Source organism: Lissotriton vulgaris, chromosome 11 (assembly GCF_964263255.1).
Source record: "Lissotriton vulgaris chromosome 11, aLisVul1.2, whole genome shotgun sequence".
Taxonomy (NCBI): Eukaryota; Metazoa; Chordata; class Amphibia; order Caudata; family Salamandridae; genus Lissotriton; species Lissotriton vulgaris.
Window position 1 is genome coordinate 940,578,705 of NC_141699.1, and position 288,358 is coordinate 940,867,062.

A 288,358-nucleotide genomic window follows, 5' to 3' on the forward strand; every position below is an offset into this window, starting at 1 on the left:
ATACCTCCTTCTTCCTTAAGGAAAAGGTTGTTGTTACATGCACACTCTGGGCACTTGGGGATTGTGAAAACCAAGGAGATGTTACGTACTCAATTCTGGTGGCCTGGGATGGATTTAGAAATAGAACGTATGGTTAGAGACTGCGTTGAATGTTGTGCTAGTGACAAGATTCTAAAAGTCAGACAAATGCCTATGGTATGTAGAGATTTACCCAATCATCCTTGGGATGAATTAGCCATTGACATCTTGGGTCCCCTCACAGGAGTGTCTGATACACCTTTCTTAATTGTTTTAATTGATTTATATTCACGATGGATAGAGGTAACTGCAGTAAGTGACATTACGTCAAGTTCTATTATCAAATTTTTATCTGATATATTTTTGAGGGAGAGTTTTCCCAATAGCATTTTATCGGACAATGGTCCGCAGTTTTGTTCTACTATGTTTGTTGATTATCTTAACAAATGTGGTATAATACATAAACGTTCAGCATTATACCATCCTGAAACAAACGGTGCCGTCGAGAGGGTCAACCGTACCTTAAAGGAGTGCATTCAGCTTGCTAGAGTAAGTGGTTTGAATTGGAAAGAGGCACTAAGGGAAAGAATTGATGCTTATCGCTGTTCCCCTCATTCAACCACTGGAAAATCTCCTTTTGAACTGTTCAGGGGTAGAGTTCCCAACACAATGTGGTGTCCAGGATGGATGAATCTGAAGAAAGGGTTTGTTGATAATCGTGTTGGTGCTTGGAGAGAGAGAGAAATAGAAAAACAAACTTGTAGGAAAGCATATTTTGACAAAATTAAATGTGTTAAATTCCATGATGTAAAGGTAGGGGATCTTGTGAAGATAAAAGCACCCGTAGGGAGAAGGTCTTGGTCAAAATATACTAATGTTAGACCTGTCATTAAAGTTTTTGGCAATGCAATCAAAACACAGGATGGGAGGATTTGGAACAAAAGTCGAGTTGTGGTGGTTAGGTCAGAGAACACCGCTCATGATAACTGTGATTCTGACTCTAACCTTCTTGGTACTAGTAATCCTCCTCCATCCTGTTCCAACTTTTCATCTGATAATCGTGGGAGGAGTCAGAGATTACGCAGTGCTCCAATGTATATGAAAGATTACGTGTAAGCAATGTTGATCTCCCTTTTATTTCTTTGTACTTTTTTATCTTCAACTCTTATTCTTTTTCCTTTGTGCTCGTTGTTGTAAAGAAGGGAGATGTGTGATGTTGTAACTCATTTATGCACATCGTTTCCCTTTAAGAATGCTTCTCTTCTCCTTGTTGCCATTCTTAGAATAGGAATGTTTCATGACTCTTAGAATAGGAATGTTAGGAAAATGTGTGTCAGTTACTACCAGAAGCTGTTTATGGATGAGGCGAATAAACTGTACTCTTGGACAATCTACTATCTCCTGTTAACTTATTTGGAGAACACCACAAATGCAAGGAGGCATGTTTGGGCTAAGAAATAGTGCTGAAAACAGAATTACTTTTCTCGCGTAATTCTTAGGTAATTCTGCGTGATTCCGCTACATTGAAATTGTTGTGTGTGTCTTGTAAAGCGCACTTCTACCCACACCGCAGGCCTCGTAGCGCTATAGACCGCTGGGGAACCCGTCCTGGCTTTCCCTGTGAGATAGTCCCTCCTGGGAGTCTCCAAGGTGAAACCAGGCATCCCCGGCGTTTGTGGGGGGCCGTTGTGGAGATGAGGCAAGCTAATGCCCAGAGTTGCCGAGTGTGATCTCTGGTTGGAGTAGGCACCGATGCGAGAGACGCGGCAATCGAACCCTGGTCCCGGGCCGGCCGTTCTCTGCTCTCGGGTCTGTCGCCTCTAACCAGTGAGCCACACCACTCCACTGAATTACGCAAGCTATGCGATGTGATTCTTTGGTGCCTCCGGGCTTGCATTAAGTACATGTGTGCCAGTCTGCGGTCTGCCGCTTTATCATTAGGGTGGCTCCAACAACACCTCACCCTAAGCCCCTAGATAGGCTTGTCTCCCTCGTCCCCATTACGTCACTTCCTGAACTCAGATGTATTTCCCTTTCCACTTCAAGAATTGAAGATAAATCCTTCCTTTTTGACTTTTTTTTTATTTACTTTACCTAATCACGCAGTATTATGTTGTTGCCAGGCCTGCATCCATCATTTTAAACTTTTATTGTTGTCAGTGTTGCACAAGCTGTCAACGTCCCGAGATTGCAACCGTACACACAACAATCGAATACACAGAAACATTGATCCAGCATTCTGGAGACAGCCATGTGTGTGGCAATGTTTTCAAAGATTATACTGGGTAAATAAACCGAGAGAGCCACTCGGCTCCGATAATGCCAAGCAAACAGCAGAGAACTAACATCATTGGTTGCCAGAGCTGTCTGCAGCCATCAAGAAACAAATGCTGACCAGGGAACAGCCAATGATGGATATTTACATTTATCGAAGCTTTGAATGCTGCTGGCCTTTGTAGTTCCACCTTTACAGCTTGTCACCACTTGCCTCAGTCAATAGAAAAAGAGTTTGCAGTTTTGCTGGAAGTCAGTGCGGATGTGGTTCGCTTCTTTAGACTGACCAGAGTTGCTTGCAACAGAACAGTGTAGCAGTGGCGTCTGTGGGGCGGGTCCTGAAAGGGCATTTCTTGGCAGTCAACTGAAAAGTTGGCATTCACGTTTGCTGCCATAGCTGCCGAGCCCTTTTCCTCCTGTGCCCGAAGTGTAAGAAAACAACTTGAAACAAAGACAACTTATTTCTGTCAGTGGCACCACGGGCGCCATCAGACGTACCTCTAGAATCTAGCAACGTCTCGAAGAATGAGGATTTTTATAGCTTTTGAAGGAGTTTGCGAGTCTTTTGACATTCAGCCACAGCAGACGGTGGGCGCCGTGAAGCGAGCGATTAAGGTATGTGAATGCCATCCAGCCGTGAATCGCCTTGGTAATGTTTTTTAAAATGCACATAATATTGGGCAAATTAGTGGTTGTGATTTAATCAGGCTTGCGTAATATTATATATAAAACAATTTAAGAGCATACAATATTATGTACAGTACCTGTAAAACATGCAAAGCGTGGTAGTACTCAGTGTCATCTTAAGAGTTTTTGGGGCCCCGGGGAAGATATATTTTGGGGCCCCTGTTTGGTAGAACATTCAATTTTTTCACTAATTTTCTGCTAATTCACATCTTATGAACCCACATAATATTGAATTGTACATAAAAAGTTGAGATAGAGAAATAGACAAAAGTGTGATAGAGAGAAAATCACCTCCGCCTGAGGGAAAAAGGGCTTTTGAAGGTGGGGACCCAAAAATCCCCTTCCCCAGTCACGCCTTTTGAAGGTGGGGGCCCTGGGCAATTGTACACTTTGCCCACGTCTCTGGTAGAAGTAAAACAGTGACTATTAATAGAAAGGATTCTAGATTCAAAATGTAGTCACTTAAACCTGTGGACAAATTGGTACACTCACATGATTGGCAGTTTAATCCGTATTATAAAGCATTTATACATTATGAGGGAGCTTCCCAGATTCTGTATAAATTAATAAATGCATTGGAATGTTCTGTTATTGTATGCGAGTGACGCGGGGTCTTGTTCAAGCTGGCGGCTTGTGGGAATGGGATGACAGCCTTTGAGGAGTGGGGTAATCAGGGAGTCTTGTCAAGGTTCTGGTCCAAGCTTGATTGAAAAATGAGAATTTCAAGTAGGGCAGTGGTCTTCAAACTTTTTAATACCGCCCGAAGAAAAAAACAAATCATCAGGCCCCCTCAGAATTTTCCACAATTATACTATTAAGTTGGCAATGTTTAAATATGTCTAGATTTATTTAAACATTACAGTGGAGTTCTCATACCATTTAAAAAATGTAATCAAGTACCTGATTGCCAAACATACTATTCTGGTCAGGCAGGCCTTACTAACATGTAAAAGTATCCACAGTGTGATGATTAGAAATGGGGTGGGGGTTTAGAAGAATATTTGGAGTCCCCTCCCTTTTGACACATACTCCCAGCCAGGATATAAATGACAAAAGACGTTAGTGATGGCCCATTACAGAACGGTTTACTGCTTGATGCCCTCTAGGGGCGCCTGCCCTCCAGTTTGAAGACTCCTGATGCAGAAAGAATGAGCTGGCATTATCAGGGTCCTCTGGGGTGCCAGTAATCATGCACCATCCAACGGTTCTTGTAACTATAATCTAGCCCAGCGAATATATACTTTGACAATAAATATTCCCACAATTCAATAATGTGCCATCAATCATATCCCACTGGAAAGAGATTTTATCATTACTCACACATCACAACAATGTCCATGACTCCTGGCAGGAGCTTCATGCCCCAATCTATCCTGCTCCAGTTCACACCAGTCATAAACTAACTTTGCTCCAGTCACCGACTTCCAAGCTTTTGCTGCAAAATGTCTGACTTGGAGCTGGACTAGCGGGGCTTTAACTCCTGGTGGATAGTCCGGAGTTAGGTTGGTAAGTGGCTACAAACAAGAGCCGGAGAAACCTGCAGTGTGCCATCAGTGCCCACCTCAGGCCCGCTCATACGGAATAGGAAGGTGGCATGCTGAAATCTCAGAGTGGCATGTGGACTGGAACAAATCAACCTCTGAACTGTGGAGCAGGGTACCCTCGGTGATGGCATGGAACCATGGCTGTAAGTGATATCCAAAGCTCGTTAGCAGGGAGCAGGGCTTTAAGTGGGATGAAAAAACTGGGGGGTATCTCAAAGGGGTGTGGCCAGTATAATTAAGGGCGTGGCTTAAAACACATAAACTAAAAATCTATGCTTAGCATAGTGTGCCACCTGACTTGTATTTTGCTGTTTCTGTCATTGCATCCAGATATATGATACAACAAGTAACATCATACCCACAACAAGTCAGGACTATTGGCTTTGTAAATGATTTTTAGTTGCATAAGATTATTAAGCAGCAACTATGGCTTGTATATAATATTGAACAAGCTTCCACTTAAAGCCCTGGTGGCACCCCAACAAAGTTGCTGCTCCTGCGTTTCAAAAAGAGAAGGGAAATCCAGAGAGAAAATGACTCTCTTTAAAAGCTTTCCCTTCCCCAACAACGCTCACTGGCATAAAACCACGCTGTAACTTCTCCAATACTGAGAAGTGAGCAGTGTGAGCAGCGCACATCGTTGTGCCTGCTGTGACTGCAGGCCGGAAAAAAATGGACCGCCTGTACCGGGGGCACAAAACAGAGCCCAATAGAGACCCCTTTCGGGGCCTTCTTTAAAAAACTGCCGGTGTTTAGCACCTTTGAGACCCAGCCCACTTAAAGCCCTGGCAGAGAGACAGCAAGTCCTTTCACCCTTGCATCTCCAAGACACTGCTGCTTTTTGCTGCCACTTAATTTCCTACAAATATTCTAGATTGCTGACTCAGGTATTTAGATATATATAGCTTTGCATATTTTAGAATTTCTCAGCGTGACTTTCTAGCATTGTCGTGAGAGTCTGCTTAAAGGTAAGATTGTCTCATATTTGAGGCCGAGTTAAAAAACGAATTCTCCTCTCTGTTATGCATAACACAACATGGTCTGCTCTGCTGTATACGTCACAATTCTACATCTGCATAAAGTGGACACTTTTTTCAACTGTGTCTTCTGATTGATAACACTAGCATTAGCTCAAAATTCAAATGTTTTTCTGAGTACCAATCTTCATTAAAAATGTCTTGTATAATGAAATAATTTCTAAATATTTTGTATTATTAATTAATTAATTAATTTCGCAAAATTATAGGATTAGATTACACACAGACACACCTCCCCGGGACCCTCCCTCCTCTAAAAATGTGAGGCTTGCTCACTCTCAGTATACTTTATTCATTGCTCTTACGCGTCACCACTTTCAAATTCCACCAGCCGCCATTGCACAGACAACCAAGGAAAACAAAAGCAAAATTTATTTTTAGAAATAGCCTAGACTTGTTGGAATCTCCCTTAACTATATCTCTATAACCCCTAAAATGAAAGCAAGGTATTGAGGATAAACATGTATTTTATATTCCATATAATGGTCTTCTTTAAAATTGAAGGTTCCCTTTAATTCTGTTGGATTCATTGGATAGTCCAGGGTATTAAAATGCTGCTTGTGGCATCCCTCCCAGGTGGGACTTATACAAGCCAAAAAGCACTGTAAATTGATTTAAATTTGAGTGACTAATAGTTGACACTAAGCCTTGACCATGTGAAATGTAAGACAGGATGACCTTGGGCATCCTATTACGGCTACACAATTGGGTAGGTAGGTGCTGTACACAAATACGTCTGGTCTCGCCTAATCATCGTCACAAGTTACTACACTTTAAATTCTTATGGCTGTCCTATAAGCCACCCAGTGCACTTCATAAGATAGATCCATCCCGGCCACACTCCTGTCTGTGGTGCCATTTCCCAGATGCAGACTTTGCACATATCACATGGACATGCACAAAAATTAAGGGATACTGGACGGCAATATATGGGGAACTATCCCGAATGATAGAAATGGAGTTTACACCTACACCATTTATGGCATTGCTTGGGTATACTCATGACCGCCCGAAGTCTAAACGGCGATTCGTCACCATCGCATTGCTTATTGCCGAAAGAGAAGTGGCCATAAATTGGGGCTGTGCACGCTGTCCCACAGTATACTCCTAGCTGCGCAGTATGATATATTGCAGTACAAAGAAGAAAAGGTCAGAGTTGCGATTTAACTAATGCACGAAATCAGTTCTGTAATGCATCATACAGACATACACCACAAATTTGTTCGCACCAATTGAAAATAAGTCATTAAGGAAGAAAATATACAGTGTTCAAACTGTAAATTGCATTTATTTATGCAATGTTGGTATTTACGTACGTTGTTCAACAAATTGTATCTCATATATTCAAAAAACAATACTTCAATGTAATTGTGAAATCATTACATTCGGAGTGCTCTCTGTGAGGAGGGGAAGGGAAGTGCAAAAGTTGTGAGGGACAGGGTAAAGGTGGTGTGACTTTTTAAGAACATCACGTTAAAATCAAAGAACGCCTTTACAATCGAAATGGTGAAGAAGTTCCAAAATTACATCACACACAGGTTAAATCAATTTATTCCTTTGCATCTGTGACGGGGTCGGGGATTCTGGCTCTTCAGACTTACCTGTTTCACCTCTCTTTGAACAGCATTCTGGGACATGGCGGCGCAGCGAAGAGCCATATGACTCGGAACCAGAGGACGATGTTGAATCCTGCTACTTTAACTGGGCGGAGTTGGACAATGAACACGACGTTGGTTACGCCCACTCAAGTCCGGTAAAAGCCGCCCAGGACGACTCACAGGTGTGCGTTACACCCGGAGGTGAGGAAGGACTGCACGCCGGACTGCACGTCGGACGAGGACGAGAAGAAGATGGTAACCGAGGACTGCCCTTCGGACGAGGACGAGAAGAAGACGGTAACCGAGGACTGCCCTTCGGACGAGGACGAGAAGAAGACGGTAACCGAGGACTGCCCTTCGGACGAGGACGAGAAGCAGACGAAAGGAGTCCAGGAGGAAAGACCCCGGAGCAACAAAAGTCTACAGAGCCAGACGAGAACAGCCAAGGAGGGGACCTGAGGAATACGGAATACGGAAGACGGAAAGAAGAAGACGACAAGCCAGGAGGCCAACAGGAAGGCGCTTCGCCCAGCCACACTTCATCGAGGGAAGTGTGGCTACCAGAGGTACGATCACGGCTTTCAGGCTGGGCGGGTTTTAAGTGGGTTAAACCACGAAAGTAAAACTGTCACTCACCCTATGCACTACCCTCCCCTCACTACCCAACACTAGTCGGAGAAGTGTGCACGTGTGAGTCCTCACTCCCTACCCTGTGCGATGGTCTAAAACCAGTAAGCCTAAAACGCTGTTCTTTTTCCTTCCTGCCCGGCGGAGTCATCCCGACATCGTGGAGGTGAACGCCTGGACCACCAGTCCCAGAAGCCCTCGGGACACTAGACGAACGGCTGTGGAGAAACGCTACCAGAGACTCACCAACGAGGCCGAATCTACGTTACCGTATTACAGGAAAGCAATACGTCGCAAACGTATATTGAAAGCAATAAAACCAGCGTTACCCAAAGTACCTGTGTCTGTAAGTCTGTTAGACGGTGCTATAGCTGCCGCCACGAACCCTACTAGCGAACAGGTTAACCCCGAGGTGCCACAAGTGGTGGAGAATGCGGGCACGCCGATAGCCATCTGTGAACCAAAGATGGAGGAACTTCTACAACGCCTAGTGAAGGGCCAAGAACAGTTGGGTTGGGCTGTAGAACAACAACTAGCTACCGCACAAGCCGACAGAGACGCACTCAGAGATAGTGTGGTAAAAACCCTCGGGGAGTTTCAACCAATACGGATCGATACCACCGGCACTCCAGTAAGGGAAGTAAGACAAACAAACCCTACGCCTTCGGGAATTTCTCTACAAAAAAATGTAGCCGGAGAAGACCCGGACGCCTTCCTAATCAATTTTGAAAGAGTTGCACTGGCTTGTGGTTGGCCGTTGGAGAAATGGCCGTTCTTTTTGGCGCCATTGTTAACTGGAGAAGCACAGGCGGCATACCAAGTAGCCAATGGAAACGGACAAACACCGTATGCACAAATCAAAACCATCATCCTAGACCACCTGGGGCTGGACGCGGAAGCGTATCGAGTCCGCTTTCGGAAGGAGAGAGGAAACCCAGGCGAAAATCCAAAGACCCTGTTTTTCCGTTTAAAGGCCGCTGCTGACAAATGGTTAACTCCAGCTCAAAGCTTGAAAGACGCCATAATGGATAAAATATATTTAGAACAGTATCTCGAGGCCCTGCCGTTTGGAACTCAACGCTGGTTACGGCAACATTCAAATCTGACCACCGCGCAAGCCATGGAGATGGCTTCCACATATGCGCGAGCACAGCCGAAACTACATCCCACGGAAACAGAAAAAAATATAAAAGCTCCGGTGCGAGTCGACAGGAAAGCCAGACCCCCTCCCGGGGTTCCTATTCCACGACCGCCGAATCCAGAGGTCTCTCCAGTAAGAGGCCCTCAATGCTTTGAATGTGGCACATGTGGTCACATTTCCAGATTTTGTCCCAAGAAAAGAATGCAAGAGGAACCTATGGAGGTCGGCTACCTGCCCCGACCCGTCATGTTTTCAACAGAACTCGGAGGCGCATATCACGTGAGTGTTCAAGTCAATGGCAAAACCGTTAAAGCTCTGTTAGACTCGGGGTGTAAGCAGTCTGTAATACAAGGCAGGTTTGTGTGTGAATCGCAGTTAGTACCCGACTCTCTGGTTAACATTAAGTGTGTGCACGGGGATGTGAAAAGTTACCGAGTCGCTTGTGTACCTTTAGAATTAGAGGGAGGACGACAGGTAATTGTGAAAGTCGGAATAATGAACAATCTGCCAGAAGAACTCTTACTGGGAACTGATAATCCTCACTTTTTAGATCTATTCTCGAAAAGACTAAGCAATGAGAATGATTTCAAACCAGTACTGATAGCTCCTGACCCATGGGAGGGGGATCGAAATTTCCAATTTGCCCAAGCCAACGATAGCACTTTGCACAACGCCTGGGAACAAGCCCATGCCGATCAAGATAACCCGAACCCCAGGTACCCCCGATTCGTAATCCAGGACGAGCTGTTGTACAGACAGGCAAAAGAGAATGAACCGAAACAGTTACTAGTCCCAGTGTGTTTTAGAGAACAGATCATGTTTTATGCTCACACACATCTCCTAGCGGGACATACAGGCAGCAAAAAAACGACCCATAATATCTTGAAGAACTTTTACTGGCCCGGAGTCTATCAAGACATAAAGAAACACTGTCAAATCTGCGACGTTTGTCAACGAAAAAACTTACAGAAACCTGCGGCTGTCCCGTTACAACCGTTACCAATAATCGGGACACCCTTCGAGAGAGTGGCAATGGACCTTATTGGACCTCTACCACGAACAAGTAGGGGTAATCAGTATGCTCTTGTCATTGTAGATTATGCCACCAGATACCCAGAGGCGTTCCCATTGAAGAATCCAAACTCTAAGAACATTGCAGAAAAATTCCTTGAATTGTTTTCACGTGTTGGTTTTCCGAAGGAAATTTTAACAGATCAGGGGACCCCATTTATGTCTCGAGTCATGAAAGAAGTCTGTCAGTTGTTAGACCTACACCAGATCAAGGCGTCCATATACCACCCCCAGACAGACGGGCTGGTGGAACGCTATAATGGGACCCTAAAAAGCATATTAAAGAAAATGCTCACAGCCAATCAAAAAGACCGGGACCGTCTCCTTCCCCTGGCCTTGTATGTTATCCGAGGCCAAACCCAAAGCAGTCTTGGATGTTCCTGCTTTGAAATGTTGTATGGACGACAGCCAAGGAGTCTTTTAGACATGACGAAGGAATATTGGGAGGCCGAACCCACTGGAGAAACAAAAACATTACTCGAATATAGTCAGACTCTCAAAAACCAGATTGGCAAGATCCGGGAACTCGCCTTTGCAGAGCTAGAGAAAAGTCAATCCAAACAAAAGAGTCATTACGACAAGGGGAAGAAATGGAGAAAACTCGAACTAAACGACTGGGCCCTTGTTCTATTACCCTCCACCACAAAACGGTTTCAAACGGAATGGCAAGGACCCTATCAAGTCGTCGAAACTATCGGCAAGACTACATATCAACTAAGACTGTCGAACAGAAGAACCCAGGTTTTTCATATCAATGTCTTGAAGAAATGGCTCGGAGCTCCTCCACTCATAGCCTTTACTGAGAACAAAACCCAAAAAGAAAACACAGTATCCCAGTTGGTAATAAACAAAGAATTACACCGGGAACAACGAGAACACTTACAAGGAGTTCTCCAGAACTGTACAGACATATTTTCAGACTTACCAGGTTCCACGACTATGGCCGAACACAGGATTGAAACACCTAAAGGGACCATAGTAAAACAACGGCCCTACAGGATACTGGCCGCCAAAAGAGATGCGATCAGCAAGGAAGTGAAGGAGATGCTTCGCTTAGGAGTCATACGTCCATCACGGAGTGAATGGTCCTTGCCGATCGTAATGGTTCCCAAACCCGATGGGAGTAGCAGATTCTGCATGGATTTCCGCGCACTCAACGCTGTGTCCACATTTGATGCCTACCCCATACCCAGGATAGATGAACTGATCGAGAAGTTAGGGGAAGCCAGGTACATCACCACCCTAGATCTAACAAAAGGGTACTGGCAAGTGCCGTTACGCGAGGAAGACTGCAAGAAAACCGCATTTTCAACTCCAGACGGTTTGTTCGAATTTACGGTATTACCATTTGGATTGCATGGGGCCCCGGCGACCTTCCAGCGATTAATGAATGAAGTTCTGCGAGACCATCAGGCATACAGTTCTGCTTACCTGGACGATATCATCATTTTTAGTCCGGACTGGGAGACTCACCTTCGACATCTAGAGATCATCCTACGACAACTCTCAAAAGCAGGATTACACATCAACTCCAAAAAGTCCCAGATTGGATTTCAGAAAGTGAAATATCTTGGATATGTACTGGGCCGTGGACTCATTGAACCTCAAGATGAAAAAGTAAAAGCCATAGCGGACACCCCATTTCCCTCCAATGTTTGTGAGATGAGGGCCTTTCTCGGTTTAGTGGGATATTACAGGAGATTCATCCCTTCCTTTTCCGACATTGCAGCTCCGCTTACCAACACTCTAACGAAGCACAGTTCAAAAACGGACTTTTTGTATCCCACACCGGAGATGAGGACCGCTTTTGCAAGCCTCAAAAAGGCGATAACTTCACGTCCGGTATTGACGTCACCGGACTTTACCAAACCATTCATTCTCCACACGGACGCCTCGGACTTCGGGGTTGGAGCAGTGTTGTCACAACTAACGGAAGAGGGCCTTGAACATCCCATCTTGTACATTAGCAGAAAACTTTTTGCCAGGGAGCTGAAGTACCCGACGATCGAGAAAGAATGTTTGGCGATCAAATGGGCTGTAGATAAACTGAGATACTACCTGGAGGGACGCACCTTCCGATTGTACACTGATCATGCCCCACTCCAATGGATGAGTCGCAATGCCTCCAATAATCCATGAGTCATGAGGTGGTTCTTGTCATTACAGCCCTTTTCTTTCCAAGTGTTACATCGTAAGGGGAAGGACAATGCCAATGCTGATTTTCTTTCCAGATATCCTCTCCCCGAACGGGAGAATCCTAGGGGGGAGGTATGTGACGGGTCGGGGATTCTGGCTCTTCAGACTTACCTGTTTCACCTCTCTTTGAACAGCATTCTGGGACATGGCGGCGCAACGAAGAGCCATACGACTCGGAACCAGAGGACGATGTTGAATCCTGCTACTTTAACTGGGCGGAGTTGGACAATGAACACGACGTTGGTTACGCCCACTCAAGTCCGGTAAAAGCCGCCCAGGACGACTCACAGGTGTGCGTTACACCCGGAGGTGAGGAAGGACTGCACGCCGGACTGCACGTCGGACGAAGACGAGAAGAAGACGGTAACCGAGGACTGCCCTTCGGACGAGGACGAGAAGAAGATGGTAACCGAGGACTGCCCTTCGGACGAGGACGAGAAGAAGACGGTAACCGAGGACTGTCCTTCGGACGAGGACGAGAAGCAGACGAAAGGAGTCCAGGAGGAAAGACCCCGGAGCAACAAAAGTCTACAGAGCCAGACGAGAACAGCCAAGGAGGGGACCTGAGGAATACGGAATACGGAAGACGGAAAGAAGAAGACGACAAGCCAGGAGGCCAACAGGAAGGCGCTTCGCCCAGCCACACTTCATCGAGAGAAGTGTGGCTACCAGAGGTACGATCACGGCTTTCAGGCTGGGCGGGTTTTAAGTGGGTTAAACCACGAAAGTAAAACTGTCACTCACCCTATGCACTACCCTCCCCTCACTACCCAACACTAGTCGGAGAAGTGTGCACGTGTGAGTCCTCACTCCCTACCCTGTGCGATGGTCTAAAACCAGTAAGCCTAAAACGCTGTTCTTTTTCCTTCCTGCCCGGCGGAGTCATCCCGACATCGTGGAGGTGAACGCCTAGACCACCAGTCCCAGAAGCCCTCGGGACACTAGACGAACGGCTGTGGAGAAACGCTACCAGAGACTCACCAACGAGGCCGAATCTACGTTACCGTATTACAGGAAAGCAATACGTCGCAAACGTATATTGAAAGCAATAAAACCAGCGTTACCCAAAGTACCTGTGTCTGTAAGTCTGTTAGACGGTGCTATAGCTGCCGCCACGAACCCTACTAGCGAACAGGTTAACCCCGAGGTGCCACAGCATCCTATGGTGTTCAGTTGGCGTAGTCTACGTTTCGACCCCCATGTACGCTAAAGGGTTATTCATGCCTCATGTTGGGGTCTTCGTCAGGTCAGTGAAATGGAGAGCATCAATAGACGGTCGTCATCTGTGCCGTCAAATAGTGGGCCTGGGCGTGCTCCTGTAAATTTTGGACGGTATTCCTCATTGAAGAATGGACATCCTTGTGTCAAATGTGGTTTCAAGGATCGCTCCTTGCGTTCAAAAGCATTGTGCGCGCCGTTCTCCTCGTAGTCAGGCTACAGCCGTCAATGCTCCTAGCTGGCTTGATGCATCTGTGGATCAAATATGATATATTGCAACACTAACAGTGACACCTACGCACAGTTACAACCACCTTCTGCGAGGCCCCTAGATACATGGCGACCATTTCAATCTTACCTGTGTGAAACACGGGATAATGACAATACCTCCACTCTGACCCGACACACTGTTATATGGGATGAGGCGCAGAGGGCAAGCACGTGACAGTTGTGATTCAACACATTTGTAATAATAATAAATAATAATAATAAATATGTATGTTTACCTCTCTCTGTAACAGGGATGTTTTTGCAACCAATGATTTAATCTGTAACAACTGTCTGCTATTTGTCTTGTATTTACCCTTGTATGGGTCATACCTTGCACTGCACTGCAACCATTCTTGCAATATATGTTAAAATCAATAAAAAGAATCAATTAAAAGTGTAAGACAGGATTGTGATCTTATTTTGCTCTAGTGAGATGCTGCTGACTTCTTGATTAGTCACTACACTATTTCCTGTGAGGAAATGTAGTTTAATTTAAATCAACTCTGATTTTTATCATAGAAAAATGAGTGTGATCTAGTTTTTGGGACTGGTGTCAGCCAGGGACATGGTCATATTACTGTGTATTTATATGTTAAGCATGGCTTTCACAGTGAGCCATTGATTGTCAACTGCTATGACGTAGCACCAATGGATAACAGAACTTGTTAACCACTGTTGCTACGTCAAATAGGAATTCCAGGTTGCTCTGGCTGGACTCTCTGGGAGCCTTTCAGAGCAGTGGTGGAAAGCAAGGAGCACAGCTTCTGGATGATAGGGAAGACACAGAGAGTGGTGGCTGTGAGCAGCCTTAAAAATTTTTTTGGGGACAGTGAGTCGAGGCTGTCTAATGTATGGCTCTCCAGTCGATTTTAGGGCAATCGCAATCCAGGTACTTTGCAGGAGCCGCAGAATCTCGTGTTTACAATACTCGGGCTGACTCTGTGTCGAACTTATAAAATTATGAAACACAACGAGCTACAGAACACTACACTGTTCCATACTGTCTAGTTTGGATACTACACTTTTTACGACATTCATGGACCAACGATTAAAAAGTAAAATAACCCCCCTGAAGAAGGGCATGGCCTGAAATGCATTGGGCGCATGATTTGAAATACATGATGAATACAATCATTGTTGAAGAGAATAAATGCAACAAAGAAAATTCAGGAAACAGTTGTTTGAACTTTATTGATATTGTTCTCTTGAGTGCATCCTGGGGACTTTTTCCACTGGAAGAGATAACGCAAGCCTTTGCATAATTTATAGCTCTGCCATCAACCCTTTTCTCCTGCGTAGCAGCTGAAAGCAGAGGCAGATGATTTTTGGGGCCACACGTTACATGACATTATTGATGGGTAAAAAGTGAATTACAGGGATGTTTTTCACCTTGGGTTCTGAGTCCCATAATAGACAACTTAGAGCTTTGCTTTTATTGTTTATATCAAATCCCTAGGAACCCCTCAGTGAAAACGTCCCTGTAATGGACAGTAACCCATCTATATTTGCATGTTTTATATTGTTGTAATACCCTATCATTCTCACGAACATGGCTTCCTAAAAGCAATATTCAACTGCAAGTGCGCCATGACGGTAGATACGAAAACTCATAAACAGCCGCTGTGACTACTACAGCTCTAGTGCGTCACTCACTGGACTGTCTGTCGCCATCAGCGGTTGAACAGCAATCACATTTTCATGACAAAAATGGTACTGTTAATGAAGATCAGAAGCAGTGAACTTCAAACTCAAACATCGCTTTAAAACTTAATAAAATCTTTCTGAACATAAATAGAAAGAAGGGTATACTCCTGTTCCTTTACTCCTCTCCACTAAGGAAATTAAGAGAGATGTGACCACCAACTGAAAAGAGGAAAGTGGACAAGCATTTACTAGTTTTAAGTACACTTGCCTGTTCGCTGTCTCTGATAAGTCAAGTCCTTCAGTGCTAGGAAGCCCTGTTGGTGGTAGCCATGCGCTCTATATACCTCAAGGTAACATAAAATACCATAGTGCTTCAGAGAGCCTCACGCCACACTAGAGGTGGGCGAACCAACAAATTAATAGGGAGAGCTGAGCCAAACCTGAGCAGAGCCAAGCGTCTAGCTGGGCTGTAGGAGCCCATGCATGAGCTGAACCCCAAAAATTATTGGCACGTAAACTTTCCAACAAACTCCATATGCATTTAAGACAAAGACTCATCAAAATTCAAAAAAGTGTTATGGAACAGCGACATGCTCCGAGAAGTGGGCCGACTGCAGGGCTTCTCGAAATGGAAGCTCATTAATATTGTACTTTTGAAGGATGTAAGGCAGAGACAGGCAGTGTTGTCGTTTGCAGAGTTTCAGGCAGAATTTCAGCTGGCACCCACGGAGTACTATAAATATCTGCAGCTGCAACACGCATTAAATCGCCATCTTAAAGAAGGGGATCAGCTCCTGGAATACAGTCCACTAGAAGACAGGTTACTGTTAGATCCCATCGCGGAGAAGGCGTTGCCCTGCACATACAAAACATTTATAAATAACTCACCAGAGCTACTAGGCAAGGTACGGGAGGCGTGGGAATCTGATGTGGGCCTATTAGAAGACGACGACTGGAGGGAGGCAGTGCAAAGTCCCAGAGAGGTAGCAATCCGGGCACAATTTCGTCTAGTACAACTACGAATATTACATAGATCCTATTGCATCCGTATCCTCATGTTCAAATTAGGGCGTATTCCGACCGAGGAGTGCCAGAGGGGATGTACTCAAAAGGGAAAATGTTTCATATCCTATGGGACTGCCCTGTTATACAGACATAATGGATAAAGGTGGTCCGCATCATGCCAGAGGTGTTGGAACAGGAAGGGCCTTTGTACGCTAGATGGCATTTACTGTGCGTGTCTGGTGAATTGACTTGGTCCAAATACCACCAGATTTGGCTACAGGTGGCTGCTATGGTTGCTAAACGGAAAGTTGCCGGGGGGCGAGCAACCGCCTATGGTCTCTCAGTGGAAACGAGACATGGACTGGTGCTGTACGTCGGAAAAGACAATTTATGATAACCAGGGATGCCCCAAGAAATGGGAAAAAGTGGCAACGATGGGTAGACTACAGGGGGTTTGGGGGGGCATTAGACAGTTAGGGAGGGTGGGCTCCATGACTGGGGGATTATGCTTACTAATTCATGATCAAGACGTGTTTAGCGGAATGTGTACGCTAATGAAACTACATGCAACTTGCTGTAAGCATAGGAGCATGTTTGTTAAAGCTGACTATTGTTCAATAAAAAGAATGATTAATAACAAATTTCAAAAAAGTGTTTTCCTCTAACATTAGGAACTGTACATGAGATTATATGACTGCATTGAGAGGCATTTGTTAAAAGTAGCTTTTTTTCAAACGTGATCTTAAAAATATTCATATGCTCCACATACCTAGCCATGGAAACAATGCCATTACTGAATCAAGAGTCAAGTCAAGTGTTATATGCACCCTATATGAGGCCTTGATTCTTACATGGAGCAACATTATAGTCTATTTAAATCAGATGCAAGGGAGGTTATTGCATAGCACACACTCTGAACTCACATGTGGCTCTTAAATGCAATAAGGAAAATAGAAGCCAAGTGAAATAAGATATTTGGGTTAGATTACAAAATTTGGTTAAGCCAGGAAAAATCCTAGTTTTTAAAATTTCACATTGCGCCATTCAGCTACTAGATAGATACCTATTGCAAAGATTAATGTTTCGTTTTTCATTCTTGATGCCATAGGTTAGAGCACGGGTGGCACACAGAAGCCACATTTAAGATCAACTTGTTTTGGTCTTCAGGGCCAAGAGGACCTCAAGTTGAGACAGAGGCAGGCATCAGGTTCAAGCTTTCTGCAAGTTTTCAATGGTTCACCTACCTCTACTTGAAACCAAGAAGTCCCTAAATAACAGTTAAATACTGTAATGATGTGACACAGACTATTCGAAATCATATATAAAAAAGAAAAATTTATGACAACTGTTTTTCTACAACAATATGTTTTTAATTAAATGTTTTTATTTATTTTTATTTGTGGTATTTGTAGAGCGCAGCATACATCCCAGGGGATATCAAGGCGCTAAATGAGAAAGGGCTGCTGAGGTTTAAGCGGGAGGGGTTAGTATTTGGGGAAGAGGTGTGTTTTGAGTTTTTGCCGGAATGAAAGAAGGTTTACAGTGTGTCTCAGATCCATCGGTAGTTCATTCCATCGTTTGGCCGCCAAGTGCGAGAAGGCTCGTCCTCCTGTTCTTGTTTTGTAGATACGCTTGGGTTTTGCTAGGGCTGAGTTAGTGGATCTTAAGTTCCTGTTTGGAATATAAAATTCAATTTTCCCTTGCAGGATTGTAGGGCCTGTTTTGTGGAGGGCTTTGTGCGCATGACAAAGTAGTTTGAATGTGGCACGCTGGCGCATCGGCAGCCAATGGAGTTGTTTTAGACATGCCGATGCAGAGTCTCGTTTGCCTTTGTTGCATACCAGTTTGGCAGCCTGGTTTTGCAGAACCTGTAGGCGGGAAAACAGCTGCTCGTTCATTCCTTCGAATAGAGCATTGCCATAATCTAGGCGGCTGACTAGGAGGGCCTGGGTGATCGTACGACGACAGTCAAGTGGGATCCATGTGAAGATCTTGGCGAGGAGTTTCAGGATTGCAAATCCCTTACCCCAAAGTGTGCGCACGTGGTCTTTCATGGATAGTGCGTCATCCATCATAATGCCCAGATTCCTGGCATATTGTTTCGGGGTGGGGGCTGTTCCCAGTGACGGTGGCCACCATGAATCGTTCCACGATAGTTTGGCTCCTCCGAACAATAGAATTTCGGATTTTCCGGCATTGAGCTTAAGGCAGTGGTTACGCATCCAGTCCGCCATTTCGGAGAGGCAGCTGTGGAGTTTATTTTTAGTTGTTTCTAATTTTTCCGATCTTTCATCCATGGTCACCATCAGCTGCGTGTCGTCGGCATATGAGCAGATGCCGATGCCCCACTTTCTTCCGATGTCGGCCAGAGATGATACGTAGGCATTAAAGAGAGTGGGGCTTAGGGAAGCCCCTTGTGGGACTCCACAGCCAATGGGACGGGGTTCTGAATGGAATTGGCCCATATGCACTGCTTGGGTGCGGTTGCACAGGAAGGATTCAATCCATTGCAACGCTGTGTCTTGTATTCCTTTGCTCCGGAGAATGTTCAGTAGGCATTTGTGCGACACTGTGTCGAACGCTGCCAACAGGTCCAACAGTATCAGAGCCACCGAACCCCCTTGGTCAGTGATGCATCTGACACTGTCCGACACTGCCAGCAGCGTAGCCTCGGTGCTATTGTTGGATCTGAATCCGGTTTGGGTGGGGTCCAGAAGCGAGTTGTCCTCGAGATATTTGGATAACTGTAAGTTAACCATTTTCTCCAATGCTTTGGAGAGGTAAGGGAGTTGTGAAATTGGCCTATAGTTGTCTGGGTTGAGAATATCGGCCCCAGCTTTCTTCAGGAGGGGGGTTACAGATGCGTGTTTCCAGCAATCTGGAAAGGACGCGGAGGCGAGAGACTGATTGAAAAGTTTGGTGATGAGTGGGCATAGAGTCGGTGCAATTTCAGAGAACACAAAGTGCGGGCAGGGGTCTGCAGGGGAGCCGGATTTTATTGCTCTGAGGACTGTTAGTACTTCCTCTTCGGAGAGTGGTTGGAAGTTGGATAGGCGAGGGGAGTTGCCCAAGTCTAGGCGATCGTTGTCGTTGTCGGATGTAGATGGGCGTACGTCAGAGTTATCATAGGGGGAGACGGCATGGGAGGGGGTGAAGGTTGAATACATTTTATTAATTTTTTCGGAGAAGAAGGAGCTAATCCGTTCGCATGCTTCTGTTGAAGGGGTGAGGTGTTGCGAAGTGCAGGATGGGTTGCTGAGCTCTTTCACAATTTTAAATAACTCTTTTGCCGAGTTGTGGTTTTCGTTGATTCGTTGCACGAAAAAAGCCTTTTTTGCCTCTCGGATGGCAAGGATGTATTGTTTCCTTTTGGCAGTGTAGTTGGCTCTGGTTGTAGGGTTTTTCGCTTGTCTCCATTGGTGTTCTGTTTTTTGGCATTCCCTTTTAAGGCTCTTGAGGGAGGGGGTGTACCATTTTTCGTTAATGGTTGTTTTTTTCCTAACTTCTCGCAAGGGTGCTATTTTGTCCAATGTTTGGCGGATGCTAGTTTCTAGCCGGATGACATTGTTACCAATAGGTTCGTTATCTGGTAGGGAGACATCTGTCTCGTGAAAATGGTTTTGGAAGTTGGAGTCTTTGATTAGTTTCCAGGCTCTATTGGAGGTGAGGGGGGAGGATCTGGTTTTCACGGGTTTGCCGGGAAGTACAAGTGAGAATGAGAGCATGAAATGGTCGGACCATGACAGAGGGAGAGTTTCCTTGAGGGTGGTCGACTCGATGTTCGTATAAAGGAGATCCAGGGTGTGCCCTGCTATATGCGTAGGGCCATCGACCAGTTCTTTCAGTTGGAGGATTTCCATGTCGTATTTGAGCTGAGCGACTCCAGGGGCATTGGGGTTTTCGTAGTGGACATTAAAGTCTCCAATGATCATGTAGTTTTTGTGTTTTAGGCACAAAGGGAGTACTTGATTCAGGAGTTTCGCACTAAGGTTAATTTGTTGTCCAGGTGGATTGTAGACGACTGCGCCCACTAGCATGACATAATTCTCAGCGAGAATTCTAAATGGTAGTAGCTCATGTTCAGGCTCCGCATTGATTTATGTACAAAATGATACTGTATTGTATTAAATAAATTATTCTTTTCACGGAACCTGGGCGTCATCCTGGATTCCTCACTCTCGATGAACAGACAAGTCAACGCCGTTTCTTCATCTTGCTTCAACATTCTTCGCATGCTCAGAAAAACATTTCGCTGGATCCCCACCGAAACTAGAAAAACAGTCACCCACGCTCTAGTCACGAGCCGACTGAACTACGGAAACACCCTCTACGCCGGTACCACCGCAAAACTCCAGAAAAAACTCCAACGCATCCAGAACGCTTCAGCCAGGCTCATATTAGACATCCCGCGTAAAGAACACATCTCTGGTCACCTGAAAAGCCTCCACTGGCTCCCCGTCAATAAGAGGATTACTTTCCGGCTCCTAACCCACGCACACAAAGCACTCTACGAAATCGGACCCGAATGCCTCAACACACGACTGTCCTTTTACACCCTCTCCCGCCAGCTACGATCCTCCAACCAGGCCCTTGCCACTGTACCGCGCATCAACAAAACCACCATGGGAGTTAGATCCTTCTCCTACCTGGCAGCTAAAACCTGGAACTCACTTCCCACTCACCTTCGCCTTACTCAGAACCACCTAGCATTCAGAAAGCAACTTAAAACGTAGATATTTGACAAGTAAGTCCCCACCCTTCTTCAAGCGCCTTGAGACCCTCTGCGTATGTAGCGCGCTATACAAATTTATTGACTTGACTTGACTTGACTATATGATTTATTACTGTAATTTTTAGAACTTGTGATGTTTACGCAAATTGTAAATACGTGTTGACATTGTAGCATAATTGGTTCCTTGTGGGTTTAGGATATTTGACTACCAGCAATTTTGAATAGTCTGTGTCACATCATTACAGTTATTTAGGGACTTCTTGGTTTCAAGTATTTTCCCCTGTCCCTGATTGCACTAAAAGGGGACCTCCCTCTTTTACTTCACCTACCTCCACTCCACACGGCCCTTAGTGGGTGACATAGACAACTCAAGCTTAACTCTTGTTGTCTATAACATTACTCCTCAGAACCACTCTGTGGAAAACATATTTGTAATTGATAGCTACTTATCTATAATTCTATATACAATGCTGCAGAGCCACCAGCCACAGTGGAAGGCAGGTCAGGAAGCATAAATATACCACAGTCTAAACAAGAAAAACTGGATTTGGCTTTTCCTTCTACAAATATCTTTTCCTTAAAAGGGCCAGATGTATGACCATTCATTGCGAGTCCATAAATGAAAACGGGTGCATTTAAAAAAAAAAAATGAAACGTTTTCGTTTAAATTTTTAAGGGCAGGTAGTTGTCCCATTCATACATGACTAGGGAGTTGTTTCCTTCCTAATAGCAATGCGCAAAACACTATTTTGCGAGTTGCAATTTTTTTGCATCTCACAAAATAGTGTTTGTACATGGCCATGTATGTTTTTGCGTACGCAAACGGGTCGCTAACATGTTTGCATGCGCAAAAACTGGTCGTACATCTGGCCAAGAATCCCTGCATGTTTTCACGTGTTCTGAAGGGGAAACAGTCCGAATAGCAGAGCCACGTGTGTTCCGACTACGCAAGCCCTATCCTGCTCGCCTTAACCACGCATATGCCTTAACCATGCATATGCGTGGTTAAGCCAGTGAGCAGTCTACCTGCTGCTTGCAGCTTGGCAGAAGCACGAAGATGCCAGGAAGAGAGGATCCGGTGAGGTAAGTGGGGCTGGTGCTGAGGCTGGGTTTGGTGAGGTATTTTGTATGGGTTGGGAGTTGGTTTTAGACCTGTGGGGTGGTCGGGTCATTTTCAGGACTGGGGAAGGGGGGGGGGGGGGAGTTCTCAGGGCTGTGGGTGGGGCATTTTCAGGGCTTGGGGGGTCTCTGGTCGTTTTTAGGGCTGAAGGTTCGGGGGTAGATTTTTGCGTAAGGGCAGTGAAAGGGTGGGGTAGTTTTAGGGACAGCGTGAGAGGTGGGAGGGGGTTGTGGTTTTGTATATTAAGTGTTAGGGACAGCGTGGGGGGTGGGAGAGGGTTGTGCTGTTTGGACCACAGGATGGGGGGCAGGCAGGGAGTTTGTAGCTTGGGGAGGTGGGTCATGACCTTAGCCATGTATACCCCTTTACCTTCCATGCCATTACTGCGAAATTGTATGGTAAAGGTGAAATTGTATGGTAAAGGCATTCTTGGTAAAGGAATGCATGGTTAAGACGTATTCGTAGTTCAGGCTGCGTGGTAGAGGCATGTGTGGTTTAGCCATGCGTGCATCTATCATACAACCATTCTGAGGTATACATTTTTTTTCAAATCTGACAACCTTAAACTGATTCCAATATCCTATTACAAAAAAAACAGAATTTTGGAGTATTTAATTTATCACTACAGATTTATATTTTATTTTTATTGTCTGTAATGAACATGATAAAGCAAGACACTAAGGATTTAAGAGGTTTGAGGGAAGAGCGAGGGTGGGACAATGTATTAGAAGGAGATAATATATTTTTGCCTCATATTAAAATGATATTGCAAGTCACCTCAGAGTTCCATGACCTTATAAAGGAACTCTGCATTCCACTTGTTCTTTTATATGATCACAGAACCTGCTGACTTGTAATATCCTTATGCTGAAAATTATATATTTATATATCTTAATCATGTGATCACCAAGTGAAGGCAAACAAAGACACTACGTAACAGAATGTAAATATATGTATACTTATGAAACTTATTGTAATCCTAGAGATCGTGCCAGTGCAGAAGACAGTCCTTCTGTAAACTGGTATAGTGCTTAGAACTGGGGTCTCCAACCTTTTCTATACGAGCTACTTACGTTTAATGAAAATCGCTCCGAGCTACTAATAATAGTGTTGTGATAATGACCTCATCAGTCGGGTTTGCCAGCAGATAGGTTTTCCTGCCATGCATCTTTGAAAACAATTTTTGATGAATTTATTTTAGGACCGTTTCCATATTCAACTGTCAGACGACAAGAAGGGGAGGCGTTATCTTGAGCTAATCTATGCAGGCGCCCTGCTGAAGGATGAGTGGGTCCTGGCTGACGTAGGAATCACACTTTGCTCAACCATTAAATGTGTTGTCAAGGTACGTAATAAAAGGATTGCACTTGCTAATGTCTCATCCACCACTCGCCCCATTTCTAAATGATGAAAGTGAAAATACACCTCCAATGATATAACAGTTGTAATACATTTTAGAGACTACGGCTCTGATTTAGATGTTGGTGGATGGTGAATCATCGCCATGGTGGAGTTTGAATGAATGAATGAAGCCAGATTTATATAGCGCTACTTAGCCCAACGGGCGTCAAGGCGCCTAACCAAATAGAGTGTAAGGTCAGAGAGCATGCTTACTGGTAGGCCTTAGGGAAACACCACGTCTTTAGGGCTTTCTTGAAGAGGGCCATAGAGGGTTGGGATTTAATCTCAAGAGGAAGGGCGTTCCGCAGTTTAGGGGCCACAGATGAAAAGGCCCTTCCGCCCCTTCTGACCTTGTTTGTCTGAGGGACGGATAGAAGGTTCTTTACTCCTGCCATGGCAAGGGTACTCCTGCCGCAATATTTAGGGATGTTGCCGGCCCATTGGGCATCTCTTACATTTACAGGAACTGCCATCATAGCGCTTTGTGTCAATGCAGTGAAAGTGTGCCTTTCTTCTCCATCACAGATCATGTGACAAAATTCTACATCTTCAGTCTTACATCCAGGGCAGTCCTAACTACATGCGGTCTGAATGAAGCAAATACATCTGCATAATCCTGTCATTCGGAGACACTGATGCAACATGTAGCAGTATTTTTCAATCATAAGCAAATTCCCTTCCCAAATCCATGGACGATGAATCACAATTGCCATTCAACCTGTCCATTTCCCTGCACTTGGCAGAAAGCACCAACCGCGTACTCTGGATGTAACCAAACTAATGTACTGATCCACCCTCACTGCAACCACCAATGACTTAACATAATGAAGTATGTTGGACAATAGTAGAAATGAAGAAAGTGGAATGGCATATGTGAGGATACAGAAATACTCAATATTGCTGCTCTAACTCGTTAGTCTGCCGGGCACTGGTGTGTTTGTTTCTTTATGTGGCACCAGGATTGAGAACAGTCGTGGACCATCCTGGTCAAGTGCTCATGATGGTAAACAACGTTTATAACGAAACGTTATCTCCGCGGGGAATCACAACGCGGTCGTTATCACGACCGCGTTGTGATTCTGCAAACAATTACTCCGCAAGTCGGAACAACAACTTGTGGAGGAGGGGGGGAGGTGTTGGATTTAAAATCCAACACCTTCCCTAGTGTCCGCATAGACTGGAGTTGGAATAGTAAATTATACTATTCCAACTTCCAGCGCCCCCCCCCCTCCCCCCCTCTGCAAGTCGTTGTTACGACTTGCGGAGTAAAGGTATCCGGAATCACAACGCGGTTTTGATAACGACCTCGTTGTGATTCCCCGTGGAGAAAAAGGCTGCGGGATTAGATCATATATTCCTCATATTGTACCCCCATGTTGATGCTGATTAACCCGCGACCCATGTACTCCACTGCAGGTCCAGTTATGTTTGGGTTGGATCTACAAATTCTACAGTGGAGCAGAAAGTTTTTAGTTTGGTTGACCCGCTCGACTGAGATTCCGCAGGCCAGCTAGAGATCTACTAGAGAGTGAAAAGAGTGATACTTTTGAAAAGAAAAGCCAAGGGTGCCATCTCTTGCTCACGCTTGAATCAAAGATACATGACCTGTGCCCATCTCACATATCCTGTGTCCAATTCAGGTGGAAGAGTATCAGCCCCAGCCACAGCCTTTAAAGTACATTTATATTCACCACAAATACAACTGGGTGCCTCCAGTCAAAACAGATCCTGAGACACTAACCATTATATGGGATTCCTCAGGCACTTTCTCAACAGTACAAAGAGAGAGGCACTTGGATTTAGTTAAGTCCTATTTCAAATGTAGATTAGTGGCTAATTGGCCTAGCACCCACTGTGAGGAAAGTGAGAGGCAAAATGGGCACTTGGACCAGAACATCAGTACATGGATGAGGGGCTGTATTCCTGTCGTTGCTCTCCTCTGGAGAAAGGGGCCTGGTGTACGACTGAGGAAGAAGCTTGCACTTGCTCCAACCTCAAGAAAAGTGGCGAGATACTGTCAGAAGGGTCAGAAAGAAGACTGAACGCAGAACTGCAAGGACTTGCCGCTACATATCATCATGAACCTGCTTCCTGGAATTCAAACAAAAACTGAATTGTGCTGCCGGGCACTATGGAGATTGTTTTCTGCTTTTCTTTCAGCACTTGCCCTGTGAGAATACCCTCTTTACGTGTGCGCTAAATCCACCATAGCTGTTATCATTCCAGAGTGAACCACTCCTTTTATTGTGAAACAAAAATGATGTGTGAGGTTTTTGCCCCAAAAGCTTTGAGTCTTCTTTCCATGTAATTGTGTTGGACACCTGGAGCGGCAAAGGTTACGCAACCGGACGCCTGTCCCAACCCCCTCCCAAAGACCAGCACTACAACCTGCATCTCCCTGTTGGGTCCCTGAAGGTGACCTTCAACACCGCTACCCTGCAGCTGTCACCCACATTCCTTACAATTTTTATTCAGCAGTGTTCACAAATGCAGGCATGCTAGTCTGTGAGACTGTGAAAGTGATCTCAACAACTGATCAAAATATCCAGTAGCTATTGACCTTTTAAAACACATCTCTATGGAACACATTTTACTCAGATTTGTGTGTATATGTAAAGTACCTCTAAAGTACCATGTTAATATTTAGTCTTTACTCAATGGGTAGCCAATGTAAGTATTTTAGACCCATTATTACTGTGGCTGCTCAATTTTATCAATGTTTTTTCATTAGTGTGGGAGACCTTTTAAGAAGCCTGGACAAGAATGTGGTCTGTAATTAAGGTGTGAACGTACTTTGCACGCTCCTATTGATGGAAGGGGACTTCAGTTTGCACTGCGTTGATTTTATAGTTGGAGTGATAATGTGGAATTTATGGTCATCTTTGAGATTTGCACTATACAATGTAACAGCAAACAGATAATGTGGACCTAGTTTGTGGGGTGATTGCTTGATAGGAGTATCTTTGTTTTAAGACCCATAAGATAGAGGCAGTCTGGTGTGTGGTGAGTCTTGGACTCCTCAGCATTTGATCAACAACATCATATTCCGGGTTCAAAAATATGGTAAACAGCGCAATAAAGCAAACTTCGCTACTAATTGATAAAGCTGCCGTTGCTAACAAAAACCATGCATGCGCAGTGATTCAATCATATCAGTTTCTGAAACCCCAACCGTACTTGTCCGAACACTTCTCACATCACTAAAAGCACTATTTTACGCTGTTGCGGTTGGGTTCGTTCCCCACAAAGGATTTAACCCCGAAATGGAAGTCAACATGGCCTACTAAAGAATGTCGCCTGTGTGAACAAGGCGTCTGCCCCGTGTTATTGGAACCTCGAAAAATAGTTCTTCGGGAGATTTTTAGGAAGCACCAATTGAGATCGTGCAGAGCTGCAGTGATACAATGCCTTGGTGGACTGTCAATTCAGCTGTCATGTCGAGCCGTCACCTTTTGGAAAATAGCAGCCAAAGAACTGGACAAAAAAGACAATAGTCCACACAGCAAAGGTATATGACTGACTGGTCACTCCCTTTCTGCACAGACATCAAATATCGTTCTTTTCATATCGAACTGCAATGAACTTCTTACAATGTTATCGTTTTAACTGTCGTTGCGACCAAAGCTTACGAAAGGATAATGGTTTTTACTTGTCTACATTTTCATAGATTTTAACTTCAGTTAATTATTATGTAATATGTGTTTTTCTCATGCTCTTATGATTTTTAACGAAATCAAAGAAAAGTAATACTTACTTACTTATTCAGCAGTGTTCACAAATGCAGGCATGCTAGTCTGTGAGACTGTGAAAGTGATCTCAACAACTGATCAAAATATCCAGTAGCTATTGACTTTTTAAAACACATCTCTATAGAACACATTTTACTCAGATTTGTGTGTATATGTAAAGTACCTCTAAAGTACCATGTTAATATTTAGTCTTTACTCAATGGGTAGCCAATGTAAGTATTTTAGACCCATTATTACTGTGGCTACTCAATTTTATCTTTTAATGTTTTTTCATTATTGTGGGAGACCTTTTAAGAAGCCTGGACAAGAATGTGGTCTGTAATTAAGGTGTGAACTAACTTTGCACGCTCCTATTGATGGAAGGGGACTTCAGTTTGCACTGTGTTGATTTTATAGTTGGAGCGATAATGTGGAATTTATGGTCATCTTTGAGATTTGCACTATACAATGTAACAGCAAACAGATAATGTGGACCTAGTTTGTGGGGTGATTGCTTGATAGGAGTATCTTTGTTTTAAGACCCATAAGATAGAGGCAGTCTGGTGTGTGGTGAGTCTTGGACTCCTCAGCATTTGATCAAAAATATAGGTAGTGGGATTCAACAAAGTCTGCTAGGTGGAACGCATCACCTTTTATTAAGCCAGACCTTGCTTCGAGGAACCCTGAAGCATGAGATAGAATCAACAGGGCATTGGCAATACCATAACAGTTGTCTCTAGGTCGATGGAGCCCCTAACTCAGTAAGACACAAGGATCTTGACCATTAACACTATAATAGAGGGGCGTGTTTGGCTGAGAATGTTAGTCCACTGTTCATTGTTTAGGAAGTGACGATGTAGGGGCTTGGGCCAGAGTTCATAGTGCTAGTCACAGCTCTTAGTCCAGATTTTCTTGCAAGAACTCTTCTTATAAAACAATGGACAATGTTGTGCAGGAGGGATTTGTTGAAGCTTGGTGTTTCATCACTTTCTTAAGCTGGTAGATGTTTGTGGCAAGTCAGATTTGTAGGAGGATGCCTTCCCACATGCTGGCAGCACACATGGAGTGGGCCTATTTATGGATCTTCTTTTCTTTGCAGTTCTGTGTCTTTAGTCTTGGGGCCAGATGTAGGTAAATCTTATTTACCGACTCTAAAATACCAAATTTTACCGATTCGGTATTTTAGATTCGGTAAATAAGATGTAGGTAATTATTCTGTAATTTTTACCGAATCGGAATGATTCGGTAATTACTGAATTGGTATTTACCGATTCGGTAATTGCCATTGATTCCTATGGGCTTTGAGGCCCATAGGAACCTATGGCAATTACTGAATCGGTAAATACCGATTCGGTAAAATTACCGAATTGACAAGGGGGACAGGGTGTCACTTTGACACCATGTTGCACCCCTGATTCAGGCTTGTGTGCCATGTGACACACATACATCCCCACAGATGTGCATGTACACAGGAATTCGTTATTTACCATGCAATAGTATTACATGGTAAATAACAAATTCTTAAGGGCCTATGGCACTGTTTGCAGTGCCACCTACATATAGATTTACCGATTCGGTAAAGTTACCGAATCGGTATTTTACAGAATCGGTAAATTTACATATTCAGTAAATTTACCGATTCTGTAAAATGTAGGCCCCCTACATCTCAATCACCAAATACCGGTCGGTAACGGTCGAAATCGGCCGTTACCGACCGGTATTTGGTGACCTACATCTGGCCCTTGGTCTTTTAGTATATAGAGCACTCACTTTTTGGCAAGGGTATATTTGGTTGTCATGGCTTTGCATATGCTGTAATAAGTTTTGAAGAAAATATGTACATTCAGGGCTAGTCAGTGGTTGCAGTAATGTGGCCAAAGCTGCCTTTTCCATTGTCAAGCTTGGGATATAGGAGCACTTCTCTTGGAGAGAGAAAGAGATGGCCCTGCTAAAGCCAGTCAGTAGTGTTTTCCCTCTGCCTATGTAAGAGAGTCTGGATAGTAACTAAGAATGTGTTTTCAAGGAGCTATGGTTTTATTGTAGTGAGCAGTGCAAGCTGGTACCAGGTTTCTTGTTTTATCTTGCTGCAGCAGTATTTAAAGAAAAGTGGCTATCAATATGAATGGCAAGTGATTTGGCACATGCGGTGAAGGTTGGTGAAAAGACCTCTAGATGCATGACTGACAGCCAGGTTTCATTGCTTTATTGTTATGTGGGAATGTATTTGTCCTATAGTAAAAGATGCATTTCATGTCTACATTAAATATGATGACGGACAGCATTGAATCACGTCAATGCCAAGGGTATTAGGACATAATGATGTCAAACTACCAGGACAGAGGCAAACTAGCCTAAACATTTGCTTTCTATGTCCTAGACTTAAAGAAAATGGGAAAGCTTGCCTTGTGGTCAGCAATGTCATAAGTTTCAGAGTGGCCTAGCAAAAGGGAGAAAGCAGGCACTGCCACTGACCAGGATTTAGAAGGCATCATTGATCACTAAGATGGTGGTGGGTTTGAGGACCTTTTTTAAAAACAATTTTTTCATTAATACCATCAATTAAATATATACTGATTAAAAAATGCATGAGTACCCGAGGAAATGCAGCCAGGAATAAATAAGCTATAGAGAGAGAGTTAACATTTCATCTATCAGTTTCACAATAAAATAGCAGCAGTTAATGCCTTCCCAAATCCGAGGGATTGCAGGTTATTCACCCTATTATCGGCTTGCTTCGCAGTTGTTTTTCCAATTGTAGAGCGGGCCCAGATACATTTTCCTACTCTTTTTGCCCTCCTACCTTCCTTTCATAAATCTCCTTCTCAAGATTAAAAATAGATAAAAGCTGTGTTAGTCATTGCTGAAAGGTACGGGGGCTGGGTCCAGCCATGCAAATTCTAGCCACTGCCATGGCCAAGAAAACAAAGTATTGGTGGGCCCTGGACGTTCCTTCATTAGTAACCCCCGTTAGCATTAACTCAGCTGTGAGTACTACTTTAATCTTCAAGGAGTGCTCTATGAACGTTTCTATAGCTTCCTTCAGGGTGTCTAAAATCGGATAGGTAGAAAACAAATGAATAATATCAGCTTCTGTACTACAGCATCGGGGGCAGAGGACCCCTGCAGAGCCTCCCCATTGAGCGATCTTGGCCGGCGTATAATGAAGTGAGAAGATTGTTTTGTAATGTCGCGTCTGCAACCCAGCCGACCGCAGGATGGAGTGGCCAAGTTTAAGAGAGTCTGGAAGCCTGATGCTATTCTTACCTAGTCTTTGTTTCCATTTCTCGCAACGCTTCTCTAGATAATCAGTCATCAGCTGAGTCAGCCATCCATATATTTGACTTATGGTACATCCCTCATGGTCCCAAATAGCCTCCATTATTAGTTCCTTGCTAAATGCTCTTAGCCCCCTTTTCTTTTTTGCTAAATAGCTCCGCACCTGCAAATATTTGAACAAATCTTTCCAATCCACCCTGAAAAACAATTAGATTTTCTCAAATGGCATTATTCCACTTGAATCTAAGGGTTCTGAACCTAACTTTCTTGTAGTAGCTAGGTTTGTTACATTTCAGAAGCCAGTTAAGAGCCTCCTTTCCTATTAACAACTCATATATATCTGGGAAGCCGTTGCTACACCATTGGTCTGTAACCTCCCCGCCCCCCAGTAAACCCTGCATAAACTGAAGTGCAGCTGCCCGATAATACATTCTTAAGTCCGGGACAGCCCATCCCCATCATTCCCTGGGAAGCGTCATGAATCTGAGAGCCCTCCTGGTCTTCCCATATCCCCATATAAATTTATTAACCACGTTTCTATCCCTTGAACCAGTGGTTTTCAAGTTCAAGGGGTATTTTTCTGAATAGATAAAGTATCTATGGAAGAAAGATCATTTTGATAATATTGCATCGGCCCACAATTGTAAGATGCAAATTACTCTGTCGAGATCTCTCTTCTCTTTCTGAATAACCGGCGTAAGATTTAACTTCACAATTTAATCCGACTCTGATGTTATAACCACACCTAAAGAGGTGCGTTTGAGGTCGATTTTAACATGCTATTGGTAAATTGATTTTCTCTATTTAAATAGAAATACCAGAATTTGTAGTGCACAGCTACCTCTGGAGAAGTGTCCCGACGCTGGGGGCCATCAGGAATACGGCTGCCCGAGGCCACCCGGTGGCCACTCAGGAGGGCAGCCCTCTAGTAACAGAGGGCTTCCCCCGCCCCCCTCTCACCTTACTCCTCCCCTGGGCAGGAGGAGTCCCGAAGGGAGCGTGGGGGCTGTGATGTCACGTCCCGTGCAGCAGGCAGGGTGAGGGGTACTTAAGTCCCCCTCGTAATTTTACCTGACTCTTTGCTGCACCGGACGGGTCGTGGTGGCCTCGGCCTCGTGGGGACACACAATCTCGAGGCCCATATCCTAAATTTCTCGGTGAGTTAGGATTCTGCGTGTCTGTCCCCCCCCCCCCCCCCCCCCCCCCCTCTGCTCGCTCCCTCCACTCGGGAGGTAGACGCCGGGCTAGGCGGCCTGCTTAGTTGCGGGCCGCTGAGGGGGCAGGGGTCCGGTGTTACCAGCAGAGAAGCTGTCGGTCGCATCCGCGGAAGAATGACAGAGATCGGGGGTTGCAGGTAGGGCCCCAGCTCGGGTAAGTGTGGCTGCCCTCCCCCCATGATCTGCTCGCTCCCCCAATATGGGGGTTGACGCTGGGCGGGCGGCCTGCTTAGGCACGGGCCGCTGAGGGGCCGGGGAAGCCCCCGAGGAAACTCATGTCTCACCCGTTACGGGTGGGACACTGCCTGTGGCTGTGAGGCCTAAAGAGTAAGGGATTTGGCCTGTTAGACTGAGCCCCGCGGGAAGACCCGCGGAGCACCCCCGACACCTCACTCGACCGGGGGTGGGTTTCTGGATCCTCCGCCCCCCCCCCCTTTTTGCTGCCATTACCTGCCGGGCTCCATGTATCGCGGGGCACGCCGCAGCATTGCAGGCAGCGGCCTGCCTTCCAGCCGGGGACCATGTTGCTCCGGTCCCCGGAGTCGAAAGAAAAAGCGGGGTAGTTGAGTGTTGGAGCCTGTGCTTTGTGGTACGAGGCTCCATGCACGATCCCAGGCAGTCCCACTACCATCCAGCACGGAGCAGTCATCACGCTTCTGCCGACCTTCCCTGCGTGCAGGACATTGCACGCGTGCTATTTAAACGGCTTTCGGAAGGCGAGGTGGGGGAGAGAGGGAATTCGCGCTAGTAATGAGGCGGCATAGGGGGCACACGAGATGAGATAGGGGGCGCACGAGGAGCAGTGAAGGGTGGGGCTAAACCGGATATACGGGCATGGTGTCGTGTGGCCCATCGTCCGGCAGACACAACCTCAAGGATGGTGCCGGGGGTATCGGTCAGGATGGGGCTTGGCTGCACCAGGCGCTGTGCGCATCCGGCCCGGGGATCGAGCTACAAAATGGCGGCTTCCGCGTATCACGCAGCCCCATGGATTACCTGGGTAGCGCTCTGCTTCGACAACCCCCCCCCCCTTTCAGACCAGGGTTTCAGTCCCACGTCCGCCAGTATTCAATAAGGTGTGGACACGTAGGGGCCACATCAGGACGCAGCTACGGATATAATTTTACGGTGGCTGCCCCTAGGGGAACGGGTCCAAGCAGACTGATGCCGGTATATTCCTATCATATAGCTCAGGAGCTGCGGGACAAGATTAAAAGCACCAGCGGCACAGAACAGTTCACACGCCCCCCCCCCCCAAAAGCAAGGCAGGCCAGTCTGTTTTGGCAAGCGGGGGGGCGCTCGGGAAACGGTTAGGGCCCACACGCCACGAGGGCCTGCAGGCAGCCTTTGGGAATGCACCCGAGCCGGCCCTCCTCCCCCCCCCCCCCCCCGGCAGGTGTAACAGATTGCGTATAGCGGGTGGTAATGGGGGTAACGACCGGAAGGCACAGCGAATTGGGCAGAGCGAAGCAAAGGGCCATTTAGACAATGAGGCATAATTGTGGGGGTGTGTTTGTGTGCACTCACCTCTATCATCTTTACAGGTCAAGGACGGTGGCTATCCGCGTGCGTGCAAGGAGCAGCATTGATGTACATGGTCCAGGTAATTTAGGGGGCAACAAGGGACAGGGTGTAGGCACGGCAGGTTGGCCACAACGGGCTCGGGCAGGGCAGGTCTTGGCACTGAGGACTTAAGTAGGGGAAACAGACGTGGGCCCAGCGATTGGGCTACCTGGCAGTTTCGCCGAAGGTATCCCCCCGGCCTCTGGCCACAGTGCAGTACTCATGTGTCTATTTTCCTTTCAGCCCGCCTTTGTGCTCGAATATTTGTCACTGGCCGCAGCCTAGCGCATCAACCGTCTACGCCCAGGATTACAGTTTACTAAGGTAATATACAGGTGGTAAAGGGACAGGCGGAGTGACGGTCGAGGTTTTTTTTTTCCAGCCATGTAACACGGCGATGAGGAAGGAGGGCAGGGCCCAGCAGAGACCGGGAAGGGGTCCCGAAGTGCGGACCTTCACCGCCCTTAAGTTCGCTGGCTCACAGTTCCATTTTTTTTACAGGAGTACAGACCCTGAGGTGACGGCATGACTAGCCAGGGATCCCCCCGCTTTTCTCGCAGATATCCCAGGTGGAGTATTCCCTGCCAGGAACCTCCCAAGATGGACAGTTGGCGGCCGTTATGGACATGATAAGGGTTAAAGGTGTGGCATGGGCCAGCGAGCTACTGAGGGCAAATAGTCCAGGGGACTCTGGAATTGCCATGTCGGCCCCACCAGCGGGGCAGGAACTAGTGGAAGAAGCAGGGCCCACCAGGTCCAAGAGGGTTCGTAAGCCCACGGTCAGAGACTTCCCGGCAGAACCGCTGCCAGCCAAGGTCCGCAGCTTTGAGCCGGCAAGAACAGTACTGGTGCATGCGGCCGCCTCTCCACCCCCTGCTGCCAGGGCAGCGACCCCCCCGGTGGCTGCATTCCCTTCTGCAAACTTTGCTAAACGGGAGGACCTTGGTAAGCTCATAAACTCCCTTGCGGACTTCATGGCAGAAGTTAGAGCGGGCCTAAGGGCCACCAGTCACCCCGTAGGTGCGGCCGCAGTGATTTCGGGGGTTGGGGGAGTGGCGCCAGCACCAACACTTCAGCAGGGGTTTCCGTCACCCAAGTGAGGGGCGGACGGGTTGACACAGGGGGGGGCCTTCAGGGAGGACCAAGCACAAGCAGTGATTCAGCCAGGTCAGAAGTAGTGGGGGAAGACTCAAGGGACTCAGGCTGCCAGCAGAGGGCAGCACCTGTCGCCTCACCCACTCCAGTCCAGCCCCCACTGCCCCCGATTGCCGTAGTTGCTCCCCCGCATCCCACAGCGACCAGCCCCTCTCCCAGTACTGCAACTCATGTGGCACCAGCGGTGCCAGTTCCACAAGTAACCATGGCCCCACTGCTGTCAGGCAGGTGCTCCCTAGCCTGGGAAGTGCCACTGGCAGCTAAGGAAGGAATATGGCGCAGGGAGTTCATTGATCTCTTCTCACTGCTCATGCATGAGGCGGAGGGGCTGGACACCAGAAAAATGGGGGGCGAGGAGGAAGACAAGAAAGTGCGCTTTCAGGCTTGGCCCTTGAAATCCATCAAGACGTGGAGGCAGGCCTTCGCCATCCTGGCTGCAGTAATAATGGAGCGATTCCCAGAGCAGGGGCAGGGCCTGTTTCAATACGCTAGCATCATAACTAATGAGGCAGAAACCAATGGGGGCATGGGCTGGTAAAAGTATGATTGCGAATTCAGGAAGAAGATGGCCATGTGCCCTGATCTGGGGTGGGACCAGATGGAGGTGCGGCTGTGGATGCAGCACATGGGCAAGGGAAATGTAGAATCTGCTGAAAAAACGACCTCCAACTACAGGTTGATGTTTGCACTGGGGGCACATTTGGTGTCCCTGTGCATAGCCCAGTTCAAACTGGAAGCAGGGGCTACCAACCCCTGCTCTGGCGTGAAACTGGACAAAGGAAGTGGGTGTAGCCACTCCTCTTTCCAAACCCTCCCTTAGGTGGGTACCCCAGCGTTTGTCCCACCACATCCATGGGTATAAAGTAGGCACCCCTGACTAGAGGTCTTTAGATTTACCTGGACGAAACTCTGATACTGAATCCTGGAACTTCGATGATCTACAAGGCGATAGATGACTGAAGAATCTACCTTGGAGTAAAGGAGTTACTCCCCTGTGTGGCAGGCACCAAAGACGCATCTGACCGGTTTGCATCTCCGAAGCTCCCGCCGGAATCTGAACAAATTGGAACACAGGAGGTGGGTTCCCCGACTTCCCAGAGGCCGACCAAAGTCCCCAGCAAAGCTGAGAACCTTAGCCCTCGTGGGTATCATGGAACCGGAATCCCTGGACACCGTGCACACTTGCAAGTGCATATGCATCTTGACAATCCTCAAGGCTGTGCATTGGGTAACTTGTAGCCCAGACCCCGAGCAGTATTTCCACTGAAGATTGCTGGCCTACACTCCACGAGTGTTCCATGAGCCGGCCCTTTGTGTTTTCTCTCGAGGTACCTTCGCGATCCCTCGTCCGTCGATCTGTGGGTCCCTGAAAAGGCAACTTTAACATTCCTTGGGCTTCTCTGGTTGCTCCAGACGTGCCCTGACTCTCCATCGCTTGGGGAGTCCCCTGGACCTTGCTGGTCTACACCAAAGCATCTTTTCTCTTCCTGCATGGGTTGCTGTTGCCAAGGCTTGTTGTGTTCAATCCAAGCACCGACTCCGCAGCACTCGAGATCCTTTGTGGGACAGCTCGAATCCAGCTCCTGGTTGTCATCGATGCCTTCTGGTCTTTGTGGCTGCAGAGTCAAGCTTCACCTCTTCGCACCTGAAGCACCCGACATCGTGGGCATTCGTCTACTGTGCCCCTGGTCACTGGCAAGTGACCCAGACTCTGTCACCTCTGCTTTCAGGTTCTTCACATCCTCCATCCAGGCTTGGATCACAACAGACACTTTCCTTCTTCACGGCAGTAGCACTTTGCAGCAGATCGCCATTGAAATCAATGACGATTCCCAACACTATTTGACACCTATGCATCCGGCTTGCCTGAGTGAAGTAACTCGAGTACTCCGGTGCTCCAGTGGGTGTTGGCCCTAGAACCCCTTAAGTCTGAAGTGGTTTGCTCAAAGTACTTTCCTAAGTGTCCTTTAACTTTAAAATTCCAACCGCAACTTTCACCATAGAAGCTAACAGGGCTTGTGGCTGTGTTCCCACACTGCACGCGTCCCCCGTGGGTCTCCTGTGTCACTACCTTTGGTGGTTCCTTGGGGTCCCAGCGATTCTATCTGCTCTAGGCACTGTGTCTATTCAAGTAGGGGGTTCTTATACCACTTTCTTAATATATGGTTTGGTCTCCACCTGGGGCTCATTGTATATTGTGCTGTTTAAATTGTGTACCTTGCTCTGTAAGCTCATAAAGAGATTACTAGAGAGGGTTTAGTAATAAATACATATATTTCATATATACCTAGTGTGGTTCTCCTTTCACTTAGACATTCAAGAGGTTATATTCTGGTAAGCCAAGCGGCTTTACACGCCTTCAAGACTTAGCCTGAAGGCTGCTCTCCATAGCTACCACTAGGATAGCTTTCAATAAAGGTTGTCTTTAAACCTATCATCAATACGGTTTGTTTGGATTGGTGCAAGTTGCCCACTATAACTAGTGGACAGCATATGCCAGGCCAACTTCTCACATCATCCTCATCACATAGGATGTCCTGACTGCTTCCTATAGAGTCTCAACCTGTGCTATGGATTGTTCATTGAGGGTGAAATATTCCAGTATGGCCATCTTCACCTCAATTCAGAATATTGGTCTTGCAGCTCTGTCTCTTTTAACTCCATGTTCATAAAACATTGAATCGGAGAGGGATCCTACAGAACCAGTAGGACTGAGGAATGATCCCATAACATTCTAGGTTTTCAATTGTGATACTGCGCATCTTAGTCATGATGGACTCAGATAGCAGCCACAGGTCAGTACAGAAGGTTATATCATGCACTGAAGAATAGCAAGTATATTCAGTCCCACTCATATGGAGGGCCGTACATGTGTCCATCAGATCATTGTGTAGTATGCTAAAGTACCTCTCTCGATTTTGTGGTATATCTGCTAATCCCCAAAATTCTCTATAAGGGAAAGTGCAACGCCACCTTAAAGTCCCCTCTCCACACTTTAGGTCAGTGCCCATATTTAGTGCATTTTATCATGACTTCATCAAAGAAAGCGGGGTTGTCTATGATAAGGCCATAAATGTTTCTGCACAATGGCTGCTCCGTATTGAGAGTCCCTGGCACTATTACCAGCATACTGTTCGTATCCGTAATACATTCAGTTTATGTAACCCGGTAGACCTCTTGAAAAGTGTAACCACCCCACTCCATGGAAGTATGAAGAATATGATGAAAAAACACAATGTGCACTGGAAGGTTATAGATGTGTCTCCTGGAGCAGAGCTATTTCAATTTTGTGCCTATCAAGACAGGTCAAAAACCCTTTGGCTTTACGGGGGTTGTTCAGACCTCAAATATTATTAGCGGCAGCTCTTCTGCAATTCCGGAGTAGCATCGCCCCGCCTGCTGAGAGCCAGCTGACGGGAACGGGAAAAATAAAATGATAACAAATTGGTTTTATTATCATTTTATTTTTCCTGTTTCCCTCAAGAGCCAGCCAACTCTTGGTGGGGCAGGGCTTGGCTGTCTTCAAAGTCAGCAGGTGAAGAGTAGTGCACACTGCTAGGTGCGCATGCCGGTTTGGTCGGCTGTCTTAGGCCGGCCATACCGTAATCCGCACGTAGCTTTCTCCAAACCAGCTGTGTTGCACAGCCAGGTTGGAGAAACAGCGAAGACTCTCAGGGCCCGATTCACAGAACTAACTTAAGACAAAATCTTAAACTTACTACTTTTGGTATTCACAGAAGTTAGGATTTTGTTTTAAGTTTGTCTTAAGACAAAATCCTAACTTAAGTGTGTCTTAAGTCTGTCTTAAGACAAACTTAAGACAAAATCCTAACTTCTGTGAATACCAAAAGTAGTAAGTTTAGGATTTTGTCTTTAGTTAGTTCTGTGAATCGGGCCCTCAGGCACTGTCTAAGCGGCAAACCGAGTCGCTCAGACCAATCCTGGTGCCGTTCTCATGCTATTGAGAGTAGCGCCAGGATTGGATGGGGGGCCTGTCCTGGTGTCTCAGGGACTGCTGGGACACCATCAGGAGAGAGGAGGAGCACTGAGCCGGCAGCTTCGGAACAGGTAAGCTTTTTGTTGTTGTACTTATTTCCCTAATCCCCCGTCCCCCGCCCCCACTTTGAGTTGTGCAGCAGCAACTAATGCACCTAACCATTAAGTCTAAAAAACTGTCTTTGTAGGTGAAGCAAATGAACAGATGTGACTGAACACTTTCATCTCAGAAGACTTGGTTTATGATATTTGAACTAAAATAAATACTTGCTTTATTGACTTTTCCTCTGTAATGTAAATGTTTTTTTTTATCTGGTGGTTGTGACTCATTTGCAAAAATGTTGATATAGTGATAACCATTGAACAGGACACGGATTATGAGCCTGCAGAGCACAGAAGTGTTCATTTTGAGCACACATGTACCATATGGAGGAGTGACCCATCCATAGAACTGTATTAAGCCGTCACCTAGTGTGGGATGTTAATTCGGGCTCCAAATTCTAGGGAAAAATTAAAATAGAAACATAATTTGAGGGCACTGATCACATAGTTCACCAAGGGTGGAGCTTGGGCCACACCTGCCCATTTACTACTTTATACAGCATACTAGAGTTTCCAGATTGGTTCAGTTACAACAAGGAACTCAATGTCCTACAATTCAGCATGTTTTGCAATACCGCAATATGTTACTACAACAGTATGTGAAGTCCCTCACCGTGTAAGGTGCATTGCCGTAGTGCCATGTGTGCATACAAACTGTGTGCAAGGGGGGTGCAAGACTGGGGTAAAAGTAGGAGGCATGAATTGTTTCCACTCCTGATGAAAAGCAGGCGGGAGATTTATCTGGGAGGCGAATCTCAGCGCTGAGGATTGGTGGCCACCTGGGCATTGATCTGCCCTTGGAAACACATTTGTGATCAATTACACACTTACATACCCAGCAGCCTAGTGCTCAGGTGTTTACCTATGCCAAACAGTGAGGTGGGTGGAGTGAAAACAGGTGTAACGCTAGTACCCAGTGAGCTCCAGGGGAACACCCATTGCAACGCATGCGTTGCATCGCATGCGTATACGTTGCGTGCTGTCGCAACGCACACGACGTTACGACGCGTGCGTTCACTACGCACGACGTTACATCGCGGGCGCCATTACATAACGGGCGATGGTTTGCGTGGTGAATGTGTGCGATGTGAGGAATGCGATGTAATGGTGTGCGTTGTGTTTGTTTGCGTTGAATCGTCATACATCCGCTCCAGGGGAACACTCATCGCAACACATGCGTTGCATCGCATGCGTATACGTCGCGTGCTGTCGCAACGCACACGACGTTACGACGCGTGCATTCACTACGCACGATGTTACATCGCGGGCGCCATTACATAGCGGGCGCTTTTAGAACGCAGGCGCCGGGACACAGACGGCGGGGAGACAACGCTGGAACCACGGCGAGAGACAGGTACAGGGGAGGGTTTTAGGCTTCAGGGCTTGTGGTAAATATATTTTACCGTATAGTTTTTTCCATATAATTAACAAGACATAAGGATAGCTCAATCAAAATGAGAGGCAGAGTCCGTGGTATCTGAGTCATACGGGCTTTAATGGAATGCTTCGAAGCATGGGACATCGGGTTCCATCACCACTCAGGTTCAGGAAGGGACATTCAACGTTTTATTAACAGTACACATTATATATAGTAAAACAGTATGCTTGATTCCAATGTAGTAGGCGTAACAGGTGAAAAAAGAGAGATAAGAACACATGTGCGTAACAGGAGGCGTGTAAGAAGGCGTACACATGGGCGTGTACATGACATGTCAGAGAAAACGTAACATGAAACGTCATAAGTGGGTGGATGCATAGTGAAAGTTTGCAGGATCAGCAGAAACTCTTGACCTAGATGCGCGCGCAACTGAGCATGACGTGTAACTGGGAAGAACTGGGGGCTTTGACTTTTGCACGAGTAGAGGAGACTGATGTCTGGGGTGTCAGAACGACCTGTACCTATAGCATATCTGGTATCTCATGTTTGGAGGATGTAGTATCTGAAGCAAAAAGGTCTCTCGGGCAGAGGCCGTTCAATACTGAATGCTAATGCGTGCATATGAATCTTCATGTAGAGTGCGGGGGCCATGGGCCTACCATGGTAACGGGAGCAGTAAATTACTTGCATGGAGACAGGAAGGCAGGGCCCTTTGCTCTGTAGCCGGGAATATGTTTACCTCGCTCCTCTCTCACGGGCTGAGTGGTCGCTCCCACTGTCCCTTGCAGACATCTGGTATCGTAGCGCTGCATTGCTCTGACAATTGCCATTTATTTTCGCCTGCTGTGTGCTGGTTTACCGCTTTGCTTAATTTGCGCTTTGTGTATTTAATTGTGCTGTTTTAAAGTTTGCTAGCGCGTTTACCTCTAGCGCTCTGCTGTGCTCCCCCCTCCGCCTCCATTTTGATTGTTGTTGTCGTCCTTGTGTGCCCGCCCCGCCTCCCAGCTGAGCCGCCCTCCCACTGACCAGAAATAGCGCTCCTTTCCCTGAAGGCGCAGTGACTCGCTCCTCTCTCACGGGCTGAGTGGTCGCTCCCAGTGTCCCTTGCAGACATCTGGTATCGTAGCACTTCATTGCTCTGACAATTGCCATTTATTTTCGCCTGCTGTGTGCTGGTTTACCGCTTTGCTTAATTTGCGCTTTGTGTATTTAATTGTTCTGTTTTAAAGTTTGCTAGCGCGTTTACCTCTAGCGCTCCGCTGTGCTCCCCCCTCCGCCTCCATTTTGTTTGTTGTTGTCGTCCTCGTGTGCCCGCCCCGCCTCCCAGCTGAGCCGCCCTCCCACTGACCAGAAATAGCGCTCCTTTCCCTGAAGTCGCCGTGACTCGCTCCTCTCTCACGGGCTGAGTGGTCGCTCCCAGTGTCCCTTGCAGACATCTGGTATCGTAGCGTTGCATTGCTCTGACAATAGCCATTTATTTTCGCCTGCTGTGTGCTGGTTTACCGCTTTGCTTAATTTGCGCTTTGTGTATTTAATTGTGCTGTTTTAAAGTTTGCTAGCGCGTTTACCTCTAGCGCTCCGCTGTGCTCCCCCCTCCGCCTCCATTTTGTTTGTTGTTGTCGTCCTCGTGTGCCCGCCCCGCCTCCCAGCTGAGCCGCCCTCGCCCCTCCCCCTCCACTATCCATATATGACAGTTCTTCCCGCGTGCAGCGTTCACGCGCAGCGACCGCGCCCAATCCGCGCCGAAGGTGCGCCAAAGGTAAGCCCGTCTACGCCCGTCTGCGCCTGGACCGCGCCCAGCGCCAGACCCCCTGCCCCTCGCGCTGCCCAGCCCTCCCGCATTACCTACAATGCCACCACCCTCCTAGCCCTTAACCCCGGTCGCGCCCCCAACTGCGTCCAAGCCGCTCCTGGACACACCCATGGACCTTTCTCTTGCTACTCCTGCAAATTCATCAGCACCGTCTACAACTCCGCTACGATCACACCTCAGATTCCCGACCCCAACCACCTACAATGCATCCTGCTCAACACCCGATCGGTCCACAGACACGCCATTGACCTATGGAATCTACTAGACACCATCTCTCCAGACGTCGCCTTCCTAACAGAAACATGGATGAACGCTTCCTCCGCCCCAGACATCACCATTGCCATCCCTGAAGACTATAAGATCACACGCAAGGACCGTACCGGCCACACAGGAGGAGGAATCGCTATCGTCCATAAAAAATCAATCCACATCTCAACCAGCTCAGACGTCAATCTCGCCAACTCTGAACACCTTCACTTCCAGATCCACATCGACCCCAAGACCACACTCAGAGGCACCCTCCTTTACAGACCACCAGGACCCCGCGCAAAATTCAGTGAAGACATCATGGACTTCATCACTCCACACGCGCTCCCCTCCAAAGACTACATCCTTCTGGGAGACCTCAACTTTCACCTTGAAAAGAACAACGACCGCAACACCACCACCCTCTTGGACAACCTCGCCAACCTCGGACTTAAACAACTGGTCACTTCCCCCACCCACATAGCAGGTCACACACTTGACCCTATCTTCACCTCCAGCAAACATGTCTCCTTCAGCCACACCACAGCTCTCCTTTGGACTGACCACAGCTACGTTCACTTTACCTACAACAAGCCGAAACCCATCAACCACCCCCAACCAACTCTGCAAAGAAACTGGAACAAAACCACCATCGACCAGATCTCCTCATCGCTCCTTCTAAACACCCCAGCCCACTCTTCTAACCCAGACCAAGCCGCCACCAACTTCACACTATGGTTATCCAACAGCGCCGACATCCTAGCACCACTGAAAAAACGTCAAAGCAAACCTGGCAGCAAGAAGGCCTCATGGTTCAACGATGATCTTAAGAAGTCCAAGAAACTCTGCAGCTCCCTTGAAAAGGCCTGGAAAAAAGACCCAACCACTAGCACCAAGGACGCCTTCAAAAACGCCACCCGCACACACCACCAACTAATCCGAAAGGCCAAGAAAACAGCATTCAAGGATCGACTAGACAACAACGCCCACAACAGCAAGGAACTTTTCAACATCGTCAAGGAATTTACCAATCCCTCGGCCAACTCCAACGACATCACCCCCTCTCAAGCCCTCTGCGACTCCCTGGCTTTATTCTTCCACAACAAAATTGCAGACATCCACAACAGCTTCGACAACCAACCCGGAGACCAACCCACCCAACCATATGCTGAACACTCACCCCCCCTTGAACACCCTTAACGACTGGAACCCAATCTCCACTGAGGACACCATCCGCCTGATGAACTCCATCCACTCAGGATCTCCCACAGACCCATGTCCTCACCACATCTTCAACAAAGCAGACTCCGTCATAGCACCGCACCTCCGAGACGTCATCAACTGCTCCTTCAACTCCGCCACCTTCCCGGAAAGCTGGAAACACGCTGAACTCAGCGCCCTTCTGAAAAAACCCACAGCGGACTCCACCGAACTCAAAAATTACCGCCCCATCTCGCTTCTTCCTTTCCCGGCCAAAGTCATCGAGAAAGCTGTCAACAACCAGTTCGCCGCTTTCCTCGAAGCCAACAAATCCCTCGACTCCTCACAGTCTGGATTCCGAGCAAAACACAGCACTGAGACCGCCCTCATCGCAGCAACAGACGACATTCGAACTCTACTGGACAATGGAGACACAGTCGCCCTCATCCTCCTCGACCTCTCCGCAGCCTTCGACACGGTCTGTCATAGCACCCTTTTACAACGCCTCAAAAACATCGGAATACAAGGAAAAGCACTTGAATGGATCACCTCGTTCCTCACCGGAAGAACCCAGAGAGTCCGCCTTCCACCATTCAAGTCCGAGGCCACTGAAGTCATCTGTGGTGTACCACAAGGATCCTCACTCAGTCCTACCCTCTTCAACGTATACATGAGCCCCCTGGCGGCCATCGCCCGCCAACACAACCTCAACACCATCTCCTACGCGGATGACACTCAACTGATCCTTTCACTCACCAATGACCCCAGCACCGCCAAAACTAACCTACACGAAGGAATGAAAGAAGTTGCCGAATGGATGAAACACAGCCGTCTGAAACTGAACTCAGATAAAACAGAAGTCCTCATCTTAGGTACATCCCCCTCTGCATGGGACGACTCTTGGTTGTCGGAAGCCCTTGGAAAAGCACCCATCCCGACAGACCACGCACGGAACCTAGGCGTTATCCTGGATTCTTCACTTTCAATGAACAGACAAGTCAGCGCCGTCTCCTCATCCTGCTTCAACATTCTTCGCATGTTCAAAAAAACATTTCGCTGGATCCCCACTGAAACCAGAAAAACAGTCACCCATGCTCTGGTCACGAGCCGACTGGACTACGGAAACACCCTCTACGCAGGTACTACCGCTAAACTCCAGAAAAACTCCAACGAATCCAAAACGCCTCAGCCAGGATCATATTAGACATCCCGCGTAACGAGCACATCTCTGGTCACCTGAAAAACCTCCACTGGCTACCCGTCAATAAGAGGATCACTTTCCGACTTCTGACCCACGCACACAAAGCACTCTACGAAATCGGACCAGAATGCCTCAACTCACGACTGTCCTTCTACACCCCCTCCCGCCAACTACGATCTTCCAGCCAAGCCCTCGCCACTGTACCTCGCATCAACAAGACCACCATGGGAGGTAGATCCTTCTCATACCTGGCAGCTAAAACATGGAACTCACTTCCCACTCACCTTCGCCTTACCCAGAACCACCTAGCTTTCAGAAAGCAACTTAAAACGTGGATATTTGACAAGTAATCCTCCTCCCCTCCCTAAGCGCCTTGAGACCCTCTGGGTATGTAGTGCGCTAAATAAATTCTATGACTTGACTTGACTTGACCTATTTCACTAGACTGGAATGTGTTTTCGCGGAGGCTGAACAGATAACTATAGGAAAAATAACGTTTTGGCAGGCAGGCAGGCCGAGCCGGGCACCGCTCGTCTGTGCAGGATGTAAGGCAGAGGTCAGGGATGCATACCTAAACTGCAGCTTTCAGAGACAAAAATGAACTTGGAGACTCATTAAGGGCCTAGCTCGACTGAGCCAGGAAACATGAAGAAAAATGTGTGCTTTATTCAAGAGTGTACCATGTAAAGACGTTGGCATCATAAGTATAGAAGCCTAATGAACTGGATTTTCATGCATGACTGGATAGCTGACATGTTAAGGATGGACGCAAATCCATATGCGTCTCTCTAGCATGAATGGAACAGAAGTTACACGACATACAAGGAACATGGGTGCATGGATAGGGTGCGAGTTGGGGGACACTTTGGCTACCTGAAAATTTCTATTACCTCATTCCCTCCTTGGCCCCTACTTCACCCTTTAGGATATATCTATATTCATTAAGCCATCTATCTGTTCATATAACATCATCTGCTCATCTCTTTTTATTCTGGAACGGAAACGTGGACTTGGACGGGGAATACAAGCTGTGGCGCACAAGCCGCAAATCGCCGGCCCACATTGCAGACATAAACAACAACTGAATAGAATAAGCAGTATTATTCCCAGGAATGATAGCAATTTCCATCCCCAGGCAGATATCACACTCCAGAGCCAACCGGACCAAGTCCAGGTGCCTGGATTCTGGTGTATCAGGTGAGCTATTTCGTGAAGCCTTGTTATGGCCTTATACACGGATGGCGCGTTATTTGGAATAAAACACAACAACTGGATCCGATGACTCTACAAGCCCCGCCCCTATCGGCCAGTATGACGTCAAGGACAAGGCGATTTTGAAGAACTACGAGTCTCATGGCATATTGTTCTTCGGTTAGATTACCTAAAGCAGAAGTAGTTTCGTTCACTACCGCTTCAAGAGTTCTTGTTAATCTACGTATCAATTTACTGTTTTGAATGGGGCCTATGAAGAAAAAGAATCCTTTATTGAAATCGGTATATTGTTCCAGTGTTGTCTCAGTTTGATCGACAATCGGTGACTTGATCTCCCTACTATGTCTTATATGTACAAGATGTGAATTTCGATGATAATCAGGCGGAGCTAGGAAAACAGGTGGCAATAGGAACGCAATATAACACGTCCCATCCCAATCAGGAGGCAGATGGACATAAGCTGTATGACCACATATAAAATAAGAATGGCGTGAAGCTTTGAAAGTAGACTTTCCTTTATCACTGAATTCGACCACAGTATTACAATCACTGTGTCCTAGATGTACTGAACCATTCTTTCTGACACATAATTCACCTTTCACTGGCAAAACTGTTATAAACGGCAAGTTCGACTTAGTCTCGGACTGGACGTTCAGAATCATGAGATTGAGGGAATAATTACCTAGTGCATATACTTCATTTTCTAGATCGGTCCCTATCCTTTGAGGAAGACTGTCTGTGTCCGGGAAACATGCTTTAGTCATAACTGTATTCAGGTTCCCCCAAATCCAATTGCCTTGGGAAACCTTGGACTTATTATCTAAGGAAGACATTAAAGCAAACCATGCACCACATGAACAATTATGTGTGAACGGGTAAGGAAAAAGGGGCAGAGCTCCCTTGTATTTCTGATAGGCCGGGAGTCGGCCACATATCCAGCAATTCGTGGCATTGCTGGTCTGGTGGGTATGATGTAACATACGAATGAATGTATTGTTGCGCATTGCTAATCGATAAGATAATTCGTGTGGAGGCAGGTCACTGAAAGTGTGCTCTACAGAATCATTAGAGAAAGTATGTACATGTGAATTGAAAGGAGGTAAGGAATCATGTAATAAGAAGCTCACACATATTATCAAAATGCTCAGAATAAACATGAAAATTAATGTTATAACACAACGACTATGCAAGTTCTTACAGTATTGTTCTCTCTTTGATACGCCTATCTCTCTGACTACTTGGGTCTATCTCATACATGTCAGAAACCTGTCTAACCGCTTCACCCGAGGGGGACTTAAAAAATTAAACGCTGTCTGACTTACTAGACCTTAGCTTTGAACAGTACTCCTGTTGAGGAGTTTTTTCTATCAGGGGAAGTTTAGAATCAGTGTCCGAATGGGGGCAGTCTTTGATCAGAGTGTCTGGACACAGTCCATGAAATTTCTTTATATGGCTGGAGTGCAACCACCCCTTCCGTCCTTCCAGCTTGACCGCGGTCCTCGTCGTCATCAACACCAGTTTAGGCTGCTTCCACCTCGGCTCCAGCGGACTTGCTCGATCGAAATTTTTCACAAACACCAGATCACCCGGAACAACTTCATGCGATTTTACTTGGGTGTTGTCCGGGAAGGCAGCCGCCACCTGTGAACGACATGATTGTAGTGCAGACATCAAGGAAGCTAGGTAATCTGTTAACATAGTACTATCAACATCGGTAATCTTTTTAGGCATAGGCGTACCCCACATATTGGGAGGCCGTCCAAAAACTAGTTCATAAGGTGACAGTCCTGTTCTGGAGTGAGCTACCATACGCATATAGAAGAGTGCAACTGGCAGTGCTACGATCCAGTCTACACCTTTTTCTGCACATATTTTAGCTAATCGTGTTTTCAGGGTCTGGTTGTGTCTTTCGACCAAACCAGCTGCTTCGGGATGCCGTACACAGTGAAATTTCCACTGGTAACCTAACAGGAGTGATACCTGTTTCATAAGCTCGGACGAGAATGGCTGTCCGTTATCTGAATATACGACACGGGGCAAGCCGTATCGCGGGAAGAATTCACGAACCAGTTGCTTGGCAGTGGTTGCGGCAGTGTAATCTGGGACTGGATATGCTTCTGTCCATCTGGAAAGGGCACATACAACTACAAGGACATATTTGAATCCTCTACATCGGTCCATCTGGATATAATCCATCTGAAGGACTTCAAAAGGATGATCAGGAGGGTGGAAACCACCTTGTTCCACGGGAACACCTTTGCCTGGATTGAACTGACAACAGATCATGCAGGTACGCACTTTCTGCTTTGCTGCTGCTCGTAAATGCTTGTTGAACCATATATTCTGAATGCTGTCTAACATGGCTTTTTCTCCTAAGTGTGCTGGACTATGTGCTGTGTTAATGATAGCTTGAACCATAGAGTCAGGGAGGAACCATGTGGCTCTTCCCTTCGTCATCCATCCCTGATCTGTTTGGATCCCTCCTTGTTCTGTCCATTTCTTGATTTCGTCTGGTGTGGCATGTGTCTGTATGTCGAGTACGTCTGTGATGGGATCCTTCACTGTCATACAAAATGTCTGTGTTGGTACTATAGTCTTTGTCGGGTTTGTCTGAGTCTGAGCTGTAAGTTTAGCTGTTCGGTCTGCCAGGTCGTTACCCTGGGAAATAGTATCTGTGACTTTCGTATGTGCTTTGCACTTCATGATGGAAATGGATGCAGGTAGGTGTATTGCTTCTAACAGAGCTTGAATGAGAGGACCATGCTGTATCTTGGCTCAATGAGAAGTTAAAAAACCTCTTTCTTGCCATAGGATACCGAAGTCGTGAACAACTCCGAATGCATACTGTGAATCTGTGTATATGTTTACTTTCAGGTTCTTGGCTCGAATGCAGGCTTGGGTCAGAGCGACGAGCTCCGCTGCTTGGGCAGACAGTGTATCAATGCGATGTGTTTCTAAGACTTCAGTTTCAGTGGTCACTGCATAGGCGGCCACTAACTCTCCTGTACTTGTTCTCATACATGAACCATCCACGTAAAGTGTCAGGTCTGGATCGAGCAATGCAATGTCTGTCAAGTCTTGTCTAGGCTTTGTTACAGTATTGATGAATTCTACGCAGTCATGTGGTGTCGGGTCAATTGTGCTCGAGGGTAACAATGTGGCAGGATTTAATGTATTGCAACGTCTGATCTCTATGTGTGGCTGAAACAATGTCAATTCGTATCCAGTCAGTCTTGCTATGGTCAGATGTTGAGTCTGGGTTCGGTTCAGAAGAACTTCCACTGAGTGTGGAACTTGTACTGTCAGGGAATGTCCTAACACTATTGAGTCGCTTTGTCTGATTGCTAGAGCTGTTGCTGCAACTGATTTGAGGCACGCAGACAGAGCCTGGGCCATGGATCCAATGTACTAGAAAAATAAGCACAAGGCTTGTGTTTTCCTGCTTGATCTTGGGTGAGCACAGACAATGCTGTGCCGTTGCGTTCAGTAACAAAAAGTGTAAAAGGTTTGCTATAACATGGTGTCGCTAAAACAGGTGCTTGACATAAGGCTTTCTTTAACTCGTCAAAAGCTTGTGTGTGTTCCTGAGTCCAAGGGAGGACAGTCGAAGTCGCTGCCTCCTGTGTTGTCAACTGTATGAGTGGTTTGGCAAGATATGCATACTGAGGGATCCATTGTCTGCAGTACGAGGTGAGGCCAATAAAAGCCCGTACCTCCTTTTGTGTCTTGGGTTGTGGCAGATGTGCAATTAACTGGATTCTTTCTGGTGTCAGCTGTCTCCCCCATTTGGACAGCAAGTGCCCAAGGTATACCACTTGCTGGGCACAGAATTGTAGCTTCGAAGGGGACACTTTATGCCCCTTTTCGGCCAAGAAACATAGGACAGTCAGTGACGCGTGCTCGCAGTCACGTTCGGTCCGTGCAGTGATTAACAAGTCATCTACATACTGGAGCAGAGCAGTGTCAGCAGGCATGTGAATACTGTCTAGTTGTCTTTTCAGGGCTTGACTGTAAATACTAGGACTTTCCGTGAACCCTTGAGGTGCACGTGCAAATTTAAAACTTCGGCCATTTAATGAGAATCCGAATAAAAATTGGCTTTCCGGATGAATGGGGACACTAAAGAAGGCGTTCTTGAGGTCAATTACAGTAAAGAACGCAGCTTCGGAATCAATGGCAGTCAACAAGGATGATATGTCTGGCACTACTGGATACTGGGGAACAATGCATTTATTCAATTCTCGAAGATCGATCACCAATCTGTAGACTGGTGGTGCATTTGGGTCAGTTCGTTTGAGAATCGGAATGATTGGAGAATTACATACATTAGAGTCAGTTTCTATAACTACTCCTTGGGCAATCAATTTGTCAATAATTTTTAATAAGGCTACTACAGCCTCGGGGGGCAATTTGTATTGTCGGATTCGGGGCAGTACAACACCTTGCTTGAGAGTGACACGATAAGGGGTAATGTGCATACAACCTACATCAGTTGGGCCTTGCGCCCATAAATGTGCTGGTACATTTTGTAATCTAGGGTCAAAATCTCGTAACACATAGTGACCTTTAAAGTCACAAAGGAACAGTCTCACTCCTTCCGGAGAACAACATATCACAGCTCCTAATGCTTTCAACATTTTAATACCAAGCAGATTTTCAGGACATGCTTTCGTAAGTAACAGGTCTGTAGTGCGTGATAATGGACCAACTTCAAGAGTAACTGGCTTTGACACTTCATTAACAATAGGCTTTCCTGAAAAACCCAGGGATACATTCTGTGAGCCTGAGAGGGGTGCCCCTGGAACCTCGTCATGACTGATGGTCGTTCTACTTGCCCCTGTGTCAATCAAGAATTTTCTGTCTTTCCCTAATACCTGACTATGTACATAGGGACCCTCTTTATCTACAGGAACCTCAATAAGAGGCAAGCCAACCTCCCTCTCTAGGCTGTTTCATGTGTACTGCTGGTAATCGGGGTAATCTGACTGTGCATACTGGTACATTTGTTGCGTGACATGTTGAGTGGCAGCAATAGGCTGTGATTGAGTTTGGGGTACAGCTACTGTCTGTTGTGATTGCTGCGTATTCTGTGAAATATGCTGTGGAACATGTTCCTGCCTGAGAGGACGCGGTCTTTCTTTCGTCCTACCGGTAGCAATATTGTGTTTCAGAACGGCACATTCGTTTATATAGTGACCTGGCTGTTTACAGTAATTGCAATTCCCTTTAACAGGAGCTGCAGACTGACCTGGAGGTGCTGTACCCTTTCTTTGACCGTCTGCTGGGACAGTCTGAGCTACAAGTACTTTCATTTTCGTGTCTTTCATACGTCTCTGTTCATGATCATGTTCTTCTCTAATTCGGTTCTGATGGTACTGCAACATTTGTAACATTTGGGAAGGTGTATTTGCTTGCCATGTGCTCTCGACTTTCAGGACTCTATTCTTGACTTGGGGTAAGGAGTTCTCGACTAGTTTGGTTACAAAAAGATGTGGATATGATTCACTACTTGTTTTCAGGCCGCTATTAATAATGAAACATTTCTCAAATCTGGAATAGAAATCACCTTCATTTTTTCCCGCGCTTGCCGCTCATCAAGACGTCTCATCCCGCCACCGGACATAGGGAGCCTTGCCGACCAGTTACAGGCAGGGAGATCTTTTAAACTTTTGCTCTGAATACACCTAAGGACTAATATCCTTCATACACCTGAAACCTGAAAAAGACAAGCATCCTTCTTCTTTTTAGGTTATCAGATCCTTAAGAAAAACATACCAACAATAGACCAACTATCAATTTGAAGTCTATTTGACCAAACCCAAAGTAAAACTAGATAAAGTCTAGGAGAAATACCCAAGAACGAATTTTATCCAATACCATCATAAAAGGGTTCCGGTTGGCGGGATTAACTATCTAATCATCGAAACAATCAGTTTTAATCTATTTACCATCAAAAGATTTCGAATGAGAGAACGAAAATTTATCTTAAAGCAACTCTTTGACAAAACGAACCATTAATATTGTGTGGCTGCTCCAGGAAGAAGGCGCTGGCCGCCGAAACGCGCGTAGAGACCGAATTTTCATGCCACTTATCCCTATATTTTATATAAAAAAACTGTTTATGAATTTTCTATGTGTAATTGTCAAATATATAATGTGATTTTATAATTGTCATTTGATGTTATATGAATGATTTTTTTTAATTGTGTTAATTGTTTAATAAAAGCCTATATTTTAGTCAGCTGTAGTTTACTTTTACATCTTTTCTAATCTATATGTGATTTGTACCGCCAAATGTCCTAGGTTGTTACTTTTCATTTGTGCTTATTTCCCTGGCCTAGGAATTGTAAGATTCGTTAACTCAGGGGGTCCTTGATACATACTCATTGATAGAAATCACTAGTGTCTTCATCCTGTTTCTGTTTGCAGGCTGAGATTGCATCCCAGTCTTCCTTCTTGGTTGCCAATAACCTCGGCAAGACCTGTACTAATAATCCTGGTAATGCTTTAGTTTTGTCCCCAAGACCAGTACCTGGAATTCGTGTATTTTCTTCGTTTTCTAATTCAGTCCAATTAATCTTTTTATCTCCCACCTCCCATTCTTTTTCTTTGAGTTTCTCGTAAATACCGGCCGGTAGCAGTACTTTCAACATTTTCATAATATCGGGATATGTGTAGTCTCCCGTTAGTAACATGTCTTTTAATTCACGGTGAAACCCTGCTGGATCTTTATCATGGCAAGGCACTATTTTCTTCATTTCCAATAATTCCATTTTACTTAAGGGTGTATATACGAATACGCGTTGTAGCTCACCCCCTGGAGTCTGGACGGGATGAACTTCTCGTAAGGGATTTTGTCTGTCTATGTAAAAGGGTTTCCTTATTGGAGGTGAACGGGAACAAAATGTGGAGTCAAAAACGTTCTCTATTTATGACGTTGTTCTAGAATGGTATTAATTAAATCGGTACCTAGACCTCTCCATCTTTTTAGGAGTAATTCATCTAATATATGGTATAGGGGACCTGGATCAGAATGCTGACTCTCATATAACATAATGAGATGCTGGATCATGTACATACCAGCTAAACGCTGTTCAGTTGGAGTAAGACTCAAAAATGTTTGCGCTACTGAATCATCTTTATATACACTGTTATTATCAGCCCACTGTACTGCGGATCGTGCTAATTCCTGTTCACGCATTGTACTAAGTTCGTTGTAACCTATTCTTTCTTTCAGGATTTTATCAGTGGCTTGGAATAAATGTTCAAGAGAACATTGTTCTGGTATGGGAGAAAGGAAACGTTTCTTGTTTTCTAGGCGTATGGGTCTGTCAAAAGGGCTGCTCTACCTACGTATGCTATCATCTCTTGGCGGTCAACTGACTCTTCTAACCCATCCTCTTCTTCCTCGGTTTCACTCTCTTTCTCGGTTCCCCTAGCTTCTTTCTCTCTTTCGTGTATTATTACTATTTCTTTGCGGATCTTTCTGTACATGGTGTCTATGCAATTTTGTTTATCATGTTTACCATCAGATATGTTATTACTCCAATTTACCAACTTGGCCTTCTCTTCTTGGCTGGTACCGGGTCGATCTCTTTCCCTTATCAAACAATTTATCAGAAATCGTAAAATCATACTTTGCGTCTCAACCTTCTGATGTGCCATGGCCTCACGAATACATTCAGGTCTCTCCCCTGTTCTAATAAAATGATATATATTGTCTAAATGGTTAACCATTTCGGGAAAAAGCATCAAATAATCCGTAACACGTCGTAGGCGTAGCGAAGATAATATCATGTCCCCCTTACCAAGTACTGGGTCATATCTACAATCTGTCAAGTATTGTCTAAGGGTTTCGAATGTAGCTGGTCTAGGTGTACGCTGTAATGCTAGATCTCTAAGTGTTATTCGTTTTGTTTGTGGCGGGGTGTGGAGATGTCCTCCTACTGCGCCTCCTGAAGCGGAAGCGAGGGCGTGAATTGACTGAGCAGGGACTGCTGATGTCATAGCGGGTATAGGTGGCATATGTAATGGAGGTGGATTCTGGGCCACATCTGTCGCGAAGGGATTATGAGGGCCGACAGTAGGCGGGACGGGAACAGTGGCAGTAGCAGTAGGGGAAATAACAGGGGCAGGAAGCGTGACTTGAGAACGTGGAGGGGTCGTGGCTTGAACAGTGGGTTGAACAGACGGAGCAGGCTGCTGTGCATTATTAACGGGTGGTACGGGTACATAAGTATATGCTGGAGCAACATCATCTAAATAGCTAGAAAGGAATATATCTGCTGCGGTTTGTTTATGACGGAGTTTAGTCGGGACCAATGGTGGTGGCAAGTTACGTGTTACTTCCGGGGTCGCCTTGGGCAGACCTTCGGCTAGAACTGGATACAGTCCTGTAATAAGGGCGTTTCTTTGTCTGTCTTGTTGTTCTATTCTTACTCGTTCTCCTTCTTCTAATAACTCTTTTTCTCTAGCTCTTTCGGATTCTTCTCTACTTCTCTCTGCTTTCCTGATTTCCTTTTCATTTCGTCTATGCGCTTCTTTACGCCATAATTCTATGGCATTTTTCTGGGATTGTCTGGCTTTCTTTTTCCATAATGCTTCTTCTACTTTCATGATGCATTCAGCATCCCATGTCCCTGAGACAGGCCATCTATGCTTTTCTTCCAGACCCTTGGTGTAGTCCACCCACAAATCTAGGTACAGTATGGCATCTAAGCCATGCTTATTATACATAAAATGTCCAGGAGTGTCCCTAGGCGGGACGGGAACTGCTTCTTCGAGTATCCCTTTCCTAGTTCCTATCTGACGTAATTTCGAGAACAGTGGCATATTGGGACTGATTTAAACGTGAACACAATAAACACAGTAATGAATTGCAAACAATCATTCATACCACGACATGAAACATATTAAAAACATTTTCTGAACAGTTACTAGGTACATGAAAGCACAATACTAGATGATTCTCGAGCTTCTAGAACACTGGATTACTAGAACACTGGATGCACACTGGATGCACTGGATTACTAGATGCACTGCTAGAACAGCACAGACCGGTCCCATAAAGAGACACGTGTTGTCGTATTTACCTACATAAACACGTCCGGACCAGGTCTGTGTACCCAGACCTGTCTTTACCGGGCACAAATTAATGAACCCGTCTAGATGCGTTCCCAATAACGGTACTCACCGGGAAGCAGAAACTGAAGGCCTCGGAAACTGGACTGGACTGGACTGCGTCAGGTGACGATTCTCCTACGCATGCGCTTCGGAACAGGTGGGCCTCTGGATACCTCGGACCTTGCTCTCTCGACTAGGGGCTCTGGTCGGGATCCTCCGCATTCCTCACCGCCTCGTCTGGATGCTGGGCCGCAGTCACCGTCTCCTCCGTAGGCCCGAGGGAGAATAGCAGGAAAACCCACAGAAGTGCACTGGTTCCGTCGCTGCCGCAGAAGGGGTCAAGGCCTGCGGGACATCTCCGGCGAGTGGGGAAGGGGGGGTCCCTATTCGGGCGCCAAATTATGTGGTAAATATATTTTACCGTATAGTTTTTTCCATATAATTAACAAGACATAAGGATAGCTCAATCAAAATGAGAGGCAGAGTCCGTGGTATCTGAGTCATACGGGCTTTAATGGAATGCTTCGAAGCATGGGACATCGGGTTCCATCACCACTCAGGTTCAGGAAGGGACATTCAACGTTTTATTAACAGTACACATTATATATAGTAAAACAGTATGCTTGATTCCAATGTAGTAGGCGTAACAGGTGAAAAAAGAGAGATAAGAACACATGTGCGTAACAGGAGGCGTGTAAGAAGGCGTACACATGGGCGTGTACATGACATGTCAGAGAAAACGTAACATGAAACGTCATAAGTGGGTGGATGCATAGTGAAAGTTTGCAGGATCAGCAGAAACTCTTGACCTAGATGCGCGCGCAACTGAGCATGACGTGTAACTGGGAAGAACTGGGGGCTTTGACTTTTGCACGAGTAGAGGAGACTGATGTCTGGGGTGTCAGAACGACCTGTACCTATAGCATATCTGGTATCTCATGTTTGGAGGATGTAGTATCTGAAGCAAAAAGGTCTCTCGGGCAGAGGCCGTTCAATACTGAATGCTAATGCGTGCATATGAATCTTCATGTAGAGTGCGGGGGCCATGGGCCTACCATGGTAACGGGAGCAGTAAATTACTTGCATGGAGACAGGAAGGCAGGGCCCTTTGCTCTGTAGCCGGGAATATGTTTACCTATTTCACTAGACTGGAATGTGTTTTCGCGGAGGCTGAACAGATAACTATAGGAAAAATAACGTTTTGGCAGGCAGGCAGGCCGAGCCGGGCACCGCTCGTCTGTGCAGGATGTAAGGCAGAGGTCAGGGATGCATACCTAAACTGCAGCTTTCAGAGACAAAAATGAACTTGGAGACTCATTAAGGGCCTAGCTCGACTGAGCCAGGAAACATGAAGAAAAATGTGTGCTTTATTCAAGAGTGTACCATGTAAAGACGTTGGCATCATAAGTATAGAAGCCTAATGAACTGGATTTTCATGCATGACTGGATAGCTGACATGTTAAGGATGGACGCAAATCCATATGCGTCTCTCTAGCATGAATGGAACAGAAGTTACACGACATACAAGGAACATGGGTGCATGGATAGGGTGCGAGTTGGGGGACACTTTGGCTACCTGAAAATTTCTATTACCTCAGGCTTACGCTGTACTCGTAGTGGAGGGGACAGTTTTAGGGGAGTTTAATGGAGGGGAGTATTTTACGCTTTAGGGTTTAGGGTTAAGAGTAGTATATGGGAGTGTTTTAGGCTTTAGGGTTAGGGCTTAGGGTTACAAGTCGAATATGGAAGTGTTTTAGGCTTTAGGGTTAGGGCTTAGGGTTAAGAGTAGTATATGGTGGTGTTTTAGGTTTTAGGGTTAGGGCTTAGGGTTAGGAGCGGTATATGGTTGTGTTTTAGGCTTTAGGGTTAGGGCTTAGAATTAGGAGTCGTATATGGTTGTGTTTTTGGCTTTAGGGTTAGGGCTTAGGGTTAGGAGTTGTATATGGTAGTGTTTTAGGTTTTAGGGTTAGGGCTTAGGATTAGGAGTCGTATATGGTTGTGTTTTAGGCTTTAGGGTTACGGCTTAGGGTTAAGAGTAGTATATGGGAGTGTTTTAGGTTTTAGGGTTAGGGCTTAGGGTTAGGAGCGGTATATGGTTGTGATTTAGGCTTTAGGGTTAGGGCTTAGGATTAGGAGTCGTATATGGTTGTGTTTTAGGCTTTAGGGTTAGGGCTTAGGGTTAATGTTAGTGTATGGTACTGTTTTGCCTTTACTGTTTACACCATAGGGTTGTTAGTGTATGGTACTGTTTTGCCTTTACTGTTTACACCTTAGGGTTGAGGGAAGTGTCAGGGCGTTGTGCTGTGTTTGGCGGGGCCGTGAGGGAGAATTTTGCAGTGTGATAGAATGCGTGGTCGTAGTGTGCGATGAAAAAGTCTTTTGCATGTGTGTGAATGCGGAGTCCGATGTAATGGTTTGCGTGGTGAATGTGTGTGATGTAATGGTGTGTGCGATGTGAGGAATGCGATGTAATGGTGTGCGTTGTGTTTGTTTGCGTTGAATCGTCATACATCCCGAGCTCCACTGTGCGGCTCAAGGAAATATGCCATAGGTAAAGACAACCACACTGTGATGGCTATTTAGCCCTGCTTACTCCTTTCCTATGCAGTGCTGGCACACACAAAAAAAATGTCAAAGCTGCGACAAGCAATTGGTCATCTAGTTCTTGTCCGAGCAATAGCCATTCAAGCCAGAAACTAATCCTGTTTCTGATGTGAATCCTGTTCCTAAAAAAAGGTACAAGTGTGCAGCCAAATTCCAATTTTCCACATTGCAGTGCTGGTTTTTAATGACCAATAACAGTTAGGGGCACAGAAAATATTCTGTCTGTGGAGGGAGACATCCTGCAGGCTACTATTTTGAGACTATCCCCCACATGCATCAACCTATTTAGGAAGTGCAAACGGTGCGAATCGGTAAATTCGGCCGTTTGCGCTTCCTAAATACGTTTTTGGGATGCATGAAACGTTTTTTCAAAAATCGTTTTTTTTGCATTTCCTAAAAATGAGAATGCATTTAGGAGCACATGCATCAAGCTATTTAGGAATCGCAAACGGTGCGATTTGGTAAAATTGGCCGTTTGCGATTCCTAAATACCTTTTTAGTATGCATCAAGCATTTTGGGAAAAATCGCTATTTTTAGCGAATTCCAAAAATGCGATTGCTCTTAAGGAATCGCAAATTTGCAATGCATCATTTTTTTTAAAAAATGCGAATTTTGAAATAGGAAGTGCAAATTAACACGAGGTTCACCCTCGTGTTAATTTGCGAAATTGTTTCAAAAAGCACAAAAATGCATTTTGAAAAGTGTCATGTTACAGACACACATGTCCTTAGGACATGTGTGTGTGAAACATGCACTTTAAAATAAATTTCAGGGGTGCAGGGGGGGTCCTTTGGACCCCCCTCTGCACCCTTGCAATGCATCAACAAATTGCGATTTCCTAAAAAAAGAAATGCAAAACGGCATTGATTCCTATGGGCCTCTAGGCCCATAGGAATCAATGTAATGCCAATCCTTAATTCCGATTCGCAATTAAGGAATCGCAAATTCCGAAATTTAAGAAATCCTAAACAATTTTAGGATTTCTTGATGCATAGGATTTTGCAATTCCTTAATTTTCGCTATTTAGGAAATGCAAAATCCTAGATTGATGCATGTGGCCGTTAATGCGGGATTTGTTTCTTCAAACACTTTGATTTTCACCTGAGCCAAAAAGTGCAAGGGCAGTTAGTGCCCGATTTACAAAACCATATACAAGTACAGGAAGTAGTAGTGGAGCAGTGTTCCATCCATTATGTACTGTTAAATGCTTGTATGAGTCAGCCCCTTTGCCTTTAGGTTAGACTGCAAGCAAAACGCCATAAGATAATTAAAAAAAAAAAACTCTGAAACAATTTATTTTTTTCTTTTCAGGAAGAAGATAAACCAGTCCTGTACGTATTTAATGCCGCCACTGGACTCACTATGCCTATCATGGGTAGTATTTATCTGCTTACTACAACCGTTTCCGACTTGAAGATCCTGGTGACCCGGAAGTGTGGCTTCCCTGTCAGTGTTTACTGCCTGCGGACACCCCAGGGAACGGAGATGTACGACTGCAACACACTCACTGATTACAAACTTGACATAGGTATGCAATGGCAGACACTCTTATATTTACTTCATAGTAGATGCTAAAAATTGACTAAACAATAGCCGGGCTTGTGTATGTTAAAATGTTTCTTATTGTTATAAATCATCCCGAGTATTTTGTCAACCCAAATTGTTTGACCTTATTTACAAGAAAGGAAATAAAGTCATTCATTATGTATTAGCCACCTCGAGATGTTAAGACTGTCTTCTAACACTACGAAAACACTGGACAGTGCCAACAAACTGATCCTGACCAGTGGCGGCTCGTCCATGGGGGCGTTTGGGCGCCACCCTACTACTTTCTCGCCGTGCGAGAAGGCAGAAACAAATGGTAGTTATCACCGTAATAACTACCATTTGTTTCTGCCTTCTCGCATGGTGAGAAAGCAGAAGTTCCTTGTTGAGAGAGTGGGCGGTGTTACTCGAGAGCAGGGGGGAGCGGCTTGCCCACTGTTGTTAATAATGTCTATTTGGGCAGCCTGAGAGGCTGCCCAAACAGACAGTATTAACAACAGTGGGCAAGCCGCTCCCCCCTGCCCTCGAGTAACACCTCCCACTCTCCCTGTTCTCTGTATGCTGCAGCATACAGAGAGAAATGACGCGGTTGGGGCAGCCTGCTTGCTTGAAGTAGTGTGGCTCACTGGTTAGAGGCGGCAGACCCGAGAGCAGAGGACGGCCCGGGACCAGGGTTCGATTCCCGGCGCGGCAGGTTTCTGGACCAGGGTCAGCGGACTCGATAATTCTCTCGCCTCGGTGCCCACTCTGATCAGCGATCACACTCGGCAACTCTGGGCATTAGCTTGCCTCATCTTCACTAACGGCCCCACCAGACCGCCGGGGATGCCTGGTCTCTTCCTGGAGATACCCATTAAGGGACCATCTCTCAGGGAAGCCAGGAAGGGTTTCGCAGCGGTCGAAGCGCCTTGAGACCCTACGGGTAAGTAGTGCGCTATATAAATGCCAATACATTTACATTTACATTCCTGTTGACGAGCAGCACCCTGGGAATTCGAAAGGCAGACGGCAGGACGGAGTCGGGAGTCTCGGAACCAACTTAAAGGCGGGAAGGTAAGTTAAGTTTTACAATTACTTTTCACTTTTGTCCTGTGATTTTAAGAGAAGGCTAGGTCTGTAAACCCAGGGGAACTCATTTATTTGTTATTGCAGCTACTGTTCTGATTGAATTTGGGGTGTTTTACAAGGTGTGACAAATAAATACAAGTGCGCAGCTAGTTTCTTTTGCGTCCAATCATGACCGTATGGTTACGTGGACACATGACGAACTGTTACAGAAAAATAATTCTCATTCTATCGGACTTTTAGACATGTTGATAGTGTCTGTTGGTTTACATTCGTATAGTTTGCAAGTGGTAGTTTTTTCGCTTTGTTTCTGTTGGACTCCATCGCTACAATATCCAAAAGGCAGATGTGACGACGGCTGGATCCAGCAGAAACCATTTTGAAGTTGTTAACTGGCATTCGTGTCAGAGGTATGGCTGCACCGCATACTAACTCTAGTCGGTTGATGCAAGAGAGAACCCTCTAGAGACCCGCATTTCACGTCATACTGGCGTGTCAGCGCCTTGGTGCTAATTCGCATGCCAGCGATATAACGCCATGAAGGGGATGGAGGTGTGTGTGTGTGTGTGTGTGTGGGGGGGGGGGGGTACAGAACGCTACCACACCTACTTCAGGTCACCGTAGTTTGAGTAACAGCAGTCATCAAACAGTTTGTGCTCGTACTGGGGTACGCCCTACTGCTTTCATATGTCACCAGCCGCCACTGATCCTGATCCATCCAGGAATTCAACCTTATTTAACTTTTAATCTGTGTGCTTATCATAAGATGTTTCTGACGTACCTACGATTAGGCAACTTTCATATGATGGTCACGTTCCCCCAGATAAACCATTGGTTACGTTTTTGCGCCCATGTCCTTGTGATGATATTTCCCCACAGTCGACAATCCATGTTATCTTTTTCTGCAAGTTTTATTTATTCATCAGGAAAAGATGGATTATATCCATTTTGAAATCACAAGGCCAGAGACAGTGTCGACCTGCGTTCATTACATTGCAATCTCTAGACGATGAAACCTACACTGTTCATAATGCAAAATATTTAAAAGGGGTGGTCAGATTTAGGAATTCAATGCAAGGACTGCTTTTGTGGTACCTGTTTAGGATTGTAATGACATTTGGGACGTGTAAGGAAACTAGCATGATTTCTCTTTTTTAAATTATTGTTTTAAAAAATATATTGTATCATTTATTTATATGAATAGTTTTTTTATGTTATTTATTTTATAGATTTTCTTAGAACAGTCAACTGTGAGACTCAGCAATGCAATAGTACATTACACATAACACTCTTTGTAACATGTGACCAGTGGCAACAGTTAATGACAGTACAGGAATCCAGTAAACACAATTAAGAGCCTGCCATTCCCACTAGCGGGAATGACCTTCTGTTATTCTAGCATTCTGAGATCATATCATGTAGGAGAATTAAACATACGTGTTCGTAATGTAAGTGATAGTGACAGCAACTCAGTGAGTTTTCTAACTATGTGATTAATCAGGTGTCACGTTGTTACCACCAGGTTAAGTGTGCTGGTAAGTATTGTATAATTCCCAGAAGTTTTTGAGCCTGGTACGTGGGGGGGGGGGGGGGGGGGGGGGTAGATCGCTGAAAAGTTCTGACTGTGTGCTGGAGAATGTCATGTGGTTCTTCCACTGTGAGATCGTGGGGAGTGGACCACGAGACCAGTTGATCGCTACCCTGCATTTAGCCATCAGCATTCCCATATCAACCAGTCGATGGACCCCTTTGGGAATTGGTTTGGAATAGCTCAATAATGCCAGTGTTGGGTCAGGTTCTAGGGTTAGCTTAGTAATTTGACCTATTTCTCTGAATACTGAGACCCAGAAGGCCGCGATGCCAGGACATGACCAGGCCAGATGGAGGAAGTCAGCTAATTGTGCATAGCAACGGTCGCGTGTCCTGTTATTCCGTAATCCGGATCTGTGCAGCCTGTCCGGTGTAATATACCCAGTTTAGGTGTTTAAAGTGTACCAGTCTGTGCCTACCATTAAGTGAGATCCGCTTGGTACTGGTGCAGCAATAGGTCCACATAGTGTCTACTATTTCTACATTAAAATCTTGCTGCCATGCCAAACGAGCCTTAGTGTAATGATTGGCTCTGTATATTCTGGATAAGTTGTAAATAGTGGCTACTATGAGCTTTGGGGTTTTTGCTCATATAATGTGCATTAAAGCTAATAGCTCAGGTGGTTCGAGGTATTCATCTCCCAGTAGTTCTCTGGAATTGTCAAGATGGTAGGTGTTGGTTCATTGGATCTAAAATCATTCCAGGCTTTGGAGACCCTCCCATCGAACAGCTCCCCCACACCTAGGGTATTAAGTGCTTGTGTGACCCTTTTTTCTGCAAGGTGTTAGCCATGTGCACTATTCTAGTAAGGCCAACAGGGAGTACAGGATCACACCAGCCTGGTGCTGCAGTAGGCAGTGCCAGGCATGTGTTGTGGCATTGATAGAATCTAAGATGCATGTCCTCTGGTCTGCTGCATGAAACAGCATTGCAGGCAGTGGGAGCTGGGCTGCCACCTCTTATTCAATGCGAAGATGTGGTATGTCTGATGAGCCTTGTATCCAATAGAATGCATGTGCGCTTTGCACGGCTCTGTAGTATACATCGAAGTCTGGTGCACCCAGTGTGCCCAAAGAATAAGGTAAAACCAGTATTTGCCATTTAACACACTGTTGCTTACCAGCCCATGCCAACCTAACCATCAGTGTAGTGAGACGGTTGAAGAAGGCTCGTGGGAGAACCATGGGAATATTGGTAAATAAAAATAGAAGTCGCAGCACCACCACCATTTTCATGTGGGAGTTTAATCCATCTCTCGACATCAACCTCTAACTTGCTAAAGATCGTCCCATAATTTTCCCTGAACACTGTCTCGGAGTCCGTGTGTATTTTTATACCCAAATATCGAACCGCATCTGTGGTCCATAAGAGAGGATAGTCTAGGTCAAATTGAGGAGTGTGCGGTGTAAGTGGAAAGATGATGGACTTCGGCCAGTTGACATGTAGACCAGACAGGACTCCAAAGCGTACCACCTCATGGAGTACTTCCGAGAGGTTGGATTCAGGGTGTCTGACGTAGAGGAGTGTATCATCAGCATATGTGGATACTATCATTTTATAGCGTGGAAAGCATATACCCCAATTCTGATGATATTCCTATAACGCACAGGCTAGGGGTTCTGCCACTATAGCGTAAAGTAATGGTGACAATGGGCAGCTTGTCGTGTGCCTCTGGAAATGCGTATTGGGTCTGTTACTATGGTGCCTATTTTTATTCTGGCCAAGGGTCTGCTATAAAGGGTGCCTAAAAGTTGGAGGAGGACAGGGCCCACTCCCATCCTAGTCAGTACATGTATTATGAATGGCCATTCTACAGAATCAAATGCCTTCTCTATGTCTAAGAATACCGCCACGGCCGGTATCTCTGTTCTGATATGTTGCAGGGCTCCGAAGACAGTGCATAGGTTATAAGTCAAATTCCTACCAGGAACAACCCCCGCTTGCTCTGGTGCAACTAAGATTGGGACCAGAGGGAGCAGTCGGTTAGCGAGAATTTTTGCAAAGAACTTCATGTCCACATTAAGCAGAGACAGAGGGCGATACCAAGCACATTCCTCAGAGGACTTACTGGGCTTGAGAAGAGCTACTATCACCGCTTCTGACATCGAGGGTGGCATATTCCCCGTAACACACATGTCATCGAAGAGCGTAGCTAGCTGTGGAAGAAGTAAATCCATGAATGCCCTATAGAATGTAACCGTGAGGCCGTCGGACCCAGGAGAACGTCCTGTTCGATGCTAGATAAAGCTATAAGAATTTAATCTCTCTCTATGGGTCCCATAAGGAATTCCCTGTGTGTGTTAGAGAGCCACGGTAGTTGTATGTGCGTCAAATAATCAATTATCTCTTTGTCCGTGGCAGCATTTCAGGAGGCATATAGTTCGGAATAATATTGACGGAATCTGTCTGCAACCTCTGTAACCTCAGACAAGATCTTGCCCTCAGCCGATCTAACCTCCACCGTTTGCATCGCTTCCCTGCGTTTCTTGAGTAACTGCGCTGAGTCTGATCCTGGTCTTTCACTCTCACCATGCGCCCTGGCAGTGGCGTATTTGCCCAGATGTTTGATCTTGTTGTCTGCTGCCACACTATATTCTCCCAGCAACTCTGCACGTTCCTCCCCAACTGAATTGTCCGTATCTGACAACAGGCGTTGTTCTAGAATCTTAATTTTCACCTCTAAGTCCATTAGGTGGTTGCATATGGATCGGAGGACCCCCGAGTGTTTTGATATAGTGATCCCCCTAATGTAGACTTTGAAAGCTTCCCAAATGATTTGATAGTCATCCACCAAGCCCACATTCTTATAAAAAAAGGTCTCAATAGCCTTGGCCAGTTTGTCTTTGAATACAGCATCAAGTAGGGAGTTGGGAGGGAATCGGCAAGTAAATGGGGTTATAAGCCTGCAAGGAGTGTCTAGTTCTAAGAGGATCAGTGAGTTGTCAGAGAGTGTACGTGGTAACACCTAACAAGTGTGGACCTTATTGCAGAGATATCTAGCTGCAAGCCAATAGTCAATACGAGTGTGTATGTTATGATATGCAGAGTAGTGTGTATAGCCTCCCATGTGCGGATGTGTTAGACCCCATACGTCACTTAAGTCAAACCTAATTAACGCACATTCTAGCTCCCTGGCAGCTGCAGTAGTGAGGAGTTCAGGTCCCCGATCTATCCAAACTAGGGTTACGAATCAGGTTGAAATCGAACCCCATAGCTGGAAGCCCTCGCAATGGCAGCCCACTCTGTTGGCTAGCGCAGAAAAAACTAATTTTGGGCCATATATATTTACAATGAGTAAATCCATGCCTTTCCCACTGCACTTAGTGATGACGTATCTGCCTTCAGGATCAGTAGTCAACGAAGTAATGTTGAGTACTGACTTCTGGTTTACCCACGTGAGAACACCTCTTGTGTGCGTGGTGAAGCCTGCAGCATGGATATTACCAAGCAGACCTCTACAGCGTAACATAGGGAATTGAGTGGGAGATGCGTTTCTTGCAGGAGTACCAAATCTATGGCGTGCCTCTTCAGATATGAAAGGACTTTGCGAACTTTCTATAATCGTTCAGTCCGGAACATTCCATGTGAGTGTTCTTAGTGTGTCCACCCTGGAATGCCGCCTGTCATCCGTTATATGTGTCTTGGGATCATTCAGTGTCGCCATATCACAGTGTTGCATAGTACAGTAGAACCGTGTAGCCAGTGAGATTGTCTAAAGTCATGTGCATAACATTGTCTGAGTCCCATCAGCCCTCCACCCCCCTCCCACATCAAGGCCCCCGCAACCAGGGCATGACGAAAACATACCTAGAATTCCCCACTGAACCAAACATGCATACTGCTGTTCCGAACCAAACAAAAACTATCCCTCACACCAAGGTTCAACAATAACAATTCCCCAAGTGTGTGATTCGCTCGTGGGCTGAGGTTGCCAACAGTGTACTGTCGACCTAACGGGTGTAAGTTGTCGGCCTCCTCCGCACATCAACATGCCAATATTACGCATTAGCTAAAAGAATACCTATCCTACAAACAGTATATCTGTACTGCCAATCAAGTAACCATGTCCGCCCCTCGGCCTTTCTCTGAAGTGTCAAACTTTGAAAGATGATAGGTGTGTCCCAGAATGTCTGAGCAAAATAAAAAAAAAACAAGTTAACTCCCAGAACCTCCCAAGGTCTGGAACGTCATGTAAGCGATATTTGCAATCACCGGCCCCCACAAATACATGTGTCTTATCTGTGTCCTGATCAACCAAGAGATCAGTCCTTTTCCTCCAAGGATCCTCCAACCGCCCCAGACAAGGCGTCCCTGTCTGGGCTGTGCCGCTGTTCCCTGGACCAGTCCTTCATTGCTTTTTGCAGGGTCTTGGGGTCTGTGAAGCTATGCGACCTCCCCTGGCGATTAACACGTAGGCGGGCCGGATATAGCATTGCATAGTTGATGATCCTCTCCTTTAACTGTTTCTTGAGTGGGACAAACTGGCGACGCGCCTTCTGGACCTTCTTGGTAAAATCAGGAAATAAAGCAAGCGTAGATCCCTCGTAGTGTAAAGTCTGTTTCTCCCTGGCGACTCTTCCTGGCATCCCTGTTGCGGTAATTTACTAACTTTGCTATTATCGGCCGTGGAGGGGCACCAGGCGCCGGGTGTGGGCCCAAGGAGCAATGCGCTCTCTCAACCACAAACATGGGCGAGAAGGCGTCGCTTCCCAGCAGCATGATCAATAATTTCTCAATAAACTGTTCCATATTGCCAGTAGGTGTCGATTCTGGTAGGCCTGTAATTCGTATGTTACTTCTCCGGGATCTCGCCTATAAGTCTTCGGCTTTATCCTGCAACACCTGGAGCGCCTTATCTATACGTTTGTGGCCTGTGTCCATTTCCATCTGTGCCTCCTCCACTTCTGTGATACGACGTTCGGCCATGTCAATGCGTTCCGCATTCTTGTCGAGTCTTTCAGACATCCTATCCATGCGATATGAAAGGGAGTCGATCTTTGTACCTAAAACTGTTAGTGAGTTTTGTAGGCCCTTTTCCATTGAAGCCAGCATGGCTTGATGTCGCCATCTTACGGCACCCGCTCCCTCTCTTCACCATTGTCTCTGTTGTCTGCAGACAGCGAGCGATCTCTATGCTTGCGCTGTTCAAACGTCAATCGTTGCTGCGTTTTGTCTGTTCTGCCCATATTTGCTAGCCACAGTTGGACTCACCAGTTCTAAGAAGGCCAACGCGATCACAACCAGTATTTTCGTGGATTGTGGCAGTTGTAGGCCTATGTAAGGGGTCAATAATCATACACAGCTTGTTGTGCTTCACTCGGAGACAGCAGCTCAGCTTGAACAACCACTCCTAGGATCACAGGTCAGCCAGCATAGTTACCGGTGCTGCAGTGGGCACTCCAGCAATTTCCACCTGGTGCACCGAGCAGGTTAGCGCGCCCCTATGATGTCTTTACGGGCTCCCAGCACATGTGGACAGTAGGCACTAGGCAGTCAAAACAGGGGGAAGTTCTTCGTGCCTGTGAGCTGCAGGTAGAGAAAGCGTGGCAGCTGGGACGCTCGGCAAAGATGGCAACACAGATGGAGCCAACATCAGGAGCCAGGTATTTCCAGGACGTAAGGCCAGGCCGGGAGCAAGCCAAGCTCCGCTGGGTAGCATGCAATGAATGGCTTAGTCTGATCCCGGAGCATACGCCAGATTGTGGTAGCCTCTCCGCGCTCACCTCACCTCACCTCCATGCGCCCCCGCTGAACTCTCATCTCCCACAGCACACCCACAGGCAAGTACGCCGCCAAGTCACGACACACGCTGGGTCAAGGGGTCTCCAACAACGCTTCACCGTCCGTTGCCGTTGTCTGTTTACTAGGGCAATCTGCACTGCTCCGGTACTCTGATCGGCGCATGTAAGTGCGTGCACCCAGCCAGGTCACACTTCCGGTTGGCTGGAGGTATACCCGAGTCCGGGAATTTGCGGCCCAGGTAGCACGTCACATTGTCCCGGTCGCCATTCTGCGTACAATTCACCTTGGTGCAGACAGGAAGGATCAACAGGTAGCGGATCTGCTCAGCGATGTAGGTCAAAGTGTAGTGGAGTCAGTGCTTCAATTTACAGCTTTTAAGTGCTAAGGTTAGACATAGTCCTAGAGCTAGACTGATAATAATGATAGAATTTTACTTTAATTTGAATGAAGTTTTTAGGCCTGATTTAGATCTTGGGGGATCTTGTCCCGCCTCACTTTTCTGACAGTTTCACTGTGCGCATACTTTGCGGTCTGCTCGCCCTGTTTAGATGTTGGCGAGTCTATGGAAGATAGTCCGTCCAAGTGCCGCCATCTCTGCCAGAATTTTCCTCATGCATCGACGGCGACATAGGCAAAACTGGCAGTCAGAGGTAGTCCAGACAAAATTACCTCTGGGCCAATTATGATGGGCCTTTCTGTCGAGGAAACTGCGGCGGGACACCTCCAAACTTGAGTTGGCGGAATCTAAGGAAATTTGGTTGAAACGTACCTTTTTTTCCGTTTTCAACTTTCATTTCCGCCTTGTACACCATTGTCCAGTTCCTTTCTTTGCTACTAATACTTGACCACAACGCTAATCAACTCCTTTGTAGCCGGAATCTAAGTTAAGCTTCTTTTTCATTTGTTTTACTATGACTTGTGCATTAACATTTGCTTTGGCCTTGTGTAGTTTTACAGTGCTCTTATATGGACTTAATTTTTTTGTATGTGTAATACGGTGGTGTTCATATTGCAAGTTGTCAAGCTACAATGAACACACCTTTATTGACAATTAGAAAAATATTTGTTTGTTTTGGTGGTTGTGGAAGCTGTGCTGGGTTGTACATTCAGTAGTGTGTGTATGTTGTGTGTGTTCTATTCTATGTGTAACAAAATTGGCATAACATATTAACTACCTATATTTTTTAAGCAAACACAACAGATGTGGGCTGTAACACATTAATAAGTAGTACTGACCAGTCTTCACTCTACCATGGACTCACTCGACAGAAATCCACCGCTAGGACAATGCCAGCACAACAGGGAAATCTAAATAGGCTTGGCTCAAGCCCTCTGGCCATGTAGTACTGTTAGGCAGAATTGGAGTCTGCCCTGTCGACAGAGGTGTGCCGCTTACGCAAGGGTAAACAATTTGTTGATGAGGACGGCAGTTCAACCAGCCACATCTAAATACAGCGGGCGGGACTCCATTAGCTTGATGGAGCGATCATTTAACTCACTGAGCCATTCTGCTAGTTTCATAAGCCGTCTTATGTTGTATAAGATATGTTAATGTATTGCTGTTTAATGTTTGTGTAAGAAGTGATGATACCACAAGTTGGTTATTGTTCTTGGTACTTGAGCAGCTGGAAGTACAGGATTTATTTAAGGCCTGCAGCTACCAGCATGGCATTATATGACTTTTCTACAATGCATCCTAAATTCAAAAAAAGAAGATACGTTCCATACAACTGCCTGGTTAATGCTCCTCTCTGTCCCTCCTTCATCTCAATCCTCCCCACCCTATATGGGCATTGCTTTTAAACATGATGTTTGTTTCATCCGATACATCTACACCAGTCGAATCCTTTAAGGATCCAAACTTAGCCTTGCCAAGGAGATAGACTAAAGCACATTAGTCTGCCATGACAGAGGGTGCAGTTAAAACCAATGCGAGGTGATCTGGTATTGATCACTAGATGATCAAAATACCAAGGGCCTCATTTATGAAGGCCTTGCGCCACTGGTACCTCACTTTTTCCCATTTTAAAAGTGACGCACCGGCGGCGCAAGACCTTCATAAATAAGGCCCCAAATATTTACAAATGTGGTTGACCAAATAACATCCAATTGTGAGTTAATCTGCCCTAGAATAACAGCAGAACTGTAAAGCTGTGAAGGCGTCCCCCATAGATTGCTTTAAACACTAAAATGAACTATGTTTCATTTAAATAGTCAGGTATTGTTTCCTCTTTGGATTAGAATTTATTGTGGCACCAGAGTTTGACATTACCAATATACCACAAGACCTTAAAGCCTTTATGAGACAGGAGCATTGCTTAGGGCCTGAATACGACTTTGGCTGTGCTGCACTGACTTTGCACTAGCACTTTACTGCCAATGCCGTGCATGGTCCGTCTGCCAGACTATGAGTTCAACTTGTGTCTGGTGGACTTTTCTTTTGTTGTTCCCTCGGCGGTGCCCTGAAAACAGGCACCGCAATAGGAACGCAAAGGCAGTTTCAGCACAGCATGGACTGTGAAGTGTTGGAACTTGGGATGCATGCGAACAGTGGGGCACAGGTTGTGCCCCCTTGAATGCATCCCCATGGTGTGGGGGGCAGGGGGGCCCTATAGGGCCCCCTTTGTTTCCCCACCAACAGCCTTTTCGTGGTGGGCTCACCACCATGAAAAGGCTGGAGTTGGGGAAACTTGTAATATGCTCTGCGGATCGCTGTGGTCCCGCCTTCCATATTGTATACCCCTGTCCGCTGTGCCATCACTAGGGAATGTCGGTTCACTGGCACAGCCGGCACAGCCAGCACAGCGGTGGTGGTCCTAATGGCCAACTCATAATACGGCGGCCACAGGACCACCACTGCAGCGCCACTGCGAGAATGGTGGTCAAACACTGTCAGACTCGTAATTTCACTCTTAGCTTTTTGTACAGTTTTCAGAAAGGACATCTGCCTGAGACAAAAGCTTTTAAGACAAAAGCTTTAGAAAGAACCTCTGTAAGTCTATAGGTGTTGAAGAGTAGAGTAAATCGTCTACATTGGTTAAGTTTCCAATGCGAAAATTTGCAATAATTTGAGAAAATCAGTCAATTTAATTTAGAGTTCCTGGCAGGTAGGTCATACGTAATTATAAAAGAAGTGAATATCCTAGGCAACAGTCTGCTGGCAGCTATACCGTTTCACCCTAAACCACTTTTTACTGAGTAGTTCCACAATTACATTTACAAATGTCTTTTTAGTCTCCAAAGACAAGATTTGGAACACAACTCTGTCAAGTGCTGCAGTATAGTTGATGTAACAGACACATAGGCTAATATTTGCAATGTTTACAGGATTCATTGCTAGCATTGACATGGTACTTGAATTGTCCACTGTGGAACAATTCTTGGAACACACTCTGAGAGAACTCTATTAAAGAAATGTCATCAACTGATGCTTCCAGTTTTTGTTTGTAGAAGTACCTTTGATAAAACAATGTTTTACAAACTATCCATCTGACTCTAACCATTCCATTAACCAAAGTTTTTTCAGAAAGCTGATTGGTTCATGTTTGTAAATCAGCGGTAAGCCTGACATCTTTCGTGAGGGTGTGATGACAGTTGAACTAAACATGTTACCATGGAGTAGTGTTAAACAATTTCTGTACTCACAGAATCTCATTTTACAATATCATCTGGAATCCCATTGTGGCCCAGGGCACAGGATGTTAAAACAATATTGTTGTCATCTCTGATTCTTAGAAGAAAAGGATGTTCAGTGGTTCAAAACAGTCCTGGTTTATAGCTCCTTCCTTTTACTGCGATATAGTTGTTAGTATTTGTCTTAAAGAGGGTATGTGTTAATCTGTGTTCCTTTTAGAGAATGCTAAACTATACCTTACAAGAGATCAAATTTAGCCGGAGCCATTTGCTTTAATCGAACTAAATGGCAAAAGCACCATACGTTCTTCAGTTGTCTGTGTTTGATTTCTGATATATTTCTCCTGTGCGGAGTTTGTAAAATCCCTAATAACCAATTCTTGGGGTCCTCAGAGGCTCCTTTAAGTAGATTTATTTTTTAATAGTTTCCTAAGTTCCAGTTTAAATGTGTGTGGCGCATAATTAAATAGAAAGCAGTATTAAAGTCTCAACTGGTAATTTAGAAAGATACTACCATTCAGCCTCCGTATCGGGAAGCCACAATGTTAAAAGGCGAGAATACAAACTTCGCCCATGTTCTGGCTTATAAACTATGTCAATACTTTTATTTTTCTGTGAAAAGTTCATTTTTCCTTAATTTTTGTTTTGACCATGAAACACTCGATCTGATGTTAAGAGAGTCCTCCCATTTGGGGACTTTCTTATTAGAATCTTGCATGCATTGCACTGAACCAGATGATCTGCTTGAAAGGTGATTGCATGACACTCCATACTTATTGAATGCAGACAATGATCTCTTTGGGACTATATTTTAAAGATTTTGACCATATGAACAGCGATTTGTAAATATGTGCAATATAAGACTGTACTCATGCCATGGGATGTGCGATTGAATTGAGCAGGGATGTCATTAGGGAACTGATCAAGAAATTTAAATATCACTTTTCTGCTGATATCATTTTTTGCACTTCCACATTTCCTTCAATGCTGGTACATGTTCCTCAGGATACCAAAAACTTCTTCTCTTTTAGCTTGGTTGAGAGACTCATTATCATTACTAAATTTGAATGAAAGTCACCTGTGAGGATTAAGAGGATGGAAAGACATATGTGAACTAGTGTTGCCAATTCCTGCAAAATGGATTTTACTATTGCAAATTTTCAATCTAAAGAGGGTGATCGATAGATACTTAGTATCAAAATTTTGATTATTAAAGCAATATCAGTATTGAAGGAGCACCCAAATACAAGTAGCAAGTCTGTTGAAATTTAAATATAAATCCCACTGCAACTCAGGGTACTTATGTGGTTCTAATGAGCTTGGTATTTTAGGAATGCTGTAATAGATGTTATGAAATACGATAAGATGGGGGAAGTCTTAGTGTAAAGCAGGGTTCTCCAAAGTCTGTCCTGGAGGGCCGGATACATGCCAGATATTTAAGATAACTACATTTATTTAAATGGGGATATGCTAAAACTCTGGCCAGGATCTTGCCGTCCAGGACCGTCTCTGGAGAACCCTGTTGGAAAGGATCAATGTCCTCTCCAAATATCAAGTTAATTGCATCCTTAGAATAAGGACATGGGTTCATAAGTAGTCAAATGGGACCAACATAACTATTTATTGTGATCACTAGGATATCAACAGCAGTGACCACAAGGTCCTCTGAGACAAATGTATTTTGTAACCTAGATTTGGTACCTAACCTAAGGGAGCTTGTGAACTACTCGCAGTTTCAAGCAATTAATGATATTTATTCATTAATTATTAGAGTACGATTTACCACAATACCAAGCTCTTCTAAAGTCAGTATGATACACCATAAGCTAGTTAAGAAACTGGAATACGTTAAGTGGCACTCAATCAATCGCTCAATCATGACACTTATAAAGCACACTACCTACCCGTGAGGGTCTCAAGGCGCTGGGGGGGGGGGGGGGGGGGGGGGGAGGGGTGCTGCTAGTGATCGAAGAGCCAGGTCCTGAGGAGTCTTCCGAAGGAAGGCCAGTAGGTCTTGGTTCTGTCATAGGTTGGTGGGGAGGGTGTTCCAGGTCTTGGCGGTTAGTTGGGAGAAGGATCTGCTGCCAGCGGTCGTTCTTCGGATGCTGGGGACTGTGGCGAGGGCGAGGCTGGCGGGACACTAGTGAAAACTGTGCCCTTGACATCCAGGATAGGAATACATTGGATAGCCTGGATCATGTCAGATATTAGCAAGCTAAACTTTCTAAAAATGTTGAGTTAAAATCTCGGTTGCCAGAATGATGTTGGCAACAAATCAATTAGGAGCGTTTCAAAATTACTCCAGTTGTTGATCTCCCCTCTCATTTGCGACCTTTCTATATTAAACTTTGTATTAATGATATAAAAATAACTATGCTCCTAGTACTAGTGTTTGACAAAGAGGTTTAATATGGGGACATTGGTACTCCACCTGGAACGGATCTATAGCTGACTAACCACTGCCTGTTTGATCCTAGCAGTGATGCCCTCAATGTCTGCAGAAGCAATTTTTGGTTTGTGGGTTCTAATGGAACTAGCTACCTTGGAAATGTTCTTTTGCCTTGTAAAGATGCAACATTTGGGAGTTCCAAGACATTCACAGTGATACGACTGGATAGCAGAGCCATTCACAGCTTTTCAGGCATACTACTGGGAATACCATGTGAGCTCTGCTATGTCACCAATGTGGTGTTATACACAGTAATTGGGACAAGGCAGCCTGATGTGCAAATGCACATTTCATTGCTACATGGATAACATTTTCCATTGGAGTATGGGATGGGAACGGGTAGCAGAGTAGCTTAAGAATGCTAGAAAACTGACAAGTGTATGGGTGTTCACAGACTCTGAAGGCAAACCATACTCGCCACGAGCATGGAGATCACAGCTGAATATTTGTTAGCAATTGGTATACAAATGTGTAATAGTAAAACCATGTGTACTTGACAAGTATCTATCTGCGGATAACTGTCAGCATAAACAGAGCCATGGTTAGCTGTGACAGAGGACTTACAGCTATAATGTATCTGTGAATCATCCTATGTGTGTAGTGCATAAGTGTGGAAACATGTCTGAGGGTGTGTCCCAAAATGGGTCTTTCCATATGAATAATTTAAAGGAGGGGGCCATTGGACAACTGTTTGTTTTCTCCTGTCTGCACAAATGGTGAGTATCCAATTGTGGTCAGATGGCCAAAGGAATTCTATAGAGTGAGATAAAGGCTGAATCAGGACTCATTGAGGGCTTGAAGAAATTCAACCACAAACCCTAATGCTGGAAGAAGTACATTGGCTCCCTCTCCAGGCCTGCATCATCTTTGGCATCAGTTATATCATCTAAAAGGCCATCAGAAACATAACTTTATTTACATGAGGAGCTATTCACTTTAGATCCATGGTGCTTATCCAGGATCCAAGATTTACCAAGACTGGAGTTGAAAATGTGAAAGAAGGAAAAAAAGAAAGCATGAATTCCCTGTCTACAATACGAGGATTTTGAACAGTATCCCCACAGACACCAGAATTGCTCTAACACTCCTGCTATTCATACAGAAGCTGAAGACTCTTGTCATCAAGGAACATTATCCAGCAACTGACGATGGGTTTGTACCCTGTAGTCCCTCACCCAATGTCAGTGCTTGTTTGCTTCTCTGCTAGGTTCATGCTGTACAACTATCTTTCTTTACAATACACGAGGAGAAACCTGTGGGGAGAAAGGTTCTTATAAAACTCTGATGGAGCGCCATCTGACCCTGGATCTTACCACCTTTAAGATAGCTAATAGCATAAGGAGTCTTCCCAACAGATATAGGATTTTCCCTGGGAAATAAAAGGAAAACCACAAGATGCTAGAAATGTCTCTATGAACCTATTTTGAATATTTGCAGGCTTGTCATGTTACACTTATTTATATAGTGCAAGTAAACCGAAGATTTATGGCAAATGATGACTGGGAACACACAAAACATAGTGACTCAATTATTGAACCAGTAGGTTTTCAACATCTTCTTAAGATAAAGGAGCGATTGTTTATATCGTAAAGAAAAAGGTAGGGAATTCCATACATTAGCTGCAGCGAGTGTGAAGGTGCAGCCACCATTGATAACCCGTAACTCATTATTTTACCCATTAAGATATTAAATTCAAAATATAATATCTTGAGTCAACACCTATAGATGTGGCTTTAGGATGACATAAATGGCCTTTGTACTCAGGTTATTTGCATTTCGAAATGAGAAGTATTAGCATTACATTTCTTATTCTCATAAGTCATAATAAAAATTAAAGCATGTCTTTAAATGCTTTCCAATGAGTAATCTTAGAAGTTTCATCCATCGTATTGTATGAAAAGTAATCATTAATAACTATCAACATCTTGGGTTTAATATTTTAATTCAACACACTTTCCATATTTATTCTCTACCTTGATGAAAAAGGGAGATGATCATAATTGTTTTACTGGTTTGATGAGTTTAAAAAAAAAAACATCACAATAACGCAGTATGAATCTCAATAATGTGCCATCAACAGGTACATAATCATCAAACTAGCATCTAGTACACATAAGCCGAAAGCAGTGACTGTGAGATAGTAATCAAAGTACACTAAACATTCAAAATGGGAGTCTTGAGGAATAGGGATTTATAGTACAATACATTAAACCTCATTGAACAAACACCACCTGTAAAAGAAAGAAAGCTTTATCGAACATTGGGCCCATCAGAGCTATAACATTATCTTCGACAGATGGTAAATCAAGAAAACTACAGCAGAATGAGGATGAGACAGCACGGTGAGAAAAGGGTATGGTATAGCACCACATACATGTGGCATATGTATTGTGTGCAGATAAATAAAATATTTGGTAGCAACTCCTGTTTGCACAAACTGTGAGGCCTTTTCTCTGCACACAATCCTCAATCATTCCTGAAAGAGGACACTGGTTACAGTTGCCAGGGAGACAACGCCTGGCAGAAAACTTATTAGCTGGGAAGCCTAACATCAAGGGTATTAAGTTAGTGCGAAATCTTAAAAGAATAAATCTATGTTGTGTGTCGTACTTTACACCCTCCAGATACAAGAATTCACCTCCATTTATAGGAGGGCTCTGGTGATAAAATGTAACTACTGTTTTTGCTTGATGTGTCTCCTTCCTTGCATAGTCAGCCTTGGCCAGAAATAGGGACTTAAGTTTCGTTTTCGAGAGTTTGGTGCAAAAACTTGGGTTTCTATACAAATCCGGGACGCCTAAGGAGTATAATGTGGTCTTGAAATCCCCTAACCAAGCAATTTTGTGTGCATTGTCTAATGACAAGCAAATTCGAAGGATAGCCTGATTGATATCCACAGTGTTTCTTCTCCAAATTGAATGTAAATAAAGTATTTGTAAAGTGCACAGCTACCTGTAGGCATACCGGCGGTGGGGGTCATTGGGAAGATTAAGCAAGCTATTGCGCAGAGTCACATGGTGCTGGGAAGACCCCTGCCGCCGGAGCCGGGGATCGAATCGTGAACCCCAGCGTCCAGTGTCAGTCGCTCTGGCCAAGGCCAACAACAAGAGAGAAGACCCCACAAGTTCCAGGGAACAGGGTGCTATAAACAATAAGTATAAAGAGGATCCCTGGAAGGCACAATTCATTCACTCCTTCATACTAGAAACAATCTTTGGTCATAAACTATTTTATACCGTTCACAGACTTTTTTTATTAAAACAAAGGAAAACATACATAAATAGATGAAACACAATGCATTACATAATCAATGTTGTCATTTAAAAACAAGAAGGAAAAAAAGAACACAGTCCGTACAGTAGGTAAAAGTCAAAATTGCAAATTAATTCATCAATATATATGAGTAAACCAACACAAGGCCTAGCGCATTTAAAGGTGTCAACAGATCCTAACCACATACATAGCAGTTTAATGTAAAGAAAACAATACCAATCATGTGAATTCAAAATCAAACCCCCAAGAGTCAAAAACAACCGTTTCTATTGTTGATTATAAGATTCATGAAGTCCTGCTAATGTTTTTGGAACAAATCTCATTTTTTTCCACTTTTGATCTTATACCAGAGATTTACTGGGCTTCAATTCTATGAGCAAAGAAAAATGCGTTGACGCGTTTCGGTGTCACTGCCTTTGGATATCGGCACACCTTCCTCAGGACAATAATCGAAGTCCCTTGGGGTTAAACTCAAGTATCCTTCCTGCGTGTAAGAAAAGGATTGGTTCAATACATTTTAAGAAATGTCCTTAAAATGTATTGAACCAATCCTTTTCTTACACGCAGGAAGGATATTTGAGTTTAACACCGAAACGCGTCGACGCATTTTTCTTTGCTCATAGAATTCAAGCCCAGTAAATCTCTGGTATAAGATCAAAAGTGGAAAAAAAATGAGATTTGTTCCAAAATCATTAGCAGGGCTTCATGAATCTTATAATCAACAATAGAAACGGTTGTTTTTGACTCTTGGGGGTTTGATTTTGAATTCACATGATTGGTATTGTTTTCTTTACATTAAACTGCTATGTATGTGGTTAGGATCTGTTGACGCCTTTAAATGCGCTAGGCCTTGTGTTGGTTTACTCATATATATTGATGAATTAATTTGCAATTTTGACTTTTACCTACTGTACGGACTGTGTTCTTTTTTTCCTTCTTGTTTTTAAATGACAACATTGATTATGTAATGCATTGTGTTTTATCTATTTATGTATGTTTTCCTTTGTTTTAATAAAAAAAGTCTGTGAACGGTATAAAATAGTTTATGACCAATGATTGTTTCTAGTATGAAGGAGTGAATGAATTGTGCCTTCCAGGGATCCTCTTTATACTTATTGCTCTGGCCAAGGCGCCACACCTCTCACCTTATGCCACAACATAATAGGTGCAAGTCTTACTATGTCCGTTATGTAGGGCAAATCCAATTCTAGCTGACAGACATAATTAAAGAACGAGGCGGAAAGAGAGGCAAACCTTTTTAAAAAAACATCCTCTATCTTTTGGATGGAGTTTATTGTTACCATTCCCCACAGCCCAGCCCCGAATGTTGCTACCAAAATTGTTTTTGCATTGCAGAGTTTCTTTATTGTCCCTATGGGTTTAGATCCCAGTTTTTTACAAAAACTAGTGATTGCAACAAGAGTTCTTTCCATTGTTAATGCCCTGCATTTTACCATGTGTGCCCAAGAATGTTTGTTATCAAATGAAACTCCCAAATAGGAGAAAGTCTCCACTATGTCTAGTTTTCTTGTCCCTAGATGAAAAGACGGTAACCTATTCATGGGTATGGCACCTGACACCATGACAAAGGATTTAGACTTGTTAACCTTTAGGTCCAGTGATGACATGTACCCCACATAGGCTTATATTAGGTGTTGAAGCGCGACTCCCGTCCTGGCTATTAGGACTGTGTCGTGCACATAAGCCAGGATCGGTAGTGAAGCTGGGGGGAAGATAGGGATGTATACTGTAGATCATGTTAATGCGGCTTCCGGCCTGTTGGTGTATAACGAGAACAGGAATGGGGCAAGTACACAACCTTGCCTGACTCCTCTCATAATCTGAAAAGGTCTTGTGCATTCCCCCTTACTGCCATACCGAAAGCTTGCAGTCACCTGTGAGTACATTTCACCGATTATATTAATCAGCTGAGGGTCAATGCCCATCTGCAGCATTAAATACCGTAGCTTCACATGGCTTACACAGTCAAAGGTTGCTGATAAATCCATAAAAGCCATGTAGATACGGCCTCCCTTAGTTACGGTATACTTTGCAATGGTCATACTAAGATTTAGGCATTGATCGATTCCTTCTGGAAACCATACTGGGTTGGCATCAACATATCTTTTTTCCTTCGCCCAATCATACAGCCTGCTCAATAGGACACGGCCTAACAGTTTTCCAGTACAGTCCAGAAGGGAGATCAGACGATAATTTCGAGGATTGGATTCATCACCTTTCTTATGGATTGGGACTATGATGCTTGTTTTCCATGAAGGAGGCGGTCCCTTCTTGACTATTTCGTTAAATATGATGTTTAACAGTGGGGCCCACAGCTCTTAGTGATCCAGGAAGAATTCAATGGGGACCCCATCTGGGCCGGTCGCTTTGGAAGGGCTACACTTGAGCAGCGCTGTTCTCCCCTCCTCTAAATTAAAAATCAGAGACTCACTTGGGAATACCATAGAGTCGAAAGGATCATCTCTCAGCATATTACTACTTCCAAAAATACCTTCAAAGTGCAACACACAAGCATCTTCGTCTACATGGTTATCCAGAGTTTTATCCGATCTGTTTTTAAAATAGGGTTCATTCACAACATTCCAGAAGTCCCTACAGTGATTAGAGGAGGCTGCTTTGACTAAGTCTTCCCAAGCCTTGTGTTTCATCTCCGCTTCCTTATTCTTCCTTGATTTCTTATATTCTAGTTCTAAAAAATTAGGAATTAAGGAGTCAGATTCTACACTCTGATCGAGGCACTTTGTGATCAGATCTAGGCCTAGATGTATCAAGCAGTTTGCGATTCGTTAAGGCCGAAATTCTGCGAATTTCGGCCTTAACGAATCGTAAACTGAAATTTTGCATCTTTTGAGATGTATGTGTGATTAGCAAAATAAGGAATCGCAATAAATTGCGATTCCTTATTTTGCATCAGCATTTAAGGAATCGCAAATGTGCGATTCCTTAAATGCCATGTATGAAGCTTTTTTTTGTAGCGAATTTAGGTTAAGGACTCGCAAATTAACACGAACTTGAGGTCCGTGTTAATTTGCGAAATCCTTTAAAACAACAAAATAACACTATTTTGAAGGTGGCATGTGGCACACATACATGCCCATAGGGCATGTATGTGTGCCATATGCACACACATGTAAGTTTCAGGGGTGCAGCAGGGTGTCCATAAGACACCCCTGCACCCTTGAAATAATTCTCAAATTGCGATTAGCAAATTGCGAATTCGCAATTTGAGAATTACTGCACATTCATTCCTATGGGCCTCCTGGCCCATAGAAATGAATGGGAAAATTATTCCTTAATTGCGATTAGCAATTTGCTAATCGCAATTAAGGAATGTTAAGGAATCGCTAAAAAATAGAGAATTCCTACATACATACCATTTTGCACTTCTCTAATAGCGATTCCTTACCAATCGCTATTAGAGAAGTGCAAAACGATTTCTTGATACATCTACCCCCTAGTTTATTAGTTACAACCTGCTGTATGATTTTTTTCTTATCTTTTCTATCCCATTTCAGCTGGAACCTTTTCTGTCTGGCTAGAATTGGTTTAGGTCACTTTTCTGTCTGCCTTAGGTAGACACCTACACCAATGACCTCGAACATCTGTATCGCATTGTCACTCCAATTAGAGCATTTTGTAATGGTGTGAACAATGTTACCAGGAGAATGGGCAGAGGCGACTATGAAGTCTAATGTTGACCCATAGTTGCAGCAGAAGAAGGTGTTATCTAGACCACCTCGGACTGGATCTCTTTTGTTACATATTTTTAAGTTCCAAGTAGTTAGCAGCCTATTTAAACTGTTTCTGTGTTCATTGTGCATGAAATGCACCAGTGTATCCCGCTACATATCTTCTACCCCACAGACCGTTTCAGATAGGTGAGAGCATATTTGAACATTAAAATCCCTTGCCCAGAGAATGTTAAAAACCTTAACTGGCAATGCCCTTATAAATTTAGTAAGCTCTTTCTCGAGGGAGTCTACAGTGTAATTTTCCTTCTTGTAAGTATAGTAACCACATTGGGCCTCCCTGTTTTGAATTTAAACGTGCATGAGGGCTCCTTCATCTTTCATCAATAATCACAGAAGGCAAAGATAAACTTGTAAAGTGCAATTTTGCGCATGGTGCAATATCTAATGACATCAGCTTCACTGTTTTCCCACTCAACTAGTTAGAACGTGGAGGATGCAGAAAGGGGGGACTAGTGGAATTGAGTTTTCCTTAGGAAAATCGTGTTGTCTTTACTTCCTCAGAGAAGCATGGAGTGGAAAGGAAGCAAAAGATAAAAGTGACTCATCTGTCTTACAGAGTGCTGCTGTCATTATTTTAAGTCTGAAAATGAGACATTGCTCCGTCATTGGTGACTCTTTCAGCCTGTCTTGCCTTTTTAGTTAGTTAAACAAGTTATGTTCTAGGACCTATACTTTTGTTTCTAATGTTGTAGGTTTGAACTCAAGATTTACAGCCAGCGGGCAAGTGACTGTTAACTAAAGAATAGGGCTTATCTGAAGAAGTCAAGTATGAGGGGAAGTGGGGCAACTTTCCAGCTATGATTACATTTTACAAACTATTGTTTGCTGTATTTTTAAACTTTGCACAGCTTGCCATCATTCTTTATTTGCTCTATTAACTGCATCAGCTATTCCACTCTGCCGTTGTTGCATCTGCTCATTGTGGGTTAAGCCATCTTGCTGTACTGGTTCTCCAGCAGCATCTGTTTTTTTGTGTGAGACAGAAGCTTGCACCACTTCTGTGTCAACCCTGCTGTGTGTATGTTTGAGGAGCTGGTTAGATTGCAGCTTGTTATGATGAAAGCATACACCTATGGTTCCAGTACTGCAGTTCTTCTGTGATTATTAGGGATCCTTTCCACTGCTGCTTGAACACTACCTTTCGCTTTGCAAGACTAGTTAAGAGTACTCTGCTTTTTCCTTTGTGAAACATTCTGTATTAGTGAGCGGAGAATGCTATAGCATGTAAGAGAAGCTTGCACTGTTGCTGCTTGTGTGAACATTGTTCTGTGTATAAGAGAAGCTTGAACTGTTACTGCTTTTGCCTACACATTGTGTATGTGAAAGATACTGGATTTATTGCTGCACATGCTGTACCTGTGTGTTGAGTGAAGCTTTCATCACTGCTGTCAGAAAATGAGCAACTAAACTAGCGTTTTATCTTTTGTATTAGAGAAAATTTGCTTTCCATGCATTGTTTTAATTTTTTGGGTGGGTGTGGGAAGACACCACAAGCATTTCTGGGAATAAAATATGTTGTACTGGAATAGTCTAAGGATGTCATTTTAAATTCCTTGTACACCCTACAGCTATTTGGTCAATCAGTTTCCAAAGTGCCATACAATGACCTGCATGTCCATGTGTTTCACAATAAGAAAATGTCACAGAGTTGTGGAAGCCACTTTATATGGTCCAGACACTCACCGCACTCTTTCCACTGCACTGCTTGCTGCATTCATTTGTGTTAGAAATGTGGGCAGTGATTTACGCCTCACCACTTTCAAAATTCACCAGCCATCACTGCATTTTGAACTTAAACAAACACAGAAATGCACCAGTTCTAGTTAGCAGAGCTGACTATAGCTTGTGCCACCGCCATGCACTGCGTACGACCTCACATATTACATCACTCACGACATGTTCTATGAAATCATTTAGGACATCACAGATGACATTTCAAATTACATCACCGATGACAACATCTAACGAGTGTGCTAGTTTATTTTACAATTTACATAGTGGCAGATAACTACCATATTACTTCTCTACCTAATTTTGTACAGCCTGTGTTCAGCTAATGTGTGCAACTCTTTGCAAAACACATGTGATCCTTGTGCGTCATAGGTGTGTAGAGGTACTGAAAATGTTATAAATCTGTGTATTGAAAATAAATTAAGTCTGTGTGCTGGTGACAGTTGACAACTTGTGTTCAACATGTTCTGCACAAGTTTTTTGGCTCTGCAGAAAAAGTTTCTAAGAGGGCAAGGATTCCACGTAGTAGATCATCAATATCGTAAGCAGCCTTGTGTTATTAGACACAATGGTGTCAGCATGACAATTTCTATATAAAATACTAACCTATGTACAAGTGCTTGTTTTGCTTCAGAAGATAGGCTATCTGTAAAGCTTTCACCACAGTATGAAGGCTGCAGATAGCATATTCTTTAGCACCTTCAGAGCTTCGTTATTATAACCGAATAGTATTTTTTTGGCAAGTGTTGCATAGAGTGTACCCTGTTCTTAGTGGATACTTTTTAATACTCTGTGGTGCATTTCTCATGAGAGTTTCACTGTCTGCAAACAGTGTGGTACAAAATAAACTCTCTCCAAAGACTAAACACTTTTACAGTACCCACTTTTTTACTCATATCAAATTAATTTCTCAATGTGGATTTGGTGATTGTGAGGCGTTTGATACAGATAAAAGCTGTCCATAGCAGAGTGTCCATACTTGGGCATTAATTTTGGAACTGACGTATATCTTGAGAAACTTGGCTTTCATTGAACAGTTTTGTGCAGATTAAATACAGTGTGCAATGAGGATTTTCTCTATATCTTGGTTGATTGCTAATGTGATCCAGGCTACCCATGAAGTGTATGGTATAGGGTAAATGTTGCACATAACTCATGCTTGTTACACGTAAGAGAGTTGTATCAGTGATGGTATTAATGATGCTTCACATTATTCTGGGCTATTTTGTACTTACTTTCAGGCCTCTAATGTCTTACTAGCATACAGAGCAATGTGTACAAAAGAAGCTCCAATGAGCTCATCAATGATGTCATCAGTGATGTCATCAATGGTGTCATTTAAGATGTTGTCAGTGATGTCATAAATTATGTAATAGAACATGTCATGAGTGATGTCATATGTGAAATCATAAGCAGTGCACGACGGGCAACAAAGTATAATTAGCTCTGCTAACTATAACTGGTAAATTTCTGTGTTTTTTAGATCAAAACATTAATGTTGTCGCCGACAGATTCACTTAACTATAATGCCACTTCAACCTTTTTTTTTTGGTGAGTTTCTAGGTATTTTTTTTACAACAGATCTTTATATCACACCTAACTAAATGTTACTTTAACCTTTGTTTTTTCTGTGAATTTCTAGGTTTTGTTTTAAGGTAAAGTAATATTTTATTACCATACGTAAAGTCAAACCCTCACCACTCATGGCCTTTGGCCGTATGCAGTGGAGTGTTGGATGGAGGGCCCACATGCAGCAAACCCCAGGCTGCGCATGGTCTTAGGCCATGCACAGCAGGTGGTTGTCCTCATGGCCTGGCTTGCAGTCAGGTTTTGTGCCAACCCACCTGGAGGCAGCCTACCCTCCTGCAGGCAGCCAACACCAAGCTACGCACGGTCGTTCAGCACGCATAGCGTGGGATTGGCTGCAGGAAGCTAACCCAAAGCAGTCAACCCCACACAGCACAAGGCCTTTGCTCATGCGAGGTGTGGGGTTAGCCTCAGGGCCTTTATTCCACCCAGGCCCACCCAGGCCCAGTGACCAAACCCCAAGCAGGCTGCCAACCCCACACCACTCACAGTCTTTGCCATGAAGGTTGGCCTTCACGGCCTGGGGACCCCATCCTCTGTGGCCAGAACATATATATTAAGGGGAGGGAATGCAGTCGCCTCCCTGACCCTTAATTGGCCCGGGACCCCATCCCCTAAGTTCAAATATAATTAAACAGGGGAGGGAGGCTGTGAATACCCCCATCCTAAGAACTTGAATTGGGCCTCAGGGGACGCACTCGCTGGGGCTGAATATGTCCTGGGGAAGTGGGCGAAGGCCACCTACCCTTAACTAAATATTGTGGCGGTCACTGGCCCTCTTTTTGTTTTGTTACTTTTTTGATTCCGCTGGTATCCTACAAGATTGTGGCAAAAACTGCTTATTTTCTTTCAATTTGGCCCAATGGGGTCCCTCTGATACGGGCAACCAGGGAGACCGGGCAGGTGGACCGCTACGTTTTTGATGAGAGACGCTGAATATCCCCTCAAATAATAAAGAGGAAGGATCAGTGCGTAACCCTAGGAGGAGCAAAAGAAAGGAACTCCAACGGGCAAATTAAATACAGAACGAACAAATTCCAAAAGTCTTTTGAAACGCAGTCCCTACTACGGAGCGTAGTGCCCCTATGCAATTAATAAATCCTCTGACGAAATACAGAGTGGAAGTGGAGGTTCTACATTCACTATAACCCCCGGGATATATCTGGTACCTTAAAGACAAATTATTACAAATAAAGAAGATGTTTTTAAACCTGTCCTGAGGAAGGTGTTCTAAAAAATGAAGCACCGAAACGCGTTGACACACGGATTTTTAAATGTATAATTTTGGTTGTTTTCAAATGATGTATTGAGAAACATGTATTGATTTAATGTGTAATTTAGGAAATGTGTTTAATATGTTGTTTTGAAAAATATGTATGATTTTGTTTTTAAAGAATTGCTTATACTCACTATAAGAAAATCTTTTTAATAAAAAAGCTACTTAGAGACATACAATTTTATGTTTTGATTTAAATATATTGTATGGGGTTATGAGGATGAAATTGGTCTAAACAAATTATGTTGTGCTAAATATATGCTAGTACCTAAATTGAAACACACAGAAAGGAATTATTTTTTGATTGTGACATTTCCCGGTCCTTTCTGGGTTTAGTTGGGAAAACTCTCTCTCTTCATAGCCAGTCCCTCTGGGACCTCCCCATGTGACTAGGGGGGCAGGTTATCCCTACCCTGTCCCTTATATTATTTTTTAAAATAAATTGTAGACAGAGGACAAAGTCCCTGAGTCCTAGATTGCTATAGCAACAAAAAAGAAATACACTGTTCCCCAGGAGAGAAAAGGAGCAAAACTAGGTAACCAAGCAAAAGAAAACAGCGTTCAAGGTAAAAGGGGGAAAGGGGGGGGATTCCCCTTTCCGAACTGAAACCCTCACACACCCAGCAAGCTAGGTGTCATGCTTCATCATATGGGTATGCTCCTCGTTAGACTGGTGCTGCAATGTCTAACGGGCACCCATAAAGGGGCTCTTTATCAGAGATATTCTGTTCCTGCCAGTTGGTGCATGTGTGTATTAGGGCTTCAGGGGATGTGTAGACGTGTGTGAAAAAGTGGTGTGAGTTAAAAAAGGTTGGCAAAGCCACAGCAATTTTTATTGGTGTGGTTCACCACCTTATTCATAACAGTGAAGCGAAAAAACACTCTGGTGCAATGATCCAGCAGTGTTAGATCTACCTAAAGGTCAACATGTTTCATGCTGTAAAAGCAATTCATCAGGACCAAAAGTGAATAAGTGCTACACAGAGGGGAAGGGACAAATACTACCTTCCACTAGAAGTAGGGATACAGGCCAAGGGGTCCTGCTCAATCTGGGTGGGACCTAGGAGAGGGCGACATGAATGGCAAAGGATTAACCTTCAAATTGCTCTCAAGATAACTGGTGGTCACAACCGCTTGGTTACAGTGTCATGTACAGTCAGGAAAGGGCGGGGATCTACCCGCTCTGATAAATACAGCAATTAATGCAATTAAAATACAATTAAAATTAAAAATAAAAACGAATGACTATGGGTTAAAACTGTCAATAACAACATTGGTGGTAAAGAAAGGGTAATAGGTAAAAAGATCTCACCCTACTAAGACTCAGGTGGGCTTCACCGGTCTTCTTAAGTGTGCTGGCACCAGGATGGTTGGTACCTTAATGGGAAAGGAAGGTAAGTGCATGGCAGTAAGAGAATACAATTCATCTTAGCCGGACATACACCAAACCAAAGGGGAGGACCATTGTTACCTCCGGATGCTAGGGACCCCTCCAACAGTATTACCGTAGGGGTGTGAGGCTCAGGGAGCCCGTCACCCATCTGCTTGTGGCGGTTGCGAAAAGCATAAGAACACAGGCGCCAACCCCAACAGTCCCGGTTGGGAATGTTGGGTGGTGAAATGGGGTGGAGAATAGCGCGTTGTGATCAAAAATGCTAACGCTCACATCCTTTGCAGCGCTGGGACGGTACTACCAAGACTACACAAACCGAGGTTGGATGGCTAGGTGCGTCCAAAAGGAACCTCAGATCCCACCCTCACTAGCGAGGTAATGTCTAGTATGCAACGTGACACAGGCAAAAATTCACTAGGCACAGGGGCCCATACAGGCCGGATCACATCACAAACCTACCCGCACGTAAGGGTCAGGAAGAAGCCGGTTTGATGTTCGCGTTGCAATGCTTTTAACCAAACACCCCAAGATTGCTGTCAGCAACATTTTTCTCATGTTGCTGGCAGCCAATCAGAGCGCTTGCTCCCGTGGGACTCTGACTCCCTCAGGAACAAAATGTCCCAAGGGAAAAAAGCTTCCTGGGCCAATCAGAGCACTCTATTTTTTTTTTAAACATCCAGATATACACATACTTTTAACCTTAATTTCTCAGAAATGACTGAACTGATTTACACCAACTTACAAGAAACACAATCTGCTGACCAAGACCTATCTTCCTGTGAAATTTGGTGTAATTCTGTTCTGCAGTTTTTGCTGTAGCCTGCCTAAAGACATCTATGGAAAATGCATGGAGATTTTGCGTTTTGGAGCCCCCCTTTTTTGCCGGCCCGCTTGATAGATCACCCAAAATCTTTCCATGCACAAACTCGTCAAAAAGCAGCACCTTTTTGGAAAGTTCAGTGGCAATTCGTCAAACAGGGCCAAAGTTATTAGCAACACAAACAAAAATTTTCCTATGGAACAGCTGATCTATCTATAACTACCCAGTGGTAACCGCCACTGGGTAATAACAGAATGATTATAAAATATCCTCCCATATTTGCATTCTTTCTTGTATTAATTAGAGCTCAGCAGCATTACATTGTATTGAAATTGAATTTATATAGTACTTACTACCCATGGGCAGGCATTAAAATTCTTTATCGCGGGTAGCACACTTCTCTGGAACCCAGGTAATTGGTTATTTCAGTGATTTTTAGTTTTTGTTCCTTAGTATTAGTTGGTGGAACTGGTCTTGTGCTCTCTTGTAACTGTTCCATGCATTACCTCTAGGAAGATTAAGTAAAAAAAAGAGTTAGGTGAGGTTATTAGAGTGAGATCATCCAAATGGAAGGTAGGATATGGAGATTGGCTAGAGGGTGTTGGATATTATTAGATTGCAAAGAATGGATACACAAACTGAGACTGAGGCGGACAGGCATATGATAGAGTAAGGTGCACTCAGAGACAATACAGCTTGCAGAGGATATAGCACAAAGAGATGATCATATGTTATTAAGAGGCAGAAAAAAACAATCAATAAATGTAGATCAAAATCAATTCACATGCAGGGTTTTAAGTACATGGTGGAAGACCAGGCTTTTTGAGACAGCCTGCTGTCTAAGGAAGTCAAAAGTATAGCGAGAAAGGAGATGGTTGTCACCTGTGGACAGGTGCTATATGTTGTCCCACCTTTAGTTTTTCCTATTTTTTAGCAATCAATGGTTTTGAACAGTTCGTCCTTTGATGAGTTCCATTAATACAAAATTATTTTCTTTTTAACATTGTATTTGGCTCTTTCTAATGTGAGTTACTGTAATAATTGGTACCTCCAATATCTGGTTCTATAGATTTGTCAGGTAAGATTTGGAGGAGTGAACCATCTCTGCAATTTGCATCATTTGTATAGGGATTGGGTTGATTTAGTTGTTGCTTGACCTTAGAGTGTCCTTCGGGGGCATTTGTCTGTAGGTAGAGAGGCCATCATTTGTGATGGCACTCGTTTTTGTGAATTAGATCATATAGGTTCTCTGTTTTACATGTTGGGAATAACCAGTACCTAACCATTCTTCTGAATTTAGGTGATTTTCCTTTGCTCTTATAATTGCGGGTAAAGAATTCCATAATTTTCCGGCTAAACAAGATAAAGTAGCGCCAATAGGGATTTTATTCCTGTAAGCATGAAATATTAAACGTGGTGTCAGCCGTAAGCTGATAAAACATAAAAAGTATTAATGTCTTCTAATGGGTACATGATCGGTACCCTTTTACAATATACTGTGCAACAACTAAACTGAATTTGATTAGCTAGTAGATTAGAAGTGCTTTTGAAATGTAAAGCAGCTTCTGACCAGTAAACCAAACGTGCAAACAACAGACATAATTTACATGAAACTAAGTGAGACCACCCCTAGCCAGGAGCACATGAACTTTCTTATGCGATGCTATCCATAACAGCTTCACATCCAGCCAGATTGATTCTGCATTTAGATTTCAAATCCCCTCAGTAATTTAAATAAATTATTCTTTCTCTTTTTTAACAGGTGCAACACTTAGAATGGATGTTTGGGACACGTGGGTGGAATTCCTAAATGGAAGCCGGTTAGGACACAAGCAAACTGTGGAACGATACCTACTGAAAGAGGAACCAGTCATGAGGTATAGTAATTCATGTATTCAGTCTCATTGTCTCATTTTCCAGATAAGAGAGGGTTATTTACTAGTAGCAGCATAATGCTGCTGTGGTACATCTGATCATCTGAATCACCAGCTGTGCCATCAATACGCTTGTACCAAAAGAATATTGTGTCACTTGTTCGACTTCTATAGTGGGACTAGACAAAACATCTCTACCAAAGGGATTGTGTTAGAAATATACTGAAATGATTTATAGGTCAGTCATGAGACCTGTAAACTTTAGACTACAATAATCTTGAATATTGGTATACTGAGACACTAGAGATTATTCACACCCCCAGGTCCTACGGCAACGGCACATTAAGTGAGATAGTGCCCCCCATCCCACCCACAGCAGCAGTAACTAGGCCTTCCTGCTAATTAACCTCTAACCCCACCCCCATTCGAGATCATCGCAGGCTGCGCACAGGGTGCCTCTTCCCCCTCTGTCCCCAATCATCCGGCACCTCTCCTCATTATATCTAGCAAGAATCTCCGAGCCAACTCCCTCCCCAACCAATCTCCACAGGGCTCCAACCCCCACTGACACATACCTCTCCAGACAATGCAATACGCAACAAGACACAGCTTGCCCCTGACTTACCCATCCCAATTACCCATCCCGAAACCCCCCTCCCCATCCCGCTCGACCCCCCTTATCCCTCATTTTAAAAGATACCAACCAACCATAACCCCCACAAGACCATTACGTCATCCCCACCCAACGTCCCCCCTCCAACCTGAAACCCCACGGCCCACACTCCTTCTCCATCATCCACCCCCAAACTCTCGCCTAACGCCACTAAAATCTTCAAACACAATCTACTCAAGCGACACCCTGAAACCCTCTTAGCCGACCTCTACCACAACTCCTCTGAAGGCAAGACTAAAATTTACCTTATCTGCTACACCACCCACCAAGCCAAATGGAAAAATACCCTAGCCACCCACTTGAGAGTTACCAAAGCCACCAACATCCCCCACGGCCAAAGACTAAGTATATCCAAGTCTCCCCCACTCCCAATTAACACCACCATAACCCTATACAGAAATGGCAAAATCATGGTCCAAGCCAATGACCGTGTCAGCGCAGCGGGCGTTCGGGGCACTGCCCTCTCTTGGCTCGCCTCTTTTCTTAAAGATCGGACTCAGGCGGTACACCTTTCTTGTTATTCCACCCCCTCCCGCTTGGTCCCCTGTGGAGTTCCCCAAGGCTCCTCCCTGTCCCCCCTTCTTTTTAATCTTTTATCCGTCCTCTTATTCTTTCCCTTCTTGATATGGGGGTCTCCGTGTATAACTACGCGGATGACCTCCAGCTTGTTTTTGATCTTTCCTCTCCAGTGCACTCCTTACCTAAATTCCACTCCACCCTGGTCTTTATTTCAGATTGGATGATTCGGAACCAACTGAAGCTCAATCTGTACAAGACGGAGTTGGTCCTGACTGGCTCTTCCTCTTCCCCTTGGTCGACTGCCTTTTGGCCTTCCATCTCTGGCCCTCAACCTTCACCAGCGGCCTCGGCAAAGACCTTGGGCATTAAAGTCAGTCGGGACCTCTCTATGCATGCCCAGATCAGCTCGGTTGTATCTTCCTGTTTTCTTTCTCTCTGAATCATCCGAAAGGTGTCCCATTTCTTTTCTTCTGATGCCCTTAAGCTCATTATCCTGGCATTGATACTTTCCCGTCTCGATTACGGGAACAGCCTGTATGTGGGCATTCAAGCGTATGAACTTCACCGTCTACAGGCTGTTCAGAACCAGGCCGCCCGCCTTATCCTTCACCTCACAAAGTCTTCCCACATTACCTCCGTTCTGAAAGTTCTTCATTGGCTCCCCATCTCTCAGAGATCTCTCTTTAAGATGGGTTGTCTGGTCTTCATGGCTCGAAGCCGTATCAGCCCTGCCTTTATTAACTCTCTTATCACTCCCTATACCCCCAACCGTTCCCTCCGTTCCTCTAATCAGTTCCTCTCCAATGTACCTCGGTTTCGTAGATCCTAAACCGAAGGCACCAGCTTCTCTGTTTTAGGTCCTTCTTTCTGGAACAGTCTCCCCATACCTATCAGATCCATCACTGTCTACTCCCAATTCCGCAGGGCCCTAAAAACCCATCTGTTTTCTATTGCTTATCCCTGCTAATCACTTCTGGCTCCTCCCATCTCCCTCAGTTTTCTTTACCTCTAGCGCCAGGAAGCCGCTTGGTCACAGTGCGCTTTATTAAGAACCATTTTCATTTCATTTCATTTCAATGACTTCAACCTACACCAATTCAAACTCACCTTCCCCAAGCTTCGAAACTCCATCCTGACCCCAAAAAGACTGGACCTACCTTATTCCGTAGACTCACCCCCCCCTCACAAGCAAGATTGCCCTTTATCACCCACTTCCACCTCCCCAACCACACCTCCCACCCCAAAAACCAGCCCCCAGCCCCACCCACCAAGCCCCCCGAAAACATCCTCCCCATTCCCCCTCCTCACACAAACTCAAGCACCCGCCCAACCTATCACCGACCATCGGACAAAACCAGTCCTGCTCTCTCGAGCAATACCCTACACATTCCCCCCCACAACCGCCTATCGGAAGACACACGCCTCTCCACTTCACCTAACGCCCCCAACCCCAGACCCCCCCGCCCCAACCCACACCCCCAACCTAAGCCGTCACCTAACCCCTTCCCTCCCCCGCACCGCAACAACACTGAAACCCCCTGTCGCAACCAACAGCCCCAGTAAGTTACGCCTCCTGAACCCACCTCTCCCCAATCCCCAGAGACAATGGAAGTAATAAACAAGCGCCTCACACGCATAGAAAAACAACTCAAGTCCCTCCTACCTCTGTCCCCGACTCACCTCTCAACGATAACTGAAAACCTATCCCTACTTCACATCCAATTCAACACTATCACCCATGCCATCAACAAAATCCTTCTCAACACCACTGCGCCCTACTTCCTCCCCAAACATCCAAGACTCCCCTCCCTCTCAAACACCAGTGAGCCACCTCAACAGCCTAATCTCATGACGCCCAGCTGGCGCTCCTCCCCTCGCATCTCCCAATCCACCAGACCAAAAAAAACGATCCCCTCCCTCTCAAACACCAGTGAGCTACCTCAACAGCCTAATCTCATGACGCCCAGCTGGCGCTCCTCCCCTCGCAACTCCCAATCCAACAGACCAAAAAGAACGACCCCTGATATGTATCCGAGAGAGGCTTTGACACTCGCTAAAACCTATGACCCCAGAAAAACCCTAACCCCCCACTTCTTGCATCCAAGTAATCACTGGTATAGGTAGAGACAACCCCCAACCTAGGCCCACAAAACGTCCCTCCCAACGCACAACCATCCCCCAAGCTCCCACCCCCCCTCTCAAGCCCACTCCGACAGCGACATGGTAAACTCCTTGCTTATAAACTGCAGATCCGCAGCCAAGCACGCTATAGAGCTGGCTGATGCCAAATCCTGGCTCAAAGAAACATCTTACCCGCTCCCTGACCTCCTAGGCCCCCCTGGCTTCTCCATCATTCAAAAAGACAGAATTGACCAACGTGGTGGCGGCATTGCCATTATCCACAAGAACAACATCAACATAACCGAACTCAAAACTCACACCTTCTCAACCTTCGAATACCTTAACACCATCATTACACGCCCAAACAACAAAACAACAAAATGCCATCTCATCTACCACCCCCCAGGAAACTCTCTGGCGTTCAGTGACCAAATCTCGGACCTACTAACTCAGTGCTCCCTAGCAAAATCTGACAACATCTTCCTAAGTGACTTCAACCTCCCTTGGAACAATGATAATGACACTGGTATACAGTCCCTAATGAACTCCTTCTCACAAACGAGCTCACCCATCACTGCAAGGGTCAAACCCACAACAAGGGCTCTACCCTAGATGCTATCATAGCCAGAAGCGAAACTATAACCATAAATAACATTCTCCCAATCGACTGGTCAATCACCACATCATCCTTTTCAGTATCAACCAAACAGTAGCTCCTCCAAACAAGTCTCAAATCACCCACCAATGGTCCAGAAATCTCAAAGACATCCCCCTCCCTGCCCTTCAAGAAACAATAACATCCCTGCTCCCAACCTGCTCAGACAACCTCAACACGGCCGAGCTCACCACTCTGTACAACAAAACAATGACAACGGCCCTTGACCAACTAGCCTCCCTAAAACTCAAAAGACTTAGAGACATCCCCTCCGAGCCTGTTCAATAACGACCTTAACTCAGAACGAAGAAAAGTAAGAGCCGCTGAGAGACTCTGGAAAGGGAACCCATCCACAATCAACCTCTCCCAACTCAGAAAAGAATGCAACAACTACAAAAAACACATAATCAAGGAGAAAGCCTCCTTTTTCAGGAACGCATTAGACAAAGCCAAAAACCGCCCCAAATAACTTTTCAAAATCATCCAGAGACAGACCTCCAAGCCCACCAAGGCTAACCCCCTTGCCTCCAAACTGCAATGTAACAACCTGGCTAAATTCTTCGATGACAAAATCTCCAAAATTGATCTCTCCCTAGACCACCACCCTTAATCCCAACACAGTAAATCCACACCACTTATGAAACCTCTCCCATCCCCAAACCCACAACACGCTCTTTGAAGCCAAGACCACTCCTCCATCGACCCACAAACTCACCCCTCACCCTTGCCCCCCATCCCCCCCCCCCCCACGCAATGGAAAGACTTCATCGTTCTCTCCAAAGAGGACATTTCTAATGTGATTGCTAACTCCAAACCCTCCAACCATTTCGCAGACCATTTACCTGCCTCCCTAGCCAAGAACCTCAACCTCACCCTTACCCCACCGTGGACAAAGATTATCAACAGCTCTCTAAACAACGGACTGATGCCCGACCGCCTCAAACTAGGCCAAGTCACGCCCCCTAAAAAAACTGAGGCCTACCCTAATGACCTCAAACATTTTAGACCCATCACCAACCTCCCTTTCCTAGCCAAAATCCTGGAGAAATGTGTTCTCTCCCAATTGAACCATCACCTGGAATCTAATAACCTACTCGACTCACACCAATCTGGGTTAAACCTCTATACTGAGCATTACAGACGACATTCACAACTCCCTTGACTCCAACAAATGCTGCTTACTTGTCCTCCTCGACCTATCAGCTGCTTTTGACACGGTTGATCACAACCTACTCTTAGACGCCCTTCAAAAACGCGTAGGAGCTGATGGCAATGCCCTAAAATGGTTCTCCTCATTTCTACATAACCACTCACAACTCATAAAAATCAAAAACTCAATGTCCGACACCTCTCTCTCAACTCGAGGTGTTCCTCAAGGCTCAGTCCTCTTCCCCACACTCTTCAAAATTTACATGGAACCACTCACCGCCATTCTAAAACAAGCAAGCATCGACTATCATCTCTATGCTGACGACACCCAGTTGTACCTCGAAATCTCTTCCATCAATGACATCCTCCGCCTAAACTCCAGTCTCTCTAAAGTAAAATATTGGCTAACTCTGAACCACCTCAAATTCAACCAAGAAAAAAACGAAATCCTTGTCTTCTCAAATCACGAGCAACCCGCTCAGATCCAAGAATGGCTAAGCCACTAGGCATGGGCGGATTTTGCGGATCCACGATCCGCGGATTTTGCGGATTTGCAGATTGTAGATCCGCAAAATCGGCGGATTTGCGGATCCGCGGATTTGCCCTGCTGAATGAGTCACTGCATTTGAGCTTCAACTAGTTTCAGCGACCATGTATGTATCTTGACATTACACTTGACAGGGCTATTTGCTTTCTGATGACGCCAAAGGCGCAGAGATACTCCCCAGGGAGTCGATTCCCAGCGCGGTAAAAGTATGCAAATAAATAAATATGTGTTACTATGCAATCGCCCCGAGGGGCGCAGGGGTCCCTTGGGTGAGCTGTCCATCATAGTGGGTCAATGGGGGGAAGACGGTGCACACTGCAAGTGTGTGTGGGGGGGGGCTTCCAAGCCCAAAGTCAGGCGCCCACAAAGCTTCTGAAAAATGCATGAAGCACTGCCAAGCTGCGTTTCTGGCTGAAGAGAAGCAGATAAAGGTGCTATAAGTGTCATCTGCCTTTAAACTGTATTTCATGTTAAGCTTCAGACTCCAGGTGGCATGGCTGGCATGTACTTTTTGGGCAGATGAATGAGTCACTGCATTTGAGCTTCAACTAGTTTCAGCGACCATGTGTGTGTTACTATGCAATCGCCCCGAGGGGTGCAGGGGTCCCTTCAGCTCCTGGCCACAGGAACAGCACGAGGATTGCGCTCGTGAAAGTCAAGGATGCAAAGGCCTCTATCACAGCTGATTTTCAACGGTAGATTTGGGAAGAAGGCATACCTGCCTCGAAGACGCTCACGATTGTTTTTGGGCTGATGAATTAGTCACTGAAGTCACAGGAAGGGCATGTTGTAAATATTTTACGATGGCACCAGCAAGCTGCCAGCACCATCCTAAAATAGTTACTAAATTAGCTTCAACAGGAAGCTCTAATAGATAAAATAAAGCAGGTGCTCGAGCACCTGCTTTATTTTATCTATTAGAGCTTCCTGTTGAAGCTAACTTAGTAACTATTTTAGGATGGCGCTGGCAGCTTGCCGGCGCCATCGTACAAAATAGTTACAACAGGCCAGCCAGGCTTCAACTTTTGCCCCCGGAATCCGCCGCTTGCGGATTTGCGAATTCGCGGGAGTTCGCGGTTCGCGAATTTACCGAAAATTCGCAAAATCCTCGAGCGGAACGGATTTTGCGCTCACCCTTATAAGGCACCTTATCGCTCTAAACTGCAAACTCACTCCAACAAACTCAGTCAAATCACTAGGGATCTCTCTAGACCCAAGCCTCAACATGAGTTCCCACATCAAATCCACTGCAAAAGGTGCCCTCTACAACCTAAAACTCCTCAACAAAATCAAACCCTTCATACTCCCAAGGACCTAAAAACTGCAACCCAATCTCTAATTCTTTCCAGACTTGACTATGGTAATGCCACTCTAACCGGGTCAGCTAGAACACACACAGCCCCCCTGAGAGCCACCCTAAACACCGCAGCAAGAATGGTCTCTGGGACCAGGAAATTTGACCACATCACCCCTACTCTACAGGCCCTAAAATGGCTACCCATCGAAGCACGCTACGCCTACAAAACAGCCTGCCTCACACATAAAGCGTTGCACACAGGCAAACCGGATTACCTCGCTGCCAAACTCACAAAAGCTGGACAAACAAGAAACCTCAGAAGCTCCAACTCACTCCTCTTAATCCCCCCAAAAAGACATAAACAAAAAGCCCTCTCCTGCTCTTTCTCTGGGAATGACCCAAAAATCTGGAACTCTCTCCCTACTCACATCAGGACGAATCCCTCCTTCACGATCTTCAAGAGGCAACTAAAATAATTTTTCTTCAACCGCCACCTCTATGCTTCCGGACAATGACTTTGTTACTCTTGGTACCCAATATCCTCGTGATTCTCACTGTACTTTATTGCTTATGTTTTCACTTTTATGTATGCTGTAAAGCGCTCTGATACCCCTGGGTCTTGCAAGCGCTATAAAAAACTCCAAATAAATAAATAAAATAAATTCATCTCTCTGTTCCCATACTTCAATTAGAATTGGGTAAGTCTGCCTTCCTCCCCTGGACCATCAGGCCACAGTGGCAGTCGCTCCACCCTTTTTAGAGTGGGAAGACTATCACTAGATTTCCGTGCCTGGGAAGAATGGCAGACCGAGGGATGGAAACACACAATGGACCATAGTTATTAGTTTGTACAGGCCATGCCCCCTTGAAGCCAAAGCCTTTTCTACTCATTAATTTACGTGGGGCCCTGCGCCTATACTCAAGTATCCCCAAGTTAGCATGCCAAAACACATCCCTTTAATCACATATAATTTCAAAGCACCAATTTTTATTCTTTTTTTAAAACCTTTTTATTTTGTACTTTTTCCAACATTTCAGCAGCAATAGCAATGCACAGTTACATTTTGCAATGGAGGTAATACATACATAAAGTAAGCACCGGTAGGGTTAAGAGTGTTACGCGTTAGTCATAAGGGATTGTTCATGAGTGTCAAATACCTAGTAAATTATGCATTGTATCCTTTACATCCCTTTTTGACTAAAGCCATTTATCTCCATTGTTTACCAAAGTGTGTTATATGTCACAGTAAAATCAGTGAAATGATAATACAAATAATAACACTTGGCACTTAACGGATGTGAAATTCTCTATAGATGTGATAATTTCTTTCACATAATTCCAATTCTAGAGGACTATTATTTATTGTGTGTTTATTTTAGGTATCAACAAAGAGTGGCCCTTTATATAGCCGCCTTTTTTGGCCACCTGGACCTTGCTGAGTGCATGCTGCAGCAGGGAGCGAGGGCAGATGAATCTGTTGGTGGTCACCCATATCGCGAATGGTGTTCTGAAACCGACCATCCAGCCCTAAACAAATGTCCTGTTCACGCAGCGGCAGAAGCTGGCCAACTGTTAATTCTGAAAGCCTTTGTCACCTACAACGTGGCATGTCTGGAACGAAAAGACTCCCAGGGAAAATCACCACTGAAAATATGCATTGAACAGAGGCACAAAGACTGTGTACGGTATTTGATCATGAAGATTTGGTCAGTGGTTTCTTTTCCAAAGCTTTCAATTCCCATGAAAATGTATGTTAAACTAAAGAAATGGCTAGATAGGGCTCAGAAGGGCATCTTGGCCAGGAAATGTCCACACCAGGCTTCTGGTTTCCGAACACGTGTTGGAGACATGGTTGTTGTGGATGGTTTCACAGAGCCAAAAATGACCTCCAAGGGATTTTTCACAGCAAAGAAAAAGAGAATATCCAGTGGTTGGGCTAGTGTGGATGATGGTATCTTCCAAGGGAAAGAGTGTGTGGCTCAGACAAGGAAGAAGAGCTGGCAGAGCCTTAAGCTGCCAGCAGTGAGGCATTCCAAGAAAAAAACATCATCTCTGCAAAAGAAGGAGGTCAAGATAGGGGCGATGTCTGAGGGTGAACGAAATATGTGGACAGGTCGGGTTCCTCTTCCTGCAATTGCAAGCAGTCTGCACCCACCATTCTACTACACTGAGCCTCGGGCTGCACAACTCATCAACACCTCCCTGGAGTCCTTCTTAGAGCACAGTGGCAGAACCTCACGAGAGAACGCAATCTACTGTTTGGCGCTTGCCAGGTACAATATTGACCATTAGAGAATTATGTGGATTATGAATTTATTTGTTAGATTTGTTTTTAGGCCAGCATTTGTTTAGATATATTTTTGAGAAGGGGTCAAACAGGCCAAAATTGAGTTGCCTCATATGTGACACATATTGGTTTATATCAACAACTAGCAGCCCGCCCCGACGTTGTCCGGGGCAGAAGGGGCTGTGGGCCGCACCGCTGCAGGAGACGTGCAGCAGAGCGGCCATCAGCGGGAGCAGCAGAGCGTACATACCAGCTCCTGCGCCGCCGCTCCTCCCCGCATGTCGGGTGTGTGTCCCTTGCTCCTTCCTGCGCTCCCACCAGCATCGCCGCTCCTCCCCGCGCTGGGCACTCCAATGTTGTGTGTCGGTCCCGCGCCACCGCTCCTCCCCACATGTCGTGTTTTGTTCCCTTGCTCCTTCCTGCGCTCCAGTCCGGAGAGCGAACGTCGCGTTGACGTGACGTCATGCCCACATGCCATTGCGCCTCTCGCAAGCGTTGTGACGCCGCCGAACGCCGCGCGCAATCTCTTTATCCATACGCCCATACGGACTACTTTTCCCCTAACGTCCCTCCTCCCCCTAATGTATATGGTGTGGGTTTTTATAGCCTATGTCCATCTCCTGGACCTCCCCTTTCCAACGCTGTATTGGGTGTTGTGATTGGTGGTGTACTTTTCGAGTTTACCTGGCTCAAAGGACACAGTTCTCTCTTTATAATAGTAGTATAGATTGTGGTTCAATTAGCAACTATACTGGTAAGTATATGAAATATATTTGAAGTGCACCTGTGCATTTTTGCCTTCATATTACCTCTGGATGCTTTAGTTTTGTTTAGTGAATGGGTTGCTACCAATAATTTTTCTGAACCCTTCCTTTAAATAGACTCTATTGAGGTTGTTTTTTTTGTGTATTTGTGTATGTTGCACATTATATTAGTTTTCAGACACAATGCTGGTTGGTATGCAATAACATTGGTCTGCGATATCAAGATGCATAGGTAAACTGTACACAGGGATTATGCAAACCAATATTTGACACACAAGAGCCAACTACATTTTGGCTTATTTGGCCCCTAATACTTCTGAGTTCATGATGAATTAGAATACTGAACTCAGTGTTTGACTGTAGCCTTATTTCTAAAAAATGTAGGAATTATTTAGTGCATTAATCATCCAAACCAACCTTATCTCCAACAATGATAAGCCCATTTGTATTCGAAAGCAGTCAGTGCTCAAGAAGTGATGACATAGTGCAACAAATGTTAACAAAGTGAAACATGTGTATACAGTGATTCTGCTGATTCGACACTGAATATTTACAGGAGAGAGCATGGTCCTGGAATCTAGCTGTATAAAGCGTGTCAACCTCTTTTATTATTTGAAGGTCATCATCAGGGTTAACTGCATTTGCCAGACATTCTGGTCCATTGTACCATTAGCCATGCCCTGAAGGTGGTGCACACTGTAGCAGAGGTGCCCAGGCTTAGCTCCTTGTCTCCCGTTGGGTAAGGTACCCTAAACTGGCACTGGCAACGGCGTTGCAGCGAATGCAATGTACTTCATTTTATTTATTTATTTACTTAACTCCGTTCGGCCGTATGCTGGAGTTTACTACCATCCGCCTAGCCCCTCCCCCGTACCACCACCCCGCAGCACACCCTCGAGGAGCCGCCACTGGTGTGGGAGGAAGCCTAAACACTCAGCAAAGAGAGAGACAAGTGTCAACTTCTGCAATATTTATTTGCTAGTGTAAAACAACTTAGCTAACCCACACCACCAAAAACAGGGACAGAAGAGGTTTGGAGCCATGGTCGTGCAAACCTATTACATATGTAACAGTTTTATAAATGTTCCAGACACATTACAGTGTAATTGATGAGAGCTTAACTTGATAGAATCTGCTTACAATGTTGTCTCCTCAGCAGCTTTCTTTATCTTGTTTAGAAGGCAGCTGACGACACCTAAAAAGTTACAATGTTCTCTCTAAATTGGCCCTTCCCATTTTATTTGCACTGACAGAGCTCTATTAACATCACATTTCCAAGATGTGAGGCCTCAATCCCCCCCCCCCCCAATACCTGCAAAAATACATATTCTGTGCAATACTCAATTTACAAAACAGAGACAAACATTGTGTTAAGGAGTTCAATGGGTCCATGGTACAGTATTAATGGCAGCTGGATCTTTCTTCATAGCATAAAAATATAATCGAATCCCAATTTACATTGGTGGCGCATAAGACTCTTTAATTTGCTAGTGTATTTTACAGATAAATCAAGGCAGACAAAGTGTATCTGATTCATTAAGATTAACTAGTTACACCATTTTATGGAATCATTTTAGGTGGAATGGAACGCATGCCAGTGACTGATCAAATATTGCGGAATGCATTTGTTAATTAATGAACTGGGTTCTACACATGGCATCACTGTTTTAATTGTAAGGATTTTTATTAAACAAACAAGAAAGAATTAATCACTGTTTTAATTGTAAGGATTTTTATTAATCAAACAAGAAAGAATTTTACTTACTTACTACATTTGTTCATTTGGCAACGAACATTGTGAAATTATGAAAAAATCTAGAAATATTTGCCTCTATAAAATGACTCTAAAATTAATGACACATGATGTGAGGGCATTTCAAAAAGTCACATTGTTTGATTCGGCCTCTGGAATTGACTGTTGGGTCAGTAACCTGCCACTGGATATTGGTGGAGAAGTGTGGCTCACTCGTTTGAAGCGGCAGACCCTGAGGCAAAGATCAGGCCCTGACCATGGTTCAATTCCCGACGCGGCAGGGTCTTGGACTTAATGTCTGCGGACTCGATAATTCTCTTGCCTCGGCGCCTACTCTAATCATGGGTCCCACGCTGCAACTCTGGGCAATAGCTTGCTTAATCTCCACAACGGCCCCTACAACGCTGGGATGCCTGGCTTCACCTTGGGGGTGCCCAGGAGGGGCAACTCACAGGGAGAGCAAGGAAGGGTTCCACAGCGTTATACAGCGCCGGGACGCCGCCTTGCTGGGGCAGCTGTGCGCTTTACAAGTATACTACATCTAAGGTGAAATTTTGGGTTCCACAAATACACCTATTCAGTTCCCCCTGGACCTTTCATCTAATCATTCTTGGGGAAAATGAGGGGTGGAATGGAGGATTACCAGGCGAATCAGATAGAGAATTACTATTTCAATAAGTAATGAAGGTCACCACCTGTCACCGAATAAGAGCCAGTGAATAAAACAATTCTGGACATTTTGGACAATGCCCACATTTTATGGACATTCCCTAGTACACAAATCATTAAATGCAACTATGAAAAATGAACAGCTAGCTTAAGCATATGTGTTAAATTTGAGTGCTGGGTTACATCTGAAATTCTATCGTTTGTTTAATACTGGAGCTAAAAATGATTTATTTAAGAATATTACTTGGTCTCACATCCTGGCCAGATTAGAAAGTACGCACTATATTTTGTCTCCCCACAATTAGTAACTGGTAACCTTTAAAATATTATAGCTGGAACACCTATAAAGCAGCAAACAAATGAGTGTTTTGGGGCCTTTTCCCCAAACTGGTTTTAAAAAACAGGGCCACAATGTGCATTTTACAGTTTCTAAAAAAAATAGGTTTTATAAAGGTTCTAAAGGGGAACTATACTATTGGAGTTGCCTGTATCAGATACACCATAGAGCAGTGAGCCACCCCCGTGTCCCAATTTGTCTGAAAGTGTAATTTTACTACAGGCACTGAACCGAAGCACACTCTGCCCCCAAGGTGCGACCAAAGGGTCAGACAAAATCTAAAGCAAGCAAGTGGTAGTGCACCGCAAGGTTGGAGTCCATTCATATACAAGTCCAAGCCAAGTTGTGTATAGTCCAGTACGCCTTTATTTTCATTGGCAATATCAAAATGCCAATCAACATTTTTCGTTCACCTTATGTGAACTTAGTCAGGGCAGTTAGAGTTGTATATCTATCAGGTATAGTATACACCCATTGTGAACCCGGTCCCTTAATTGAATTGAATCATCATATCTCCTGCTAATGTAAGTAACTCAGCCGGGGTCGCCTATTAGGCCTCCATCGTTGGCACCATAATCTGTGTCTTGCACCATCTATATCTCTTGGCGCACCTTCACACGTTCTGTTTACAACGCTTAATGCTTTCAGTCGGCTATGTTCAACCTGAGAGCCTTAGGGTGATCTTTTCCCACACTTTTTACCTTCCTCCTCCATTTTTTCAGTTCACGTTTTTACTGGCTTTAAGGCTCTGTACACATTACCACTGCTAATCAGTGATGAAGTGATTGTGCTCTCTCCTCTAAACATGGTAATATTTGCCTATCCCCAATTGACATACTTAATTTACTTAAAAGTCCCTAGTAAAGTGGTACAATATATACCCAGGGCCTGTAAATCAAATGTTACTAGTGGGCCTGCTGCTCTGGCTGTGCCACCCACTTAAGTAGCCCTTTATGCATGTCTCAGACCTTCTAATACAGAGCCTGTGTGGGCAGTTTACAACTGCCATTTCGACCTTGCAATAAACCATTTGCCAGGTCGAACCTTCCTTTTTAATACATATACGTCACCCTTACGGTAGGCCTTGGACAGCCCAACGGGCAGCGTGCAATGTACTGAAAAAGTGTGACATGTAAATTTAAGTTTCACATCTCCTAGTGGTGCAAAACTCTTACATTCATTGTTTTCACTGCTTCAAGGCTTATCTCCCCCATAGGGTAACATCCGAGTTGCCTTATTACATTTTATAAGTGTAATTTCCTAATGGGAAGGGATAACAAGTTCATGTTTGGTGTCTTTGGAATCACAATATAAATCCTAATTTATGGTGAAGTCAGATTTTAAATTGCAGTTCTGAAAATGCAACTTTGAGAAAGTTAGCCTTTTCTTTCTGTAGTCATTTAGTGCTTGTAGCATGTCTCTGGTCACATGACTAGGTGCAGCTGAGCTTTGTGTATTCCTCCTAGACAGCCACATATAATACGGACGTTAGATGTGCCTGAATGGGCAATCAGTGGCAGGATGGGGGTGAGGAGCTGTGCCCAGACCTACGTACACCTGAATAAGCTGTCTCCTGCCTCCACACAAAAGGCTGCAGACCTCCTCTAGTTAGCCTGGATTCAGGGCATAGAAGGTAGGATATCTGCTGACTTCAAAGGTAAAGCTCTTGAAGCTTCTCTCTCACTTCAAAGGCACAAATGGATATAAATACTGGACATCAGACACTGACTCTTCAGTACACTTTCTGACCTGTGGATACTCTTCCAGGAAGAAGGACTACTGTTCTGCTGAAGGATTGCTGCTCTGCTAGACTGCACTCTGATGGATTCCTGCTTTGCTGTGCTGACTTACTGCCTGCTGCCCTCTTACCTTGGTGAGAAGAACTGGACCTGCATCTCTTCAACCCATAGGGAATCCAAGGGCTAGATGACTGTCCTCCTGATCGGAAGCCCCAGGGACATAAGCTTCCAACAACCTTACATCTGTACCTGGAATCTGCCATCTGTGAGTTTACCCTCCCAAGTGGTGTCACTCCAGTCCTGAACCCTTGGAAGTCGATTTAAGGTGCTTTGTCAACCTCTGTGGATCCAGCCAAACAACACCTCTCCTCTGCTGTCCAGCGCAACTCCGAGTAGGACTAGCATATCTCCACTGGTCTGTGGACTGGACCCAACCCAAAGACTCGCATTGCTATCACAGCCTGCATAGCCATCGGAACCACCTCAGCGCAACACATCCTCAGTGCAGGCACTCTCATCTCTCATCAATGGCAGCCTGGATGACGACAATAGACTCTGCATCACAGCCTAGCATCTCCTTTGAACTGATGCCTCGCCCGACTGCGCCAGCCCTCATCAATGGGATCCTTGACATTGATGAAACACAGGAGCGCGCACCACACCCTCACCGCATCTCAGAACTGATGTATCGCTTGGCTGCATGACACATCTTTGACGCGGATGCAGGCTACTCTCTGCAAACCAGAATTTAAGGTACTCTGTTCAGTGGGCTTAACTGGGTACCAGTAGCTTCATTACGGTCGGCCTGAACTTGTGACTTTGTTCCGGTCTGGCACAACCAGATATCCGCAGTTGGCGTTTTATACCTTTCTGCGCTATTTTTTCTAAAAACTTTAGAATTCAATATCTCCGGTTCTATTAATTGGATTTTTGTCATTTTGGTCTTGATTTAATTATTAAATTAAGCTCTATTTTTAGGTCTCGCCTAGGCAGTCCATGCACTGACTCTTCGATACATGCTGAATCTTGAATATGGGCTTTTATCACCGTCAATCTTTCTAATTGGCTCCTTTGACTGCCCTTCGTAAATGGCTGTTTTTCTTTGGTTAATATGCTCAGTAGTCTCTCCTTTTCTACTTTTGTAACCTCCCATGAGGACTGCCCCTGTTACATGTGCTCTTACTGTTCAAGTTATTTATCACATTGTGAGTTAATTTTTGCTTGTTTAGTCACAGAACTCGCTCGGGCCCACACTCGCTCTCTTTCATCGGGCTACAGCTGCCTCCTCCCTCCTGCTTGTTTATCATTCCATTCCTGAGCACTATTTGATGCTGTTCAGCTTCTGCCTCAAGCCATCCCCCACCACCACCTCGGCTTGTCGAGTATTTTGGAACATTTTTATATTATGAGACACCGTGAAAAGCTTGCCTCACAATTTTTTTTTCAAGGTTATAAGTTACCACAGCATGCTTTTTGCATCTTAATCCTTATACGTGGAAATACCAGAAAACTAGAGTTTATGAAAACGCACATCCGGATAATGGCATCTACTGTTAAATAATTCTTAGCTTCAGTCCATTATTTCTGTAGTCATTTGTGGTTATTATGTAGGTGGCAACTTGTTTTGGACATTTCTGGTAGCTCATGAGGGTTTCAGTCTTTTGTTCAAAAGGCATTATGCTTGTTTTACACTTCCTAGAGGCAAATCCGCATGTGACCTCACCGGGGCAGTCACTATACAGAATAGAGGCAGGAGCAGTGGTGTCCTTGCATAAAGGTGGGTGAGGCTAACAGCGTGGCGAACCATCAAAAATATTTATTTTATGGGAGGCACACTGCAGCCAAAGGGACAGCTCAATCGTGATTACGTGGACACTGTGTCACTTAGCAGCCATATCGCTGATGGTTGTATGACGACCCATCGCAAACACTCGCATCGCATGCCTTCACATCGCAAATAATACACCGCATGTGCCGTTACATAGTGATTAATCACAGCGCATACCATCACGTTGCATTTGTATAGGCATGCATGTAAAAGACCGTAACATCGCATGACATAGCAATTTTTGCCGTATGCGCATTTCCCTTCACCCGACCCTAAACCCTAAACCTTAAACCTTGAACAAGTACCCTACAATATTGGCACGCTAACCCTCCCCTAAACCCTAAGCCCTAAACAGCAATACAAGCCTACACTCCGACCTCAACCCTAAAGCCTAATCTCCAAAGGTGAAAACAGCCCCTATACTGTAGGTAGCCCTAAGCCCTAATGTAACCCCAATCCAGCACCCATTATGTAGGTAGCCCTAGTAGCCCTAACGCCACCCCAAAACAGCACCCATTATGTAAGTATCCCTAGTAGCCCTAACGCCACCCCAAAACAGCACCCATTTTCTAAGTAGCCCCAGTAGCCCTTACGCCCCCCAAAACAGCACCCATTTTCTAACTAGCCCTAGCAGCCCAAACGCCCCCCTAAAACAGCACCCATTTCGAAACTAGCCCTAGTAGCCCTACCGCAACCCGAAAACAGCACCCATTCTACGAGTAACCCTAATCCCCCACCTGAAAACAGCACCTATACTGCAACTACCCCTAAGCCTAACTCAACCCCAAAACAGCACCTCCTTACCTGTGTCGTTGTTGTTCCCGCGTTGTCTCCCTGCAGTCTGTGTTCCCATGGAGGCCGTGCGTTGTGAATGCATGCGTTCTAAACATGCATTCGACGTAATGGCGTGCGTAGACAACGCACGCTTTGTACCGTCGCGTGCGATGTTGTTGCATGCGATGTAAACACATGCGCTGTACTGTATGCGCTGAGCTGGTTGTTTCCCATCGCTAATAGTCCGCAGTGCACAGTAATGCTTTCTCACGCACCTTTTTTGAATTTTTTTTGCAGTTTTATATATTGTGAACTCAAACCAAAGGTATTGTAGTGCTTTATAGAAGCACCAGTGACATTACACAAGGTCACTCATTTTTTCTTTATGATACGGAGAGATTCAGTAATTTGGTCAGAATAACATTATGTTGAACCAACGCCGAGACTTGAAGGTGGTTCTCTAGTTCCGCAGTTGTCAGCTCTGGTTGTAACACAAGATCCTCTCCCTTACCCAACATTTTGAGAACATAGCAGGTCTACTGTCACCATGTCAGTTAATTCTACTTTCCGGAGTCCCCAGGCCTCCCTCTGCCTCTCACCTTTAGAGCACAAGGTGAACTTCAGCAGGCATAGGCGACGCCCTTTATGCCATGGAAGCCTGTTTTTTAAGACTGATAGTGTACCTCTTGCTTGCATTCCTTAGGACATTGCGAAGTCCAGTAAGTGGGATACAGCTCCCGCCCCTAATTTTCCGTATTGCTGGATGCCTCTTCCTAGAATGATGATTCAGAAAAGGGGGCGGTGATGAACAGAGTGTCTGAATTAAGCAGACCACTCTTACCCAGTCCAAAGATCAGGGCTTGATCCATCACCGTTATTTATCTCACTGCACCATTCCAGCTCAGAACCTGGCTATATGCAAATCAGTCTGTCCCTGGCCCAGTGCATCATGGGAACAGGGCAGACTAAACTACCAAGCCAATTCTTCACCAGAAAGGAGACAAGCTTCCTAGAATGATGGCACAGTAAGTGGGTCACCATAGGCAGGGCCAAATTGACGCTAGAAGTAGGCCCCGAATAACCTCCAAAAAGTGTTTTTAGCTAAACATTGCATAATATCATGTGGCTTATTTTTTTTAGAAATGTCAAAGGCTGCAGGACACAGGGCAGTTTCTCTTCACTAAGTTGGATCATATAATTTTTCTTGAGATTATCAACATCTCTTCACCGGGAATAGACAGGTTTCCAAAGTTTACATTGAAAGTACGTGATTCTCAGAGTTTTTGATATCTTACTGTTTAATAATTTTGATTTAAAGTTTGACCATAAGCAACTCAAGCCAATGCGTGTTTCGTAAACTATTATTTAATTTGTTGGTTCATTAGGGCTTTCAGTTATGGTATCAGGTAACTTTCTGGTGCTAGCTGCTCGTGAGCCTGTCCAATCTGCTTATAATGCTGCAAAATGCCAAATTGGGTGTTAATCCTCAAAATTGAACTGCAATATAAATATCCTTTTAATAGCTTTGAAGAACTTGGCATTAACATATAACTGGGAGTCCTTATTTAATTCAGCCTTTACATATTGGGAAATTCCTATTTGCAACGATAAATTATTAATAAGTCAGGAAATACGTTTTGGTTTGAGTTGCTTATTGTCAAACTTGATATAAAAAAACTATTAAACACTAAGGGCCAGATGTATGACCATTCACTTTGGCGAGTCGCAAATTGTGTTGAATTGCGACTCGCAATATGCGATTCGCAAAATTGAATGTACAACAGTGTTTCACACATTGTTTGTGATTCCCAATGGGTTTGCAAATTGCATGCCTCATTAATATTCATGAGAAAAGCGCCATTTGCGACCCCATTGGCAATGGCTAGCACTCCCTAGGATGGTAGCCTGCTGGGATCAGCATACCACCATGCCTGGGACTGCTTTTTAAATAAAGCAGTTTTTATTTTTAAATGCAGCCCATTTTTCTTAAAGAAAAACAGGATGCCTTTTAAAAAAAAATGAAACTTTTCAGTTTCTCTTTTTTAAAGTCCCTGGGACCACTGCCTGCTCTTAAAAAATATTTTCGCATCCATTTACAAAGGGGAAGTGGTCTCTACAACACGCAGGAGGATTCATGGAGCTGGTGACCGGATCGGGAGAACGGCGGCCTCAAGACTGTTGTTGGCTGACCGCTGACCCTGTAATAGGGGATCAGTTTATTTAGGCGCTTCGAATATTGGAAACACAATTTCTTCAAAAAAGAGAATCCCTTCCTTGGGAAAGACTGTTCTAAATTCCCCCACTTGGATAAGAAGTGCCATACATGTGATACCATGAAACCTAAATCTAGTCTTTAGTTGTGGACACAATATAGACACCTTCGGGATGGAATTACAGCCGACAACAAGGATCAGAAACACAGGAATCTAGCCCTGAAGAAGTCGCCGTGTACTCCTTGTTAGCGACGAAACACGTGTTAGCTAGGCTAAGGCTTTGAACAAAGGAGCTTACAATAAGGACAATAAATCCTGGAACCGCACAAAGCAGTGGATGAAGAGTGTTCCTTTTTTTCACAATTGTATTTACTTGTTTTGTATACTACGACCGTGTGCAGGGGACTTTTGTGCTTTCAGTCAGATATCAGGTCTAAAAGACTGTATGCAAATTAAACTGCTTTCAAACCCCGATTTTGGTCACGGTCTCCTTTAGGCATACCATTCTATTGCTTTGGAGTGGGCTCTTCTTCACATTTGTACACATTCTCCCGATAACTTTACATTCCATTTAGGATGTTCAAATATGGCGACTGCATTTTGCTCTGCAGCTCATGATGATGTATCGTGCATCAGTAGCTGTGATATGTCATATGATACTCTTTGTTATATACAGTTACACTTTGGTTTGTGGAACGGACATGTTTTTGTAATATGTTTCCTAAAGGAGGTAAAAATTACACCACATTCATTGCATACACCATGACTTTGTGGATAGTGCTACATACATGCTTTTAATTTATGGATTTCTAGACTTGTTATTTTGGTTTAAAAAAAGTGAATTTCTGTTACAGTATCTATTGTACCAATCCTCAGCTATGAGATTTACTTGGTTACCTTACTACTCTCTTTATATGTTTTTTTTTTTGTTGATTTCAAGAAGATTTTATTAAGAGAGATAATGATACCAATAGTAAAAACCAAATACAATATAAGTGATACATTTTGATACAAGAGAAAAATACAAACATGTGTTCGACTTGGGAAGTAAATAAAAAAGCTGTAGATAAAATTAAAAAGCAATCGATGACAGGTAGAGGATCTGATCATGTATAAGCTTTTAGCAAACAATAAACAAACGTATCACCTTCTGATTCGAGGATGGGGACAAGGGAGGAAACAGAAGAAAAGAAAGAAAGTAGGAGAGAAAAGAAAAAGCAATAGAAAAGATGAAAGGGAAGAGAGGACAGGAAAGAAGAAATAAGAAGAAGAAGGATTCCCACAGGACTGGCCCAATGTAGAACACAAAATAGACAACAATTAGACAGACAAATCAAAAGGGAACTGAGGGACCAACCCTTTCGAGGACAACTCCATATAATCGTCCAAGGCCGTCCAAACCCCTTTAGAAATGGAAGGCGAAAGGTGTGCTTGGTCAACCGAGGTGTGTGCACTGCGTAAAAAGGATACCCACGCCCACCACGTATGATAAGAGACAGCCGAAAAGGATTTCCATTCCATAACAATGATTTTGACCGCTACAGTCAAGAGAAGATCTAGTAACTGTAATTCCAACGGGTCTAAAGGGAGAGGAATGGGAGCCGCCAAGGGGCCTAATAAAACTAAAGGAAAGGAAAGTTGGAGCTCAATGTTAAAAATAAGAGATAAATGTTTCTGAATGAGGTCCCAAAAAGGTTTAAGTAAGGAGCAATGATAAAACATATGGGGAAAATCACCAGCCACCAAACCGCAACTCCAGCAAAGATCATCGTCTTTAAGGTGAAGCGAATGAAGACGCACAGGCGTCCAATGGAGGAGATTGATTGAGAAAAACTTAGATTGCATTAATGAAGGAGCAATTTTATTACGGAGAGCCAATTTACCAATAGATTGCCAAGCTTCGGACGAAATATGGTCCGTGACGTTGTGATCAAAATGGCGTGACCATTTTTGTTGTGCAACCGTCTGTTCAGGAAGCGAAGCAGAGGACAGAAATTTATAGATTTTGGAGGCAACATGACCAGATTTGAGCCAAATGTGGAAAAGCGAGATGGTGGAGGAGGAGGGGTGAAGACGGACTTTAGAAACAGCTACCTTGATTTTAAGAAAGGTATAAAAGTCAAGATTCGTTAAAGAGTGTTTGTGAGCCAAGGTAGAGAAAGGTAATGGATCACCGGAATCACTATACAGATGCTGAACAAGAGAGATTCCTTTTCCTGCCCAGTATGACATGAGGGTGGAAGAAATATTAAGCTTAATTTTGGAGTTTCTCCAAATAGATGACCACCTAGTTTTATGCAGGGGAATAGCCACCTTCCTATCTAATTTCTTGACCGCAGCAATTGTATCAATAATGATAGAACGGGAAAACAGAATATGCAAAGTAGATGTAGTACAGAAAGAGGCAATAGGTAGAGGTGATGCTAATTCCTGTTCTATGAGCAGCCAAGAGGGAACATGAAGAGTTGGAGGAGAAAACCAAAAAGCACCCTGAGAGGCCAAAAAGGCAGTTTGGTATTTCTCCCAATCAGGAAAGTTACAACCTCCCATATCACAAGGTCGACGCAAATATTTATATGCTAATCGAGCTCGTTTGTTATTCCACAGAAATTTAGAAGTCAGACCATCAATTTCTCGAAAAAAGGAATCGGATAATTTAAGCGGAAGCATGGAGGAAACAAAATTAATAATCGGCGTGATCATCATTTTTAGAGTTTGTAAGCGACCCCACCATGAGATATGTTTCGGAGACCATGAATCCAAAAGACGACGCACTTTGAGGAGAGTCTGAGATTCGTTATAAGCAACGGTGGCATGAAGAGTAGAACAGAAATAAATTCCTAGGTACTTCAGCTGTTTAGATTGCCACTTAAAGCCAGCCGAGCCCATATGAGCAGGAAAACAATAAGCATTCAGAGGGAACATCTCTGTATTATCCTTATTTAGGGTATAACCCGAGACCGTTGAAAACAAGGAAATGGTGTCAGAAATAGCAGGGATGGCCAAGGCGATATCATCCGAGAAAATAAGAACATCGTCCGCGTATGCGGCAGTTTTAAGACAGTGAGAACCAAAAGAAAAACCTTTAATATTAGGGTGTAGGTCAATCAAACGAAGAAGAGGATCAATAGATAATAAAAATAAAAGTGGGGATAAGGGACAGCCCTGTCTCGTGCCTTGGCGAAGATCAAAAAACGAAGACGTAGCACCATTGACTCTAATGCTAGCTTTAGGTTGGGAATATAAAGACATTACCATATTATTGAAAGAGTCTCCGAGGTTATGCACGCATAAGACAGCTCGAAGGAATGGCCAAGAGACCTTGTCGAAGGCCTTTTCCGCATCAAGGGCCAAGGCCGCTGCAGGAAGTTGAGACCGCTTGGCAGCACCAATAATATGACAGAATGTGCGTATATTGTCCCTTGCAAGACGAACTTTTACAAAACCAGTTTGGGAAGGATGTACAAGATGGGGAATAAAGGATTCTAATCTTTTAGCCAGGATTTTAGCAAAAATCTTCGCTTCCATGTTAAGGAGAGAAATAGGTCGGAAGTTTTTAGGATCCGAATGATCTTACCCCTCTTTCGGGAGCACAACTATGGTGGCTTCAGCAGCTGTACCAGAGACAGATCCATCCTTAACAAAAGAATCAAAGACCGATTGCAACTTAGGGACAAGCGAAGGGAGAAAAGTTTTATAAAATAATATTGGATAGCCATCAGGGCCAGGAGCTTTACCAGAACGAGTAGCCTTGATCGCAGACACTATTTCTTCGGGGGAAATGGGTTTATTTAGAAAAGAACGATCCTCCTCAGAGACCGACTGAATCGGAACCGATTTCAAAAAATCTTGACATTGGTCAAAAGAGGATTGGTTAGAAGGGGTATATAATTTATTATAAAAGTCGCGAAAAACTTCAAGAATTTCCCCTGTTTGGAATCGTTTAGAGCCGGTGTGGTCCATAATAGAAGAGATTTGCGAGGACTTAAAAGAGAAATCTTGAAATTTTAAGGTAGCAGCCAGAAGTTTCCCAGCCCGATTCTTTAATAGCAACTTCTTGGACTTTTGTGCTTGGACACCAATATGAGCCCTTTTAGTGACAAAGGTATTATATTTGTATTTTAGTAGCTTAATTTGTTGTAAGCAAGTCGGATCTTTAGAATGCCGAAAGGAAGCTTCCAGAGTCTTGATTTCAGTTGACAAATCTATAAGTTCTTTCTTAATAGCTGAATTACGTCTGGACATACATTTAATGACCTGACCCCGGAAAGTGCATTTAAAGGAGTCCCACAGAACAATTGGGGAAGAGACAGAACCTTCGTTTTCACGGAAAAAAGTATCTATAGCCGTAGAAAATTCATCAACCTGAGAAGGGTCATGCAAGACTTCAGTATTTAATCTCCATGAACGAGCGCGTGATTTAGGGGCAAAGGATCATAGCTTAAAAGTGACCGCAGCATGATCAGAGACCAAAATAGGGTGTATAAGCGGAGCAGAAGAAGATGAAACAAGAGAAGAATGAACTAGGAGATAGTCAATACAAGAGAAGGAGGAATGAGGCGAAGAGAAGAAAGAAAAATCACTACCAGTGGGATTATGGAGACGCCAAAGATCGTGAAGATGAGAGATGGAACACATGTTAAGCATTTGTTTGTGGGATTTAGGAGGGTGAAACTGAAACGAAGAATTCCTATCTAAGAGAGGGTCCATCGGTAAATTAAAATCTCCACCAACAATGAGATTACCAGCGTGTGGGGTGTTATTTAATTTTTTGGTAATGGATTTCCAAAAAGCTGGATCATCAACGTTCGGGGCATAGATATTCATAACATATAAATCGTGCTGTCCATCCGACAATTTAGATAACAACCACCGACCATCAGAATCATGATCAGAAGAGAGTATTGATAAACCAGAGTACTCTCTTTATATGTTTTAAGATGGTGGTGGTTCTTCTTTTTACAATCGTTATGATGTAAAAAGGCGAGTTCACTTGAAGACATTTATTATACTTTGTTTTACTTACGAGAAGCCTTGTTTTTTGACATTTAAAGATGGGGGCCACACATAATTCTGGATTCAACTTGCTCTATGTGTACCTCAGGTTTGTTAGTTACTAGTTCTATTAAAATGCCATTACAGAAGGGATAATTTTCACAACCGTGAAACTCTGTATACGGAATGCCATGCATAAGCTATTACACTCACTTGTAGGATGACGTTAGACCATGACCAGTATTCCTTTGGTACTCTGTATTTTTATTTGTTCGCTAGACGTGACTTTATTGGCCGGTTATACTTTGCAGGGCATTAAAAGAGAAGACATGTAAGGGTTTACGCTCCCTCACTGGGTGCATCTTGGAGACATTGAATCTCTTACTCTTATGGGCATGTAGCATGCGTCATATGTATTTTTATTAATTGTGTTTATTTCATGAAAAACGTGTAAGGTCTTTCTTCACTGCTATTACCTACTGCATTAAAGTGCTATTTTGGATCTTTGTATCTGGTCGCGCGAGTGGGTCTGGAACATTCAGGACTGTCTTACCTGTCGTTCACTGAACCAGGCGTGTGCCAGCGGATGTCATGGGTCCTTTTGAAATAAAGAAGACTTTTTATTCTACTAATACGAAGAGTTGTCTAGCCTCTGATCTTTTTTACTGAATACGTTCCTGCGCTACACCTACATTGCACTTGATTCATAGGATAGTTTTTTGATTTTTGAACTTTTGATTATGTGCTAACATGGCGCTTGATAGATTACGAAATTTACAGCCTTAGCTTGCCAGCGTACGGCCAGCAGCTCTAGACCATTAGTCTCAGATAAATTGCAAATGATTTGGCAGAAAATCGTTTGTGACATAAATTGTGTGACTATATTCCTCATTTTATGTTGTTCCTACCACAAAACAGGGTTGGGTTTTTACTCATAATTTAAGTCTTACGTTATGGAGTGGAATTAAATAGTCAGTCACCCAGTCCAAAATTGCAGGGATGTTACTCTGATATACCGTCTTAATATCTTGTGATTCGAGGTGATCCATAAGCACTTGCGGCCTGATTATGATGTTGTTAGGAAAGGCTCCAAATGGGATTCGGTTTTAAAGAATCCGATTCGTAACCCTTGTTTCTGAACGAATCGGACACATTTTCCAACGACCAATTACGATGCCCGGGAACTGTTCTAGCAGTCTGAATCGGTTCCGAAAGGCATTTGGACAGCCTTGTCTTTCAGAGCTGATTTATACAGGTCAATGGAGAGCGTTTCCGGACAAGCGATTGTGATGACCGATTCAGACAGCCATTCCGATTCAGTCTGCCCGAAACAAAACAGCTGTCAGAATCTGTCTTTGGGGTCCTGTTGAGGGCCCCTCTTCACCCGGAGGCATACAAATCGGGCCCGCGGTGGTGCCCAGGGGACCCTTCTTCTCAACATGCACAATGTGGCTGGCACCATGGGATGCCTGCCACAGGGTGCTAGGTTTTCCCCAACCACCCCTTTTTTTAATTGAAGCCTGTGCTCTCGTTCAGAACACAGGCTCCCATTGAAGTCAATGCAGGTCCAACTGAACAATGTTGGGAAGCATCGTAATCGGTTGTCTGGACTCGCAGTACCCGATTCATTTGGAAACGAGCCAAATTAATTCGGAACAGCTTCCTAACGACATCGTAATCGGGCCCTTGGTGTTTTTATACAAATTTCTACATTTGTTCATATAAAGTTTAGTGGGTTAATATAATTCAGTTAAAATATTTTTGCATGTTCTGAATAGCCTTGAGGCTTGGAGGATTTAATCACACTATACTGTTTCTCTATTATCACGTGCAGTCCAGCAAAAGGCTTTGGAGCTCTTTACCACATCTTATAGCGCAGGGTTATCTATTTATTGGAAACCGGTATAGGGATGCATTGTTAAACCATGTAGCATAGGGGGTTTTCCCAGTTGGTAGAATTGTGGTGCACTTTAGGCCTAAGTTTATGGGCATGAATGGCACCAGATGCTTTAAACCTGAAATTATACAAGTAGGAATAGTGTTTATCATGCACAGATATTCCTTAGCATTTCAATATATTTTTTAAAATTTCAACTACAACTACATGGGGTGGGAATTGTGCACCCGGAGGCTATTACTACAGGATATACAGGGTTTGAAGCTTGTGTTGTGGCAATCTTCATGCCAACCGCTATTATTATTTCACCATGATATAGTGAGAACTATTATCAAGGTATATCTTGTTCATATCAGGACTAATGTTTTATCAGTACATAGATCATTGCTCTCTTATGGATCTTGATTCTAGATATTTTGGTTTTATACACCTCACAGGGCAATGAAAGTATTCATTATTGCAGGTACTCCAGTACCATATACTGTGATTTCTTGAAGGAAGATCTTAAATTATTCCAAAGTTAAAATGTTTTCCTCCTCTTAAGAAGAAAAGATTTACCATATCTTTTTTTTTTTTTTTTTTTTTTCTTTTTTTTTTTTAATCCTCATATTGCGAAAATTTTATGTATATGGAAAATTTGGTTTCTACCTCTGGAAATATTTTCCGTACCGTCACCGCCCGTTTCTCACTTGCCATATGATGTTCTTTCTCCTTGTTTTCTCAGAGGAGACCCCTTTGCCATTACATATCCACAAGTCTGTGGGCGAGGGAGGAGGGAGCTAGCCACCTTGGCTACTCTTATGAGTATCATACTCATAATCCAGACTGTGTATTCGCTTAATCATAGGACAGAATGTTATATCTTTTTTTATGGATTTACATGTTTTTCCATAATTTCCCAATAATTAAACCTTTTACTCCTATGACCCCTTCTATCCAGTTTGTTTGTTTTGATAACCGAATTCATCCATTCCCCATGTGAGGGGGCTGTTGGAACAATCCACTTAATGCATATCTCTCTTCTTGCTATTACCATTAATACAAAAAGTAGCTTCCGTTCCATTACTGTCAGCCCAATTTGATCAATTGTGTTGGCAATCCCAAAAAGAATAAGAAATTCACTTACTTTTAGATGTCTTCTGAATATCTGATTTAGAGTCTTACCCACTGCTTCCCAGAATATTCTTATTTTTGGGCATCTCCAGAACATGTGGATGTCATCTGCCCTTTCCTCTCCACACTTCGGGCATTTCTTAATTCCTGCATTTTTAAATTTTGAGAGTCTTTTCGGGGTCCAATAAGCTCTATGCAAGGTGTACAAGTGATTTCTTTTCAGTCTTACAGATTTTATTGTTGACCAGCATTTCTCTACTGACTCTTCCCATAGATTCTCTAGATCTTCCTTTTCCAAATCTTTTCCCCACGTTTGTTCTGCTATTTGGTAGCTTTCTTCTTCTTCTGCTATAAATGTCCAGTACCATTTTGCTACCTCCTTTTTTATGGGTAATGTTTTTGTCATTTCTATTTCCAAATTCTTGCTGTCTCTATCCCGTGATGGTATTGTTCTTGCCCAACTGTTCAACTGATAATATTTAAATTTGGATATTGTCCCGTTAGTAATTTTATTTATTTCATCCCAAGAGATCAGTGTTGAGCCATTTAGTAGTTGACCCCAATAGTTGATATTGTTTTGTCTTAGTGGATTTGCCATTACGTCTTTCAGACAGATCGGGGTTCCTGGAGAATTCCATATTGGTGCTAACGCACTATAGTAGGGAATTTTTAAAGTCAATCTAATCTGTGACCAGAGTTTAAGTGCTTCTTTAAGGACCTTTAGTTTGACTTTTTTGAAGTATTTTTGATGTCCAAATTTGTACAAATAATGATCTTCTGCCTCTGTAATTATTTGCAAGTATTCTGGATAGTATTGATGCATCCCCAGAAGACTCCTTATGTTTTTAAATTGGAATGCTTTACAATATTCCATTAGATCCGGACTTGCAATACCTCCTTTCTCTTTTTTTCTTCTTAGCTTCCTCCATGATATTCTGGTTCCCTTAGATGCCCATATAAAACTTGATAGTTCTCCCTGTAATTTTCTGAGTTCAGTTTTTTAAAATTGCAGTGGAATGTTATTGAACAAAAAAGTAAATTTTGGGAGGATGTTCATTTTTAGAATGTTTGACTTCCCTATAAAACTTAAGGGCAAACTAGACCATACTTTAAGAAGTTTCCTTACATCTCGGGCTACTCTGTTTAGGTTGTTTTGTGCTATTTTGTCTATGTTTTGATTTATCAGAATGCCCAAATATCTTATCTCTTTTTTTATGTTGGGGCAGTGAAAGTTGGTATTCCATGTCATTACTTCTGTTTTAGTATGGTTTACCAAATAACCAGAAACTTGACCAAAATCAGACATAATTTTTTCTATCGCTGGTTTAGACTCCTCGTATTCCTCTGTAAATAGCATGAGATCGTCTGCGTATAATGCTAATTTTTTCTCCCACTCCTGATATTTAAAGGGGATTATATCATTACAGTGTCTGATTTTATTTGCTAGGGGTTCTATATACAGGTTAAAAAGCAAAGGGGAAAGAGGGCACCCCTGTCTCGTACCTCTTGCGATTTTTATGTTATTTGTGAGATTTCCGTTTACCAAAATTTTGGATCTTGGGTTTTTATATATTTCGCCTATCATATGAAGAAAGGGTTCCCCTAGATTGTTATTAGTCATTATACTATTTAGGAAAGCCCAGTTCACTCTATCAAATGCTTTAGCAGCATCGACCGTTAGTATTGTTAGGGGAGTGTTATTGGATACAGCTAGATCTATAGTGCTTATGAGTTCATGTGACAATTCATGTAGTTGTCTTTGCTTTGTGAACCCTTTCTGATCTGCATGTATGAGTTGAGGTATAATCTTTCCTAATCTTGTTGACATGATTTTAGTGAATATTTTATAATCTGCATTGAGCAAAGATATCGGTCGATATGATTCACAATTTTTTGAGTCTTTTCCTGGTTTTAGTAGTATTGTTATTATTGCATCATTCCATGTGTCTGGCAATGTTTCCTTCTGTATTAATATTAAATTTGTTAGTTCTGTTAATTGTGGGGCTAGTGTGTCTATTAACATCTGATATAATTCATTTGGCAATGCGTCTGGTCCCGCTGCTTTCCCTTTTTTCAGAGATTTTATTATCTCTTTAACCTCATTAGGAGTGATTTCCTTATTCAGCTCCCTTTTCTCCTCCTCTGATAATTTCAATATGGGCAAATCTTGTAAGTATTTTTCTATTTGGTCTTTAGATGGATTTGTATCTTCCATGTACAACTCTGAGAAGAAAGTCTCAAACTCTTTTCTAATTTCATCCTCCTTCGTAGTTTGTCCTGTTTGATCTTGTTTACATATGATGTTTATTTTATTTCTTATACAGTCTGTCTTTAATTTCCATGCAAGCCACTTCCCGCATCCTTCTCCGAATTCATGTTTAGCCAACTTGCTTGCTTCCCATTTTGCTTTCATTCTATCATCAAGAATATCATTTAAACATTCCTTTTGTTTCTGTCTCTCTTTCTGCAGACTCTCTTTCCTTGTCAAATCCATTTCTGTGTGTATTTGTGTGTCTAAGCTATTGATACATCTCTCTATATCTAGTAATTCTTGTTTGAATTTCTTATTTCTGTACGCTCCCAAACTAAGTAGTTTACCCCTAATTACTGCCTTATACGTGTCCCAGGCTATTTGTTTGGAAGTTCCTGTTTTATTATTCTCAAAAAAAAATTCAGTTTCTTCTTTAAGGGCTTGTACTATTTCTTGTTCGGAGAACATAGCTCTTTCCACTGTAAATCTTTTCTGTGTATAAGTTGTTTTGATTTTTAGTGTTAATTGTATAGCTGAATGATCTGATAAGTGAGCTGGAATATGTATAAGATTTGATATATTTGTTAGTAGATTCCTGTCTACTAGAAAAAAGTCTATTCTTGACCTGTGTCCTAGCCTTTTATTATAAAATGTAAATGGTTGACTTTTGTCTCCCTTTTCTTTCCATACATCCACTAGGTCTAGATCCCTCTTGTATATGCTTAACCATTCTCTCATCTTCGGTAAATTAGATGAGTTTACATTCTTCCCTGGGGGAGACCTATCACTTTTAAGGTCTGGAATAAGATTAAAGTCTCCTCCTAGAATTACCGGGGTATCGGCTGTTAGAAGTTGTGTATACAAGTTCTTTAAGGGCTCTGGGTCATCAAGATTGGGGCCATAATATCCCCCTATTGTGTATGTAGTATCTCCTAGTTTTATTTTTGCTACTACCCATCTTCCTTTCTTATCAACTTGTGACGATTCAATATTTGCCTTTAGGGATTTTTTTAGAATAATAATTACCCCTTTAATATTGCAGCTTTGATTTGTACATATATATGCGTCTACCCATCCTCTGTTTTTCAGTTCCTGATCCCATTCTTCTTTCAGTAAATGTGTTTCTTGAAGTATGATGATTTCACATTCAGATGATTTTAAATATTCCAAGATTTTGTTTCTTCTACTTTTTGTTCTCATACCATTAACATTCCAGCATAATATTTTTATGGTTCTGCTAGTCTCCCCCATTTTCTTTAATATTCATTTTTTTCCAATAGGCGTTCCGGTACGTTTTGGTAGCACTCGACTTTAATATTACATTCTTCTTTTTCCATTTCTTTTCCAATATCAAGGATTTATTTTTTGGTTTTTTTCCCCTATTTTGCTCCCCACCCTTTTTTTGGTTTTTGTTTTTTATGCTTTTTGGTTTTAATGATTTGTTCTTACCCTCCCCAGGGAAGCCTCCTTCTTCTTTTTTCTCAGGGGCTTTCATTTGCCCCTTTTCCGCTCCTCTTCCTGGACCTGGTAAATACACTCAAAAATCTTTCGTTTTTTTTTTGGTGTTTTATTTTTGTCTATTATCTTTAACCTTTGTTCTCATTTACATCCTATTTGCGGATAAAAGCGTTTTTTCCTTTTAAATTGTGGCATTTTCCATTTGAACCGTGTCTTTCATTAGAGAAATCAGATTTTTCCCTTCTTCTGGATCTTTAATGTTCCTCATTTTATTTCTCACATGATTCTTAAAGACGGGGGGAACTTCATTTGTACCGTGGCCCCTAGAGATTGAAACTCTGGCATAAGTTTTCCTAGCTCCCATTGCCTGTCTTGAGACGCTTTGGACATGTCTGATCTAATTCGAAATGACCATGAGTCTTTTTTGAAAGTTCCCTCTTTCAGGGCTTCGCCCAAAATTCTCTCCTTTAAGGTATACGTTTTGAAATTTATAAGAATTTTCCTCGGGTTTTTTCTTTCTTTGGGCTTTCCATAAGGGTCTCTATGGACTCTTTGTATGTCTTCATTTAATGTTTCTGCTTCGCACCAGGGGAAATGTTCCACAAGTAGTTCCACAATAAATTTCTTAATATCATTACCCTCTTTATTTTCTGGAACATTCAGAACTCTTATGTTATTTTTTCTAGCTTGATTTTCCAACGATTCCATTTTTTCATTTATGAATTTACCCTCTTGTCTCAGTGAATGGATTTCCTTTCTGTTGCTCTCCACTCTATTGCTCAATTTAGCCACTTCACCTTCTATCGCTGTTACTCTCTCCCCCAGTGCATTCAGTTTACAATCCAGTTTCTCACATGCTTCTTGAATTTTATCTTGTTTCGCCTCTGATATGGCGAATTTGTCCCTCATTTCATTCCATATTTTTTCAAGCATATCATTTGTTTGCCTCCTAGAACTTTTAGGGCTCATCAGACCTTCCTTCTCGGTCACTTGTTCCTCTGTTACCTCATTATTCTCAGGCAGCGTGTCTTCTAAATCTCCTTCTTCTTGAGTCGTGACTGAGGTAACCTTAGTTGTCGATACACCACCTTCAGCCATTTCTTGCTGCTCTTGCTGTTCTATTTGAGATGTAGTTGTATTCAGATTTTTTACTTCTCTTCCAGCTTTAGTATCCGAGTTTAAGGAAAGTTTTGTGTTCGGACTTTGTGATTTTAGGAGAGACTCCTTTTGTGAGACGTGATACCCCTCCCTCTTTTCATCTAGTGATAAACTTTTTCCTTTAAATGTATCCACTGCTGGTACCAATGTATTTATTTCCTCAGCCTCTTTTATCTTTTGTACCTGGACTTTAAAAAAAGTTCTCAAGGAAGGAGTAATTTTTATTTTCTGGTTTGAGTCAGCTTTATCTCCGGGTAATTTTAAGACCTTTTTTGTGCGTTCTAGAGATGATTTTTTTGTCTTCCTTCTTTTAACTTCCCTGGGGGTAATATTCTTAGGGTATTGTTCTTGTTTAAGGAAGTTTCTGTTCCTAAGAGAATAAGTTGAGGTCACAACTACTTCGCTTTTCTCTTTCAGAATGTCCGGTTTCTTTGTATCATCTGTGCCATCTGTGCCTTTACCTCGGAAAATCTGTGTTTTAGCTTCTATTTCCTCCTCATTACTCAAAGCCTTTATTTTATCCTCCTCCTCCTGTACCTTCTTATTCATGTGGGTCGTAAAGCTGAACACTGCTCTTTTTTTCTGACTTATAGCTATGTTTCTCTTTAAATTCACTTTTCCCAGTGTCTCATTAATCTCTCCTTTCCTTCCTGTCTGACTTGGTTTGATTACCTGACTAAATATTTCATTTACCCAAAGTTCTTCTTGAACGTCAATACCACTTATTACTGCTCTCTGAGCCCACTGTTTTACCTCGCTGCAGCCGTTACCTATGCCGATGCTGGTGCTGTCTCTGCCGCTGATTCCACGGAACAGGAAACCCAGTCTTCCACACACTCTTCTGTGTGCCGCTTTCGCTTTCCCAGCCTCCGCCCAGACGCTAACGGGGCTCACCGAGTGTTCTGGGACCTTCCCCTGTCCTCCCGCCGAAGAAACAGCATTTCCTGCGTACTCCGCCGCCAACTCCTTCTCATTGAGGTAACCGACCATCTGCCAATTGTTGTTTTTTCCGAGTCCGTAAGGCTGCAAGGCTACGCGGCTATGAGGTTGCAAACCGGCTATGAACCGGCAATTTGGCGTTTGTCCGTTCTCGCTATGGTGGGTTGGTTGGTTGCACTGTTAACATTCTTTTTGCTTCACCGCGCTTCTCCGTGTATAAGAACCACCGCGCTTCTCCGTGTATAAGAATCACTTAATCTTTGCGTACTTATCCTCTTCTTACACTTCTTTCATGGTTTCTTCGTGCTCCATAACACCATTTAATTAGTATACCAGGTCTCTCTGTGAGGAGCGCTCCGACCGAGCGTCTCACTCAGCCGCCATCTTCCCCCTCCGTCCAATCTCCTAACAAACGATTTACCATATCATTACAACACATAGAGGATAGAGTATTTAAAGGTTCGATTCAGTTGAATCATGTAGAATAAATATATTGATGGCTATCCTGGGTCCCCAGAGTTTTCAACCAGTTTTTATACTGTTAATTTAATTTACAAAAAACGCTTTATGTTTAGGTAAATGGACCTTTTCACCCTTTCACTTGATCAATGTTATCTTGATCAACATAAGGACTACCTAGTAGAATAGGCACACGAAGTGCCATTAGGCCAACATTCTCTTGGTAAAAATTATTTAATAAATTCAATGACTATAGAATTAATGCACAGTGAATATGGGAAAAAAACACCTTGTGACAGAGTTTGCCTTACTTTTTTTAAACATTATGACGCACTAATAATTTGATTTGGTGATTTAACGCATGTATGTTTTGTGACGTTTTATGTAAAGCCAATGCAATGTCAATGTTTATTTGGCATAATGATTTTAAATATTTGTATAAATTGTCTGTGTTTGGTAGCCCTGAAGAAGGCCTGTTTGGACGAAACGCATATGCTACTACAAAATAAAATGAAGAAATTATAACGAGAAGATCATGAATAAAGGAATCTCATTTTAAAGAAATAATCCTCTTTGAGTCTGTGCATCATATGTTCACTGTAATGTCTACATGCCATACTTTAAATTAAACCTGTATATGATTACATAAAATGACATAGGGTGTGTGCTGAATCATATTTCATTGTTGTTGATGGAATTTCTTCAGAGTGGAAGATTAAGATGGCTGGTCTTCCAGATTCGTGCACCACTGTATTTGTAGCTTAACCAGTGCCCACTACAGTTATAACGGTGATATTCTTTTGCCTCAGTCTCTCTTTGTAAATCATTATTTTTTTGTATTCATGTGGAGCTGTGCATTTTTCAGAGAATAACACCATTATTATTTATTTCTAGTGAATTCAAAGAGAAGCCGTGGCTGCATCAACTTGGCATGGCAAGGATTCTTGCAAGGAAGACTGTCTGCAACCCTCTTTTCTGAAGAACCTGCATCCAAAAGAAAATTTGCACTGTGTGACAGAATTATAATGATGTTAAATAGATAACATGTACTGGACGTCACTGAAAGTGATAAGTTTCAAGATGCCCATACAAGGCAGTGTCAGCACTCCTAATTCCCCAAATAAATAGGACAAATATACTTCTTTTTGATGAAGAATCAAATGAGACTGTACAAAATATCAATGAGTAGGTCACTTTATGGGATCATATATTTAAGCAATTATTTTACTACAGTCAAGAAGGCTTTGAGTACTATGTTAGTAAACTCGGATGAATATTTGCTGGAATTTCTAAAATATCACCACGGTCAATTTTAGGTAGAGCTGTACTTATAAAAATTATTGTTGTTCCAAAATGATCTATTTATATAACAGGGGAAGATTCTTTGAACCCTGGTTCTTTAAACCCTGGCTGGCAAGCTGTGCGAGAGTACTTGTTAGAGAAGAACACCTTCTGTGAGATAAGAGGTGATGAGATGGGGGCTGGCCATGGCATGCCAAACGTTTTACTCTACCGGTGAATAGCTGTAAGTCCCCAGCTAGATGTGACATTTAATGCACCCCACCACCATTGGGGTTCCATATTGGGACATTTGAGATATCAAAATCCATTTAACCCCCAAACTATGACTCTGACGCTCTACTGGGCCTTGTTAGTGACCTCTCAGACATTAGTTCTCCTCGCAACAGCCCCCCACATCTTAGGTGTGGGCCTCTGTCAGCATAATTATAGATTGTGTGGTGCAGAAGCAGCAGCAGCACTACTCATAATGATGCCATGTGACCTTCTGTGTAAATCAAGTCCTGTTATCTCAGGTAAGAGGGACCCCTTTTATGTTTATTGATTTTTTGTAACAAAAGTTGATATCTGCAAACATCATTTGAATTCTGAATAAGAAAATTATTGAGAATATTTTAATGAGTCCAGCTGGAAAAATGATCACAATCATCTCCAGTGGTCCTGGTATTACAGTTACCTGTCGCTTGCCGAGTGGCCTGATGATCTGGGAACACTGCCTAAAGGATTGAAGGAAGTAAGAAACCTTGGAATGACCATGGGCTCAAAGCTATCAATGAATGCCCAAGAAGTCAAACTACCAAGATCAAGCTTTGCTACTATAAAAACTCAGCGACAAATCTTCCCCCATGTGGGATTTCCACACAAGGTCTAGGCTACCATCTCCCTTGTTCTGTCCAAACTCGATTACGCCAATAGCCTCTACCACGGATCACCTTTAACGACCATGAAAAGACTTCAACCGATTCAGACCTCGGCTGCAAGACTACTCTTACATATAAAACCACAAGACCACATCTCCCCTGCCTTGAAATCCCTGCATTAGTTACCAATTGCCAGAAGATCCACATTCAAGCTGCTTTGTATCACCCACAAAGCGATACATGGAACAGGACCGCTCTTCATCAGGAACAACCTCACCAAACTGATTCAACAAAGAAACCTCCGCTCCAGAGTGGCACCTCGCCTCCAAACCCCAAAGTACAAGAAAAAAAACATGGGTGGCACATCCTTCTCTGTTCAAGCAGCAAAACTATGGAACTCTTTACCCCTAACATAAGATGCAAGGATAACTACCTTAACTTCAGAAAACTACTCAAGAATTGGCTCTTCCCCACATAACCACCATCAATCCAAGCAACTGACTAACATATCCACCTCTCAAATTGCTTTCATATTTCACTATACTACTTCACCACTAATCTTATATGGGTTTTGGAGAAGCGTGCTTCTCACCGAAAAAAAGCTTCAGCATCCCATCAGGGTAGCAAGCGCTATCTAAATGCAAACTTTTTTCCCTCTTCCATCCCCCACTATCCTTCTCAATACAGATAGCTGACTAACATATCCCCCACTCAAATTGCTTTTATATTTCACTATACTAATTCACCCTTTATCCTTTAAGGGTTCCGGAGTAGCATGCTACTCACAGAAAAATCGCTTCAACTCCCCATCAGGGGTAGCAAGCGCTATATAAATGCAAATATTTGTCCTGCTTCTATCCCTCCAGTATCCTTCTCAATCTAAAAAACTGACTAACATATTCACCACTCAAATTACTTTCATAATTCAGTATACTAATTAACCACTAATCCTTGATGGGTTCCGGAGTAGCATGCTACTCGCCGGAAAAGCGATTTGATGCCTCATAAAGGGTAGTAAACACTATATAAAAGTAATTACAATACAATACAATGATCACAAATATCTTTTAGTATAAAAGAGGAATGCAATCTTTAGATTGGAAACAACAAGGACATACAATCCCCAAACTGTTCCTCCCCAGAATTGTCTGGAGAGGATATACAAGTTTTTAACCGAAGTGGTTCTTCAATGAATACCTCTTTGTGTGATGACATGAGGCCACGTGGACTGCAGAGGTTGCTGTCTGGTTCAACCTGGGTGACTGGATGTTTGATCGATAAAGATCCCTTATTTGTGATTGGCAGTGAGCTGCTGCCTGGTGACATAGACTGGACATATAAAATGTATCCCTACCAAAGCTCTCTGAGACTCTCATCCTGATCAGGGACCTTCTTCTGCCTGGACCTGAGGCTGATGCCCTACTAAAGTTCAGCTGGTCAGTCCTGCCACTGCCAACAATGTGTGATGGAAACCACCAGCCATGCCAAAGAGTTCAGAGACACTGACCAAGATTGTTGCAATGGACTATTTGTATCTCACCATAAATTGGAAGATGCTGTGTAAGATGAACCCTGCAATTGCACAATTGGATGAGGAATTTTTCTACCCCACCTCCCCATTTAGCCCTGTACTTCCAACCTAGCTTCTATCCTGCCTGGCACTGATCTCAGGCTCATCAACAACCTGAGTGCCCAGAGTCCTGTAGTAATATGTCTGAGCCATAATTGTTATTTCTTGTAACCTGTCTGGCTCTGCAGAGATGCAGGACCTACCAAGCTTGCTGCAACCAAACATCAAAGAATCACACCTTTCACCAACTGACTAGGGCTAGATACACTGTACTGATCAATTAGTACTCAATTGTGTGAGATACTGTATACATATACAGGTCACTTTTGAATGCACAGACCTATGTATTCTCTGTCTTTTGTGAAAACATAGGGCATGTTAGTAACTACACGTATGGAGCTTAGATGAATGTTGTTGCCAAGCTCTCGGACGCTTCTCAATTTGCTTGTTAATTTTGCGATATAGAGTGCCATGTCAATAAACAATCTCACAATTTATTTCACCCTTATAAGTCCTGAATCATATCAGGGTAAATATTTAAACTTACTTCATTGACTTAATTTGTAAATGTTAATAGTGAGGCACATATTTGTGCTATTTGGGTTACTAAGATTCTCTTGTTATTGCTATCATTCTGGTTTTCCTTGAAGGCTGATAGAGATAGATAGTAAACATGAATCTCTAGCACCAAAATATACATATATATATCTATATATAAAGATATATTTATATATATTATGATGTTTCACTACACTTACAAGCAAGTGCAAAATAAGGAGTCTTTGGGTGTGAACAGCTATGACGGCTTTGTGCTTAGGGATTTCTGTATGAACACTGTCTCATCAGTTGATCTGATTGCTAAAATGTTCTAGTCAATGGCATGATTAAAATTTTTAAGGGCCTTGATGATCGGATTTCTGACCGAATTTTGACTCCAACAATATCGAGGTACATAAATATTGGGTCAAAATATTGATTACAAAAATATAGTTTATTTATTTTGGATGGGTAACATTTAATGTTCCCACTCCAATCTTTAAACCACGAGGGAAAGCGTTTGACTTTGAAGGGATAAAATGTACTATTCCCACACCAGTCTATGTAACAGAAGGGAAAGTACTTCACTTCTAACACATAATATATATGAAATGTAACCCTAGTAATTTAAAACAAATTTAAATCTCTTAATATGAACTTTATCAATTAACCAAAAACAATTATATATATTAAAATGGAAAATAATTAAACAATTAACATGATTAGTGAACACAATAATCAATTTAAAAAATATCATTTATTTATTATTCAATTAAATTACCACACCATACCCCCACACACCTAGCAGCCCACGCTTAAAATATAACTAAAATAAACAAATGCAACACAACAAAAATTATCAACAACCAAAAAATTGTATTTCATAGTTTTAGCATTAATAGTTAAATAATTATGAATTAACTTTGCACCCTATACCCCTACAAACCCAACAGCCCACACCTAATATCTAACTTACAAATACATTTAATGCACAATTTACATATTCATTAATCATTTAAATAATTAATAAAGTAATAATTAGATAATCATTATTTTAAAAAAAATGTCCCACCTAATAGCCCTACAAACCCAACAGTTACAAATATAACTATTACACAATTTACATTTTAATAAACAATTATTAATATCACATTAGTAATTCATTGTTAATTATTACTTAACTAACTTCCACCCATATACCCCTACAAACCCAGCAGCCCTAACCTAATATATAACTTTACAAATACAATTATTGCACATTTGACATAATTAATAGGCAATTAATTAATTATTAATATATTAGTAATTGGTAATTAATACAAAACTTCCCACCCTATACAGCTGCATACACAGCCACCTGTATCTTATATATAACTTCAAAAATAGAATTATTACATATTTTACATAATTAATAATCAGTTAGTTGATTAATACTTTATAAATTGCTAATTAATTATTACCTTATTAACTTCCCACTCTTTACCCCTACAAATCCAGCATCCCACACCTAATATACAACTTCAAAAATACGTTTACACAATTTACAGAATTAATAATCAATTAAATAATTACTAAGACATTAATTATGAATTAATTATAATTAACTTACCACCCTACACCCCTAAATACGTAGAAATCCGCTGCAACAATGTAAATTACAAGTAGCAATTAAACAACAAAAAATATAAATCACTTAAAATTACAAACTATATTTAAAAATATTATTAATAATTATACAAACAATACATTAAATTAATATATGAAAAAACACATAACTATAATTAATTAAGATAATTAAAAACAATATATATATATATATATTTTTTTTTTTTTGGCAACCTTTATTGTGCAGTAATAAATGAACAAATACGGGCCCACAACCAGCAGGCCGGCCACGAATACGTTTGGGGCACCAAAGCATGCAATACTTGACACAGTAACACATTGTTACGATAAACAAGCATTTAAGAATTACACTGTAGGTCATCGCGACACTGTGTCTCAGGAGTAGTGAAGGTTTGTTTTAAATTTTTTGGAGCAACAATCAAAGTCCGACATATTGGTACATTTACTTAAACAATAAACTAAGCAGAGGAAGTCCGTGTAAGCTTGACGTAACGGTAGCGACACCTTTATGTCGTAATCAAAATAATCAAGAGTCCAATCATCACCGGCAGCATGACGGCGCGAAGTATGTGCAGTAGTAGTGCAATACCAAACACCACACCCAGTATCCACCGCCACCTACCTCTCAACAATTGCAGACACGGACCCAAGATAGAAGAAAAAGGGAGAAACTAAAACAGAAAAGAAAAACCAGGCACCATAGAAACCGAAACCAAAAAACTAAAATCCCTTCCCCCAACCCCCCAGCCTACACGCATGCAGAGGCTACGGCCTACCCCCACCCCCCCCGCAGCAGTGTGTCTGTCGCCCAATAAACCCGAAATATAGAGCAAGAAGCAAAGGAGAGAAAAAGGAAAAAGAATAAGAATTTCACATGAGAAATAGAGAGTAAGAAAAGAATAATCTAATCTAAAACTCTCATAAAAAGGAAAAAGTGGGGAGGAGCCCACCAAATACCAAGTCTCCCGGATTCCCAGCCATAAAGCATCTCCCTCCCTATACACAATAACAAGGTTGGATAGAATCAAATAAGAAGTGAAATAGGGAGAGATCACACCGAACACAGCAGCATGCCTTAAAGAGGTGTCCCCTCCCGAGTCACCACCCACCACCAAAGACATACGTCACTCCACCTCGTGTGATGCAGTTCAAACAATAAGTAGCGAGTACAACAGAAAGCGGGGAAGGTACCATGTCCCGCCACCATACACCATAAGGAAGCGCTGCAGTGCGAGTCTCTATCAGCCAAGAGTAAAGATCTATCAAGAGGAGTCCTCCAGTGCTGGCCATTACATAAACGCCAATTGGTATCAGAAAGGGGACAAAGCCCGAGTCTACCGGGTTCCCAGCCATAAAACACACCCACATGCGGTAGAGAAACCCCCACAATAATCCACAGTCACAGGAGAGATTGGGGAGAATAATCCCATAGAGCGACAGAACATAGTAAAGAAGAGCTCCGTCTCGAGACCCCACCCGCCAGACCGGCGTCTTTCAGTAACGAAGAATTGTCCTAGCCCTGGCCAGTTCACAGAAATGTCCCAGTACATGGCTCTCTCAAAAGATCCGCCCCCACTAGAACGCAAAGACAAAATGGCCGCATTCGGTGAAGAAGAAATGTCCAAAGACAAGATGGGCGTCGCCAGTCCCAAACAAAGCCGACAACCAACAGGAGCTGCATTGTCAAAGCGGCAGTACGTTGAAATACACAGTTTAGCGGTGTCGCTGCGGGATAAGCGCAGTCAGCCAGGCTAATCCGTTGTTGCAGCAGCGGCTCCATGAATGCCGTGGGCGAGGCTGTAGGTTGCTCCGGGGAGGGAGACATTGTAACAGCACTGGTGTGGTCGAGTCTCAGTCCACACATAGTATCACCGCCAGGAAGCTGTTGCATCACACACTGTTGCAGCAACAAAGTTTCACAGCCAGGGATCAGCGGAGGCTGATCAACGCAGCGAGAAGAGTGGACTGGCAAAGAATAACCCGATCTGGCTGCAAGTCCGTCCAGTTTCTCCCCCAACAGTCTTGAACTCTCACACCACTCGTTCCTCAGTTGAGCAAGAGCAATAAGAACAGAGGCGCAGGTTAAAGTCGATTGGTCTTCCATCACCTCCGCGTTGCGAGGCGCGGCAGACAGGTCAGCATTCCACTCGGGTACGTGCTGGGCACACCGGGCAGGAGTCGAGGCGCCATCCGCCATCACCACTGAGGAGCCGGCCGCCATAGTCCTGTCGTCAGGGGGTGGTAGGGGTTGCCTGGCGAGGGTAGCGCTATGTTGCAGGGGTCAATTACCCCGGGACAGTAAGGAACCGTGATCGTAAACGGCCCACAACGAGAGACCCCCTTCCGTTCGGCCAAGGCAGAGACGAGCTAGTAGAGGAGCTCCGGCAGCCGGTACACCTCCGATGCCGGAGGAAACAAAGCGCGGCTCACCTTCAACGTCCCATCGACGGAGAGCAGTAAATTGGAATCACAGCCGGCCAGTATTCACCCTCCACGCAGGTGTCCGATGCAAACGGCCACACAGCCCGTTGCCGGTCGTCCGCTCCGTTCAGCACAGGCGACCCCCGCAGCTTCAGTTATCACAGGCGGCGCATGATAGCGCAGATCACGGTTCCAGGGCCAGGGCAGACGCCGGCGGGTCAATTCGACGAATTCTCAGGTTAGCAGACAGGTAATGACACCGGAGGAACACCAACAGCATCGGCACACTTTCCCCAACATCCCGCTGGTACGAGACGGCAGGATATTAGACAGGATAACTGTGCGGGAAACAAAGGCTCGGGGAGCCGGGAGCCGGGAGACTACACGTCCGTCTCCGCCGCCATCTTGGCTCCTCCCCCAAAAAAAACAATATTTTTTAAAACGATATTATAGAAGACAATATTCACAACATCAATATTATTGAAAATTATATTACTTACCTGAAAAATCGAACTCTTGACAAAGATATTTCTACATCATGATATTTTTGTATCACAAAAGGTTTCCCTGATAGTTCTGCAACTCAATGTTTCTAATCTGATATTTCGTCCAAACACCGTTTATCCACCTCTCAACCCTATGGAGTAGGCAGATGGTTACAGTCTTACTTCCACTGGTAAATGTATCCAGACCCTGAGCAGGGTCCTGAGTAATCCTTGAATGTATACTTGTCCTTGTGGGCTCTTATTCCAACCCTCCACAGGGTCAGAATGCTGGCGGAGTCAAGATAAGAAACATCCTCCTGGACTGTGATCTGTTGAATTGATATTGCTTGCATATTTCGGTAGCAACTCCGAAGGTCTGTTGATAACCCAACCTTAAACACAGAGACAAATAGTATTCCCTATGCAAAAATTACTAAATGTGAACTCTAAGAACCTTTACATTAATGTCTTTGTGATATTTTCCATAGGTTGAAATCAATGTATTGTGTTTCTCAGAACTTTACCAGTGATCACAATCAATTTATTATCACCAATAGTATACTAATTCTTGTGAGATTTCCACTTACAGACTGAATATTCAGATTTCCCTCGCCTCAGATAACATTAGTGTTTTGATTCCTTTGCGAGTTGACTGTGGACTATATATTGTAGTACTGTTTTTTTACTATCACTGTGGCAATCGCACACAGTACAGTGGGATTTATAATTCTTGGCTGGTGCTCTTGAGACAACATAAGTATTTGTTTTCTATAGATAAGTATTATGAAATTAATTTGTTTCTGAAATCTTGAATATGAACAGCACAATGATCATGATTATTGTAATGATCTCTCACAGTGTATATAATTTTATTATGGATATTCAATGTTAATTATTGTATACATTGTTGATATTTCGAGTGTTTATTGCGTTTTGTGGCTTGTACTGCCTTGATCTATTTTTACTAACTTTATAAAAAATATATATATATATTTATAATGTTTTTATTAAAGAGTTGTTTCTTTAGTGAAGTAAGAGCACTTGCTTGGCATTTTTTTTAAGTGCAGCAATTGTGTTATTTTTTATGTAGAACCAACCTTCACACCACCACCCTTGACTGAGTCCTTGACTGCTTATTCAAGCTACCCAGCAGAGACATAGGGGCTTTAGAGGCTAACTTTCTGTCTCAAACTAGGGGGCCCATTAGGATGGCGGGCAGATTTTGTCTGCCCGCCATCCCGACGTAAAACGAGATCGCCCGCCATAAGGGCGGCGCTCCCGTGGGGGCCATTAGGATGCGCCCGCCACACTGGCGGGCGCATCCCGCATTTTTTTATTTTTTATTTTTTATTTTTTTTTATTTCAAAAGTTTTTTATTGGTTGTTACAGCATAGACATATATAAAGCAAGTCCATTAGTGTAATATGAGTCATAAATTTACGAATCAAAATTACTGTACCCTACAGTACATCATAGTAAATGTCAGTACAAAAGTACAACAGTAGAGCACGTATCACATACTCACAACAATTCAGTAACAGACATTGTATTTCAACAGCATTTTATTCATTCATTAAGGACAATTATTTACGGTGGCTAGGAGTGCAATGAAGGCAGTCGGGCAGCATATGTTGGTGGGTCGTGGACGGTGTGTGGGCCCATCTAAGGTGGCTTACGTGTCGTGAAGTAGTTATCAAGAGTCGACCATAGTTTTCTCGTGGCAGGACGCCACGGTGTCTGAAGGAGTGTAATATTGTCTGCTCCACGTAAGCTAATTATCCAATTTAACCACCCTGCGTAGTTGGCCTTGCTGGTATCTATCCAGTTGCTGAGGACTGTCTTAACTGCAGCCGAGAGGAGGAGGTCAAGTAATGCCCTATCATCTGCATCAAGGGATGGGTCCTGGGTGAACCCGAAAACTAGGTAAGGGAGCTCTTTCACCGGTGAGATGTGGAATAGCTTTGAGATCAAGTCGAATATATTCTCCCAGAATTGCGCCACGCAGTCGCATTCGAGGATGATGTGTGATAAGTCACCCTCCGCGCGTTTGCAATTCCAGCAAAAGGCATCTGGGGAGAGGTTGTGTGCAAATAATCGTGCAGGGGTCCAGAAGGCTTTGTGTAAGAGCCAGTATTTTGTCTGTGATAGTGTAGGGCTGATTTTGTGTCTCGTGCAGGATATCCATGCGTTGGTCCAATCTGAGTCTGTGATTGGCCTAGATGAAAGGTTATTCCAGAATTGTGTGATTGGGGCAGTAAGGCCAGATTGTTGGGGACGGCTGAGTTTATAGAGAAAGGAAACCTGGTGTCCTAGTCTGTTTAGTCTGGCAAGGTATGGTGGGAGTGAGGGCGGTGTCGGGGAGAGTTTAAGTTTGGACAAAGCCGTTTTTACGTTTAGGAAGTTATAGAATTCAATTGGTGCAAGATCGTATTTGATTTGTAGGTCGCTGAAGGGAATAGGGTATTCCCCCGCATACAGCTGGTGTGGGAACAGTATGCCTTTTTTGATCCATGTCTCGTTGTGCATGGGCTTGCCCTTGTACAGAATGTTACGGTTGTCCCAAAGGGATTCCCATCGTGAGCCCCGGATGTTGTTTTCTAGGAGTCTATCAAACTTTAGGAGAGCAGATTTTGTGTTATGAAATATCGATTTAGAGTGGGTCAGTTTGTTCAGGTTGGATGAGAGGGCCGCGCTAGGGGAGATACCGTTAAGAATTTGCTCCTCAATTTCTAGCCATACTGGGGTGTATTCAGGTGAGGGAGCGAGCCAGTGAGCTCCTTGTTTGGCTAGGAAAGCGGTCTCATATCTCTTAAAGTCTGGTAAATTGACCCCTCCCGCGGATTTTTCTAAGCGAAGCTTTTTTATGCTGATTCTTGCCCTTTTCCCTTTCCATAGGAAATTAGAGATGGCCATGTCTAGTTTGTGATAGAAGTCTGGTGTGAGGGTTAGTGGGAGCATAGATATGAGGTAATTAACTAGAGGTGAAATCATCATCTTGATGGTTTCCACCCTACCCCACCAAGTGATGAAACGGGGGGACCACCCCTCTAGTTGCGTCTTGATTTTATTTAAAGTGATTTTTTCATTTCGATGGAGGGTCTCCATGAGGGAGTCACCAAACTCGATACCTAGGTACTTCACAAACTCTGGTTGCCAACATAGCCCTGAGTCTCCCAGCACCTCTTTGGTGGTTAAAATATTGAGTGGTTTGACCTCAGATTTATCCCGGTTGAGTTTGTATCCTGAATGGGAAGAGTAACTATCTATGGTGGACATTAGTGCAGAGATTGAAGATTCTGGTGATTCCGTTACAATCAGGATATCGTCCGCATAGGCGGCGAGTTTGACGCACTTATCCCCGAATTTCACACCTTTGATGTTATCATTTTTTTTTATATGTGCAATTAGGGGCTCCATTGCCAAGAGGAAAAGTGAAGGGGAGAGGGGGCAGCCCTGTCTAGTCCCTTGTTCTAAGGGAAAGGCGTCCGACAATGAACCATTTATAGCAATGCGTGCGGAAGGTGACTGGTATAGGGCCATAACCAAATCAGTGAAAGTTTCTCCCAGATTAAAGGCGGACATGCAGCTCTTGAGAAAAGACCAGGAGACTCTGTCAAACGCCTTCTCTGCGTCGAGGGTAATGGCTACGGCCGGGGCTGCGAGCATTTTGGCTTTTTCAATGACGTGACAGAGGATCCTCGTATTATCGTTAGACATGCGCTGTTTCATGAAGCCTACTTGTGATGTGCTGATTAGCTTTGGGAGTTGTAAATTTAGACGTGTGGCGAGGATCTTTGCATAAATGTTGCAATCTAAGTTAATTAGGGAGATTGGCCTGTAATTTTTGGTTAGCAGAGGGTCTTTACCATCTTTAGGTATGACTATGATGGTAGCTTCACTCATGGAATTGGTAATACTTTTTGTTACGCTAAAGGATTGGAATAGTTTTAGGAGAGTTGGGCTCAGGGAGTTTGTGAGTTCTTTATAGAAGCTGGCTGAGAACCCGTCAGGACCCGGTGCTTTCTTACATTTAAGCGTCTTAATGGACGCTGATATTTCCTGAAGGGTAATCGGAGAGTTCAGTGTGTCCTTATCAGTACCGTTTAGTTTAGGAAGACCCAGTGAGGTCAGGTACCTGTTACACTCTTCCGAGTCAAAGTCTAGGTTATTTTTGTACAAGTCTTGGTAAAATGATTTGAACGTATTAAGAATTAGATTCTGCTTTGTTTGGATGGCATTGTTGCTATCTTTAACTGAGGCAATGTTGAATTGCTTATTTTTATGTTTTAGATATGACGCTAAGATCTTCCCAGCTTTGTTGCCCTCACATGTTCTTAGAGCCTTAAACTTATTGATCCAGACCCCTGCCCTTCTGCTGAGTATCGAGTTGTATTCATATTTGAGTTTGGTGAGGTCGTTTAAAATCTTCGAGTTTTGGAGATCTGCTATATGGGCGGTTTCCAGCTTTTTGATGTTGTCTTCCAGAGTGGACAAATCTTTGTTTAATTTTTTGTTAGTTTGAGCTCGGATGCCTATTATTACTCCTCTCAAAGTGGCTTTGAGTGCCTCCCAAACACTCGCTATGTCTGAGTCGGGGGTGTCATTATGTTTGAGGTAGTCAAGGATGGCCTCCTCGATTTTTCGTTTGTTTTCTGGCTCGGAGAATATTTCGTCATTGAATCTCCATCTTTTAGGGGGGAGAATGGAACTGGAACCCACTAGTTTGGTCTGTATGCTTGAGTGGTCGGAAATCAATTTAGGGGCAATACTGGTTTCTTCGATGAGGTGGGTGAATGGGCTATTAATGAGGATATAATCTATCCTCGAGTAGGAATTATGAGGAGGCGAGTAGAAGGTGTAATCACGGCCATCAGGGTGTTGGAGTCTCCATGAGTCGTGTAAGTTGAATCTGGAGCATAGGCGGTGTAAACTAGTATGTGAGCGTGTGGGGTGGTAGGCGCAATTCGAGTGTCGATCGGTGATTGGGTCTAGTGGCAGGTTGAAATCGCCCCCCACAATTAGTAGTTCTCCCTGGGGAATACAATCTAGGGTCGGGGCTAGTGAATCCCAGAACTCTGGATCGTCATTGTTGGGGCCATATATGTTTAAGACATAGATATGATCTTCGTTTCTCTGAAGGTGTGCCATGACGAAGCGGCCGTTATCATCGTGAGTGTGTGAAACTACGGAGATGTTGGATTTCTTAGCTATAAGTGTGAGAACCCCCCTCTTTTTGCCAACTGCTGGGGAGCAAAGGTTGTGAGATATCCAATGTTGGTTTATAAAGACAGCGTCATCCTTTGATAGTTTAGTCTCCTGCAGGAGTAGAATGTCACCCTTGGATTTTGCCAGATAATCTAGAACTTTTCTCCTCTTGACCGGATGGTTGAGACCTTTGACATTGAGGGAAACAATGTTAAGGCCCTCCGAGATGGATGTATTACGAGTCATTGTTTACTATGGTGTCGCTCTAGTTCTGGTGTATTATTGTTGAAGAGTACGTTAGAGGGTGGTAGGTGTGTGATGAGTATGAATGAGTAAGCTGCTTCATTGGATCTGTTCTGTCTCGCGTGTAGTGCTGTTACAATGGTGGTGTTAGAGCAGACGCATTTCGGGTTTGTAGTGAACATGGTACTGGAGGCTATTGCTGTGGATAGGCTAGTAGCACAATAGGTTAGGTCACCGCATGTGTTCTGCGAGGGCCCCCATGAAATATCGGAAAGCAGTCCTTTTGCTGACATATAGTTGAGAAAGAGCATTAACCTCAAATAGAAAAAGCATGCTGAAACAAACCAGATTTTTCCTCCCCCTTTCCCCCCCCTTGCCCCATTCCCCCTCCCTCCTCCCTCCCTCCCTCTACTACCCTCCCCCCTCCCCCCTCCCTTCTCAACAGAACTTGGGAACTGCGACGGCATTGCCATCCATCTGCAGCGCAGGAAGGAGTTAGACTGATGGATGTAATAGGGAACAGGTAATTAACCATATTCGATAGCTGTAAGTAGTAAGCAGTATATAGTAGTGTTTGATACACTGATAGTTTTTGTAAACATAAAACTTAACCAAGCAGTGAAGTTTAAGAACATATTCAAAAAGAGTAATGACCATTTAGCCACGCACACCGTGTGCATTCATACGTGTAGGACATGCGTAAACAAAAGGTATGCGCAAATAGAAGACAAGATGACATGAGGGGATTTTCTGCAGATACATATATAGATAGTCCCTGAGGAACAGCTGATTCCCCGGTATGATCATGGTGTAGAGAGTGAAGGAGCAGAGCATATGCCCCGATTTCGGATTAGAGAGCATCAAGCAAGATCCATTCTAAAACACTTGTTAAGGATATTAGTGGATGTACAGGTGACCACGGTATGAACACTGGGCGGTCTTACCTGACGGAGTCGATCAGAATCAAAGCATCAACAGAAACTGAAAACAGAAGAGACAGCAGAAAGTTCGGCTGCTCAGGGTTGAAGATTATTTCAACTAACTATTTACCATAGGCGATACTGAACAATGAGAACATTTTGCACTTCAAATTAGAGGCTTGAAATTGTTCCGTTAGAGTCACCCATGACCAGAACCCGAGTTTATATTTTCTTGCGAGTTGGTCTTCCGTTTGTTTGAAGAGCCATTGGACAAGTCCATGTTCTGAGGTGGAGAGTCACCGATGAATTGCGCCAGTGCATTGGGGTCCGTGAAGAATTTCGGTTTGCCGTGTATGGTGATCCTGAATTTCGCCGGGCCAACAAAGGAGTATTGAATGCCTTTTGATCTAAGTTTTTCTCTCAGGGCCACGAAGCCTTTCCGGACTTCGAGTGTGTCCTTTGAGTAGTCCTGGGTGAAAGTTATATTATGGCCTTCCCAGGAAATTTTGTGATTGCTCTTTGCGAATTGAAGTATAGCTTCCGTATGTTGGTACCTCAGTGGTTTGCATATCAGTGGACGCGGGCCTCTGTATCCATGAGGGATGTAGCTAGGAACTCTGTGGGCTCTGTCGAGTTCAAACTCATGGTGGAAGGAAATCCCTGTTATCTTCGGAATCCAAGCTTCTAGAAAGTCCACGCAGGAATTCGCATCTTTCTCCGCATTCTCTGGGATTCCAAAAATGCGCACGTTGCCCCTTCTGTTCCTGTCCTCCAATTCCGCCACCTGGCGTCTAAGTTGGACCGTTGATCCCTGGAGTTGCTGTATGGAAGTGGATGCAATATTGGATTTGTCTTCTAAGTCACTAATTCTCTGTTCCGCTTCATCTATGCTTTTGTGTACAGAGCTCATGTCAGCTCTAATTGCAGTAAGTTCCAGCTGCATAGAGTCGGTGTTGGATTTGGTTGATTTTGCTAGGTCGTGTACCTCTGCCAGTTTTTTCAGGATTACCTCTAGGGTACTGCTGACGTCTGCCCTCGATTTAATAGGAGAGTCTGATAATGAGGGTTCCGGTTTTACCTTTTTGTTGTTCTTCTTCTCATCCCTGTCCGACATTTTGCAGGAGGGTCGTGTGTGGAGGACGCTATTGCGACGGCCTTCCAGTTTGCGAGAAAGGACAGGGTGGTCTGAAGGATGTCAAAGCGCTGGTCGAGTTAGGTCGTCTAACAGAGATCTCAATATTGTGATCTTAAAGCTCAGAGATCTAGCAGATGGTGTCGGTGCGTTCAAAATAAGGTTTGGGACACTTGCGCTGGACCTTTGGCTTTCAATTTGAACGTGCAGAAAGCTATCAGCCTCAAATGATATAGTGACTAATGCTGGTTAGTGTTCATATGACACGCTCTGCTTGTGGCTGTACTACCATTTGTGGCTGCAACTCCAAAAGATAATGTGTCATTAGATTATGCCACCTTGGGTCTGCAGGACTGATTGAGCAAACTTCCCATTTGTTTAAAGTGCACAGAGCACTATTATTGCATCTCTTTCCCGTTTTTCGCGCCGAAAAAAAGGTGGAAAATTGAGCAGAGTCGCCATCTTGGGGTCAGGCGCCAGTGAAGGAAGGTTCTCACTATTTTCGGCTGTATCGCCGCTGAAATTGCGCTCTCGCTACCAGGGGCACCCTTCAGGAAGGCGTAGGGCAGAGACACTGTGCCATTTGAACATTCCGCTGGGCTTTAGCAACTGTATTAGCGCTTTTATGGAGATTTACTTGCAAGGTAGCTGGCGGGCGGCCATCTTAGGGACAGGCAGGCGGGCACACGGAGTTACTGGCAAGCTCGAACCACGCCGATAAGCTCAACAATTTTAAAAACTGTGAGCATACATTGACCGGCGCCTCCCTCAAGGCTCACCTTCTCTCCGTGTGCGAGTCTCTTAGGTCCGCCGCTTTCCGCCAGGAGACGTGCAGGCTGACAGCGCTCCGCTCCGCTCCGTGATCAGTGTCGTGGCAGCATGTCAACAAAAAGGTGCGTCCGGCCGATATTAAGAGCCGAGCTTCGCACCGAGCGTGCCTTAGAGGTTCTAAAGCCCTGCTCCGCGGTGCATGCGGGTGAAGAGGTGTTTTTCTGCCCCCGAAAATTGATGAGATCGCTCTCCTGCACGGCAGAGAACAGGCTAGGCGGCCATCACCAACGCCGTCCAAGCCACGCCCCCATTTTTTTATTTTTTTTAAATACTTTTTATTAGCAACAAAAAAGAAAAAGATAGGTGGCAATCATCACAATAAAGGCAATAATAATAATATTCTACATTCAAGCACAGGGAGTTCCAGGGCATACATAGTGATCACAGTATGGAGGCATACATAAGCATATCAAAGAGCATTCATAGTACAAGCGGTTCGTCAATTAAGGCGTTCTGAGGGGGTTCATAAACGTTCCCTCTGTACTCGTTCCAGGTGGTCCAAATTTGTGTCCATTTCCGTGGGCAGCCCCGTGCCTTGTACACTGTCTTTTCTTGGAGCATGCACCAGTCCATGTCAGTTTTCCATTGGCCGACCTTAGGAGGTCGAACCGCCCCCCACAGCCTAGCAATGTTCCTTTTGGCAATCGCAAATCCCAGGGTGGCCCACAACTTCCCACTCTGCGACAGGTCCGTGGGTTCCCAGATGTTTAACAGGCACCTTTTAGCTTCAAGTCTGATCTCCACCTCCCATACTTCCTGCATACATCGGTTAACTCGGGTCCAGTAGTGCTGCAGCCATGGGCACTCCCAGAGTATGTAGAAGAAGGTCCCTAGCTCTCCGCATCCCAGTCTACAAAGCCCATCTGAACTTCGGCCCATTCGTTGTAGTCTAGTCCCTGAGAGGTAGACACAGTGTAGGATTTTTCATTGAATGAGCCAGAGTCTGGCCGAAATAGCCACCTCCTTAGGGGAGGCTAGTGCAGATTGCCATTCCTCCTCATCAATTTCTAGACCGTCAGCTTCCCATTTACCCTTGAGGGGGAGCAATAGGTCAGGAGAATGATTAATGATTTTTTTGTACGTGAGTGATATGGCATGTTCAGGGAGATGGCCGTCGAGGAGTCTATCCTCCAGCGGTGAGGAGGCAGGGGGCTGTGTTCCCGCCGGAATGTTAGCCTGGAGGGAGTGTCTGATCTGTGTGTATCTAAAGTGTTCAGAGTGAGCCAGTTCGTAGGTGTGTTGGAGTGAGGCAAAAGGTATAATCCCCTTCGGGCCCCATAGGTCCCGAACATGAGATATGCCTATGAGGTCCCAGTTACGGAACCCCTTGGTACGGCCTAGCCTTCCGAGTCTCTCAGAAACCCACAGGGGGTTGGCCATCGTGAGGGTGTCAGCCCAGCCCAGTTTGCGTTGTACAATATGCCATAGCTGCACCGAGTGTTGCGTAGGTCCCGTCCGCAAGTATCGTCCCGGTTTGGAGTAGAGCGCCGCTTCGAAGTTACCGCCTGGTAAGAGCCAGCGGTCCATTCCGTATGACGGGTCATTACCATCACTGTAGGTACACTGATTGATGGCGGAGAGGTGTGCGGCCCACTAATATTTGCTGATATCAGGGAGTGCTATACCGCCATCGAACCATCCCAGGTTCAATTTCTGTATGGAGATGCGGGGCATGCCAGACCACAGCAGTTCCCTCTGCGCAGCCTCAATAGAAGCGAAGTAGGCGTTTGGGACCAGGTCTGGGTAAATTTGCAAGGCGTAAAGGAACCTAGGCAGTGCCATCATTTTGAAGAATGCTGCCCGTCCAGTCGTTGCCAGGAGGCAGCGGCCCTCTTGAATCGCTGCAGAGGCGGGAGAAGGTTCTTCTCGTATCTGAAATAATGGAACCCCTCTGTGGTTACCGCAATGGGGCAATTCCACGGGAGCATGGGAACCTTACTCTGTAGGACATAGAGGACGGATTTGCCCCAGTTAATCCTGTAGCCTGAGTTCTTCCCGAAGTTGTTGATAATATCCATAACCACTATGAGGGACTTACGAGGTCTGGTGAGGTAGAGCAGGACATCATCCGCATAGAGCGAAATCCTGTCCTCCCAACCGTCGGCCCAGCGTATTCCTTTCAGGGATAGGTCTTGCCTAATCCAGACGGCCCGGGGCTCCAGTGAGAGGGCAAAGAGGAGGGGCGAGAGGGGGCATCCCTGTCGCATCCCTGTCGTGTTCCTCGTCAGAGTTCAAATAATGCAGACATTTTATTGTTGACCGAGACCTGGGCCAAGGGTGCTGCGTACAAAAGGTGCACCCATCCTATAAAGCTCGGGCCGAATCCCAATTTACGGAGGACAGCCATCATATATGACCACTCGAGCGTGTCAAACGCCATCGTAGCGTCAAGGGATAGTACCACTGCATCTTCCTGGAGAGTATGGCAACGACCCAGGACTCCGTGCAACCTACGGAGATTGAGCGCTGTGTTCCGGTGTGGCATAAAGCCAGACTGGTCCGGGTGAACTAAAGCGGGGAGGACAGGTTTTAGTCTGTTGGCGAGGACTTTGGCCAAGATTTTGGGCTCTGCATTGAGCAGGGATAAGGGCCTGTAGGAGGCGCAGGAATCTCTATGCTTCCCTACTTTATGGATGGCCACTATTGTGGCTATTCGCTGATCACACGGCAGAATACCTCGTTCCTTGCTCTCCTCAAACATTTTCTTTAAGTAGGGACTAAGGCCAGAGGGTGCAAGCTTATATATTTCTATTGGTAAGCCGTTGGGCCCCAACGCTTTCCCAGGCCGGAGGTCCCCGATCGCTCGGGCCAGTTCCTCAACAGTTATTGGCGCCTCCAGGTCCTCTCTTTCCAAATCTGAGAGAGAGGGCATTCGGATGTCGGTCAGCAAGGAGACCTCCGGTCTGTCAGAGCCCTTGCTGTATACTTTCTGATAATGCGACGCAAATTCCTGGACTATGTCACAGGGTTCAGTGATCACGGCACCAGTGTCCGTTTTGAGCTCTGCGACTATCCTATGTGCCTGTTGCCTTTTGTCTAGCCAAGCTATGTCCCCTTGATCATATTGTCTGCCCTCTTTGTCCCTGGCTATGGTCTTGGCAGCATCAGTAACTAGGGCTCTGCATTCCGCTGCCTTGAGTTCCATGAGATGAACTGCTTCAGGCTCACCCTCTGCGTTAGCCTCTGCTTCCCGCTCCAACAGGTCTCTCTCCAAGATTACGATTTGCTCTTCACGTTCCTTTCGGCGACTGGAGATCGCCGAGAGGTCCTCTCCTCTAAATACAGTTTTAAAGGCCTCCAAGAGCACCGTGGACGAGGCCACCGTACCGTCATTTTCTGCGAAGTATCGGGCTATGGACAGGAGGAGTTTACGCCGGATGGGTTCACAGCGCTGGTACCACGCGTTAATCGGTGCAGTGCAGCCCTCTTGTGTGTCGCCCAGTGTGAGTTGGGCAAACAGCGGCGAGTGGTCTGAGATGCCTCTCGTCAAATGTGTAACCTCCTGAAGTGTTGTGTCGCGGTATTGTGGCGCCAGAATATAATCGAGGCGAGAAAACTACCGATGTGGGCCAGAGAAGAAGGTGTACTGTGTATCTCGTGAGTGGCGGGTTCGCCACAGGTCCAAAAGACCAAAGGCGTCCAAGAAGTCAGTAAGCCATCTATATCCGGGTGGGATGTCTCTGGGTGGAAATCTATCTAGGGTCCCGAATACAACAGCGTTCAAGTCTCCCCCATCAGGAGGCGCCCCTCTGGGAGCGAAAGGATCAGCCAACCTAGATCTTGATATGTTTGTGTTTGAAGACCGAGTGGAATGTAGGCCGAGACGAGGTTGATCTTGTATCCCTCCCAGGAACCTGACACTGTAGCAAAGCGTCCCAGGGGTCAGAGTCTGATTGTTCAACGACTAAGGGAAAGTTGCGCCGGAGTAGTATGCCTACCTCTCGTGATCCCGAGGTGAAGCCTGAGTGTGCTGCCATGTAGTAACCCCAACGGTTCAGTGCGTGACATGTATTACCCAATAGGTGTGTCTCCTGCAGGAGTACTACATCAGGGAGGTGTCTTTTAACAAATTGTAGAACAATAGTGCATTTGAGCTTGTCCCCTAGCCCGTTGACGTTCCAGCTTAGTACCTTTAAACTCTTATCCCACTTCATCGGAATGTGCATCCCCTAGCGGAGTCTCCCTCCAAATTTCCTGCAGATGTGTGGAATCATGTTTCTGACCTGAGGCCCTGCGTGGAGTAGCTTAACTGTCGACAAGACAATAACGTACCTGGTGTGACATTGCCAAAACCTTGTAACTGATCCACACCACCCCCCCCTCCCCTCCCACCCTCTCCCCCAACACCCTGTCCCCACCCCCCTCCCTGTTCCCCTGCTCCGTAGGTTTAAAATGACCCACATCCCTCAATTAGCAGAGTGCCTTTCGCCCTGAATTCACCCCGGAAGAGGACGAACTTACAACTCTAAATAACCTGTGTTCCCTTCCTAGTGGACCTTCTGTCAGGGGAGCGCAGTAGCCCCGGCCGTGTCCGCCCCCCAGGCTCCCTCCCCCCACCATTACAGTTGAACCATGCAATATACAAGTCCTGCATTGAGAATGTTCGTTATTTGACCATCTCATCATTATGTAGCAACCACATTGCCCCCCAGTACATCAGTATACATAAACATGGTGTTATTCGTTACATTCCTGTTTACTGCATAGTAGTCCTCAGAGTCCCTCAGTCTCCGTTACCCTCCACTGCTTCCGGGGTGTCCCATCGAGGGCTGGCGGATCTGGACCTCCAGGAGCGCTGACTCAGCCGATCGAGCCCCGGTCTCCAATTCACAGATTCAGGGGATGCTACCTGTGTGTCCCTCCAGTTATGGTCCTCCGCTCCCTTTCCGGTGGCAGGCGAGTCCTTGTCCAGCCAGTCCTGCACCTCCGATGGCGAAGTGAAGAAGAAAGATTTGCCTCCAGCAAGGACCTTGATTTTGGCGGGGAAAAACATCATGTACTTGATACCCTTGTCTCGGAGTGCCGCTTTCACTCCTACGAAGGATCTCCTCTCTCGCTGGACCTGCAGAGTAAAGTCAGGAAAGAACCAGATCGTGGCATTTTCGTAGTGTAAGTCCCCTGACTGTCTTGCCGCTTGTAGGATCGCATCCCTATCCCTGTAGTGAAGGACTTTTGCGATGATCGTCCTGGGTGGCGCTCCCGGTTTTGGCTTCGGGATGGGCGCCCGGTGCGCGCGTTCAATCGTGAACAGTTTCGACAGACGTTTGGGCTTGAGGTGATTGAGGATCAGATCCTCGAGGAAGAGTTCCATGCTGGGCCCCTCGAGGCCCTCCGGCACACCTACGAGGTGGACATTGCTTCGCCGGGCCCGCCCTTCCTGGTCCTCGAGACGGAGCGTCATCTGTCGGTGTTGGTGGACCAGGTCGTTGACCCGTTGTTCCAGCAGTTTCGTCGATGTCTGCAACTCCGCGATGTCCGCCCTGTTGGCGGTGGCCTTTTCAGAGGTTTTGTTAAGGTCTGTGCGGAGCAGGTTGACCCCTTGTCTATTTTAGTTTCAAGGGTAGCTCCCAGCGAGTGGATAGCCTCCATGATGTTAGCTAAAGACGGCTCCTTTTGGGTCTGTTGTGTATCCGTCGTTGTCTCCTTCTGAGGTGCGCCCTCCTGCACCGTATATTTGTCCAGCTTGTTGGTTTGCATGGTTGCGCCAGGCTTGGGCCTCATGGTTGCGCCACTTCTCCTCCCTGTATGGTCTGTGGAAGCAGGTATAGGCAATGTCCCCCAGGCAAGAAGAGGGGAGGGGGGGGGGGGGAGAAGGGATGATTGGCGCCTCTTCCGGAGGGATGTTGGGACTGTCCGGAGATGTAGTGGCCCCCCCTCAGCTCCCTGTAATGTCCGGAGATGCAGTGGCGCAGTTTTAGGTCCTCCACGTGTCTGCTACAAGATGGCGCCGAGACCTGGTTTCATACAGCGATGCCCAAAGCACAGTAGGAGCCCCTCTATGGTCGCTGGACAGGTTAGTGGAGTGTTTCAGGCCCAGATAAAGTCCAAAAGGGCTCCAGGGAGCATCTGCAGGTCCCGAATGTGCAAGTGCCCAATGTAGCTGCGCAGCCCACCTTTATGTACATCCGCCGGACAGTCTGCCGGGGCTGGATCTCGCCGCCATTCAGGGCCCGGGGAGAGCTGCCTCAGTGATGAAAGGCACTGCACGCTTCCACCGCGGGGCGTCGCTTTTCAGGGCTCCGGCCCCTAGCTGAATACACGGGAGACAGCACCTCACTCCAGGCGGCAAATTGCTGGTGGTGCGTCGGGGCTGCACTGCTCCCCAGGTGATCACCGCCCCTAGTGCGCCGACGGCTGAGTTTTGGGGGGTCCCGAGGAATCTTGCGGCTAGGCCCCAAATCCGGGGCCTTTCCTAGCGAGATAGGCCGCTCAACGCGCACTCCCGCTTCAGGTCCCACCCCGGGCGGGAGCTTTCCAGTGCGCAGCTCCACGTCGGAGAGTCGTATCCGGGTCAGAGTCGGACCGGAGGGTGCAGCAGCCCTCGGGGGTTCCCGCACTGTCGGTAATTGGCAGGACTTGCCGGATTCTGGCCGGATTGCCTGTTGTTGGTGGCTTGGTCGCCCGGAGCTCCGGGTTTAAGCGGCCATCTTGACCGGCGCTTAGCCACGCCCCCCATCCCGCATTTTCCGGCGCAATGCTAAAAATGCACATTGTGCATTTCAATGCACAACGTGACAGGCACCATGCGGTGCCTGTCACGTTGTACAGTAAAGTGCAGGGGGGTACCATAGGTACCCTCCATGTGCACTCTCCACCCCCCCCCCGGAGTCCCTGGGGATCCGCAACGGGCCAACACAAGACATTCCTGCATGCCTTTCCGTGGCAGCGTTGCCGCCATGGAAAAGCATGTCCCTGCCTTCACCCTAATATGGATGGTTTTATCTAACAGATACTGCCACCATATGAAACCCTTTTCCGCCCGGTCAGCTCCTTGACCGGCGGAAAAGCGGCGGACGGTCTTTCCGTCCGCCGCAGTCCCCCCCTCCATAGTAATATGGAGGGGGGGAAATGGGTGGCGGGCGGGGAAGGATGTCGGGTGGATCGCCACTGCCCGCATGGCTGTGCCGATCCGCCTGACATCCTAATGGGGCCCTAGGTATCCAGAGAATCTTGTGGGTAGAAAAAGTCAGTGTCATCATTGACACTGATAGGTGGTCAATCCCCCACACCAACCAACTGCCCCAAAATGTTTTAAACTTTTTTTTAAAAGAGGTAAGATCATAGGATTAGAGTTACAAAGAGGATGACGAATCTACAAACAGAATTAGTATTCAGATTAAGTAATGAAAGTCCATAATCTAGGGGTAGGGTAAGGGATAGACTAAGGTTATGGTTAGTGTAGGCATGGACATATGAAGAAAGATATAGGAAAATATAGTTAAGGGTATTATATGGTTCAGTGTTACAGTAAGGGCTAGACAAAAGGCCTAAGAATAGGCAAGTAAAGGTATTGATGTTAAGGCGTGGGTCCTTCAGTGAGCAGGGGGAGTGAAGAGTATACTCAGGAATAATGGGTTTTTGCGGATTCATTATTTTCCACTTAATTGTGGATTTGCCTCACTAGACAAACATTGCACCATCTACTGCATAATTTACAGATTTAAGTAAAAAATTAGTTTCTAGCTGAAATGGATCAAACGTTACTAAAAGAATATGGCTTGCTAGGTGCAGTGCAGTAACAGTCACTGCAAGAGTAACTGGTCACCGTTCAGTTACTGATTGTTGTATTCAGATATTGTGTAGGTGTACTAATCATATCAAACTTTTCCCCAGATACTTATAATGTCCCTAACTGAGGAAGGGGTTTTCTCTACAGCATAAAACAATCATATCATTTTTTAACGTAATTTAAGGGTGAAAATGTTGATTACATTTTCTGTCATGAAAGTGATTTGCTATCTTATTTATGTAAATCCTTGTTACATCACAGACACTCCACGATGCAGACATTATTTCATAATGGCACTCAGTATAGAAACAACTCAAACCTTGTGCCTTTATTGTTTACGGTGTGATGCAATGTCTTGAATTTTACACTGCTCCCTAGTGAGATATTAAAATTATCCACATGTAATGTAAACTTCTGCTTGCTGGGCTGATTCTTAAAGGAAATGGGTTCTTTTACAGAGCAATACCCTGGGCAAAAGTGAAACAAATACTAAAGACCTGTACTAAAATGCAACTGTCCTACACAGCATAAATATGCACACATTCTATTATAGAACTGTGCATTGTGGGCTTGTTTACTGCTGAGTTCAACCATCTAAGCTGTACAGAAACCCTTTTAGTGTGATAGTCAAACGGGCTTGTAATAATAAAATGCTTTTTTGTGATGCTTCCAGTCAAGACACGATTACTATAGCATTAAAGCCTGCTGCTGAGGGCCATAACGATTGTTTTAGGCCCTGAAACTAAAACAACGCTGAGGACCTTTACAACCAGTGTGGACTGTGGTAGAATGGCTTTAATCTATTAGAACATTCCACCAACTGGGAGTAGAATATTCTAAATGATAATAGCAGAAACAAATAAACAGACATTTGAATGTTACTGTAGAAGGACAGTACCAGCCCTGTTTGGTCATGAGCCACTTCATTATCATATTAGAAGGAGCTTTCCACATTTCATGATTTTAATATTGGTTAATAACTAACATTTTATATAGGATCTGATGAACATGTATACTTTTCTTTCTTAACCCCTTGGACGCTCATGACGAGCTCAGCTCGTCATAAGCAACGGTGCTCGTGTGCTCATGACGAGCTGAGCTCGTCATGACCGTTGGAACGCTGGGCTAATTCCCCTGCTGTGCGAGCGTTCTAAAGAAACAGGTGTGGTCGTCATGAGCACACGACCACCGTGGCTCATGACGAGCTGAGCTCGTCATGAGCACCGAGGCGCTGTGGGGCCCGCCCTTCCCCCAGCACAGCGGGGGAATGAGCCCCGCATGCAAGGGTTAAGAAACGTTTGTATTTTGCATAAATCTCATGTGTGGGTTAAAATGAGAAAATTGTGAGAAAATATTGCCAGAGTGTGCCACGTATCCCCACATGATTTGTCCTTTCCTGATGTATACTTTAGCCAGTTTGCAGCAAAATGTGGTACTCCTTCGTCTCACCCTTCCTGTGGCCAGGAATAAGATCAGATGATGGGAGTAATGTTAGGACCATAGTGTATGGTTATGAGGTGAGAGATAGGGTTGCAGTTAGTGTTGGTATAAAGTTATGGTTAGGGAGGGTCAATTTGCATGAAGATTTAGGAGCCAATCTTTATTGTTTAGGAAACTTCATAGAAGGGTGAAAACAATGAATTTACCATTAGAATTACAGGTTGCTGGCTACACTTTATAGGACAATAAATTGGGTGATTAAAAACACTTAAATGTTTCCCTTAATGCTGTCAATCCAAATGCATTTGCATTAAACATATTTTTTTCACACTCCAAGGTTCCCAATTTAAGTTTGCCACTTTTTTCAAATTTTTTGAACCTGCAAAGTGATAATCAATCCAAGGGCTAAACGGGGTTAATGGCATCAAACTATTGTGATGCTCACACACCCTATAGTATTTGGTTGTTGGTGTGCTTCCTTTTCTACCTCTAATGTCTATTATGCTTTTCCTGCATGTGAAAGGAGGCAAAGCTGGACACATTAGGTCTGCTACCCAACTACTGGCTGTGGACTGACCTCTTAGGCTCTGATTATGACTTTAGCGCAGTTGCGCCGGCTCTCCGCCGGTGTATCTGTACCAAAACTGCGTGAAGATCGCACACACACACACACGTAAAAAAAAAAAAAAACTATATATATATATATATATATATATATATATATTTATATACATGGAGGAATAAAATCATTGTATTGCTGTTCCCGGTTGTTCAGGACTTGGGCATATACGGCTGGACGTATGGGGGCCAAGGAGGAGATTTATTGTGGCAGTAACATCGGATTTGAATCCACCTGCATACAAAACAATGCTTTACAGGAACCCTATTTTCAGCACTCACTATGAGTATTAAAGTGACCGATGTGAGATACTTCCCCAATGGGCCGCCATGGTGCTTGCTGGGAACTGTAGTTTACCGACATAGGCTGTAGGGTAGTTCTCAACATTTAATCTGGTCCAGCTGAACTGCCACCAATGGGTGAACATTACAACATTCACAGCTGTGATTGGTGTGAACTGCCGGTGTCATAGGCATTTGATAAAGGCATACTCGCCAAAACGCGTCATGTCGATTTGCTGCAATTAAAGAATTTCCTTTGACCCTGCTGTGTCCCTCTGGTTGATTTTGAGCAAAGAGACCCTTTTGTGTGTGTGTATATATATATATATATATATATATTCACTGAAAAAACCATAGGTTATAGACCATATATAGTTAGGAATTCGCATTTACAAAACCTTATTTTACTCACACAAAACCATTGAAATTCCATATATAGTTAGTTGCACTAACTATATATCGCGCACCCGCAATCCACTGCTGATGATGTCACATATTACATCATTCATGACATGGTCAGTGACATCACTGATGACATCACTGATGACATCTCAAATGACATCACTGATGACATCTCAAATGACATCACTGATGACATCACTGATGACATCTCATTTGACATTACTGATCACATCACTGATGATATCATTCATGTGATAATACGATGAACCTCTTCAGACTCTAATATAACCTTAGATACAATCAGTGTAAACAGACACTCACAGACTTTCACTCATCCATGGAGTTACTCACACACCTAGTCAGTCATGCAAAGAATCAATCACACCTCCATTTCCTCAACTATACAGTTATACAAACTTTACTTATTCAAACATATACTAACACATATTTACTCTCTTATACAATCCCTGATACAAGTTCACAATGATCCATACAGCCACTCACACATTCACTGGCTCTTATGCACAGTTATTTATATATGTCAACTCTCACATGTACTGTGTTTTACATATGTACTTACTTTGACATGTAGCACTGAGATATCCATTCACTCACCAATACACTCATGCACACAGTCAACCGCCCATACAGCTGTTTCCACATGCACTTTTGAAACCATACATCTAGTGAATCAACTGCTCACACATCTATGCACAGAGTCGTACACCTCCCAGCCACCCACACACACACTCAGTCTCCCATACAAATCCTTGGGCAACCAATCAATAACCCATATAGTTACTCATATAGCTACTTATCAACACATGCAACAGTTTACAGAACAACAGACGTAATGATGCACAAATTAAGACAGTTTAGTCACTAACCCATGCACTCAGTGAGACACATTTAATCACTCACTCATACAGTCAGTCATGCATCTACTAAATCCTTCATCCAGACACTTATACATCCACTCATTCTTCAATATGTAAGACATATTTTAACTTTACAGAAACATACAGTCACTGGATGTTGTCATCAGTGATGTCATCAGTGATGTCATTTGAGATGTCATCAGTGATGTCATCAGTGATGTCACTGACCATGTCATGAATGATGTAATATGTGACATCATCAGCAGTGGATTGCGGGTGCGCGATATATAGTTAGTGCAACTAACTATATATGGAATTTCAATGGTTTTGTGTGAGTAAAATAAGGTTTTGTAAATGCGAATTCCTAACTATATATGGTCTATAACCTATGGTTTTTTCAGTGAATTTTCAAGGTTTTGTAAATGCTAATTCCTAACTATATATGGTCTATAACCTATGGTTTTTTCAGTGAATTTTCAAGGTTTTGTAAATGCTAATTCCTAACTATATATGGTCTATAGCCTATGGTTTTTTCAGTGAATATATATATATACATACATATATAAACATATATCATCTGTATATCTATATAAATACAAACATAAATGCATGCATACATATACTTATATGCATACAGATGCATGTTATTTACATGAAAGTTGAAAAAACAGTAATAAAAGCAAAGCTAAAAAGCCACCTCATTACAAACAGAATGGCTTTAACTTAAACGAGGGCGAGATCTATTGCATTTTCAATGCTTGTTTACTTTGGTTCCATCAAGAAGGCATTCAGATGTGTCACACATTTGCCATAAATTCTGAATGTTAGCACTCTAGTTGCACATTAGATCACTGTAGTAAAGCTACTGCTCACCAGGGACGTCTGCTGCTGGTATTCAAAGTGCATGTTTCAGTCTGCATGTCAGAATTTTTTTAATGAAATAGAAGAGGATTTGAGAAGTCACTCAAAATGATCCCTAATTTTTCTTTCTGAAGCACTAATCATACTTTCTATGGCAAAATTTACCCCCTCATGTTGTTCCTTTTTAAATTGAGTGTTTTCAGACTTACCACTTCATTCCAATCAAGATGGCTTCTGGTGTGCCATACTTTTGTCATAAGTAAGACTGTTAGCGCTCTAGTTGTTCTTTAGAACACTCTGGGACATTCTGTCATTGGGCTATACTTGGGGTACATCTGGGTGATATTTGGGCTACATTTAGGCTCTTTTTTCTCTGGTGGCCATCTTGGGAGACTGTATGTCAGAATTTTTTAATGAAATTGAAGAGGGTTTGAGAAGTCACTCAAAATGTGCCCTAATTTTTCTTTCTGCAGCACTAATCATAATTCATATGGCAAAAGATACCCCCTCATTTTGTTCCTTTTTAAATTAAATGTTTTAAGAGTTACCACTTTATTCCAATCAAGATGGCTTCAGGTGTGCCATACCTTTGTAATAAGTAGGACTGTTAGCGCTCTAGTTGTTCTTTAGAACACTCTGGGACATTCTGTCATTGGGCTATACTTGGGCTACATCTGGGTGATATTTGGGCTACATTTGGGCTCTTTTGTCTCTGGTGGCCATTTTGGGAGATTGCATGTCAGAATGTTTTGATGAAATAGAAAAGGATTTGAGAAGTCACTCAAAATGTGCCCTAATTTTTCATTCTGCAGCACTAATCATACTTTCTATGGCAAAATATACCCCCTCATGTTGTTTCTTTTTAAATTAAATGTTTTAAGAGTTACCACTTTTTTCCAATCAAGATGGCTTCAGGTGTGCCATACCTTTGTAATAAGTAGGACTGTTAGCGCTCTAGTTGTTCTTTAGAACACTCTAGGAGGCTGCAGTAGAACACAAAGGAATCAACTGACAGTCTCTGTCCTTGTTGGATGTACATGTTTTACTGAGAATGTCAGACTTCATTTTCACATGACTGAGAAAGATAATGTGAATTTACAGAAAATATGCTTTCAGTTTAGCTTATAGATCCCCTTCCAAATCACTGTGGGAAAATCATGAGATATTAGTTTTCTTTCAAACAATATTCATGATTTCACAGCAGAAGGTTTTTTCACATGGTAAAATCACCTTAGAACCCACCACAATTCCTAAAACGAGTATGGTACCATCAACAAATGATTTATAATGTAACTAAAGTCCTAAAACCCTCTATTAACTACAATGCTTTTTAATGAGGTGCTATCATGTATATTGGTCCCAAGATGGCTGCCAACACTTCTTGGATGAAGTGCTGACAGCCAATCAGATCAGATGTGTGGTTAGGCTCCGCCCAGATATATATCTTTTTTTGAACCTAAATTACTCAAAATCCACTGGAGCATATATATTAAGACCTAGCAAAGGCACATCCGGCTAACAGTCCCTACAATTTTGCCAAGTTTCGTGCAAATCCATTCAGCCGTTCGAGCTAAAAGTGAGGCCAACCGCCCTATGGAAATTAACATGGGAAAAACGCGTTTTGGGACCCCCCTTTTTTCTCGGCCCCCCCTTGATGAAACCCCCCCAAATTGTCAGGGGCTGCTCAGAAACAAAATGTTCCATTTTCCCGAAAATTTCAGCCAATTCCGTCCACAAACGCCAAAGTTATTAGACATAGAATTTTCAAAAATCCCATAGAGAAAAAATCCTAACTATATATACCTACTGGCGACCGCCAGTAGGTAATATATATATATATATATATATATATATATATATATATATATATATATATATATATATATATATATATATATATATATATATATATATATATATATATATATATATATATATATATATATATATATATATATATATATATATATATATATATATATATATATATATATATATATATATATATATATATATATATATATATATATATATATTTATATAGTTAAAAACTAGTTTCCATAGCAAAATCTGCAACATTCTATTTGGAATAACTTTGGCGCCGGTGGATCAATCTTCGCGAATTTCTCCAAGAAAAGGGCCTGCTCTGCTCCGCTCCTTCCCTGAAAGTTTGAGGGGGATTCGTGAAGCGGGAGCCGAGAAAAAAGGGGGGTCCCAAAACGTGTTTTCCCCATGCAATTTTCCATTGGACCTTTAGCCAGGGCTACAGCCCGAACGGCTGAACGGAATTACACCACATTTGGCAAAAAGGTAGAGTTTGGTTCGCAGATCACGCTTTTTGTTAAATGGTGTAAATCCGTTCAGTAGTTCCTGAGAAAATCATAAGTAAAAACATAAGTATATCTATAGGAGCTTACTGTATACTGTAAGCTTACTGTATTCTGTACCTTCCCGAGCACGAGCTGAATGCTAATTGGCTGTCAACACTCCAAACCAGGAAGTGTTGGCAGCAATCTTGTGCCTCGGTAGAACCGAGGCACAAGAAAGCAGAGAAACAAACGTGGAAAACGCAAAAAGGGGGCAGGGTAGAAACACCCCGACCCCCTAGGCCTGCTCAGGGGGTCCCACAAGGACCCCCAAGGCCCCAAAAACGTTTTTTTTTTTTTAAATCGCGGGGTCTGGGTACGGTACGCGAACTCCACGGAAAAAAAAAAACCTGGTCTGCCTTTTTATAAATTAGCCCCCGGGGGAACCAAATCCCGGGGGCAAAATGATTTTAAAAGTGTGTGCGGGGGTCCCAATCTCCCCACACTGCCCCAGGGACTGCCACCCCCGGGGCAAAGTAATTGTGATTGCGGGGGGCATAGAGCCCCCATGCAGCCCCGGGGACCGCCACCCCCTCTAATAACAAAGCCCCTCGGGGCTTTGTTATTAGTGAGGGGGGCCTCTAAGGCCCCCCGAGCCCCGGGGACCGCCAACCTAGGGGCTTTAATATTAGTGATGGGGGGCCTCTAAGGCCCCCCGAGCCCCGGGGAGCCTTAGAGGCCTGCTCTCTCTTTCAAAAATCAAAGCCGATTGCTTTTCTGTATGGGGAGCAGCTTGTTAGCAGCTCCCCATACAGAAAAGCAATGCCGGCTCCCGCAGGATGCGGGAAGCCAGCAGGGACCGTGGGTGGCTTGGGGACCCCCCCCACGAGGAAGAGCAAGCCCCGGGGGATGGGTTCCCCGGGGCCAGAAGTGGCCCGGGAGGGGGGCCATGCGGCCCCCTCCCAAAATCATATAACAAAAAGGTCGGCCCCGGGGGTTGGGGTTCCCAGGGCCTTAAGGGGCAAAAAAAAAAAAGAAACTGGGGGCAGGCCCTGGGGTATGGGGTCCCCAGGGCCAAAAGAAAAAGAAGAGGGGCTACACAGCCCCCCTTCTTAAAAGTTTTATTTTTTTTTAAACGGGATCGGGAGGAGGCCACGGCCCCTCCCTGCAAATCTCTGCAAACGCGCCCCCTGGCGCGTTTGCAGAGGTGGAAGTACTTCCACTTGCATACTGGGGGTCTCTGGGGGCCAACTAGCCCACCAGGAACCTCCAGTATTGGCTAGGGGGCTCCCTTGCAGAGAGGTGTAATGAGGCCACGTCCCCTTTTACACCTCTCTGCAACGCAGCCCCCTGGCGCACACTGGAGGTTCCTGATGGGTTGGTTGCCACCCAGGGACCCCCAGTATGCAAGGGGAATTAGTTCCCCCTCTGAAAAAGCACCTGGGGGCTCCGTTGCAGAGAGGTGTAAAAAGGGGCGTGGCCTCTTTACACCTCTCTGTAATGCAGCCCCCTGGCGCACACTAGAGGTTCCTGGTGGGCTAGTTGGCCCCCAGGGACCCCCAGTATGCAAGGGGAATTAGTTCCCCCTCTGAAAAGCGCCAGGGGGCTGCTTTGCAGAGAGGTGTAAAAAAGGGGCATGGCCTCTTTACACCTCTCTGCAACGCAGCCCCCTGGCGCACACTGGAGGCTCCTGGTGGGCTAGTTGGCCCCCAGGGACCCCCCAGTATGCAAGAGGAATTAGTTCCCACTCTGCAAACGTGCCAGGGGGCTGTGTTGCAGAGAGGTGTAATGAGACCACGCCCCTTTTTACACCTCTCTGCAACGCAGCCCCCTGGTGCATACTGGAGGTTCCTGGTGTGCTAGTTGGCCTCCAGGGACCCCCAGTATGCAAGGGGACTTAATCCCCCAACTTAGAACGTGTTGCGGGGCATGTTTGCACAGTTGTGAAGGTAGGGGGCGGGGCTTGAGGTGATATGTGTGCAAACACGCCCTGTGTCGCGTTTTAACTTGGGGAATATATTCCTCTTCAATCCAGAGGTCCCCTAGGGGCCAACTAGTCCAACGGGTACCTCTAGTAAGTGCCACAGAGCTGTGTTGCAGAGTGTTGTAAAAACGGGGTGTGCCCTCTGAACACCTTTCAGTAACGCAGCTCCCTGCTGCAAACTGGAGGTACCTGATGGGCTAGTTGGCTCATAGGTGACTTCAGGATTGAAGAGGAATATATTCCCCAATCTAAAACGCGCCACAGAGCGTGTTTGCACACATGTCTCCTCAGGCCCCGCCCCTTTCCTTTACTATTGAGCGAAATATTCCTCTAAAATCAGCCGAAGTACGAATTCTGATTTAGTCACCTGTTATCACAAGAGACGTCAGTGCTGCATCTTTGAGCCCAGGACCGACCCTGAAAAATAAATGTAACCATACTTACAGTAAGTTGAATTTCCTTCCATAGGTAAACATTGACCTGTTTCACATGGAAATTTTTCTAAGTGTGGAGTTTTGGAAGTTTAAAAAATGCCTGTACAGTCATCCGAACTACGAATTACGATTTACTCACCTGTTATCACGAGAAACGTCAGTGCTGCATCTTTGAGCCCAGGTCGGACCCTGAAAAGTAACTCTAATCAAAGTTACAGTAACTTGAATTACCTTCCATAGGCTAACATTGACATGTTTTACTTGGAAATTCTTCTAAGTGTGGAGTTTTGGAACTTAAAAAAATTCCTCTAAAATCAGTCGAACTACGAATTGCGATTTACTCACCTGTTATCAGGAGAGACCTCAGTGCTGCATCTTTCAGCCCACTAATGATCCTGAAAAAAGATGCTAATCGTAGTTACAGTAATTTGAATTTCCTTCCATAGGCTAACATTGACTGGTTTCACATGGAAATGTTTCTAAGTGTGGAGTTTTGGAAGTTTAAAAAATTCCTGTAAAATCAGCCGAACTACGAATTTCGATTTACTCACCTGTTATCACGAGAGACGTCAGTCCTGCATCTTTGAGCCCAGGACGGACCCTGAAAAGTAAATGTAACCATACTTACAGTAACTTGGATTTCCTTCCATAGGCTAACATTGACATGTTTTACTTGGAAATTCTTCTGATTGTGGAGTTTTGGAAATTTAAAAAATTCCTCTAAAATCAGCCGAAATACGAATTCCAATTTACTCACCTGTTATCAAAAGAGACCTCAGTGCTGCATCTTTCAGCCCACTACTGATCCTGAAAAAAGATTCTAATCGTATTTACAGTAACTTGAATTTCCTTCCATAGGCTAACATTGACTGGTTTCACTTGGAAATTTTTCTGTGTGGAGTTTTGGAACTTTAAAAAATTCCTCAAAAATCAGCCGAACCATAAATTCTGATTCACTCCCCTGTTTTCAGGAGAGACCTCAGTGCTGCATCTTTCAACTCACTACTGTTCCTGAAAAGTAAATTTAACTGTACTTACCAGTAAGTTGAATTTTCTTCCATAGGATATCATTGCCTGCTATATAAAATATATATAAATTAAAAAAATATAAAAAAAATATATATATTACAATTTCAATATTTATAAAAACATTTATTTTTCAATTTATATAAGAAAATGTAATGTAATTTAAAAAATAAAAGATCTAAAAATAAATAATTTAAAATAATGTAGTAAATCAGTATAAAAAAATATAACAATTAATACATTTAAAAATTATCATTTACAAAACCTTTGAAATTCACTGAAAAAAACATAGGTTTCAGCCACGTTATGATTAAAAATTAGCATTTAAAAAACCTTAGAAATTCACTGAAAAACCATAGGTTTCACACATGTTATAGTTAGCTGGACATTTCACTCATACAAAACAATTGAAATTCCCCCGTTATAGTTAACTATAACTCGCGCGCCCGCAATGCACTGCTGATGACGTCACATATTACATCACTCATGACATGGCCAGTGACATCACTCATGACATCAATGATGACATCTCAAATGACATCACTGATGACATCATTGATGACATCATCCTTGTGAAAGAGTGACAGACCTCCTCTCAGCGTAATAGCGTAATATAACCCTTGATACACACAATAAAAAATAGAAACTAAAATTTTCAAAAAAAAATTGAAAAAACAATTCCAGTTAGAACAACCTATTCAGTAATTGTAAAATCTACATACACATCCAGTCATTCACTAACAGTTCTATATAGGCACTCATACATGTACTCACTCTTCATGTGTACTCATACACCTATACATCTTATTACACACAACACTCATCTATAGAGTCACTCACACACAAACTCACAAATGCAAATAAACTATCAAACATCCATTTACTTGCATATACAGCTATACACCAACCACTACACTGACCTCTACAGAATCGTACACATGCTTACTCTCTTAAACAATCACTTATAGAAACACATACTTATTTATACAGGAACTTTTACAATCTCTCGCTCTCACATATACTCACTTATATACATCACTTATATACATCAATACTCACATATACTAGTTTAAAACATATGTAGTTACTTATAAAGATACTATTGAGACCGTGATTCACTCACTAACACACCCATACACACACTCATCCACCCATACAGTCCTGCACACATGTTGTCTTCAAAACAGATACAAACAGTGAATCGCACATTTATGCATCTATGTGGTAAGTAATACCCCCCACCAAACCATACAGACACTCATACTTATACTCTAAAAACCAACTAATAACCCATATCAACACTCATGTAGCTAGTCACCAACCCATACAGCCACTTATACACAAAGTGAGACACTGATACAGATATTTACATATTTAAACATTACTCGCTAATACATGTATTCACTAAGATACACTTAATAAGTCAGTTATACAATAATTTTTACAAAAAAAACGTCCATTTAGACACTTATTTACACATTTATTCTTCCATCGACCTTTAGATATACATATATAAAACATATTTATTTTTCAGAAAGACACACGTTCAGTGGATGATGTCTCTAATAAAAGAGAGGGACCCCAGCAGCCAAAGGGGTAGGGTTCCAGAAGACAATAAGTCAAATACAGTGTCCCCTTTGGACAAATTATAAACTAGAAGATACACTTTCAACCTCATCAAACAGAATTAATTCAATCCATCCAATTAAGCAAGAGCGAAGATGATGCAAAAATAGTCAGAAATTAAAAACGTGTACAATTTATTGTAACATTTATACAAAGCAAATTCACAATAAAATGATAATACATATATCCTAACACAATTTATACAAATAATGATAACACAGTGGGAATAAAACATAGAAAATATTTCTAATTAAAATAGGAAAGGACACAATAGTCAGACTTAATTAAATCAAACTCCAAATTTGTACAAATATCTTTGAGATGGAGAAGTTATATAGTCCAATGACTTAGCGTGTCACAATTCAGAATGGCATCGACGCGTTTCGGTTTTGGCAACTTGATTACAAGCCAACACCTTCTTTAGAGATTTAATTAAGTCTGACTATTGTGTCCTTTTCTATTTTAATTAGAAATATTTTCTATGTTTTATTCCCACTGTGTTATCGTTATTTGTATAAATTGTGTTAGGATATATGTATAGTCATTTTATTGTGAATTTGCTTTGTATAAATGTTACAATAAATTGTACACGTTTTTAATTTCTGACTACTTTTGCATCATCTACGCTCTTGCTTAATTGGATGGATTGAATTAATTCTGTTTGATGAGGTTAAAAGTGTATCTTCTAGTTTATAATTTGTCCAAAGGGGACACTGTATTTGACTCAATGGATGATGTCATCAGTGATGTCATCAGTGATGTCATCAGTGATGTCATTTGAGATGTCATCAGTGATGTCACTGACCATGTCATGAGTGATGTAATATGTGACGTCATCAGCAGTGCATTGGGGTAGCGCGAGTTATAGTTAACTATAACGGGGGAATTTCGATGGTTTTGTATGAGTAAAATGTCCAGCTAACTATAAAGTGTGAAACCTATCGTTTTCAGTGCATTTCTAAGGTTTTTTAAATGCTAATTTTTAACTATAACGTGTGTGAAACCTATGGTTTTTTCAGTGAATACGTATATATATATATATATATATATATATATATATATTCACTGGAAAAAATGTACGGGACGTTATAGTTAGGCTTAGATTTCACTCATACAATACCATAGAAATTCAGCAGTTATAGTTACCTGAGCTAACTATAACTTACGCCCCCACAATGCACTGCTTATGATATCACATATCACACCACTCATGACATGGTCAGTGAAATCAATGATGACATCTTAAATGACATCATCCAGTGATTCTGAGTGTTTTCTAAACGTTTATGAATGTTAAAAATATATACTAAGGTGCTACAAAAGTTACATTTGTATATGTTGTGTACTACTAAGTGATACTATTTCTAACATATAATATGTAAGTGGCTGTGTGACTGTGTGCGAGTAGGTGACTGAGGGACTGTTTGGATGTGTGAGTGGCTGTATAGATGACTAAGTGGCTGTCTGAGGGACTGTGTGTATAAGTGGCTTTATGGGTGAGAGAGTGGCTGTTTCATTGTCTACTTGGTTAACTGAGTGGGTGTGGGAGTGGCTCTATTGGAGAGTGACTGTTGAATGGCCAGGTGAGTGAGTCGATGAGTGAGTGCTTGTATGGGTGTTTGAATGGGTATGTCAGTGGTTGTGTGGATATGTGAGTGGCTCTGTTGAGAGGCTGTGTGGGTGAGTGACTGTGTGTGTGTGTGTAGCTGTATTGGCGAGAGTGTGAGTGTGTAAGTGACTAAAAGGGAAATTGGCTGTGTGAGTGACTGTATGGGTGAGTGAGTACCTGTGTGAGTAGGTATATGGGTAAGTGAGTGGTTTATGTGTGAGTGGGTGTATCAGTGGCTTTGTGGAAGAGAAAGTGAGATGGTGTGTGAGTGGTTCTGTGGATGATGTCATCAGTGATGACAGTTGAGATTCCATCAGTGATGTCAATGACCAGATCATGAGTGATGTAATATATGAGGTCATAAGCAGTGCATTGCAGGGGTGTAAGTTATAGTTAGTTCAGGTAACTATAACTGTTGAATTTGTATGGTTTTGTATGAGTGAAATCCGAGCCTAACTATAAATTCCATGAAATATTTTAGTGAATTTCTGCATTTTTAAAAATTCTGTTTCCTAACTATAACGTTCCTGTAACCTTTGTTTTTTTCTGTGAATTCTGATGTTTTTTTAAATTTTATTTCCTAACTTTAACCTGTAACCTTTGAGAGTGAGTGTGTGAGTGGCTGTATATGTAGGTGAGTGGGTGTATGAGTGACTGTATGGGTCCCTCAGTGGGTGTGTGAGTAGCTGTATGGGTCTGTGAGTGATTGTATGGTTGTGTTCATAGCTCTATGACTGGGTGTTTGAGTGCCTGTGTGGATCTGTGACTGGGTGTGTGAGTGTCTGAGTGGGTCAGTGAGTGGATGCCTGAGTGTTTGAGTGGGTATGTGAGTAGATGACTAAGTCTCTGAATGAGTGGGTGAGTGAGTGGGTGTGTGAATGTCTGCGTGGATTTGTGAGTGTCTGGGTCTGTGAGTAGTTGTGTGAGTCTCTGAGTGAGTCTGTGAGGGGTGAGTGAGTGTCTGAGTGGGTCAGTCAGTAGGTACACGAGTCTCTGAGTGGGTCTGCGAATGTGGCCATGAGTGTCTGAGTGGTCTGTGAGTGGGTGCATGAGTCTGTCAGTTGGCCTGTGAGAGCATGTGTGAGAGGGTCAGTGAGTGGGTGCATCAGTCTCAGTGGGTCTTTGAAAGCATGCGTGGGTCTGTAAGTGGGTGTGTGAATGTATGAGTGGGTCTGTGAGTGGGTGCTTGAGTCTCTGAGTTGGTCTGTGAGTTTGTGTGTGTGTCTGAGTGGGTGCAAGAGTGTCTGAGTGAGCCTGTGAGTGGGTGTGTGAGTCTCTGAGTGTGTCTGCGAGTATGTGTGGGAGTCTCTCAGTGGGTCTGTGAGTGGTGCATGAGTGCTTGAATGGATCTGTGAGAGGGTGCATGCTTGTCTGAGTGGGTCGGTCAGGGGATATGTGTGTCTCTGAATGGTTCTGTGTGTGGGTGCTTGAGTGTGTGTGTGGATCTGTGAGTGGGTGCATGAGTGAGTCTGTAAGTGGGTACATGCTAACAAAAGGAAAGGGGCACATGAGGCCCACTGCCTGGGACTCTTTGGAGCACCAAGGACCACCGCCTCCCCAGGCATTATTTTATCAATGGAGGTGAGCCGTGGGGCCCCCCTCCCTTGTCCAATTTTGGTACTGGACCCTATCCTCCTGGGTCCAGCCATGTCTACCTGGGTGCCCTGGCCCCACCCAGGGCATCCAGTGTGCCTGACCACCCTCTGGGCCACCACCTCCCGGGGTTAAATTTACAAAATAAACAGGGGGGCCATGTGGAACCTCAGGTGCCCCCGCTTCCCGAACTGAGTTGAGCCTGGGGGACACCATCCCCCGGGAACCGGCCTTGTGATACTGGGTGCCTTGGCTTCGGCCAGGGCACCCAGTGTGCTATTGTGGGGACCACGGGGGAGCCTGAATGCCCCTGCAGAGCCGGCATTGCTCCAAGATATAGGGAGCTGTTAAATATGCAGCTCCCTGCATGTGGGAGCAATCCTTTTGTCTGTTTTCCTTCCCACATGACAGCGGGTGGGAAAACAGATGAAAACTCTACTCCCAGCAAGCGGGAGCAGTTTGACAGCTCCAGTTTGCTGCAAACGGAGTTTGTGTTTGTTCTCTCTTGGCAGGAGCTGCCACTGCCCCCGCCAAGCGAGAGCAAGATCTACCAAGGGTGGGCACCTTGGGAGATAGTAGGAGCCAGCCCTGGGGGGTGGTGGTGGTTGTCTCTAGGAGGGGGGCCGCATGACCCCCCTCCTTTCAATTTCATGGGCCGGCCCCGAAAAAGGTGTGGTCCCTGGTGCCTTATATAGCTTTGGAGGGGGGTCGCTCAGCCCCCTCCCAATTTTATACATTTGGTAGCTCCAGGGAGGTGGTGGTCCCCGAGGGTCTGGGCAGCCTTCAGTAAATATTTTATTGTAGTCATGGGGAGATGGCTGTCTATGGGGACAAACAGTCCCAGGAGTGGTGGTCTGCGCTGCCCCCATCCATTTATTTTAATAATAAAGCCCTGGGGATGTGGTGGTCCCTGGGGCTCCATTGAGCCCCTGGAGGGGATCCATGTGCCACTTTTCATAAAAATGATAAATCCCGGGGAGGTGGTGATCCCAGGGGCTCTTAAAAAGGTTAGGAGTGGGGCCCTTGTGCCCTCTCCTTCTAATAAGAAAGCGCATGCCCCCGGGACCTGGCTCACCTGGGGCTATATTATGAAAAAGTGGGAGACCGCGCTTGTTTTTTAAAAACTGTTGCCTGAAGTCGCGGATCAGTTGCGATTCTCAGTAAAAAAAATGTAAAACAACTTTTTTGCCCTGGCAGTTTCCCAGGGGGACCACAGGACCAGGGATACGGGGTCAGGGTATTTCAACTCTCCCTCCTTTTTTTTCTCAATGTGTTTTTGGGGCGCGGGTGAAGCAGATTCCCAAGATGGTGGCCCACACTTCCTGGTTCTAGTGTTGGCAGCCAATCAAATTTCAGCACTGGATTGTCGGATCCTCTGAGGATCCACGTCCCTATATATATATACAAATTTGGATTTCTTTTAATAAGTCTAAAACTACTGAATGGATTTACAACAAATAACAAAAAGCACTCTTTCTGGACCAATAGCTAGCTTTCTGGCAAATTTTGTGTAATTTTGTCCAGTGTTTCGTACTGTAGTTCTGTCTAAAATCTCTATGGGAATTAACATGGGAAACACACTTTTTGTGACTCCCCCATTTTCTGGGTCCCCGTTGACGGATCACCCCAAAACTTTCCATGCACAACAAGACCCAATTTTCCACTTTTTTTTTTATTTTGTGAAGCTTCATCAACAGTGCCAAAAATATAGTCAAGTACAAAAACTATATTTCCGTGTGATTTTTTTAGAGAGCAAAAAGAGCAAACAATGATAACCACTAATTTGATAGTTTTCAAATCGGGACAATAATAAAAAAAATGATTCCTATCTGAGTATGCTATAACATAGATGGGGGATTGGGTTAAGTAGGGGTGATTGGTGAGTAAATAATTGGATGAAACTATCTATATAGCAATGGGGTGCTGTACATTAAGGGGCCATACATAACCAGAATGGAGGAAGAGAGCCTAGGGGGCTGTGGGAAGGGACGATGGGAATTAGAGATGAAAGGCAGGAACTTCCCAAAGGGACAAAATAAGTTACAGGAACAGTTGACTTCAGTAGGTTAGGGCATGGAATTCAAAGTGACAGTTTGCTGAGATATTGTTTCTAGAAAAACTGAAGGAGTGCTTTTCTTGAGTCCATGATTGAAAGAGCCTAGCAAATTTCCACAATGATGAAGTGATTTTTGGGACAGATGTGGAGAAATCCAGTGTCCTCTTTTTGACTTTCTTGAATATCCTGTTCTCCAGTCTGTCAATGCTGATGCTATGGGCTTCACAAATACCTTCTGGTGTGTTGACCTCGGTGGCAAGGTATGGCAGTGCATCCACACCGACTAGTTTGTATATGATGTGGCTAGTCTTTAGGTGCATGCGAGTGGGTAATGGAGACCAGCGGTGGTATTTGAGAGTCTTTCTTTTACTGTTAAGGTAAAAGACAAAGGACTTTGAACTTTTGGTGAAAGTTTGGGTGAACCCTTCCTTGTTCATTACATTGAACCATCATTGGTCTTGGTCTTAATCCCCTGGCTGCGGCCGGAATTCCGCACCTGTGCTGGACATTCCGATCGCGGGCGTGGTCATGACGGCCCCAACCGTCATCAGCACACGAGCACTGTGACTCATGACGGCTGGGGGCCGTCATCAGCACTGAAGGGGTTAATTTCTGGCAGCAGTGACAAGGATGAATTGGTTTTGGTAAAATTTAACTTGTGACATCTTTGTCTGCCAGTATGGTTCTCAGAGACTGAACAAAGACAGGTGGAAACATAGAGCACAGGGAGTCACTGGGTATCACTTGGATAGGTTTTTAATGCTAGGCGTCCATCTGGTCCAGGTGGGCTCTGCTGTTCAGATAAGATTTGATGCACGGTCAAGCTAATTCTGTGAGTTAGCAAGTATGGTGGTGTTTTGTGGTCAATGGTGTTGGAAATCTCAGAGGCACCTATAAGTGCCCAATGTCAGATGCAATAATTATTATACCAGATAAAATCCGATACAAGATGCTTGAAATTTATCAGGTGCATCAATTATCACCCATTCCAGCTTTCTGTGGAATAACATGTGTATTTTGATGCTTACCATACAAAATGTGCATGTCCTAGTAAATACCGAAACACTGAAAGGGAGAGCGAATCACCTTCTTCAGCCTGCCCTCAGCTTCCCTATGACTAGTCCAACAACAATAAGAGGGTGCTACTACCTTCTCTATCCCCTAATGGGTGGGAATTGGAAGATCCTCGAAATCTCTTAGATAGATTTATAGGATCCTCACCCACAGGTACCAATTGTGGTATGCTTCATCTTTGGATCCTCACCTACTGCACCTAGTGTAAGTGGACGGGCTCATGTGATTTGTTAGCGGAGCACTGTTCTAAGGATTTCTATGTGAAATGATTAAAACTGCCTGCCAGTTCCTCTCTCACAAGTCGGCTGGGGAACAATATACCCTTAGGAAGCCACCACTTTTTGCTTTTAATTTTGCCAAAGGTACTCAGAATAAAAAAAGAGAGAGGTCCAATGTGTCTTCTTCAACAAACGAAAACAGATAAATTCACTTTTTTTTTAAACACAGTCCTGTTTCCTTTAAGAGAAACAGACTGCATTCTTTAAAAGAAAATGAGATTGCTTTTTTAAAAAGCAATCACAGACAAGGTGGACTTCTGACCCATTTAGGTCACCATCCCTGGGATGGCAGCGATTCTAACTGGGTCACCAATCGTGATCTACCTTATTAATATTCATGAGTTAGGTCGATTTGCACCCCGCTAGGAATCGCTATTTTAAAATAAAAGGTTTCATATATTAGGAATAGCAATTTCTTAATTGAGATTTAGAGATAATCGCAGTTAGGAAATCGCTATTCCTAACGTCAGTACATCTGGCCCTATCTCATTCGGTTCTTGACTGAATGTATTCACTGAGAGAACGTTTTATTGTTAAATGTGATGTAGAGCAAAATGTATTTTTTATTTGTAAGGGTGCTTCATAATCATGAATAGTCCGCAGCCGCATATATTCTTTTGTTGTATTAACATGAGACAATAGAACGTGAACTGGAATAACGTGAATTGTAATATGTTAGAGATATTGTAAGCGTGAAGAAACCAATGTTGAAATTACATGGAACTAGCTGAAATCTTTAATGTGCAGCATTTGTGTCTACCACTAACAATTATCCACTCATTTGATGTGCTTATATAATGCATTAATTTAGAAGCGTTCTGTAAAGAGTGTGCATTCATGTATAATTTCGTATTGCCTGTGTGTCATTTTCTTATGTTGGCCAAAAATTGTAGGCATTACATTTATTAATGGAAGCTCTCGGATTAGATTTAACAGTTGAATTTCATGTGCATGTTGGGTTTGTTCATTCTCACGTTTCTGTTGCAGGTTGAAGAATCATCCTTGTTAGCTAGAATAATGTCTGTGTTTTAGGAGTTAGGCATGAAGCGAAGGGGATACATTGAGCGTTGATACTGATAACTGAGAACAGTTGTACTTTCTCTTTAGAGGGAGCCTGGGAAACAAGGTCATCACACCAAGCTTGGGATCATCAATGCCTTCTGGAAAGTTACCTGTGAGGAGGTGGTCTGACTGGATGGGGTGATCATCAAGGAATTCTAGCATACTTCCTCTGGTATTGATGTATCGTAACTAGAGAAAGTATCCGAGAGACTTCTGCCTTGCTGAGAGAGAGCATCTTAGATTGAACTCAGTCTTAGTGGCTTTTCACTGCTTGACCCAACCGATCTTGGGAGACTTCTTAGGAAGACTTCACACACTGACAACTTTACTGATCTTGCTTTGGGAAATGCTATGTAGGAATGTCACGTTAGTGCTAGTGTAAGGATAGATTAATGCTTTATACCCACAAACTTTCAATGAAGGGGAACCTGGATGTCTGTCTGTAATCTTTTGTATCCTGATTCTTGAACTAATCATATTGTGCGTGTTACGCCGCCTTAACTTCATCCGTAGATTTGGCTTTGTATGTAAATGTAAATGTATTGCGATTTATATAGCGCACATATCACCCGAAGGCATCAAGGCGCTTGCCTTGGGAACCCGTCCTGGTATTCCCCTGTGAGATAACCCCGGCAGGGTATCCACAAGGTGAAAGCCAGGCATCCCGCCGCGAGGGGCTGTAGTGGAGATTAAGCAAGCTATTGCCCAGAGTGGCAGAGTGTGAACCCGTGAGTCGAGTAGGCACCAGAACGAGAATTATCGAGTCCATGGAATTTTTGAGCCCAAGACCCGCCGAGGCGGGGAATTGAACCCTGGTCCAGGACCGATCTCCTCTTCCGGGTCTGCCGCCTCTAACCCCTGAGCCACACTTCTCCACCCTGAGCCACACTTCTCCACACTTCTCCATTAGTTCCAATGTATTTCCACACCCTCACCTTGAGGAGTCTGTCTGTCCAGCTATTTTTGGCATTGTAAAAAATCTATCTTATCCGGTAGTCTGCGGTCCTTAGGTGTCATAGTTAATTGGAACAGAAATTAATGATCTGCTAACGATTTCTCTCCCACAACGCTTTCATGCTGAGAGAAAGTACCATCGACTCGAGGTTCTAGAGTGAATCTAGAACATGGAACTCGGCTTCTTCAAATGTTTGATATTTGTTTGAATATTTCTGGATAACATTAGCATAAATGGTGTTGAATATTCTTTTAAAATATTGGAATGTTATTTAGGTGTTAAGGTAGATGATGTGTATTATTCTTATGTTTTGTTTTGCTAAAGAAATTATAATTTTGCTAATATACGATGATTTTGCAGTTTCACTAATATTCTAGGCAAGACGTGTGTACTACAACCCCTTGAGTATACGAGTGAGCAAGAGATTTTCCTGATCTTTACTATGCTGCTAGGGATGCTGTCTGATTTTCTAATGATTTCGCTGCTCATTGTGGACGTAGAATAATTTCAGATTTTTACGTTCTCTGCTGCTTCTAAGAGCCTTCAATGCAGTGATTTTGTACCGCCTACTATTTAATTTTGAAATAAAACCGCCTTAATTTGTATTGCTCCGGAACTTTGTTATGCCATAACGTGGTGGCAAATTGCCTCATGGAATTGAGGTTTAACACCATCTCCAGTCCAGTAAACTATCCTAGAACCGAATGAGGTACATTTTAGGGTGTCCACATTTTGGGGTACTGTTTTGCTCCCACAGATCCATGAGACAAAGTGGCTTGAACTGAATCTGCTGTGCCACAGGGAGGCACTACAACCCACAATGAGCATCAGAAACATGATCAACTAATGGAAACTGTATACTAGTATGACTACCATGGATCCTCTGATTCATTCCAGAAGAAAGGCCTAGTAATGAATGGTACTGCAAGCAGTTCTTCAGCAAATCCCTGCTCCTACTACCAGGGTTTGGAAATGTGGAGGAACAGATCGAGGAATCTTCGCATAAACTCTTACCTGATGAAATTATACATAGACCCCAGAGTTCAACGACTCACCCAACTCCAATTGCTTATCGAAATGGAAGCCAAGGCTTTTCATATGGGCAATGAGGGAAGGAAGAAAAAGCATGTCACTGAGCCAGAAAGTGGATTTCCACTAACTATCCTTGCCCAGGATAAATACTTTCTGTTTCACTCAATGAAACCATTTTTTGTAGGAATAAGAAAAGTTTGAAACAGCACATATTCAACTGTATACCTTGCAGTTTACATATAACTACTTTTGATAGACGCATAGCCCACTAAACTGCTCTATCAGGATTGAGGCCTGTTTATTTTGGGTTGCACTCAATGCCTTCCGATAAGCAAATATATAATCTGAACGTTTTATGAGGATTAAAACCAGTGAACTACAAATTACGAATATATCCCTGCAGCAGCACCCCTAAACTTACTGGGGTACAGTAAAACTGCATACACTTAACCATCAAATACTTCCACAAAGTAGCTAATGGGCTAATATTTCTATAACGCTTATAGTTGAGAACCTATACTAACTATCATATAATAAATGGATGAATGCAACCCAGTCCATCTTGGCAGATTGTTGTATCGCTCCTCCCTCGCTATGCCACAGATTCCTGCTGAGTTTCATGAGATCATAGGGGCAGATTTATGAGTTCTGGCGCATCTCTGCAAATCAGCAGGGATGCGCCAGAACTGATGCGTCACGCGATTCCCTCCTTGCGGCACCACAGATGCGCCACATTTACAATGCGGCGCAACATGGTGCAAGGAAGGGCAGATGCGTGACGCATCTTGTGGTGTATGGGCGGCGCATTGCTGGAGTAGCGTCGCAAGTGCGACGCAACTCCTGCAATGTACAGAGGCCACCCATACATAACGTGGTGCATCATTCCTTACGCCTGCTTCAAGCAGGCGTAAGGATTTGACCCAGCAGCATCGTAAAACTGACTCAGTGAAATCTTGTAGATTTCACTGCGTCAGTTTTACGGGGCTTTCTTACGAGGGAATGCCCACCCTGTGACAGAACGCCCACATGAAACCTGACGCAGGTTTCATGTGGCGCAGGGCTTTACAACGTGACGCATCGGCCTAGATGCGTCACATTGTAAATAGGTCGCAGGGATGCGCCACGTTTCCACGCCGTTGCGTGATGCAACGGCGGCGTAAACGTGGCACAAGTCCGTCATAAATCTGCCCCTCAGAGTGGGTAACCTCAGTCATATTCAGCACGTGGGGACTTGTATATAAGATATAATACATATAATAAAGGGAGTATGGGAAATTGGGCTACTGGTTGAGAGGGGTGGAACACCTCTCAAGCAGCAGCCACAATTATTGGCTGAGTGAAACACAAGCAAGCCCCAAATTATCTGTGCTTAACCCTCTGGTAGCTTGGCACAAATTCAGTCAGGCTTCACTAAGAGGCAATGTGTAAAGTATTTATGCAGCACTTCAAACAGTAATACATTAAAAACACATCATGAGAAAAATCCCATACCAATTCAAAATAGGGTAAAATTTAATAAATAATCTGACACCAAAGCAACAAAAATGAAATCCGTACAACCGGAAATATGCATTTTTAAAGATTTAGGTAAAAGTAGAATCTAAAAACACAAAGCAGCACTTGAAGCTATCTGCTTGTGTGAGACCGGATAAAAGACACAAGTTGAGCTAAGGTTGGATACTGGGACCAGGTTAGCCCAGCTGAAAGTCTTACTTTCAAAGTCTAATGCGAAGAGTCAAGTTTGCGATGGAGGGGGCCACGAGGAGCAATGCGAGCGTCCCTGATGGTCATCACTGTAGGGGAAGAGCAGGCCGAGTGTCACATGTGGTTGTCGCTGTAGTGCGGAGATACTGTCGGGAGTTGCGAATGGTCGATGCTGGATATTCACCTTAGTGGTTACTGCAGGCTGTCGATGCTGTATAGTGAAGTGCAGATCTCGAGTTGCCATTCATTGCTGGCTGGCGCTGTAGCTCGAAGAGTCTGTATCATCAGAGCTTCGCGTTGGCAAGATCTTGGCGCAAACAGGCCTATCTGTGGATGCGTAGAGCCCAAAATGTCAGAATTTGCTTGTTTCTTTGGAGAGGAGATAAACTGATGCCACACCATGGTTGAGGACCTGAGGGGCACCTCTTAGATGTCAGGATCTCAAATCAGTAGAGGCCTGTGGAGCTCAGGCAGGTCCAGTTGTAGGTCCTGGAAGCAAATCTGCTGGGCAGGTTAAATGAGCCTCTAGAGCTTGTTATGTCCCTGTAGCTCAGAGTAGGAGGTCAGTGAGCTGACTGTTGGGGCCACTTTAGCCTGGGATGTAGGGTGCAGGCCCAGCCTTCATTCTCAACAAAGAGGGCAGGCCTCACGCAGCAGTGAAACAGTATGTGCCTCTTTTGTAGTATGCACAGGTCCAGGGGTGTACTGAAGAGTTTGGTGAAAGGGTCCAATATTTATACTTGGTGCCAGCTTTGAAGTAGGGGACATTTCTAGAGGTTTCCATCCCAGAGGTGCTTGCAATTTCCGTCCTCCCCGCCTTGCCCTAGTTTGTCTGGGGGCACAAAAGACTAGCGTCAAATTTTGAGTGTGCTCAGGCAGAGGCCTTGTGATGTACAGGTGTGCTAGATAACAGCTTTGCCTTCTACCAAGTCAAAGATGGTGCATCCTGCCAACTATTCCCCCTTGGTCTCACTGTCTGGAAGCAATACACAAAGACCAACCACCAGCTACACCTAATTATGTGACCCGGGATACAGGCTGCAGGCACCAAATGTTTAGGACAAGAAAATACCAACTTTCTAAATGTGACATTTTCTGAGTTGTGACTTAAATCAGACTTTACTTTTAATGAGGGTTTTCAGTTACAATTATTTAGACACCAAACTCAAAATTCCTATTTGGTCCCAATAGAAAGTTACCTCTTCTTAAATGTAATAAGGGAACCTATATTACCTTATGGGAGAAGTAGTCCTCACAGTAGAGAGAAACAAACATAGAAGTTTTTCACTACCAGGACATGTAAAACGTAATTGTACATGTCCAACTTGTGTAATACACTGCACCCTGTCATCTGGGCTGTTTAGGGCCTACTCTAGGGGTGCCATAGTTTTTTTTAGCTTTTATATAGCGCAAACTAGACCCAAGACATCGGGTATCAGAGCACTTTACATGAGCACCAGTTTTGTTACAGATGAACATATTCATTTTTTTGATGTATTGAAAATGGAGGTTTGGCCTGGCAGGAGGTTTGGCTTGCCAGGTTGCAATGGTAGTTTGAAACTGCACACACAGGGTGCAGTGGTAGTCCTGGGACATATATAAAGGGCTACTTAAGTGGGTGGTACAATAAGTGTTGCAGTCCCACTATTAGCATTTAATTTACAGACCTTGTTTACATGTAGTACCACTCTACTAGGGGCTTACAAGTAAATTAAATATGCCAATTGGGTGTAGACCAATCTCCCCATGTGTACATGATCAGTAGTACCTTAGCACTGGTTAGCTGTGGTAAAGTGTGCAGAGTCCTAACACAAGTCAGTACAAACGGGTTCAGAAAAACAGGAGGGTGAAGGCAAAAAGTTGGGGTAGGCCCTGCAGAAAGGGCCAAGTCCTGCATGACTCCCCCTCCAACCAGAAGCCAGAGTAGACTAAGTAATCAATTGATGGGCTTTCCTGTTTGGGTGATATAACATAGACACATTCCCTCTTATGGAGTGGCACTTGTCAGTTCTATGCCCCTCTATACTCAGTTGGATCCCTCTGTCTACACTTTCCTTAGATACTGCCATGGTGCAAGGGAACCCCTTCTCTTCATCTCTGGATCCTCCTCTGTGCATCTCCTAACCATAACTTGTTCACAGATGCTCCTCAATAGACATTACCACCATGGCCAATAATGTGATGTGGCCCCTTCCGCTCCTTGGATCAGACTTCTCTCCCCAACCCAAGGATTATTCAGCCTATAAGGATAGCAGCCAACAGAAGTCACTGACATCTGTCAGTGTCAAGAGTCAGGCCATAGGCCATTCAGGTTTCTCTGACCTCTGAGATTTCTAAGAGTGTGGTGTAACAGCCCAGGCATCTCCTTTCCATCAGTTCAGGGGTGGTAGCCTGAGACTGTCCACTCAGCCCAGGATCTGTACCCTGATGCTGAACAAGTGCCTAGCGATCAATGACTTCCACTGGGCAACCACAGCCCCCTCACGGTTGACACACTCTTTGTCATGCTGCAGTCTGCCATGGTGCAGATCTCCATCCCTCTGACTCTGTAACAACGCAGGGAGCCCCTCAGGTCAGAAGTGGCCTCATAAGGGTCAGTTTTGGGGTGGTCTGTTCTCAGAGCTGGCAACATCCGATCCACTGGTCCTCCCACTATGGACTGTTTCCGCCTCCTGCCCCTCCATCTGGGCCTCTGTACTCTCCCCTTGGGAGTGGTACCCCAGAAATTGGAAATGTCAGGTCTCCCTGGGTGGTCGCCCTTCCCAGCATACCTGACACTGGGTAATTCATTCTATAGAATGCAGTCTCTGGACATCAGTTGACTAACTACAACCCTCCTATGGATCACTTTCTCGCAGCCCGTCAGGGATACTAGAGCCATGGGGCGGAAAAAGTCCTGCCCTTGGACATGAGTTACCCTACACACCTGGCCAGTGTACTGCTATGGAGAAACCAGCCTTTCCACTACCATGGTCTGGCTAGCCCCGGTACCCTCAGAGCAGTGACAGATATCCCATTCACTTCAACCTGGTGGAAGTGACGACTCCATCCCTCAGGAATCACCAACTCCTCCTCTGAGTCCACCTCCCAGCTAAGGAAAATCAGGCAATGGTCTATCACCTGCTCCTGGGGCTACTTACAGCTACGTCCACATTGGCCACCTCTGTAGCGGTCCCACCTATGGGTGGTTTCTTAGGACAGAGTCCCCATGCTTGTACCCAACTGGGAACACTCAAAGCAGCAGGGTTAGAAATGGGGCACTGTTAGACCTAACATCCTTGGTGTAGTTTACCCTGTCTTTTTGCCTCTACTTCCTATACCTTTGAATGTGTGCTGGACTTCGTTTTTGCTGGTTTTTGTACTCTGGGCACTTTAGCAGCTGATTAGTGCTAAAATGCAATTGCTCCCTGTGTAACTAGTTATAGTGATTGTGTTATGATAAATAAACCAAGTAGATCTGGTAATATTTCCAAGTGGATTTATTCTTCAAAGGAAGACCTGAACATCTTCATGCCAGACACAGCTGGACCAACTGCTCACTGATGCCACAGGCATGACATCATCTTAGAACCATCTAAGGCATCATAAGAAAGCAACATTCTAATGAGTGAAAGATGTGAGTAATGATAAAGTGATGAACCACATAACATATAAACATAACACATCTCCCCCCTTTATCAACACAACGAATATAAAAATAACATGTATTAAATAAAGCTTGAAACATAACAAGTAAACAAAAGTAAAATTAAAAAAACATAAACATTCAAATAAGCAGGTATCCTTCTCTCACTTGCATCCCTCAAAATGCATGAAACACCAGACCCATCTCCCTGCCTTGCAGGCATGGCATCACTATCAGAAGCCATTGCCACATCACAAAGCAAAGACTCACCACCTTGTTTATTCGAAAATCCCCAAACCTTCATCAGCATCCATATTGAACACTATTCATTATCATACCTACACTCCATTTTTAAACACTTCTCAAACACGGTGAATCACCCTATACAGAGTCTTACGCATCCATGAAGGAAGAAGTTTTGTGCCTGCCTCGTACTCACCACCCCAAAACTCACCACCTTAGGGCACCAACCGCCCTAAATACACCACACTGGGCACTTACTTCCCTTCAACAAACTGCACAGGATACTCACCAGCATAGGGCACTCACCACCCTAAAACAAACTCCACGTGGTACTCACCACCCCAAAACTCACTACCGTAAGGCACTAACCACCCTAAATACACTGCACTGGTGCACTAACTACCCTAAAACAACTGCACAGGATACTCACCACCCCGGAAACACACCAACATAGAGCACTCACCACCCTAAAATAAACTTCATGGGATACTCACCACCCCAAAACTCACCAACATAGGGCACTCACCACCCTAAAACAAACTGCACACGGTGCTCACTGCCCCAAAACTCACCACCGTAGAGCACTAACCCCCCCTAAATACACCGCACTGGGGCACTCACCACCCTAAAAACAAACTGCATGGGGTACTCACCACCTTGCACTTGGGCACTCACCACCCTAAAACAAACTGCACGGGGTACTCACCACCCCAAAACTCACTACCATGTGGCACTAACCCCCTAAATATACCACACTGGGGCACTTGCTACTCCACAAACTTACCGCACTGGGGCACTAACTGCCCTAAAACAAACTCCACGGGATACTCACCACCCCAAAATCACACCAGCATAGGGCACTCACCACCCTAAAACAAGCTGCACGGGGTACTCACCACCCCAAAACTCACCACCATAGGGCACTAACCTCCCTAAATACACCGCACTGGGGCACTTGCTACCCCACAAACTTATTACCATTCCCAAAACAAAACATAAACTGCACTGGGGCACTCACCAGCCCACAAACATTTCCCTTTTCTTAATAGTTCCCTCAAACATTCCCTTTTTTGTGTCTTGGTTCAAATACACCACTAAACCTATCCAACACATCATCCAGATTGTCAGCATAACTTGCATTCACACTCATGACTGGACATTCCCCTGTGGGGTCTACTTAAATACTGCCAAACATTAGTTAAAATAGACGTTTCTTACCAGTATTCTAGTTATTAATTTAAGTCCATCCATTCCGCTTGTTGTTGAGCGAATTAATAATTCAACTCACAGTACTTGTTGTTGTATCCTTTAAACAAGCAAGTAATTCCTTCAACGAGTTGGGTTCTTCTTCCCTTTTGTTCAGGATAATCTATCTTCCTTATTAAATCCTTTCCTGCATATGTCTGGTCAAGTATCGTCGCCAAATTTGTTATGATAAATAAACCAAGTAGATCTGGTAATATTTCCAAGTGGATTTATTCTTCAAAGGAAGACCTGAACATCTTCATGCCAGACACAGCTGGACCAACTGCTCACTGATGCCACAGGCATGACATCGTCTTAGAACCATCTAAGGCATCATAAGAAAGCAACATTCTAATGAGTGAAAGATGTGAGTAATGATAAAGTGATGAACCACATAACATATAAATATAACAGATTGGTTATCCAAGATTGGAATATTTGATTTACTGATAAGTTCCTAGTAAAGTGCCCTGTGTGTGCTGAGGGCCTGTAAATCAAATACTTCCAGTGGGCCTGCAGCACTGATTGTGCCACCCATACGAGTAGATTTATAACCATGTCTCAGGCCTGCCACTGCATTTTTTTACTGCCATGTCAACTTTCCCTTTTTCTGGGCAGGGTGCAGTGTATGTGAAAGGTAGGACATGTAATAATAATAATAATATTAAAAGACATTTATAAAGAGCGCACCTACCTCAACTGAGGTGTCCCTGCCTTAAAGTGTATAACATCGTAGCCTTGCTTGCAGAGAACTAGTCTCTACAACTGAACAGCCAGGTCTTCAAAGCCTTTCTGAACTCCTGTTCAGAGTGCATCATATGTAGTTGGAGGGGCAGAGCATCCCTGCATTTAGAGGTTCCCACCTCGAACGTTCTGCCCCCCATTATCGCTTTAACAAAGCTGGGGATGAAAAGGTAGCATTTGGAACTGGACCTCCGCAATCTACTCTGCAGGTAGGGGCGAAGTCTCATCCTCAGATACTTAGCGCCTCTTCCCTGGTGGGCCCTGAAATCAAAAGTGAGCGCCTTAAATTCAACTCTCTTGGCCACAGGAAGCCATGTACTTGTGTATTTTACATGTCCTGATAGTGAAATACTGCCAATTTCGTTTTTCACTATTGCAAAGCCTATCTCTCCCATAGATTATCATTAGAGTTGCCTTGTAACATCTTACAAGTGTAACTTCCAATTGAAAAGAGATAGGGATTTGGGTTCCCTGAACTCAGAATTTAAAAATACATATATTAGTAAAGTTGTTTTTTAAATTGTGAGTTTGAAAATGACACTTTTAGATAGAAAGAGGGCTTTATCTTCCTTTACTTTTCTGTGTCATTGCCTGCCTGTGGGATGAACGTCTCATTTAGACTGACAGGTGCTTTTGTGCATTCACTCTAAACAATCACACAAAGGGAACAGAGGTGTGCCCTGCATATCCTGATGGCCCATCATCAGGCCTATGAGGCTTCCTGAGCTAGAGTGGTGGGAGAAGTTGTCACTGACACCCGAATAGGGCGGTTCCTGTCCTCTTACAAAGCTGTCTCCACCCCCTGTAGTGTGTCTGGAGCCAGGGCATGGCAAGGCAGGTTTTTGTAAACAACAAAGACTTCTCTTTGAAGTATGCCTACTTTAAAGGCAAAAGGGGTATAAGTATTGGACCTATAATTGACCATTATTGGAATACTTCTGGGCTGGGGACTCTGCTGAGAAGAGCTGAAGAGCTGTCCGGAAGAGTACTGCCCTTGTGCTGTGTCTTGCTTTGCTGGATTGGCCTGCAGTTCCTGCTTCTGTCTGTGGGCAATGAAAGAACTGGACTTTGCTTTGTGAATCCTGCTTTCCCAAGGTTCTCTAAGGGTTTGTGTCTGCTTGCCTCCTGTTGGCAGTCTCTGAGCCATCAAAGACTTCATCTGCAGCCCCCCTGAACTCCACTGCTGGGAGTCCTGACCTGCCAAGTGGTGCCAACTCCAGTGTTGGGCCCTTGGAGGTTTTTTTGATGCTCCAAGAACCGAAAATCCATACACCACCCTTCCAGCACCATTTCCCAGCTGCAAGCTTGCCCTGCAGTTGGAAAACAAACTAATCGCTGTAGTACCGCTGAAAAGTCGACGCAGAGCCTTCTCATAGCCCGAAGAACCACCGCAGCCTGTGTCCAGAGCACCAGGTCTCCGACATCCGAGACCTCCACTCTGACTTTGATGTACACCCTGCTGTGCGGCTGAAGGAATCGACACATCACCTGTCTGCGGCTGTGGAAATCGATGCCTGTTTCACCTCTGCATCGACCCACATCACACCTGTGCAGCAAGTCTTTGTCAATGGAGCCCCTCAGCCAAGAAGCAAGACAACGTGTCCAAAATTGGACACATCTCTTCTCCTCGCAGTAAAGATTTGACGTAACCACGCCTCTGGGACTCAGGAATCGACGGTTGACTTGTGTTTTATGACGCATTCTCTCTTGAGGCTGCGGTTCATGTTGAATTTTGGTGCATCATAAGTACTTTGTGTAAAATCACTGTAGACATAGAGTTCTAAGGATAAAATTGCTTATACCTTTCAAAAGTGATATTTTAAGTTCTGCATGTTGGATTTTTGTCATTTAGGTCTTGTTTGGTTTAGATAAAGAATGTTTATTTTTTAAACTGGTGTGGTGTCCATTTGTAGTGTTTGCACTGTGTTACTATTTGTGTGGTACAAATACCTTACACATTGCCCCTGAGATAAGCCTGTCTGCGCGTGCCAAGCTACCAAGGGGTGAGCATGGGTTATATGGGTGTGTAATCCCCTTACCCTAATTAGAAGGAAGGGTCCCTACTTGGACAGGGTGCAAACCACTACCAACTAGAAACCCCTATTTCTAGCAGGCACCCTGGGCCACCGCCCACCAGAAACTCCTCCCTGTTTTTTAGAAGAGGAATGGGACCCCCCCCCCCCCCCCCCCTCCCACCTTAAGGTGGGATCTGTCCGTGTCTCCCTGAACATTCCCCTCACTCTGTTGGGGGGGAGCCTGAACCACCTTTCTTGGGCTCACTCCCAGGTACCTTCTTATGGACCATTGTGTCCAGCTAGATGTCCGTCTCCTTAGCAAGCCCCCTGGGTTCAGTGAGCTTATAATCAATAAGGTGATGGTGCAGCTCTGGGAAAAAAAGACTGATCATGTGCTCTCTTGCCATCGAAGTGTACAGCACTTAGTAATATTTCACTTAACTGTCCTTCATCCAACAACCCAGTTCCTTGTCAAATAAATCCACACAATCCACCCAGGAGAGATGGGGCAGCTTGTGGCCATCCCTAAACTTCTGCTTTTACTTTATTGGAGTGAGGCCATACTTCCTGATAGGTGTGTAATTTCTGGGGTGGTACCTGATCCTGTCCCCATTTTCTAGGGCAGCAGAGCATTCCTCCCTTCACTAGGTATGTGCCTCCAGAGACTGCGCCCAGTCCTCTTCAGTGACCCTATGTATCTGCAGAGCACCCTCATATGCTTTAAACCACATGTCAATACCATCTCCCACAAACAAAGTTAGACACCATATCCTTCGGGATGTGGACCCTCTTGTCTCCAGCGGTCGCTGCGGGTATGCTGCCACCACTAATGCTGGACTCCACTTGTTTAGCTCCGATGTTCAGCTCCCTAAGACATAGCTTATGGGACATGTTCTCTCCCTTCTGTAAACAGTTTCCCCCTTGCCTAGGCTCTTTCAGCTACAGCCTTCTTCTCCTCTGCCTCCAACTTAAGCTTGGCCACTCACAACTTAAACTCCATTTCAGCCTTCCTGTCTGAAAGCTCCTCTCGAGAAAGGCTGCGGGAGGATACACTGCTTTCCACCCAGGGAAGGATCTCCAATTCTGGAGGCAAGACTTCCCCCTCCCCTGTGTGATACATTTCAGGACCTACACTCAGGTCCTCTCCTTTTCCTTCCGTCGTCCTTAAACTGGTCATCCTCTGCTCCTGCAAATGATTGATGAACTTCCACCCAGGCACTCAGAGCATTCAGGAGCTTCCTTTCTGGTGTTTTTTGGACTGGCAGTCCCCTTTACTTGAAGGACTCTGAGCTCAACCACTTTGTTGCTATCCAGGTTGTCAAGCTAAAACTCCATCCTTACAGGTGTAGGCACAGGCACAGGCAGTCAAGCTGAGTGAAGGTGAATTTGGAATGAGCAAAATGGGCCAATCAAGGAGAATTTTAAAAACTTGAATTGGCATCCAATTATTTATCTGAAATTTTTTATGTGACACAATATTGCTTTATGGCACTGCAAACACTCAAGTCCTAATCTCACCACTGAACACAAATGTAGGAAATCGGGTTACTGGTTGTAGTAAGCAAAACCGTTAGCAAGCAGAAACCACAATTCTTGTCAGGTGAAACTAAGCAAACCCCAAATTAACCTGAGCATAACCTTCTGGCAGCTGGGCACAAAAGCATTAATGCTTAACTTACAAGGAATGTGCAAAGAATTTCTGCAGCACTTAAAACAGTATTAGGGTAAAAACACAACAGAAAAAAAATCCCACCCCAATTTAGAAAAATAGAGTACATTTTAATAAATAATTTGAAACCAGAACGACAAAAACACAACCAGTAGAACCAGAGATATACAACTTTAAAGATTTAGGTAAAAATAGAACTTAAAAGCACAAAGCGCCACTCAAGGCTATCTGGTCATGTGAGACCGGGTGAAAGTAACAAGTTCAGCGTGGATCAGATACAGGGGCCAGGATAGCCCTGCTGAAAGAGTTACCTTCAAAGTCTAGCGTGAGAGGTCCAGTTTGTGGTGGAGGGGCCCATAAGGAGCAAGGAGAGTGACACAGACGGTCCCCACTGTAGCACGAAGAACAGGCTGGGTGTCACTGACTGTTGTTGCTGTAATGCGGAGAGGCTGTCGAGCGTTGAGGCCAGTTGATGCTGGAGGTTTGCATTGGTGGTCACTGTGGGTTGTTGATGTTGTAAAGTGAACTGCAGATTTGTGTTACCGGTCATTGTTGGTAGTCGCAGTGGCTAAAAGACTATGTATCACCGGAACTTCGCGTTGGCAAGATCTTGGTGCAAACAGGCCTGTTCGTGGTCGTGAAGAGCCCAAAACTTCAGGATTTCTCTTTTCTTCTGAGAGGAGCTCAATTGATGCCACACCAGGGTCCAGGCCCTGAGGGGTACTTTTTGGGGGTTCCGAACTCAGTCCAGCAGAGGCCAGTAGGGCTTGCAAGTCAAGGCAGCAAGTCTGGTTGTGCACAACCGGGTGATAGTTACAAGTTCAAGCTGACCGCGATACAAAATGATCCAAAGTATAAGATGTCTGTTCTTATGTAGCTTATCTATTACAAGTTTTTCTTTGCATTCTCAGGACTTGTAGTCCTGATTTTATAATGGCAGACAAACCACTGAATGTACCAGAATGCAGACATAAACTCTGAACCATATTACCTACTCACTCAAAGACATGGAAAACTTGAGAACTCTGCATCCATGAACTTCATTACTCATCGACTCATGTAATTTATGTTCTTTCATGTATCCAAATGCAGTAGCTCATTCTCATATTCATCCCTTCGCCCATCTAAACACAGTAAAGCACTGCCTATAAGATAGATCTATTGACTGTATTGATGCTTCTCTATTTGAAAATCACCCTGATGTCGCACTAACTCCCACAATACCCCTGTCATCAACTTTCCATCACCCCTGCCCTCCACAAACTGCCTCAGAAGTTGGAGTTACCACCTAGCCGTTTTATGCCTGCCTTGCCTTATTGGTATTTTAAAGTCCAGGCTGTAGTGTCCTGCTGGACACGTTCTTGTGTTCAGCTTCCTGTTATACCCACTCTGAACACCCACCCATCACATGCGTCACCAGTCAGGTGATCCTGCAAATAAAAGGGGCTGGGCGCACGTGCCCTGTGCCTGTTACCAGTACCTAAATGACGGTGTCTGTGTGCATTATTTCTTAAGCATGTGAGCCTAGTGCCCAGCACTTTACAATGGCAAAGAGCGGGCCGATCCCCACGGGTGTGCTGGCAGATACTTTGCTGTTCTTCAGGAGAGGAGGTGCAGCTCATATATAGGGCATCCCCTACACCTGCTGTCAGCGCGACAGTGACCGTGGCCAGACAGGGCAAGGTGGTGGCCATCAAGCATGTTCACCGGAGTCCACCGGTACGGGCCCTACATCCGCAGCAACTACCTGCCATGAACCAAAACGCCGACTGGCAGTGTAAAGGGCTTTCATTCTGTATTTATTGGATTTTGCTTCATAAATTGTTAAAGCATTTCTGCTATGTTCTATTCTTCCAATTCTATGTTCCACATTCTTACATTCCACATTGCAAACCTCTGGTGCGCACCTCTAAACATGTTTATGTTTGAAAGTGCATCGCTCGAGCTTCTGTTCTCCAATGAAGCCAACAACTGATGAATTGCCATTCAGCAGATGTGCTTCAATGAGGACAGCAATACTCCTGTGTTATGGTGCTTTCCTGGAACAAACCTTTATTTGTAACTCACCTTCTTCGTCAACCTTGTTACTAGATTTACAGCGTTTATTCCACTTTACAGGCAGGGAAAGAAGTAAGTGCCAAGATTAAGGGGTTAAAGTGCCGCCACCAGCATAAGGCGTCCGCATTGTTCGAAGTGCGCTGTTGCAGCTTCTGCACATTGGAGCTTGCGTTGTACCTGTCCATGGCCCCTAGTGTGACTGTCTGCCCTTGATCTACTAATCCTGGCGAAAAGGAGGTGAGCCCCTCGAATAAGAATAAAGGGAACTGAGCCCAGAATAGCGGCTCGGAGAACGGAGATACATGAGACTGCTGCACCGCAACATAACACACACAGTAAGCGTTATACGCACGCGCTGGCAGTAAGGTGGCTCTCATGGAGGGTGAGAGAGGGGTCCGCTGGATCTTAATGTTCAGTAACAGTGGTCCCAGTAGTTAAAGAGGAAGCACCTCACATTGCCAGCATGAACGAGAACACTACCGCGCACCTTTTAAGACCAGCACGGGCTAGAAAGAAAGTTGCTGTGTGGGAGACAAGAGGCTCCCTGAGTAAAGTTTCTGCCGTCTGCCCCATCGCGAGTGCCAAACTCCCAGCGCCAAGCAAACACATGGTAATAACAAGCATTTACAATGCAATGGTTTTGCCTTTGTTAAAGTTAGAGCAATTAGTATTGCTCTTGACATTATTTTTATTTATGTTTTTTTTAACATAAATAAATGGCATTGTCATTTACAATGCCACTAGCTTTATCTCTCGCAAATGACACACACAAACACACACAGAGCCACCCCACACACACCCCCACACAGAGCCCCCCACACACAGCCACACAGAGCCCCCCACACACACAGCCACACAGAGCCCCCCACACACACAGCCACACAGAGCCCCCCACACACACAGCCACACAGAGCCGCCCACACACACGACTGAAAGTGTGGGAAAGAAAATCAACTTTGAAAAGGTTGGATTTAAAATCGCATTACCAAAATACAGAGTTTGAAGACATCAAATGCATTGTGTTCATTGCGTTTATGCGTGTGAAACCCTGCGTGTGTGCCGACTTATTCATGAAAGGTACTGCGCCTTCTCCGAGACGGTGTACGTTTCCATTCACAACGCCATTCATTCGGGACTCTGCTAAAATGATCAGTTAAATCACTCTCTTCACCCGCCAAGAGCTTTGTTTACCGGTGTGAAGAGTGGCGTTATTTCAATATGTGCCACCTACAGCATGATAGTGTGTAGTTGTGCAGATCACACGTCAAATCCCTGCAGCTGTGGCGTTCTATGGAGGTGAGGATACTGGGCAGTATAGAATGAGACGCAGATTCCGACCAAGCTCACACCGTGAAAGAGCATTATTCTACTCAACCCGATTTGGGGAACTTTCATCCAAAAGTCACCGTCCTCTCGGCACCCGTCTGTTTGTATGTCGCGCGAGCCCCTCTCCTCTCATCAGAGCCTTCGGTACAAAAACACTTTTTATCAGGGGCGGTCTGTTAGACCTCTCTATCCAATACCACCCCACCACCCGGACTTAAAAGTGAAAAAAGTGGCTTTAACTCCAGCTGTCCCACTCACTCCTGAATAAAAAAAAATGCCTGGCAGGTGCGTCTGTATTCTCTCACTCGAAATAAAAAGCAAAGGTCTGAGGGTCGTCTCAGAGCAAGTAACTGGGAAACCTCCCCTTCACCCTACATCACTGCTCAGGGAGGGGCCCGTCCTGCAGTCGGCATTCAACCCCCTGCGGCCACCCCCCGCCTCCCTCTGTCACCGGTTCCGGCTGTTGTACAGGGGTCCCGTCCTGCCCTCGCGTTAAATGTCGCGAGAAGAAAGAAATAAAAGGCATCTGCCAGTGATCGCGCGGCGTTCAGGGCAGCGGGAACTCGAGGCATTCTGGCTGCGCAGGGGGAAAAGGGAGCAACCCATGCCCTCTGCCGTGCGTGGGTTTAGATGACGAAGGTGTGTATTATAGTGACAGTGTTCAATAGGAAAATGAACAAATAAATATCGCTCTAAAAAAACGCATCCAAGTTCCACGAGTGAGCAGCCTATAAATCTGCCGGTGTGCAACAAGTGAGATAAATAAGCCAGCTGTAGTGCCCTTTCCACGTACAGTCGCCCCGCAATTCCCCTACTCCCCAATACAGAAAGTGCCTGCTCTGACGTCATAATGTAAGAAGACGACAAGGGAATCCTCACCCCAAAATTCTGCGCACCCACAACGTAGCTATTCCAGCAGCGACTATCCGAGAGACTAATGCTCACCCAGCCGAAGGTGGCCGGAAGCACCCACAGCACTCGGACACGAACCTCCTGCCCCAGAACACATGAACCCAGAGACTCACAGCCGTGCCCCCCTCCTCGCCCCCGCACTACACCTAGCCACCGAGTACATACACCCAGGGATACCCTGAGGAGGCAAGAAATCTCCGGTGCCTCAGACTTGTCTGTTGTGGGACAACACACCCACACTCAGAGCACCCACCCATGCTGGCCGGTGAACACCCCGCAGACTCCCACCGTCGCGGCACAATCCGCATTCGCCTTCCGTCTCCTGATTTAACCTTCACCTGTCAGTTAAAGTCCGAGGACTCAGGCGCGTGTGGCGGTTGCTTACTTCCGTGGAGTGTGTATCTGCTCTGCCGCAACCTTGGGACGTGTCGCGGCCCTTGTCACCGGCTGGACTCTCATCCGGGCGGGCCCCCGACGACCCGTCGAGAGCTGCCGGTCGGTGGCTCCAAGTACGGGACCCTGACACGTGCTGCGCAAGAAGCAGTAGTTCCACGGGAGCTGTCTGTGGTGCTGCAAACTGTGACACTGCGTGAGCAGAGGAGCTCGAAACTACGGGCAGACACGGGCCTGACCTGCTAACACGTGTACATTACGGGAAGTGTGTGTGTGAACGCAGATAGTACCACGGACAAGCCTAATCTGTGAAATGTCAGAACCCAACCGAGTACGCGTTTCTACAACTACACCGTGCATGCCACGCCGGACCAAGCAAATAATCCCTGTGTCCGGAATCACCAAACTGCCAAGGTTTGGAAAAAAATATTAAACAGGAACCGCTTTGTGTGTGGTATATTATTTTACAAGTCGTATCCGATGAGAAAAGGCCCCAATCCCAGCTACAACAATGTTCTATTTAAGCAGCCATTTTAAGCAAACCTGGCCTTGACCCGAGGGCGCTCCTTCCGGGTCACTGATTACCGGGCTCCCGCTTTCAAGCCAACATCTGCGCGGGCTGGTGCGCACAGTAGATGTCTTGTTAGACGGTGACGTTTTCCGTGGTGAGCACAGTGGTGAGAGACCGAGTGCCCTCCCTGGCACCAAGGCACTGCTTAATGCTGGTGACTCACTGTGAGGGGGGCCCTCAAGTAAAGGCCTCTCTCGCGCCGCTCCCCTCCAGGGTGCACCTATCTAAGATGGCTGTATCCGAGGGACTGCCCCGCGCCCCACTTCCGGGCCTGCGGTGGGGACAGAGAGCGGGCGGCCAGTGCTCTGCGTGGCTGGGCGGGGGAAGGGGCGGGAACGGGGACGGGAGCAAGCAGCGACAGGCTGGGCAGCCCAGACAGAGCGGCAGGTTGGAGAGGCACTTCTCCGGTCTCCCCGCGGGCGCCGCCATAGTGCTTGCCGTCTTCCTCTCCTTCTTCCCCGGGCTGCGGGGGGCGGGCACTTCCGGCCGGCCGCGCTAGGATTGGCCGGCCGGCCAGTCACGGGGCAATGCAATCGGGGAGGAGGAGACTGGAGGCCGGCGACGGAGGAGAAGAGACGCAGTAGTGCCGGCAATGCCGGACCAGACACGGGGGCGTTCCCGGCGTCCCGTGACGTCGGCAAAAGCCAAAGAATGTCGGGAACGCCCCCGTGTCTGGTCCGGCATTGACGGACAGGCCCCTCGTCCAATGGCAAGGCTCCGTTTACGGAGCCAGCCAATCAAGGACGAGGGCCGAACAAAAGCCACACTAAAGTTCTCAACAGGATTTCGCCTGCGCGGAAAAGCTGCGCAGAGCGCAGCTTCCGCTAGGCAAAACCTAAAAAGGAGACTGCCTAGTAAGGCTCACCTGGAAAGGAATCTCAGCGATCCGTCGGGAGGCTGCTCTTGCCAGGCCTGACATACCGCATCTTCACAGTATGGCTTGCACCACACCTCCACGGTGGCTGCCTGTTACGTTGGAGGGATAGAGACTGTTAACCCTCACAAGGAGCTTCAGGAATCCCAAAGCTGCCCCAACTGCAAAAGCTGCCAAGAGCCTAGCTATACCCAGGCAGCACAGCTAAAGACAGCAAGTCCCGCTATGCGGCTAGTAAGCCGCAAGGACCACTGTGCACAGCTCGCACAAAACCCCCAGTGACCATCTAACAACAGAACCAGATAGGAAATTGCGTTGCTCACTGTCCCAGGGGGGGTTCCTGTTGTGGTTCCAGACCTTCAGCTATATCGGAATTAGGAGTAAAGACAAACGTAGGGGCTTTGAGTAAGGACTTTAAAGACGGTTTTATTGGAATGTACGTCTTTTTCTGCATAACAGAATTATCAATCCAGTAGGGAAAATCAGTCGTGCAAAGAGTTCATCAAAAGAAAGGTAGGGTTTGGGACACATCCGTCGGTAGCTCCGAAAGGCCGATGGAAGGAGGGATTCGGAGCAGTTCTTCTCCTTGTTGCAGCACGGCGTTGTACGACAGGTCCGTCGACACCCAAAAGCAAAAGACAGGTAAGAAGACCAGGGTTACTGGGACGTCCAATATGGTCAGTTTGATAGGGAAGGGGAGTGAAGGAAACCAAGTGCAAGTGACTCCTCTAACGTGGCGCAGTGCATTCAGTGCTCGTGAGGGTAGGGTCACAAGGGATACAAGGTACACTTCGAGGCGGTAACTATTCAGTAGGGACGCTACTACGTCCAACCCACCCTGCTACCCGGCCCCGTACCTTGTCAAGCCACGTTCCTCCCTCGGGACCGTGGCAGGGCGAATCACCGGACCGTTGGCCTCCTGGCTTCTCGAACACAGCAGGGCTCGTCTGAAGCTCGTCCTCCTTCTCAGTCTCACTCGCGTTGATCCTTCCGGTCCGCAAACAGTCCTCCTCGAGGGAAACGCCGTCCGCCGAGGAAACAGTGCTTCCGCTTTTTGACGTTGCTCCGTAGAGAAGGGGCGTGGCTGACATACCCGGCTCGTTCCAATTAAAGGAGCCGGTTCCCATTTCAGGAGGTGTCCAGAGTTCGTCTTTCTTCCCTCTCCACTCGGTCTCGGGCAGCTGTGGGGACAATGTGCAAGGTGAGAGGGGAGCAGCGGACCACCAGTCCAGGTCATTACGGGGTTCACCCAGCACCCCGTCACACTCACCCTCAGTAGTAAACGGCCACCACCACAAGAAAGAAGAGCCGGCACGACAAGTGCTGGAAGATGGTGCCCACGAAGTGGACGAAGCACGCACAGTCAGAGGTACGCAGAAGGCCGCACCAGTGAGCTCGACAGCATGGGCAGGAGCCCAGGAGAGAGAGACCTCTCCGGAGAGAAGAAGCAATACTGGAGGCAGCAGGGAGAGCTTCTACAACTTCCCTGCCCCAGTACAGCCCCAGTGGGCCAAAGACAGGACAGAGTGTCCTCCCCCACACTACCTCGAGACGGAGTCACCAGTGGCCAGGACAGGCAGGAGGAGAATTGCACACTCCACGTGACAAGCTACCACCGCAACTTGTGCTCTAAAGAAACGCAACATGTGGCTGGAAGCTACATCGCATTCTAAACAAGGAGAACGTCACACAAAGTGACCGACCTTTCCAAGCATGCCAGAAGGGCAGCAGAATCAAGCGCAACGATGACGCAGGCTCGAGGCGCAAGCACAACTCCCTTGAGCGAAGAGGTAACCTGCTATCCTGGTGATGGACGGAGTATCTGAACCAATCAAACGCTCACACCCAGTCAACAGATCTGGGTTTAATCCATCACTGTTTTTTAGCCCACTCTGCCACCCCAGTTCAGACATGGTCATATGCAAATCAAATTTGTTTGGGGTGAATGTATGACATTGTTCTACATTCTGTCCATCAACTGTTGTTTTTGCATTTGTCACCCCGAGTGGGATGGTCAGACGTTAGTCCCATGCTCTCCACACCACTGGAGTCAAGCTATCCTGGCTGAAGACGGCTGATAGCCAGAAACCGGCCCTAGGATGCTTGATTCCGGTCCAGGAAAGACATGGTTCAGCAGTTCGGGCTGGACTGTTCCCATGAGGCACAGGGTCACGGCTGATTTGCAAATGGCCATGTCTGAACTGGGGTGGTGTGGAGAGCAAAAAAACGATGGATTTAAGCCCAGATCTCTGTACTGGGGTGAATGTATGACATTGTTCTGCATTCTGTCCATTAACTGTTGTTTTTGCATTTGTCACCCCGAGTGGAATGGGTATGCTCAGACATGAGTCCCATGCTCTCCACACCACTGGAGTCAAGCTATCCTGGCTGAAGACGGCTGACAGCCAGAAACCTGTCCTAGGATGCTTGATTCTGGTCCAGGAAAGACAAGGTTCAGCAGTTCGGGCTGGACTGCTCCCCTGAGGCACAGGGTCAAGGCTGATTTGCATATGGCCATGTCTGAACTGGGGTGGTTTGGAGAGCAAAAAAACGATGGATTTAGGTCCAGATCTCTGTACTGGGGTGAATGTATGACATTGTTCTGCATTCTGTCCATCAACTGTTGTTTTTGCATCCTGGCAGAGGAGCACTGCGAAAATCCCTAAGGAGGGGGTGGGGCCCGTGAAAGGTCCACAAGGAGAAGAAGCATGTCCTAGCGACAGGACAGGCCTGCCACAAGTCCACAGCAAGTAAAGACAGTCATAAGAACTGGACACGACCAGCGAGATGTCAATGTGGCGCAAACATGAGACATGTGGCAGTGCGCCACATCCGAGTGAGGAACCTGGTCGGAAGGAGGAGAAGAGTGTGGCTGGACACCACTTAGCAAAGGAGAAGCGTCTGGCAGGACCTCACTCCACGAAGGAGGAAAGGAGAGTAGCACAATGCCAAAGGGCAAACAACCACTACAGCCGTGCAAGAGGGAAATGTAGAGCGACAGGACAGAGAACTCGCACCAGCACTGGAGAAGGTGATTATCAGCAGAAGCTAGCCACCATAGTGCAGGGACGTCACTGGAGACAGCTTCACAGGAGGACAAACCGTAAGCCGTCAGCAAGCGTGATCTGCTTCCAGGCCCCACGCTTCACCGTGCAACTGTCTACTCACCTGTCACCGGCTGGTTGGCATTGATGCCACCACATCTAGCAAGTGCACCTGCCAGAAGACAACCATAAGTGGCCACAAACTTGCTCGAGTCCTCACTCCACGAGGTCCCCAAAAGCAAGGGATCGCCGCCTGTTTGCCCAACTGAAAGAAAATTATTGCATTCATCATCCAGGTGCATCATCATCATCACCAAGAACATCTGAAGAGCATCGCACCACAAGGGTCGATCCAAACACTCAAGACATCCGAAGTTCAACGAGGCACTCCTGGCGCCGTGGGAGGCTAGCCACTCAGGAACATTCTGTGTGCCCCCGTAAACCTGAAGCCTGCTGAAGAAGAGCATACCCGACCATTGGACTATCCTCCCTTGGGGTTACACAAGGCTTGGCCGTGGCCCTGTTGGGAGTTCTGCAGCGACCCTTCAGCGCTGCCTACGAAAGGCCAGCACAGCCCATGCGGTCACGTTGCAATCCAGCGACAAGGGTCTCAATGGAGTTCCTGTGAGAGGGGAATCCGAATCGGAGAGATGCGTCAGCAGCAGCTCCACGAATGGCACCGGGAAGCCTAGAGGTCGCAGATGGAGACTGGTCACCCAAAGACCACCTGAGGAATGCATAGAACCAGAGTCCTGACGGTGAGAGCACACAGACTGAAACACCACCCTTTGCAGCTGCATGAATTATTTGGCTGTGTTCTTGTTGGCAGTTCCTCAGCGACGCCTTCACGCGGCCTAGTAGAGGCTAACACAGTCCACATGGTCCCATGGCAGACCGGCAGGAAGGCCCTCCTCCTGTGAGTGGGGAGTCCAGGCAGCAGAGGCAAGTCTGAAGCTGCTCTGCCAGCGGGAACTAGGAAGCATCAATGCCTCCAAGGAAGGCCCTCATCCACCAAGGTCATCCTCCGCATTTGCAGGTTTGCCATCTACGGGAACCTGAACTACATCGCCGAGGTGGACTAAAGCCTCCTTGCTGTGCGCTCCAGAGCTGCAGCACTGCCCGGCAAATGGCCTGTAGAGACTCATTGGTGCTGTGTTTTGTTGTTATTTTTTTTATAGGTTGGACTTTTGTTTGTTTCTTTTCCATTAAAGTTTGAGAGGGATGTAGTGTCCTGCTGTACACTTTCTCGTGTTCAGCTTCCTGTTGTACCCATTCTGAACACCCACCCATCACAGGTGTCACCAGTTAGGTAGGGTGACCAGCCGGTCCGGATTTGCCCGGACGGTCCCTGTTTTTCACCTGCTGTCCCAGCAGATTTTAGGTAATATAGCTTCTGTCCCGGTTTTTAGAGAGGGACGAATGAAAACTGTGGGAGGTGCTTTTTATACTTTACAAAGCAGGGATAGTAAGCAGTTGTTTCAAGAAAGCAATTTAATTAACAGGCAAGCTACTGGTTTTAAAAATAGCATTTTGTGTATGTTCTAACTGCCTGTTCTGTAATTTTCTGCTGAGGAGCGCTGTCATTCTGTCTGCTTGCTTGAAGTAAAACCTTAGTCCCTCTTCTATTTTCGTGAAATGTCCAAGTTTTTAGGTCTCGGCCTGCGTAGGCTGCGCTTGCGCAGTCTCGCTGGCGAGATTTTATGTTTTCCAGATTGGGGCTTGAATCTGCCCCTCTTCTCAATTGGCTGGCTTCCTAAACGGAGGCCAGCCATTGGAGAAGACAGGCATCTTACCATTTAAGCCCATCTTTTTCGGATTCAGGGGTGTGTTTTTTAGTTTCTTTCTCTCCTCTTCCCATTGGCTGGAATTTTACATTCCAGCCAATGGGAAGAGGAGAGAAAGAAAAACACGCCCTCAGTCTGAAAATGACGGGGCGTTTCTCCGTGGCATTTCTGCTTGACCTCAGAGAAACATGGTGGTGTTCGACTGCCCTCCTGATGGCTTGTTTTTCAAAACCCTCCTCGTTCTGTTGAAGACGCCGTAGCAGTTATTTGGAATAACAAGTACGTAAAGTCCAGGATAACGTAACACCGTTGTCTTGGGGCAAATTACATCTGCAATATTTGTTATACTACTGTCATTGAGCAGTCGGCCGTGCATTTGGGTTGGTGTTCCATAGGTGGCACTCTCACGCTTGTTTTGGCTTGACAGCGCTCTTGCCAGCTTCTCGCTTTATCGCCCCTCCCCCTTCTATCGCTTTCTGGGACCGCCTCTCATTCCATTAGCCGTGCGGGAAGGCGAGTTACGAACAACAGCCGAGCCTCAATCCCTGAGCAGGATACAACACACTCCCACCTTTCAGGCGGAGCCACAGCGGGACGGACCGCATCAAAAAGCAGGTAAGAGAGGCTTGCTAACCATCTTGGGCGCATAGGTCATCAGCTCAAGGCCTACGGAGCGTACAGCCACCAACGGACAAAGGAGGCGGCATCTCTTGAGCCGCAGTGAAACCCCTGCCAGTACCTGTTTACATTGTTGTTCTGCCGTTGTTTCTTTCAGACTCCGTAGAGGGCCATTGGGTGATGATACTGATGGCGCCCCTGCAGAATGGTTGGAGGGCCCTCATCCAGGCTGTTCTTCCAGGCCAAGGGCCCCTTTACCCAGTCTGCAAAAGCAGACCTCCCGCCATTCCCACTGATTCATGGGATAGCTGTCTTGTGTGCGGCTTTCCACGAATCCTTACAATCTGTCTGCCATCCCATCCACACATTTAGAGACACAGGTCCACTCCCCTCATTGGGTCGTTATCCCCAAGCGTCCAGTACTAGTATTTTAATTCCAAGAGGACCCACTGCAGGGTTTGTTTTTTGTAGTGCTTCCCGAAAGATTACGTTTATGGAATTCCTTGTATCAATGGAGCGCCTGTTATGAAGAAATCCACCGCTCGAAGTGGTGTAACCCATCATTATTCATATAAGGATAGACCTGTGCAAACAGGTACAGCCTTCACAAAGTACCATGGAGTGCCCCTAACCGTTCCCCTAGAGCTGGGACTCGGTGTGGAGGCCTGGTGTTATCGGGGTGCCGCGTGAGGCATTACTCACTGCTGCGGGAGGATAGTGGTGCCGGAGCTGGTTGCGGTGAGTGGGGGCACGGCCTTGCTTGAGCCTGCTGCTGCGGAGGCGGGTGTGGGCCTAAGTGCCGGGCCGCGGTCTGCGACCAGCGGGAGGGCCCGTGCATTGCTGAGGCCTGCTGGTGGTTGTCGCACGCTTGGATTGGGCCTTGGACTAAAGCGTTAGCCCCAACTGACTCTGCTATGTAGGTTTCCCGCATGGTCCTGGGTTCGTGGTGCTGCAGCCGCCAGCGTGGCCTTTCACTATTGAATCATTCATCTCTTGCATGCAGTAACGTGTAAAGTGTGTAAGTGCTCCCTATAACCACCCCCGGTGCCCTCAACCTCTCGTGGTACCCTCCTCCACTACCCCTGGTGCGCTGCTCCCCCTGCCCCCCACAAGCCCTCTAACCTCTTTTCAGCAGGGAGTCCCGGGAGCCTGCCCCCGCCGCTGTGTGGCTGAGAGCTGGGGCAGAGCCACGGAACCGGTCTCCCAAGCTTGGTGGGTGAGGCAGTTGTGTGTGTGTGTGGCTCTGTGTGTGTGTGTGTGTGGCTCTGTGTGTGTGTGTGGCTGTGTGTGTGTGTGTGTGGCTGTGTGTGTGTGACTCTGTGTCTGTGCAAATGCAATAAGTCTCGCATTTGTGAGAGCTAAAGCTATTGGCATTGTAAATGACCATGCCATTTATCTGTTTTCAAAACCAACACATAAATAAAAAGTTTGTCATTTACAATGCCAATAGCTCTCACTTTTGCAAAGGCGAGACCGTTGCATTGTAAATGCTTGTTGGCTTTAAAATTCTGGTCACCCTACAGTTAGGTGACCCTGCAAATAAAAGGCTGGGCGCACGTGCCCTGGACCAGTTACCAGTACCTAAATGAGGGTGTCCGTGTGTATCATTTCTTTAGTATTGGGTCAACCTCAAGCCTTTTTAGGTTTTTAAAAAAAGGTATATTCTAAAGCACTGTGTTTTATGATGGTTGTCCATCCTTTTATGATTTTTTTAATGAATCAAATAAAAGTATATTTGACTGACTGAGTACTGGGTTTAGCGCCCAGCACTTATCATAGGCCAGTAAATATTTTCGGAGAAGCAGTGAAATATGACTTTTTTCCCCTTCTCAGCCAAAAACAGGACACGCATGAAGAAATCCGTTAATGTATTTGGCAATTGGCAGCTGTCTGCATCCTTTCAGATTAATTGTTAGAGTAGTATATTACTAGGTTGCAAATTATAATTTTAGACTTAATTTCCCCGGGCGTACGCCGTAGCAAAAATGAATGTTCTTCTCCTTGTGTAACGTAACTAGTGCTTCATGTAAAGCGTTCCAATACCTTCGGGTCGACTTCGCGCTCTTTAAAGCAGCAAAAAAAAAATGTTCCACGGTGTGTGATTAAAGTGGTTGTGCGCCCTACAATTTATACACCCATTCCACGCCTTAATGCTTCAGACTGCAAATTTCCAAGGCGCATTTACTATGTAGTACGGTACGTGAGCTCACGTAATGAACGGAAGTGAACGTCGTTGCTGGGCAGCACAGTTGTCATGGGGCGGCGTTGCTGCCGAAAGTAGACTAACTGCGCATGTGCTGTTTTCCGCCACTCCGTCTGTCACGTGACGCTTTCTGTCACGAGAAAGGACTCTTCCTCCTGGATGTTCTCTGGTCCGAGCCCTCACTGACACTGACAAATTATTTAGTCCGAGAAAAGATGTTGCTGGTGCTGACTGAGGAGCAGAAGCAGCACCTGAGCTTCCTGTGCCAGGTGGAGGCTGCGGGTGAGAGGGGCTGGATGTGGCAGCAGAGGGCACAACCTACAGTAACTGAAGCGGTAGAACTCACTGTTAACCTGGAGGGCGTGGTTAGGAAGTGTGTGATTGAATGGAAGCTTTCAATGCTATGTGTTTACTGACGTGCTCCTGGTCCATGCGTGACTAGATGGCTTAGTCCCTTTTTTGCCTTAGAATCCCGTTACTTGTAGTCTTATTGTCATAGTATTAATCCAGGTCTACAAGTCCCAGCGTTCTAATAAAAAGTGGGCTGGGCTAAGCAGTCGGGCATTATTCGTAGACACTTGGCAGGTATGGCATGAGGCTCCTAGAAGTACTCGAAGTTCTGGCCGTGATCATTGTGCATAAACATGCTTATGCCATGAGAGTGAGCGACAGAGTGCTAACATACTGTCGCTCACTCTCAAGGCATAAGCATGTTTATGCACAATGATCACTGCCAGGACTCCTAGCACTTCTAGGAGCCTCAAGTGGTTACTGAGGTCACAGTCATATTTTTATTGCCCAGCTGATATGGTCACGAGATTCCCTTGGCTCTCTCATCTCCTTTGTTGGTTCTGTTTTGATTGCATGTATCTTTATTACGCTTGGTGTATACATTGCAAAGCCCTCTGTCTGCTTTTCAATCTGTTATGGAGGTCACAGTCGTAGTTTTGTGGCTCAGCTGATATGGTCTCGAGGCTCCATTTGCTCCACATGACTTTATCCTCTGCTCGGTTGCTTCTGCTTTGATTGCTTGTATCTGTATTCCGCTTGATGTATAAACCGTGAAGCGCTCTGATACCCCTTGTAGTCATGTTCGCGCTATAGAAAACTTTTAAAATAAATAAAGTAAAATACCTTGTGAACGAAATATGCAAACCTGGTTGTAGCTGTCTGTTGTAAATAGCTTTATATTATTGTGTATTCTTTGTAGTCTTTCTGCAGCTTTTCCCTTGTGACTCATTCATAGAATTCTACTGTTATCTGAATGTGATGATCTCATCTTGTTAATGTTCCAGTTGGTCAGTTAGACCCTGGTCAGCAGGTGGTTTACATGTATTTTCCTGTACTACAATAAACAGAAGAAGACTTCTGCTACTTATAATGTGTCCTTTATAATTTACATCACTGTCATAGGTATCCCAAGCAAAATATGCCCTCTTAAGTTTCTTCAGAGTCAGAAAGGACTGTAAGAAGGGATGGTTAAGTTGGAAAGAAGGAAATATTATTTTGCTTGTTCTGTAGGTTCTGTGAATTAGAACAAAACGGTACAGTAAGGAAGGCCAAAGGCAGCTGATGGCCCAGACCATTTAATACGTTTGGGTGGGTTCAACTCTTTCAGAAGACGGTCGATAGGAGGCCTATACCGTTAGGTGAGATTAGATCCTGCTGGCAGGGCTGATAGTTTTGTTTAGAATGGTACGTAGTAGGTACCCTTGCGGATGATAATGTGTATTACAAACACATAACATAGATGCTTTAAATCATTTCATGGATTTTGGAGGTTCAACTCAACTAGATTCTGGTCGGCGAGCGCTCTATGCCAGAGGTTCTTGATGTTTTGACTTCTATGGGCCCCCACTTAGTGATTACTGGAAACCCAAGACCCCAGCATAGGCATTTTCAATGATTGTAACTGCTAACTGCAAAACAATACAGAAAGAAGCAGTTTTGAATAAATACACAAATGATAAAATATTTTATTTTAATTCACAAGCAAATATAAAACAATCAAATGTTTCATTGTAGTAGGAAGGTTGGAGCTTTTCTCAATTCAATTGTGGCCGCTCATCGTACCATACTACATTGTGTTTGATGCAATGTTCCAACAAATCAATCAGAGGATACTAACTTAATGTTTAGCCTTAGATCTCAAATTCCTTCATATTTAAAGAATGTTTAAAAAAAATTCAATTGTACATTTTGCTTCTTTAGACTTAGTTTAAATAATAGTTCATATTTAATTTTTTAAGCAGGCGAGGACCCTCTTAGTAGCCTTCGAGGATCCCCAGGGGTCCCCAGGCTACAAGTTAACACCCACTGCTCTACATGACGGCTCTACATCATGTAATCAAGTTCCAGGTAATTGTGGGGAAGAGCAAATCTTTGTGCCTAAATACCTGGCCCTGGGAGTTCAAACTGGCCGGTGGTATTGGTCAATCAAGACCTTAAGGAAAAGTAGTGTTGTCTAAAGTAATGGTATAGTTTCTTACAGGAGGCAGTTCTCTGATCACCCAGGAGGTACCAGTAATGTCTAGATGGCTCTTCTGCAGGGCATCCATTCATTTATACGCTAATAGCAAATGCACTATTTTTTCCCGTCATATAGCTAATGATTTCAGTGCACCATGTTAGTTGCAATAGTAATTTACTCTTTTATTTTGAGAAGAAGCTTCTTTAGGGTTTTTGTATATTGATTCTTGCTTTGCAGAAGTGGAAGGCCAAAGCCGGGAATAGCTCTGTGAGTAATGCACATAGTGCCAATATCAGCAGCATACCCCTCCTGCAACACAGAGCAATCTCATAATAAGGAACAGACAAGAGACGTTATTTGTTGGAGAAAATATTGCTGCAGGTTTATTTCCATAAGGAAAATATATGCAATATGGTGGGTTAACTTACAGGCGATTCAAGGGCAGGCAGCAGTGACACCCCTAAGCTGCCCTGCCCCCCTGATGAGCCAAATTGCACCATGGCCCCAACAAATCGGTGCTCACCATTTAGGGGGATTACCCCGTGCATCACGTGGACCACCAGTCCATCCATTTGCTCCCGACCCTTGAGGGGGCCGAGCGTATCCAGGCAAGCCCCCGGTTGCTCAGGTTTACAACTGCCTGCAGGACTAACGGGGCACCGTCGTTCCTACAGGGCCCTGCCGTAAGGACTTCCTGGAGTTGTTTGGCATTGGCACCCTTGTACTTCTGAAGAGGGTATCCCTATGTATGTATGTATGTATAGCATATTTATATAGCGCAAAACTGTCACCTAAAGGGTATCCTGGCGCTTTGACTTTGACCAACCATACACAATGTTATACTGTCTCGATCTTTACGCTGTCCTGGGGAAGAGGTGTGTTTTTAATCCTTTTTTAAAGGAGGAGAAATCCTCCTTCCTTCTCAAGGGCAAGGGTAGAGCATTCCACAGCTTAGCTGCGGCGAATCTGAAAGAGCGTCCGCCCATCTGAGTCCTCACAATTTTAGGGATTATCACCAAATGAGCTGATGAAGAGCAAAGGGGTCTGGTAGGAATATACCAGGAGAACATCGCCTGCAGCGAAGACGGCCCCTAGTCGTGGAGGGCCCTAAAAACAAGACATAGCGCTTTAAAATCAATACGCTGGGCGATTGGCAACCAATGAAGATCCATGAGCGCCAAAGAAGAAGAATCAAGACGCCGTCTAGAAAGAGCCAGCTTAGCAGCCATATTCTGCACTCGCTGCTATTTACCCACTAGGATAGCTGGCGCACCCAGAAGTAGCGCGTTGCAGTAGTCAAGCCTGCTTAAGATGATACTACGCACTACCTCTGTGCGGGCATGGACCGGGAGAAAAGAGAGAATCTTCCGCAATGTTCGAAGCATCATCATACACATAGCCACAGTTTTATTGGCAAACGCGTCTAGCTGTAGATTAGATTCGAACATCACACCCAGATTCCGAGTTGAGTCTGCCGCTGCCCTAGTGCCCTGAAAGGAAGGAGGCCAAAAGTCCAGAGGCAGAGGCCGGGGGATGTGATCCATTGAGCAATGCAATACCTCGGTTTTTGAGCTGTTAAATTGCAGGAAGTTCAGACTCAGCCAGTCTGCGGTAGCTGTCATGCAGCGATGAAAAGTCTCCTGCGACACAGCCTCCCTACCCTCAAATGGGAAGATAAGTTGCGTGTCGTCGGCATAATTGATGACCGCAATGCCGAAGGACTTAATCAGTCTGACCAGGGGACGGAGGTATAGATTAAAAAGAATAGGGCTAATGGCCGATCCTTGAGGTACGCCCTGCCCCACTTTCTTGATGTCGGAACAGTAGGGCGGCAAGGCTACCACCTGGTGTCTGTTACCAAGGTAAGAGACCAACCAGTCCAGGGCCAGGCCAGATACCCCAATCTCCTCTAGTTTCCTGACCAGAATGGCATGGCTGACCATGTCGAACGCGGCCGACATGTCGAGCAGCACTAAAAAGGCTGCTCGACCAAGGTAGTCCGTTCTTAATGTCGCCTAATTATAGAGGCGGTCGCGTTCAAACATTGCAGAGAGACGACCAATTTGAAAACGAAGAGAGACATTACAAAACGTAAGTGTAGTGTGTTTGTTAGAGATTGGACAAACGTGGTATGTCTACAACGCGGTGCTTACAAAAGCGGGTCATTTTTATATATTTTTCAGACCCCGGGAAGAGAGGAACGCGCAAGGCTGACGTTTGTGAGCACTCGTGATTGAGTAAAAGAAATATTTAAGAAGCGCTTGAAGCGCTAGCTAAGTAAGTTTGTTCCCCCATTCACTTAGAAAACGTGTTTGGAACCGTGAGCCACATGGATGTTACACTGACAGTGGTCTCTTTTCCCCAGATGCTGTAGTCGGGAGATAGACATCATCTAGTTACCGACCAAGCAATAGTTCCATTATTTGGATTGACAGCGAGCACAGAGTATTTATACATATAAAAAGGAGCCCATGAAAGTATTTGAGAAGCACTTCCGACTCTATTACCCGGTAAATACCATTCCATTTCGATAACGCTAACTGGATTAGACATACTTTTGTAAAATAAATGTGACTATTAACAAAAGAGAGAAAAAATATATATATATATAAAAAACGGAATCCAGGGGAGTCTAGCTTGCAACGAAGGGGTCTCTCTATATATAAAAATCAGCTATATTAAGATACCATGCTCTGACGTGTTCAATGAATTTAATGGAATTGAACTAACAAATGGTATGTCACAATGGTCAGTCTGCTCACAGAAGGAATATCTTATAAACTATGTTCGATTTAATGTCCACATGTAAATATGTAGATAGGTATTTTTGCTATTAATCTATGGAATTTAAAAATGATGTCTGTTCCCCTTCTTTTTAATTTTTAATTGTTGTCTGTACAGATGGATTGTGAATAGCCCTAGTCCTGAAGAGGCCTGAATTGATTGGCTGAAACGCGTTGACTATAAAGAGACAGCAGATACATATAAATATTTTGGATTAACTTTAATAATGTGTTGAGGGATCTTTAAGACATTGGGTATAAATAAGTTCTACCTAATTGTTTTCCTCATATGAGTCTGCGTGATCTCAATAGGAATGTCTGTTTTATGTTTTGGTGAGACATCCTAACTCGAAACGAAGGGCTTCTATTCTATTGTATATATGTAAAAATTACTTGTATATACAAACGTGTTTTGAAATCTGAAATGAGAGATATATAAACTTTCTTATTTGAAAAAATAAAAAATAAAAATCATTCAGTAATAACCTTTGACGTGTCTGTGGGTCATGACGAGACAGGAGACTATAAAAGATACAAATAAACTTAGTGTGGTCATAGTGATATAAACACTAAATAGGGAGTACTTTATCTTTATTCCTTATTATTTCAAATCAAAACACATACCGTATAACCAAGGTACCAATTTCTTATTTGAGCTCGACCAAGGTCGACACGCGAACGAAGGTCTTCCAAAGCGGTCACCAATGCGGACTCGGTGCCATGGGCTGGTCTGAAGCCAAACTGAGCCTCGTCCAAGCAGATGTTAGTCTCTATAAAGCTGGACAGATGTTTTGTCGCCAGTACCGATCAGCCTCTTGATCGCCCTGTAACTCCGCCTGCAACACAAATTAACAGCCTACCAACCCTAGCCATCTTACCAGCCGACACACTGGGTAAGCGGTAGGGAGGGAAATGTCATGCAACTTCGTTGAAAAAGGATCGCCAGGTGGGAGGGACAGGTAGATATACTGGCTCCCCGCCCCCTGGCGACCGAAAATTACGTTAAACGTGCCAGACACCAGAGGGTCCAAACACTAGCCCAGTTGGCTATGAACCTTCATGTGGAACTCAAGTGGCTGCCCTCCAGGGGGGCCCCCTGCGTGGGCCTCGGGCAGCCTCATAGTGCCAATATCAGTAACATACCCCTCCTGCAAACACAGCAATCTCATAATAAAGAACACACAAGACACATAGTTGGAGAAAATATTGCTACAGGTTTATTTGCATAATAAATTCAATGCCAACATGGTGGGTTAACTTGCGGGCGATCCAAGGACAGGCAGCAGTGACTCCCCTAAGCTGTCCCACCCACCTGATGGGCCAAATTGTACCCTGACCGTAACCAATTGGTGCTCACTGTTTAGGGGGATTACCCCATACATCACGTGGACCACCAGTCCACCCATTTACTCACACCTCTTGAGGGGTGGAGCATATCCAGGCAAGCCCTCAGTCGCTCCGGTTTACAACCGTCCTCAGGACTAACGGGGCGCCGTCATTCCTCCAGGGTGATGCCTTAAGGACTACCTAGGGCTGTTTGGCATTTGCACCCTTGTTGTGCTCCTGAAGAGGGTACCCCTATATACCATTCAGCCTCTTAATCGCCCTGTAACTCCGCCATGGCTCTGCGTGTGGCAACCGTCACACCCAGGGCCTCCCCGCCAAGGCAGGCATTCCTAATTGGTATTCTTACTGACACCCAGCTGCCTCTAAGGCGTCTCCCAGGTCAAACGGAAACAGGTTCATGCCCACTCTAGACAAATGAACACCGTCCACATCAAAACATCCCGTGGACTTGGCATGCAGGAGACCATGTCTGGTAAATCCAAAACCCCTCTGTTCTGTGAATTTGCGTATGGTGGTGTTTACTCTCCTGCGAGAGATTTTCACAAACTCACCAGACCTGGCCCCCTGCTAAACTAGACGTGGCGTAATCTCCGACCACCATAATTCACATTCGCTTAATTGGTTGCTCAACTTACATATAGTGGCTTTCGTCGCTTGCAGCAGGACCTTCCTACCCAAGAAAGTCAAGTTATTGCCTCCCAGGTGTATGATCAAAATGTTGGGAAGGGATTTGCCTGCCTGCAGTCTGTGCCGCAGCTTCTTCAGCAAGCTGTGCCAAGGTATGTCTGGGAACCCCAACCAGACTATCTCAGTGAAGGAAAAACCCATGCCTCCAATTCCTGCTTTCGGCCCATCGCGCTACTCTCGCGATGTGAGAATGGCCACTCACCGAAACCTTTGATCCTGGCAAAATAAAGAAATGCGGGGTTGCAAAACACAATTCTATACCTACTACGCAAATTTGCTCATAGTTTACTCAGAAATCGCCCAGCACACATCTTAGCTGATGGAGCTGCGCAAGATTGCACTTAGTTTGCTCAGATGTCGCACTGCACACATATTAACACATGGGGCTCCACAAGCGCCCTCAGCCCTTGAAGGCTTCACAGGTAGATGTAACGCTTAAAACACTGGGATTCCCACCTCCCAACCTGCCGCCCGACCTGTATGGTAGTACTACTCCGGCCAGAATTCTTGGGCCAGAAATTGGGACAGTAGTACCCTTGCTAGCTGACAACTCCCACCTCAGCTATCAGGGTGGGGGATTTTTTATTTTTACTGAAGCAACCTGTAACATGCCCTAGGTTCCAGAGTGCACATACTTTGCAGAGTTTGACCAGACATTTGCACAGACCTTTTTGATTGCTAAACCAAGGCGAACACATTAATGGTGACAAATCTGGCTTGAGGTACTGCAAGTATTGTGCCCTTATTGCCGTCACTGCCCCTTTCTTGGAGGGGCAACTTACTCAGCCCACCAGGCTTGCTTAACTGCAGTCCGATCACAGATGACACCAGCTGTGACCCTTGGTGCTTGGACCAGCAATAGACCTAGTTCACTTGAATTGATTGCCCTCCATCAAATACAAGAAGGGTTTGGCTTTCATGTTGGAACATGTTTACCTCACATAGCCAGAGAGTCTTGCATATTATTAATCCAATGATAATGTCAGAATAAAATTCCCAGTTTCATGCTTGTTTCCGGTCCAGGGAAGACATGACTTGGCAGTTCGGGCTGGAAAGTTCCCATGAGGCACAGGGTCAGACTGATTTGCATATGGCCATGTATGAACTGGGGTGGTGGAGTGAGCTAAAGAATGATGATGGATTAAACCCAGATCAGTTGACTGGGGGTGAGTGCTTGCAATGTTCAACACTCCGTCCATCATCCCCTTTGGTTGAGCTTTGTTCGCCCCAAAGTTGGCAGGGTATGTATGCCCAGACGTGGGTCCCTTGCTCACTTTGCCACTGGATTCAAGCTAGCCTGGCTGATGACGGCTGATTAGCCAGAAAACGGTTCCAGGATGCTTGTGTCCGGTCCAGGGAAGACATGGCTTGGCAGTTCGGGAATGACTGTTCCCATGAGGCATAGGGTCAGACTGATTTGCATATGGCCATGTATGAACTGGGGTGGTGGAGTGAGCTAAAGAATGATGATGGATTAAACCCAGATCAGTTGACTGGGGATGAGTGCTTGCAATGTTCAACACTCTGTCCAATATCTCCTTTGGTTATGCTTTGTTCGCCCTAAATTGGCAGGGTATGCCCAGACGTAGATCCCTTGCTCACTTTGCCACTGGATTCAAGCTAGCCTGGCTGATGACGGCTGATTAGCCAGAAACCGGTCCCAGGATGCTTGTTTCCAGTCCAGGGAAGACATGGCTTGGCAGTTCGGGCTGGACTGTTCCCATGAGGCACAGGGTCAGACTGATTTGCATATGGCCATGTCTGAACTGGGGTGGTGGAGTGAGATAAAGAATGATGATGGAATATACTCAGATCAGTTGACTGGGGGTGAGTGCTTGCAATGTACAACACTCCATCCATCATCCCCTTTGGTTTTGCTTTGGAAGATAAATACAGCATGGTTCATTTATCACACAAAATAAATGTCCAGTCACTGATGCTATTGCTTTGAAAAATAATAACTTTCTATTTTATAGGAAACATGGAGCAATTAAAATGGGGTGGGTAAAAGTAGGATAATGTTATCTTATGGGAATAGCTTGTGAGTTCTTGTCTGTCTTTGGAAACTTCTGGGTCTCTACAATGTTTCTCAGATAAGGGTTCCAAGTGCAGTCCTACAAATGTGTCCAACATGCTCTTCTACCTCCACTTTGTCCTAGTTTCGCAGAGATCCCCTGTGCAAGAGTGTTCGACTTAGTGTGTTTGATCATTGGTAGGTGACATATGACCACAATACTGAATGGGTCCCAACAGCTACCACCTATAAGTGAAGTGCAATTCAAATGATACTTGTTTAAATGTGGTGTTACAGGAGCCACATTGACCAGAAGAGTGCTGGCTACTGTTCCCCAGGGACCAGTTGCAGCTCCAAGCAGTCCCAAAGTAAATGTTAAATCAGGAACTGCGAGTGTGACTAGAAAACGAATAAAGATTATATTTTTTAAAAAAGCAGGAACTGCTAGTGCTCTGATATTCTAAGATCCTTAATGGGGTACAAACATTATGGTCCCTTTCTAAAACGAGTGGGCCCTCCATGGGAACTGGACCAAGCAAAACGCAACTGGGATTTAGGGTTTTAATGCACCTATACTGCAGTGTAACTAGCGAATAGAGAAGAGGTCTATACACACCTGGAACCAGAATGACCAACTACAGCCCACAATTCTCTTCCTTGACAGCTAAGCAGAAATGCAGTTTGTTTTGCCAGTCTTCTGGATAAATTTGAGATGATAGAGACCCAACAAATCATAGAGTGCAGAGTATAATGCAGACCCAAAACCAGCGACTGTCCTTGACCCTCTGGTGACATATTATCATAGGTTTATAATGACAAGCTGGCTGCAGGCTGAAATGATTTCAAGATCGGCTCAGTTCTTTGAGTCCTTCTCTACGGAATCTGGACAGGGGAGTCTTACTCATGCTGTCAGGATTAGCAACGCCTGTAATGTTTAGACATTATTGTGCCTATCCCTCCAGCAGGGTGGGCCGGGCCTGGTCTGGCCATTAAGTTTTCCAACCAGGGCTTGTATAGTTTCTTACAAAGTACAGACTAATTTCAGGGCTAGCCCTCCTAGCATCATGATTTATTGCCACAAATGTTTAATAAGTGTAACTTTGAAACCTGCTAGACGTGCAAGCTACACATCGAGTAGAGAGGGTTGATTACTATGTGTTTTGGTTTCTTTTTTTTAGTTGTTGCTGAGTTTGGTCGAATTGCAGTGGAATTTCTAAGGAGAGGCTCTAATCCCAAAATTTATGAAGGAGCATCAAGTAAGCTGCAAGTTATTTCTTTGTTTGATTGTCAAGTTGATCAGCTTGTCACTGATGTAGCATCGGAATATATTCTTCAGATCATGTAAAAACAGTACAGTTATAAATGTCATTATCATCCCCTATTGATCCTAGAAAAAATGGGTGCCTTTAGTATGCATATTTTGAAAAGTGCACTCTAGATTTTGTCAAAGTGTAACTTGCTTTGTTAATTCATTGTTTTATGAGATTAGATTAGTTCTTATATTAATTAAGAGGATCTTAATTGTTTTTTCTCCTCTTATAACCATTTCCTACCATTTTGAGGCTTAATCAAGAAACCCAATCTGTTCAATAAATAGCTTCAGCAAATGCTAATTTATCTGCACCATACTTGTTAGTTGGGTGAATATGTACAATGCAAGTGCTTAAAACAACACACACATGAAAGATGTCAATTTTTAATCATTTAATTTCTAGTGAAGTTTCTTATATACACTACACGTGACCCACTCATCCATTGAAGAGTCCAGCGAAACAACATTTAGTTTTAATGTTTTAAAACTGAATCCTCCTCAGTCATGTCTGATCAATTTAGAGTGGATACCAGAAACTCTAAAATAAAACCATGCTTACTATTGTTGCTGTGGATTGGTACATTGTTAATAACACAAATGTAAGTTTCATCACATATTTGAACATTGTTAATGAAGCTGTTTTATATGTTTTTCAGGGAAACTTAATGTCAGCAGTGACACAATACAGCATGGTGTAGAAGGACTTACATACCTTTTAACCGAGAGTTCCAAGCTCATGGTATGTAGCTATTTAACTTTTCCTTGAACCATTATTGTTTATTTTATTTACAGGGATTGGAGAAAATGAGAAGGAAAAACGTTTTTTGGTTCATAGTTCAATTTATACACTACTGGTCTATCGTGAGTAGTTGCTCCATATTTAAAGTTAGGATTCATAATTTAAGACAGCAGTGTCAAAATATGTAGTTTAAGGTTCACTTTTGTTTGCAAATGGTCCTTACCTTGAAAATAAAAAGCCATCAAATATCACTTTGTATTGCATGATTTAAGCAATATTTTACCTTTACAAGTTGCAATCCTACCTTTAGATCTTGAGCCCTGTCATATAATAGCTACCGCTTTAAGATGTATAGGCAAGAGTCCCTCGCCATGGTCTAATAGTATTTAGCATATCTTGTTCTCCAGTTCTTTTTTTTTTTTTAAATTATTTTTTTTGTCCTCATTAGCCATATATTCGATCCAAATGTGCTCCTAGCCGCAAAACACAAGACCCGACCGCCCCTGAAGCACCGAGAGGCCTATTACTAAGCTCCCAGAACCCAGAGAGTCAGACCAGATGTCTCCAGCAAAGCTTGGACGGACACTCTCCCTTCGGGCCGGTTCAGCAAGTTGTCCAATAACTGTACGGCTTGGGGTGCCTCCCGTTGGACAAGGAGATTTTAGGCCTAATCATCGGACCCGGGGGAAAAAAAAAACAAAAAAAAACCCCGGGTTGACTAACTGTTCCTTCTCCAATTAATCAAAAGGTCCCAAAATCTCAGAGATCGGGGGCTACATGTTCTAGATAGGTCGACCTTCGATGCTGCATATAGTGAAGACAGCCACTCTGCATGCGTTGGAGGATTTGTGTTGACCCAGTTTTTACAGATTTCTCTTCTTGCTAATAAGATAGCATAGAATAAGAACTCTCTCTCTAATCCCTTGATGGTATTATTTAGGCCGAAGATGATTAAAGACCATGAGCACGGGATAGGTATTCTGAGGATAGATTCGAGTGTTGTCCTGATTTCTTGCCAAAATGTGGCGATGTTCGGACACTCCCAAAACATATGAAGATCTGAGGCTGCTGGATAAGAGCATTTGCTACAACATTTCCCGGTTTGGAATTTCGAAAGTCGTTTGGGGGAGTAATACGCTCGGTGAAGCGTGAAGAAATGGTTGCGCCTCAGTTCTCCAGTTCTTTGTTGCATCATTTTACATCTTTATTTTTTTTTTTTAGAACACTAGGCACTTTACCTCTGACGACCAGTACTAAAGTGCAAGTGCTCCCTCTCTAAATTGTATTGGTTTATCCATGCTTGGCATATTTGATTCTGCACTTTACTGGGGACTTACTAGTCAAAGTGTGCCCAGGGCCTGTAAATCAAATGTTACTAGTGGGCTTGCAGCACTGATTGTGCTACCCATGAGTAGCCCTGCAAACATGTCTCAGACCTGCCACTGCAGTGTCTGTGTGAACAGTTTTAAACTGCCATGTCGACATGACAAGTGCACTTGCCAGTGCGAATGTATTTTAAAAGGTAGTACATGTTCTGTTGTGTTTTACATGTCCTGGTAGTGAAATACTGCTAATTTCGTGTTCCAATACAGCAAGCCCCATCTCTTCCATAGGTTAGTAATGGCATCTTCCAATTGGGAATAGATAGAGATTTGGAGTTTGGGGTCTCTGAAATCACATTTTTAAAATGCATCTGTTGGTAAAGTTGGTTTTTAAATTGCTTGTTTGAAAAGTCACTTTTAGAAAGTGGGCATTTTCTTGCATAACCATTCTGTGCCTCTCTCGGCCTATCTGCTGAATACACATCTGGGTTAGGATGACAGTTGGGCTGCTTGTGCATTAACTCCCGGTAAGCATAATTACGCAGGAGTTTCTCCACGTAGTTGGTCCATTTTCTAATTTCGAGCACTAAAACGAACACCACATTTCTCATTTCCTATAGAGTGAAAATACGAATATTAGCGAGATCCTGAAGAACTAAAACAAGGCTCGCAGGTAAACTAGAACCATATTTTTATTTCGTATTAGTTCAGTTGTACATTTTTATAATAGTGGACATACATGTCCTTAACCCACGGCTTCATATCATTTCCTCCAGATCCCCCAAGCATCACAGCTTAACGCTCGTTTACTGACAGGTGAGCGTTTCTCTTTTTTAAAAACAAATCTACAGTTGCCGGTTTGTTTTAGATAAATTAACAATGTGCAGCATATTAAATTCTCGATATAATTTCCCACAGGCTCTCGCCATCAAGAAATAAAGGTAACACAGTGTTAAAATATCGTCATTTATTATTACATATAAATTGATAAGCCCATGAATTTGATACTCCTATCATAAATCCTTACAGAATCAACAAAGAAGTTTTTGCTACGCATGATTCAAATACCAACCAGTTAGTTAGGTAAGAACAAAAATAAATCAGGCCAATAGTGGTAAATAATCACATTAGCATCGAAATTAATAAAGGCTTCTTCTTTTCTTTTTCTCTTTTTTCTCTTTATCTTTAGACCCCCGACGAAGGGGTGTAAACCCCGAAATGCATTGGGTTATGTACTATAACTGTGTTGTGTTTATACTGTTGAACAAATATGTAATGTAAAAAGCATTAACTGTGTAAATTTTGCAATGTATTATGCTTTATTTGTTTGAAGCGAAAATGAAATAATCAAAAAAAAAAAAAATGTTTGAATTAAAAAACAAGAGAAATGTTATAATTTGAGATATCCTTACAGTTGGTGCGCACTAGAGTCCTTATGATCTCGCGATCTTAGGCCATATACTTAACTCTAGACAGTCACACAAATGGAGCTGAGGTGTGCCCCGCATATCGTGATGGCCCATCACTAGGCTGATGGGTCTTCCTGAGCTACATTGGTGGGTTGAGTTGACACTGCCATCTGATTAGGGCTGTGCCTGTCCTCGCACAAAGCCATCGACACCCCCCCCCCCCGTTCCCCCAATAGTGGTGCTGGAGCCAGGACACGGAAAGGCAGGGTCTTGTGCACTACAAAGGCTTTCCTTTGAAGTTTGCTTTCTTCAAAGGCTGAAATGGGTATAAGTACTGGACGTCTAACATCATATACTCAAAACACTTCTGGGTTGAGGACATCCTGCCAGGAAGAAGAGCTTGATAAGCTGTCAGACGGGACTGCCACTCTGCTGTTTGCTTTGTGGTGTTGACCTGCTGCTTGCTACTTCTGTCCTGAAAGTGAAAAGACTGGACTTTGCTTTCTGTATTCTGCCTGCAGTGTTCTCCAAAGGTTTGAGCTGAGCTTGCTTCCTGTTAAGAAGTCTCATGACTAGCAAAAGACTTCAAATAATACAAATTAGTGGAGCACTCCTCATATATGAGTATCTAATGGCATCATGTTCCAAAACATGTGTCTCTTAATTCATCATGGTATACATTCCTTTTTTTTTACTTGAGTAGTAAAGAGATGTTATCTCATATAACAACTTTAAACATTCGGGTATGCTGTATTTCGTTTTTACTTTCAGTTAGTGCCACAAAAACATTATACATCATTTAATCACTTCATAATCCATACTTTGTATTGTCACTTAATCGTACGTATACTGGTTTGATAACAGATTATGTGTGCATTGGTGTGCATTATTCTTGTTTCCCAGTTGCAGCCAATACAAAGGCCAAAAGGGACTTTTTCAAGGCTATTTTCCGGTATTATTTTTCCAACCCACAAATATTGGTTACTTTCACTTATGACCCGGGGCAGGTACAAATTTCCAACAAAATCAAAGTTTCCTCCAATTGCGAAAGAGAAGAATGTACGTATCCTGGCTGCAAGATCCACATAGTGCGGTGAATAAGTAAGCGTGGCAGGAAGTTCTGTGATGTATGACCACAGAAACTCTACAACCCTGCTCTTGATGTGGACTGTGATAAGTCCTAAATGTCAACATCGCGGTTATCGACGTGCTGCATAGTTAGGCTTTCCTGTTTTCAGATTCTATTTTTGGTAAATTTTGGTGGTTTTTTTTCTGTGTTTTCAAGTGATCTCAATACCTTAAAAAACAGTGATTATCAGTGGTTACACATTTTAGCAGCATAAAAAAACAGAAACAGTGTTTTTCCGGTGTTTATGCATCATTTCTGCACTGATAGAGCATGGTATATAGTCCTTAAACGTACAGTGTATATGAGGGTCAAATACATTTTTTACAAATGAAACTTATTGTAGTACACCATACAATACTTCCTCAGTGAGTCTTTGGTCTTGCGTGCTCGCTCCTTCCTTCCCATGTAAACTTTTATCTGTGAAAAGGCCCTCTCAACATTGACCATCAAATAAGGGCTTCAGCAAACTGTGGCTGAGTTCAGACCAGGGCACATGGAAAGGGGAGGTGTTCACCCACAGCAAAGGCAAGGGTAGGCCCTTTGTGTGCACAATAAGGCTGCCCTACTCTATTGACGGCTGTTCTGCATGTTTTACCAAATTTATTTGCATCTGTATTCTAAATTTACTTCTCGATTGCAGTAATATTATTACTGCATGGGGTCCCTATCCCCAAAGTTAAAGCTCCACTGTAGATTAGGGCCTCAGTAGGGTCTGCCATCAGCAAGCACCTCTACCAACCCTTGAGGTCATACACAACAGAGTAGCTACTTACTTGACCCACCAGAAAGCACCTTGGGGCCTCTACAAGATGTAGGAGAGCGCTACAGCAGTTCTACAATACAAAACAGGTGAGGGTTTGATTGAAAGGCTTGGAGGCCACGATTTCCAGCAGCCTGGATCTGTCAATCTCTAGGTGTCCATCGCCCAGAGGAAGCGCAGAGGTCCTTGGTGCTAGGGTGGTCCAATGTCAAAGCGGGTGCTTGGGGGGGCGGGGTTTTGGACCAACAGAAGGGGCACAGAGAAACTTAAAACGTGTTTCAATCACCCAAGCAACAACGGCCTTGTATCCACTCACACTCTTTCAAATATTATCAGACACAAATACGCATACACATTCTGCGGATTTACCAAATGCCCTTATTTTGTGCATGGTGAAACAGCACGCATGGGAACTCCTCGGTATCTCTGTGACTTAATCCATTTATAGATGTGTGTTTATCTTTGCATGCGTGTTGAGGTGATTAAAAACATAAATACAGGTACATTCTAGATTGTTCCTGCTGCAGCGGCTAATTTGCCCTCCTCCTCTCGGTACAAAGATAACTTTTTGTGCACATGCTTCACCGTTTCCCAGCTCCGGACATGCTGAGCGGGTCCCACAACTACAAATATCAAAAGAAAAAAAGGTCTTATGAGAAGCTGAAGGACTCGGGCCTTCCTCCCTCACTGCCCTTCGTAGAAGCATTTCCTCTTGCCAGTGTGAAAGAAATCACCCATTTGACTTAGTTCATTTACTGCATCTTTGTCCTTTTTCATTAGACACACAGAAGACATACCTTGAACAAAAGATCTACAGTGAGTCTGCACCCTGGTTTTAACCAGAGTACCTAAGCCAGGATGTAATGGGGAGGTGGGTGGGAAGATATAATTACGAAAATAATAGACAACATTGTACAATTGGTCGTCACTTATTTTAATTTCCTAAATTTACAATCTAGAACGTGTGGAACAAAAGTGATGTACCCAGGATTACACAATTTTTTAAAAGTTCTAAATCTGGCATTAGGGATCTTGGCCGACAGTATACAGTCATCATTGATACATTTTAGATTTGCTACTAAAGATCTCAAATCACTACATGTAAGGTGTAAGCAGCTGAGCCAATTCTGATTTTTGATGCTAGAAAAGTTAGTGCTCTTTAGTCGATGGTTGTATGAATATAGCCTGGCTGTACTTATGTGCTGCGTGTAAAAGCTCCTGATGTATGTCACAACTACTTTGTGACTCGTTTGCCACTCTGTGGCCTTTTGTCCTGAGGGACACTTGTTGTCAGATCTGGCTTCATAGGCAACACCATTATGCAACATGTTATTTTTTACTTTCAAAATAAATAGAGGCTGACAAAACAAGTATGGGGAGTGCTAATGGTTTAGAAATCACAAACACCTTATGCTACGGTACCATGTTGTGAAGTCTGTATAGTTTGCTGTACTCCAGCAGGACACAAAGTTGCAAGCGACATCATCAACCAGTCCTCAATTTTCATCCAAAAGCAAATCACATTCTGAAACGTATAGCTTTGCTTGTAACAATATAAGTGTGGGCTTACACATCTTCAGCATAAGCACATAAGTTTTTATAAAGCACTTTGTAGATTTTTACTGTATCTCAGCACTGCACATAATGACGCGGTCACCCAAAAGAATGTATGTAGTCGTATTGTACTGACCTACTGGGAAAAGAGACATGTGCACAGAAATAAGTGGACATGGAAAAAAAACACGCAGAAAGGCATAAGGGACCCTACTTGTGAAGTAAAAAAAATAGATTTACACAGCAGTAATGAAGCCTGCCTAGGGGACATAACTGAAGTAATAGAACAGCTTTATGCAGGATAAACTGACCAGCCTAGGGCAGTAAAAGAGTGACAGGTGTAAAAATAAGGAGACATACCCCAGAAGTAAAAAAAAAAAAGCAGTTGCATACACGAATAAAGGGGACTGCTTGAGAAGTAAAAGAAAACAGGTAAAAGAAAAGGGAACTAGCTGGGAAGTAAAAGAGAACTGTACACAGAAAATAGAAATGAATGAAGAGAAAATCATTTTCCCAGAACAGAAAAAATCTCACTCATGCATAGGAACTCCTGCGCCATTTATGCATGAGGATTTTCAAGATTTCCTGGTAACCGTTGTTTTTGTGAATTATATAAAAGTCCAACACCTCTTGAAATTAAGCTGTTTGTCAAGAGTGAACTCAAGAACACACAGCTTATCAGAAGCATGAAAGGCCAAGTCATCCCTGCTACCATACCTTTGCGAGACCTTCCTTTATGGCAGATTTCTGAGCAACACCCTTAATCTTAGAGACATAAAGGTAAGAAAGAGTAGGCCTCATATTAAGTGTGTCAGGGGGGCTGACTTGAAACCATGTGGGAGTATGGGAAAGATATTCACGAGCCAGTCTGTTTATGGAGAAAACTCCCCGGGCCTCCAGTTGCACAGACATGTTAAGAAGTCCCCCTGTTCCTCTCTATATGGAAGTCCTCATGTGTTTACATCAACATCATTGTGAGGTCAAGAAAATGTAACGGCTAGAGCTGCCGACTTTGAAACTGTGCTGGGGAACCGGCGTTGGGTCTCGACAGCAGCTCAACATCCTGTGATTCTGGACAAATCAGTTAATTTCACTGTGCCTACACAAAATTAATCTGTCCAGTCTGTAATGTAACTGGTACTCATGGAAAGCACTCTAAAGCCCCTGGGTCGAGTTCGCGCATATAAAACTGCCCCAAAAAAGAAATACGGTACAGAAACACACAAGCAAGTATTATATTCAGCCAGAGGCGCAACTAGAGCCTCTAGGTGGGGGTTGGGGGGGCTAAGAAAAGATTTCGGGGGGGGGGGGCTAATTCTTAAAGCAATCGGCAGAGTGAAGCTACTGGGGCTCTAAGAAGGCGTGAAAACAGAACAAAGCCTCCTTAACAAGTAGATGGTCTTTTAAAGACCTGTGAAGAGCTCGGGTGCGGCTGTGTGTGTGTCCGGGGAAGCTGTCTCACCTTTGGCTGACACACACAACGTGAGGGGCTGATACCCTTTCAGCACAATGAACGTTGCGCGTCTGTACAGCCCAAGGGGAAAAAATAATTTAACTGTACAATTTTAAACCCATCAAAGTCCAGTATTGGGCTAACAAAAATGTTAGGTGTCTGACTCATCTACTTGATCCTAGTAGAAATTTAAGTCATTGGGGCTCAAGCTCACATCAACAAGTCAGGTGCACTAGCTCACTGAGCTGCTTTATAACCCCTCGCTGCCTGCTGATTGCCTGGGGGTGAGACTGCAGAACCTACAAAATATTTTGGTACATCCAGTATTTACTTCTAAAGTGTTGTGTGCTTATATCATACTAACTAATGTGCATCACTCATAACAAAAGCAGTGGTACTGGTTTTACCAACTTCCAAACGATGGACAGACCATTCAGCCCTTCCAGACTTCAGGCAGATTGCAGCACCTGATTGACTAACCCACTGAGCTAGCTTGCGTCTCGGAATGGATGACGCAGCGATGCTCAGGAGGTGCGAAAAAACTAGACACTGGCATTTAAACTGCTTGGAAGGGGGGGGGGGGCAGGTTAGGGCGGCTGTAACTTCTGATTGGCTGACCGGGCCCAGCCCCTCCGAGGTGTTCCAGTGCCAGTCCTTCCGTCGGAGTCAGAGGACGGCGATATAATTAAGTAGTGGGAGAGGACCAAGAGGTGGTGCCAAATCCAGATACGTCACATATCATTTTAATGGACTGGAGAAGAACTGCTGCTGCTTTACGGAGCCTGATGACACAAAAGGTAGCGTGCTTAAACTTCAGATTGCCAGAATCTCCGCTGCAGGCAAGGCTGGCCTGAGTGTATTTTTGTTGGCAAGGAGATGGGAGGTTGCACACGGGGAAATCAGGGTGGTCCAATCCAATCTCTAGCGGGGCCATTGAGTTCGAGGGAGGGCGGGGATCACTCGGGTCCTCAGCTGCTCCGGAGTCTAGATTGCACGCCTGCCACATCAGTGATAGTCGGTTTAAACCGGCTCAGCTCATTTTCAGCCGGTAGGGTAATGTCGGTTGCAATAGGTTTTAACCGAATTCCGGACAGCCTATGCATAGTCAATTCTGCTTCTGACAACACAAGTTAATCACCTGCCAGTTCCTGAACTCTTCTGCTGAGAGTCTTGACTTGCCTAGAGGTGCCAAATCCAGTTTGTGGGCCTTTGGAAGTGAAATCTTGTAATCTGAAGGAGAAAATCAAAACATCGACTCCCAGCATCTGTCTGAATCGACGCAGCGCAGGAAAGATCGACACATTGATGCTGCCTACATAGAAGCATGGTTCTCCCTTGCCGCAGAGACAACGGCCTTCACCCCAAGCCCCAGGTTGCCGTCGCAGTGCATCAGAAGAATCGCTGCAGCGTGAGTCTCGAGCACCGCATCACTAAAAGTCAGTGACACCCCCTCCGACACAAACACAGTGCCTGCTCTGCTGCTGTGGAATCAACGCAGCACCTACTTCGCCACTGTTGAATCAACGTAGCGCATCTGGATTTTCGATACATCGTGCCTGGACGCCGTTTCTTCATCGACACCAGACCGCAGTAAGTATCTGAGGCTGCGTGCCTGGAAACTGACAAATTACCTCCCCTGCCTAGCAGTAAGGAACCAGCGCCCACCTCCCCTGTAGCAATACAGAACGTATTTAAGGTACTTTGTTCTAAATAAACACATCAATTGATTTCTATGGACTAAACCTGCTTAGTTATTCGAAAGTGACATTTTGACTTGTGTATGTTGGAAATTTGTCATTGTGGTCTTGTTTTATTCATATACATATTGGCTATTTTTCTAAATGTGTGTTTTACACATTGCCTCTGAGATAAGCTTGACTGCTAGTGTCAAGCTACCAAGGGAGTGAGCAGGGGGCATCTTAGCTGTGTTACTCCCTTACCCTAACTAGAGTGAGTGTCCTAACTGGAACAGGGTGAAAACCACTGCAAATTATAAAACCCATTTCTAACAACTACCTACAGGCATTTGCTTAACATAGCTACTCTGCTGCTGGAATTAGCACCTATATGGTGAGGTTTGGCTATTCATGCTTGCTCTGTCCATTTTATCAAGTGAACTACACATCCTCTATTCCATCAACAATGCTCCATGGTTATGTCTGTCTCCATATTAGAGCGCACGTCACAAACACCATCTCAACAGCCTTTAGGGCTACTGACAATTGGTGCTAACTGATTGTGGTTGAATGGGCACAGCTTGTTTTTCTTGGGATAGGGCCTCTTTGATGGAAATATCAGTAATTCCCACATAACTAAGGTCCTTTAATCCCATCTGCATGACTGTTTTGAAGAGAATCTATATGTTGTGTAAGTTATATCCTGTGTGAGGAAATTTTCATTGAAGCCCCTGTTACACTGCTTTTGCTTTAGAAGATCAGAATGACATCCATTTTGCTTCTCATGTCAAAACGGATTTTATTGTATCTTATTGTAATTGCATTTGTATAGCGCTTACTACCCCTTACGAGGCGTCGAAGTGCCTTTTTAGGCGAGTAGCACGCTACTCCGGGACCCACAGAGGATTAGTGTTGAATTAGTATAGTGAAACATGCAAGTAAATTTTAAGTGGTGGATAGGTTAGTCAGTTATTTGGATTCGGAAGGATAGCAGAAGGATGGAAAAGGAAAAAAGGTTATTATTTATTGTTACCCCTGATGGGGTGTTAAAACGCGCTACTCTGGAAACCCATAAAGGATTAGTGGTGAATTACTATGGTGAAATATGAAAGTAACTTGAGTGGTGGATATTAGTCAGTTATTTGGAGTGAGAAGTATAGCGGAGCGATATAAGGGGAAGAAAGGTTGGCATTCATATAGCTCCTGTTACCCCGATAGGTGTTGAATCACTTTTCTGGCGAGTAGCACGCTACTCCGGAACTCATAAAGGATTAGTGTTGAAAATTAGTATAGTGAAATATGAAGTAATTTACGTGGTAGTAGCCTTTATGAGCAGGTTGGGTAAATTACTTATCCTTATCCTTTACCGCCTCTCTAAATCAATGACCTGGCTACAAGCTTGTTTACTGCTTGACAGCACTGTTAAATGTTCTGTCCAACACAGCAATTCTTGTTTTAGGTGTTGGCTGGTGCCTGCTTCAGAACACATTGTATTTCCATTTGTCGCCCCCCTTTGTAGTGCTGGGATTTGCTTTGAAATTGAGGATCTTTGTACAGGATGCCAGGCTTTTTTCTTTCTAATAAGCAACCCTCTAAATCGGTGTTGGACTTGGCCCTCTCTGCGGGGTCATCCCAAACGTTTTGCCTTCACCCTCCCATTTTATGAAGTAGTTTTTGTTGACTTTTAGGACTCTCTGCACTCTACCATTGCTAGCCTGTGCTAATATGCTTGTGGCCACTCCTTTAAACATGGCAAGAATAGCTTAAACCCAATTGGCACATTTAATTTACTTGTAAACTCCTAGTAAAGTGGTACTGCATGTACCCACGGTCTGTAAATTAAATGCTACTAGTGGGCCTGCAGCACTGACTGTGCAACACACTTCAGTAGCCCCTTTAAACATGTCTGAGACCTGCCATTGCATCTTGTGTGCAAAGTTTTAAACTGCCATTTCGACCAGGCAGAATAAACATTTTGCCAGGCCTAAAATCTGCTTTTTAATACTTATCACCCCTAGAGTAGGCCCTAAAGAGCTCATAGTGCAGTGTATTTAACATGTTTGACATATTCTTTTAACTTTTATATGTTCTGGTAGTGAAACACTGTTAAATACGTTTTTAGGTCTCGCCTGTCGATGCGCATGCGCATCGAGCAAGCCAGACTATGGGGGCTTATCCACTCTTTGTCCAACTTGCAAGGAATCGTGGCGATTCCTTGCAGTGCCCGTGACTTTTAAGCTCAATGCGCATGCGCATTGAGCTTAAAAGCGCGTGCACATGCCCCCAGCCGCCTGCCATGCCTACTCTCCCGCCCCCTCACTTCTTGATTGCACGGCCGCTAGGCCGTGCCTCCCCTACTCTCCTCCTCCTACTCTCCTCCCCTCGCCGTCTGTTCCCGCACTCCTCCCACACCCCCGCTCCGCCCCCTCCCCTGCCTGCCATGTCGCGTCGCATTTCTCCTCCCCCCTCCCCCAGCACGCGACGCCTTCCTCTTCTCCGCGGTGATTGCACAGCCCCTTGTGTTCATGGGTTGCTTTGCTTGTTAAGTTTCCTGCAGTGCTCCGACTTGTCGCATTACCCATGTGATGCCTCTTTTTCTTAACATATTCACCCACTGCTTGTGTTTTCTCCTGTTCTTTAACTGGTTGCGTCTTGGCCGTAGAATCACCTGATACCGAGCGCAGCTTCATGCTGAAGATTTTAAAAACATGATGAAAACCAAAATGTGAGTTAGAGTTTACTGTTTAAGTCGCTGATCGTGCCTGCTTGCGGGGCACCCTTTTGGAACGGGCGATAGAGCGCGCACAGATGAACTCTGGAGATGTCTCTTGCCCAGCAAATCGCGGCTAATATTGTGCTTCAATAGAGATTAAAAATTGTTGCGCACTGACGGAGCACAATCGCTACGAAAACACGGCTCATTTCCAGAGAAAAACACAAAGGGTGTGGGAAAGCGTAGTTAACGGTTTTGCACGCCAAAAAGGCACAGAAAACACACACGGGCATTCGCCGATTTATAAACTTTAGGCGACAGCATTTCTAGGAGGCGAGTCTTTTCCACATGTAGGGTTTCAAACAGGTTTGAAAGCTGCGCAGCTATTTTTAGCGCGCGCTCCGGCTCCCTTCACAGTTTGCCTTGTCTACTTTGCTTAGTCTCCGTGCTCGCTGTCAGACATCCTGACTCCAATTAATAAACCAGTGAAAGCAAAACTTTCTCAAAGTAACAGTGCGGCTGGAACATAAATTAGTTCCTTCGGCATCAGGCAGGCAGGCACACACCTCCTTTTATTCCGCTTTGCCCTATGTGCTACGAGCCACAATGAACTAGCTGTGGTCACTAGTTAGGGGTCACTCTCACCCCACACCCTCACCCCCTCACCCTCACCCCTCACCCCCTCACCCTCACCCCCTCACCCCCTCACCCCCCCACCCTCACCCCCTCACCCCCTCACCCTCCACCCTCACTCACCCTCAACCCCTCACCCTCACACCCTCAACCCTTCACCCTCAACCTCTCACTCACCCTCACTCACCCTCAACACCTCAGCCTCACCCTCACTCACCCTCACTCACCCTCACCCACCCTCAACCCCTCACACTCACTCACCCTCACCCTCACTCACCCTCAACTCCTCACCCTCACTCACCCTCACCCTCACCCTCACTCACCCTCACCCACACTCACCCTCCCTCAACCCCTCACCCTCACTCAGACTCAACCCCTCACCCTCACCCTCAAACCTTCACCCTCAACCCCTCACTCACCCTCACTCAGCCTCAACTACTCTCACTCACCCTCAACCCCTCACCCTAACTCACCCTCACCCTCACTCACCCTCAACACCTCACTCACCCTCACCCTCACCCTCACCCTCACTCACCCTCAACACCTCACCCTCAACCTCAACCCCTCACCCTCACTCACCCTCACCCTCACCCTCACTCACCCTCACCCTCACTCACCCTCACTCTCACTCACCCTCACTCTCACTCACCCTCAACCCCTCACCCTCACTCACCCTCAACCCCTCACCCTCACTCACCCTCACCCACCCTCACCCTCACCCTCACTCACCCTCAACCCCTCACCCTCACACAGTGCAATAGGTCTCAGACCATTTCAGTTAGAGCTTTAAGAAATGTTTATGGCTTTTTTTATTTGTAATTCTTTAGCATTGGCTACAGGAAACAAAAATGCTAAACATTTACAAAAAAAACCATAAACCATTCTAAAAGCACTAACTCTAATGGTGCGAGACCTATTGCATTTCCAATGCTTGTTTTGCTATGCAAGGCCTTCCTTTCCCATAGGTTAAGATTGGGTTAACTTATTGCATTTAATAAGTGATAGCTTTCTGAAAATGCCACTTTTGTTTGTTTAAATATTTGTATTGAGTTTATGTTTGGATGCAAACAAACATAGTGGAAACATCTGCAGATCACATTACACTCTATACATGCCATGTCACTAGTGAATCAGGTGCATTGGACACTTCAACAAATCAGCATCAAGAGAGTGTTTCAACTGTCAAGTATGGTTAATTGCTTACAATTAGACTTAAACATGACCTTGTGCCTATAGCTGATTCGTAGTGTGGGTTGTTTCTTCATGCTTAACACATGCACAATACATCCTAGTATGTGATTCCCCGGTGTTCTGCATTTCCTAGTTGTAGTATAAAACAAAATACACATTGCTGCATTCCAAACAGTTGCAGCTATCTACAGCTAGTATGTTCACTGGAGTTGCGAATTGTCAGTTCCCCCTTATTAAGAACTTTTGTAGTTTACACAAGGTCTGACTGGACGTTATGGAAATGTGCCTGCGGTGGTAACCTGAGTTGCTTCTTGTGCAGTGCATGTCATGCAGGCACTTTGTGTGTGCATCGGGTATAGCTTGTTCCGTAACTGTGGGGAAGGACTAATAATGAAACTGTGACAAAATAACATCTAACAGGCATGGGGTATGAACTGTGGGAGAGGCTGGCGCTTAAGAATACGGGTGACGGTAATATTGGAGCTGGTGACTGCGTTGCCGATATTGGCAGTCGCTGTTGGCTAGGCTGGGGGCATGCACATAGTTGCACTTGTATGGTAGGTTGTTGCCTTTCATCGGACCCCTACGTCCTACCCTCAGCCTGCGCATAACTATTCTGAAAATGCCACTTTCAGAAAGTACGCATTCTCTTGTCCCAACTATTTGTGCCCTGCAGCCTGTGTCATATGACTAGGTGTAGCTGGCAGTTGGTCTTTGCGTATTGCTCCTGGACAGTTAGACAAGGGGAATAGGTGTTGGCAGGATGAGGGAGGAGCTGACAACTACCACACTTTCAAATTACAATGCCTCTGCCTGAGCGCACTCACAAAGGGTTTGTCACTAGACTTTTCTATCCCCAGGCAAGCTGGGGCCAGCGCAGGAAATTCCAAATGCCTCTGGGGATGGAATCCTCCAGAACCTATTTCAAAGTGGAAACCAGGTATAAATATTCACCCCTCAGACCCATTTCTTCAGCACATCTCTGAAAGACTCCAAACGACTGCTGTGCTGCTATGCAAGAAGAACTGTTTTTCTTTTGCCCTGCTGCATGAGTGAAAGGGACTGGACCTGCAACTTGAGCCCAGAACCACCAGAGTGACTTCAAGGTCTTGTTGACTGGACTCCTGATCAGAGCCTCAGAAACAGAAAAGGCTCCAACTACCTTGAACCCAGCACCTGGTCTCTGTCGCTGTGAGTCCTCCCCCCGACCCCCCCCAAGGTTGCCATCCGAGTCCTGGACCTTTGAAAGTGGGCCGAAATGTGGTCTGCCAACTGATTCAGCACAACTCCTCTCTGTTTTCAAACTGCTGCATCGCGATGCATCCCCAACTCTGGACCTTGCATCACAGCCTTCTCTGAACGCATCCTCGGTGTAGGCCTTGGCATCGCACGCCCCTCATCGATGGAATACTCAACAACCATGCAGGACCCGCATCACAACCTTGCAACTTCACCTTGGATCTGCTGCAGTGCAGCGCATCCTCGATGCAGGGATCCCGCAGTGCATTGAAGTGTTGCATTTCATCCAAGTTAAGCCTGACTGCTTTTGTGCCATACTACTATAGGGTCAAACACAAGTTCGTTTGGGTTTACTTGTGTTTCATCTGGATAGGGATTGTGGTTTCTGCTTGAGAAGGGTTTCATTCCCCTCAACCCAATTTCCAACAATCAGTATTTACCAAATTGTGGGTTGGCACCTATTGCCGAGTCGCAAGCCAACTTTTTGTGGGTCGTAAAAAACCTGGTCTATGTGTAATATTTAAAGTGATTAGTAGTCCTGTTTTGCGCACCAGTGCAAAGTTGCTGAACAATGTCCTTTATGCCAGCTTTAAAACAAACCCTCAAAGTATTCCAAAGCATAACTTAGTGTGAACCTTCCGGTATTTGTTGATGCTGTTTTTTTTCTTCTTTTCACTTCACAAAGCCATTTCAACAGAAAATGTGCTCACTATACGTTGTCAGACATAATCATACCCCTTGTGTATGATGTTCACCCATAAATTGAGAAATATTGATGTTGCCTTACTTGACTTTGGATCAAAGATGACTTATGACCAGGACAAGGGCTTTGTTTTGATGTACCCAATGAGGCTAGGACCAAGATCAGGACTGCATAGAAACCCTGCTATGCTTTCTTCCCTGGAAGATAAGCAGCTGCTGTTTTTGCATTTGTCACCCCGAGTGGGATGGGTATGCTCAGACGTGAGTCCCATGCTCTCCAGACCACTGGAGTCAAGCTATCCCGGCTGAAGACGGCTGATAGCCATAAACCAGTCTTAGGCTGCTTGATTCCGGTCCAGGAAAGACATGGCTTGGCAGTTCGGGCTGGACAGTTCCCATGAGGCACAGGGTCAAGGCTGATTTGCATATGGCCATGTCTGAACTGGGGTGGTGTGGAGTGCAAAAAAAATATGGATTTAGGCCCAGATCTCAGTACTGGGGTGAATGTATGACATTGTTCTGCATTCTGTCTATCAACTGTTGTTTTAGTATTTGTCACCCCGAGTGGGATGGGTATGCTCAGACTTGAGTCCCATGCTCTCCACACCACTGGAGTCAAGCTATCCTGGCTGAAGACTGCTGATAGCCAGAAACCGGTCCTAGGATGCTTAATTCCAGTCCAAGAAAAACATGGCTTGGCAGTTCGGGCTGGACTGTTCCCATGAGGCACAGGGTTAAGCTGATTTGCATATGGCCATGTCTGAACTGGGGTGGTGTGGAGTGCAAAAAAATGATGGATTTAGGCCCAGATCTCTGTACTGGGGTGAATGTATGACATTGTTCTGCATTCTGTCCATCAACTGTTGTTTTTGCATCTGCCTGGCATGGAAATGCACTGCCCGGACTGGATAGAGGGTCGGACCAGAAGCTGCAAGGATATTTAGTTTAGTTGACTAGGACTGAACCTGCGGGGACAGTCTGCTCCTTAATCCAAGGGTCCAGACTGTGTCAGTCATCAAAGTCTTGCTCCTGTTTATGAGTAGTGCAGGTAACATTTCTCCCCACCCACAACCATCTCACTGAATCCAAGATTGCCCAATTGGAAATTGGAAATTGGTATTGGGGCTGGATGCAGCTATGTTTTTTAAAGTTTTTTTGTGAACCATAAGGACAACAGTTGGTTGAAATGGTTCCATAATCAAAACGACTAGCCTGAGCCAACAGCTTTGATTCCTAGGATGAAGAGGAACAACTGTGTGTTCTTCTATGGCTTAAAGGGAACAATACAGGTTCATAACCAATGCAGGATTGGTACAGGGTAATTTGGAGATTATGTAGGCTTAACATACTTACAGGCCTTGAATGCTCTCTGCAGGTCCTGTGCTGTCTTTGTATGCTGGAAGTCCTTGGCTCGGTCAGGCATCTTGGCTGCAATGCCTTTGTGGTTCCATATCAGCCAGTTTCGTTGAGACAACCTCCATGCAAGCAGCAGGCAACCAGATCTGGCTGTTTGTCCTCCAAATCAGTTAATTGCTACTTCCCATACCTTAAAGTGCAACTTTCTCTTTTCCCACCAGAAGGCATAACATTGGATCTTACAAGAGTGAGTCAGACCGCTTCTTTCACATCATTAGTACAAGTAAAAACGCAGGAGTCCTCGAACTATCATGAATATTTGTACCTTTGGCTTTTCAAGGAAGCGAAAAAAGGTAGAGAAATGGGACACCCACCTCCTGCACCCTCCAATTTTTATTATGTACTGTGGTCATCTTAAGTTCTCTATAGGGTGATTTGACAGAGATGGGTAATAACTTGTGTAATTCCTGCCTTTAACATAAATACTACACTAGTTCAGTCAGTGATGAACTACCTTACTCTGGATCTCTCATAAACGGCAGGATGCAAAATTCCAACTTGCCTGTTGCCCCACTGGGACAGCTAATAGATAGCAGCTGTTTCTGCTGTCCTACTGCACTTATGGGCAGGGTAGTGGTGTTTAACAATATTGTTGCTTGCAGAGCAGCCTCTAGAAATAACAGCTGCTGCTTCTTGATGCTCCACCATTTTGAAAGCGTGAGTGTCCAAGTGATGTCCAAGTGAATGGAAAGTGTGGTCAAAGGTTGGAAGGAGAGAGAAGTTGTTTTTGCAACCTACCTCAACTGCTTGTCTGTCTTTCTTCCTTTTCAGATGCTGAGCCCTCACATTTAAACTATGAGAATGTGCCAGGGTGATAGAGCAGCGGTGAGACGTGATTTAGGTGGATACCATGCAAAGTACAATTTGGAACTGAGAGTAATAGGAGCTCCGGCTTTATTTGAAAGTGGTTCTCTAAAGTGTGCCTTTGACAATAGTAGGGGTTTCTTCTGCCTCCACCCCTAGACTATGGAGGGACAAATAATTGGTGGAGGGTGATTAACGAGCCTTTTTCCCCGAATACCAGCTATGATGATCCTCAAAACTCCAGCTAAATGTACTTGAAAAGTGAATAGAAAGAGTAAACATATTTCATCCTCCATAACTGGAGTCCTTATCTTTCGTCTGAATATATGTGCTGTTTTGCGGCTTGCATAACGTAATGGGAAAACAAATTATAAAGGGATTTTATGTCTTAACATATTAAACCATACTTGACATTTATTTAATCTTCATTATCTTAAAAGTCGATAGCTAACCCAGTAGGACAAACAATCCACACTCATTTCATTTTGTCATTATTCATTAAAGAAAAAAACAGCCAATATTTAGTAGCAGCTAAATCTGAAGCGATTCGAAGTAAATGTTTCTTGTAAGAGTCTTATTAGTCTCTTCCATCACCTGTGATGTCTCGCCTACTCCTCCTTGGAAGTTTGCTTAAGCTCCGTGATGGTCCTGAAGAAGCATCACCATGGGGTTGATTCTGGAGTTTGACCTGGCCATTCAACAATTTGGATTTTTGCCCTTTTTAGCCATGCAGTCATATGTTTACTGGTGTGTTTCAAATCATTGGTCTGCTGCAGGAGCCACCGTTTGCTTCATATGGAGCAAAATAGATGGTCTATTTTCCTTCAGACTGCGCTGCTGTAGACGGGCTTTTGTGATTGTGAGTTGTCCTGGTTTTGCAGCGGCAGAGCTGGCCCAAATCATTACCACTTCAGTGCTATATTTAACAGTTGGTGAGAGGCTTTTGTAATCCAGGGTTTGATGTTGCCAAACTTGCTGTCTTTACTGCCAGACAACTCCACTTTGTTCTTATCTGTCTAGAGCAATTTTTTTCAGAAGTCTTGTGGTTCATGCAGGTGTTGTTTTGTAGTCTTCAGACATACAGTAATGTCTTTTTTGGCTTCCCTTCCATGAAGTCCTACGTTTTCGGTCTTTTCTTAATATTAGAATCGAGAACTTTAAAAATTACCCTTTTTTTACTGAGGCTTGAGGTTCCCTGCACATAGTTTTGGGGCTCTTGTGTTGTCTAGGAGCATTATACTGTCCGATCTTTGGGTGAATTTCCTTGGAACTCAGTCCTGCCTGGGTATATTGGCAACTACCGGGATCTTGCTTCCATTGTAAATAATATCCATCATTGTGGAATGATGGACTTCAGATTGTTTGGAATAGCTTTATAACCCTTCCCAGAATGACGAGCAGCAGCCATTCCTTCTTGGAGACATTCACAGATCTTTAGTTCTAGCTAGGCAGGATGCGTTACGGGAATGCTCAGACCTAACTGGCCTGAGCCAGAGGTAGGACTTTGTATACAGGTAGCGGCACATTGTTATGATCAACTGCATTTCGTTATCCGCCCCGGATGCTCATTCCCTTCCTGACTGATAAGGAAGGAGTGAGAGTAAACTTAGCGTTTTACACATGGCTTCCACATTTTTATTTTTATTTTTAATAGACTGTGACAAAGTTACATTTCTTGGGTTTGTCTCAGGAGGTTAGATGTATTAGTAATTAGTACCTGGTGAGGTCTAAATGATCTTCATATATATGTATTAACGCGCAAACCCCCCAAAACGTAAGGGAGTGCATTTATTTCTCCATTTCTGTTCATGAATGGGGATATAATTAATGTGGGAAAAGTGTCCAATTTTGAGTCATGTTAATTGCAGAATAAGATGGAAGTTGTCCACAGATTTTCTTTGTCCTAGTGGTTTTCACATGCCTGGAATTCGACTGCCACGACGGAAGCCTTATAACCCCTCTGAGAGAGTTAAGAGATTCGAAATTGTCTGAACAGAACAGCTGAAACCAAATGGCTGCTGCGGTGCCCTCTCTGGATTTGCATGACTGATTGATTGACACCAGTGTGAACAAAAACTTTAGGAGAAAGTCATCTCTGCTAACAAGGAGTTTACAGCCCAGTAAACATGAATTGAGCCCCCCATAACTGCTTTTGTATGATGAGAAGGTGGAGGACGTTTCTGAAGAACTAACTTCATCTGGTGGTGAACTTGCACGTCTTCTCAACTTGCTCCTTTCGGTCTGTGACTCTGTGGCGTACAGGAATGTTACTTACGTCTGTTTTACACCCATTTGGGAACTTTGTTGGAGTCTGTTAGATTGACTGACTGCATTTTGCTCTTTCACAAGGAGGACGTCCACACACAAGGTAGTTCTCTTCAGTGCCAGTCTGGTGTTTTTACTTTCTTACTTTTGTGTTGCCTTTGTGTTTAGAGTCTGATTTTAATAGTATGCCACTTTCTGCCAGCTCTTCCATGTTGAGCACATTTCACCTCCAGGTACTGTCTCCTGCTAATGGTTTTTCTAAATTACTTTTGTAGTGCCCTTTATTTCTGACTGCTTCTATTTCACAGTATGCCAAATTGTGTCCATTTGAACCTGTTCTTTATGAAGTTGTCATTTTTAGGTCTCGCCTAGGCAGCTCTTGCAGGAGGTGTCCTTTAGAAATCGGTCATCTCCTTTTAAAGGACACTTGTGTTTGTGGTGGCATCCACCTTGCTGGAGCGAGCAGCAGCGCGCCGACCATCTGTTTTTAATTAGCATAGCTGCGCGCTGCTGCATCTGCTAGGGTCAAGCCAGCTTTAAAAAAAAAAACCCTTTTAGAGTGCGCGGGCGCACCACTCCCGGACTTGTTTTAGTTGCTTTCCGCCTGTCGCTGCTTTTTTTTTTTTTTTCTTTTTGCTTCCCCCTTCAGCTTTACATTATAAGCTCTCCCCCCCACCCTCAGGGCACAAACAGCATTTCCCTTCCTCTGACGCCAATGTCCCGGCTGGAGACTGAACTATGCCTCTGCAGTGCCATGTGTGCTTGTTCAAAACAGCAACCGTTGTGTAGTTTACAGTGGCACCCAGTCACCCCCATGGTATTGCAGGCTTTACAAGGGGCAGGTTACCAACACACGGAAAAAAAATCCCTTTGTTAGGCACGGGAGATGATTGATATGCCCAGGATCACAGGATGTTGAACGGACTCCGAGGTCGAACTTGGATTCCCAGCTATAAGTTTGCAGCACATCTCCTGCAATTCAACCTAAATATTAAGGCATCATGGCAATATGCGGCACAGCGGAGGCACGGGCAAAACTTAATTATTTGTCATTCCTTACTAGGCATATGAGAAAACCAACAAGAATATGGACGGAGCGCTGAGCTTAACAGACACTCACCCGAGCATTCTTGGCCCCCCTCGTGTCTGCCCGGGGCATTGCGGTGTGGACAGAGAGCCAGGCACATCCACTGAAATACTTTGCAGTGCGCACTCGCCCCAGTTTCCAACAATGTCGCATCTGCCGCTGCAGAGGGGAAAGCTCTATGTCTGCGGCTCAGCATCTGATTCCGGTGCTGCTTAAAGTGTGTATTCTCTTTCTATTCTAAAATCAATGGTACCACTGCCGCCTACACAAGGGGTTGTTGTGTTTGTGCCATCTCCCACCAGCTGCTTAAACTAATTTGCATTTAAGGACAAGGAATTGGGAACATTCCTCCCCCTTCCAAACTCTTTAAGTTGCTTGCCCACACCCTAGAAAACACGCAACATTACTTAAATCAGCACATGCAGCTTTTATTTTGTTTGCAGCTTTTATTTTGTTATCAGGTTCATTTTACTTTATGCTGCAACATTCCTCACTCCTGTTCCTATGCTACATTTATACATTCACACGCTCTCACTTGCAGCCCTGGTGGAGACGGTGAAGACTGCTTGTTGTCAATGACATGGAAAGGTGTTATTTCTGTGGCGCCATCTCCTGTTGTCTTGTTTTATTTCCTTTCTGACCGCATCTCCTATCCCCTTCTTTCATTTCCTTCTGCTTTTTACTTTTTACCCATTCCTTTTCATGCACATCCGTCTTCGAGAAACCACCTCTTCACTATTCCAGGAAATGTGCACTTCCGTCCCTGACCTCTTTCGAGTCTTTATTGCGATTCTGCAGTCAATGCTTGCCGTAAAGTTCCCTTTATAGTGTGGTACAAACATGATTGCCATAGAGGGGCTGCAGTTTGCACTGTTGTTGACATTGTTGTATGTTTTTGTTTTTCTTGGGTGGTTAGACGAGAAGGTACAGTACTGTTCAGACACATGCTCTGGTTTCCTTTCAGTTCACCTTTATTTGATCAAATATAGCTGTAGTCGAGATATAGTGTGTCCCTCGTACATTCATGCACTGCTGCCTTTGTCCTTGCTGGACTTAGAGTGACTACGTCCCTACCTACAATTCTCGGAGTTCCTTATTTGACCTTCCTCTCTTCACTCTACTTCCCTACATCTCGCATCTCATTTCTCCCTTTCAGTCTCAGCAATTAGTCCCCGTTCCGGTCTGTCTCCCATTTTCACATTTTTCATTCCATTGCTTCTCTTTTCAACTTCTCCATCATCTTATTTATTTCTGCGTATAGCTAAGCTTCATACTATCTATTGAATTCTCTTTCGTATCACCTCTTATTTCTCCTATTTTCTTTCCCCATCTCCTGTTGCCTTGTTTTATTTCCTTTCTGGCTCGCATCTCCTATCCCCATCTTTCATTTCCTTCTGCTTTCTACTTTTTACCCTTTCCTTTTCATTCTTCAATTTCCTCTGTCTTCTCCCTTTCTCCCTCTTGCACTCCTTTGTTCTTCAGACTACTACCTCCTATCATTCAACTAACAATCATTCACTTTCTCTCTGCCTTCCTGAATAGAGTTCTCCATCTCTTTCTCCATACTACACCCCTTCTTCTTCATATATCCTTCTTCTGTGTATCTGTATTTTGATTGTTTTTTCATTGCTTCAGTTTTTGCTGGCTTTTTTCCTTTTCTCTACTGTACAATCTGTCCTTATAATTTCTATTGCTTTTTTATGCTTCCTCTTTGTGTCATGTTGAGCTTTTTTCTTACCCTATTTCACCTTTCTTCTCTATCACATCTCTAGCACTTAGTCTCTTTTTTCACCTTTTGACCGCTATCCTTTCTCCTGTATTCACTATACTGCCTTTTCTTGCCTGCTTTCTCCCACTTGCTTTTCTCTCACCAGACCACTGGGGGCATCAACACGATGAATGAAGTGTTCAAGGACTACAAGGAGGTTGGCATCTGGGTGCTTCTAGCTCAGTGCAATGCTTCTGTCTTGGAGTCACTGCGCCGTGGAGAGTACTTCAGCAAAGGGGAGGACAATCGGTCCTTCCACAGTGTAAGGCAGGCAGTGAGTTTTGCCCTTAAGGAGCACCAAAAGAGTGATTACCTAATTTAGCAAGGAGAATGCTAGCTCTGTCCATAATGTGCTGCAGGGCTAAAAACGTATGTGGTCCCAAAGGCGGGACCTATTGGCTATGCCAAGGCTCGTTTTGTTAGTATGTTCGGATTTATATTTGCACTCCCTTATAATATTGTAGTATGTATTTTAATTGAGGACTACATTTATATTTGTAAACCAATCTGTATATCATGCTTTGTATGGCTTTCCCGAGTGGTTTTAGTGCTCTTATGTCAATAGACATTTAAGTATTGTATTTCAGATTTCAATATACTTTATTCGACTGACATAGCCATAAAAGGCAACGCCGTAAAAACCTACAGTTCAAATGCGAGCAGTACAAACAATGCATCAATAAGATCGGACAAAATCACTATAAAGACCTATGAAAATATACGTTTAGTATATGAACGGCGCAACAATACATCCATAGTGCAAAGATGTGATTAACGCAGGCCAGCACTAACCATTACCCAAGAACCTTAAGCCTCTCCTAATTCTCAAGGAGTAGAAGTGACTATTACTTGTTTATTTAGACCATAGTCTATATACAATTTTATAAAAACGTCCATAAATGTATTCTAAAATCCGGACATATAAAAATAATTAAATAGAAGTGGAATACATATTTCTGCATATATTCCACACATTCAGGGGACATTAAGTAATGAAAAATAAAAATCTTGTTCCAACCCTTTGGGCCCTTTCGGGTTATATTAACAACTCTTTCAATCACTCCTGTATTGCAATTAAAACTCTTTCTATTGCATATACAACATTTAAAAATCTCATATTTATCAACAGGCTGAGGGCTTGATCCTTTATTAATAATCTTATAGGCAATAGAAAGAGGTTTTAAAAACTTGTCCAGTTCATCTAGGGACCATAAACAATCTAGTAAAATATGAGGTCCACTACATTTTACTTTCAGTCCACATGTGCACAAGCCCTGTTCATTTCTCATTGTAACTTTATCTTCATATCTGCATAACATGGATTAAGTCCAACCCTGAATTTCAGTACATCATTCCTAAGCTATGAGTTTGGCAGGGACTCGATTATAAGGGAATGTATCATATTTGTTCCAGCATTTTACCAAGAACTCTGTGGACAGTTTACTCCAGAGGTAGAGCAAATCCTCCTCTCTAGCACTTTTTTAGGTCTCGCACCTGCGAACGCATCGCGAAGCGATCATAGCTGCGAGGCTTATTGTGATCAGTTCTGCTTACAAGGAGCAAAGGGAGACAAGAGATGGGCTCGTGCGGAAATGGATCAGGTCGCACACGCGTTCTCCATCTCCTGTCTCCCTTTGCTCTTTCTCTGCAGACACACACGCACGCACACACACACACACATAGATAACCCCCCCGTCGCGCACACACACACACACAAGCACACGCCCCCCCCCCCCAAGCAAGCTCTGAACACACTCATTACCTGGCATACGCGGGGACACACGAGCACACGCCACCCCCCCCCCCCCCCCCCAAGCAAGTTCTGAACACACACTCATTACCTGGCATACGCGGGGACACACGAACACGAGCACAAGCCGCTTCCGCCCCCAAGCAAGTTCTGAACACACGCACATTACCTGGCATACGCGGGGCTGGGAGCCCCGCACTTGCATCAAAAGCCTCATCTGAGGCCATTTCTGACCCAGGGCTTCTTCTGCAGACACAGCGGGGCTCTCCCCTTAGGCATGGGAGTGGAGTGGTGTGGCTCACTGGTTAGAGGCGGTAGACCCGGAAGCAGAGAACGGCCCGGGACCAGGGTTCAATTCCCGACGCAGCAGGGTCGTGGACCAGGGTCAGCGGACTCAATAATTCTCGCCTCGGTGCCTACTCTAACCAGGGATCACACTCGGCAACACTGAGCATTAGCTTGCCTCATCTCTACAACGGCCCCTCACATTCGCCGGGGATGCCTGGTTTCACCTTGGAGATACCCAGTAGGGACCATCTCACAGGGATAGCTAGGACGGGTTCCCCAGCGGTCTACAGCGCCACGACGCCTCAGGGTAGTAGTGCGCTTTACAAGACACATACATTACATTACATTACATTACATGGGAGCCCCGCAGTGGTATCCGCTGGTCTTCACCCGGGCCCCCTCCTGGGACCCGAGACTTCCGCTTTGGCGGGCTCGCTCCTCACAACGAAAGTGGAATGGCGCGCATGCGCGGACAGCCCCCGCCCTCCCAGGTCTCCTCACAACTGTCCCGGTGCGTGTTGGTTCCTGGAAGAGCACAGTGGTGAGTAGCGTGCTATGGGCGCGATCACTTGTTTTTGTGTGTATTCCCTCTCTGTTTGCTTCCCAATGCTCTCTACCCTACCCATTTGCTCATCCTTTGCCCTCTATCTACCAGCGCGTTCTCCCCTCTTATTGCAACCATTGTTGATGTTTTCTCTGCAAACCTTCATTGAGACGGGACATCGAGTTCAAAGGAGGAATTGCATAGTGACAATGTTCTAATTACTCTCTCCATTGCCTTTCAGTTTATGTAGTAATGTAATGGCAACATGACTACTAGAGGTTTGTCTTGTATTTAGAAGAGCTTGCCAGGCGGCCACTGTGTAAGTGGATAGAGTTGTATTGAGAGACGGACTGCTTAGGTTTTCTGAATAATTTCTAGTTGTTACTGTGACTGTGTAAGAGATTTCATACACACGCCTATGCAGCCAGCTCTGAGCTCGACACATTTGAGCTTTTTTTTTTTATTGAGGCTCTGTTTGCCTAGACTTACAGCTTCAGTATCTGAAAGGGGTTTAGACTCCAGTTGTGCTGTGCAAAGCCTCTTCACCAACCTATGGGTTCAGAAGGTCCATTGTTCAGGGTCTAAGGATGCATTTAAGTCAAGTCTAGACTTTAAAGTAAATAGTCGCTGCTGTGGAGTTAGAGGGGTTTTTAGTAAAGTCTGATATTATTCAGCGTATTGCTGCTGTTTCATTATTAGCTGCATCAAGATGACCCACTTGAAAAGATCTGTTTTGTGGGGTTCAACTTGTGTGTGCATATTCGTTTTTCTTATTTTGATACAGGTAGAGAAGTCTCTGCTGGCTTCAGTTTGGTACAGTAGACTTTTAATTTTGTTTCCAATGTCAACTAGACAGGCTAATACCGGACCTTTTGGATTTTACTAAAATTATATGTATAATATACTTAATGACTCTTTTTGGCTGTTCTTCTTTGATAGCGTCAGTCCAGTTTTTTTTCCAGCCCCACAGCACAGAACATGGGAAACTTGGTCAGCCCCTTTCATCCTTTGGCTAACTTTACTGTGAGTCATGACATTTGTCGAATTCACAGGGAGAAAGGACACCCACACACAAAATGTTCTTTAAATGCCAATTCTGCGTCTGCAATGTGTACTGTTTGAGACCCCAAAAATATTTGCCTTTAGATAGACGTGTTTTTTTTTTTTTTAGATTGACAACGGTCTGGCAGCTTTTCCAACAATAAAGTTTTTCAAAAATCATGAAAAACCAAATGCATTGACCAAGCCAAAAGTCTGCCTTGCTAGCTCCAAGCCTAATTACTGTGCAGTGATTGTTTTTTATTAAACAAAAGGGGGTGGTGATGGACGGAGCATCTGAACCAATCAAACACTCACACCCAGTCAACAGATCTGGATTTAGTCCATCATCGTTCTTTAGCCCACTCTGCCACCCCAGTTCAGACATGGCCATTTACAAATCAGTCTGACCCTGTGCCTCATGGGAACAGTCCAGCCCGAACTGCCAAGCCATGCCTTCCCTGGACCGGATTCAAGCTTCCTAGGACCGGTTTCTGGCATTCCAGCCGTCTTCAGCCAGGCTTTCTTGAATCGAGTGGCAAAGTGAGCAAGGGACTCACGTCTGAGCATACCTTGCCAACATATGGCGAGCAAAGCGTTCTTACTGGCCACGCCCCTCAGAAGCACTTTCACTGCTATGGAGGCAATGGGCTTAAGGCCCCGTCCTCTCCACATTAACTCCTCTCACACGATGAGTTTCGTTTGGATGTTGGCAGGTCTGGTACTAGCACTCCTTTTTAGGTCAATCCTGCATGTGCTGCTCTGCGTGGTATGCTGTATTCAGGTAGGGACTTGAAGGTCTGCCCACTCTCCGCTAATATTTTTTATTGGCTTGTGTCATTGTCCACTGTAAACTGTGGCTTTTCATCGGTCAATAGGCTTAGTAGTCCCTCCTTAGTGCCACCTTGTCGGTTTGTATGTCTATCTATCTATTATCTGTTTTGTCGATCTATACAACCATATCCATCTAGGTTTAGTATTGCCAAGGCTAGACTACGGTAGTTCCACGCCCTGCGGTCTCCCCAAGCAAAGCTTGGTTCCACTTACGGCTTCCATTAATGCCTCAGCCAGATTGATTACTTGTACAAAAAGAAATGATCACATATACCCAGCCTTAAAATCCCTAAACTGGCTACTTTACGAAGCTAGAATACAATTAAAGATCACTTGCTTGACTCACAAAGCACTGCACTTCAAGACCCCCATCTATCTGGATCACAAATTAGAATTATCAGGGGGAGGCCGTTTGGCTCGAAGTGCAAACTCACTGCTCCTGAAACCTCAAGTCTTCAACAAAAACAGAACAAGTAACAGAGCATTCTCGGCAATGGCTCGAAGGTTTGGAATTGCCTTCCAAAGGAAGTCTGTCGAATCCCATCCTCCGCTTCCTTCAAAAAAGGAGTGGAAAAAATCCTAATGCTGAAGTTCCTGCCCTAAAGTCCTTGGTTCAGCTGCTTCAATACTGCCCTCTTCCCTGATGCTATGTCTGTCGATTACACAGTTATACTCTGGGATTAACAGTGTGAGCAGGCCACTGCACATCTTTGTATGTTATTTATGGAATGTTTCTCTCCCATTACCTGATCGTTGTCTTTTACATTTGTGTAATCCGGTGATTAATAGTGTTGGCAGGCTTTGATCTTACTGGTACTGTGTACATTGCCTATTCTTCTCTATTATTGGATCTGTCCGGTCTTGTTTTTAAATGCTCTGAATCGTGCTATTATCATGCTCTTGTCTTGAACCTATTTGTAACAATTGCGCTTGTTCCACTTTGGTATGCTACCTACCACAACTGTGAAGTGCTCTGATACCCTCCTGGGTCTTGTTCGCACTATACAAAACTTTGTAAATAAATAAATCTATTCAACCCATTTTATCTAACTATGCAACCATATTTATCCATCTATACAACCTTATTTAAATATATATTCAACCCTATCTACCTATACAACACTATCTACCTACCTACGCAAATCCTATTGATTTGTCTATACAACCCTATCTATGTCACCCCATCTATTTATATATGCCGCCCTATCTTTCATTTTGTCTATCCTATCTATACAACCCTATCTACTGTACAAACACATCTATACATCCAACTTTCTACAAAAGTATCTACCTAACTATGCAACTCTATCAACCTTTACAAATCTGTCTTTACAAGCTTCTCTATTTGTAAAAAATGTTTACAAAAAGATTACAAAAAAGCAGTAGCTAAGGCAAGAGGCTGGCAGCCAATGCCAGACTGATTGACTTTTTTAGGTCTGGTGTTAGCGAAGACCTTTTGGTTTTTACCAAAATGATATGTATAACATAGTTACTTATAGGGGATTTCAGCTTGCCTTAATCCATTAATCTGTTGTTGTCAATCACTTTTTTCATCCAGCTACTACAGCATGCATCATGTGGCAATGGGTCAGCACACTTTAACCTATGGCTGACTTCTCTTGAGTTACAGCACGCTGCCTTTCATGAGGAGCACATCCACAACCAAAAGTAGCCCCCTTCTGTGTCAGGGTTTACTATATTCATCTGCATTTTGTTTGGAACCCCAAAACTGTTTTTGCTGTTAGCTTATCGTGATTTTAAGATTAATGCTATCCTTACCAAATTAAACCAAAATATAAGTTCCATAGAGGTTTGCACTACCCATAACAGAACAAAACAAGAGTTGCCAAAGATTTGCCGATGTTTGGTCAGCCCTGCTCATAAAACATGCTACATTGACTTAAGAAATCCAGCCCAGAATCACAAAATGATCTTGCTTGGCTAACCTATCAAAAGGAAAAAAAAATGAACTGTCGCAACTTTCTCTGCTGCAACTCTACTTATCAGCAGGGTGACCACTTGGCATGGAGACATATTCATGGTAGGAGTGTAAAAATGTTCAGGACAAAGGGTCAAAATTCGGGCTAAATGGTCAATTTTATGGAAACCTCACAAAACAATGTTGGTTGGCTAATGTAAGTAGAAGAAAAACCAGAACTTGAGCAGCTTTCTCTGCTGCAACTCTCTGCTTACCAGCAGTGTGACCACATGGCATAGAGACACATTTAGGGCAGTACTGTAAAAATATTAAGGACAAAGCGTCAAAATTAAGAACATTTCAGTTCAAAAGGTCAATTCTATGGACACATCCTTGAAGCAGCCATAGCCTGCTACTTTATCAATGCATTTATTTTTTATTTTGTATATTGCATTATTTATTCACTGTGCTCTGCATGAGATTGCCTCGAAGTACGCTACATTCAGAAGGCGCACTATGTCCTTATTCAATAGTAAATTGATGCCCTTGAGTACAGTGTCAAGGGCATCACCCCTCCCCAAACCTACCCAATCTTTCTTGAAGAGAAAGCAACAGCACAATTTTCATTATTTCTAAACGTTTTAAAATAATAAATCCAGCATTTGTAAAGTGCACAGCTACCCGGAGGCATCCCGGCGCTGGGGCCGTTAAGCGAGCTATTGCCCAGAGTCACATAGTGCTGAGCAGACCCCTGCCACTGGAGCCGGGGATCGAACCGTGAGCCGCAGCGTCCTGTGTCAGTCACCCTGGCCGCAGCGCCACACCTCTTCTAAAACCCATGGCAAACAATCTAGTAAACATTAAGGGAAGTAAAAGTAGTGACTTTTTCACCTTCTAGTTCAGACAAGTTGATAAAAAAACTTCTGTCTCACCTCACTCTCCACTAGACCGCAGTTTCACACTTAATTTCAGGAAGTGTGGTACCCACAAGTTGTCTGTGGTCTCACAGCACCAAGAAGTCGTGGAAGCTGTATTAGAGTGCTCGTCCAGGACATTTAGCTGAGAACTGGGAACCTGTACCACCAGACAACACGAATTAAAGAGCAGGATGCATTCTAGCTTAGGTGGGAGATCCACAGCAACTTATTTAAAGGGTCATTGCTAAGTATCAGACTAATAAGGAAGATAAAAACAAGGCAGAACAATTCCTAAAATCAGACAAGATACTACCTCCATGAGTATCGGAAAGTATTTTGCGCATAGAGAATAGTCTCAGCAGAGAGGCGAGCAACAGAATTGGCACTGTCAAGTGGTGGTATATGCAGCACCCAACCCCCCTGCCAAATTTGGCGGTGCACCAGTCCATTGGTAGTGATTGTAGAGAGTGGGCTGGTGCTGGGCCCCTTGGAAGTTTGGCCCTCATCTGTCCATGACATAAAATGGCTCTGCATTCGACCCAAGGCCGACCAGTGGTCTGGCTCATCCCTAAGAGTCAAACAACATGCAGAACCTTAAAAATATTTGAGATGCATATTACACAACAAACAAAATACAGGCACATGAGAGAGACTTTAAAAGGTAGAAAGTATTTATGTAACAAATGGAAGAGTTTCAATTTAGTACATTAGATTACAACATTGTAGTGACATTTGTTGTAGTGAAAGTTTCTAAACATGAACTTCACAATAATTATTAATCCTCCCTCCTGACAAAGCGATGAGTGAACAAATGTGAACCAATTGTCTGGTGTCCGTTTTAGCATGGTCAGTTTGTTTTTATGGGTGGTGGAATATTTCATACTTTTAAGGGATATACGAGTAAGGTTTTTGTACAGGATCCATCTTGACCAGAATTACTTGAAAGTGCTCTCAAATGTCACCATCAAGTAAAATAGCTTGATTTGACGAAGATCATACAATTTAGCCATGTGGCAAAGGCGGCGTTTGAAATTGGGTTTTCTTGACACACATAGTGCAGTTACGCCACTGGCTAGATTAATTAATTTTTTTCAATCCCCCACTTTCTCACCAGAGGATGGTGTTTTATTACAATACTGTCAGATGAATAGTACACGGTGTTGGTTATATATAGATCACAGGTTATTTTGACACAATATTTAAAACAAAGGTATACAGTGAAGGTGAATTTTGACACAATATTTAAAACAAAGGTATACAGTGAAGGTGAGGGGGTGCAGAATATCATATTCTAATATTGCTGGCTTTCTCAGACCTTAATTAGATATTCAGCGCAGTGAACAAAGTTTATTCAAAACAAATATATGGATACATCATCCTGAGTACATTGGGGAGGGGTTCAGTGAGTGTGGAGGTGAAATCTAAGGCATGGCTAAAAGAACAACATATTCTGTAACTGTTTTGTTGATCTTTCACCATCAGGTAACTGCGTATAACATAGTGCTGACCTGAATGGAAAATAATTGCAAGTTAAACTATTTAGTGTGAAAAACACTATTTTATGTTTAAAAAAAACTTCTGTTAGTTAATGTGATCACTGCAGATGTATTTGTGTATAGATATAAATAGAATTGAGTCCTGTTTGGTACAGCACAGAATAGTGACATGTATTTTTAGTGCCAGGAGGTCCATACCGTCACAGAAAACATTTGTCCTAGTGCAAAGGCTAAATTTAGGGACAAATGCTATCTGTTGAAACCTCCAACATGAAGAACGAACAGTTTATGTAAAGGATGGGTGGCTATTCTGCTTACCGGGAGGGGTGGGGGTCCTAGAGAACCACTGAGGTAAGGCATTGCATAGGAATTTCCCCAGTGACCAAAATACATAATGATTGAGTGGTATGGACTAATGAATATTCGCAGAAAAAGTAATGTACAAGGGTAGGAAGTTGCCCTTGATATTTACAAAAAGTCTGGGAACATTGGAAAACGTACTATTTATTTTAGTTAGAGGACATAATGTGAAGAGAGAAATCTGTTTAAGAAGGGTGTGGGGAGATTTTGAACCGGTGTGAAATATGCTGCAGAGATCTTTTTACTTCTTTTTGATTTTGAAACGCATGTTATTGTATCCTGATGCACTAGATTTTATTTTCGTTTACAAAAATAAATGAAATATGTCATGTAAAAGAATTTGGAGGGTTTATTGGCCCGATGAAATCACAAGAAGCCAAATTATCCAAAGTAGTTTTTCAGAGCACGGTCAAAGCCTAATACATTAGTAGAAGTCTCTGATGTTTGATGGTGCATGCACAGTTATCTTCTTTTTTCTCCATGTAAAGTTGACATTTATTTTTTGGCTTATTTGTATATATTCGCTTTTATTTGAAGGGAATAATCGAATTGGAACCCTATAGAATTATGTGATAAACAATACTTTTTTGAAGAGAATCCTACCTCTTTTAGTCCTCGATAAGGATATTGTTGTGCTGGCCAACAAAAAGTAGGGTTTTGCCAATAAAATTAGTCATAAGGTATCAGAATTCATGTTTTTGCACACAAACTGTAAAAAGTCAGCACAAATAGATGTGTGTGTGTGCCTAACCCTACAATGATGGAACTTTAGTCTTCAGCATTCTCTGAGAGATTTAGCATGTATTTATTTAAAAAGCATGAATGTCTAGTGAGAGAGTACAGACTGTATATGAACAGCTCTTCATACATACTGTATTAAGTCTTTTTTTATTACTCCTAGATTTCGGAAGTAGATTTTCAAGACTCTGTGCTTGTATTGGGATTCTCTGAAGAACTGAACAAATTGCTTCTTCAGCTTTACCTTGATAACAGAAAAGAGATCAGAACCATTCTTAATGAACTGGCCCCGGATCTTCCACATTACCACAACATGGAATGGAGGCTAGATGTTCAGGTATTGTCTGTAATTATCTAATGTTTGGCAGCAACCAACTAAAGTTGCAATACTATTTTTGGATAGCATCACCAGCTGTATAAAGCATGATACAAGTAATGATCATTGTACAGATGGTCCTAGCAAGAAAATAGGAACCTGTATCATGTCATCCATTCCAGCTGCTTCCTAATCAGTGAACTTATATTGTGGTTTAATTTGGTCAGGAATGAAAAAATACTCTAACGTTTTAATTCTAATACCATTGTCTTTTGTAGACCAGACTGTCAAAAGGTAGTTCATATGGATGTGTCCGCATCAAATCTTATATTTCAGAAACAAAGTAGCCATTCGCATATGACCATGTATTTTCCATATTAACCCAAAGAATCATATATTCAGGCTCAATGTATCATTTATTATAAAGTGCATATTCAGGCTCAATGTATCATTTGATGAAAACCAAAAGAATGAGGGTAGAGGCTATTCAAGACCGCACTCAACAAATGAACAATGTGTTGAAGTATCGGATAGTGCAAGAAACCAAGGAGCACTCCCCTCTATGCTCCTTTAATAGGAACAAGTCCTTCAATAATATTCAATGCAAAAAGGTTCAGCACTATACAGTATAATATAAACGTGCCACATCAAAGTTCAAAAACAGCACACAAAAAAACATCAGAATCCAAGATGTGTGTTTCTTGAAGTGGTTTCTCTTTGTTTTCCCAAGAACAAATGATCAAGGCCGTAGCGTTTCATCTCCCGAAGAGACTTCTTCAGGGCTTCACATTATGGCATAAAGTATGTTCATTCGATGGTTGTACAATTCAGGTGTTTAAAAATCCAATATACGGAAAGCTTCTATAAAGTGTAAAATCTCAGCAGTGGCATGATAACCCGCAACTTTTGTGATCCTCGTTTTTTCAGCTCTATTTATTATAAAGTACAGGAAAATTTGCACAAGCCATGAATTAACTTCAACAAACCAATACTTACACAATACATTCATAAATGTGACATTGTGCAGAATGGTTTGCTCTGCGGTGCAGATCTTCTTTTCCAGCCATTGCTCTAAAGCTGTCCTATGAATTCCAAAAAGATTTATTTCAGCAAAATATAAACATGCTGTTACAGAGGGAAGCTGTACAGAATATGAATGTTACTTATGTTTTCTAGTTATAAAGAAGGGTCCAACACTATAATTCAGGCTGATGTATTTTTTTCAAAATGGCAAACAAAGAAATATCAGAAAGAAAATATTTTGAATGTTGGCCCTCCATCAGATCTACCCTCAGTTACGAAAAGAGGATTGGATATGCGCAATAGAGCTGTAGATGCTTACTGTAAAATTCCATTGCACACAACATTTGTACTTCCCTGAAGTTGGTGGTGGGGAACCATCATTACCAATATAAAGTCCATTCCTTTGGACTCAATAGCCAAAAGCCAATAACTTGTTTTTAAATGTATGGTGCTGGAGACTCTGCACCTCTGAAATTAAAAGATTTCTGTTTGAACTTACCTGGGCAGAGATTCAGTAGCACTTCTGAACTTCTGTGTCCATTCTTCAATGCTTAGGTCTAACAATAAATCAGACAAAAATCAACATTGGTTTCAGTCCTGTTCATTTTTTGGAGTGTTACAAGATACACAAAGATAAAAAAATTATCAAAGATTTTTTTTCTGTCGAACTGAAATCTTCTAAAAAGATTACATCTGACAACAGTTCTCTGCCCTGCTCATGTTAATGGATAGTGTATCTTATCAATACTTAATCACAGCCCTGGTTGAGACCATTATTACAAGAATTTATGGAGGACCAGTGGTGTCACCCCTCAGGCAACAGGACCAATTCTCAAAAGCAGCAATCCGATCTCTCCTTGCCTCTCAAATTGTTCATATCTTGAACTGGCTTGTTGCCACAGATCTCCATAGTCCATCTTCCATGTGTTCAAAACTCAGAGATCAATTTCCTCAGCAGGAATTTTCAGAGACCAATTTACTCAGCAGGAATTTTCAAGACCGTCATTACTAGGTCCTACACAACAAGTGCTACATCATGTCTTCTCTAAATGGCAACTAGCCCAGATAAAAAGCCAAAAGTACACCTCTACGTTTAAACAACCTGGCATGTTGGTGAATGCTATTTTCAGAAGCTGATTGAGAAAGTTTGTTTACTCATTTTGACCATGAATTATAAAATTGATAAAAGACTTTGCTTGGATAATTCTAATAGCTCTGGTATGTCCATGTCATTAGTGGTTTGCCGACCTTCTTCACCTCTTGGAGTGCCTACACAAGAGGCTGCTGCGAGTACTGGATCGCCTGTTAAAGTTTTGGAGGTCAGATTGTTTATCGTAACCTCTCATTGTTGAGCTTGACAGACTGGCTCCAGACCTCTTTCAGTATGGGCAATGATGTATTCCACAAGAATGTTTGTGCTCTTCAAGTGTGCTATGCATTAATTAACCTGGAAATCCTACACTTTTAAATGGAGGAGATTCGGCCTCTGGTACGTTCAGAAGAGTATTGACCCAACCAGATGCCTGATAGGTGCAATACTTCCTTATCTTCTATGTTTGGTCAAGGCGGGTTGCAGTTTTCCTTGATAGCAGAGTCCCTCTGATAAAGGATTTGCTCCTAGTAAAGATATATTTTTTTTTTTAATTGGCACAAAATATGATGTTCTTTAAATTATTATGCTCTTCTTTTCAACCAATCCCTTGGGCTCCCTTGCAACATTTATCTTGTAAAGCACCTATATTTGTACCCAACAATTTTACTCATGGGGTTAGTGACATTCAGGCGCTTTAACATAGTGAACCATATACTTTTTCTACAGAATTGAAATGTTTATGAGAATTCTTCTGAACTTCCTCCAAAAGTTAATGGCTGCCTTTCATGTCATTCAGTCTATTAACCAAGCAACTCTGTTTACAAAATCCCCGAATTTCAGCAGAGATGTTTTATATTCTCTGTACATTAAGATGGTTTTAAAGTTCTACCTTGATTAGACTAAGGATGTGAGACAGCCTAGCCATGTTTTTGTCAAATGTGGGCCCGTTCATACTGGTTTAGCCACTAAAACTTTCTATTTCTAGAAATATTGTTTAGTGAATTGTAGCGAGAATTCCGTTCTCCTACAGAACTGTGCATAGAGACCAGGAACCTCGGTGAATTAGGATGGCCCAAAACTCGCCTCAGTACCAGAAATCCCCTTACCGAGCTAGCTACAGTGTCTCATTGGTCATAACAAACTCCCAATGCTTAAACAGACCAGAACATGAACTTAGATTACCTCAGGTAACGTGGAACACATGAACACTCTTTCGTTATATAATCATTGCAAACCAGAACATGGAGTAAATGAGGACATGTGCATGTTTGAAATATTTATTTACTAATGCATGTTTCTCAAACGCAGTATCTTATGTAATACTAGCAAACATATTATAAGCAACAAAGTTATCAGCATAGTTATCAGTCCATAAAAGGCGAATGGTGACAGCATACTAAGATGCTGAAATGAATAGGAATTAACAACGCCTAATTCACACCCTCCCTATTTAGCATAGTATTTTATATCTATGAAGGTCTCATTTGGATTTTAGCAAGGCGGGCCCATACCTCAAAATCTCAGTGGCAGAGGATCACATCATCTTCCACCAGCTCTCTGCATGCGAATCACCATCAAGTGTGTTACGTGTGTGTTCAGCACAACAATATAAAACCCGCCTAGAGCCAGATTTTGGCAGCAACATGTGTGTTATGTCTATGGAGGTGCGGAGATCAGACCTCACAACAACATCGTGTCGAGTTATCCTTGCAGCCTTCAGCACTCACTGTGCAGACAGTGTACCGAGCAAAACTGATATCAGCGCAATAACATATTATTTCTCAAGTAAATCACGAAGCTCTTCTGGGTTGAAAGCTAAAACAACAATTATGTGTTGTGTGCAAAATGAGGCAGAAAGGTAAAATGGCGTTTAAACATTTAATAAGCTCATGCTAACTTAACACAGTATATAGAAAAGAAGTAGCTATATGACACCCCCCCAATGATGAAAACCAGAACAGGGGCATAACATGAAAGCAAAGTTCAATAATAATGAGCTAAGCTAATCTGAAAAGGCATACATGATGGCCTATAGCGGCCAAAATAAATGGTCCAAACTCTTCAACACAAGGCCCCTAAAGATAATGTCAATAGGCCTGGGGCATATAAAAAGAATTGAGCGTAAGAAAAAGGCACCCTCAAACAAATACAAACGGGTACGTGCCTAAATAATAAAAAGTTTCCGAGGCATCTCAGGGTAGGACTGTATACGCAAAATACACAGCAACAGCCTCCAATATGAAATCACTGTCATCATCCGAAAACAGTACAGCCATCCAATTAAGCAGCGGAAAAGAACAAACGTGCTCCTCCAGCACTGGATCCTCTAGCATCATCAGAGGACAACTCGGTGGGTTTTCAAGAACACTCTGTGCCAAGAACTTATGCGCCGCTGCAAGTATGTCCCAATGACCCATTAGTCCATGCATCGCTGCCAAGGCCATAATCCTTTCGCCAGAACAAACCAGCTCGTGAGCAACTACGGGGCTCATCAGATGATTAAAATCGACGTCAGGAGACACCGTCAAGCAGAGACACAAATCAAGGGCCCATTCGAAATCGCAGCTCAGGCAATGAAACACGGGCTGGACACATGTGAAATAGGAAAATCGAAACGATAATCCAAATGCCGTGCTTAAAGTCTCAAGCGGCAGGGTGTGATAGTAATCAAGCATCCGGTTGCAAAACAGCAGTAAGAGGGGCCTGCGGCTTCCAACGCAGGACGGGCATCCATGTTTAATAAAACAAAATATCACCAAAACGCCTGCAGCTAATGCCAGCAAAAACGGGAAGCCACCAAACAGACTTGAAAATATAGAATGGAAAAAGCTAGGGATGACTCCAAATATCTTCTCGAATGAAGTTACGAGATCACTGCTAACTAATTTAAAAAAGTGAGCCAGGCCAGAAGTGGAGGAGGCATTAAAGATTTGATGAACCAGCTCGCTGAAATGTAACGGTAAATCAGTATTCAAAAGGGCCTGCACCTCCGTGCGCGTGTTAGCTATGTGAAGGACGAATGTTTCTCGGGCCGAACTCAGGGCCACTTCTTTTTGAGACAAAAGGGCTCTTATTCTACTCATACCATTGAACTCTGCTTTCAAGGTTGGGATGCGCGGCCAGATGGATACAGCTGAATTCCCATGCTAAGGGGGATACAGAACGTTTTTGCAACAGACGACACGTTCTGATACAGTTACCACATAAGCGACACCTTTAATTAAACCACAACACTCTTCGTTATTCAACAGCAAATAACTACCATTCGCCAGTAATGTGAATGTGGGAACAATTGCGGGAACCGGAGTTCCTTTTAAAAAACAGGCCAAATTAGGGCGGTCCTGATTACAGGAACCATGTAACTGGGTGTGCCTGCATATCAATGAATGGTCAGGGGACTCGGTGCATTCTTCCCCATTAAGATACACTTCTTTCTCGTCTTTCAAGCATCTATAAGTGAATGGAAGAGACCACGCCTCGTAGAGGAATGAGTTCCCTAATGGTTCTTATCTCCCTATAGCTATGTAACGCATACAATTAGTAAACTTGTACAAGGCAAATGGTAATGTGATTAATACGTGGATAAGCCACGTTGCAGCAGTAGCTTCAGCTACAGAGAACGGTAAAGATTCCAACATCAGGAATTATCACATAAGGAACCATATCGGGACTTAAGAGGTTTGTGTACTTCGAAGGGAACCCCAAAGGATATTTACCTCCCTTCTCAGTGGTAGCAACTGCTGCCAAGATGTCATCATCAATTTTACTTTTGGACCGTGTAACTGCTGCAACTAAATATTTTGATACTGCTGATTTCGCTGCCTCGTCAGCAAGCGAGTTACCGACAGCGTGGACTCCTACACGCTGATGACCGCGAGTATGAATCACAAACACAAGTGGCAACTGCTCTTTAAGCTCAGCCACTCGGACCCAGATCATCTTATGTGTTATTGTGCTACCCTTGGAATCACGAAATTCATTCTGAATCCAAAAGAACAAGTTCTCATTGTAAGACTGGACACAGTAGTAAGAATCACTTACGATTAGAGTTGTCACACTAGGATCAGCGTACTCCAGCGCAAGCATCAGAGCACAAAGCTCTGCTAATTGTGCAGTGCAGTCCCCTAGTGTCTGCGTGTGCACGACACTGGACTTGAACTCATCGTTCACCATGGCACCGACCACAATGGCGCATGCGAAAACGTAGGCATGTTTAGAGCCATGCGCAACCTGCGCCGAACCATCAGTGTAAATGATGCAATGGAAACCCTCCAGGGGGCGCATTGCTAAAGGAGCCGGATGAACAAATTCATACTGAAAGTACTCCTGCGACCGTAATGAGGTGTCAAAAATAAACGTGACATCCTGGGATGTCAAGGACGCAGCCCATTGAATCCACCGAAGGTGCAAAGCTTTAGAATTTGGTACACTGCTTTTGTGACTGCCTCCAAGGCAGGACACGGGGTAACAACCAACATGCTCTTTCCCTGTGACAGGGCACGTTCCTTAAGAATTGCCATCTGCACAGCCGTCAAAACCTTCTCCACAGTGGAAAAGCGCAATTCAGCCGAAGTGTACAAGTGTGACTTGTAAGCAATAGGTACTGTGTCTCCTTCATTAAAAGTCGGGTACGTGAAACCCACCGTCCCAGGGATAATTCTTATCACCAGGTTGGTCTGGTTATCACAAGTCAGTAAGAATTTGGAAGCGAGCAGATCAGCTTGCAAAGACTGCAGAATAGCTGAATGCTCAGGCAGCCAGCATGATTTGGAAAAAGATGGTTGTATCAAAGCATACAACGGCTTGATACGCTGGGCATATTCCGGAATATATGTCCTCCCGAAATTCAAGAAGCCCAGTAAAGATTGTAATTTTTTCAGTGTTGTCGGAGCACGCAGTTGTGCGTATTTCTCCAGGAAGTGAGGAGCCAATCCCTTTCCCTCATTGTTGAGCTCCTAGCCCAGAAACAACACTGTGTACTCTGCAATGTGCGATTTTGCAAAGTTGAATTTGTAACCCAAGTTTGCAAAGGTACAAATAATCCTGTTGACTCGACACAGATGCTCCCAAAGTTCGTCGTCTGCGAGATATGTCATCCACATACGAACAAGCATCTGGGTCGATTCTCTCCAAAAGAGAGACTATGCGGGCAGTGAAAATCCCAGGACTATTCTTATAGCTCATAGGCAAACACCGAAATTGTTTTTGGACACCGCCGCAAGTAAAGGAGGTCCATTGGGAACTTAGACCATCCAATCGATGGGCATAAAAACCGTTGGAAATGCCAAGCGTGGTTTTAAACCGCTTACGCACAAGACTATTCACTAGAGCAGAGCCGTGGGTATTCTGTACTGCACAGTTACGGCAATGCGAGTTTTAATGCCGGTAATCCAATACCAAACTATATGAACCGTCTTGCTTGTTTACAGTAAAAAGGGCGGTATTCATTGGCGACACACATGTTTCAATTACACCTTGATATTCTAATTGTTCAAGGATCGCCGCAACGGAAGCCTTTGCTTCACGCCGGATAGGATATGGAGGCTGAGGTTGTGGCTGAGACCGTAAAGGAATCTCGTGGCACTGGGACAATTTATCCCAACCACATTGATTGCGGTACACAGCTGGCGCTAGAGCCAGAGCCCACTCTTCTGCAAAATGCAGCACATCCTCTCTCGAGACAGTGTTCGCGAAACTGGCGAGGATTACCTCCTCCCCTCGCGGAGCTGCGAGCACAAAAGGTGGGGGCCAGTCAGCCTCCGAAAGCAAAATGTCATATGTAGACGAAAGATTTTCCCAAAATACCCCTTTTATAGTTCGCTGTATGTCACCCTCGATTAACAGGACAATTTCAAAAAGTCTATCAGGGGGAGCAACTCTTGTATCAGCTGTTTCAATCACAACATAAGTATCAGTCGCTGTCACCTTTAGTAGTGACGGAGGGCCTCTCTCACTATGGTAATCTCCGCTGCGCTGTCCAGCAAGGTCAGAGCCCACGTCAGATTCCAAAGCCGCGTTCTCACTATCTGTGGCATATCGATTCGCTGTTAAGGCTGCGACTTTCTTCTTGGCAAACTGCGGTCTCTTAGGCGTAGAGCCTTCCTGCTTTTCTGCACCGTTCCTCGGGCGGGGCTGGTCACGTCCTTGTTGGCCACCTCGACCCCTGCCTCCCCCTCCACCACCGGTTGTCGGGCCGATGAGTCCTGAAAGGAATGAGGAGGGCGTTGGTCAGAAGCCTGAAATCGATCAGGAGTTTTAATCGTTGCGCGATCGCGCAAGTCATAAACACGTTCCGACTGCGCAGGCAACGGAGACGCAGGACGAGAAGCCTGGGTTTGTTGTTGTTGCTGTTGCTTTCCCTGTTTTTGTTTTTCAGGCCAATTCTGTTTTTTGGACTTGGACTTGGGCTGAACTTCCGTTTCCGAAGTTTGTCCCTGGGGCTGCTTTTTCTTCTTAACAGAAAAAGGCTTAAGACCCTTACTATTGCGACCCACGCTTTTATAAGCCGCCACAAAAAAATTTCGCTAATTGTCAGAGTTTCTCGGCATTGGGAAGCACCGCCAACGCGTTAGCCACCTGAAAATTCACTGCATCCCCCTTGACATTAGCAAGGATCAGATCGCAAACCACATCAAAGGTGCCACACAGGCGCATGCCCAATTCTACCGCAGACTCCGGTCCGTGATCATCTTGAACACGTTTAAGGACCGTAGACAGCACGGACATAGACGGGGGTGCCATAGCACCTAACATAGACCGCTGCAAAAGTCTTACCCCAGGTCTCGCAGTCAAAAAGCTCAGGGGTCAAATCCTTCGGCAAACTAAGCGTAAGAATCCAGTGCTTTTCACCAGGAGTTGTATTAGGAAATACAGCTTCCAGCTGGTCAAATTTCTCGGCAAGCCAGAAAGGAAAATCATCCTAATCCTGGGACTTCTTGCCCATTACAGCATTGACCATGACGGGACTGAGTTTCAAACATCCCTGTCCGGCCGGAAGCGCTGCACCTCCCGGGGCTCCACCCGGAAGATTACGGCCTATGTAATGCACTAATGCTCTAATCACGGCAATTGCGACTACATGTAGTCGTCGAGGTTCAGCCACGTTACAATTGCTGTGTAGAGGATGAGGAGTAAATCCAGCCAAAACAGGCCAACTAGCGCCTGGAATGGACAAAGGACCTAACCTCGGAGCGTTTAAAGAATGGGGTAGGGCGCCACCAAACCAAACTCGATGCTGCCAAACGTCAATAGGAACTTCCTGTGCCCTGTACGGAGTATACTCATTAGGTACAGCCGTGGGAGTGTACGTGTGGAACACACCGGAATTCGCGTCCACCTCCGGAAATGTCACCCACGAATAAAATAGTTTGTAAGGGTAAGCAGCATCCGCACTCACCACCATTATCACAGCCAAGCCTTCCAAAGGCACATTGTACATCCGCAAATGATCTCGCACCGCAATGCGACTATGCTGCGGAATGTCCACGGCAGCTATCACAGCACAGGAAATATGAAAAACAAAGTAAACTTTGTAGCACAACTGGGTTGTAATTCAAGGAAACCTTTTTAGTAAGAATCAAGCTTGAAAAGACCTATTTCACAATAGGTAGGTTTTTCCGACACCACTGTTTTCCGGAAACGGCAGTGAAGGGGTTAAGGAATGAATGATATACTACTCGAGTGTCATGATATAAGGCCAACAACGTATGGGCTCCATGTAGCGGGAATTCCGTTCTCCTACAGAACTGTGCATAGAGACCTGGAACCTCTGTGAATTAGGATGGCCCAAAACTCACCTCAGTACCCAAAATCCCCTTACCGAGCTAGCTACAGTGTCTCATTGGTCATAACAAACTCCCAATGCTTAGAGAGACCAGAACATGAACTTAGATTACCTCAGGTATCGTGGAACACATGAACACTCTTTCGTTATATAATCAGTGCAAACCAGAACATGGAGTAAATGAGGACATGTGCATGTTTGAAATATTTATTTACTAATGCATGGTTCTCAAAAGCAGTATCTTGTATAATACTAGCAAACATATCATAAGCAACAAAGTTATCAGCATAGTTATCAGTCCATAAAAGGCGAATGGTGACAGCATACTAAGATGCTGAAATGAATAGGAATTAATAATGCATAATTCACACCCTCCCTATTTAGCATAGTATTTTATATCTATGAAGGTCTCATTTGGGTTTTAGCCGGGCGGGCCCATACCTCAAAATCTCAGTGGCAGAGGATCACATCATCTTCCACCAGCTCTCTGCATGCGAAGCACCATCAAGTGTGTTAAGTGTTTGTTCAGCACAACAATATAAAACCCGCCTAGAGCCAGATTTTGGCAGCAACATGTGTGTTATGTCTACGGAGGTGCGAAGATCAGACCTCACAACAACATCGTGTCGAGTTATCCTTGCAGCCTTCAGCACTCACTGTGCAGACAGTGTACCGAGCAAAACTGATATCAGTGCAATAACATATTATTTCTCAAGTAAATCACGAAGCTCTTCTGGGTTGAAAGCTAAAACAACAATTATGTGTCGTGTGCAAAATGAGGCAGAAAGGTAAAAAGGCGTTTAAACATTTAATAAGATCATGCTAACTTAACACAGTATATAGAAAAGAAGTAGCTATATGACAGAATGTTATCATAATGCTAACAAAATCTTTAGTTGGTAACCCCAGAGCCCTTTCTATAAAGGATACGTTGGCTACTACTGCATTACTAAAGAACGTAGCCATTCCTGAAAGGGGTATAGTGCCCAATTGGAGGTCCATTCTAACCTTTACAAGACATTATTATCTTAATTAAGATTGCAACAAAGGTCTCCAAGTGGAATCGGCATATTTCTGCATAGAGATCTTTTTTCTATGTCTTTTTCTCTGGCTTTCATAGGGATGGGCTTGATACTCTGTTCTATGCTTATGACTGCATATGTACAGACCCTGGGGGAGAAGAGATATAGTTTCTTCTAAGAGTACTGTACAAACAATGGGCCAGATGTATGAAGACATCATTTTGCGATTCCCTAATTGCGAATACTTGCCATTCGCAATAAGGAAATTGCAAAACGGCATGCATTAAAATGTTTTGAGCACCTTCTGCAATTCCCAGTGGGTTGCCAATGACCTACCTCATGAATATGAATGACGTAGGTCGCAATTTGCGACCCATTAGAAATCGCAAAATTCACAGGGATGGTGGCCTGCTGAGGTCAGCAGACCACCATGTCTATGATTGCTTTTAAAGAAAGCAATTTTTTTGTTTTTGTAAAGCAGCCCGTTTTCCTTAACCCCTTCGCTGCGGCGGCTATTCCGCCGCAGCGCTAAAGGGGCGGGGCGGCCGCGCGGCGGCCGCATGCTGGTGACGGAGCCGCTCAGTCACCAGCCGCGGTTGAGCTATGCTGGTGACGGAGCGGTTCCGTCATGACCCGCCCCTCTCATTAGAACGCCCGCGCAGGCGCGAAATCAGCGCCGCGCAGGCGCGGCGGCTGGGCCATGACGGAACCGCTCCGTCATCAGCACAGCTCAACTGTAGCTGATGACGGAGCGGTTCCGTCATCAGCATGGGAGGGGTTAAAGTGAGACCACTACCTGCTCCTAAAAAATGCTTTTACAAAGGGGAAGGGGAAGGGGTCACTTTCAGACTCCTACCCATTTGCGAGCAGGTTACTACCTACTTGAAGTAGTGTTTTGACCACTTTCTGCGATTCCCAGTGGTTTGCCAATGACCTACCTCATGAATATGAATGACGTAGGTCGCAATTTGCGACCCATTAGGAATCGCAAAATTCGCAGGAATGGTGGCCTGCTGAGGTCAGCAGACCACCATGTCTATGATTGCTTTTAAAGAAAGCAATTTTTTTGTTTTTGTAAAGCAGCCCGTTTTCCTTAACCCCTTCGCTGCGGCGGCTATTCCGCCGCAGCGCTAAAGGGGCGGGGCGGCCGCACGGCGGCCGCATGCTGGTGACGGAGCCGCTCCGTCACCAGCCACGGTTCAGCTATGCTGGTGACGGAGCGGTTCCGTCATGACCCGCCCCGCTCATTAGAACGCCCGCGCAGGCGCGAAATCAGCGCCGCGCAGGCGCGGCGGCTGGGCCATGACGGAACCGCTCCGTCATCAGCACAGCTCAACTGTAGCTGATGACGGAGCGGTTCCGTCATCAGCATGGGAGGGGTTAAAGTGAGACCACTACCTGCTCCTAAAAAATGCTTTTACAAAGGGGAAGGGGTCACTTTCAGACTCCTACCCATTTGCGAGCAGGTTACTACCTACTTGAAGTAGTGTTTTGACCACTTTCTGCGATTCCCAGTGGTTTGCCAATGACCTACCTCATGAATATGAATGACGTAGGTCGCAATTTGCGACCCATTAGGAATCGCAAAATTCGCAGGAATGGTGGCCTGCTGAGGTCAGCAGACCACCATGCCTATGATTGCTTTTAAATAAATAAATCTTTTTCTTTTTGAAAAGCAGCCCGTTTTCCTTAAAGTGAGACCACTACCTGCTCCTAAAAAATGCTTCTTCAAAGGGGATGGGGTCTCTTGCAGACCCCTTCCCATTTGAGAACCAGTGACTACCTACTTGAAGTAGGTGGTGTGAAATGCAAATGTTTCATGATCGCATTTCAGTCGCAAAGCATTCATACATACTGATACGATTCGGTATTGGGAAGGGACGCCCTAAACACGGCCCTTCCTAATACCGAATTGCTAACCCAAATTGTGATTCAGTGGCAGGTTACCAAATCGCAATGTGGGTTTGATATATGTGAAAACCCTTTTTTGTGTTCGCAAACAGCCGATTCTACGAATCGGCCTGTTTGCGACCTCAAAAAGCCTTCATACATGTGGCCCAATTTCCCCTCGACTCAACATTTGACTGTGTGAGAGTTTCCTATCATGAAGTGAGAACTAATTCTAGTGGTGAGAGCAAGTGTATCTTATCCTTTTGAAATATTTTATTCATGAGTTAAATTCTAATGAATACAATCTATACCAGTTCCTACATACTATATACTCTAGAAGTTATACTAACTATCAAGAACTTGCATTATGTTTTGATTAAGGATTGTGACATGTTGTGGAGTGCATTAGAATGGGCCCATAAAGACTTCTAAGACCTATATTGCCAGTATTAACAGGTTAAACACCATAACCCCATTTACAAAATGTTACTGCAACTCCAATACAGCATTTAATATTGGAATCAGTGACTGTGTATGGAAGTCTCCAACGGTACCTGTTACAGATGTTTCAGATTGACGTTGGAGCCCCGATTAGAATTAGTTTGCAAACTATAAATACAGCTACCAGTAAGATCCCCACTAAGTGAGAGGAATATTCCATTTTGGATTGCTTGCAAAACTCCTCAATCAGAAGTGGACAGTCTTCATAGAGCACCCCAAGATAAAATTGGAATACGGAGTGTTTCTCCCCTTGGAAATAGTGCTACCCATAAAATATTGTACAACATTGGGAATAATATATGCTAGTATATACATCACTACGGATGGCATGCCCTCTTCAATGATATTACTAGATGTTCTTAAACAAATCCAAAATGAACATGGAGCGGCTCCGGCAGTTGATTATAGTATGACATTTGTATGTTACTTTGACACTGTTTGTATAGTTCTTCGTTAACATTCGAGGAATGAAAGCCTGTGTCTGGCTGACATTCCTTCAAACAAGTGTAAACATGAATTTCCCAAAATGGTTTTCAATGTGTACATGTCTATAGATTGGGATACCTTTGGTAGTGGTCTTGTACAGCCACAACTTATTAAGACTGACACGGAGGAGTACAGTAAAGGAAAAAACTCCTGAAGCCAAGAAAAAAACCGAAAGCTTAAGAGGAAATAAGCACTGGATCACCCCAACAGCAGAGTCTTGAGGGGGTGGTTGTACTTTGAGAGAGGAGAGTAGAGGCTCCGGTACGGCTGACTGAGTATCATAGAAAGGTCAAGTATGCAAGTCAGAACACTGAGAAAGAACAGTGAGCCTGAGGATAGCATAAAGCAAGAAGAGAGACATTCTTATTGAAAAGGTCATTACAAGAATAAAAAAGTGTCTGGTTTGACATAAAAGAAGAAGCATACCTCACAAATGTGAGTACTTATGTGGAACGCTACATGGATAGAAGCGCTTCCGGACAGTGCAGTAGAACTAACCATAGTTCGCTGGTTAGAGGCGGCAGACCCGAGAGCAGAGGACGGCCCGGGACCAGGGTTCGATTCCCGGCGCGGCAGGTTTCTGGACCAGGGTCAGCGGACTCGATAATTCTCTTGCCTCGGTGCCCAATCTGATCAGCGATCACACTCGGCAACTCTGGGCATTAGCTTGCCTCATCTTCACTAACAGCCCCACCAGACCGCCGGGGATGCCTGGTCTCACCCTGGAGATACCCATTAAGGGACCATCTCTCAGGGAAGCCAGGAAGGGTTTCGCAGCGGTCGAAGCGCCTTGAGACCCTCCGGGTAAGTAGTGCGCTATATAAATGCCTATAAATTTACATTTACATTCAGCTGAAAAATACCCGTTGGACATGTAAACTCCGCTTATAAAGTTTGTGGTATAGATGTACAGATAAAAGGTAATATATTACACAATATTAAAGCCATTTTCTGGTCAACTTTATTGGATGGCCATGATATCATCCTGGATGAGGATGTCTGGCCTCCAGTTTTTGTAAGGGATACACTGTGAAGAGGAACTAACACTTTCCTTCTTTGTGCTTGAGATTGTCAGAGACACAAATCTGCACAGAAGCGGGCTTTAAAACAAGTTCTGGGTTTGTATAAAATGTTATACCACGTGTGATTGTCCTTCATATAACCACATGACAGGGCTCAATATGGATAGAAGCCAGAGGTGATGCGCAATATGTATGCGATTCTGACACAGTTACAGTATCCGGTAGTGTTAGTGACTTGTAACACTACTATTAGCACTTTTTTTTAACACATCTTTAAACCTCCTGCCCCTCACTCCTTCATAGAACAAACTACACACCACACCTTTCTTACTATACTTTGAAAAAGGGCACCAGAGTCTCATTTTAATCATAGCACTCTGTAGCCTCGCCAGTGTTATCAAGTACTATATAAATGCTACAGTACTGTACAGTGTTTAACAGAGGAGCAGGTTACCGGTATCTGATGGGACTCCCCTTCAAATCTGGTTCTGTTACAACTGTTAGGTAAGTTAGGATCAAAAATTGTGTGACATGCAAACTGGGGTAACCCAGTTGTCTTAAGTATGGTGCTTCCTTAACATGGTAAACCAAGGGTGGAAAGGTTAGCTCCTATGATTCTCTCCTTATCAAAGACTCATCAGGGCACTTTATAATCCTGGTATTGTGGAGAAACACCGAGCCTGAAGTGCTTAGAGGCCATTAAATTCAGTTTTCACTGAATTTGCATCATTGCCATACTTCCTGTCTAATTTCAAGCTCCTAGTTTAAAACACACATTTTTATGATTCCTAATTACACTAATGTACCTGCTATGCTTGTGTGTTTTCTGCTGGTTACAGAAGCCAAGGTTAACTTCAGTACTAAATATGATTTTGTGCTTTATTACTGTAAAGACATTAAAACAAAAAAACTGGTTTATTGTCACTTCTGTACACAGATCTGATGATATATGCTCTGGTTCACTTAAATAGAAACATAATCTTCAAACTCCAACTTCATGATTTTGGCATTTGTAAATGAATCACAGAAGCATCTGCATGTTACACGCAATGCCAAAAGTTCTAATTTTTTTCATTTATTTGTGTCCCAACAAAAAACTGAATTGTCTCTAGGTGCCTAAATATTAGCTCTTTTCTATAGATGGATATGGGGTGGGTGTTTCGTGCTGGGATTTTAACCTATGACCTTTGGGTAGATATGTACCAAGTACACTAAGCCGTCTTAATGACTTTGTGTTCTCAGAATTCACTACTGTAACAAAATGCATTTATAAACTTTAGTCTTGGGCAGGGCCTCTGGAATTGTGTGGCTGCCGCGATTTTCTCATTATTATAGATTTGCTGCATGCCACACATTTCATTATCTGCTGCATAATCTGCATATTTTAACTAAAAACATAGTTTCAAGCTCAAATGGTTCAAAAGTTAATAAAAATCTAGCAACACGGTTTGCAGCACAGTGGAAGGTTCTTTGCAAAGCTGGACTGAAGAACCTCTGTTGCTTAAAGCCATATTTTGGTGTTAAACTGGTACTAATGAGGTGCAACCAATGCCCAGAGAGCGTTACCAAGTTTAACTAGCATTTGCAATGCAATAGGTCTCGCATTAATTAAGTGTGAGCCATTGGCATTGCTAAATATTGCAACACCAATTGCAACAAAAGTCTATAAATTGTAGGCCCAACAAATGTGTATTTATTTTTGTAGCAATGGTGGCATGCTGCGCTTCAGATGAATATGTTTAAAAGTAAAGTGGGACATTCTGCGATTGCTACAATAGTTATTTGTGGATGCATTAACAATTGATGTGTGCACTGATGGCTGGTGGTGTGTGCCTGTAGAAATTGTTCACTGATGGCTGGTGGTGTGTGCCTGTAGAAATTGTTCACTGATGGCTGGTGGTGTGTGTGCCCCGTGGAAGTGTGCACTGCCGGCTGGTGTTGTGTGTGCCCCGTGGAAGCGTGCACTGATGGCTGGTGGTGTGTGTGCCCCGTGGAAGCGTGCACTGATGGCTGGTGGTGTGTGGACCTGGTGAAAGCATGCACTGACAGCTGGGGGTGTGTGTGTGTGTGCCTGGTGAAAGCGTGCACTGACTTCTGGGGGTGTATGCCTGGTGGAAGCGTGCACTGACAGCTGGTGGTGTTTGTGCCCGGTGAAAGCGTGCACTGACGGCTGGTGGTGTTTGGTCTTGGTGAAAGCGTGCACTGACGACTGATCGTGTCTGTGCCTGGTGATAGTGTGCACTGACGTGTGGTTGTGGGTGTGTGTGTGTGTGGTTGTGTGTCTGGGTTGTGGTTGTGTGGTTGTGTGTGTGTGTAGTGTTGTGTGTTTAGTTGTGTATGGTTGTGTGTGTGTGTGTGTGTGGTGGTGTGTGTGTGTGGTTGTGTGTGTGTGTGTGTGCGCTTGTGTGTGTGTGGTTGTGGGTGTGTGGTTGTGTATGTGGTTGTGTGTGGTTGTGAGGGGTTGTGTGTGTCACTAATACTAAAAGCATCTCAAAATAAAGGAACACAAACATCGAGTTTGTGGAAAGAGAAAGCATGTTGTAAATCAAACTGGCAGCAGCAAAGCATTAACACAACATGTTGTTTGATGTTCTTTGAACGAGAATATCAAAGGGGCGCCGTGAAAGTGATCGCGGGCGCTTCATGAGCATGACGAGGTTTGCCATATGGTGCCTCTGCTCCTGAGCGCATGCCCGCGCACATGCACTGTAGCTCTAGCCTGGCCATGGTAGCATTTTTTGAGCCCTCACTAAAAGTCTTGCCAGGTCAGCGCATGTGCAGGGTCAGGAAAGACCTAAAAATGACCAACCAATTAAGTAGTGTTATTACAATCCATGCTGCATTATGCTACATAATTTGCCTTTTCTTGCTGCATCATTTACTCAACACTGCTGCATAATTCGGCCCTCTCCTGCCACATAATTCCGGTGGCCCTAGTCTTGGGTGTGCGCTAATAACGGTACATAGTAGCATTGTAGTCTGTCATTTTCACTGTACTTGCAATTTACCTACAGCTATCAGTTTATTAAAAACTCATCAGTTCTCATGAATGTGTTTTCTGCATTTTACAAAATGTGAAAACCCTCTGTTAGCTTCGAACTGAACTGCACTTATTTATATCTGTTCTTGTTTCCCTTGCAGCTTGCCAGTAGAAGCTTGAGGCAGCAGATAAAACCATCAGTGACTCTAAAGCTTCATCTCGAGCAGAATGGGGATCCATGCACCAAAGTATTACAAACAGACCCTGCCACATTGCTCCACCTAATTCAGGAACTAGAACAAGCGCTGGGAGAGATGAAGACGAACCACTGTAGGAGAATAGTCAGGAACATAAAATAGCACAGTGTTAAATGGACAATTCTTCACATCATGTCTGTAACAGCTCCGTGGCAAAGACGGTTTTCTGGGTATTGGGCGGAGATGAGCCCCTGAGTCTAAGGACTTTTTTTCAGCAGTTGAGAGGTCTGAATTGGAGGGCATGCCTCACAGACTCAGCGGAGCCAGTTAATAAACCGAAGGCTCATGGCGTCCCGTTGAACATTTCATTCAAATGTATATTAACTAAAGGTATTGTTTCATTGTCATATTTTGATGACTAGGTAGAACTTTTGGTAGAAAGGCTTGATGAATAAATAATATTCTCTTGTCAGCTCATTCCCATTCACTAAAATTGTCTTATTTTTATACTTTGTAACGTATCTTCAACTGGCCCATCTTGAAGGTTGTTCTACAGATTATGATGTACGTATGGCCTTTGTGGATGGGTTAAAGAACATTTAACTAGGAATAGAAAGGACTTTCTCTAAAAACAATCTCCTATTTGTATCAAGGAACATTTCAAGAATAAAAATGGAAGTGCACCGAGTTGCTGAAATTGTGCAACAAAAAAGCTGTGTTTAGGGGGGTTTTCCATGGTTCATTGTGGTAACACCTTGTTTTTTTTTTTAAATAAAAAATCATAGTGCTAACCATATTGTAATTTGTCTCCCTAGTAACTATGCATGAAATCTGTTCCCTATAGCCCAAATAATTTCTTTATCTTAATGAGGAGCATTTTTGGGCTTTGTTTCCGGGTTGATTTTGCAAGAACCCCTTGATCTTCCTGCTTATCATGCGCCAAATGGAGATTAAGTCATGCTCCACAGAATGTATCGCCAGTTCACCACCTTACTAAAATGATGAAAGGATCAGGGTCCAGAGTAGTGAAGTTGAAATGAATGTGAATGGCTTAAAACGTAGTAAGTCCTAAGTCTGCTGCCGTCCATGCTGACCCTTCAGCAAATGTGTACCATTGTTACTCAAGAAGTGTGGGCATCAAAGTTGTCAGTCTTTTGAGGGATTGAATGTTAGGCGCAAAATTTACACCACGTACAACATGACTACGTTTTATCTGATCATGTTTATACAAAATCAGAATTCAAGAGCTTTAGAGACATGGGTTTTACATTTTATGGTGGATAAAAGAATTTGTTTTAGGGGTGGGACCTTGGTTGTAGTAATCTTGAATTTTGGGGTTAATGTCCTTGATTGCAGGGCTTCTTGAACTTTGGTTGTACATCTCCTCACGGTTGTCCTCAAAGTCCTTTATCATTTAATTTTCATTAATATTCATAAACAGTTGGGTTTTGTCAATGTGCGTGATCCCATAACACATTTGAAACAGAGAAATAAAGTATTTCCGATAAAAATGCCTATGTAAAGACAAATTTTGATTTCCAGTTTTTATCTTTTACTTGTTGTTTTATGTTTTTCAATTTATATCTTTAAAGGTGGAAATGTCACTCTGAAACATGGAATTACTTTATAACCCAAACAAATCACACTGACCTACATCTTTCCAGCTTTACTTCCTTTCCTGTTTTTGGATACTTCGTAGACCCCATGCTATGCCAAGACAAGCCTTCCTCTACTTCAAGGAACACCCTCATCTTCCTTGGTCACCACAGTTCACAGAAGTCTTTTGTAAAGTTCATCAGAAGCAGCCTCCCTAGCTTTGTAAATTCTCTATCTTTGTCTGAAACCCATAGGCAAGCTTCTCCATTCCTTGAAGATGCTACATTTGCTGCAAACAGGTCTCTATAGTTGACGCCCAGTGTGTCCCCTCATGCACAGAGATTTCCCATTTGGCTGCTAGAAGCATATATGCTATAAGCTTGTCCATCATTGAGTGCGGACGGTGAACTGCCTTTGAAGGGCAGCCCATAACAACGACTTCTGGGCAACTAAGGACATGATTGTCTTCACCTCTCACATAATCTTTAGAATCGGCTTCCAAAAGCTCTCCACCCTTGGGCAGGACCAAATGATATGTGAGATTATATTTCACTTTCCCACGTTCTCTGCCTCAAGTATTCAGTCTAGCCTTGCCAGCTGTGTGCAGCCTATCCATTGTAAGATGCCACCCTGTAGTTTTTTCCAGTTTAAACAATGTTATTGCAAGTTGACTGTAGATAATCACATACGCATACATAAGATTATTTTTCTTTTTAGCCGAATAACAATTTAAGAACAGTTTGTTCAAATATGATACATCTCCATCGGCAGTGGTTTACCGTCTTTATAATCCCACATGATTAGTATCATCATGATCCACAGTGAAAGCATCTTACATGTAAACCAGCAAGGTAAAATAAGAACTAATACCATTAAACCATAACTCACATGTGACAAGTTCGGCGATGATTATTGTGGAAGGTAGAAGTGGGAAATCAAGCAAAAGATCAAGTTTGTCTAATCCCGGATCCTCCACGGAGCTGCCCTACAATGTTCTGTAGAAGCTCCAAACAGAGTGCTTGACTCATTGGTACCTGTGAGAGGGGTTTGAAGAGGTGGATTCTGGAATGTCAGAGCAGGTGTAAAATTAAGAGGGGTGAGGCCACCTATAATCTGATCTACTCGCTCAAGGGGGTCTAGTGTCATCCTTAATGTATTCCTAGAAAATAGTTCTCAATTCGTTCCATCACGGGGCGAGGAGGCACTACCAAAGTCCCCTAGCTTCCTCTCTGTGCAGTGCTTTAGATTAGATTTCCTCCAATTGAAGAGCAACCACACACCAGTGGGAGACTTACACCGGGGGAAAAGTATTTCCAGTTCATGGTGATAAAGTGTCTGGCCAACACGGGAACAAGGTCTATAAACCTGCTGGCAAACTTGCCTGATTGGGGGCACCTGAATAAGTCCAGGTGACATTCCTCTACGATAGAGAGACCTTGTCGGCCCATAACTGACATCAAGATTTTGGACACTTCACTCCAGGAGAAGGGTATAACTGGGCAGGTCCATAACATGTGTTTGATTCCTGCACTGGGAGGAATCGACGCAGGCAATCGGCATTGTCTGTAACATAACTTTTCAAAGTCATGTTGGTGTCTAGTACGCCCTGTTGAGTATATTGAACTGCATGTTTTGGAACTTAGAATTTTGTGACTCGTGTGGAAGAGAAAGGGCTCTTTTGAACTCCTTGTGCAGAGTGAGGGGGTGCCCAAGGTCTGTATCCTGCTTGGAACTGAGATTTGACAAAGAAGCCATGGTATAGTTTTGGGTCGCTCTAACCAGCCATGATATCAGTTTACTGCCGGATGCAGTAGTGAAAAGCATTTGGGACAGTGGGTAGACAGGTGACACTCTCTGTAAGTGCCATGTGATGTTTAGTACTAGCCTGTCATAGTGAGCCCCTGTTTCTTGTAAGTGTTGACCAGCTAGCCCTCGGCTCGGTCATTGTAGTTATGCTGATAGATAGTGATGTTCCAATGTCTGCGACACCCAGGCCCACTTGGTTTGTGGGGAGTTTGAGTGTGAAGACGGTCCATTTCACTGTTGCTCTAAACATACCGTATTCAAGAATCTGGATACCAGGAGAGGTCGGTTGGAGAAGTATTAAAGCAATTGTGATAGCATCACCTTCAGATCATGGACCATCGATTGTATTCTGGTTGTTTGTACTTTTAGATCTTATAAAAGATTATATTGTTAAGAATGTAGAAAGGTCTCTAGGAGGAGACATCTAGAGGGTTACGACCAGATTTGAGGAGGGAAAAAAACTGGGCCTCTCGCATTGAGTTGGACACAGAGCCCTCATGTAGAGCCGAATTATATACTTAAGCCAGTTTTTATTATCAGTAAGTGCTATAGGATTGTGTTAGAAGGTCATCAAGTCCTAGGGATTTACATGTGGTGAAGTTCCGGAAAAAGAGATCAGATGCACCATCCGGATCAGGCCATCAGGGAATTTTGCGCTTTCAGCTGGGTTACTCACTAAGGACAGACAGTCCAAAAACGCAGCAATTTGATATATTGCTGGGGACAAGATCAGGGCTTAACAGTATGATGTAATGGGAGCAAAAAGGCAGAGTGGATGGCTGATAGCAATTGTGCTAAATTGTCTGCAGAAAGTCAGATAGCAGCAATTGGAGTCCTGGCTTATCAGACTTATCAACCCCTCAGTGTGTGTTTTTGATCTGTGGGCTTTGAAATCCATGGGCATGTCATCCCCTGGTGGTAAGTAGCATATCCCTTGCAGTGGCATGAGACTGTGATGCCTTCTCCAAGACCATCAGGGAGCGTTCTGCCTTTTTCCAGGTCAGCCAAGACAGAATTGGGTACGTATGCAGTGAACTCTCGGCACTATTTTAAATGCATCCCATTTGTTAAACTGGAAAGAGTTGGACCCACTATTCTTGATAAAGTCGTCGTGAATGTCATCATGAATTTGCTCTATGCATTTATGGTATTCCAGGGAGGTGGGTTGGAGTCAGAACATACCCTCCCCATTTGAGTTTCATGAGCACAGGATTATGATAGTTGGCACATGTATTAACCTTGAAGAGACTTTCCTGCCGTTCGGCATGGCGTGCAAAAAAGATTTGTCCTAGTCAGTGCATTCCCCCCACTCCCAACCCCCACTTCCCACTGTTTCATGTCAAACAAAATTCCTAATTCCTTCTTCCATTCTAGTTGAAATCGGGTTTTGTTAACCAACTTGAGATTCAACCATTTTATTTTTTTGTGAAATCGCATTCGTTGAGTTCTTCATACATCTGATGCATTTCTCAAGGGCCGTGTGTTCCCATGGGTTTATGGCGAACCCATGATTCAGGTTCTTGAGAGCCTTAAAGATCCTCTACCCTCATTATGCCACCGACAACTGGCACCCGGAGTCTCTCGCTAAGCATTGCCTGGGACCACCCATTGCCCTTCTGCTGCTGATGGTCTGCACGCCTGCTTCAGTGGGCTGAGAAGCAGAATCACAGAATCTTCCAACCACCACGAGGCCTGGCCTCCATCTTGCGTCGTGCACACTCGATGAACTCTGAATCCTGAAAGATGCTCCCCTCTGGCTCATCTTACACCCTTTCATACACTTGGATTACCTTTCCCACGGGTCTCCAGGTCAGTGGGGACCCTGAAGATATGCTGCAGAATGGGCAGCAAAAATCGGGCTCTTCTACTACACATCTGCCTCCATTTTACGTCATGCCACACCTCTATTTTTTGTTTTAATACCAGTGAAGAAAAAACATTCAAACAACCCACTAGACACTTGAAAACGGGTTTAAAAAGCATTAAGCAGCATTGTTGTCCAAAACCTTTTTTCACATACCATAAAGACTGCTCTAATACTCGAAGGAACTTCACTACGCCAACTTCCGTCATTGTGTTGGCCATCCCATCACTGTATATTTCCAGCTCTGTGTGAAGGAGCTCTCAAATCAGGGCTCTGGCATTTTCATGATTTTTCTATCCATATATTTTCATAGAGCTCTTCATATTTTCTGCCTCAGGGAGAAAGAAACCAGAGCAAATTCAATATTCTGAGTGTCTGATGAACTTGGACTGCCAACCTCCCATGTTTCTAGTATGGGCCCCGTACACAGATGGGGGAGGGGCAGTTCCAGTCAGGCTGGGAAGTATATGACCCTTTGCAGCTGGCATCCAATGGTGTCCAAAATCCACCAGGACCCATTTCTCAAATGACTGATAATCAAATGGTTCCAGTGTCGGTGGTAGTGGGCTGCCCAGTGAATGATGGTCACCACTGGACAGGGTGTCACTCAGTAAGTGCAGGGGCCCTCTGATTTAGGGTGACACTGAAATCTATTGTTGTAATTGGGGAGCTGCAGGTTTTAGAGCGATGGTTCACAGACTTAGAGTACAGCATGAACACACCCGCCCCTGAATGCTACCGCTAGAGTTGCAGGTGAAAGAGGGTAATCCTAACACTCGTTACAGGCTAAGGAAATGGAGTTCGGGGCACCTAAAGCCAAGTGTAAGGAACATCTCAATGCCACACTCCTGCCCTTCGTTGACTCACAGGCCATGGCACACGCTGCAAGGTGAAGGGCAGTTGCACAGAGGGCAGGTAAAGGAGGTGGTGTCCGTTTTCCTTCAGCTGCACCCCTCCAGTGTTTCTGGCTTGTCCATGACATAATTGAGATGTTTTTCTGGTTCTTCAGTTTCAGTCCAGGTCAGTTTGGTTGAAGGCCGCTCTGGCTCTATCCTTGAATCTTTCGTCCATGCAGGTCCCAGTTGTGCCTTGATGCACAAGCTTCTCAGCCAATGCTCCTTTAAAGACAGGGAAACCAGCAGACGTTAACCCTAAAGCCAGGTACCTCCATCTTGTGCTATATTCATCATGTATTGGTGGAGTGGCTTTAAGTCAATTCTTTTTTTTGTCTCTCAGTCTCAAAGTTATCTGCCCCTTTCGCAGCATTTCCCTTCCACAGTGTCTGCCTCTATCACTTCCACTCCAAGAGTTGTTTGTCCCTTTCGTAGTGTCTGCCTCTTAAAGTCAATTCTACTGTCAACAAGGAGCCAATGTAGACTGCGAAGATGAGATAGAATTTTGCTGCAATAAACCTAGAAGGCGGCTTGTTTTGAATCCATTGCAGGCTTTTCACAAGAGTCTAAGGGAGGCCTAGATAGGGATAGTTACAATATTCTAATCTGGACATAATCGCTACCTGAACAGCGGTCTTGCATGGATCCAAAGGCAGGATCATGGGCAGCAGGTGTGAATAATAGGAACAGGTCGAATTAATTACATTGATTTGGGAATCGAAGGAGAGCTTGATGTCAAAGATCATCCTGAGATTATTTTGCCACCTCCTTAGGAGCGTGAAAGAGCCAGTATAATTGGCACATTAGAGATACACAGAAGGCTGAGGATATTAGGCTCTTATGTGGGTTACTGAATACCAGATCCATGCGTAAGCATAAGCTGGACATATATGATCTGCTCACTGATATGAAATTAGATCTCCTATTCCTCACCGAAACATGGCTTGATTCCAACTCGGAGCCAGATGTAGTTGCTTCCCTCCCGGCAGGATATACCATAGTGAGGCTGGATAGAGCCTCGGGTAGAGGTGGTGGGATAGCGATAATATCTGTGCTACCGCTATGCTGTCAACTCGAATCGCTCACTACTGCTGACAGTGAGACAGGAGCCTTTTCTATTACGGTTAATGCAGGTAATACGGTGAAGGGCTTCCTGGTCTATCGCTTTCCGGGGCCATTCACTCGCTTTACTACCAGCTTGATAGAAGGCATAACGGAAGCGGCCCTACGTAGGGATACGTTTTTGCTATTAGGTGACCTTAACATTCATTTGGATGACTCATTGGATAAGGGAGCCACTGACTTCTGCCAGGAACTACACTCTCTCCAACTCCACAATAGTTCTCTTCCAGGGGATCCTCATCAATAGTCATAAGCATTAGAATATTCCCGCCCATGCGCGGAACCCTCGAAACACTATATTATATGTGCCCCACATATATATACTCATATATATATATATATATATATATATATATATATATATATAAATACATATATATATACAAACATGCAATAGCAGCCAAATCACATCGTACCTGAAATATGCTGTGAAGAATTTCCACCATACATGAATAATATGCATTAGAAACATGAGAAAAAACACCAAAGACTGTTTAGAAACTGTTTTAATGCTTAGGCAGCAGTAGAAATTCGTATAACTCACTGAAAGCATAGAAAGCTCCCTGTCAGGTGCCCCAAAAGACTTACCCTTGCTTGTGAAGCAATTCCGCAGAGACTACAAGAGCACCTGTCCCTGAACCCACCTGACCCTCGTGGAAGGTTAAAACCCAGCAGGGATGAGATGGACGCAGGGAAGGGAGCCAGGGTGTAGAGGTTGAACGAGGGTGTGGAGCTTGCGGTTATCCGGTGCCAGCTGAAAACCAGAAAAGAACCGAATCAGAAACAGATCTAGATCAGAAAGGAACCACCCCACATAACACACACAGAACTAATGCCCTTCCGGGGACTCACCAGTGCTTCTGGAGGTCGCGGAACCCAAACAGCAGTTCAGCTCCTGATAAGGATAGTGTAGGTGAGGAGCTCCTGCACGGTGCACCCAAGCTTGAACCAAAAGAAAGCGCTCCTGCGCATTAAATACTTCAAACCATAAGGAAAGCAATCCTGAGCGTGTAGCGTGTCTTTAGAATGTAGTCACGAATGTTATGGCATCCCTGGTAACAAAAACAAGCTATATACAATGCTCCTGCTTAGCGAGTATCTCCTCATAACAGCGCTCCTGCGCGATGAGGAAACCAACAGTAAACAAAAAACCCAAAGCACAGCACTCCTGTGCAAAAGACCCTTGACCCCCGTGCAGCGCTCCAGCGTGGCAAGGGTTAAGGGAGGCAAAACAGATACCGCCCTGAATAGTACTGAAATAAGCGCTCCTGCGCGAGTTCAAGAAATGCAAAGATAAGCGCTCCGGCGCGGCGTACACTTGGCAACAAACAGTGCCCAGCGCGGCTTGAAATAAACATCAGATAGCGCTCCTGCGCGGCGTAGTCCAGCAGGTAACTGACGCGTCTCAGCTCCGGCATTGACTTCCGCGTCTCAGGAGCATCCAGTCAGGAATTCGAAGCACTGATCCGGCGGGAAACGCGATGTTTAAGCGTTTCCCCCGGAAGTGCTACAGTGCTCCTCGGTCAACTGCCCAGGACTAGACCGGGACACAACTTCCGCCCGGAAGTGAGTATCCCGGTACTTCTGTGTGTGCTACGGCGAGTGGCCGGGAGCAGCAACCCCCGCGAACCGTGAGACTCCCAAGCTGCATTGCAAACACACAGTCTAAAAAGACTGAAAAGCTAACCTGTAGCTGTATACAAAAAACTGACACTGTGCCTTTAAGGCACCCATGACCCCGTATCCCATCATGCCTCAGGGGTGACAGTTAGGTCAGTTGTTCTTTCCGGCTCCTTCAGGAAGGATCCTGGTTACACAGCTCCACTAATTTCTGTTTTCTGACAGAAAATTACTTCACTTTAAACAACTTTTTTACTTACTTTGACATTTTACAACTAGTCAAGTAAGGAACTGCCTTTTTAAGTCAGTTTAGTGAGCATTTTCAGCTGAAAATGCCTTCACTTTTTGATAAGTGTCCTTCTTGTGGCAACAAGAGAGCAAAATCAGACAACCACGACGTTTGTATCCTGTGTCTGCCTGAAGAACATGATCCAGGCACCTGTCCTCACTGCGAACACCTGTCAGGAAGAAATCTCAAAGACAGGGAGAGAATTCGCATCTATGGCCTGGCTCATAGGTCATCCACAGGAAGGTCTCAGGGGAAGAAGGGTTCCAAGAAGACTAAAACATCTTCAAAAGACAGGTCTTCCATCCCTTCAGCTTCAGCGTCAGGCTTGGCGCTGAGGAAAGAACCACTGGTGGATCGTTTGTCTTAAAAAATGCCGTCGACGGCGGGCTCGCCGTCGAAAAGAAGAACAGGTATGTCTACGACGTCGAAGGATCCAATTCCGTCGTCGAGATCCCCTCCGCCGTCGTCAACCGGGCGACGATCGGCGTAGAGAGATGTGACTCCGCCGCCGTCAACCGGGTGACGGTCGGCGTCGAGGGAGGTCACTCCTCCGCCGTTGTCATCCAGGCGATGACCGGCGTCGAAGTGTGACCCCTCCGCCGTCGTCTAAGAAACGGCGTTCGGCGTCGATGACCAAGACCCCTCCGCCGTCGACAGAAACACGACGTCGAGACATTCAGAAAGAGCTCGATCGTCATCAAGAAACTCTGTGATCATGGTAACGGAGTCAGCTTCTCGTCATTCCACTTCAGTCGTCTGGCTCCTCAACAACATCTTCAAGGTCCAGAAGTCCTATGCGCAGATCTCCTGTGCGTCAGCCAGATCCTTCGGCTGAGCAAGTCAGACTGTCACCTAGATGGTACAAGTCTTTGGATCATTGGCGAGATTCGGGGGCTGCCAAACGTATGCAAGAATATGTCAGCCCACAACACAGGTCTCCTCTTCAGAGTCTGGTAGAGGAGATGGACAAGCGTAGTCCTCCCAGGCGCAAATCACCTGTGAGAACACCAACCAGATCTCCCAGAAGGGATCTTCCGGTTAGATCCCGATCTCCCAGAACAGAAAGTCCGGTCAGGCCTCGTTCACAAGCTCGGGTCAGATCTTGCTCTCCTAGAAGGGATGAGCATTCAAAAAGATCGCGTGAGAGGAGGCACAGTGCTCACCGTAGGCGTCGACGAACTCCGTCTACTTCATCTACCTCTTCTACCAGGTCTTCCAAGAGGGATTACTCCCCTACGTTGACGACACTCCTACGTCTAGATCCACCCCAGTGGATGACATTGGCACTTATCTGGATGTCCTGCAAAGAGGAGCACAGAAGCTGAACATTGAAATGTCTGTCCCTCAGGTTACTACAACAGTACTTTTTGAGACTTTGCACAAAAAAGCTATCTCTCGTCCACTGCTGCCTTTAGTCCCGGGGATTATGGATCCTGTCAAAGAGGTTTTCATAACTCCAGCGGCTATCAGAGCGGTTCCAGCCCGCATTCAGAAGAAATACAAACCGGCCTCTTCTGACCTGGTCTTTGTAAAATCTGACCCTCCAGCAGACTCTGTGATAGTGGCAGCGGTGAGGAAGACGCATGCAGTTGCTGCTTCCTCTTCAGTCCCACCAGACAAGGACAGCAAATCTCAGGACTCCTGGGGTCGCAAAGTTTGCAATTCAGCTGCCTCCACTCTGAAGTTTTCCAGTGCGGCTGCACTTCTGGGTCGATACGACAGAGCCTTATGGGACTCCATGGAAAGGTTCAAATCCAAACTGCCAAAGGAAGACCAGAAGGATTTTGAAGAGACTGTGACAGAAGGATGTCTGGTGGCGAACCAGTTGATAAGCACAGCTGCGGATGGTGCAGTGCTTGCGGCGCATTCCTACTCACATGGGGTTTGTGCTAGGAGGTCGGCCTGGTTGCGCCTCACAGGTCTGAAGCCGGATGCTCAGCATCGCATCCTTAATCTTCCCTTTTCGGGTTCCTCTCTCTTCGGGGAATATGCTGACGAAGAGATGACCCCTATGAAGACTGAACTAGATACAGTGATAGCGGTGGGTTTGGAAAAGAAAAAAGAATTCAAACGCCGCTTTAAGACCAACAGAGGGAGAGGGGCTCAACAGAGGGTTCAAACCCCTCAGTTGTCCCAAAGTAAGAACCAGGGAAAATCCCAGTTTCGAGGCAAAGCCAACAGATGTATAGGAGGTCACCAACAGTCCTCTAACACCACAAGAGGAGGAAAGGCCTGAGCAGTGGCTTCCTCTGGCGCAGTTGCCCACTCCAGTGGGAGGAAGTGATCCACAACACCTGGCAGAGTGGGTCAGCATCACAAAGGATCAGTGGGTGCTGAATATACTGCGCAATGGATACAGGCTACGTTTCCATGCGCTTCCGAAGAGCATTCCTCCAAAGAACTCTTGCCCTCACCAGCTAAGCTTGCTCCGAAGAGAGGTGAAAGTTCTACTACAAAAAAGAGCTATAGAGGAAGTTCCTCCCTCTCAAAGAGGAAATGGAGTCTACTCCAGATACTTTCTTGTCCCCAAAAAAGATCAGGAGGACAAGTTCAGACCAATACTCGATCTGCGTCTATTGAACAAAGTCATTGTCAAAGAAAAGTTCTGCATGTTAGCGCTTCACCAAATATGACCACATCTTCAAGCCGGAGATTGGATGTGTTCGGTGGATCTGCAAGATGCGTACTTTCACATTCCAATTGCTCTACAATATCGCAAGTACTTGAGGTTTGTCGTAGGGAGCAAACACTACCAGTACAAGGTGCTACCCTTCGGTCTCAAGTCCGCACCACAAGTCTTCACCAAATGCATGGCAGTGGTGGCGGCTTTCCTTCACAAAAAGGGACTCTTCATCTACCCATACCTGGACGACTGGCTCCTAAACGGCCCATCTCCGGTACAGGTAACGCACGATCTGCAACTTTGCCTGCACCAGTTGCACAGACTCGGTCTCCATGTGAACCTGGAGAAGTCAGTCCAGCGGCTTACACAGTCCATCCACTACCTAGGCTCCGTTCTGGACACAAAATAGGGAAAAGCATTTCCTTCGGAGGAGAGACTTTTTTCCATGAGTCAGAAATGTGGGATTCTGCTAGAGTCTCTGTTTCCAACAGCCCGACAAGTAGCATCCCTGCTGGGTTCCATGGCGTCCTGCATTTTTCTCATCCCAAATGCCAGGCTGAGAATGCGTCCTCTGCTGCAGGCTCTAGAGGACCAATGGGACCAAGCGACAGGGTGTTGGGAAGATCGTATCACTCTTTCCCAAGCGACGAAGGTTGCCATCAAATGGTGGACTCGGAGGAGGAATGTGCTGGTGGGAGTACCGTTTCACCAACCTCTTCCATCCCAGTCTATAGTGACGGATGCCTCTCTGCAAGGCTGGGGAGCGCACATGAGTCCGCTTCAAATTCAAGGCCAGTGGTCTGCGCAGGAGCAGACATACCACATCAACATGCTAGAACTCAGAGCGGTATTCCTGGCTCTCAAATCTTTCTTTCCAGCGATCGAGTCCAACTCAGTCCTAGTTCAGACGGACAATACGACCACCATGCTCTATCTGAACAAACAAGGAGGCACACGATCTCGCCCACTCTCTCGAGAGGCTCGAACAATCTGGCATTGTCTTCTCTCTCGAGGCCTCACAGTAGTGGCGGTGCACCTTCCAGGCGAGTTGAACGTAAAAGCAGACTCACTCAGCAGGCACTTCGAAGATCAGCCAGACTAGGTGCTAAACAACGAAGTGGTAGAAGAGCTTTTTCGTTGCTGGGGTCGTCCAACTATAGACTTGTTTGCAGACGATGAAAACGCCAAATGCCACGCCTCCCGTCCAGGTTCCACTGGCCAGGAACGCAGGGGAATGCTCTCCTGATGGATTGGTCGGGAACATTCGCCTACGCGTTTCCTCCCCTGGCTCTGATTCCGAAGGTAGTGTCCAAGCTCCTCAGGTCGAACATGGAGATGATCCTGATAGCTCCGGATTGGCCAAGGCAGTGGTGGTACCCGGACCTTCTACATCTGTCTGTGTGTCCACACAGACGACTTCCTTGCAGGCCGGACCTGTTGAGCAAGATGAACGGGAGGATAATGCATCCCAACCTCCCATCACTGAACCCAACAGCATGGCTCCTGTGGTCCTGCAATATGGACATTTGAACTTGCCTCCCGAATGCATGAACATTTTAAAGGAGGCTAAGAGGCCTTCCACGAGAGCGTCCTATGCGTTCAAGTGGAAAAGGTTCTACATATGGTGTAGGGATCATCACTTAGATCAGACTAAAGGGCAGGAGGAGGTAATCCTGCCATACCTCCTTTCCCTGGCAACTTCTGGTTTGAAATATACTTCCATTAGGGTGCATTTGTCAGCCATAGTAGCATACAGAAAATCACCTGATCAGATTTCTTTCTTTCAGGTTCCAGTGGTTAAGGACTTCCTCCAGGGGTTGAAAAAAGTGTATCCCACTGTGCGAAATCCTTCTCCTCCATGGGAATTGAACCTGGTTCTATCCAGGTTAATGTCGCCTCCTTTCGAGCCCATCCACAAGGCCTCCGTGCAACATCTCTCTTGGAAGGCGGCCTTTTTGGTGGCGATTACCTCTGCGCGCAGAGTAAGCGAGATACAAGTGCTCTGTGCGAAGGAACCATTTACTGTTTTCCACCACAATAGAGTAGTCCTAAGGGCTCATCCATCTTTCTTGCCTAAATTCATTTCTGATTTTCATATAAATCAGTCCATTTCACTCCCTTCGTTTTTTCCAAATCCTACGACCCAAGCCGAGCGGTCACTTCACTCCTTAGATCTTAAGAGAGTGCTCAAGTTCTATTTGGAAAGGACTAAAGGGATTAGGAAAACGAATCAACTGTTTGTGAACTATGGTTCAATGAGGACAGGTTTTCCAGCGGCCAAGAGGTCCATCTCCAGATGGATTGTCTCTTGCATTAAATTGGCCTATCAGCTTGCAGGCAAGCCTTTGTTGGTGTCACCCAAAGCGCATTCCACTAGAGGGAAAGCTGCTACAGTAGCTTTCTTGCATGACATTCCAATGTCAGAAATATGCAAGGCTGCAACCTGGAAATCGGTTCATACCTTTACGAGGCATTACTGTCTTGAATCTGATTCCAGGGCCGATACTCAAGTAGGGCAAGCCTCCTTGAGGAATCTGTTTGGGTAGCCTATAGCCTACTCAGACTTGTTGATGAGATTACTGTCTTATTATTCCTTTCCCCGCAGGGAAGAGGAGAGGCTCACTATTCTATTCTAATGCTTATGACTATTGATGAGGATCCCCTGGAAGAGAAGGATTAGTTACTTACCTGTAATCCTAGTTCTCTTCCAGGGGTATCCTCATCAAAGTCATAAGCAACCCTCCCGCCTCCCCGGGCAAAGGATACTCTTTAATAAGGAGATATTGTTAACCTATTTTGTTACTGGGTTTGTTTTCAGTCTCCGAAAAGAACAACTGACCTAACAGTCACCCCTGAGGCATGATGGGATACCGGGGGTCATGGGTGCCTTAAAGGCACGGTGTCAGTTTTTTGTATACAGCTACAGGTTAGCTTTTCAGTCTTTTTAGACTGTGTGTTTGCAATGCAGCCTGGGAGCTTTCTATGCTTTCAGTGAGTTATAGGAATTTCTACTGCTGCCTAAGCATTAAAACAGTTTCTAAACAATCTTTGGTGTTGTTTCTCATGTTTCTAATGCATATTATTCATGTATGGTGGAAATTCTTCACAGCATATTTCAGCTCTGATGTGATTTGGCTGCTATTGCATGTTTGTATATATATATGTATAAATATATATATATGTGGGGCACATATAATATAGTGTTTCCGGGGTCCCGCGCATGGGCGGGAATATTCTAATGCGTATGACTTTGATGAGGATACCCCTGGAAGAGAACTAGGATTACAGGTAAGTAACTAATCCATCTCAGGCCCCTACCCATCAAAAGGGCCACCTATTGGACCCTATTTTTGCCAACTGGGATGAAATTGAAGTAAATACCCCTATACCAATTCCCTGGTCCGATCACTTTTTTGTGCCTTTTGTTATAAGTGTCCCGGCAGGTAACTCCCAAGAGTGAGGTAATCCGAAATACCCTAGTCGTAAAAGGGCTGCTTTTTCTAAAGCCAAGTTTGATACTGCGTTGGTTAAAGGTGGCAGACCGGGAGGTCGGGATGCTGATTCCGCATCCAAAAGACTGGAAGGTCGCATTAATGATGCCTTGGACGACATAGCTCCCCTGTGTCTTAAGAATTCCTGTAGCAGACCCCAGAAATCCGCCCCCTGGTTCAGCGATGAGCTCCGCCGAGCTAAGGCGGAGTGGAAACAATTTGACAGGCAGTGGAGGGTTTCCTATCTTGATCAAGCTAAACAGGAGTATAGAGCTAAACGTAGAGATTATCAAAGCTTAATCAGGCGTTCCAAAGCTACTTATTTCTCAGGTAGAATAGGGGAAGCTGAAAACTCCACGAAGGAGCTATTTAAGATTTATAAAGAAATCTCTCTCTCTGGTTCACCTGTTGACCCGTCTAGTATCTCAGAAGAATCATGTGACCGCATTGCAGCTTTTTTCTCAGAAAAAGTGGCCACCATCTACTCCGCTTTCTTAGGAGGAAACAGAAGGGGATCGGATTTTAGAGAGATTGAACAGGATGTTGTGGGTGAAAATAGGCTGGAGAACTTTTTCTCTCCACCCCCTGACGGCCTACGGCAGATATGCTGCTCCATCAAGTCAGGATCCCCTCGCGACCCGGCCTCGCCGAAACTGCTTGCGGGGAGTATTGAGATCTTTGAGCCCTATATTAGGGATGTTCTGGATCTATCATTCAAGACCCATACTGTACCTGAAAGATGGAAGCAAGCAGTGGTACTCCCGCTCCAAAAAAAGCCTAATCTAAGTTGGGAAAGGCTAGACAATCTTCGCCCTATTTCACTCCTTCCCTACCTGGCCAAAGTGGCGGAAAAGGTGGCCAATCTTCAGCTGATGGCTTATGTGGAGGAGGCCGATCCGCTCCATCCAACTCAGTTTGGCTTCCGCTCACGGCACTCCACTGAGTCAGCACTGCTTATGGCCACCGAGACCATCAGGCAAGGGGTAGATGAGGGGCAGACGATGGCCCTCATTCTACTCGACCTAAGCACAGCGTTCGACACTGTAGCACATTTCACCTTGCTACAGTGTCTGAACAAGGGCGGAGTTACAGGGGCAGCGCTGAAATGGATCCAATCCTTTCTGTACAATAGGCGCTTTCAGGTTAGACAGGGGGAATATTACTCTCGGTTCAATTTGGACCAAGGGGTACCACAGGGCTCTGCCCTGAGCCCAACCCTGTTTAATCTGTATGTGTCCCCCGTAGCCAATATTGTGGAAAGCCATGGCATGCAAATAGTGTCATATGCAGATGACACACAGCTGGTCATCTCGCTGTCACGGGTGCCCGATGTTGCGGCATCCAGCTTCAGTGCCTGCATGCAGGAGCTTGCCTCCTGGATGTCTAACAACTGCCTGAAGCTGAATGGTGCCAAAACTGAGGTGCTCGTGGTGGGGGGTGGTCCGGATGTGTGGTCTTCGGCATGGTGGCCAGCATGCCTAGGCACCACTCCCGTGCCCTGTCAGGAGGCCAAAAACCTCGGAGTGATGTTTGACTCTGACCTATCATTCACTCCCCAGATTGGTCGAGTTGTTGGAGTGTGCTTTGGAATCCTTAAGAGCCTGCAGAAGATTTTGGACCTGCTCCCCGTTGGTGCTAGGCGGACGCTGATGCACGCCCTTGTGACCTCGCGACTAGATTACGCCAACCTCCTCTATCTGGGGGCCACGGTCAAAAGTCTTAATCGCCTCCAGGTGCTGCAGAACACCGCAGCCCGACTGGTGCTGAGGCTCCCGAGAAGATCGGCCTCGAAAGCTGCCTTGGGGGCTCTCCACTTGCTCCCAGTTAGAGAAAGGATCACTTTTAAGGCGTTATGCACGTGTCATCGCATCATCGGGGGAAAGGCGCCCAGTCCCTTACTGAGCCTTATCACACCGTACAGACCTAAGCGGATGCTTAGATCCACTGGTACTGGCTTGGTAGCTATCCCCAAAATTAACAAAGCATGCATGGGGGGCAGATCCAACATGAGAAAAACAAGGACCCCCTGGGTAGTGATTATTGAAACTCCTAGGGCAGGGTAAATAAAATATATGTAAAAAATTCCAAGGTAGTCTCAATAGTAGACGACAAATTATGTGGACCCAGTGGTAATAGGAAGAGGCAAACAATTTAAAAATAATCAAACAATCATTAATTAAAAATAAACATGTTTTTAATATACTTGATAAAAATCATATAAAGAACAAGAAAATTGAATTTATATGACAGTACAGTAAAATTATATGCAGTCAATACATACACTAACACAATATATAATCTTTATACATAAAAAGGACACCATCTGAATTCCAGTGGTGCCCACAACCAGGGTGAGGCAGATCCTTCAGGCACCTTGCAGCCAAGAGTTGGAACACGCTTCCGTTAGAGCTGCGTCTGGAACCCTCTGAGGCTAAGTTCCGAAGAGCTCTCAAAACCCACTTGTTCCGGTCAATACTTGTGTGACTGAATCCAGTCAGGCCTCCACATTTTTCTCTCACCCTAGCGCGGGGACACGCCGGTGCGCGTAACCAGGCGCTTTACAAACTTCCATAATAATTCAGCGGGTCACCATTTACCAGACCTAAGAGAGACTGAGTCACCAAAAATGAAACCCTCTGTTTTGTTTTTGTTTAACTTTAGCGAGCTAGCCAACATCAGTTAGGCAACCTTAGACATTCATTGCTTAAAGCTACCGGCCACAGAGGCAGTGTCCTCATGAAAAGCGATTGTAATCAGGGTAGGATCTACGTATGATACTAGTCAAACCCAAAAGTCTGAATGAGCTTGGCAAAAGGGGACCCATAAACATAAAATGATGTGGGGCTTGAAGTCGATCACTGTGGAACGCCACATGAGAGGGCTCCTGAACATTAAAAATCAAATCAGCCAATCTAGTGCTTTTCCCAGAATGCCACTGAGTGCAAGCCGTTTTAAAGTGTGTAGTGAAGTACAGTGTAACATGCAGCACTCAGATCTAGTAAAATCCATATCCTAAACAGGGGACAGTAGTTCACCTAATGGCAAAGGCGGTCGACCTTGAATCTGGGGAACCGGGTTCGAGTCTTGGCAATGGCGCTGAACATCCTGTGAGATTCTAGGCAAATCACGTAATCTCCCCGTGCCTAAAAAAAACGAATGTGTCCTCCTGTAAATCAACTGGTGCTATGTAAAGTGCTCTGATACCCGATACCGGGTCAAGTTCGCGCTATATAAAACTCTGTTAAAAAAAAAAATATAGCCTCCCTTCAACATGGTCAGCAAGCCAAACCTTAAACTCTGCTGTCAGAATCAAAACTCATGCTGAGGACTTCCATTGGTATTCTGCATGTAGAGACCACTAGAAAAAAGCAGGCTAAGCCAAAATAGAAACTCAAGGGCATGCCCTTTTGACCTTCTAGCATGACAAAAGTCCTGACATGCCTCCAGGATACAAACACCCTCCTCCAATCTTTTATATAATCTTTGTATTTCAAAAAGTCATATTCAACACCCTTCTTAGAAGATCTGTTTCATAGGTGTGGTGGTGGACACCCAAAATGGATTTCCACATCAGCAGAAAGTGGAAGACATCGCAGATGTAAATGTAACTTATAAAGCGTGAACTAATGCCCTAGGGCGTCTTGGCGCTATCGAAGTCTGATTAGGCTGAGACAGTGTCTTGGTTGGATCAGGCAGATGTGCAAAAAACTTCTACTCCTGTGTGAAAGGCCAGGTTTTTAAGGCTTTTCTAAAGGAGAGTAAGGAGGGAGCAGATGCAGATGCAATATCATTTTTTTATCCAACCCATCTCTGCAGGCGGTATATGGTTAGGCTTTCAAAGTTTAGGGAGTGCTCCATCTTCCTGATTCCCAGCATGCTCAGGACAGTTTCTTCATAGGGTACTTAGAACCATTTAATGGAATTCAAAAGTGTATTGGATCCAGGTGCTACAGAGCCAGTGTAGGGGCGTTAAGACCATCCCATAGCAAAATCTCCTTTTGGTCAATGTTTCCTTCAACCATCACTTCGGTAACAGATGTCTCTTTTTGGTAGTGGTATCCTCATTAAGCTAGTTTTTTAGTGTGTGGCAACTGGTTGCCACAAGAGAAACAGACTCTATCAGCGTTTTGGATAAGTATGCAATACGGATGGTTCTCGCTGCCCTTCTCCCTAGACCTCACCCTACTGCCAGGAAAGGTTGGGCATGTCCTCATCTACAATGCTGCTATGATACTTTACCTAAGCAGGAGTAAGTAGATGAATCCACTCAGCTGTGCCGCGCAGTGAAGTGATACAGATGTAGCTTTAGGTCCTGCATCACATGAGCAAAGAAAGTGTGTAGGCGGATGAGCTAAACTGAGAGGAGGCAGTGTTCCCTGATAGATAAGTGTACCGGCGGATGTAAGTTCCTATTTTTCCAAAGTGGAGAACGCCCCTTGCCCAATTCATCTCTTTGCCATGCAGCAGAAATGCCTGTTATTTAAGGTAGTAGCAGGAACCATTACAAACTTCAGCCTGCAGAAGTCCCCATTGCAAGTGCAACGGAAACTGACAAAGTGTTTCCTGGTCTCGTTGGGAAGAGTTTGTCCATAATTTTTGCAAATGAGGGAATAAACTGGCAACCCGGTGACGCCCTGCAGGGTGTGCCTGTTGGCAGAGGAGATGATAGGGTGCAAATTGCCCGTGGTGGTGGAAAGGGAGTGGAAGTGTCGGGGAAGCCAGCTGCTCAGCAACATGAAACATCTGGCATGTGTAGCTACAGTGTGTAGCGCGACCCTCCTCCTTGACATGCAAAGGTTAAGGTTGTTTTTTCTCATGGACAATCATTGTTAAATGTGTTCTCCTTATGGTTTTTTTATTGGTCATTTCATTGAGGTTCATTGCTTGGTGGGTTTAGTCCCAGTCCTAACGTGAAGATGAATGACCAGTGTGAGAAAAGGGAGTTAAGGTAAACAAGAAGGGGGTTCTAATTGTGTATTCTGGATTTGGTGTTGTGTATATTGTACTTTATTGTAATTGCATTTACATAGCGCAATATTAAATTAATTTGAGCAGTGGATATGTTAGTCTGCTATTTGGATTGAGAAGGATAGTGGAGGGACAGAAGAGGGAAAGGTTTGCATTTATGTAGGGGCTGCCACCCCTGATGAGGCTTCAAAGCACTTTTTCAGCGAGTAGTACACTACTCCGGAACCCAAGTGGATTTGTTGTGAATTATTATAGTTGAAATATGAAATTAATTTGTGCTGTGGATATGTTAGTCTGTTCTTTGGATTGGGAATGCTCAGGAGGATTGTTGTGCTACTCCTGATGTTTTAATCTGCGTTTTTTACCATCCTGATAACTCCTTTCAAGTAGCAGCCATATCAGTGATTTATTTTCGCTTCTCCTGGGAGGAGTGATAAAGTGCTGTGGTGGTCTTCAGACTTCTTAAAGTTTTCACAAGGAGGCATTTTCTGCTCTCAGGGTACCAGTCACATTCTAGGGGAATGTGTGTGATGTTTTCAATTGTTTTCCCATTACAAAGGCATTCAGGTTGTGAGATCTTGTTTTTGCAGTCAGCCTTGTTTTACTCCTGTTTTAACCCCTTGCATGCGCGCGTCAGCCAACGGCCCTCGCGAGCACTACCTTGGTAGTGCTGCGCATGTCCCTCGGCTGACGCGGCACCGCCCGCCCATTAGAACGCCTGCCTCGGTAAACGGGTTAATGGGGAATTTTGGTGTGCGATGACCATTTGAACCCTGCCTCCCCAGCCCGGATATTTAATAAGAGTAATCATGAATTACTTCAGAGATGTTTTATCCAGTGCTTCACTAAATATCCTTTATTTTGACACCAGGTGTTGGAGAGTGAAGGATTGGTCCATCGGAGAGAGTCCTGTCTGAATCTGCCTTGGTTCTTGCCCTTGATGCCTTCATCTGCTTCCCACTGCTGTATGTTTTTCAAGACTATGCTACTGAGTCACGTGTTTGGGACAATACAAAGTTTCAATGTAGTACTGAAAAATGGCCTGGAAGAGATTCACTCACCAGTTAAAGTTTGTTTTAGACAGTTCATTTGGGAGGAGGTTGAGCCTCGGTCCTTTTCATTTTTGAAACTGGATATTACCTTCTTGATCAGTTGAGGAGAAAAACTATTTTTTGATATTCCTTTTGTGTACTGCCAGAACTGTTCGTTCATAAGATCTGTAGCATCAGTTGTTATAACCGTATTTATTTTTCTCACGGGTTCAGCCATGGGTATGTTTAAAAACACATTGCTGAACGCAGGAGGCTTGTGAGGTTTTAGATGAGAAACAAAAGAAGGTCGCTTGTTTATAGAGATAAACAGGTGAAGAAAGCAAGGAAAACACAATAAATCACAACAGACACTTCACCCAAGTCAATATTTTAGAGTCAGGTAATATATCCAAAAATACACATGTCCCATAGACCAATAATTTTCAAAATTTTATTATCAAAAAGTATAAATCATTTTTATAAATTAATTATTTAGAAAACCTGCGCTTAATGTATATTGGTACAGAGCCCCCTGCACTATATATATCCAGCCACGTGCATGATACACAAATGGCATGCGGCCACTGATTCATTTGTTCTCTCAGCGCCCTGATGAAGGGTTTCTGTGTGTACATCTCACTTACGAAATGCGCGTCAGTGCTTTTTTCTTATTTTATATGTGTTTAATTCAGTGTATTTGCATTGAAATTTGGTGTATGTATGTAATTGTGTATTTTCAGGGTTCTTGTTTTTCCTGTTCATTTGTGTTGACAAATTTGGGTTGTCTTTTGTTACGTTGTGTTTGCTGATGTGTACATTACGTTCACTATTCCTCATCATGTTAATGGGGCTCCTTAATAATTGATGTACAATGTTGATTAAAAAAAAATTGGATGTATACTTGTGATATCAAAAATTAATTTATAAAAATGATATATACTTTTTGATAATAAATTGTAAAAATTATTGGTCTATGGGACGTGTATTTTTGGATGTATTACCTGACTCCAAAATATTGACTTGGGAGTAGTGTCTGTTGTGATTTATTGTGAGATTTTAGACCCATTGACAGGCAGCCTTTCTAAGAAACTAAATGCAACCATCTTGTCAGGTGGAGTTCATTCCATTTCCTGTTGAAGAATTCAGTTTGCTTTTTTTCTATCAAGATCTTATATTCTATCCTCAAGTTTATTTTGATCATTTGTAGGGACTTTCATCTTGTCAGCTGTCACATGAGTTCTTTTTTATTTAGGGAACTCTTCATCAAACCAAGTAATTGTTGAAGCTATACTGTGAATGTGGCTTTGTATTTGAAGATGGTTCCTCCTTGGTGCTTTTCTTATCTGTGGTTGCTGGGCACTGAAGAATAATTCTTTTTGACGTGGTATAGGATTCTTGTTCTGAGTAGTGTGGTTCACTGTCAAAGACTTTCAAGTTTAGGTTGATTCTCCCATCGGATTTCAGAAGGACTTCCGGGGTCTGCATGCAGTGCAGTTTTGGACAGAGATAGGGTTAACATGTTTCGCACAGTGTGTGGTCTCAGGAGGAGATCCTTCACGCTTCTTCAGGACCAGGAAGGGAGTGAACTGAGTGCTAGGATGGTATACTTCACACTTGTCTAGCTACTGAGGGCCATTATAACCCCCAAGCAGCACACACCCTTCTGTTTTTTAATGATGACAGAGGGATTATTTCTATTTAACTGTACTACCCTGACTCACCTCTAGCCATCTCTTAATACCTGCACTTTACACCACTTTATATTCAGACCACACACACCCATACGGCTAGATCACTCAAAAGATCTCCGACAAAGTGACCCTACGGGAGACTCGTGCGGCATTGCTCCGCCGGCCTGACACGAGCACCGCCCCATAATGAAGCATGACATCCTTCAGGGTGTGTGAGGGCATCAAGTAGAGGACACACTGTCTCCTACCTTTGTCTTTAAAGAACGGCACTCCCCTATCTCTTTTCCTTACTCCTTCTTAGGAACTGGGTTTCCTCAATTATCTGACCCTACCATTTATCGATTTTAGTGCGATTTTTCAGGTTCATTATACAATACTGTACTATGGGCCAGATGTACAACAGTTTTTTGCGTCCGCAAACGGGAAATTGCTCCAGTTTGCGGTCTCAAAATAGGTCTGCCTCATGTACAAACCCTATTTTGTGAATCAGTAACCCATTACAGATTACCAACTAGCAAAATAGGGTTTGGGGACTAACTATTAGGAAGGGGCATGCCGAGGGCGTTCCTTCCTAAAAGCAACTCTCACTTCAATGTATGATTGTTTTGCGACTGCAATTGCAGTCGCAAAACACTTGCAGTTTACCACCTACTTCGAGTAGGAGGTAAGTCACTCACAAACAGGAAGGGGTCCCCAGGGGACCCCTTCCCCTTTGTGAATGGATGTGAAAATATTTCTAAAAGCAGGCAGTGGTCCCACAGACCGCTGCTGACTCTTAAAAAATGAAATCGAAACGTTTCATTTTTCTTTTTTAAATGCATCCGGTTTTTAACTTAACAAACAAATGCCTGTTTTTGTAAAAGCACCCTATACCGCGTTATCATATTAATGAAGGCCACATCCCTTTCCTTAAATGCGGCTCATCTAAGGAAAGGGGCGAGGCCGAAATTAAAGTAAAAGCACCTCATGGGCGCTTTTACAAACAAACATTTGTAATGCAATGGGTGTCACATTTACAAGAATTTCATAAATGCAAGACCTATTGCCTTGCAAATGCTTGTTAATTCTGTTCTGCTGGCTTGTGGGTGGGTGGCTAATTGTGGTATTTCTTGTTTGCTGAGTTTCTTCCTGTAAATGGTGATTTCCTTCCCTTGTTAACAGGACATCCAGGGTTTCGCATAGCAAGGTAGTTATGTTTGCTTGATCAGGCACAAGTGTGTTTGTTATTTTAATGGGATGACCTTCTTTTTTTTGTTGCTAATGAATGAATGAGTTTCTGTTCTTGCTCCCTGAATGATTGTGCGATCTGTTTCTCATCAAACATGTCTTTTCTCTGATTGCCTGTGTCACTTGGTTGTTACCAATCTATGCTTACACACACATGCAACTGATGCCATAAAATTACTACCAAGAATCTCCAGCCATCCTGTGAAGTCAGGATGTTATATTTTACCTCTGCTCTGCCCTGCAAGTTGGGGATATCCAAAGATATTAATATAGACGCCTCACTCACTTGTGACATGCTTCATCATTGCCGCCTATCCACACCAGGGTAAGATGGTACTACCCGGGCGGACTCAACCATAGTTGGAATCAGAGTTCCTTGATAAAGCAAAACTAAATAAGCAGGGATCCAGATGAGTGATACTTAAAAATACCTCAAGGTATACTGTAACCGGGGCGGGACCAACAGGGACAGATGTGAAAGGCAACAGACGGGTGCGGGTTACAATGGGCTTTATTGATGCCAAAAGGTGATCTGAACAAGTCTTTCGGTTCAGGGTAGAGCGGCGGGGAGATAGACTTCGGACCTTCTCCTAGACCGGGGCTCGACCTGCAGGATCCTCCGATAGCCGGTCCGGCTTCGTCGGGGCTTGGTGTCTTCCCGGTCTGTCTTGACTCCTCCTCTCCCCGGGGCCACAAAGAAAACAAAAGAAAGGCAGTACGTGAGGTGGTTGTCCTGCTAGTACTGCTAAGACAGGGAAAGGGAGTGAGGGACAGACCAACACGTGCTTCAACTCTATTTACAAGTGTGGGGAACAAAGGGGTGCACAGGGTAGGTAAACTGGGAACCAGGGACTCCGCTATGTTACAACGGGACCGCCCTTTCTTCCCACCCAGCCCCTGATCTTATTACGCACCTGGGCAAGCCACACACCTCCCCCGGGTGAGTGGCTGGGCGGCTCGTGGGAACGGTGGCCTCCAGGCTTCTCCTCCTCGGACGGGACCTCTTCACCGGTATGCAACTCCTCACTCCAACCTGCTTCCTTCTTTCGCCAACCTCTCTCCACGTCTCCAGCTCGGGTGTACAAGCACACCTCGGCCTCCGGTCCTTCCGCTTTTGATGGTGTTCCGTCGTCCAGGAACCCCGCCCACTCGTCCACTTCTTGGTAGTTAAAGGGCCAGTCCTTGTCATCTCCTCGGCACGATGCAGTCTCGGATCCTGCCCCTCGATAGTCCATCTGCTGAGGGAGACAAGAGGGGGTATGTGAAGCATGTCCCCCAGTCATGGGGGCGTTATCATGTCCAGCGCCGATAACGGGGAGCAATGTCGGGGAGGCCCCGTTACATATACCCAAAGGTTTATGCTTTATTCGGAGGGTACCTGGAATATAAATAAAAATGTCAGTTTTCTGGATTTTATTGAATTTAATAATTCAACTATACCCCTTTTTCTGTGCCAACATGTTTCGGCCCTCTCTGGGAGCCCAATCGGGTCTGGGGCCTTCGTCAGGGCTATATTATGTGTATTCCTGCTTTGTCTTGTGCACACACACCATGCACACTTGTGAGGCCTAATGCTTTCATCTGTCTTGTTTTTTTCTACTGAGGATTTTCTGTGGAAGGAGAGAAACAGAGAGGCGACTTTTGCTTCCCTTATACATCCTGACTTCTTTAATGCATCTCTGTGAGAAGTTGGCCTGGTATATAATGCTCACTAATTCTTAGTGATCACTTTGTACCATGTCAAGCAACCCTTATGATGATGGTTGTAATTCAACCTTGTAGACCAGTTATCCTAGTGGTAACGTGGACAAAGCAGTCTTAGGCTAAACTCTGAAAGGCATGTGAAGCCAGCTGTTATACCATACACAACCCCCTTGAATACCAAATGAAAGGGACACCACACAGATATATATTGAAAATATATATTGATTTATTAACTATAAAATCCCCTGGACTCTTTATGAGCACAGAAGCACAAGCGTTAAATCACAAGACAGTTTAAAATACACAAAAGTTGCACAATATGGATGAGCCCTAGGGGCCACCTAAACCATATACTAAGAAAGTGGTATAAGAGATACCAATAGGAAAGTGAAGAGGCCTAGGGCCTTGGGAATCGCTGGAGCTATTCGAGACTAGCAGTAACTAAGTCGGGAGAGGCCCACGGGACTCGGGTGCAGTGTTCAAAGTGCACGCACTTTCCAATGCAAAGTCTATGGTGCGTAAAAAGTACAAAGTTAGAAAGTTAGAAACCTTCCGAGTGACCTACGGAGTTAAAACTTAAGACACAGGCCCTTGAGATGTGTACCAGTGCAGGAGCACCGGCGGAGCTGAGTTACCTCACCCACAGGAAGCGGGTGCACAGGGTCGAAGTAGTGTCGGGTTTCGTCACGCTGGTCGATGGCGCTTGGAGCTGAAGATGCTGCAGGCGGCTCGATGTGAAGAGTTCCGGTGGATCCAAGGGTGGATCTGAAGTTGTGAAGACCTGAAAGCAGAGGGGACAGTGTTCAAAGTCACTAGCCAGTGACTACCGTGGAACCAGATTGGAACCAGGTGATGTCGGGTGCAAACAGGCGTTGTCGGGTAGCTTCTTTCTGCAGCCACGTGGATACCCGGGGTCGAGGACGTCCAGGAGTCGGTCACGAGCTGTCCCACGTAGGCTTCTCGCTGTTGGCGGTGTCGGCGACCTGATCGGAGCAAACAGGCCTTGGCAAATGCAAGCCACGCAGGAATCAAAAGATGCTGATTACTCGGACCAGCAAGGTCAGAGCAGGGGCTCCTTTTTACAGGAGCGAGGGCAAGTCTGGAGCAACCAGACCCACAGTGTAGTTCGTCGTTGAAGTCGCCAAGATGGCCGCTGACCACGTGGCTAGTGGCCGGGATGGCGCGTCGAGTGGCACAATGCAAAAGGGCCCCACGCAGATCGTGGAGATGCTGGAGGGCTGTTCTTCGGTGCAAAGGCTGCTCGGTGGTGGGGGTTCTCAGTCCCCAAAGCACAACGTCGAGGATGCCTCAGAAGCTGCGCAGTCAGCTTTTCGAGTGTCTTCCAAGAGGTCCGGTCCCACGTCACTCGGTGCCTCCACAGGTCCCTTCTTTGCAGGGACTGTGGATCGGGCTCTGAGAGGTCTGGGAGTCTGGTTCTTGTCGGGCTCTGGGCTCGGGCTCCGGCGGGAGGCGGCGGCAAAGCAGACATCGAGTTGCTGGTTGGTCCCTGTGTTCACAGGGTGGCCACTCCTAGGCCACAAGGGAAATTCTCTTCAGTCTTCTGTGCAGCAGAATGTCGAAGTCCAGTCTTCTTCTTCGTGTAAAGTTGATTTCAGGATGATCTACTGTGCAATGGCACTGCTCCCACTCTTATTCCAATCTGAGGGGTGGATCTCCTGCTAGGTCCCTCCCCTATGGGTGGGACCAGGAAGGGGGGTGGTTACACCCCCTTTCCTTTGTCCAGCTCCTCGCCAGGACTGGGGCTGGAAAGCCCCAGAACCGGTTTGGGCTGGCTTATGCACAGGGACACCTTGTGTGCCCCAGGCATGTCTCAATCTATTCAGCCCTGTTCTACCCAATACACAAAACCCTGTCTGGGGTGGTGCTCGCACCTCCCCAGGCAGGAAACCCTTTGTCCAGGCCCTCCTCGCTGGAAGGACTCCCAGCAGCAGGAGGTCAGACATGTGTCTGTGGTGGCAGCATCCATTTTGTGATGCTGAGGCTCTGGTTAACTTTAACCGGGGTTAAAGCTACACACATGTCGTGTCCCTCTAGAAGGGTGGAATGCTATCCTTGTCGCCAGAATTGGCGAGGGGATAGTATTCCAATTCGTATGACACCTTACTCGACATGTTTTGATAAAGCCAAACCAAAGATAGCAAATAACCGCGAGGATTATAATGCACTTAAGGGTACATGGTATGGCAATATCCCGGAACAGCTTAGGGAGTGGTTCCCGACAGCTGCAGACAGGCTCAGCTCATGCTAGAGCACCATCTCACATATTTCCAAGCACTCTGCCTCCAGGATTGATGAGGCCTTCCATAGGAGTGGCTGATAGGAACATATGTGTCCAGTTTAGGGTTAGGCACAGATATACTGTACCTAAGTAAGAGGTGATTACACCAACTTACCCCAGCTGAGTGATCAGCCAGTTGTGTCAAATATGGAGGCCAGGCCAGGGGTGGCACAATACATGCTGCAGCCCCTGGTAGGCCTTGGATACACCTATGCCCTGGGTACCTATGGTACACTGTTACAGGGGCCTATAAGGTGAACCAATTCCAATTGTGTTATGCACCTAAGGTACATGGAGTCCATTTTAAGGAGAGAGCAATCAGCCTGGGGCCCTGAATAGCAGGATCCCAGGCCAACTACGTCAAAAACCAGCTAAACACCAGGCAAAAAGTTTGGGGGTAACCATAGTCAGATATCCACCTTCCTACAATCTCAAACACCTTTTATGTTGGACCATTACTCTACATTTCATAGGTATCTTTAATCCGTGGTTATCACCCTGACAACAATCTTTCACTTACATTTTTCTACATTAAAAATGGTGGATATTGTGCTCCTGTGGTGAACGTGAGCTATATATTCATGTGGTTTGCTGCTTGATTGTGTCTAAGTCATTGGATTCATTTCTATGGTGTGATATACTCTAGGTCCAGATATTTAAATGTGTGCAGTGGTTCGTCTATGTAGTGAGTTTACTTTCTTTCTTTTTTTCTTTCAGCCACCTGCATACTGTGTCAATCATACTCAGCCAGACTTGCGCTTACCCCCTGGTTTTATTTTTCAAAGGCTGTGTGGGTGGTTCCGTCTTGTAGTCAGACACTTAAGGGGAGAGAACAAGTACATACATTTGTGACGGTTGGCCTAGCAGACAATATGCATGCATGATACTTTACTTGTTTTGTCCCTGTATTTGATACCTCCTTGATGTATTTATCGGAGGTAGCTTATTTCCGCCTTTGTGAATATTCAAATAGTAGCAGAGAGCCCACCTCCATTGTACCGTTTGTCGAAGGAGCCTTACATAGACCCCTGTTGTATCCCTCAATCATGCAGTTACGAAATGTATTTGAATGTATCCTCCCAGCCTCTCATGCATTGTGTAGGGCTCTATGTCCTCCAATGACGACATCGTGGTGTCACTCCCGGCCCTCTCTTACCCTTAGCAATCGTGCTTTCTTTTTTTTATTTTGAAAATGGGGGGGGGGGTTGCTTTCATCAGATTTTTGAGAGATGTAGAGCCCGTCTGCCCGATAGCAGGCGGGCATCTCTCCAACTCATGAGATGCCAGCGGTATGTCAGAAACAAACCACCATGTCCCTCCATCACATAAGCACGCTGTTACTTACTTCGTCAAAGACCCAGGCACCGCAGGATTACCTCTGGGTTTCTGCTCCGACCGCCGCCGAGTGATTGGTTTAGCGTCAGGGTCTCTTTTTAAGGTGCTGTCTCGCTCCTGACTATTGTGTCATCAGGCTGTGTCAGTGTTGTGCTGACGGCATGCTGGGAAATGGAGTTCCAAATACGGAACTTTGCTTGGGCAACCTAATCCGATCTTGAGTTTTATAATTTACCAATCTGTAGCTGTCTAGCATAGGGAGTGCTGTAGTTTGACAGAGCTTCTCGGGCCCACCTGGGCGTTTGTGGGGGGGATCACACGAAGTGGACATTGGAAAGTCTGGGAGGCCAGTGGGTGGTCAATCATTTCTGCGCTCTGGGCTTCACCACTGTGCCTAACTATGGTATTTGCGTTGCCAAGAGTGTTTCCCTTCTGACTGGGGCATGGATGACCCCTTCCATGACCTCTTTTCTCTTTCTGTTTCCCTTGTTCCACCCAGGCCCTGTTAGGTTATCTCCCTACAGTTAGTGTGGGAGTCTGCAAGATCATCTGTGAGAACAGTACTTAATTTGACCCTGTGGTTTCCGGTGTTCGGTACCTGCTCTTAATTGTCGGCACAGGAGCTTGCAACAGCCTGCCTCAAGGTGGTGTTGTCTAGCTAATTTAGAGATGACCACAACAACAGTTAATTATTAATGCTATATTCATAAAAAAAATGACTATTACCTCCCCCCAGTGTTTTAAATGGGCTAGTACTCACCGGTACTGAATACAGTACATCTCTACTGCTGAGAAGAGTACCAGTACTTGGCTCATTGGCTGCAAGTGCTGGTTACCAGCAGTGGTCTGTCTCTGACAGCCAAAGCCTCTCTTCTGTAGCCCTGATCCAAGTCCCAGCTGAGCTATTCAGCAGGGCCCATTTACATAATGTACGGGTGCTCAGCATCACACTGTGTTTGACAGAGCAGGGTCCATTGAGGCCCTGTGCTGTCAATCACATTCACTCTATTGTGTGTATTTGAGTAAACACAGGAATCAAGGCAGTCCGCTGACAGTGCCAATTAGTAAACCCATGGGGGATAAAGAGTTTAAAATGTCTTTAATAATACCTGGGTCTTTTGTGTGTTTGGCTTTTTAATTCATGTTTATTAATTATGGGCAGGTGTGAGGTTGTGACTGCCCCTGCCATCTCCTCAGTGAAGGGGACGCCGGGTGCGTCCGTAACGGTCTCCACCATGGATTCTTTTTTGCAAAGGGCTGCTTCTGTGTTGGACAAGGAGATCAAGTTGGTAAACAGGCGCCTCTCGAGGTCCCCAAATAATATCCAGCACCTATGTGCATCGGAGGCTGAAGTGAATGACGGACCTGCAAGCCAGGGTCGTTACCCAGAGCTCTCCGTGGACTTATGCGAGGATTTATGTGTGGACCTCCAGAATGTTGCCGGGACTTCTAACCTGTTACCTACTCATTTTAACAAGCCCCCATTGGTGGCTCCTTTATCACCTGTCATTGGAGTTGATGGCAGCCTCTCTAGTAACAAAGTGAAACTACCCCCTGCTTTACCGAGAGATGGCAGCCTCTCTAGTAACAAAGTGAAACTACCCCCTGCTTTACCGAGAGATGGCAGCCTCTCTAGTAACAAAGTGAAACTACCCCCTGCTTTACCGAGAGAAAAGAAAAAACAATGAGGGTTTGGGTAAAGCGCAGCAAGGCCACGCCACTATAATAATCAACAGGACAAAATGCCAGTGTTGCACAATTATTTCGAGCTAACCGGAGATACACATTTGGAAAGCCCCACGGTCTCTTGAAGACTTGGTGACTAATAAGCCCATACGGACTGTAAATCGCGAAACACACAGCGACAACCAATCCTTATGAAGAAGCTACAACAATAGAAAGGAGTGCTTAACCCGAGGCATGAAGCGAGATATAAGACAATGAATAACATTTTCAACTTGGTGATTCTGTTAAGTTCTGAG

General features: G+C 44.6%; 2 protein-coding genes across 2 annotated transcripts; both read left to right on the forward strand.

The window, feature by feature from the left end:
• The first annotated feature begins 2,606 nt into the window (after nucleotides 1–2,606).
• On the forward strand, nucleotides 2,607–128,813 carry ANKUB1 (ankyrin repeat and ubiquitin domain containing 1). Its single transcript, XM_086944086.1, has 6 exons — nucleotides 2,607–2,907; nucleotides 23,384–23,527; nucleotides 58,710–58,926; nucleotides 89,039–89,153; nucleotides 97,492–98,385; nucleotides 123,641–128,813. The coding sequence occupies exons 1-6, from the start codon at nucleotides 2,818–2,820 to the stop codon at nucleotides 123,723–123,725; spliced, it is 1,545 nt and encodes a 514-aa protein (XP_086800212.1). The 5' UTR covers nucleotides 2,607–2,817; the 3' UTR covers nucleotides 123,726–128,813.
• Nucleotides 128,814–194,155: 65,342 nt separating this feature from the next.
• On the forward strand, nucleotides 194,156–258,328 carry COMMD2 (COMM domain containing 2). Its single transcript, XM_086944087.1, has 5 exons — nucleotides 194,156–194,430; nucleotides 204,628–204,705; nucleotides 205,418–205,500; nucleotides 238,668–238,841; nucleotides 256,782–258,328. The coding sequence occupies exons 1-5, from the start codon at nucleotides 194,238–194,240 to the stop codon at nucleotides 256,977–256,979; spliced, it is 726 nt and encodes a 241-aa protein (XP_086800213.1). The 5' UTR covers nucleotides 194,156–194,237; the 3' UTR covers nucleotides 256,980–258,328.
• Nucleotides 258,329–288,358: the final 30,030 nt, after the last annotated feature.

Coding starts and splice junctions, on each gene's coding strand:
- COMMD2 (XM_086944087.1), top strand. CDS start 194,238: ATGTGCTGTTTTCCGCCACTCCGTCTGTCACGTGACGCTTTCTGTCAC. Junction 204,706..205,417: donor AATTTATGAAGGAGCATCAA/GTAAGCTGCAAG, acceptor TATGTTTTTCAG/GGAAACTTAATGTCAGCAGT. Junction 205,501..238,667: donor CCGAGAGTTCCAAGCTCATG/GTATGTAGCTAT, acceptor TATTACTCCTAG/ATTTCGGAAGTAGATTTTCA.
- ANKUB1 (XM_086944086.1), top strand. CDS start 2,818: ATGAGGATTTTTATAGCTTTTGAAGGAGTTTGCGAGTCTTTTGACATT. Junction 58,927..89,038: donor TGATTACAAACTTGACATAG/GTATGCAATGGC, acceptor CTTTTTTAACAG/GTGCAACACTTAGAATGGAT. Junction 89,154..97,491: donor AAAGAGGAACCAGTCATGAG/GTATAGTAATTC, acceptor TGTTTATTTTAG/GTATCAACAAAGAGTGGCCC.